At 37.9% G+C, this 288,358-nt stretch overlaps 1 protein-coding gene, 1 long non-coding RNA gene and 2 other non-coding genes across 5 annotated transcripts; 2 read left to right on the top strand and 2 right to left on the bottom strand.

Moving 5' to 3' along the window:
* Positions 1 to 87,832: 87,832 nt before the first annotated feature.
* On the bottom strand, positions 87,833 to 87,965 carry LOC145543956 (small nucleolar RNA SNORA70). Its single transcript, XR_014081192.1, has one exon. It is a non-coding gene; the product is annotated as a small nucleolar RNA SNORA70 (small nucleolar RNA).
* A 3,355-nt stretch (positions 87,966 to 91,320) lies between these two features.
* On the top strand, positions 91,321 to 274,243 carry ABCA12 (ATP binding cassette subfamily A member 12). 2 transcript variants are annotated; one of them, XM_081583043.1, is made up of 53 exons: positions 91,321 to 91,389; positions 107,377 to 107,470; positions 148,734 to 148,887; positions 164,014 to 164,105; positions 166,063 to 166,160; positions 168,842 to 169,027; positions 172,796 to 172,974; positions 175,280 to 175,392; positions 180,460 to 180,535; positions 183,775 to 183,893; positions 185,225 to 185,331; positions 191,322 to 191,578; positions 191,677 to 191,789; positions 193,017 to 193,141; positions 195,351 to 195,524; positions 197,483 to 197,647; positions 197,964 to 198,174; positions 199,963 to 200,102; positions 201,850 to 201,969; positions 207,977 to 208,067; positions 210,124 to 210,303; positions 210,866 to 211,181; positions 213,927 to 214,041; positions 223,012 to 223,341; positions 224,401 to 224,470; positions 224,556 to 224,690; positions 225,557 to 225,703; positions 226,625 to 226,811; positions 228,741 to 228,959; positions 230,158 to 230,354; positions 231,150 to 231,310; positions 232,683 to 232,919; positions 233,317 to 233,464; positions 236,707 to 236,959; positions 237,556 to 237,642; positions 238,478 to 238,571; positions 242,209 to 242,336; positions 243,806 to 243,893; positions 246,711 to 246,816; positions 250,928 to 250,982; positions 251,547 to 251,724; positions 253,811 to 253,926; positions 255,031 to 255,190; positions 256,794 to 257,047; positions 259,043 to 259,247; positions 260,261 to 260,370; positions 260,912 to 261,053; positions 262,263 to 262,397; positions 264,428 to 264,531; positions 265,897 to 265,989; positions 267,611 to 267,716; positions 272,155 to 272,292; positions 273,812 to 274,243. In XM_081583043.1, the coding sequence occupies exons 1-53, from the start codon at positions 91,321 to 91,323 to the stop codon at positions 273,911 to 273,913; spliced, it is 7,779 nt and encodes a 2,592-aa protein (XP_081439169.1). In that variant the 3' UTR covers positions 273,914 to 274,243. The 2 variants fall into 2 exon arrangements, with proteins under 2 accessions (XP_081439169.1, XP_081439170.1); XM_081583044.1 differs by lacking the exon at positions 91,321 to 91,389 and adding an exon at positions 106,996 to 107,221 and having other exon boundaries at positions 225,557 to 225,712.
* On the top strand, positions 93,792 to 93,863 carry TRNAC-GCA (transfer RNA cysteine (anticodon GCA)). Its single transcript has one exon. It is a non-coding gene; the product is annotated as a tRNA-Cys (tRNA).
* LOC145542987 (uncharacterized) lies at positions 225,316 to 230,603 on the bottom strand. The gene is made up of 2 exons (XR_014080335.1): positions 230,365 to 230,603; positions 225,316 to 228,939 (listed from the first exon to the last, which is right to left on the bottom strand). It is a non-coding gene; the product is annotated as an uncharacterized LOC145542987 (long non-coding RNA).
* Positions 274,244 to 288,358: the final 14,115 nt, after the last annotated feature.

Here is a 288,358-nt window from a genome sequence, read left to right as displayed (position 1 = left end):
GCTTGCAATGTGGGAGACCTGGGTTCGATCCCTAGGTTGGGAAGATCCCCTGGTGAAGGGAAAGGCTACCCACTCCAGTATTCTGGCCTGGAGAATTCCATGGACTGTATAGTCCACAGGGTTGCAAAGAGTTGGACATGACTGAGCGATTTTCACTTATAGTATTTTTGCCATAGACATCTTTGCCACATATTTTCTGCATAACTAATTGGCCATAAGACCATTTTGTTTTAAAAGATAAAATAACTGGTCGACCATTTGGTTTGACAGTATGATTTTCTTGGTCCATTGGCACAGGACTCCTATTTTTATATTATATAAATCTGAAGAACGCTGAGGGCCTTGAAGGTACAGTGTTGAACCCACATTTCCTGCAGAACTTTGGAACACCTGTCAACAGAACTTTGGATTGTGATGATATGCCAAGAACAAACAGCAGTGTAGAATGGGCTTTCACATTGCAACATAAAACTCAGTTACAAATATGCATCCTAGGATTTGGAAACTGATACCTCTCTTAATATAGCAAGAAATTCTAGTGGAAAAAAAAAAAAAAGTTCAGTGCTGAACAAGGAGAACAAGTCAACAAGCAAAACAAATGTATAATCCTGTGAACAAAAATCTTGAGACAAGTGCTTAGGTTTAACCCACAAAACAAAATTAGTTATTTGTGCAATACTGCCAAACATCTACACACGTTTTAAATGTGTTCAAATATTTTGTATTTCACAATAAAGTCTTTTGTAATTTGTATTTGTTTTTCATGTTTCATGATTTCCTTTTAAATGTCCCTCTTTTATTTTTTGTTATTTGTCTTTTATGTCAAAGTAGCCTTATGGCCAGTTAGTTATGTGGTGAAAATGCTTGCGGCAAAGATGTTTATGGCAAAGATAACAGCCAAAGTACCTAGAACCAAACAACCATTCTATCATCATATTCAAAACCATTGCATTTGCACAAATAGAATTATTTCCTAGTAGTAGTTTTCTGTGTGAAACAAAACATTGAAACAATAGCATATTTCCTGAACTTCCCTGGTTGTTTATTGAACATTGAATAACAGAGTGAATTTATTCAATATCATACTCTAGTCATTCTTAGTCACCATTATGCTGTACTTACATTTTCAGTTTAAATAAAATTTGTAGACACTCATGAGGCATTAAATTGAGTGCTTTGTGTTAGTCATGCTGTAGTGCATTAATGTTCAGTTAACGTATTTCATTTCTTCCACTATCCATTCTCCCTCCCTCTTTTCCTTTTTTCTCTTTCCTTCTTTACTTCCATATATTAATATTTGCTAAATATCTATAGTGTTTTATTCAAAGTTGAGCAGACATTCCCTTGTCTCCAGGGAGTTCTCAGTTGAGAGAGGCAGCTGATGATTTCCCCTTTGAAAATCTAATCTATTTTATGACTCATGAACTTTCCTTGGTTGGGATGTGTTACCTATTATTCATTTATATACAGTTTTTTCCTATTATTTTCTGCTGTGTTGCAAGCTATTTTTTGTGACTTATTTGATGTTAATTGCTTCAATCACTTCTTTAAAAGATACAATTACATTTGTTTTCTTTCAGTCTCCTAGCAACTTCTCAGTTCTTTAAGACCTTACAAAAATAATTCAGGCTGTGGTGAATTCATTAACAAATTCGCTTCATAATTTATGATTCTTGTTGGATCTGCCAATATGTGCAGAGCGTATTCAAAATGACCATTTTCCTGAACTGTTTATATAACAAAAATATCAAACTCCTATTTTTTAATATTCCTATTTTACTTTGAAATTGTTCACTGTTGTTTTCTTTAAAATGAGAACATTTTGATTTTTTCTCAACCATATTAGACCATAATTGTTTTCAGAATTTTCATATATCACTAGATGCATTGTTTTAAGGAAAACATGGTTTATGAAAATCTCATTTATTTTCCTAAAAATTATTGAACTGACATCAGCTTCATGATATTTTTCAATTGTTAATGGATATCGGTCCTGGGTGTTCATTGGAAGGACTGATGTTGAAGCTTAAACTCCAATACTTTGGCCACCTGATGCGAAGAGCTGACTCATTGGAAAAGACACTGATGCTGGGAAAGATTGAAGGCAAGAGGAGAAGGGGATGACAAAGGATGAGATGGCTGGATGGCATCATCGACTCGATGGACATGGGTTTGGGTGGACTCAGGGAGTTAGTGATGGACAGGGAGGCCTGGCGTGCTGCGGTTCATGGGGTCGCAAACAGTCAGACACGACTGAGTGACTGAACTGAACTGAACTGAATGATAATAATTCTTAATCTGAGAATGATTAAGGTCATCTTTCCTTTTGATTTTTCTAGAAATTAGATTTCTTGCATAAGTTTACTTGTGTGTATGTGTACAAATATAAATGTATGTATGTATCCAGAAAGATATATATATATGTATACACACCCACACAGATTTAAATAGAGATATAACTTTTTTCATGAAACATTTGAGAGTAAATTGTAGGGATCATGTTTTACTACTGCTATAAAGACCTCAGTGTGCATTTCATGAGAGTAAGAACTTTAACTTACATAACTGCAGTACCAAAATTAGGAAATTTAATGTGAATCCAATAGTATGATATAATCTACAAAACATTTTTAAATAATGTAATTTCCACTAATTGTTTCAATAATGTTCTTTATATAGTTTTCTACCAGTCTCAGATCCAATTCAGGAACTACGTTACATTCAGCTGTCATATCTCTTTAGTCTCCTTCACCTGGAACACTATCTTGGTCTTTCTTTGCCTAAAAGTGACATTAATATATATATTTTCTGGTTTTAGATTAATTTTATTTATCTTTTAAATCAGAGCATAATTGATTTATATTATATGTTAGTTTTAGGTATACAACATAGTGATTCAATATTTTTATAGATTTTAATTCATTTAAAGTTATTACAAAATAATGGCTATATTTCCTTGTGCTATACAATGTCCTTGTTGATTATTTATTTTATATGTAGTAGCTGTGTCTCTTAATCCCGTATCCCTATTTTGCCTCTCCTCCCTTCTCTCTCTGCAGTAGTAACCACTAGTTTGTTCTCTATATGTCTGAGTCATTTTCTGTTTTGTATATTTGTTTGCTTGTTTTCATTTTTAGATTCTACGTGTGATAACATACAATATTTGTCTTTTCTGACTGACATTTCACTAAGCATAATACCCTAAGCTTAATAAGCATAATTTCTACATCCATGCATTTTTCCACACCTGATAGGATTTCATTCTCTGTCATGGCTGGATAATACCATTGAATATACCACATCTTCTATATTCATTGATTCATTGATGGACACAGATTATTTTCATACCTTGGCTATTATCAGTAATGCTGCAATGAATACATGAGTGCAGATATTTCTTTGGGATCTTGTTTTCATTTCCTTTGGATATATATCAAAAGTGGGATTGATGGATCATATGGTATTTCTATTTTAAATTTTTTGAGGAACCTCAGTACTGTTTTCCATAATGGGTGCACCAGTTTGTGTTCCCACTAACAGTGCACAAGGATTCCTTCCCTTTTATCCACATAAAATGATATGACTATTTTTGAAGAATATTGATTATTTTATAGAATGTACCTCCATTTGAATTAGTTTGAGACATCTTACAGTTATACTTAGGTTACATTTCTTGGGAGCAATACTTTTGAAGGAAAATTTTGTTCTTTTCAAGATAGATACCTTCCCATATCAAAATATCTCTGTAATTTATATTACTTTGTAATTTATAACTAATTGATGGGATGATAATTTGAGATTATATAAATATCCTGTTCTTCATGAAATCTTCATCCACTAGTTTAAGCATATATTGATGATTCTTGCCTTAATTATTTATTAATTATTGATTGTTTAAAATGTGATTTTTTATATCATTTATTCCTTCTACACTATAATGTAAAGAATTTTCTTTTCTCCCTTATTCATTCACTTATATCAGCATGTATCCTTGGATTCTTATTTTAGTTATTCAGGCTTTATGCTTTTGCTTTCATTTTTTAAACCAAATCACGAGTTGTCTCAGATATGGTTGATAGAAGCTCCTTTTGCACTTTGTTATTCTCATTTTCTTTTATTCAGTGATACATCGATCTAAAAGAGCTTTCTTTGCTTATATTCATTTACTGTCTGAGTTACAAAAGTACCTGCCATGTTAATGAAATTATCGAAGACTATTAGGTAAAAGATAATTTTCAAAAGGTTAAAAACGTGACTCATATTTAGTCATGATGAGTGTGTGTTAAATAATTATTTACCTCATTAGTGAAGGGAGCAATAAGATGGTAAATCTGACTGAAAGGGGAATTTGAGAGTCTGAGTACTTATAGTCAGTGAAAAAGAATGATGAATAAGATTGCAGTTTAGTTTTCAAACTTGTTAATGTGCTACGTAGCAATAAAATTGTAACCACTCATATATCCTTTCTATGAACATAAATCTGCAAATTAACATCCAGTTTCACAGAGACAAGACAGTTAACAACATAAAACAGTAAATTAAACAAAGATGCATTCTTCTAGATTTTTAAATAATCCTTGGATGGATCTGTTATGCAGTGGTTCATATTACATTGCAACAACAGACAGTATTTGTTGCCTTATTTCTGAATTTCAGATAATTTTCCTTATTACCTCAGAGTTATATTTGTTTTAAAATGCCATGTCAGACCTTTTGGGTTCTAGTCATCAATTTTAATAGAAAATCTAAAGTTTCCATTGCTGTCTTATGTGGATCTTTGTATATTTCTCTTACTGCAATGTAAGCCCATTTCACCTGTGAAGTTAGAATTTGTCTGCTGTAATAATACAACTTGAAGGTGAAGACAGAGTAGACCCTTGGCCTCCTCTTCTTTAAAATAATTAACTACCCATCATTTTATTCCACCCACCTTATCTCATCATCTCTAGTATTTTTCTTCTTAATATTTGCTTCTGAATATAGTGGTGGCTACTTATACTGTACTCCTTCAGAGATGATTTACAAGTTTTCCCCTTCATCTACTTATGCTTATCTTTTTATAATTCATCGGATATTACAATTGAATTTCCTTAAGTCCCTAATTGACTGGAATAAAGCAAAATAGACCTCTCAAGCTTACTTCAGTCACCACGCTACTGTTTGTGACCTGTCATGATGTCTAGGACCTGACATATTACCTCACTGCCAATTCCTGAATGCTATAGAAATTTCTTATCTCTGCAACCAACTTGAAATATCAATATTTTCTCATTCAATAATTGGTCTATATACCTTCTGCAGTGTAAACATAACTCAAACACAGTACTGCATTTTTTCTCTAGTCCTTACTTCCTCATCGACATGGAATCAGGAAGAGACAAGAGAGGGAAGAATGTAGTAAAATCTGGGAGAAGATCTGTTAGTAGCATGTGACCAGTAGACCTGGGGTCCTGCCTGTACTCATTAAATGATCACTGATCTTTAAAATATATATATATATTTAAATATTAAAAAAATTATTTTAATCTTTTATATTCTTGCCTGGAGAATCCCACGGACAGAGGAGCTTGGCAGGCTACAGTCCATAGGGTTGCTTCAGTCCATACTGAAGCAACTTAGCACATGCACACATACATCATACTTACACATATTAATATGTGTGAAAGTTGCATAGTTGTGTCCAACTGTTTGTAACCCCATGGACTATATAGTCCGTGGAATTCTCTGCGTGGCACTGGAGCGATGGCTGCGTGGCGCTGGAGCGACTTTGAGGAGATACACCACGTCCAAGGTCAGAGAAGCCCCAGCAAGATGGTAGGCACTGGAGTGACTTTGAGGAGATACCCCATGTCCAACAGCAAAGGAGAAGCCCCAGCAAGAGGGTAGGAGGGGCAAATTTGCATTTATAATCAAACCCCATTCCCGCCAGAGACGCTCAGAGGACTCAAACAAACCTTGTGTGCACCAGGACCCAGAGACCCCACAGAGACTGAGACAGAACTGTGTTTGAGCATCTCTTATGGAGGGACGGGTCAGCAGTGGACTGCTGCAGGGACGGTGGCTCTGGGTGCAGCAGACTTGGGTACGGCATAAGCCCTCTTGGAGGAGGTCGCCATTAACCCCACCACAGAGCTGCCAGAACTTACACAGGACTGGGAAATAGACTCTTGGAGGGCACAAACAGAACCTTGTGCACACCAGGACCCAGGAGAAAGGAGCAGTGACCTAACAAGAGACTGACCCAGACTTCCTGTGAGTGTCCAGGAGTGTCCAGTGGAGGTGTGGGTTGGTGGTTGCCTGCTACAGTGTTGGGGGCAGTGAGTGTAGCAGTACATACATGGGACCTTTTGAAGTACGTTGCCATTATCTTCATTACCTACACCATAGTTTGGCCCCAGGTAAATAACAGGGAAAATTCTTAAAGAGATGGGAATACCAGACCACCTGACCTGCCTCTTGAGAAATCTGTATGCAGGTCAGGAAGCAACAGTTAGAACTGGACATGGAACAACAGACTGGTTCCAAATAGGAAAGGAAGCATGTCTAGGCTGTATATTGTCACCCTGCTTATTTAACTTATATACAGAGTACATCATGAGAAACGCTGGGCTGGATGAAGAACAAGCTGGAATCAAGATTGCTGGGAGAAATATCAATAACCTCAGATAATGCAGATGATACCACATTTATGGTAGAAAGTGAGGAAGAACTAAAGAGCCTCTTGATGAAAGTGAAAGAGGAGAGTGAAAAAGTTGGCTTAAAGCTCAACATTGAGAAAACTAAGATCATGGCATCTGGTCCCATCACTTCATGGGAAATAGATGGGAAAACAGTGGCTGACTTTATTTTTTGGGGCTCCCAAATCACTGCAGATGGTGATTGCAGCCATGAAATTAAAAGATTCTTACTACTTGGAAGGAAAGTTATGACCAACCTAGACAGCATATTAAAAAGCAGACATTACTTTGCCAACAAAGATTCTTCTAGTCAAGGCTATGGTTTTTCCAGTGGTCATGTATGGATGTGAGAGTTGGACTGTAAAGAAAGCTGAGCGCTGAAGAATTGATGGTTTTGAACTGTGGTATTGGAGAAGACTCCTGAGAGTCCCTTGGACTGCAAGGAGATCCAACCAGTCCATCCTAAAGGAGATCAATCCTGGGTATTCACTGGAAGGACTGATGCTGAAGCTGAAACTCCAATACTTTGGCCACCTGATGCAAAGAGCTGACTCATTTGAAAAGACCCTGATGCTGGGAAAGATTAAGGGCAGGAGGAGAAGGGGATGACAGAGGATGAGATGGTTGGATGGCATCACCAACTCAATGGACATAAGTTTGGACAAACTCTGGGAGTTGGTGATGGACAGAGAGACCTGGCATGCTGCAGTTCATGGGGTCTCAAAGAGTCAGACATGACTGAGCGACTGAACTGAACTGAATTTACCCATGGTTAAAATGAACTTGCAGACATTGAATATGTATCTGTTTTGCATTGTGTTCTTAAATTACTTTCTGCCAAGTACCCCAACAAAAGCTGTGTAGTAAACTACTTTTCAAACTTTCCCAGTTATAAATTAGGTTCAGTATTAAAATTCCTTCATTCTGTAACATCTTGCCAAAACTTCCAGCAAGTTCACTAATGATGAACATTGTCTTCTGGCTTTCTGACTGCTGTATCCTGGAGATGTTTCATAAAGAGTGAAGTGAATATTTAACAGTCAAGAGGAAATCTTGCACCAAGAATGGCTGTCAGTCAAACTAGCTCTCCTGCCATTTTTATTTTCATAAAAATGCAGATAAAGATGAATGCAACTGACAAAATAAACAGAAATACAAAACTGCAAAAATTTGACATCTCTCTTACTATATCATCTTAACAGGTCATCGAAATGCAGTTTATCATTATGTCATTAGAATCAGAAATATATTTTATTATTGGCTTTGTAGACAGAAATATTGCTTAATATTCTCAAAGCATTTTGACTTTGCATCACTTGTCTAGTCCAGCCTCTGGGATTGAATAAGAGACTTGTTTGCTGATCTTATCCACTCTGTGTTTAATGAATGAATCCATTACTATAGTTTCCAGTCATTGCTACCAAGATCTGGGTTTTATCTGTGCTACAACTCCTGACAGAGGAAAAGGGACTATGAAAGGGTGATGTCTGCATATTGTTATTTTATCTTGCAATCTTGATAAATCATCAATACTCTGTCTCAGTTTCTTCAACTCCCTCCACTCCCTCCCCCACCAGAGTATGAGCTAATAGCATCTCCAACATTGTGCATACTAAATTAGTACCTTCTTTAATGAAATGCCTAATCTAGAAAAATAACTTATGTGAATTGCAAGTTTTGAATAGAATGCAGGAAAATTTGTGCTACAGTGGCCCTGTAAGAGTGCCCTTAAAGATTTTACTCAAAGCTGCGATGGAAAAACCAATAGCACAAGAAATCAATTTGAATTGATTATATTTATTACTCTGGTATTTACTGAGTTTTTCTTATCTACCCATATTAGAGAGGAAATTTTGTTGTTCAGTCTCTCAGTTGTGTCAGACTCTTTGCAACCCCATGGACTGCGACACACCAGGCTTCCCTATCCTTCACCATCTCCCATAGTTTGCTCAAAGTCATATCCATTGAGTCAGTGATATCATCCAACAATCTCATCCTCTGCTGTCCCCTTCCTCTACTGCCTTCAATCTTTTCAAGCATTAGGGTCTTTCCAATGAGTCAGCTCTTTGTATCAGGTAGCCAAAGTATTGGAGCTTCAGCTTTAGCTCAGTCCTTCCAATGAATATTCAGGGTTAACTTCCTTTAGGACTGATTGCTTTGATCTTCTTGCAGTCCAAGGGACTCGCAAGAGTCTTCTCCAGCCCCCAGTTCAAAAGCATAAATTCTTCGGTGCTCAACCTTCTTTATGGTCCAACTTTCACATCCATACATGACTACTGGAAAAACCATATCTTTGACTATATGGACCTTTGTTGGCAATGTGATGTCTCTGCTTTTTAATATGCTGTCTAGATTTCTCATAGCTTTTCTTCCAAGGAGTAAGTGTCTTTGAATTCCATGGCTACAGTCACAGGCCACACTGATTTTGGAGCCCAAGAAAGTAAAATCTGTGGGATGGGGAGGGAGGTGGGTGGGGGTCCAGGAAGGGGAACACATGTAAACCCATGGCTGATTCATGTCAATGTATGGCAAAAACTATTACAATATTGTAAAGTAATTAGCCCCCAACTAAAATAAATAAATTTATAAAAAATAAAAAAAAAAAAAAAAAAAATAAAATAAAAAAAAAAGAAAGAAAGTAAAATCTGTCACTGTTTTCATTTTTCCCCCACCTATTTGCCATGAAGTGATGGGACCAGATGCCATGATCTTAGTTTTTTGAATATTGAGTTTTAAGCCAGCTTTTTCACTCTCCTGTGTGCATTTATATTTATATACATATAAACATACACATACAGGCAAATGGTCTTATATAAACTTCTCTGCAACTGATTCATTTGAACAAAATATCAGAAACACTTTGCCCATTTTCTGGGTATAATTATGTAAGCAATCTTTTAGTGAGGTTGTCATCTACCTCCATTTTTTCCTATTTTTTTAAAAAAAATTTTATTGAAGCATATTTTATTTACAGTATTAGTTTTAGGGGGTACAGCTTAGTGATTCAATTTTTCTAGAGATTACACTCCATTAAAAGTTTTTACACAAAAATGGCAGTAATTCCCTGTGCTATACTGTATCCTTGTTGCTTATCTATTTTATACATAATAGTTGATATCTCTTAATCCCATGCTCCTATCTTGTCTCTCTCCCTTAATCTTCCTTAAGGTTGTTGATTTTTAGGCCTTGCTTAAGAAATCCCTTTCTACCCTGAGGTCGTGAAGATATTCTCTTATATAATATTCTGAAAGTTGTGTATTTTGCTTTATAATGAATAATAAAACAATCTGAAATGGATTTTTTTTTATAGTGTGAAGTAGGAGCCAAATTTCCTTTTTTTTATATAGATAAACTAAATTATTTCAGAACTATTTCCTGCAGTGACTTTTCCCCACTTCTCTAGTGCCAACTATATAATACTGTCTGTGTGGCTCTGTTCTGGACTCTGTTCTATTCCATTGGTCTGTTTGTCACCCGTCACCAATACCGCACTGTTATAATTATGTAGCTTTATAATATGGCTTGAGATCTGGTAGGGCAGTCTTGACCTTGGTTGTAAGCTTTTCTATATACATTTTTTCGAGTAAGTTTCATGATTTCCCAAAAATAACTTTTGGAGATTTTGATCAGAATTGCATTTAATCTCTAGATCAATTTGGAAAGATTGATTTGCTTTAGATTAGAAAGTTTTCCTAGCCCTGAAAATAGTTTAACTCCCCATTTTATTTAGATCTACTTTAATGTCTCTTAATATGTTTAATCATTTTCTCCACAGAGATCTTTTCACTTGGTGAATTCATTTATGACACATTATATGTTTTACTATTATTGTACATTTGTTGTGTAAACAATGCAATGTATTTTAAGATACTCATTTTACATATGAGTAAAATATGTACTCTTTTCAATTCTAATGTTCTATCTGTAAATCACTTGAGTTTTATCCTGAGACGATCACATCATCTGGAAATAATGACGTTGTTTTTCTCCCTTTTTTATTTTTCTACTTCTTTTACATTTCTCTACTGTGATATCCTAGAGAAGATATCAAGAAAAATCTTGATTAGAATGATGACACTGGACATCATGTTTTGTTCCTGATCTTAAAGGAAATCTTTGCAACTAATTATCACTAAGTACTATGTCTGCTTGTTTTAAGTGTTGTTATTGTTTGTTGACACCATTTTGTGCTTGATATCTTTCATTACCTCTTTAGATTACTCTCCACTGTTCCCACTCAGCGTGGGGCCCTGGATAGCTGACCTCTGTGCCACCACTTTAATGGTTTTTCTTAGTTTTCATTGACTTCCTCTTAGGTTCAACCCCTGGGGATTACTGGCAGTAGAGGATGGAGAGCAGAAGCAGAAAGAAGAAGGGTCAGAGTCTCTATTACTCTGGCCCTTTCACTGTTGGTTTCTTGGTGGTTCAGTTGCATAACTAAGTAGAAAGTCTAGCTCCTTCCTATGTCTGTGTTGTTGTTGTTTTTCTACTTAATTGTTTAAAGCCTTTATTTTTTCGTGCAGTTTTAGGTTCACAGTAAAATTTGAGAGGAAGGTACAGAGATTTCTCATATGCCACTTTTCCCCACATATACATATACATATACATATACATATACATATACATATACATATACAGTGTCCCTCATTTTCAACATAAATCACCAGAGTGTTACATTTATTTAAACTGGTAAACCTACACTGACACAGCATAACCACCCAAAGTCCACAGTTTACTCTTGGTGTTGTATATTCTGTCGGCTTGGATAAATGTATAATGGCATATAGCCAGCATTATAGAATCGAATAGGTATCTCCATTGCCCCCCAAATACCTGTTAGTCCCTCCCCTCATCTCTGACAATTACTGATCTTTTTACTGTCCTCATAGTTTTGCCTCCTCCAAATCTCATATAACTTAAATCATATAGTATGTAGTGTTTTCACACTGACTTCTTTCACTTAGGAATATGCATCTGTCTTTTCATGGCACATTCCTTTTTAACTCTGAATAATATTCCATTGTTTGGACGTACCACAGTTGAATTATCCATTCACCTGCTGAAGAACATCTTAGTTGTTTCTAAGTTTTGGCAATTATAAATAAGACTGTGGTATATATCATGTGCAGGTTTTTGTCTGGACATACATTTTTACCTTCTTTTGATAAATACCAAGGGACATGACTACAGGATCATACTATACGAGTATGTTTAACTTTGTAAGAATATGCTAAACTGTCTTCAAAAGTGGCTGTATCATTTTACGTTCCCACCTGAAAGGAATGAGAGTTCCTGTTGCTCCACATCCTCTCCAGCATTTTGTGTTGGCAGTGTTTTGGATTTTGACCATTCCAGTAGGGGCATAGTGGTATTTAATTGTTATTATAATTTACATTTCCCTCATGACCTAGGATGGGGAGCATCTCTAGTTAAGTTTTGGTTAGCAAATCTAACTTAATTCCACTGTGGTCAGAAAGTATGATGTGTTTGATATCTTTGAAATTTCTTGAATTTTCAGGCTTTATGGCCTCATTCACAATCAGTTTTTGTATAATTTTTATGTCTACTTAAAAAATTGTATCCTTCCATTCCGAAATGCAATGTTCATTCTGCAAACAAAACTTTATTGAAGGTCTACTGTATGCTAGACACTGTTTTAGGTGATCTAGATACAGAAGTAAACAAAGAGACAAGAAAATTACTGCTTTTTTGGAGAGCACATTTAGAGGAAGGAACAGAATCCAAAATTAAAAAGCAGAACATATACTAGACACAGTAATGATAAGTGCTACAAAGGAAATAAAACAGGAAAAGAATAGGAAGTGCTGGTGGTGAAGTTTGATAGTATTAGTTAAAAGATGGCATCATTAAAGATACTTTGAGTCAAGGCTAAAGAAAGAAAGCCATGCAACTATTTGTGAAGTTGAATGAATAAATGTTAGCTATTATATTAGCACTTTATTCTAATTATTTTTATTAGCTGTATATATATGAAGTATTTATTCCATTTATTTTGTAAGGCCTTTGAAAATTTCTAAAATTTCCTTTCAATATCACTACAAGTATTTACATTTTCTCCATCAAACTGAAAATAAGCCTATTCCTATTCTTCTTTTTGTAAAGAAACTACATTCAAGACAAATTTTGGAAGTTTCTTGCAGTTTAGACAGCTTTGTTTTTTTCCCCAAATAATGTTGTAACAATGATGTTTTACACAATTGTTTCTAGTAAATTTGAAGTTTTTAAATGATACAACCAATCTACTAATGTAGACGTTTATGACATTTTCCTCCATAGGAAGATATCTTCCCAGTTATGAAGAACTAATTTATAATTGGATCAAATATTACTACACACTGTGTATTTAATTTGTGTTTTACTAGATTAAAACTTTCCCCCTGATCCTATTATAGAGATTTTAACAAGACTGAAGGAACTCCATTTTAATACTTAATTTAAATTTTCTAGTTCAGTCTCAAATTTTATATATTGTAGAAAAAGGCATATTTTCTATAATAATATATTAAGTATTTGAATATATGTGAGCAAATAATTTCTGGGTTACAAGATGTAACCCAGGCTCAATCAGTCTTGTCTGGTTTTTGACCTATAAAATACAAATTGGTCAGCTGGTTGCTTTTCCTTTTCAATCTTCTCCAGTCTCACTTATCAGAATATCTTCCAAGATAAAGTTGGCACTGTTTTTCTTCTTAGGGAGGAAAGATTTTTATTTTGTAGACTAATTCTTCAAGTCTCCTTATTAGGTGCTTGGGGAGCAGGATACATACAGGAGAGTTATTTGCATAAGCGTAGGGGAGAGTAGAGAAAACAAAAGAACCTGGAGGCTAACAACATGATTGGAGTTTGGAACCTGAGTTGGTTAAACAGCCAAAAGAGATTTTAAGGAGGATGCTTATTATTAAATTTAAAATCCTTTGTGTTTCTTCAATATAAATATTGTCCATTTTACAAATGGTCAGAGTGTTATAATTTTGAAAGTTAATATGGCTCTCATGCAAATATAAAATGAACATGTGTCAAAGATTTTATTCATCTCATTAATAATGCAGGAAACTATGATATGGAGATGAGTTGAAATGAGAATTTGAAGAACAGCAATAAATATGAAATCTGGAATGCTTAAATGAACTTGCTAATAGATGTAAAACTAGTTAATTTCTTACAGAGCAGTAGTAGCATTTTATGTTTGGGATCAGTCTTTTCTACAAGGCAGAAATAAATTGTATCTTAAATGGGCAAAACTCATTACCATTGCTTTGGACAAGAATCATTGCATTGCTGTCTTTTTTTTTTTTTTTTTTACATTTCTGAGAGTTGTAAAACAGTCTAATTAATAGAAAGATAGAGATGCACACCTGTGTAAAATCAGATAATCTCAGCAGAGTCCTATAGACCATACCCAGACCTTCACTGAAAGGATACAGTAGTCTCACCAATCTCTTTTGTTCATTTCCAAGTCATAGAGGATTCTTCTTGGCAGAAGAGACAGTTAGATACATAGCAAATTGGATAAAAATTATAGAAGAGGATTGAAATACCTGTTTGAGTTGATATGATAAAGGAAAAAAATAGCATGGGCAGAATGGTATGCATAGTATATGCATGAGTCTAATTCAGTAGAAACTGGAGTTCAACACTTAGGTAATCATAAGAATAGAAACTGACTGGAAAGTCTTCAGGAGAACATTGGACTGCTTACAAGATGTAACCCAGTCTCAGTGAGTCTTGTCTGAATTTTAATTGACAACGTGATCACAACCATGGCTGACACCTTGTCTGTACTTTTTATACAATTATATTCAGTTGTCAGTTAAGAATTCTACTTCCTTCAACTTTCATGGGGGAGTTCTGGAATATAAAAAGCTTCAAACCTATTCAGTAATGGTAACGTCTTCAGACCCAAGACTAAGTCTCATTGCTTCTCTGAAGGCTCATGTAGCACTTCAGTATCCCTGAAGACTGAAGTTGCTCCTGGCTTAGCAGCTAATATTAAGGAAACAATGAGTAGATGAAGAGATGTGCTTTTGTCAGCAATGAATTTTTTCCTCTATTTTATTATTTTTTTAATTGAAGGATAATTGCTTTTCAAGGGTGTATTGGTTTCTGCTGTCCAACAGTGTGAATCACCATAAGTATACATACATCCTCTCCCTCTTGGGGTTTCCCTGGTGGCTCAGACAGAAAAGAATCTGCCCGCAATGCGGGGGATTGGGGTTTGATCCCTGGATTGGGAAGATCCCCTAGAGAAGAGAATGGCAACCCACTCTAGTATTCTTGCTTGGAGAATCTCATGGACAGAGGAGCCTGGTGGGCTCTGGTCCATGGGATCGCAAAGAGTCCCTCACATCCACTCCTGCAATAACTTTGTAGTACACCCACTCACAGTGGCTGAGGATTCTTCACTACTGTTTGATGAGTTTGAAATTAGCTAGAGAGATCAGTGATCTAGCTGAATTTGGTTCCAGCAGCCACATCAAAATCTGAAGTTGGATATTCCAGACTTATTAATGCCATAGTATCCTTTGGTAGTCTTTGGGAGAGATTCAGGACTGATTCCAAGAGGCAGCAATAGTGAAGTGGTTACAGAGTTCTGGTTTATGGCCACACTTCCTGAGTTTGAATCATCGTTCTATGTTGTACCAGTCACATAACCCTGGGGAAGTCACCTGACTTCTTCTTGCCTCAGGTTCCCTAATTATAAAACAGGATACTAGGGATACTGTTCTCACAGAGTTGAAGTGTTAAATAAATCAATTTGTATAAAATAAACTGAAGTCACTCAGTTGTGTCCGACTCTTTGCGACCCCATGGACTATAGCCCACCAGGCTCCTCTGTCCATGGGATTCTCCAAGCAAGCATACTGGAGTGGGTTGCCATTTCCTTCTCCAGGGGATCTTCCCGACCCAGGAATATAAAATAAGACTGACACATATTAAGTACTATATACACACACACACACACACACATACACACATATTCGCTTTTATTCTAATTTGATAGTTTTAGCTTACAAGATCAAGGTTTATGAAATCTTCCCATGAGTAGTAGGTTTTCAGGTATGTTTAAATACACACAGATGGACTGTCTATCTAAGTCTCTTCAGTAGTGTCTGAATCTTTGTGACCCTATGAACTTAACCTGCCAGGCTCCTCTGTCCATAGTATTCTCCAGACAAGAATACTAGAGTGGGTTGTTATTCCCTCCTCCAAGGGATCTTCCTAAACCAGGGTTCAAAACCTCATCTCCTGTGCCTCCTGCATTGCAGGTGGATTCTTTACCACTGAGCCACCAGGAAGCCCATCTATCTATCTATATGTGTAGAGGTGTATGACTTAGAAATCTACGAGAAAAACAGAACCAGTAGAATACACACATACACTATATATATATATGTATTATATATAAAATATGTAAAAAGAGATAATGTAATATGTATCATATATATGTAGCTATAAATATACATAAAGAGAGAAAGAGCAAGGGTGAGAGAGCAAGGCAGATTAATTTCAAGGAACTGGCTTATGCAGTCGTGGGGTCTGGCTTGGCAAGTTCGGTATCTGTGGAGCAGGCCAGTTAGCTGGAACCTCTTGGGCAGCAGTTAACACTGCAGTCCACAAGAGGAATTTCTTCTTCCTCAGGGAAACCTCAGTTTTCTTATCAAGGCATTCAAATAATTAGGTGAGGTCCACCCATATTATTGTAATTCCCAGGTGATTCAGTGGTAAAGAATCTTAACTGCCAGTGAGGGAGACATGGGAGACACAGGTTCGATCCCTGGGTCAGGAAGATCCCCTGGAGGAGGAGATGGCAACCCACTTCATTATTCTTGCCAGGAAAATTCCATGGACAGAGGAGCTCAGTGGCTACAGTCCATGGAATTGCAAAGAGTTGAACATGACTTGAGCACACACGCATGCACGCACACACCCATAGTATAGAGGAGAATCTTCTTTACATAAAGTCAACTGAATGTTAGCATCTGAAAAACACCTTTACAGCAGTATCTAGATTAGTGTTTGATTGAATAAGTGGTTACTGTAGCCTAGTTACGTTGACACATAAAACTAACCATCATAAGAGGCTTTGAATTCTAGATTCTGTTTCCTGGTGGCTAGGCTTTCTAATAAAGGATTAAGAGGGAAACTTTCATCCTGACACTACTATTACTACTTTGCTGACATCATTTGTTTTTGCCTCTGAGAGAATCAATTAAGTAGCTATTTGTCAACAATAGCCGGCTACCAATGTGCAGAACCTATTTTTCCCACTTGAGAAACACTTTAAGAAAATCATCAGGAAATCAGTTATACTTGGCACAAAGCTTTGTCATTTTCCAATATCCACTTGGGGGTACAACTTTTCTCATAGTAACTGAAGAGACCCTTGGAGTTGGGAGAGAGACCTTGCTTTTCTCTTATCAAGACCCTAGAAATTGCAGGAGAAAGGATACATGTATATGTTTGTCTGAGTCCACCTGAAACTTTGCTGTCTGCCTGAAACTATCACAACATTGTTAATTGGCTGTATTCCAATATAAAATAATTTTTTTAAAGAATCCTAGAATCAGAATTTCATCTTTCCTCATTTTATAGCAAAGGTGCTGAAACCTAAGGAATCTGACATGACACAGCAAATCATTGTCTGAAACAGGGACACAGCCAGGTTTTCTAATCCCCAGTTGAGTCTTTAGTCTCTCCTGATCTTTTCCACTCTCCCTTTTTTGGGCTACACATTTTCTTCAGCTATTCAAAGTACGACAGAAAGCGCCAAATTAAACCCGATGGTGCTGCAGAATATCTTCAGACTTTTTCATGAAAGTTAATGTTAAGTCATGGTATTTATAATTTCATGATTTTTGCTTCTTTTCTTATAGTAGTAGGATGAATGGTGGAACACTTGACAGTACAATGCTGTGGATAAGTACAAGGAAATCTAAAAAGAAAAGAGATATTTCAGTTTGAATCACTAAGAATATACATGAATGATCATTCCTAAAATTTCTCAATCTGTGTAAAAATGGGTAAAAGTCTTTGTTTCATTAGCATCCAGACCAGTAACAGCTACAAAAGGTGTCATCCAAAAACCAGAATTCATTTCAGGTAAATACTCATCTGTGTGGACATAGAGGACATAGTCAGCTTTATATTAAAATTACTGATGGTGTTGTCTTCTTACATCCAGGAACCTTTTGATAATCATATACTATTAATCTTTTAACTTCTAATGCCTAGAACAGTCCTTGGCACATACCTGGAAATTAACATATGAAATGAATTACATGCACTCCTAGAATTAAGATCTACTGCTTACGTTGATGTAGGTGGTTGGTGATGGCAAAACATTTCCTAGTTCTTTTGAAACAGAGCAAATAGCCATCACTTATTAGTTATTTGTAAGGTATACTTTCAGAAATAGGTTCAACATACTTTTACTGGAGCTGTTGTCAAATGTGTACAAAGAGGAATGGCAAGGCATGAAGATAATCTGACATTAAAAGTAACAGTTGAATTACTAATTGAATGGGACATAAGATATATTGTAAGTTTTTGTGACTATTTGCCCCTTTTCTACTAAAAATGGGCTTAATGATAAAGATACAATGTATGAGTATTTAATATTTACTTAGTACTCTATGGCACATCTATTTAAACTTTGGACTTGTAATATATGACAAAGTAATTATAAGCAGTGATTCAAACTTTATAGTGCTATTACATGTTTATAGGATTTACAAAGTTACATTTACTCTACTGCAGAGTTAGAAATGCAAGAAGGAACAAGTAGAATGGTTAAATATGCAAGAGATATCAGGTTATCATGATCCCATCAGCAGACACTATAATACAAGCAGAACTTCCACTTGTCCAAACCACAGACAGATGTGTTTATTCAAAATCTTAGCTAGCATCTCTTTTGTGGGTGGTATTTGTGGAAGGTTGAAATTATTTTCAATCTGATACCAATTATGCTTTGGTAGACCTGCATTTCTTAAAATGACTTTGAATTCTAGGACAAACTCAGTATCAGGGAGTTATTTTTCAATATTTGCCACCAACCTTGTATCACCATGAAGAGGATTATATGTTTCTCCATAAGGTTGTGAGCCACTTGAGGGCAGAGACAGTGTACTTGTCTCTTATGTGCTGTGGTACTTGGCATGTGTAATATTGTAGTAGTAATTTCTATTTATTGAATATTTATTTAATGGTCAGTAATTATATTAATAATATCAAAATGTTAATTAACTTTAATTCTATTTATTTTGTGCAGGCAAGGCTCTAGGCACTTTAAACACATTGCAGTGTTTGATGCTTACATCAGCTTTGCAAGGTAGATATATTGTCTCCATTTTAAAGGGGAGAGCTAGATTCACTAGCTATAAGAATCTTACTACAAAGTGGCAGAGTCAGATTTCAGGGTTGGATTTGTCAAATTTTACTAGGTCTGTTTCCTTTCTTACATGGAGTCTATACTCAATAAATGTTGATTGAATGAATGGTTTTCTTTAAAATCTTTATAAACTAATTGACAGTTGCCTGCTATGCATTTAATTTTAAACCAATGGGACATTAAAACTTTAAGGAATCACTGCCATGACCTAAAATAGACATTTTGTTTCTAATACCACAGTAGCAATCATTACAAACCCGGACATTATATTCATTCATAAGCTTTGGGTGTGTTCCAAAGATTCTGATACACCTTGTTTGTTCACATCCCACATAACACATTGATTTGCTATCATATCCCATCAGGGAGGAGACTCCTTCTTACTCACACAAGATAACTTCTCTTTACATCACCATTTTGACTGAAATCATTTTGAGTAGGATTAGGGATATAAAAGTGTGATGTACTGACATACAATTCTCATCATGATTACAAAGTGCAAAGTGTACAGAATCCATTTCTGATCTCTCTAGGCAGAGAGTTTTACCAGACACTCTCTAAGTGTCTCATCACTGCTGGAAAGAAAGCCTGGGACAGTCTGCAAACCAAGTCGTTGACTGTCAGGCTTGAATCACATCTTGAGATCAAACAAAGAGGAAGTGATTCTGTGTTAGATGAGGATAATCTAGCATTTTTATATGGTCCTTTATCTTAAGTCAGGTTGAATAAAGCAATGAACAAAGAGTAAGATTTATAACTTTTACATGCCTTTACTATATTCCAGGAAATACTCAAAGTAATCTACTCAAAGTTTAACTTTTAACCCTCTTATTTAATCTTCCTATGAGGCTCCATTTTAAAGATGAAGGCACTGAGCAGAGAGCACAACTTGCCAAGAGTCACATCAACAGCATGGAGTGAAGGCAGAACTCAAACTAGTACTCGTCTAACGCCAGGATCCACATTCTTAACTTGTTTTGAAATGGCTTCTGAGAAGTCTTCCAAGTCTTCCTTGACTCAGGGATTGAGAAACTTTGACTTAGCACAGGATGTCAGTGAACATCTAAAACTTGAAATGTTCAACACTATTTCCTCTCCACCCCACCATCCTGGCCCTAATTGTCTCTTCTGTTCTTCCTTTATCCCTTATTTCTTTTCACATAGTACCCAAACTTGAAACATTGACATCTCTCAATTGCCTGATACTTAATTTGTTATCAAGCTCTGCAATTTCTTTTTGCAGTGTGCCTTGAACCTGTTTCTTGCTTTTCCCACTTAATTCCCACTTCTTCAGTTCAGAGCTCATTAGTTCTCATCTAAGCACTTGTAGTCATTTTCTTACTAGTTCTCCCACCTTCTTGTTATTAATGTTGTTGTTATTATGATTATCAGTACATCGTATCATCATTCTAAGATTTACCCTAAAGCTAACCTGTGATGATTCCTGTCCCCTGATTTAAAAAAAAATATTTTTTCCTCTCTTTTGCATGTGGTATTATGTCCAAATTTCTCACCTAAGGCTGTGGGGAGTTGAATTGAGACCTCCCTGCTTCCCAGCTACTATCAGAAAACACTTGAGAATTATCCCAGCCATTTTCAAGTAAGGTTGTGGCCCTCCAATTCAAATAGCAGCCATAGGAATTAGTCACATACTTCTTATCATAATAACTCCTGGATTGTTATTTCACAAGCAGGGCTCTCAAGGCCAAGTTACAGAAATAAATATGATTTCCTTATAGGAGACTAGACTGTGTTGTTTTAGAAGCAAATTAATATTTGTTACAGTGAGATGTGCTTGTCTTTGATGGTAGAGCTTCTTCCTGCTCCTTGAGGGAGCAGAGCCGACTTACCCTTCTTCAAGGAAAAAAGACTGTTTTAGTTTTTGGTTGACAATCAGGTGGTACAGTGGTAATGAATCTGCCTGTCAATGCAGGAGATGCAAGAGATGCAGGTTTGATCCTTGGGCTGGGAAGATCCCCTGGAGGAGGAAATGGCACCCCACTCCAGTATTCTTGCTGGGAAAGCCCCATGGTCAGAGGAACCTGGTGGGCTACGATCCATAGGATCACAAAGGGTCCGACATGACTGAGCAACTGAGCACACACACAAGAATGCCGGCAAAACACAGAAAGCAAGTAGCTTTCTTTTTTTACTGGAAAAGGGGCAACACTCTGAAATGAAAGGGCTTAGGATTCCATATGTAGAGAATTGAGACTGAAAAGAGATTATGAGATGATTGTCAGAGGGATTTAAAAGATAAACCATGGCTGGGAATGAGAGGGGTAATCTTCTCTTCCGTCCCTCTGAATTTGAACTCTTATTCTGATTTCTTTCCTTTCCTCCTCCTTTTTCTCTTTTTCTTTCTGCACTTACCTTGTGATTTATGTCAGTTTGTCTTACTGTTTTCTATCTCCATGTACTAAAATGTAAGCCCCATGAGGATAAGGAACTTTATAATTTGCTGCTCACTCCCTTAAATCTGGAACAGAGACTGGCACAAGTTAGTTGCTCTTTAAATATGTGTTAAAGGAAGGAAGGAAGGACAAAAGTTAGGCATGAAAGAACCTCAGAAGGCACGGCACAAACTGTGAACAGTCTTTCCATATTGTATACTAAAAGAGACTGAGTTGTGTTCTGTTTTTCTATGCAATGCCACTTTGAGAAGCTTATCTGATCTTTTAGGGAGTGAGTTGCCTAAGCATGGATAAATCTCATAAACCTAATATAGAGCAAAAGAGGAAGAAATAAGAAAAGGCGTGCAATATGATTCCATTTATATAAAATTAAACAGACAAAAATAAACTATGTTATTAAAAATGCCTTCATGATTGGTAAGTTTTTTTTTTTTTTTAAGGGAAATTGTTATCAAAACACCAGAATAATGAGAGTTAGAAAGAAATTGTGATTGCTGGGCTATTTATCAGCTACTGTGTGCCCCAGTCCTATGTGTTGATGCCATTCTGACTATTCTAATGCTGGTCCTCAGTTGGTGCTATTCTGACTTTTCCATGAACTTGAAAATATCTTAAGAAATATTCCCTAGTGAGTTGAAGGTGTTACAGTTACTATTATTGCATAATAAAGCACCCTAAAACTTAATGATATAAAAACCCATTTTATTATGTTTACAGATTTAGCCAAAGATTATAGGACTAATTAATAGCTGAACTAGGGGTTGAATCGATAAAGGACAGAAATGGTATGGACCTAACAGAAGCAGAAGATGTTAAGAAGAGGTGGCAAGAATACACAGAAGAACTGTACAAAAAAGATCTTCATGACCCAGATGATCACAGTGGTGTGACCACTCACCTAGAGCCAGACATCCTGGAATGTGAAGTCAAATGGGCCATAGAAAGCATCACTATGAACAAAGCTAGTGGAGGTGATGGAATTCCAGTTGAGCTGTTTCAAATCCTGAAAGATGATGCTGTGAAAGTGCTGCACTCAATATGCCAGCAAATTTGGAAAACTCAGCAGTGGCCACAGGACTGGAAAAGGTCAGTTTTTGTTCCAATCTCAAAGAAAGGCAATGCCAAAGAATGCTCAAACTACCGCACAATTGCACTCATCTCACACGCTAGTAAAGTAATGCTCAAAATTCTCCAAGCCAGGCTTCAGCAATATATGAATCGTGAACTTCCAGATGTTCAAGCCAGTTTTAGAAAAGGCAGAGGAACCAGAGATCAAATTGCCAACATCCGCTGGATCAACGAAAAAGCAAGAGAGTTCCAGAAAAACATCTATTTCTGCTTTTTTGACTATGCCAAAGCCTTTGACTGTGTGGATCACAATAAACTGTGGAAAATTCTGAAAGAGATGGAAATACCAGACCATCTGACCTGTCTCTTGAGGAACCTGTATGCAGGTCAGGAAGCAACAGTTAGAACTGGACATGGAACAACAGACTGGTTCCAAATAGGAAAAGGAGTCCGTCAAGGCTGTATATTGTCACCCTGCTTATTTAACTTCTATGCAGAGTACATCATGAGAAACGCTGGGCTGGAAGAAACACAAGCTGGAATCAGGATTGCTGGGAGAAATATCAATAACCTCAGATATGCAGATGACACCACCCTTATGGCAGAAAGTGAAGAAGAACTAAAGAGCCTCTTGATGAAAGTGAAAGAGGAGAGTGAAAAAGTTGTTAAAGCTCAACATTCAGAAAACTAAGATCATGGCATCTGGTCCCATCACTTCATGGGAAATAGATGGGGAAACAGTGGAAACAGTGTCAGACTTTATTTTTTTGGGCTCCAAAATCACTGCAGATGGTGATTGCAGCCATGAAATTAAAAGACGCTTACTACTTGGAAGGAAGGTTATGACCAACCTAGATAGCATATTTAAAAGCAGAGACATTACTTTGCCAACAAAAGTCCGTCTAGTCAAGGCTATGGTTTTTCCAGTGGTCATGTATGGATGTGAGAGTTGGACTATAAAGAAAGCTGAGCGCCGAAGAATTGATGCTTTTGAACTGTGGTGTTGGAGACGACTCTTGAGAGTCCCTTGGACTGCAAGGAGATCCAACCAGTCCATCCTAAAGGAGATCAATCCTGGGTGTTCATTGGAAGAACTGATGTTGAAGCTGAAACACCAATACTTTGGCCACCTCATGTGAAGAGTTGACTCATTGGAGAAGACCCTAATGCTGGGAAGGATTGGGGGCAGGAGGAGAAGGGGACGACAGAGGATGAGATGGCTGGATGGCATCACTGACTCGATGGACATGGGTTTGGGTAAACTCTGGGAGTTGGTGATGGACAGGGAGGCCTGGCGTGCTGCGATTCATGGGGTCGCAAAGAGTCGGACACGACTGAGTGACTGAACTGAACTGAACTGAGGGGTTGAATCAAAGACGCCTGAATTTCAGAAGTTTCTTTGTACATTCTGGCTCTTTGCTTTCCTTTCATTGCATCATTTCCTCATCAAGTATTTTTGTTTTCAGGTAACCAGGCAAAATAGGGTAGGCAGTTATTGTCTCAGGCCGTTCATTAACTAGATAAATTTCAAAGCTGGAGATGGCCTTTGACCTGTCTATTGTTAGTCTGAAAGCTTCCATCCAGCAGCCTCTGCTCACACCAATATTTGGTCAAAATAAGTAGAGAAAACAAAAACTGTGGTAAAGGAAGCAAGTCATCTGAAGCATCAACTAAGAGTTTATGCTATTATACTTATGATAGGAGGAAGGAGGAATGGTTTTTCCTAAATAAAATGATCAAAGAAAAACTGTGGGGGTGAGGTTAGATAAAATCATATGCACATCTTGGAATTCTAGACCTTTAAACAGGTTTCTTGTTTTGATTATATAAGACATCAGTATAACTCATAGTAAAACAAAAGCTAGGATTCCTGTTGGGTTTCTCCGTCTTCGTGCTGGGAGTGCTCCCTTACTTGGATGTGATGTTGACAGACATGTTGACAGGTTGGCCCTTCCCTCTGTCAGGAGCACAGACAGGTTCTGTATGTGGTGTCCAGAGTAAAATCCGTGTGGTAGAAAGAGTTTCAGAGAAGTAAAGCAGTGTAGACCAGACTGGCCGTTCACACTCAAAAGTGTTAGTTGCTGGTTAGCTTTCTTCAAAATGGATTCTCAAGGCAAAAAGAAACACACACACCCATAAAACACTGCCAGAACCCTTACACTCATGCTAGTTTTGGGTCTCATTTCAAAATTTTCTCATACGCACATTTGTCTACTCAGTGAATAAGACACTGTCATAGAGCATGTGGTGAAATGTTTGTATTTTTTTAAAAAATTAGAAGGAAAAGAACCATAACATCCCATTGCTTTGGAACTGCTGCAGAGGCAAAGCATCAGAGAATTTGTCCAGACCACTTATTCCAGTTACTTCATGCTTGCTATCGAAAATAAAATTTCAGTGTTTAAAAAGTTAAAGAGAATATGAAATATCTCTTAAAATGTTTTTTTTTTTTTTAATTTGACTGATAATATACCAAACAAACCTGTGGGTTTTAGCATCACTGTGTAATTTTTCATAGTAATGACTTCTAAATCCTGTGTCTTCAGTGTGAATGGCCTTTATTGATGGCGCATGAAGGGACTGTCTTCACACTTGTGCCCATCATGCAACATCTCCCGCTCATTTCTGAGGGGCCAACTGTGCTTGTCCCTGCTCCTGTGCTTTCTTGTCAACCTCCTTGCTGGCTCTAGGTCACCCAGACATCTCTGGACCCCCTGACTGCCATGGGGGCAGAGGGACTCTGCAGGGGAGAGGTCTCAGCTCACACTGTCATGCTCTTCTATCTGGCTCTCCTCTGTGATATGGATTTTAAATGACTGAAAGACACATGGCAATACAAAAACAGGCAGTAGGTAGGCTGAAAAAAGAAAAGCCAAAGAGATCTGGATATCCATAAATTATTGTTAGTCCATACTGTTGTTAACCACTTCTTCTTTAGAAGGTGGTAGGAGTAGAATTTTAGAAGTTGGAATATGAAGAATATTTCATTTTGGGTCAACCAGACTGATTGTGAAACCTTCCAGAATCAAATTCTGTCTTCATCTCTCTCTCGATGATTTTTTTTGCTACATTTTTGCTCATGGTGTTTTTGAAGTGATGTATTAATTATATGTAAAATACAGTAGTTGAGCTTGATAGCACGAATTGTTCCAACAATCTCTAGTGCATTTTATTACTTGCCCAAGGGTTAAATATGATTATTTTAATTCTTTATTTAAAGGAATAGAAAGTGAAATGATTTGCACATGAGGTCACTTTTTTTTGGATATGTGATAATCATTTATAAAATATCTGGAATTAAAGGCAATTATTTTAACAAGAGAATCCAGTTTCCCATAAAAGTCTGTGCAGTGAAATATATCTGCAGACTAATTAAAGGTACTGAGACATTTTAGACTATCCAGTAACTTTTAAAAATTCTGACAGTTTGTTATATGCAAGCCTTATTTGAACTTCCAAATTTATTTTTAGAGGATGAGCATAACTTAGTCTGCTAGACAGCCAATCACCAGTATTGCATTTAAAAACAAAACCAAAAAACAGCTTGTAAAGGTGAAAAGCTATTGGGAGACACGGCCAAAATGGAGGAGACCATTAGAAAAAATCTAGAGAGTGTGAATATTTTGTAGTTTAAAACTTCATAAGAAAGCAACAATTTATATTTCAATACAAGCTAGGTACTATTTATACAGTTGTCCTGTTAAAATTGAAACAATATTGTAGTTCGTCCTCTGCATTTAAGAGCTTTACTATGGAATAAATTAAAAATCAATAATGTGAAGTTCAACAGAGGGTTGCTGCATGAAAATGTTTATAGTGGTAAAAAGTCCTTCAATAAATGCAAGACTAAAACACTAAGGTTTACCCTAAACTTTTCATTTAGAGATGAAGCTAAGATACAGGCTAATATATGAAAATGGTTCTGTGTAAAGAGTTCTTGAGACCTAACTCCTGAACAAAATTTTGTTATTTTCTTGCCAAAAAAAAAACCTTTCCTCTTATCTAACCCTCACCCTGGAACCCGCTTAACAACAAAGGTAAGTTCTTCTTTGCTGTTCCTCAGGGTTTATCTTTCACAGATATTTTGGTAAGAAGTTGGGGATTTCTCTCTGAAAGTCCATCCAAAGATAAACAGTACTGCTTTGTTCCTTCCTGTGATTTCCCTCCTCACAAAGTCAGTTTTTTTTAATAGATCAAGTGCACTTCTTTTTATCCTACGAAGGTTATATAGCGCGGACTAGGTGATAAAGCTTCAGAAGGTCTCTTCAGCCACTGTGACTCAGCTTTCCTTGAATTCTGAGGCTCCCTGATAAGGTATTTGCCACTGAGATCAGTTGTGATGTCCTTTTTTTCTTCCTTCTTGAAATGAAAATAACTTTATTTTTTGTCTTTATTATTAAGCTTTGTAACAGTCCCCCTTTTTGTTGCTGTGGTTTGGTTGGTTATGCCAAAGATCAAAGCTTATACATCCTTTAGCCTTCTGGGATTCTTCCTTTTTGGGTACCAGGCAAAACCTGCACTGATCCATCCCCCCTGCCATTTTATTCTCTTTTTCAGAAATCTTGGGCTAATCTTTCTCCTTGTTATCAGAACATAGCTTTTTGGTTTTTTTTTTTTTTTGACAAACTTGAAGTACTTTGAGACTCTCTCTTCTGCTTTTCCACCAATAGCATGAACATTTAGCACATAGTCTACAAAGTAAACATATAAAGAAGAATTCATCAGATATCAGTAAACTATTGAAGAAGAATTACTTCTAATTTTCTAATAAATAAGCTTGGAATTAAAACACAAACTAATGAGTATTTTTCAGAGTGATTATTTGTTAGCTTCAATTTATTTCTTATTGAATTCATTTTAGATTTTTTAAAAATTCCCTTTTCATTTTAGTTTTTGAATAGGCAATATGTGTATATGGTTCAAAATGGAAAAGTATATTAAAAACACGTATTCAGAGAAGTCTCACTACCGTTTACCCATTTCCACATACATGCACATTTAACCTTTGCCATTAGTTTTTGGTTTATTTTTCCAGAAATTTTTGTTTCTTTTTGCAAAATGTAGAAAAAAATGTGTTTATGTATTATTATATATATTATTTTTCTTTTTTCTTATACAAAAAGATAACAGTGTATACATTTTTATTCTTTTTATATTTATATGTGTATATTTATTCCAGTGGGATGAAACTCCTAGGTCTAGAGTTACTGTTTCAAAAGTAACACACATTTATAAAGTGGACAGATCATGCTACAGTACCACCCCAAGCCAGAGCAGACACATCTACACAGGTCATGATGACCAGCCTCCTGTTTTCCACACTGATACAGGTACTGCATATTAGACTTTAATCCATCTGAGAGTCAATGTTTGTTATAAAGTTTTAATTTTAATGTTTGTTATAAAGTTTTAATGTGGTTAAGAACCGAGCACACTTTCTTTATTTGAGTTCTTCAAGCGTGACACACGGGTTGGTATGCACCGCCTGTTTCCCCGACTGCTTTGTATGTGTCATAACACTCTGTTCTTAAACAACATGTTTGTTCATACCAGTTGTGATTTTCTGCCAGTTGTCTATTACATGTTTTTGGCACCTTTTGTCATACTGAAGTTTATTTAAATTTTTGTAGGGCCAGGTTTACTCTCTTCATGTCTTCCAGGACTCCATGTCCTACTCAGTAAAGCCTTCCTCCTTTCTGTGTTTGCCTCTAACATTATTTCATAATTAGAGCTGCTAATAAATATAATTGTCTCATATTTCTTTGTAAGGTCTAGTTATGCTTTCTTTCTTTTTTTTTTTTTGGAGAGTGGACAGCCAATTGTTAAAACATCATTTCCCCAATGATGAAAAACTAATCTTATTATATGTTGTTTATTTGCTAAGTTGTGTCTGACTCTTTGGGACCCCCTGGACTGTAGCAGCCAGGCTCCTCTGCCTGTGGGATTTCCCAGGCAAGAATAATACTGGAGTAGGTTGCCATTTCCTTCTCCAGACATTCTTCTGTTCTTTAACAGAAATAGTAGTTCATAGAGATCTTTTTTGTTTTTTGTTTGTTTCTGCATATAATATATATATAAGTATTATAATAAATATTTTGGATAAAACTATTACCAAATAACTTTGTTGTTCAGTCATTAAATCATGTCCAACTCTTTGTGACCCCATGGACCACAGCATGCCAGGCTTCCTTGTATTTCACTATCTCCCAGAGTAAGTCAGTGATGCTATCTAACCATCTCATCCTCTACCACTCCCTTTTCCTTTTGCCTTCAATCTTTCTCAGCATCAGGATCTTCTCCAGTGAGTTGACTCTTCACATCAGGTGGTCAAGCTATTGGAGCTTCAGCTTCAACATCAGTCCTTCTGACGAATATTCATGGTTGATTTCCTTTAGGATTGACTGGTTTGATCTCCTTGCAGTCCAAGGGACTCTCAAGAGTCTTCTCCAGCACCACAGTTTGAAAGCATCACTTCTTCAGTGCTCAGTTTTCTTTATGGTCCAATTCTTACATCTGTATATGACTACTGGAAAAACCATAGCTTACAGTGAAGAAAATGAAACGTTATAAAATTTGTTAAAGATTAAAAATCTATGGAAAAAGAATATTGGGAAAGATTAGATGAAATTAGAATTTGTAAAAATACTTCTCATAAATAAAAGAGCTAGAATTTTACATGATGAGGTTTGAGTGAGTGAAGTCACTCAGTCGTGTCTGACTCTTTGCGACCTCATGAACTGTAGCCCACCAGGCTCCTCCGTCCATGGGATTCTCCAGGCAAGAATACTGGAGTGGGTTGCCATTTCCTTCTCCAGGGGATCTTCCCGACCCAGGGATTGAACCCGGGTCTCCCACATTGGAGGCAGATGCTTTAACCTCTGAGCCACCTAGATAAGACCAGAAATTTAGAAAGATGGAATTAATTTGAGTCAGTTAACTGTTTTGTGGAAGAAACTATTGTTATTCCACCATCTTCCAAAATGACAGAATTAAAAACAATGTAAAAAGAAAACAAAATACCATTTTCATGTATCTAACTGGCAATTTTTTTTTTAATTTAATATCAGAGATTGGAGAAGGTATAGAGAAAAAGATTCTTTACAATACTGTTTTGAGGAATAAAAAATTACATAAAGTGAGAAATAGCATGACAATTTTATGTCAACTTGGATTGGCTATAATGCCCAGTTATTCAATCAAACATTAATTTAGATGCAGCTCTGTAGCTATTTCTCAGACTTATTAACCAGATAACTTCAAGTAAAAGATTAATCCCCATGAGTGAGCCTCATTTGATCAGGTGAAGAGCTGTTAAAGCAAAACTTAGGTTTTCCTGATGATACTCTGCCTTAAGGCTACAGCATCAATTCCTGCCTTAAGAGTTTTCAGCTTACAAGGCAAGGCCCTACAAATTTCAGATTTACCAACCTCTACAACTGTGTGAGCCAGTTCCTTGAAGTAGATTATATATATATATATATATATATATATACATGTATATGTGTGTGTGTATTTTTTTTCTTTAAATTTAATTTCACTAAGAATTTACTCTATGGATATACTTAAAGAAGTTACCCAAAATATATGCATAAAAGTAGTTCATTGCAATACTGATTTTAATATCTGAAAGTAAAAACAAAATTAAAACAAATATGGGGCAGATTACATACACTGACATGGAGATATCGAAGATATATTATTTTAAAAGCACGATATGGAATAATTTAATTATATTTACTCTATTTATAAATGTAGGTAGATAACATATGCTGGTAAATTCATACATAAATTATTTATGCTGGTAAATAATCTGACAATCTTTTATAAGTCAAAAGAAGTTGTTCACAAAATTATCTTTGAGGAGAAGGACTTGGTGTTGAGGGATTAGGTTTTTTACTTTCCATTTTATAGCTTTATTTATGTTTTAAATATTTTATTAAGAACATGAATCATTTGTATTTATTAAACAAAATCAGAGAGTTAGATAGTATTCTTTTATGAATGTGAAGAAGCCTATGTGCATGTGTAGTCACTCAGTCTTGTCTACCTCTTTGCAACCCTATGGACTGTGGTTCGCCAGGCTCCACTGTCCATGGAATTCTCCAGGCAAGACTGTAGTGGGTTGCCATTTCCTCCTCCAGGGGATCTTCCCAACCAAGAGATCAAGCAGTCTCCTGTGTCTTCTACAATGCAGGCGGATTCTTTACCTGCTGAGCCTTTCTAATTTTCCTCTTTACACTCTTTAGAATTCTTTTTAAAACCTCACTTTAAAAGTAATTAAGTCACGTGATCTTTAACATGATCAAATATTATGTTTCTAACTATCAAAAATTGTGGTCAATACCATAAAAACATGAAAATATTTACAATGGACATGAGTTTGAGCAAGCTCCAGGAGTTGGTGATGGACAGGGAAGCCTGGCATGCTGCAGTCCGTGGGGTCACAAAGAGTCGGACATGACTGAGCAAGTGAACTGAACTGATGTGAAGAACAGGAATACAAAAGTGTACATAAGATTCAATAAAACAACTATGTAAAATATTTAAGGGAGAAGTAGATGGTAATAAACAAAATAGAACTGTTGATTGATGAGGTTGATTAATCACTAAAATCTGATACCAGATTCAAATATTTTTGACAACATGTAAATGTGTCAAATTTGACATAGAGAAGTTGGGCTTGTTAGAAGAGCTGCCAGAGAAAGTCACAATGCGGAAGCTATAATTAGAAAAATGCAATGTTCTCAATAAATTCAGCAGAATAGTCATAACTTCTGAGTAATATATAAATTGGAAAGAGTCAATCTCAATAAAAGTGATTTTAGTTATATTAAAGATAAATGAAAAAACTTAGCTACACTGTATATAAAATTCACCAAAGAATCAAGTTGGTTTAATGGAATAGCTCTAGAAAATATTTTCTTGATGAAAATCAATTGTGTTTTTATAATTCTGTTTAAAATACTATACTTACTACCTAGGATCGAATTACCTGCTGGTACATAAAGTGGTATCAAAACAAACTATACTACCATGACCTGGACTTTTCCTCTATAAGTTCTGCCCTTGGTTTTTTTCATCTCTTCTTCCCTTTTCTGTCTTTGCGAGTCTTTGAAGTTTCACTTCAGAGCTGCTTAGCTATGAATCAAGTGATCTTTTCTTTGAGGCAGTTCTTTCTCTCTCCTGCATCCCAACAACTCAAAGCTGCTTTGCTCTTCAAGCCCTTGGTGCCATCAGGTGGTTTGGACCCTCCCTCCTTCCTCCTGTCCCCATCAAGAGTCACAAATCATCTTGGCTGACATTTGAATACTTAATATTCATTAGCATGTTGAAGGGAGCAACCAGCCTTCCCTGCAAGTGCCCTTACTGACTTCCATTAAAACTCATCGTGACATTTCTGGCTCCTGTCTCCTCTCTTTCCCCTAACCTGAATTCTTGATTCCTCAAGGCATGTTTTGTGTGGCTCTCACTGGGTCCAATCCCATTCTTGACTAGGGGAACTCTAAAAGCCCTTGGGGAGGAGTTCCACTGACTAAGCATCTCACTAATTCTGCTGCCATTTCCAAATTGGCACTGTGCCCTGCCTTGGTGGTCATATTTAGGATTATGCTTTGATAAACCTCCATCTTGTACCCTAATTCCAGACTGTATTCCCATCTTCTCACTTGTGCCTGAATTTCTGTTTTGATAACCTGTTACTCTCGTTTCACTATGACTTTATTGTCAGTCTTTGCAGGGGTGTGGAATTCTACCCTTGAACCCTGAAGCTCGAAGCTTCAGGTCTGAGATTTCGTTTCCTGTTTCCAGAACTTCCTGATGCCTATAAGCTACCTTCTTGATTAGACCTCTGAGTATTACCTGCTTCAGACTGTCCATCTCCAGGTCCTCCTATCTATTGCAATACTCATCTTGTATCTTATGTTGAGATGCTCATGGAATTGATCATTTGACTAGAGTCCTCCCCTCATCCCCACACAATTTTCTTCAGATAGAATGTAGGTCAGCTTACACTCCTTTCCATTACTGATAACTGGTTCTATACTGTAGCATCTGCTTAATTCTAGGAAGTAATTTCTTATCCAAGTCTCAGGTTAAGACTTCATTCCAAATTCTCATTTTGACAAAATGTTTAACATATTTAAATACCTAGATTAGCATTTTATTATGTCATATCCACTGTTTCTGGGGTTTACCCATTAATGCTTATTCCTTTTTGGGAGAGATTTTTTTTTTTGATGTTTTGTTCATTCTACAATGCTCCTAAATATTCTTAAAGTAACAAATAATTCACCTATTGTTTACATTTATCCAAAGTTTTCATATCATCACTTTTCCTGAAATAGAAAAATGGTCCATTATTTATTGAAACCTTGCTATGTGCCAGAGCATATGGGAGCAAAGATAATAAAGTATAATCCTTTTCCTTAGGAAGCTTGCACACCCCACAATTAAAATAGAGTATTATAAAATTTCCATCAGGTGGGATATGTGAAAAAACAAACAAACTAAGAACACAGAGGTAAGCTTGACTTACCTGCCTTGGAGTAAGAGGCTCAAGGATTGCCTCACAGATTATTTAAGCTGGTTCCTGATGGATGAGTAAGAATTTACCATAGAGAACAAGGCTATGCCTGGCAAAAGAAACAGGACCAGAGCATGGCCAATTCCACTGGAGGAAGTATGAATAATTTGGGTGGCCCCATAGGAAACTCTGCTGAAGGGCAAGGGGCAGGAAATATGGCTGGAGCAACAGGTTGTGGGGACTGCTAGTGAAAAGATCTTACAAGCTATGCTAAAGAGTTGGAACTTGATTATGCTGGTGATAAGGACCTATCCCTAATAACTGAGCAGTATCTTAGTTGCCTTATGTGTTAATCCAATCCTTCTTGCCTGCTAAAACATATATTCACAGACTTTTAAAGAATCAGCTCTGGAAGTTATACTAGGTTGACCAAAATGTTCATTCAAGTCTTTCATAAGATGGTACAGAAAAATCTGAATGAGCTTTTTGGCCAACCCAGTATGTTGGTATGATTCCTGCAAAAGGTAGGTGCCACTGTAGACTTTATCCCTACAAATCTTTTCTCACAGTTTACATACAAATATTTTTCCTCACTTTGTGAACATCTTGTAGAAAACTACCCTGATACTGATTTATTTATTTAAATGTGACTTTTATGGTGAATATAGAAATTTTTTAATGGAAATAGTAACCAATGGCAACCCACTCCAGTACTCTTGCCTGGAAAATCCCATGGACGGAGGAGCCTGGTAGGCTGCAGTCCATGGGGTCACGCAGAGTCGGACACGACTGAGCGACTTCACTTTCACTTTTCACTTTCATGCATTGGAGAAGGAAATGGCAACCCACTCCAGTGTTCTTGCCTGGAGAATCCCAGGGACGGGGGAGCCTGGTGGGCTGCCGTCTGTGGGGTCGCACAGAGTTGAACACGACTGAAGCAACTTAGCAGCAGCAGCGGCAGTATGTGTGTATATGTTTGAGAAAGAGGGGGAAGGAAAGAGAAAAAGTTTCCTGGTTTGGCAATGTATGTTTTGTGTTTCTCAATGTAAGACTTCTTCCCTGTGTTATTGTTAAGACAAGCTCTTAAAATTTTGGGACAAAAGACTAAGAATTTTAATTTTATCATATAGTTCTATGAAATGAATTATCTGTCAAATAACCATGGAGATATTTTGAAAACTCTTCCTTTTCACAGATATTTTTCAACAGCTGTTCTTTAGAGAAGCATCAGAAAAGTACTCCCAAGAATGGTAGATTTTCTGCCTTGTTTGTTTACTCATGTGAATCTTAGTGAAATGCAGCAGGAGAGATCATTTATTTGTTCCACGTATTTTTTAGCATTGGAGAAGGAAATGGCAACCCACTCCGGTATTCTTGCCTGGAGAATCCCATCGATGAGGGAGCCTGGCGGGCTATAGTCCATGGGGTCGTAAAGAGTAAGAAACGACTGAGCGACTAACACTTTTTTTTTTTAGCATTTAGTGTACACCAGGCATTTGGTTAGGTGCTAAGGGTGAGGTTTACAAAGAGAAAGGGTGATTCCCTTTTTTCTGGTGCTGACTTGATCTCTACTAGTCACTTCCTTCTCTGTCCTTGCAGCTTGAGCCTGCTTCATTCCTGTGGAGTTGGCCCTATGTGCTTCCTCAGAAGACAGTGTTTGAGCCATTGACATCTATAGCCAGCACCAACCCGGAACAGACTCCTTCCAGGAGGGCTGTAGGACTTCAACTGAAATTGCTTCTTGCCTGGCTTCTCATTCTCTCTCTTGCTTCCTTCACTCCCCACCAGTTTCTCCTTGGAACACCAGAAACAATTCATCACCTGAGACAGTTGCCATGTGAATCAGAGCTCTCCAGAGAAAGAGAACCAATAGAAGGATAGATAGATAGGTATACATGTGTATGTACACATATATGTGTATACAGTCAATTATTTTTATCCACAATCCACAGCAGTTATGTTCTGTTAAATTGCTGTGAATACTGAATTAGCAAACTCGTAACCATGCATCCTAGAGGAAGTACAAGGATGAGTTCCTGGGGTCACTGGTTCCAACATTTTCATCACCTGATCAATATGTAACTTTGTTTTATATGTGTTTCTGTTTGAGGACAACGTGTGTGTGTGTGTGAGAGAGAGAGAGAGATTCATTAACACTGAACTCATGGCCAACAGAACTGTAACTCATGCCTGAATAAAGCTTACTTCGCAGCCTTCTTTCACTTAGAAACATAGACAGCACTTCAACTCTGTGCTGGGGACATTTTAAATGACAAAATCAACAAAAATACAGAAAAAGTGACCCTAAATATAAGAAAGGGAAACTTGTTTGCAGTATGAGAGCTGAAACAAAAAAGATTTGACTGTTTGACCTCAGATGGGAATGTGCACACTGGACAACTCAAATTTTTTGCTATTACATACATGTCCATGAATAACTGCAAATCACCACAAGTATTGGTTTTTGGTTTGCCAATAAATTTTGGTGGGTCAGCAAATTATCAACTACAGAATTCATGAATAATGAGGGTCAACTGTGTATATATATATGATATGTATTTGTTACCCGTGCATGTTTTTATTTGTTTTATGTGTACAATATATGAATATACATGTAATACCTATATATACATACATATGCATATACAGACTGGAAACTCAAACAGGGGTTAATGTTGCAGTCTTGAGGCAGAATTTCTTCCTCAGGAAACCTCAGTTTTGGCTCTTAAGGCCCTCAACTGATGAGGTGAAGCTGACCTGCATTATTGAAGCTACTCTCTTTATCTAAAGTCAGCTGATTGTAGACGTTATCTACATTTTCAAAATACCTTTACAACAGCACATTGATTAGTATTTGATTAAATAATTGGGGTACTGTAGCTTAGTCAAGTTGACACAAAAACTAATCTTCACACCAGACAAACAAATTTAATCTAAAGTTGGTTTCTCCATTTTAAAAATATTTTCTGGTTACTCAGCCACCAGATATTTTCACTGGCTGTTACCCTGCAAGATCTCTATCCTACCTCCTTCTTGAGAGTTTTCTTTCTTCTTGGAAGAACAGGATGACTAATATTTTGTTTCTTGGGTTTATGTTCCAGGGCATCACCTTTCATTTGAAGGCGTTTAGTCAAGTGTTTTCTCACACTGCTGTAAAAAATAATTCAATTTTTATATTGTTCTGTCTAGATGGGGGACCAGAAATAAAGGGTTAATGATAGATTTGAGATGGCTCTTGAAGAATGAACTCTCTAGGCAAGAATACTTAAGTGGGTTGCCAGGACCTCCTCTAGGGGATGTCCTGACTCAGGGATCGAGCCTGAATCTCTTAAGTCTCCTGCACTGGCAGGTGGATTCTTCCACTAGCACCACCTCGTTCAGTCGTTCAGTCGCTGAGTCAGTGTGTGACTCTTTGGGACCCCATGGACTGCAGCACGCCAGTCTTCCCTGTCCTTCACTGTCTTCTAGAGTTGGCTCCAACTCAAGTCTATTGAGTTGGTGATGCCATCCAACCATCTTATCCTCTGTTGCCCCCTTCTCCTCCTGCCCTCAATCTTTCCCAGCATCAGGGTTTTTTCCAGTGAGTCGGCTCTTCGCATCAGGTGGCAAAGTATTGGAGTTTCAGCTTCAGCATCAGTCCTTCCAGTAAATATTCAAGGTTGATTTCCTTTAGAATTGGCTGGTTTGATCTCCTTGCTGTCCAAGGGACTCTCAAGAGTCTTCTCTAGCACCATAGTCTGAAAAAATCAATTCTTTGGCGCTTAGCCTTCTTTATGATCCAACTCTCACATCTGTACATGACTGCTGGAAAAACCATAGCTTTGACAATACAGAACTTTGTTGACAAAGTAATGTCTCTGCTTTTTAATATGCTGTCTAGGTTTGTCATAGCTTTTCTTCCAAGAAGCAAACATCATTTAATTTCATGGCCACAGTCAGCATCCACAGTGATTGTGGCACTCAAAAAAATCTACTGCTGTTTCCAGTTTTTTCCCCATTTGTTTTCCATGAAGTAATGGGACTGCATGCCATGATTTTAGTTTTTTTAATGTTGAGTTTTAAGCTAGTTTTTTCACTGTCCTTTTTCACCTTCATCAAGAGGCTCTTTAGTTCCTCTTCACTTTCTGCTGTTAGGGTGGTATCATCTGCATATCTGAGATTGTTGATATTTCTCCTGGAAATTTGATTCCAGTTAGTGATTCATCCAGCCCTGTATTTCACATGATGTACTCTGTATATAAGCCCAATACTATATGAAAGTGAAAGCTTTAATCACTCAGTTGTGTACAACTCTTTGCAACCCCATGGACTGTAGCCTGCCAGGCTCCCCTGTGCATGGAATTCTACAGGCAAGAACATTGGAGTAGGTGGCCATGACTTCCTCCAGGGGATCTTCCTAACCCATGGATTCAACCCATGTCTCTTGTGTCTCCTGCATTGGCAGGCGAATTCTTTACCACTAGTGCCACCTAGGAAGCCCAATATTATATGAAAGTGAAAGTGTTAGTCATTTAGTTGTGTCCCAGTCTTTGCAACGCCTTGAACTGAAGCCCTCCAGGCTTCTCTGTCCATGGGATTTCCCAGGCAAGAATACTGGAGTGAGTAGCCATTCCCTTCTCCAGGGTATCTTCCCTATCCAGTGATTGAATCCAGGTCTCCTACATTGCAGGCAGATTCCTTACCCTCTGAGCCACTAGAGAATCCTGTGGACAGAGAGCCTCACGGGCTATGGTCCAAAGGGTTGCAAAAGTCAGACACAACTGAAGTGACTTAGCGTGCTTGAAGAATGAATAGTATTGGAGGAGGCTGAGATAGACTGGGTATGATCCAAGGGAAGGGACAAGTGGGGCTGAAAGTACAGGGGTGAGAAAAGTGCAGATCATAATTATGGAAGAGAAATTGGTCTGGACTGGCTAGACATTAAAACTCATGTATGTGAGTGGTGGGAGCTGGAAAAGTAGGAATGGTCCATATTGCAGAGATTCTTCAATGAAATGATGAGTGATGAGAAGTTAATTGTATAAACACAGCAGCACAGGCACTGTGTTTTTATTTTCATTTTCACCTACCCCTACCAGGGGTCATCCCCCTCCTCCCTCCTTAAAGAATTCCCTGCATGTTCAGCCTTAAATTCTTTGAATGCAGGTTTTTGCTATTAGTGCAGGCTAAGGGTCTAGGAACCCTAGATGTAAAGGAAGAAAACGATAATAAAACTGAAAAAGAGGATTTGTGGGCTAGACATTTAATAAATCACTAGAGATATTTACCCCACTTTGCACACCATTTGAGTGAAAAACTGGGAGAAACTCTTACAAGGCAACGCCACCTGCAAATATGGCTGTCAGGGAAAGTTGCAGCAGACTGAAGGGAAAAGCATTTGAAAATGTAAAAAACAGCCTTTTTCTCTCCATTTCAGAGAGTGACCTCAAAGAGAGCTGAGTGCATCCTCTATTCTATTCTCCAGCTTGTGAAATACAGAAATCACAAAGTACTGACTGAAAATGGCTGTTTTCCTTTGTTCTCCCTCGTACAGCTAAGGGACTTTGGGAGGTATTTACAGGCAGTTCAAGTGCAAATGGATGTTGAGTAGTTCTCACTTTCCAGAAAAAAACCTCAAACAAGTTGCCTCCAGGTGCATCCCAAATGGAGTGTTGATTGACTTGGTTCAAAAAGAAATTAGGGATGTAAATGTGTTTGAGAATTTATTATCCAAATCACAACATCCTCTTCAGACAGTTGTTTGATTGAATACTGAAAAGAATGTTAAAAATCTTCCAGCAAAAGCCTTTGCCTAAGTATTAAGTGATAAACTGGTATGAATTATCTTCTTTCCCTCTGAGAAAAAGATCCTCCTTGCCTTTGATATTAATTCAGGTTGTTTGCATGTATAATTCAGACATATTTGTAGGTGGCCTTCTATCAAAATGTCATGAGATCTCATATTTAGAATTACTAAAACTTGAAATGATGTAATGAGTATCAAAATTATTGGCCAAGACAGCTGTCACTAGTGTCTTAAAGCAGATGGGTATAGATACTCCGAAGTGAATATCCTCAGCCTAAAATGACAATAACAAAAGTATTTTTCATTTGTGTATTAGTTAACCTTTTCAAAAAGTTTTTTCTCTTATTTTCTTTTTTATGGAGACCTGAAGTTTCCCTTGATCAAAGATTTCTGCCTTATTAATTGATTGATTCCCTCCTTCAGTAAAGGTCAGTTATGATCAGACGCTAGACATACGGGGGTGAACACAGCAGTCAAGACAGGGTGCTGTTTTTGTTTGAATCCCACTGTGGAGAGACAGCCAGTATGAATTAAACAAACATGTAAGGATGTTTCAGAACCTGAGTTTCAGTTCCCCCGTCTATCATTAAATCTACCATTGAAGATTAATTTCATTAAAAAAATCATCCATAATTTTAAATTATTGCTGCTTATTTGATGGAGTTGCAGCAGTAATTCTGTAACATGCATGTGTGGAGTTAGGAAGAATATTTTCTGATGTTGACCTTGATAAGCAGCTAGTAAGTTGGACTTTCCTGTTCTCACTCAAGGATGGTTAATGGATAATTCTGGAAAGACAATGCTGTTATTTTACTATTACATGAGTGGCCCTTTTATGATACTTTGTTCTTGCAGATTTCTAGGGACTACAGAGCATGTATAGAAGTCCATAAACAAAAAAAATCTATATCGATCTGCAATGCATTAATTTGGTCAGTGAACCAAAATTATATATTGCAAACCTTTCTAAACAACATCCTGTAACTAATAACTATAGTTTTCTGTACTCAACCAAGTGAAAAAAATCCATTATCAGTTCTTATTCAGTTTCTCTCTCTCTCTCTCTCTCTCTCTCTCCCTCACCTTGTTGTTCAGCAGTCTCTCAAGAACTGCAAGATAAAGGCAGGAGGTCAGCATTCACAAGGCAGGGCCATCTCTGGCCTTAAGCCCTTATTCTGTTTGTTGGGACTTTGTCTGCACTTTTTCCAGGAACAGTACATTTTTTTTTTTTAGAAGAATGAATAAATGCATACAAAGAACTGAGATTTGGTTGCACAATGAATTGAACAGTTTGAGGTTAGAGGGCAAATCTTCTTAGAGCAAGCCATGTAGCAACCCATTTAATTGAAGTGCCTGCAATATACTCCTGTAGGTAAGTTCAGTTCAGTCGCTCAATCGTGTCCGACTCTTTGTGACCCCATGAAATGCAGCATGCCAGGCCTCTCTGTCCATCACCAACTCCCGGAGTCTACCCAAACCCATGTCCATCGAGTTGGTGATGCCATCCAACCATCTCATCCTCTGTCGTCCCTTCTCCTCCTGCCCCCAATCCCACCCAGCATTAGGGTAAATTCCAATGAGTCAACTCTTCGTATGAGGTGGCCAAAGTATTGGAGTTTCAGCTTCAACATCAGTCCTTCCAATCAACACCTAGGATTGATCTCTTTTAGGATGGACTGATTGGATCTCCTTGCAGTCCAAGGGACTCTCAAGAGTCTTCTCCAGCACCACAGTTCAAAAGCATCAATTCTGCGGCGCTCAGCTTTCTTCACCGTCCAACTCTCACATCCATACATGACCACTGGAAAAACCATAGCCTTGACTAGACGGATTTTTGTTGGCAAAGTAATGTCTCTGCTTTTAAATATGCTATCTAGGTTGGCCATAACCTTTCTTCCAAGGAGTAAGCGTCTTTTAATGTCATGGCTGCAATCACCATCTTCAGTGATTTTGGAGCCCAAAAAAGTAAAGTCTGACACTGTTTCCACCGTTTCCCCATCTATTTGCCATGAAGTGATGGGACCAGATGCCATGATCTTAGTTTTCTGAACGTTGAGCTTTACGCCAACTTTTTCACTCTCCTCTTTCACTTTCATCAAGAGGCTCTTTAGTTCTTCTTCACTTTCTGCCATAAGGGTGGTATCATCCGCATATCTGAGGTTATTGATATTTCTCCCGGCAGTCTTGATTCCAGCTTTTGTTTCTTGCAGCCCAGCGTTTCTCATGATGTACTCTGCATATAAGTTAAATAAGCAGGGTGACAATATACAGCCTTGACGGACTCCTTTGCCTATGTGGAACCAGTCTGTTGTTCCATGTCCAGTTCTAACTGTTGCTTAATGTCCTGCATACAGGTTTCTCAAGACTCAGGTCAGGTTGGTGTGGTATTCCCATCTCTTTCAGGATTTTCCACAGTTTATTGTGATCCACACAGTCAAAGGCTTTGGCATAGTCAATAAAGCAGAAATAGATGTTTTTCTGGAACTCTCTTGCTTTTTCGATGATCCATCGGATGTTGGCACTTTGATCTCTGGTTCCTCTGCCTTTTCTAAAACCAGCTGCAACATCTGGAAGTTCATGGTTCACATATTGCTGAAGCCTGGCTTCGAGAATTTTGAGCATTACTTTACTAGCGTGTGAGACGAGTGCAATTGTGCGGTAGTTTGAGCATTCTTTGGCATTGCCTTTCTTTGGGATTGGAACAAAAACTGACCTTTTCCAGTCCTGTGGCCACTGCTGAGTTTTCCAAATTTGCTGGCATATCGAGTGCAGCACTTTCACAGCATCACCTTTGAGGATTTGAAATAGCTCAACTGGAATTCCATCACCTCCACTAGCTTTGTTCGTAGTGATGCTTCCTAAGGCCCACTTGACTTCACATTCCAGGATGTCTGGCTCTAGGTGAGTGGTCACACCATCGTGATTATCTGGGTCGTGAAGATCTTTTGTGTACAGTTCTTCTGTGTATTCTTGCCACCTCTTCTTAATATCTTCTGCTTCTGTTAGGTCCATACCATTTCTGTCCTTTATCGAGCCTATCTTTGCATGAAATGTTCCTTTGGTATCTCTAATTTTCTTGAAGAGATCTCTAGTCTTTCCCAATCTGTTGTTTTCCTCTGTTTCTTTGCATTGATTGCTGAGGAAGGCTTTCTTATCTCTTCCTGCTATTCTTTGGAACTCTGCATTCAGATGGGAATATCTTTCCTTTTCTCCTTTGCTTTTCACTTCTCTTCTTTTCCCAGCTATTTGTAAGGCCTCCTCAGACAGCCGTTTTGCTTTTTTGCATTTCTATTCCATGGGGATGGTCTTGATCCGTGTCTCCTGTACAATGTCACGAACCTCTGTCCATAGTTCATCAGGCACTCTGTCTATCAGATCTAGTCCCTTAAACCTATTTGTCACTTCCACTGTATAATCATAAGGGATTTGATCTAGGTCATACCTGAATGGACTAGTGGTTTTCCCTACTTTCTTCAATTTAAGTCTGGTTTGGCAATAAGCAGTTCATGATCTGAGCCACAGTCTGCTCCCGGTCTTGTTTTTGCTGACTGTATATAGAGCTTCTCCATCTTTGGCTGCAAAGAATATAATCAATCTGATTTTGGTGTTGACCATCTGGTGATGTCCACGTGTAGACTCTTCTCTTGTGTTGTTGGAATAGGGTTTTTGCTATGAACTGAATGTTTGAGGTTCGAGGGCAAATCTTCTTAGAGCAAGCCATGTAGCAACCCACTTAATTGAAGAGCCTGCAATATACTCCTGTATGTAAACGTCACACCAAGTCCACATTTCTGATTTGGTCTTTGTGCTGGTGTAACTTTTCAGCCACTAGAGGTGAGAGAGAGAGAGACTCAGCCTGTCTGAGAAATAATAATGGATTTTTTCATTTGACTGAGTTCTGAAAATTACAAAATTACGGTTGCTAGTAACAGGACACTATTTAGAACAAATTGCATTTTAATGACATTTTCAAATATACACTCCCCACTGCTCCCCCCCCCCAATATATCATAGAGTGTTTGAACTGTACATTTTGGTCTATATTCCCTTTCCCCTTTGGAAAGAATAGCAAATTGTTCTTTTATAGGAAAAAAAAAAAACCCCAAACCAAAAGCACTGCATTTGGCAACAGAAGATTAGGTTATACAATTTAATAATTCTGTGGCTTCTGGCAAGTCACTTCACATCTCTGGGCCATAGTTTTCTCATCTGTTAAACAATAGGGATCCTTTGATGATCACTGAGCTGTATTTCAATCTTACTAAGTTGAGCTATGCTGGCCTCCCAGATTCTGTCTCCATCTGAAATCCACTCCCTCCTTGAAAATGAAAGTGTTAGTCACTCAGTCATGTCTGACTCTTTGTGACCCCATGGACTGTAGCCCACCAGACTCCTCTGTCCATGAAAGTCCCCAGGCAAGAGTACTAGAGTGGGTTGCCATTGCCTTCTCCAGGGGATCTCCCCTACCCAGGGATCGAACCTGGGTCTCTTTCATTGCAGGCAGACTCTTTACCAGCTGAGCCACCAAGGAGGCCCACTTCTTCTTATTCCTTATCCTCTCTTAGTAGGTATGACAGTTGTCCTCCAGTGAGTTACAGAACTACCCATACTATGAGAGGGGAGAAGACACATTAATTAATTATTTGGCCTATTTCTGTGAATATATTGTGTTTATATATTTTTACTGAAAATTATTTTCATATGGGACAACTATATAGGAATGCTAGAGAAAATGCTAAGTTCATTTAAAATCAATCCCAAGCACATTTTATTTTTCTCACTGTCTCCACCTATTTGTTGCATGGAAAATCTTTCCGTGATTACTTTCCATAGACAGAAATCAATGAACAACTCTGAAATGATTTCTTAAAATAAATTAGAACTGATTCTCAAGTAAAGAAATGCTTCCTTTTTTTCATGATTACACTCATGCCTAGCCTACATCACAGAGAATTCCCTTCTAATGATCTTTTCCTTGTGCCCTGCCTGCTACCATGTTTCTTAGATCTGCTTGTCCTTGGCTCATAATCAATTTTGAGCCTAAATTCTCCTACCTTTTCACTTAAATTCAGACTACTGACCTCTAGGTGAATCTGCCAGTCTCTTCATTTTAAACAAATCTTGTAAAGCTGTACATGTTTTTACACTTTTTAAATTCACTTTTTTTTTTTTATGTAGAGTTAACGTCTAGTAGATTCATAACCATATATAACTAACACCACAATCAGGATACAGAACAGTGCTGTGACACCAAAGATTTCCTTGAGCTGTCCCTTTGTTCTCGAACCCTTCCTTCAGTCCTAACCCTTGAAATTATGGATTTGTTTCTGCACTGTCAAGTATTGCATTTTCCAGAATGTCATATAATTAGAATAATATAATATTAAACTCATAATACATTTGAGATTCATTTCTTTTGGTTGGTGAATATACCAATAGTTCTCCCCTTCTTATTGGTGAGAGGTATTCCACCACATGGATGTGCCATGGTTTGTTTGCTATATAATTGCTAAAAGAACATTTGGGTTACTTCTAATTTGGAGAAATTATAAATATATTATAAATATTAATTATAAATAATATGCTGTAAAATTCAGAAAAACATATACTTCTGCTTCACTGACTATGCTAAAGCCTTTGCATGGATCACAACAAACTGTGGAAAATTCTTAAAGGGGTGGGAATACCAGACCACCTTACCTGCCTCCTGTGAAACCTGTTTGCAGATCAAGAAGCAGCAGTTAGAACCAGACATGGAACAATGGACTGTTCCAAACTGGGAAAGGAGTACATTAAGGCTGTGTATTGTTACCCTGCTTATTTAACTTACATGCAGAGTACATCATGTGAAATGCCGGGCTGGATGAAGCACAAGCTGGAGTCAAGATTTCTGGGAGAAATTTCAATAACCTCAGATATGCAGATGACACCACCCTTATGAAAGTGAAAGAGGAGAGTGAAAAAGATGGCTTAAAACTCAACATTCAGAAAACAAAGATCATGGCATCTAATCCCATCACTTAATGACAAATAGTTAGGGAAATAATGGAAACAGTGACAGACTTTATTTTCTTGGGCTCCAAAATCACTGCAGATGGTAACTGCAGCCATGAAATTAAAAGACACTTGCTCCTTGAAAGAAAAGCTATGACAAATCTAGACAGTGTATTAAAAAGTGGAGACATCACTTTGCTGACAAAGGTCCATCTAGTCAAGCTATGGATTTCCAGTAGTCATGTATGGATGTGAGAGTTGGACCATAAAGAAGGCTGAGTGCCGAAGAATTGATGCTTTTGAACTGTAGTGTTGGAGAAGATTCTTGAGAGTTCCTTGGACTGCAAGGAGATCAGACTAGTCAATCCTAAAGGAAATCACCCCTGAATATTCATTGGAAGGACTGATGCTGAAGCTCCAATACTTTGGCCACCTGATACAAGGAGCTGACTCATTAGCAAAGACCCTGATGTTGGGAAAGATTGAAGGCAGGAGGAGAAGGGGGTGACAGAGGATGAGATGGTTGGATGGCATCACCAACTCAATGATATGAATTTGAGCAAGGTCGGGGAGATGGTGATGGACAGGGAAACCTGGTGTGCTGCAGTCCATGGGGTCACAAAGAGACGGACACGACTGAGCGACTGAACAACAACAACATAAAATTCATATACAGATTTTTGTATGAATGTAAGTTTTCATTTCTCTTGAGTAAATATCTATGAATAGAATTGCTGGGTTGTGTGGTAAGTAGTATATGTTTAATTTTATTAGAAACTTTCAAACTTTTTTAACAGAATTGGCTGTACTGTTTTACATGTCCACCAGTGAGTTGCAGAAACTCTTCTGATGATACTTAGTATGAGCCAGGATTGGGGTTTTTTAGGCATCCTAACAGTTGTTTAGTGAGCCGTACCTTTTTTTAATGATAAGAACATCTTTTAGAGTATGAAAAAAAATACTTACCAGTCCAGCTTGTTGTATATCACAAGTATCTGGAGCAATCCCAAGGACTCTGACTGGGTATTTGACTTAAATCTCATCATTCAAGAGGATGTATAAAACAGATGCATCCCACAATAAAAATGGGCTCCAACAATGATAAATTACATATCTTAAGCTATAGAAACCAAATGTACAGTAAATGTATAGCTTTAGACTAGCTTTCTTGTCCTTGTAGCCTATTACCAAGGATTCAGAACTAACTGAAAGCTCCTCAGATCACACCACTTCACAATTTAGGGAATATTTAAGATAATAAAAGAGACATTTGTTTATAGCACAAGTTAAAATACAGGACTGCCAAGTTTAGTATCAGATACATGACCCTTTAGTTCTATTTTTTTAATTCATTTTTTTAATTAAAGGATAGTTGCTTTACAGAATTTTGTTGTTTTCTGTCAAATCACAGCACGAATCAGCCATAGGTACACATACATCCCCTCCCTCTTGAACCTCCCTCCCATCTCCTTCCCCATCCCACCCCTTTAGGTTGATACAGAGCTGTTTGAGTTTCCTGAGATATACAGCAAATTCCTGTTGGCTATCTATTTTACACATGGTAATGTAAGTTACTCTCTCCGTATATCTCTTCCTCTCCTCCCCTCTTAATAAGGATTACATCTGCATTCTTTCTTGTAATTGTCCCCTAACCTACTATCTGTTGACTACACAGAAACCCTGGTCTTTGAAATGAGGGAATCCTCACTTCAAATGTATCCTAGTTGCACATTGGAATAGCTAATATCTTCATCATGGCTTTTGTCCTCATAGCATCTCAAAATCTTACTAACATCCTCAGTTAAGAGACTAGCCGGGCACTCTTAGACTGCCTTGTCTAGAGGCTGCTTATTAGAACCTGGTATAGCTAGGTTTGCGCTCATTTGCTCAGTCATGTCTGATACTTTGCAACATCATTGACTGTAGCCCTCCAGGCTCCTCTGTCCATGGGATTTTCCAGGCAAGAATATGGGAGTGAGTTGCCATTTCCTACTCCAGGGGATCTTCCCGACCCTGGGATCAAACCCACATCTCCTGTTGTCTCCTGTGGTCTCCTATATCTCCTGCATTAGCAGGCAGATTCTTTACTAGCTGAGCTACCAGGGAAACCCTGTAACCTAGCTTATTAGAACCTGGGTTTGTCAGTGGCTCAGTGGTAAATAATCTGCCTGCAATGCAGAAGACCCCAGTATGATTCCTAGGGTCAGGAAGATCCCCTGGAGAAGGGATAGGCTACCCACTCCAGTATTCTTGGGCTTCTCTGGTGACTCAGATGGTAAGGGATCCACCTGCAATGTGGGAGACCTGAGTTCAATCCCTGGGTTGAGAAGATCCCGTGGAGGAGGGCATGGCAACCCATTCTGGTATTTTTGCCTGGAGAAATCCCCAAGGACAGAGGAGCCTGGCGGACTGCAGTCCGTGGGGTAGCAAAAAGTCGGACACGGCTGAGTACAGCTCATAGCTAAGTTACATCTTAGATCAAGGTTGGGTTCTCAAGTTGGAAAGAAAGGAAAAACTACTGATTAGTTAGTTACTATCAAAACTCCTTTTAGAATTATGCCAACTGGAGGCCACCAAACCATCTTGCAGTTGGGATTGGCTCAGCCAGTTTTTCCTTGCGCTTTGGAATACATTGCTTTATCTTCTGTTGAGCACCAGATGAAGAAGTTGGCTTCTGTTTAGGGGCCATGTTGTAAGAAAACTATCTTCGGTGTCTGAGTAGCAGAATTCTATTTAGTGCATCTGATTCTCACACTATGAGAAGCTCAGAGGAGCTGAGATAAACTGAGAGAACAGATTCATGTTTCTGCTTTTACTTATCTTGGGCTTACACACTCAACATATTGAGAGAGATGGCAGGTGGGATTTCTGGCTCCATCTTATTATTTTTCTGTCTTTCTTGCTACTTTTTACCCACCTTCCCAAGGTATATAGTTGGATTTCCACACACAAAAAAATGTTGATAGGTATTTGTAATGCTGCTTTTCTGTACTAGCAGTGTAGTAACTGGCTACAGTATTTTTTTTCCATTTCCTCACAGTGAAAAGGGGAAAAGTTGATAGATTTACATATCACTTAACGTCTAGTGGCAAATTTGGCCAACTCTATTCCCACCCCGGGTGGTGCCCCCTGCAAGTTGCTACAGTTGATGAGCCAGCCCTCAGAACAGCCATACCCAGCACTGTTCTTACACCAGTGAGAGACATTCTCTGCTGCTGCTTCTAGCCTAAAGCTCTAGAGTTCCCCTCCCAAGGTCTATAAACACTCAGGCAGATTATAGAGCTGGGCTCATTAAAATCTGGCTTTCAAGCAGTGGTGGTAACAGAATATGATGCTATCACTTCTATTTTCATTTTCTGAAATGACTGTGGCATTACTCACTGGAGACACATTGGACCTTTTGAACATGTTTTTATGCAATTAACTTCACAGACGTAAAAGTGCCGACAAGATTTTCAAAATACAGCAAAGCAAATTTCCAAATCTGGTTTAATAATACAAAATAACTGCTGTTTGTATGTAATAAACAACAGTATGTAAAAGAGGTAGACTTATAAATACATTAAATAAACAAGCTATTTTTAAAATAGGTAGAGAAAAAATTTTAAATTGTTAGCACTGAGCCTTACATAAGTAGGCGTTCATTAAATATTATTCCCTTTCATTTTCTTTCATTTTTAATCCTCCATATTTAGAAGATGGGTTTGGTTAAAGGACTTTGATGGCAGAAAGGGGAAAAACTGCTTAGATAAGAAGGGTTAGTCCTTGTATCACCCATTTCCTTTTTTATTCTGAGAAGGTAGTGAGGCATAACAGAAATACTCTGAATCAGACAAACCTCTATTGACATTGAAGCTAGCTGTGTGACCTTAGGCAAACTATTAAATTTTCTGAGCATCAACTTCTTATTCTTAGAATAAGAGAATATTCTGAATAGTTAAGGCAGTGAATAATTACACTGCCTTGCAGAATCATTGTAACAGTTTAGGATGAGGTCATTGAATTTGTTTACTTTTGGTTCCAAGCAACTGTCTTAACAGTGTAGATTTTGTGGCAAGTGCATGGGCTCTGAAACTTTTCAGTAATTTCTCAGTGTAAGCCAGTGATTCTCATTTACCTAACCATATTACTTTACCTTAGAAAAAGAATACACCATTTTTGCAGATATAGGCATCCTGGCTACCAGAGTGGTGAGGTCTCATCCTAAATTATTATACCTCACCTCATGAGTGTCATTGAGTTTCACTCCTTCCAGAGATAAACCTGATTTTTATGTGCAGGCAGAATGAAGTTTTGAGCTTGCAAAGTCAGAGACTAGAAGCTGAAGGTTATATATTCCGCATGGTGAGGAATATTACCCATGGAGACCTCGACAGAATGGGCAAACCTCTTTCCAGACTACTCTGCTTCTGTGTACCCATTAAAATTTAAATTTAATCATTATTAAAGTAATGACTAGACATAATTTAAAAATAAAAAGTAGTACTTTACTTATAATGAAAAACTCCCAATTCCTGCTATTTCAACCACTTTCAACTCTTTAAGCTATTTCTTCTTCTTCCTTTCATTGCCTGGTGGTTTCTAATTGTTCATTTGTAAAGAATACATTACTGGGAGTTCTGTTTCTGGACATGGTTGGCCAGTTTGTGGACCTTGCCACAGGGTGATAGGATATGGGGCCTGGCTCTCACACTAGGATACTCTCAAAATAGTCTGAAGGCTTTTCTTGTTTTGAAATTTTTAACTTTTATTCTATATACAAAGAGCTAGTATTATTTCTGTGTAAAGGCTTTGCCTGCAATGCAGTAGACCTGGGTTCGATCCTTGGGTTAGGAAGATCCCCTGGAAAAGGAAGTGTAAACCCAGTATTCTTGCCTGGAGAATCCCATAGACAGAGGAGCCTGGCGGGCTACAGTCCATGAGGTTGCAAAGAGTTGAACATGACTGAGCGACTAAGTACACAAGGTAGATGTGCTGAATGATCCATTCAAGGAAGTTCACTTGGTCCGACTTAATGAAGCCAATGTCATCGTACTGGCAGAAACACTGGTGACACATATTGAGGCCGTATTTCTAGATGAGACCACGCTGGTTTGAGCATACTTGGCAGGAGCAAGAACCCTGGCTGAATTCTCTCAGATGGCTCCAGTAGAGCTGCTGGTGACCCCTGTTGCTTTCTCGGCTGCAAGGAGATGAAAGGAAGTCTTTTCTTTTGGGTGGATCGGTTTCCTCAGAAAGATAGTCTCCTGTTTCCTACCTGATGATATAAAACTGGCTGCACGCATTTTGGGAGTCCAGCAGGGGAAAGGTGCTGGTGAAGGAAGTGGGTGGGGTGGGTGGCAACAGATTTTTATCAGGGCTTGCAGTCAGAATCTGCCTACCAATGCAGGAGAGGTGGGTTCAATCCCTGAGTTGGGAAGATCCCCTGGAGAAGGAAATGGAAACCTGCTCTAGTTTTCTTGCCTGGGAAATCCCATGGACAGAGGATCCTGGCAAGCTACAGTCCATGGGGTCCCGAAGAGTCAGATATGGCTGACTCAACAGCAAAAGTTATGAGCTCTTTGGAGAATGAGCTGGACCTTATTCCTCTGGTATTCCTTGTGGCCCTGAGCTAGATATCTTACACATCCTGACACGGAAATGTTTGAGCAGATGGGCTGGGATATTTGTCTCACTGTTATTTGTTAGGAGCTGAGTTGAGTGTTTGCTTAATACTCCATGTATATTCCTTTGAAAACTGAGAGAGAATGGCTGGCCTTCCCAGCAGAGAAAGACTGCTCTTTGATCACAGTGAATACACTGCTGAGCTTCCAGCTATATGATAGAAAATAAAGGAGTCAGCATATGTATAAAGTGCTTAAAATAGTTTTTGGTATAGGAACTATTATTATATTCATAGCTATTAATGAGTTGAAATAATTTTTTAATTGAACCAATAATTCTTTTGAGCCTACAGTTTTGCTAAAGTGGTCCTTAATTTGAGTAATAGCCTATCCTCAGGTAGCATACATTCTAGGAGAGACACATGAAAAACTGATAAGCTAAATAATTAGATTCACAATAGTATCGAAAATAATAAAATACATAGGACTAAATTTAACCCAGGCTGTTAAATTTGATTTGTACATTAAATTTGTACATAAATTTATTAGATTTTAACACTGAAAAATTATGTCATTTATGAAAGAAATTGAAGACACAAATAAATGAAAAAAAAATGTCCTGAATCAGAATTAATGGACCCCAAGACTGAATATTGTTAAATGTCCATACTACAAAGCAATTTATAGGTTCAGTGCAATCCCTATCAAAATTCCAATGACATTTTTAACACTGACATTCCAATGACATTTTCCATTAGTAATAGGAAAAAATCCTAAAATTTATGTGAAACCACAGAAAACCCCAGATAGTCAAAATTATCTTGAGAAAGAAGAACAAAGCTGGAGGCATTACACTTTCTGATTTCAAACTTTATTACCAAGCTATAGTAATTGCAACCATATGATGGCATGAAGATAGACACATAGTCCAGTAGAACAAAATTGAAAGCCCAGAAGTAAAAACACACATATACAGTCAACTAATATTTGGCAGTGGAGCTAAGAAGACTCAGTGGGGGAAAAGATAGTCTCTTTAAAGAATGGTTTTGGGAAAACTGGATAACCACCAGAAAATGCAGAAAACTGTATAACCACCAATCACATGCAGCAAATGAAACCGGACCCGTATATTACACCATTCTCAAAAATTAACTTGAAATGGGTAAATGACTTACATGTAAGGCCAGAAACTATAAACTACTAGAAGAAAACATAGCTAAAAATCTCCTTGATTTTGGTTCTGACAATAATTTTTTAGATGTGATACCAAAAGCATAAGTAGCAAAAGCAAAAATAAAACAAATGGGACTACATTAAACTATTATTAAAAAAAAAGCTTCAGCACAGTAAAAAGAAATAATCAGCAAAATAACATGGCAACCTCAGAATGGAAGAAAACACCTGCAAACCATTTATCTGATAAGGGGTTAATGTCAAAAATATATAAGAAGCTTAGACAACTCAATGGCAAAAAACCAATCCAATTTAAAAATGGGTAGAGGAACTGAATAGGCTTTTTCCCAAAGAAGACATACCAATGACCAACAGATATATGAAAAGGTGCTCAACTTCCCTAATCATCGAGGACATGCAAATTAAAGCCCCAATTATACATCATCTCACACCTGTTAGAATGGCTGTTATTAAAGAGATAAGAGATAAAATGAGTGGTGGTGAGGCTGTGGAGAAAAGGAAACCCTTGTATATTGTTGATGGTAATGCTGATGCAGCTACTATGGAGAACAGTACAGAGGTTCCCCAAAAAGTTAAAAGTAGAACTACTGTCTGATCCAGGAATCCCACTTCTGGGTGTATAGCCAAAGGAAATGAACTCACTATCTCAAAGAGATATCTGCACCCCCAGTTTATTGGAGCATTATTCTCAATAGCCACGATGACATCGGAACAACCTAAATATCTGTCAACAGGTGAATGGATAAAGAAAATATGATATATATATATATATATATACGTACACACACACAATGAAATATTATTCAGCCAGTAAAACGAAGGAAATCCTGCCATATGCAGTAATAGGGGTGGACCTGTGGGCATTATGCTAAGTGACATAATTCAGACAGAGAAAGACAAATACTGTATGTTCTCACATATGGAATCTAAAAACAGCCTAAACTCAAACAGAGAGAGGAATTGTAGTTGCCAGAGGCTTGGAGATGGGAGAAATAGCATTTGTCAAAAAGTACAACTTGTAACTCTAAGATGAGTAAGTTCTGGGAATTTAGTGTAGAGCATGGTGAGGGGATTGATCAAGGTGGTGGAGTAGAAGGACATGGAACTCACCTCCACCAACAAACACTTAAAAAATAATCCACTATGGAAGAATTCTCATGGGAGACCAACTGGAAACTGACAAATCTTTGTACAGCAAAGGCTATAAGACAGATCCACACGTAAACAATCAGATTGTCCTGGGAGTGAACTCAGAGGAAAAAGGAGCATATACAGGCATAGACCCACCGTGGAGAGTGGTAAGAGCCAAAGATTAGCTCCTTGAGTCCTGAGTCCTACACAAGGAAGATGAGCCCCCTTGGCTGATTGGAGGACTGCAGGGGCTAAGAGAAGGGCTGCAGGAAGCCTGGACTCCTCTTTTGAGGAGTGTGCTTGCACTGGATTGACACCAGGTGAGGCAGAAGGTGAATAGATGTTTCTCAGGATCACCTCAGTGAGCACCCCAGCCCAATCCTAGCCCATTCCATAAAAGGTTATAGCCCTGAGGTACCCACAGTTCAAGGGTTAGAGCCCCTAACCCTGGGTTAAAGTGCCAGGCCTTTGGATTTCTTTGTCCATGTTTGTCTTTGTCTGATTGTTTTATTTGTTAGTGTTGGCTAATAGGGGTTGGCTCTTGGATGACTATAGCAAAATTTTTTTAAACCTGATATGAGGGACTTCCCTGGTGGTCCAGTGGTTACAACTCCATGCTTTCACCGCAGGGGGGTCAAGTTCAATTCCTGGTTGAGGAACTAAGATTTCACTTACCAAAAAATAAAATAAACCTGATATGAATGAGGATTCTCTGACTCAGAAGATAAAAGACATTGCTCTGTGACTAGAAAAATTGCCTTATGGAGGTGATGGGATTTTTCACCCATGCCTGAGATGATTGTCTGGAGGTATTGATACAGGTGTGTATTCTTAATGAAACCAGCCCCGGTTAACTTGTTCATGTGAGAAGGTAAAGGAGGAATGTAGGAGTATAAAATAGGAAAATTCTCTACCCTTAAGGAACATACCCTGGGCCTGGGTTAAATTAATTTTATTCAGTTGAACACATTTTGGGTTTTCCTCACTGAGAAATTTAGTCCTCTTTTATGTGAGACAAACTAGCATGGAGTTAACATTGAAATGATTTTAAACATATACACTTCCCAGGTGGCTATAAAGAACCTGCCTGACAATTTAGGAGAAGCGGGAGTTGTGGGCTCAATCCCTGAGTCAGGAAGATCCCCCAAAAGAGGAAATGGCAGCCCACTCCATTGTTCTTGCCTGGAAAATCCAATGGACAGGGGAGCCTGGTGGGCTATAGTCCATAGAGTTGCAAAGAATCAGACACAACTGAGTGACTAAGCACGCCCATGTATATATATATAGGGAGAGAGTGACTAAGCATGCCCATGTATATATATATATATATATATATAAAACTTTGCCCAGAGGAACAAACATTGGCGGTGGTGCTAAAGGCCATGGACTATATGAGGCCTTGGGTTGAATGTATTCAACCTGAAAGTCACCCAGACACCTAGATGAGCTTGTATGTGACCTCTACTGCTGAGGTAAAATGCTTTGGTGAGCTACCAGGAAGATTAAACCCCAACATACTTGGTTCTCTTTCACATTCAGCTCTGACTGAGTCTCAGACAGCCTCCTCACTTTATTTTCTTCAAGATGACATGCTCACCTCTTCCACCTTCTTCCTCATTGGATACATTTTCCAAAGTGGTGAGACAGAGCCTGGCTTTTTTAGGCCTCTCCACAATAGGCAAGCTGCCATCAGTCCACGGGGAAAAGCTGTTAGGAGCCTCTGACTCACTTGGCTATGCTCTTGAAACTGATGGGGCAGGTTCCGTGGCATGTGTGACTTTTAGGATATAGTTCTTGACAATCATCTCTAATGGAAAGCTTTTCAGTGTTCCCTAAGTAAATGTTCAAATCCAAGCTGGTCATTGTTGAGACTGTCCATTCTCCTTAGTGGCTTCTCTAGAGAATTCTTACAGCCAAGTTGTGGATAATCATTACTGCATTTGCTTGCTTCTCTCTAGAAACCAAACTAGGAGCCAGAATTGCTTCCTAAATCTTAAAATTCTTGCTTTCTCTCTTATGCCTCAACCCAGGAGATTTGTTTATGTACTCCCCCTTTTCTGCCTCTGATGTATAAAGCACAGCTTTCTGTATATGCCTGAATGCCCTATTCCCTTGTTGGGTGAGATCTACATACAAAATTAGATGACTTTCTCACCAAGAAAAGGTAGACATTAAAGAACTCCCAGACCAACCCTATGCACTCTAAGCTGCATTATTACAACTGGGACAAGCCTCAAAGAGAAGTTCCTGAAGAAATTCTTCAAAAGTTAAGAGTGAATGTTTGGGCTGATGGAAGGCCAAGAAGAACCAAGATGGCTGAACCAATAGTAGTCAAACTCTGTCAGGGGCTAAGGCTCCAAATTTAAAGCAGTACACTTTAGAGAGGCATGCAAGGGAAGATATAAAGCCTCTGATAACCACCTTTCTTAATACCAATTCATCTGACTTTGTCAATCCCCATATAATATTCCAATCCTGCCAGTACAAAAACCCAGGACTGGAGATTAGAACTTGATACAGAATTTGAGAGCCATTAACCAAATTGTAGAGATTATACATCTGGTACAACCCATGGATAGAGGAGCCTGGCAGGCTATAGTCTATAGGGTCTAAAAGAGTCAAACATGACTCAGGCAACTGAAAACACACGCACACACACATCTGTTGGTGCCAAATCATTATACTTTGCTTACAACTTTATCTGGAGACATTTGCTAGTTTGGCTAATATAAAACAATATTGCCAGATGGTTCTCCCACAAGGATTTAAGAATGCCCCCACCATCTGCAGGGAAGCTTTAGCCAAGAACCTAAGGTGTCTCCAATTAAATGAGAACTACTACTCTAATATCCCTGGAGGAGGACATGGCAATCCACTCCAGTATTCTTGCCTGGAGAATCCCATGGACAGAGTAGCCTAGTGGGCTATAGTCCATAGGGTCCCACAGAGTCGGACATGATTGAAGCAACTTAACACACACTCCAATATGTAGAACATATACTAATTGCTATTGATAGTAAAACTAAGGAAGCTTCAGACCAAAATACAATCTTCATTTTAAATTTTTTGACAGACCAGGGCTATAAAGTCTCTAAGCATGTATTTCTCAACCAATGATAAAATATCTAGGATTTTGAATTATCAGAAAGAAAGACAAAGAAACTTATTGCTGGATCAAAGGGGAGCATTAACTACGGTGACTGTATCCAACCACCAGAAGGTGATTGTGAAGATTCTTAGGAATGGCTGAGTTTTGTTGTATTTGGATTCCTAACTTTAGACTCATGGCCCAACCTCTATAGGAGGCTCTTAAAGGAAATTACAATGAGCCATCAAGCTGTACTGGAATACCAGAAGGCATTCTGTACTGTGCAGATAAGTCCTTCAATTGAAGGACTCTCTCCTAGCAGAATCAAACTGACTGATCAGCCTTTAGAAAATCCAAATATAGAAATGTTTACGGGTGGGTGCAGCTTCATTGGTCAGTGACTTCAAAAGGCTGAGTATGCAATAGTAACTCATCAGAAAGTCATGGAAGCAGAATCCCTTCCTCCAAGTACATCTGCCCAGAAGGCGAAGTTCATAGTACTCATGAGAGTCGTGCACCTCAGAGCTAAGAATAAAGTGAGCATTTATACTGATTCTAAGCTTGGCTTCTCTATTGTGCATGCTGATGGGGCATGGAAATGGAAAGACAGAAGTCTACTAACATCAAGAAGAAAAATTAAATGGAAACTGGCTTTATTAGACTCTGTTACAATGCTGTTAAAAAAAAAAAAGCCATAGTACATTGCCTGGACCACCAAAAGACTGACAGTTAAGCTAAAGGAAATAATTTGGCTGTTCAGGCAGCTGGAACCAAAAACCCAGATCGTAAGGCCTTAGCACTCATTCTGAGGTGGACCTATCCCTGTTTATGCCTCAGTGTTTAGAAGCGGATCTAGCGAGTGCAGATGAATGGGGATTCCATGCTGACTTTTGAGAGTTAGATGGTGATCAATACCAAACAACAAAAGAAGATTGGGTTTACAATGAACAGGGGCTAATGCTTATATCTGAGCATTTAATGGAAAGAATTACTACTCATTTACATAAAGTAGCCCATTATGGAAGGGAAGAATCCTATCACTGGCGACAAAAGTTTATTGTGGTCCACAAATGCAAAGGAACCATCCAAAAGGTAACATAAAATTGTCTGATCTGTGCCAGAAACAATGCTAAAACTGGGCAACCCCAATAATAAAAAGGGTGCAAATCTGAGGGACAGAACCAGGAGATAGTTGACAAATAGACTTTACTGCTTTGCCAAGAGCCACGGGAAATTACAGATACTTCCTGGTATTTATGGACACCTTCACAGGATGGACTGAAGCTTTTCCATGAGAAAAAGAAAGCTTCCAAGATAACAAAAGCTTTGCTAAAGAAATTATCACTCATTTGGGGTTGTCTCTTTCAAGTTGAAGTGACAACAGAGAAGCGTTCATAACCAAGGCCACTCAAGGAGTGTCTGGGGCCCTTGGAACACAATAGAATTTACATGGTTCATGGAGACCCCCAGTCTATGGGGAAGACTGAAAAGAAGAGTCTTGCCTTAAAAAAAGAAACCAACTACACTTGGGATAAGGTCTTATCAGTTGCTCTGCTTAGGATAAGAATAGCCCATAGAAGCAAGCTCCAGCTGAGCCCTTATGAAATGTAATATGGAAGACCCCACTTAAAGACTAAGTATAAAATACTATTGCAATTTTGAAAATGATCATATTTTAAAAGAACTAGATACTACAAATGTGTACAATATCTGGGTATTACTTTATCTGCTATACACAAATATACTTCTAGCAGATTAACGTTTCTGTACTGCATAAGCCCAGAGGATTGAGTCCTCCTCAAAACTTGGAAAACATCAACTTCCTGAGGATCAACTGCAACCTAAGTGGAATGGACAATTCCCAAACAGTCACACTCTCCATGGACAGAAGGAAGTAGGAGGACCCACTGTTCTAATATCAGGGGGAAACCCACTATCAATTTCTCAGGCCCTCATAACACTTGTAAACCCATGCATGCTGAGTCGCTTCAGTCATGCCTAACTCTTTGTGACCCCATGGACTGTAGCCTGCCAGGCTCCTCTATCCATGGGGTTTCCTAGGCAAGAATACTGGAGTGGGTTTCCAGTCCCTTCTCCAGGGGGTCTTCACAACCCAGGGATTGAACCCAGGTTTACTGTATTGCGGGCAGATTCTTTATTATCTGAGCCACTAAGGAAGTCCTGTAAACCCATAAGTGACCTTAAATTAGGTTTCTAAAATAGACAGGTCAGCCAAGATTCCACCTGACCAAGAAGAGAAAACATGAACATCTTTTAAAATAGATGGCTTATACCCAAGAGTCTGGATTAGGCCTATATAAACCCAAATTCAACCACTAACAGTGTTTAAAAATAACACATTTTCTTTTTTTTTTTTTTTTTTTTATATAAATTTATTTATTTTAGTTGGGGGCTAATTACTTTACAATATTGTAATAGTTTTTGCCATACATTGACAAGAATCAGCCATGGGTTTACATGTGTTCCCCTTCCCGGACCCCCCACCCACCTCCCTCCCCCTCTCATCCTTCTGGATCATCCCATTGCCCCGGCCCTGAGCCCTTGTCACATGCATCGAACATGGAATGGTGCTCTGTTTCACATATGAAAATACACATGTCTCAATGCCATTCTCCCAGAACGTCCCACCCTCACCTTCTCCCTCAGAGTCCATAAAATTGTTCCATGCATCTGTGTCTCTTATTCTGTCTCGCATATAGGGTTATCGTTACCATCTCTCAGATTCCATATATATGCATTAGTATACTGTATTGTTGTTTTTCTTTCTGGCTTACTTCACTCTGTATAATGGGCTCCAGTTTCATCCACCTCAGTAGAACCGGTTCAAATGTATTTTTTTTAATGGCTGAGTAATATTCCATTGTGTATATGTACCACAGCTTCCTTATCCATTCATCTGCTGATGGACATCTAGGTTGCTTCCATGCCCTGGCTATTGTAAACAGTGCTGCGATGAACATTGGGGTACACGCGTCTCTTTCAATTCTGGTTTCCTCGGTGTATATGCCCAGCAGTGGGATTGCTGGGTCATATGGCAGTTCTATTCCCAGTTTTTTAAGGAATCTCCACACTCTTCTCCATAGTGGCTGTACTAGTTTGCATTCCCACCAACAGTGTAAGAGGGTTCCCTTTTCTCCACACCCTCTCCAGCATTTATTGCTTGTAGACTTTTGGATAGCAGCCATTCTGACTGGTGTGAAATGATACCTCATTGTGGTTTTGATTTGCATTTCTCTAATAATGAGTGATGTTGAGCATCTTTTCATGTGTTTGTTAGCCATCTGTATGTCTTCTTTGGAGAAATGTCTGTTTAGTTCTTTGGCCCATTTTTTGATTGGGTCGTTTATTTTTCGGGAATTCAGCTGCAGAAGTTGCTTGTATATTTTTGAGATTAATTGTTTGTCTGTTGCTTCATTTGCTATTATTTTCTCCCATTCTGAAGGCTGTCTTTTCACCTTGTTTATAGTTTCCTTTGTTGTGCAAAAGCTTTTAATTTTAATTAGGTCCCATTTGTTTATTTTTGCTTTTATTTCCAATATTCTGGGAGGTGGGTCATGGAGGATCCTGCTGTGATTTATGTCGGAGAGTGTTTTGCCTATGTTTTCCTCTAGGAGTTTTATTGTTTCTGGTCTTACGTTTAGATCTTTAATCCATTTTGAGTTTATTTTTGTGTACGGTGTTAGGAAGTGTTCTAGTTTCATTCTTTTACAAGTGGTTGACCAGTTTTCCCAGCACCACTTGTTAAAGAGATTGTCTTTTCTCCATTGTATATTCTTGCCTCCTTTGTCGAAGATAAGGTGTCCATATGTGCGTGGGTTTATCTCTGGGCTTTCTATTTTGTTCCATTGATCTATATTTCTATCTTTGTGCCAGTACCATACTGTCTTGATGACTGTGGCTTTGTAGTAGAGCCTGAAGTCAGGCAGGTTGATTCCTCCAGTTCCATTCTTCTTCCTCAAGATTGCTTTGGCTATTCGAGGTTTCTTATATTTCCATACAAATTGTGAGATGATTTGTTCTAGTTCTGTGAAAAATACCATTGGTAGCTTGATAGGGATTGCATTGAATCTGTAGATTGCTTTGGGTAGAATACTCATTTTCACTATATTAATTCTTCCAATCCATGAACACGGTATATTTCTCCATCTGTTTGTGTCCTCTTTGATTTCTTTCATCAGTGTTTTATAGTTTTCTATATATAAGTCTTTTGTTTCTTTAGGTAGATATATTCCTAAGTATTTTATTCTTTTTGATGCAATGGTGAATGGTATTGTTTCCTTAATTTCTCTTTCTGTTTTCTCATTATTGGAGTATAGGAATGCAAGGGATTTCTGTGTGTTAATTTTATATCCTGCAACTTTACTATATTCATTGATCAACTCTAGTAATTTTCTAGTAGAGTCTTTAGGGTTTTCTATGTAGAGGATCATGTCATCTGCAAAGAGTGAGAGTTTTACTTCTTCTTTTCCTATCTGTATTCCTTTTATTTCTTTTTCAGCTCTGATTGCTGTGGCCAAAACTTCCAAAACTATGTTGAATAGTAGTGGTGAAAGTGGGCATCCTTGCCTTGTTCCTGACTTTAGGGGAAATGCTTTCAATTTTTCACCATTGAGGATAATGTTTGCTGTGGGTTTGTCATATATAGCTTTTATTATGTTGAGATATGTTCCTTCTATTCCTGCTTTCTGGAGGGTTTTAATCATAAATGGATGCTGAATTTTGTCAAAGGCTTTTTCTGCATCTATTGAGATAACCATATGGTTTTTTTCTTTCAATTTGTTAATGTGGTGTATTACATTGATTGATTTGCGGATGTTAAAAAAACCTTGCATTCCTGGGATAAAGCCCACTTGGTCATGATGTATGATCTTTTTAATATGATGTTGGATTCTGTTTGCTAGAATTTTATTAAGGATTTTTGCATCTATGTTCATCAGTGATATTGGCCTGTAGTTTTCCTTTTTTGTGACATCTTTGTCTAGTTTTGGAATTAGGGTGATGGTGGCCTCATAGAATGAGTTTGGAAGTTTACCATCTTCTGCAATTTTCTGGAAGAGTTTGAGTAGGATAGGTGTTAGCTCTTCTCTAAATTTTTGGTAGAATTCCGCTGTGAAGCCGTCTGGTCCTGGGCTTTTGTTTGCTGGAAGATTTCTGATTACAGTTTCGATTTCCGTGCTTGTGATGGGTCTGTTAAGATCTTCTATTTCTTCCTGGTTCAGTTTTGGAAAGTTATACTTTTCTAAGAATTTGTCCATTTCTTCCAAGTTGTCCATTTTATTGGCATATAGCTGTTGGTAGTAGTCTCTTATGATCCTTTGTATTTCTGTGGAATCTGTTGTGATCTCTCCATTTTCATTTCTAATTTTGTTGATCTGATTCTTCTCCCTTTGTTTCTTGATGAGTCTGGCTAATGGCTTATCAATTTTGTTTATCTTCTCGAAAAACCAGCTTTTAGTTTTGTTGATTTTTGCTATGGTCTCTTTTGTTTCTTTTGCATTTATTTCTGCCCTAATTTTTAAGATTTCTTTCCTTCTACTGACCCTGGGGTTTTTCATTTCTTCCTTCTCTAGTTGCTTTAGGTGTAGAGTTAGTTGATTTATTTGATTTTTTTCTTGTTTCTTGAGGTACGCCTGTATTGCTATGAACCTTCCCCTTAGTATTGCTTTTACAGTGTCCCATAGGTTTTGGGTTGTTGTGTTTTCATTTTCATTCGTTTCTATGCATAATTTTATTTCTTTTTTGATTTCTTCTGTGATTTGTTGGTTATTCAGAAGCGTGTTGTTTAGCCTCCATATGTTGGAACTTTTAATAGTTTTTTTCCTGTAATTGAGGTCTAATCTTACTGCATTGTGGTCAGAGAAGATGGCTGGGATGATTTCAATTTTTTTGAATTTACCAAGGCTAGATTTATGGCCCAGGATGTGATCTATCCTGGAGAAAGTTCCATGTGCACTTGAGAAAAAGGTAAAATTGATTGTTTTGGGGTGGAAACTCCTGTAAATATCAATTAAATCTAATTTGTCTATTGTATCATTTAAAGTTTGTGTTTCCTTGTTAATTTTCTGTTTAGTTGATCTATCCATATGCGTGAGTGGAGTATTAAAGTCTCCCACTATTATTGTGTTATCGTTAATTTCCCCTTTCATACTTGTTAGTATTTGCCTTATATATTGTGGTGCTCCTATGTTGGGTGCATATATATTTATGATTGTTACGTCTTCTTCTTGAATTGATCCTTTGATCTTTATGTAGTGTCCTTCTTTGTCCCTTTTCACATCCTTTATTTTAAAGTCTATTTTATCTGAAATGAGTATTGCGACTCCTGCTTTCTTTTGGTCTCCGTTTGCATGGAATATGTTTTTCCATCCTTTCACTTTCAGCCTGTGTGTGTCCCTAGTTTTGAGGTGGGTCTCTTGTAGACAGCATATATAGGGGTCTTGTTTTTGTATCCATTCAGCAACCCTTTGCCTTTTGGTTGGGGCATTCAACCCATTTACATTTAAGGTAATTATTGATAAGTATGATCCCGTTGCCATTTACTTTGTTGTTTTGAGTTCGTGTTGAAACATCCTTTCTGTGTTTCCTGTTTAGAGAAGATCCTTTAGCATTTGCTGGAGAGCTGGTTTGATGGTGCTGAATTCCCTCAGCTCTTGCTTGTCTGTAAAGCTTTTGAATTCTCCTTCATATCTGAATGAGATCCTTGCTGGGTACAGTAATCTGGGTTGTAGATTATTCTCTTTCATTACTTTAAGTATGTCCTGCCATTCCCTTCTAGCCTGAAGGGTTTCTATTGAAAGATCAGCTGTTATCCTTATGGGGATCCCCTTGTGTGTTATTTGTTGTTTTTCCCTTGCTGCTTTTAATATTTGTTCTTTGTGTTTGATCTTTGTTAATTTGATTAATATGTGTCTTGGGGTGTTTCGCCTTGGGTTTATCCTGTTTGGAACTCTCTGGGTTTCTTGGACTTCTGTGACTATTTCTTTCCTCAATTTAGGGAAATTCTCAACTATTATCTCCTCGAGTATTTTTTCATGGCCTTTCCTTTTATCTTCTTCTTCTGGGACTCCTATGATTCGAATGTTGGGGCGTTTCATATTGTCCCAGAGGTCCCGGAGGTTTTCCTCATTTCTTTTGATTCTTTTTTCTTTTTTCCTCTCTGCTTCGTTTATTTCCATCATTCTATCTTCTACCTCACTTATCCTATCTTCTGCCTCCGTTATTCTACTGTTGGTTCCCTCCAGAGTGTCTTTTATCTCCTTTATTTCATTATTCATTCTATATTGATTCCTTTTTATTTCTTCTAAGTCCTTGATAAACATTTCTTGCATCTTCTCAATCTTTGTCTCCAGGCTATTTATCTGTAACTCCATTTTGCTTTCAAGATTTTGGATCATTTTTATTATCCTTATTCTAAATTCTTTTTCGGATAGATTCCCTATCTCCTCCTCTTTTGTTTGGCTTTGTGGGCATTTCTCATTTTCCTTTACTTGCTGAGTATTTCTCTGCCTTTTCATCTTGTTTAGATTGCTGTGTTAGGCGTGGCCCTTCTGTATTCTGGTAGTATGAAGTTCCTCTTTGTTGTGGAGGTTCCTCACTGCGGTTGGGGTTGGACAGGTGGCTTGTCAAGGTTTCCTGGTTGGGGGAGCTTGTGTCGGTGTTCTGGTGGGTGGAGCTGGATTTCTGCTCTCTAGAGTGTAATGGAGTGACCAGTATTAATTTTTGAGATGTCTATGGATTTGGTGTGCCTCTGGGCAGCCTGTATATTGATGCTCAGGTCTATGTTCCTGCGTTGCTGGAGAATTTGCGTGGTATGTCTTGCTCTGGAACTTATTATCTCTTGGGTGGAGCTTGGTTTCAGTGAATTTATGGAGGCTATTGGATGGTCTCTTATTAATTAATGTTTCCCCTGGCTTTCAGTCTTATTCTTGCAGTAGCCTCAAGACCTCTCCTTCCATACAGCCTCAATAATAAAACTTTTAGGTTAATGGTGAAAAGATTCTCCACAGTGAGGGATACCCAGAAAGGTTCACTGAGTTACATGGAGAGATGAGGTGGGGGGGGTGGGTTGAGGTGACCAGGAGGGGAAGAGGGGAATTCAAATGTGGAGAGAGCAATCTAGCCAGTAAGCACTTCCCTCTGTGCTTTCCACAGTTTGGAACCCTCAGAGTGATTCACAGAGATACATAGAGAGGGGGGAGGAAGGTAACAGAGGTGAGCATGAGTAGAAAGGGAGGAATTAAGAGGGGAGAGAGAGATCTGGGCAGTATCCTGTTCCTGAAGTGTTCTCCGGTACCCAGAACACCCTCAGAGATTCACAGAATTGGGTTGAGAAGAGAAGGAGGAGGGTGGGAGATAGAGGTTCCCTGGGGGAGAAGAAAGAGCATCAATAGGGGGAGAGAGTGATCAGGCCAGTGATCACACTCCTGAGTAAAAATGGGTCCTAAAGATTGGGTTGTTAAATGTACAAAGTTGATATCAAATATGTAAAACACAGATTAAAAATCTAGAGTAGAGGTTAGACTCTTATAAAACTTACAATCTAAAAAAAAAAAAAGAAAAAAGGGAACAGTGTAAAAAGAAAAAAAACAGTAAAACAGTAAAAAAAGAAACAGTAAAAAAATGTAGAACAGGAAAAAAAACATTAAAAAAAAAAGAAAACACAAAAGGTATAAGATATATGTATGTAGTTTGCTTCAAAAATAGGGGTTTTTTTTTTTTTGCAAGTTAATAGTGGGTTATGAAAATGAAAGTTAAAGGTGTAATAGAGGACTTGAAGAAAAAGGAAAGAAGAGAAAAAAAAATTTTTTTAATTAAAAAAAAATTAAAAAAAAAAAATAATAATAATAGTAAAAAATATATATATCCCGGACTTTCTCTGGAGCTGTTGTGAGCAGTGTGGGATCTGCTCAGTTTTAGATAGATCCTTATTCCTGCTTATACTTTTCAAGATCTGTAGGTCCTTTTTAATGCAGTCGGTATTAACTACAGGGATCTTAATCTGTTGGCCTGTCCCTTCCAAAGCACTTCCCTCTGTTTATTTGGCTTCTGTTTGGAGATCTCTTCAGTATCTAATTTCCGCCCTGCAACAAAGCGGTGGAGGTGATCTCTTTAGGTTCGCTTGTTCAATCGTGCTGTGGGGAGGAAGGAACACTGCAATTCTGGCGTGTGTGTGGTAAGCTCGCAGTGTCTCGGCCGCACTGGGTTCGCCCCCGCTCACGGCGTGTGTGCTTTCCCCGTCTACCCTGCTCAGGCTTCAGGTTACTCGGCCGGGGAGCGGGCCCTGAGCTGCGTGCACTTCCCAGGTCTAAGCCGCTCAGGTTCAGGCTCCCGGTTACTCCACAAAGGCGCAGACTCGGTTTTGCCCGCGGCTTGTGCCGTTCCCGGTCGGAGCTGCCCAGGCGGCCAGGAGTTTGGCGAGGGCGCTGTCCCCTGTTGGGGCGGTGCGGCTTATCACCTCCCTGGTCCCCGCCTCGGTTTACGGGCGCGCCCGGCTCCAGTGTGCTTTGTGTCGGTTCTGGGGAGCTGGTCTCTGGCTGCGACCCTCCCGGCTGCTGTCGACCCTCCGGGATCTCAGGCAGTCTTTGCTTAAAAACTGGGAGCCTGTTTGCAGTTTGGTAGGGGGTGCCCTCTCTGGAGCCGAGTTTGCCCCTTTCCGGCTCTGGCGGGCCCCGCCTGCCCGCTGTGTCCGGCGGGGGATGGCGCGGTCCGCAGCCGGCTAGCTCTCCTCTGGTATCGCTCAGTCCTTTGTTCTGTGAGCGGGCCGGCAGTGCCTTAGAGTTGGGCTTTTCGCGGGATAGTTCTCTCTCTCTCGCTGGCCCACAGTTTAGGTTACTATCTCACGTTAGCTCCCTCAGATTGCCCTCGGGGCACTCGGGCCCGGTCCTTACCCTAGGCAATGCCGCCCGCTCCTCTCCGTTCAGCCCCCACTTGCTGGTGGCGGATGATGCGAGCGTCTGGGGTTCTTTGCTGGGAGTTGCTTTAGGCACGTAATCTGTGGATTTTATTTATTTTTTCCTCCCAGTTACGTTGCCCTCCGAGATAAAAACTCCTCCCCCACACCCGCCGGTGAGAGGGTTTCCTGGTGCTTGGAAATTCCTCCTCTTTTACGACTCCCTCCCCGGGACGGGTCTCCGTCCCTAACTCTTTTGTCTCTCTTTTTATCTTTTATAATTTCTCCTACCTCTTTTGAAGATAATGCGCAGTTTTTGTGAAAGCCTGACGTCCTCAGCCAGCCTTCAGAAGTAGTTTTGTGAAGTTTGGTCAGCGTTCAGATGTTCTTTCGATAAATTTGTGGAGGAGAGAGTGGTCTCCCCGTCCTATTCCTCCGCCATCTTAGCCCCCTCAAAATAACACATTTTCATGTGTTCTCAAAGCAATAAGGTTTTTTTTTTTTTTTAAGGACTATAAAAACTAGGTTTCATATTTTAGTATTAATCTTTTTACTACTTGCTATCAGCTAGAGCGGTCGCCACCCTCTCTTCCTCAAAATTGAAGAATGTACAAAGAGAAAGGGGGGAATTGGAACAGCATGTAAAAAACATTGACTACTAAAACTTCTTCAGTAGGTTGACTGATCAATCAAATGAATTATTTTACCGAGACGGCACTGCACATATCCAAGACCAGAACCTGTATTTCCAGTATAACCCTAGAACCGAAAATCTTCAGTTTCTAGAACTCAAAGATCAGAAATATTGCCACCAGAGCCCTTAATGAAGGGAGAAGTCCATTAACGAAAATCTGACTTCTACCAGCATGAGTAGCTTATATGAACTGATTTGAGACAAGCCAATCAGCTTCATTGCATTCTTCTCACACACTAGCAAAGTAATACTCAAAATTCTCCAAGCCAGGCTTCAACAGTATGTGAGCTGTGAACTTCCATATATTCAAGCTGGATTTAGAAAAGGCAGAGGAGCCAAAGATCAAATTGCCAACATCCGCTGGATCATTGAAAAAGCAAGAGAGTTCCAGAAAAACATCTACTTCTGCTTTATTGACTACACTAAAGCTCAGATCATGAATTCCTTATTGCCAAATTCAGACTTAAATTGAAGAAAGTGCGGAAAACCACTAGACCATTCAGGTATGACCTATTCAAATCCCTTATGATTATACAGTGGAAGTGAGAAATAGATTTAAGGGACTAGATCTGATAGACAGAGTGCCTGATGAACTATGGATGGAGGTTTATGACATTGTACAGGAGACAGGAATCAAGACCATCCCCAAGAAAAAGAAATGCAAAAAAGCAAAATGGCTATCTGAGGACGCCTTATAAATAACTGTGAAAAGAAGAGAAGCAAAAGGCAAAGGAGAAAAGGAAAGATATACTCATTTGAATGCAGAGTTCCAAAGAATAGCAAGGAGAGATAAGAAAGCCTTCCTCCATGATCAGTGCAAAGAAATAGAGGAAAACAATAGAATAGGAAAGACAAGAGATCTCTTCAAGAAGGTTAGAGATACCAAAGGAACATTTCATGCAAAGATGGGCTCGATAAAGGACAGAAATGGTATGGACCTAACAGAAGAAGATATTAAGAGGAGGTGGCAAGAATACACAGAACTATACAAAAAAGATCTTCATGACCTGGATGATCACAGTGGTGTGATCACTCACCTAGAGCCAGACATCCTGGAATGTGAAGTCAAGTGGACCTTAGGAAGTATCACTATGAACAAAGCTAGTGGAGGTGATGGAATTCCAGTTGAGCTATTTCAAATCCTGAAAGGTGATGCTATGAAAGTGCTGCACTCAATATGCCAGCAAATTTGGAAAACTCAGCAGTGGCCACAGGACTGGAAAAGGTCAGTTTTTGTTCCAATCCCAAAGAAAGGCAATGCCAAAGAATGCTCAAACTACCGCACAATTGCACTCATCTCACACGCTAGCAAAGTAATGCTCAAAATTCTCCAAGCCAGGCTTCAGCAATACATAAACTGTGAACTTCCAGATGTTCAAGCTGGTTTTAGAAAAGGCAGAGGAACCAGAGATCAAATTGCCAATATCCGCTGGATCATCGATAAAGGGAGAGAGTTCCAGAAAACATCTATTTCTGCTTTATTGACTATGCCAAAGCCTTTGACTGTGTGGATCACAATAAACTGTGGAAAATTCTTCAAGAGATGGGAATACCAGACCACCTGACCTGCCTCTTGAGAAACCTGTATGCAAGTCGGGAAGCAATAGTTCGAACTGGACATGGAACAACAGACAGGTTCCAAATAGGAAAAGGAGTACGTCAAGGCTGTATATTGTCACCCTGCTCATTTAACTTCTATGCAGAGTACATCATGAGAAATGCTGGGCTGTATGAAGCACAGGCTGGAATCAAGATTGCCGGGAGAAATATCAATAACCTCAGATATGCAGATGACACCAGCCTTATGGCAGAAAGCAAAGAAAAACTAAAGAGCCTCTTGATGAAAGTGAAAGAGGAGAGTGAAAAAATTGGCTTAAAGCTCAACATTCAGAAAACGAAGATCATGGCATACAGTCCCATCACTTCATGGCAAATAGATGGGGAAACAGTGGAAACAGTGGCTGACTTTACTTTTCTGGGCTCCAAAATCACTGCAGATGGTGATTGCAGCCATAAAATTAAAAGTCACTTACTCTTTGGAAGGAAAGTTATGACCAACCTAGACAGCATATTAAAAAGCAAAGACATTACTTTGTCAACAAAGGTCCATCTAGTCAAGGCTATGGTTTTTCCAGTGGTCATGTATGGATGTGAGAATTGGACTATAAAGAAAGCTGAGCGCCGAAGAATTGCTGCTTTTGAACTGTAGTGTTGGGGGACTCTTGAGAGTCCCTTGGACTTCAAGGAGATCCAACCAGTCCATCTTAAAGGAAATCAGTCCTGAATATTCATTGGAAGGACTGATGCTGAAGTTGAAACTCCAATACTTTGGCCACCTGATGCGAAGAACTGACTCATTTGAAAAGACCCTGATGTTGGGAAATATTGAAAGCAGGAAGAGAAGGGGCAGCAGAGGATGAGATGCTTGGATGGCATCACCAACTTGATGGACATCAGTTTGAGCAAGTTCTGGGGAGTTGGTTATGGACAGGGAAGCATGGCGTGCTGCATTCCATGGGGTCACAAAGAGTTGGACATGACTGAGTGACTGAACTGATCTGAAATCAGTTTCCAAATTTGAAATTCCCCTTACTCCTTAAATTTTGCCTGGAGCCCTGTATGAGGAGACAAATTTGAGAGCCTCACATCTTGTCTCCATGCTAGTTGACTTCACAATAAAGTTCTTTTCTTTCTCAAAAGCCAGTGCCATATTATTGGCTTCTGTGCATGCCAGGCAGCGAATCCTTGATGCTTAACAGTGTTTATTAACCTTATTGTGGTCATTATTTCATGATGTACATTCACTTAAACTTTAATACGTTATATGCTACTAATATCTTAGTAAAGCTGGAGATAATCTAAATAAATAATTAGGAAAAATCCCAGAGTATGAAACAGAATGCAAGATAAGTATTTCTATTGTTAGGAAAATAACAGAGACCCAAAGAAATCATCTTGCTCAAGGGTAGAACAAATCCTTTGTGTACTCAAAGATAGTCCAGGGCTCCTTCTTTTCAGGTGTCATGGGTTTTAACCAATACACTTCTGCTCTTGTTTTTATTCTACTTCAGAGAGCTGCTCTGAAGTGCTTTCCTACGTGTAACTCAACTATTTCCTCTAAGAGTTGGGCTCACTCAAAAGTTTGTTTCCTCCTTGATAGATTTATGTTTTTAAAAATGTGCTGACATTTAAGGACAGGTTTTATTTTTATGGAAACGGGAAGCATATACTACCCGGGATACTTTTGATAATTTTAGCTGTTTTCTGTTGCCCTTAAAGAAACAAGAAGTCCAGAAGACTTTAGCAATGGGAAGCTGAAATGGTTAGCATTATCCCACAAGAAGATTAAAGAGGGCAGAGGAAAGCATTAGCACATAATATAAAATGATGGAAATTTAGGTTAGACCTTTTAGCAAGCTGGACTGTTGTCCTTTGAGGGGTGACTCTGAGACCTACTAATGGGTTTCCACAGTGGCTGCCGATCATCACTGCATTTCTACTCCTTACTGAGATCAAGGGCAGCTTGTGTTCTCAGTAAAGATGCCAAACTCAAAAAGAAGTTATTTTTACTATTTTGTATTAAATCTTATTTAAATAAAAATCTTGCATAGTTATAGCATCAATATACTGCTTTCTTATTTGTAATGTGAAGCTAGGTCATGCAAAAAGGGAGATTCACTTGACTTAACTTTGACTACAGGGAGATCAAACCAGTCAATCCTAAAAGAAATCAGTCCTGAATGTTCTTTGGAAGGACTAATGCTGAAGCTGAAGCTCCAATACTTTGGCCACCTGATGCGAAGAACTGACTCATTGGAAAAGACCCTGATGCTGGGAAAGATTGAAGCCAGGAAGAGAATAGGATGACAGAGGATGAGATGATTGGATGGCATCACCAACTATATGGACATCAGTTTGAGCAAGCTCTAGGAGTTGGTGATGGACAGGGAAACCTGGCATGCTGCAGTCTTTGGGGTTGCAAAGAGTTGGACACATGACTGAGTGACTGAACTGAACTGACTGCCTTCAATTAGAGTAGTAATGATTTAAGTAAATACTATTCATTCTACAGAAGTTTGCTGACAGTCTACTTTGGGTAAGGCACTGTGTAAGGCCTGGGACACAATGTGACGCAACACATCAAGGATTCTAATATGTTTACAATCCCGTAAAGGATACAGAGGGATCAAAAAACCACACGCAAAAATGTAAATTGCAGCAATAGTAAGTGCCGTCAAGAAGATCAGCGCAGTGCTATGGATGTTAGAATAGACATTTTTAAGAAAGCGACCAAAAAAAAGATGGGGTGGTGGAAGTAGGTACTAACTGGAAGAGGATAGGAGGTGTGTGTAAGGCTCTGGCCCTGGGGTGGGTGCAAACAGGGTGATGAGGCACTGAGGAAGATGGTGGAGAGGATTTGGGAGGGTGGTGTGAAGGCAGGCCTCGGGCCATAGTAGGTTTTGACCACAGTAGATTTTGTGGACTATCAAGGAGTTTGATCTTTGTCCTAAACCCAAAGGAAAGGCATTCAAGGGCTTTAAAAGGAGTATGTGTGACATCTTTACATGTGTGTTTCGAAAAGATCATTGTGGATACAATCTGGAGAACAATTTGGAAGGGCAAGAATGGATGACAGAACACATGCCACTGATCAGACCTTAGTGAGAACTGTTTTATGAAAGCAGCGTTCAGTTTATAAGAGAATAAAGCTGTAAAGGATGCTAAGAAATTTAACCCAACATTCTCCTTTCAGACCAGTGGATGTTACAAACTTTCAGGACAAATGACTTCATAAAGTTTCCCAGAAGAGAAAAATCTACCATATCTCTGAGGAACAGATACTGACATTTGACTTTATTATAGAGGAACCCATTTCAATGTTTCAGAATGCTTGTATCTCTTACTGGATAACATTCACAACAACATTGAGAAGCAAGTTGGTGTCATAATTTTGATTTTACAGACATGGATTTTAAGAACTCAGATGCAGAGAGTACTGACATATCCTGGGTCATGAAAAAAATTTAGTACCTGTGCTAATTGATGACTTTCCTCCTAACCTTCCAGTTCTCTAAGTTGTCCAGATGACTTTGCATTCATCAGAAATGTCCTGGAGCACATAAAGTCGGACAGAATTCAAGTTATAATGTTTTAGACTTGTTGGGTGTTTCCCTGAAGTTATTCTAAGTGTGAAGCTATACTCTTGACCTCAGCTTATACTTTTTATGTACACATGTGCATTTTCCACCAATTCCCAATATGCTTGTTAACTTTCAAAGATAGGTTGATATATAATAGTTTTGTGAATTTATAAGGGTTTTGCTAGGTTCTCATCCCTATTCCATACAGATTCACAAAAACTACTTGTTCAGTGTAGTGCAAGTGATGGGGTCTTCAAAGGGTTAATGCATGTTAATCTCATGGAAAGTTATGTACATAGGCATTCTATGCTGACTTTCTCCTTTTTTCCCCCCTTAGGTAATAGCACATGAAGTCTACAAATTGTTTTTAAATTAAGTCAAATTGTGTTAATAACAGTAATATTCTTCCCTACAGGTTGATTTTAATGTATCTTATATGACCTGATTTGTGATATTTACTCCTCATTTTCTAGAATTTCTAAGAAACTTTAAACATGTGTTATGTTCTAAAATAATTCCTGGAGAATGTCAATGGGAGAATGTTCCTAATTTCTTTCCCTTCCCAATGCAGGCACACTTCTAGCCTAGAATCTGAACTCAGGATTTTTCATTAGCTCCTTTTAAATTGCATTATGAAAAGTAGTTTGAATAGTTTGATTATTCACAATGGTAAGGCATTATCAGAGAAGAAAATAATTCACATGATAAAAAGGCATTTTAATAGATACTGAAATGCATCTTAGAAATGCTGGCAAAGCATATAAGGTTACATCTGGGTCAATTAACTATAATTACCTGGATAATTTAGGAAAAAGCCATTTATTTTTAACTAAAACTTTTGAGAAACAGAAAACCCTGGACTTTGTCAAAATTATGTATATTTTTGCCTAAACTTCTATACTGTGTCAGGCTAATACTTCCTGAAAAGATTTCTAACTTTGCCATTATTTAGTCTCAAAGTATTTTTGATTTTTTGGATCTTGTAATTGGCTAAATAGAAGTCTAGAAGAGTGAATTTAGTGTGTAAAATTAGTAGACAATAGTAGAAGGAGGAACAGGATAGTAACATAGCCTCAAAGTATCTCTCCCCAAATAGTAACTTTACTGGGTAGAAACCTAGCCGATTCGGTTCTCAATGTTCATCTGTTCATCTGTTCTGAATTCTAAGAATTCAGTTAGCATTCTTATTACTAATGCTTTGAATTCTTTTTTTTTTTTTTTTGAATTCTTTATCTGATATACATTGTTTGTTTCTGTTTCATTTATTTTTCAGGGGTTTTCTCTTGCTCTTTCAATTGAGAACAGTTTCCTTGGCTTTTTATTTTGCTTAACTTTCTCTGCTTTTATGAATTTAGGTTAAAATTTATCTAGTGCAGTCTTGAAAGGGTATCCTTATGTAGGAGCATCCCTATACAGTGTGCGTACCTTTGGTAGGAGGGCTGGACTTGATATGAGCAGAGGTCACCTCTGTCTTCATGGTACGCTGGTGGCTATCACTGTGGTAGGGAGGGGGGCTGGAGACAAAGGAGCTAGAGCTGGAGCCAGTTGTGAGGTGGGATTTCCCCTCTGCTCAGTGGCTGTCACTGTCTTATCAGGGGTAGGGTTAGATCCCAGGTTGATGGAGCAGAAGCTCTGAGGATTGGGTCCAAGTTGACTCTGTTCCCTTTAAATACATATTCTTCCCTTTCCCAGCATTGGCACCCTTGCCACAGAGGGGAGCAGTGTTGGAGCAAGAGGGGCCCATGCAGACTCTAGGCTTGTGACCAGTCAGGGGTTATGGCAGGCCAGCCACAGAGCTCAGGTGGCCTCCAATGTGCTGCCTGTGCCAGCATCATCAGCAATAGCAGCCCCTGCTGTATCTGAGTCTTCCTTGTTCACCACAGCAACCAGCCCCCACTACCACCAGTCTGTTGTGGAGTCATGCTGCAGGGCAGGTGGGGCCCAGGTGGCTCTTGGAGAGTATTGGGCATGGGTTGTGGCGGTCTGGCTGCCGTCAGAGATCAGGACCACTCCTGGTGCACTGTCTGTGTAAACACCAGCTTTGGCTGCCCGTGCAGATGAAGCTTGAGGTCTGAGTCACCTCTGTGTCCTGTGTCTGAACTCTCTTCCCAGCCAGTTACAGTAGCCTTTGCTCTAGTGTGGAGCTGCAAGGTGAAGTAGGTGGGGCTGGAATGTTTGCTTGGCCCAGGCTGGGATGCCTGCCAGTGTGGTCTCAGGAAAACAGGAGCAGTCCTCAGTCTGCCTTCTCCACCCTGCACTGGGAGCAAGCCAGCACACATACTCCTCACAAGCGGAGCTCAGTCAGTCTTCCCACAACCCTCCTCTTAGTCCCTGTAGCCATTCAGCCAGCTGAGGGGGCTTATCTTCCCTATGTAGGACCCAGGATTGGGACTCCTAAAATGTGGCTCAGACTACTCCTGTAGTCTCCTCAGAGTGGATCTCCGCTCATGTATTCTCCCTTTGTCTCTGAGTCTCCTCTCTTAGGGGCATAGATCCCAACCTGATTGCTTCTCTTCCCTTCCCTTCCTACCCAGTTACATGTGGATCTTTCTTATAGTCTTGTTTGTACACGAGTCTCTCTGCCAGTTTCCAATTAGTTATCAGTGAAACTTCTTCCACATATGGATGTATTTTTGATGTGTTTTTTGTAGCAAGTGAGTTCCACATCTTCCCACTCTGCCATCTTGATTGATCTCCTACAAAGAAAGGTGGGTTCTATTCAGTATGGGAAGGTACTGCACAAAGGCACGAATACCAGGATATGAGGCCCACTGGTCACAACCCACACTGCTAAGTCGCTTCAGTCGTGTCTGACTCTGTGCGACCCCATAGACGGCAGCCCACCAGGCTCCCCTGTCCCTGGGATTCTCCAGGCAAGAACACTGGAGTGGGTTACCATGTCCTTCTCTAATGCATGAAAGTGAAAAGTGAAAGTGAAGTCGCTCAGCTGTGTCCGACTCTTCGAGACCCCATGGACTGCAGCCCACCAAGCTCCTATGTCCATGGGATTTTCCAGGCAAGAGTACTGGAGTGGGGTGCCATTGCCTTCTCCACACAACCCACACAGTCTCTGTAAAAACACAAACTTGTGCATTCTCTCTTAACATTTATATTAACTGTCAATCTATTTTCATAGTTACTTAAAGACTTCAAGGTTCTTAATAACTGGTTTTTTACATTGAATTAATAGCTTCCAAAGCACACCATTGTAGCAACATTTCACTGTTACTCTAATAAATATATATATATATGTGTGTGTGTGTTAATTGACACAGAGTTTCAGTATATAAGCCAGCACATAAATTTTTATTCCCAAGGATATCTAGAAATGTTGCCAGTATTTAAAAAGAACAATGAAGATAATAATAATACACCCAAATGACATTTATTACTGACCATGAAATTCTGGTTAGGTACAATGGTAACATACATAATGATATAATACAACCATTAATCACACTGGTTCAGGGATACCTGAAATGACACTCAGTTAAGTATTCAATGCTTCATCTTACAATGGCTGAGACTGTGGGGCATACTTTAGTTAAATGAGACTAAAGCCACAGTTCAGGACAGTTCCACTACAAAAGGCCTTGGTGAATTCTGATACGAAGCTCCATTTCCTCCTTGTTAAAGAACTAATGCTAACTCTTAAAGGACTCTGGCTGTCTTAGGGGGTCAGTCTTAATCAGTTGAGATCCCGTTTCCCTTTTCCTTCCTCCAAGCTTGCTCTGTGCCAGAAGGTTTGATGTCTGAAAAGGACTGAGGGTCTTAATTCCTGACTATAAATGACTCAACTTTTGTTTGACAGGAAAACCAATCTCATTCTTTTAATTTTATGCTACACTTTATCACCTACACAACAAAAAAATTTTGCTTGTACTCAAAGTTCAATGAAATCTCTTGTGAACATTTCCATCAGTTTTTGATTCTCAACCCTAAAACCTCAGTGATTCAAATTTAGTCCAAGTTATCTGAAAAGAAACAGATGTCACACATTCCATTCCATTGTCTTTCTATTCTAAGGCATCCTTTAAATAGTCTCTCTTGCCATAATTTTAAAACAAACAAAAAATCCTTTAAGTATATGTGAAAGTGTTAGTAGCTCAGTCTAACTCTGCGAGTCTGACTCTTTGCAACCCCATGGACTGTAGCCTGCCAGGCTCCTTTGTCCATGGAATTCTCCAGGCAAGAATACAGGAGTGAGTTGCCATTTCTCTCTACATTTAAGTATATTCCTGAACACTATTCAGAGAGCAAGTTTTGGTAAATCATTTGACATGGGTTGCTACCTCAGTTCCAGTTATTTCAAGAAAAGATCCCAGAACACTTATATTATGATGAAGTTGAAACTTTACTCATGCTGCTATTAAATGTGTAACTAAATTGCAGCTTCTTTTATTTTCTCTAATAGAATAGATCTACTTTATAGTATTTTAGTCCACTGGATAACATGGAGGGGAAAAAAAATTCTACAAGCTTGCTGATAGGCAGTTTAACAGTCCTTTCCAGCTTACATAATGTCTTTATGATGCTCCATGTGTTTGGGATAAATCCTCAGTCTTTTAAATTTCTTCTCATTCCTTGCGATCCTCTTCAAGATAATGAGGGGTTTATTGAGCACTGGTTTTATGATCTGGAAGTATGAAGAGCCGAGGTAATGGTGGGGTTTGGGAAATGGGAGGCTCACAGATCCACATTTTTTATGGATTCTCTTTGATTTCTACTAGACTGACAGATCTCCTCTGTTCTCTGGACTTGTAACCCCTGAGACAATTCTCTCATGGTTTGGAAAGTCATTCTTCTACCCACCGCTAATGGCTGTTTGCTAAAATTATCTCTTTAGTGTTAGCTTCCCCACACTGCAGTCTCTTTGCTGTTCATCCAATATAGTTTACAGCAATTGTCTGAAACTTTCCCGGTTTTATGATCAATAATGCTTCTTCATAAGAAGTAGATACTATTTTTTAAAATTACTGAAAGCAAGTTCTTTTTATTCCCTCTTCAAGTATTTGGATATAAGCATAACTGTTTCAGAAACTTTCTTAAAAATCAGGAGTTTAAAAAAGAAAACATGTGAGAGGTTAGTTTTTAAATAACTACCAAGTTCTTTTGGATTTAAATTTTTATTTGATAATTGATTCCTTATGATTGCTGAACATATGCATGTCATCAGATTACTGGGGCCCCGTATCACTTATGGTTCTACCAGAAAAGCAGAACCAGCAGGAGATCTATGTTAAGAGATTTATTGCAAGGAATTGCTTATGCAATTGTGGGAGTTGGCCAGGCAAGTCTGAAATCTGTAGTACAGGATGTCAGGAAGGACAGGCTGGAACTCTGTGCCTGAAGCTTCCATCCACAGGCTAAATCTCTTCTTTATTAGGGAAACCTCAGTTTCACTGTTAGTCTTTCAATCATTGAATCAGACCCACCCAGATTATCTATTAATATCACACTCTTACTTAAAGTTAACTGTTTATGGACTTTAATCATATTTACAAAATACCTTCACAGCAACACCTAGATTAGACTTTGAATGAGTAACTGGAAATTGGGCCTAGCAAAGTGACACAGCTATAGATCATCTCAGGTCCCAAAATGTCCGTCCCCAGAGTTTCTCAGTGTTGCTTATGATCTAATTTCTGTCCTTTATACCTTTAATCATAGAGGTTATGCCCATGTTTACTTGCTATTTTTTGATATTTAAATGGATTGATTCTAACCAACAAAGAAGAGGCAGTATAGTCAGTACATTCAAAATGTAGGAAATGCGTGTTCATACAAATCATACATGGTGGTATTAATTATTTTAAAGCTTTGAACTAACTTTGCTAATTCAGACTTTATATTTAATCAAAAGCCTTCAAAGAAAAATATTTTCTCAATTTAAAGTATAACCAAGAAATCTTGGTTTATAGAGTGTCATGAACAAGTAATTTCCTGCTAATTTTTTTGCTCTGTGCTGAAATTACAATTTTCAAAAAAACATTTGTACATATTTGTTCAACATTATCATGAAAGTATAATTTCAGCCTTAAATCTACTTCCACCTTTTCTTACTGACTCACTGCAATTAGTCTTTTTATTTGCTTCACTATATCATGTTAAGGATTTAAATCAAAGCCTTAATGTATATTAAAAATAAAAAAATTCAGTTATAAATATTGCCACAGAGTATTAATTCTACAATTTGTAAGGGAATTTAAAGATTCTTTTCAGTTTGAGTTATAATAAGAGATATGTGGTGGTGGTGGTTTAGTCGCTAAGTCATGTCCAACTCTTATGACCCCATGGACTGTAGCCCGCCAGGCTCCTCTGTCCATGAGATTCTCCCGGCAAGAATACTGGAGTGGATTGCTATCTCCTTCTCCAAGAGATATGTAATAATTGGCATTTTCACGTTAGAAAAAAGATCTAGATAAGTTTATCAGTTCACTGAAAGGTTGAACATTTTTGTCATATCATTTGACACTTCATTATTCATAAGATGGTCATCCAGATGAGGTAGAATTAAACTTACTTTAGCTTTTCAGAGTATCATAAACTTGAACGACCCAAAATATTAAATCTTCAAAAGAAATTCATGGGCCCCTGAGAATATGTCACAGATTCCAGAAGAGTCTACCCTTCTACTCAAACTACCTTGGGTATAGGAAACAGAAAATGACAGTATCTCATATATTCTGCTTTATGATTGAATGTTACTTTGAATTTGAAATAATTGCTATGGAATTAGTCTCATTATATTCCTTGATTGTCATTGCTCTGGAGGTTCCAAGTGATCAAGCATTATTTTAGCCAGTTAATAGTAATTAACTGTAAGGAGTTTGTGAAGTTTTTACTTGTTTAGAAGCTGCCAGAGTTTGTTATGGTGAGAAAACAGCCTTATTCTAGTGACTGGTAAGCTGGAGTGTCAATGCATCCCTCTAGCATCTGGAGGGAAGGAGGCATCCAGGCCTCAGAGAAGGAAGTAAAGCTACTCAGCGAGAGAGAGGGAAGAATTTAACTGTCTCAGAATAGGAGGAAAATGAGAGGAATGAAGAAAACATGAGGTAGGAAAGAAGAGAGGGTACATTTGTGAGGTTGAGAGGTCACACACTCTCCAGTTTGTGAGCCACTCATCTCCAGTAAGGGGAAGCTGTGTTTTTATTTTTCTATACATACCACCAATGGGTTGAGTTCCTTATCTGGATTATGTAGGGTGTTATTTCAAGCCACAAATGCAGATGTAGAACTGGGCACAGCAAGGAGCTAGTTAACATTTAGCTGTCTGCATTTGTTGGATCATTTAATTTAATTCCCCAACAAATCTGTGGGCTAAACATAACTCTTACCCCACTTTCTAGATAGAGTATTGGAGCCTCCAGAATCGAGGAAAAATGGCCTCAGTGTCTGTCTCTTCACTAAACTCCCTCTGCTCTTTCCCTCCAAGCGCCCTGCTTCCTTGTTTGTCCAGACAAGTCTTTTAAAATAAGCTCGTGTAGTGTTCTCTCCTTTTACAGTAAGTCAGGGCCTTCTCTTTCAACATGATTTGACATTTCTCACTTGGCCCCTAGTTTAGGGAATGAAGTTGCTATATCAAAGTGGCATCTTGCCAATGACCTCCCGAGGCTGCAGAACCGTGGCATCAAAAGAACTCCATTTCAGGGGCTCCTGGTGCTACACAAAATACTTATTGTTTGCTCTAAGCAATGAACTTTCATTATTGAAGGCAGGCTGAAGATTTGAGGGTCAAGCTGTAGGTGAGAATGGGATTATGTTTCCCATAAGAGCCTTAGTAGTAGGAAAGTTTCTGCAAGCCTCTCAAAGAGTTTTGAACAAGTTTCTTCTTTATTGTGGCCTTTGTATAAATCATAACCAGCTTTTAAAACAGTTCCATGGTCCAAAGAGAAAGCCTGAGTAGTAGCAGAATGAGCAAGATTAGCTTCATTACAGTCATTCAAACTGTCATTTGAGATTGAGATATATGCATTTTGTGCTACATATGTTTCCCCTAGGAAGAAGTTTAATGTATAAACAATAAAAAATTAACAAATGTTCAGCTATTGAATTTAAATTGGTTTTGAATTTGTGAGTTTAGAAAAATACTGTGGGTAAATCTAGATGCTACAAAATTTGGTTCAAAAGATCTGTCCAGTTCTCTGTAGCAGGACTTCACTGATATGCCATATGTTCCATTTGTCACATGCTATCATTAAAGCATTCATTAAAATGCATATCTGGAGGGCCAAATGTTTTGTTTTTATTATACATCATTTTCTTCATATTTACAATCCATTTGTGCTTATATGATACCTAAAATTTTGTGAATTTTTTAATATACTTATGCATATGCTTTTGTATCTATAAAATCTATATGGGCATTTTTTATATCTATATACACACATACAGAAATAGATTTTTTGAGTATGAACCTGTGAATTTATTCCATTCTATTTAAAAAATACATTCTCTTGTTCAGAAGTCAACTATCATATACCAAGATACATGAAAACAAATTACTCCCTTCCATTTCTCTCTGGTATCTTTTCTTTTCCTTCATTCCAAAATATGACTTGTGGGGCACCTGATGAAAGGGAAATTCTATTAAAGGAGCCACATGAAGAGGCACAAAAAAAGAGACTTTAATTCTCCAGACATGACAATTAGTGCTTGAATCACCAGAATTTTAAACATAAAAACTTTGTTATTAGTTCCAATTGAAATCATTGCCCAGTCCCTTCTCTAATCTAAGAGTAGTGTTCTCTCCTAGGGAGAGAAATAAAGAAGTAAAACTAGATAAAAACACAGATTTGTCTTCTAAGCTGTGTTAGGTTTTTTTTTTTTTGTGGGGAAAGACATAAATTGAAAAGAAGAAAACAATGATAGTATTTTTCATTTTTACTTTTTCCTCTAAAGTGGAGAATTGATTAAAACTTATACTGCAAAAAGTGTGTGGGGTGGGCGGGGGGTGGGAGGGAGAACTGATCATATACATCAAATCTTCCCTTAAGTTTTAATAGATTGACTAAAAAAGGACCAATTAGTTTCTGCTTCTTATCCCCACAAGATGATAGCATCATATGTAGTAAAATTAATTCAACACACTTTACCAGTTTGACCAAGTAAATTACTACTCATCCTGGATGAGTGGGTGAGTAATTCTTTGCAAGACTGTTAATCACTCTATAATTCCCAGAGTCACATGACTCAATGATAAGACAATCATTAGTTATTAATATCAAAATGGTTCTTCTTACAAGACCAAGTTGTTTGTGATGGGGCATTCTGTACCACTGTATCATCTGAAGAGAGAAGCTGCCTTTTAACTTAGCTTGAAGTGAGTCTTGTTTAAACCTGGTTAAAATATGTTTTACTTCCTGATTTTGTGAATCAGATTTTTACCAGTTGCTTCTTGACTTCCATGGTGGCTCAGACAGTAAAGAATCTGCCTGCAATGCAAGAGATGTGTGTTTGATCCCTGAATCAGGAAGATCCCCTGGAGAAGGGAATGGCTACCTACTTCAGTATTCTTGCCTGGAGAATCCCATGGACAGAAGAGCCTGGCGGGCTACAGTCCATGGGGTCACAAACAGTTAGACATGGCTGAGTGACTAACACTTCTTAATACAATACTAACCAGATAATCATCAGAGTGTCTCAGTGTGGATAAAGCACCTGAAAGTCCTGAATCTGATACCTTCCTCACACCTACCTGTTTCATAGCATTGGCTATCACCACCTTTCATCACAGGTCGATCTTAGGTAATGAGGTATTAGCAATTAGTGCCTCATATCATAAGCCTCTGTTGGAACCCCACCCTCCTCAAAGAAGGATGATGCTGTTATTTTTGCCATGAGTTGGCTTCAGTTTCCCAACCTATTTCACATTTCCACCTAGGTTAAATGCACACACTTGTCGTATTTTCTTATCCTTGCTTGCCTGTTGGAGAACAGGTTTTGCAAACGCAGAGACTTGGGTTCAAATCACTGTCCTTACACTCATTAGCTGTGTAACCCAGAAAAGCTACTTGAGCTGTGCCTCCTTATCTATACAGCAGAGGCTATAATCTGACATCACAAGTTTATTATAAAGATTAGATCCTAGGTGTGATGAGCATCTCATAGCATCTAATTGAAAAAGTCAGTGGTGAGGAAAAAATAAGTTGTCACTGATGCTATAAACAAAAACCAATTTGGAAGTGAAGGACTAAAATTATGGATCTGTTCCCCATAAAAATTCCTAAACTATTTTATTTCATCATTAACTCATTTCCACATTTTTTTTTTCTCCCATTCAAAACAAGTTTCAGGTCTCAACCTGAGCTTGTTGTCCTGCTACCTTTTTCATCTTCTCACAGCCTCAATTTTATCCCATCTGTTTCTTTCGAAGAGTTGCCAGAAACTTGCCATCCTAAATCCTCAGTATGGCCTCCTCGGATCTTCAGTGTTAAGGTCCCCCACTCTCCAAGCTTTGTTGCCTACCACTTCAACCCAGCTCTTAGATTTAATCAGGCCCAAGTTCTCACCATTCTCCAGGGAGGTAGAATTAATCTCTAACCCTTAGTTTTGATAGGGTACAGTCCTTTTCTTCAAGGGGCTCAGAGTATAGTTGAGGAGGTCAACTGACTGTGGCAAAGGCTAATTCAGGAGTTGACTATGAACAGAGGTCTATGATAAAACAGATGAAGGGGTGATTAATTCAGCCAGGAGTCAGGGTGTGGTGGGTGAAGGGTCTGGGAAAGGCTTCAGAGAGAGAGAGTAACAATTGAGTCAGTCATTTAAGGAGCATGATTTTATTTTGGGCAGAGGGAGACTAGTAACCAAAGCTTGAAAGTAGATAGTCCTCAAGGCATTACAGCAGACGGCAGGAGGTATGGCTGAGACTGGAAAGACACACCTGATGGGGCTGGCAAGGACCACGCTGGGAAGTTCTCTGATGCTCTGCCAAGAAGCCTGAAAAGAGCAGTGTTCCTTTTTCCTGGATTCCTGGTGTAGTTATTCTTTGTGTGCTTATTTTTGGCATTAAAAAAATTAATCCATGTGATTTGTAGGCCCCTGGAGAACCAGAAAAAACCCTGAAGCTCTCTCCATTTCTCCTCAGCTCTCCTCATGCAGTGCGGTACACAGGACTGGAGGTAGTGTGACCCAGAGAGGGAAAGTACAGACATAGACTTTGGGTTCCCTTTCTTCTGTTTACATTGACCCCACTTCTAACTGGGTGAACTTAGGCAAGTTAAAGCATCTCTGTGAATGTTACTTTCTTCCTCTGAACATGTGGATGATGCCAGTTTCTGTATAATTGACCTCATATGATGATTCGATAAATGTGTCACAAATGTTTGCTACTCAGTTATTGAGTAAACATTAATTGACCACCTACTGCAGGATGAGACCTGTGCTAGATTCATATTATACCGTGATTAGTTGAATATACAAGACTTCAAGATCTAGTATTTATTGTTATTATTACTATAGACCTTTAATGTGTGTGTGTGTGTGTGTGTGTGTGTGTGCGCGCGAGCGCTCAGTCACTCAGTCATATCCAACTCTTTGTGATCCCATGGATGTAGCTTGCCAGGCTTCTCAGTCCATGGAATTTTCGAGGCAAGAATACTGGAGTGGGTTGCCATTTCCTACTCCATGGTATCTTCCTGACTCAGGGATTAAACCCATGTCTCTTGAGTCTCCTGCAATGGCAGGTGGATTATTTACCACTGTGCCACCTGGAAAGTCCTTTAATAAATACTATTAAAAAATTAATGTATTTCTGCCACATTAATATCTTACCTGTGGTTGGATCAATTCCCTCTTGCCCTGTCCTTGAATGTGTTATTTGACTGTTTGACTGACAAAAATTGCCATATCCAACATTTAATAGAGCCCACCAATTACATGATTGTATAGCTTTATCAGAACTCTTACCCTAATTAGGTTTAGTAGATGAGACCAACCTCAGGAGGATGACTATGCATTCTAAAATCTAATTCTTAGTATGACTTAGTTCTTCAAAACTTGGGCTTCCCAGGTGGCACTAGTGATAAAGAACCTTTCTGCTAATGAAGGAGACATAAGAGATACAGGTTTGATCCCTGGGTCAGAAAGGTCCCCTGGAGGAGGGCATGGCAACCCACTCTAGTATTCTTCCCTAGAGAATCCCCATGGACAGAGGAGCCTACAGTCCATAGGGCCACACAGAGTCAGACACAACTGAAGTGACATAGGACGCACACACACGGAAAGCAGAAGTATAGAAACCTTGAATAATTAATTTTGCACAAGCTATTACACAATAAAATTATATTTTTATCTTTATTGCTGGAGAAGTGTACAAGTTCTGGCAGATGTGATGACCCCTTGCTTAATAAAGGGATGCACCTTTCAGTTCCAAAGACATAGTTACCAACAGCAGAAAAGGGGTGGGGAGCAGATATTGTGGACCAAGAATCTAAAATCATTCCTAAAGACAACCTGGATCTGCTGGCCTTAGGCAGATGCACTGGAAAAACCAAGTTCTGTGGCAGATTACCATAGTCCTGTCAAATGGAGTAATTTAACTTCTTAGTACAACTATAAGAATAACATCTGTAAACAGCTTACTGATAAATGTGTTATTTCATGGATTGTATTGTTCTAACTTTGTGTGTTTGCTGCTCAGTTTAGTTTTTGCTTAAGTTCAGTTCAGTTCAGTTCAGTTGCTCAGTTGTGTCCGACTCTTTGTGACCCCATGAAATGCAGCACGCCAGGCTTCCCTGTCCATCACCAACTCCCAGAGTTTACTCAAACTCATGTCCATTGAGTCAGTGATGCCATCTAGCCATCTCATCCTCTGTCATCCCCTTCTCCTCTGGCCTTCAATCTTTCCCAGCATCAGGGTCTTTTCAAATGAGTCAGCTCTTTGCATCAGGTGGCCAAAGTATTGGAGTTTCAACTTCAGCATCAGTCCTTCCAATGAATATTCAGGATTTATTTCCTTTAGGATGGACTGGTTGGATCGCCTTGCAGTCCAAGGGACTCTCAAGAGTCTTCTCCAACACCATAGTTCAAAAGCATCAATTCTTTAGTGTTCAGCTTTCTTTCTAGTCCAACTCTCACATCCATACAAGACTACTGGAAAAACAATAGCTTTGATTAGATTGACCTTTGTTGGCAAAGTAATGTCTCTGCTTTTTAATATGCTGTCTAGGTTGGTCTTAACTTTTCTTCCAAGGAACAAGCGTCTTTTAATTTCATGGCTGCAGTTGCCATCTGCAGTGATTTTTGAGCCCCCCAAAATAAAGTTTCTCACTGCTTCCATTGTTTTCCCATCTATCTGCCATGAAGTGATGGGACCGGATGCCATGATCTTAGTTTTCTGAATGTTGAGCTTTAAGCCAACTTTTTCATTCTTCTCTTTCCCTTTCATCAAGAGGTTCTTCAGTTCTTCTTCGCTTTCTGCCATAAGGGTGGTGTCATCTGCATATCTGAGGTTATTTATATTTCTCCTGGCAATCTTGACTCCAGCTTGTGCTTCATCCAGCCCAGCGTTTCTCTTGATGTACTCTGCATATAAATTAAATATGTGGGTGACAGTATACAGCCTTGACGTATTCCTTTCCCGATTTTGAACCAGTCTTTTGTTCCATGTCCAGTTCTAACTGTTGCCTTTGACCTGCATACAGATTTCTCAAGAGGCAGATCAGGTGGCCTGGTATCCCCATCTCTTTAAGAATTTTCCAGAGCTTGTTGTGGTCCACACAGTCAAAGGCTTTGGCATAGTCAATAAAGCAGAAGTAGATGTTTTCCTGGAACTCTCTTGCTTTTCGATGATCCAATCAATGCATGTTGACAATTTGGTCTTTGACTCCTCTGCCTTTTCTAAAACAAGCTTGAACATCTGCAAGTTCGCAGTTCAAGTACTGTTGAAGCCTTGCTTGGAGAATTTTGAGCAATACTTTGCTAGCGTATGAGCTGAGTGCAATTGTGCGGTAATTTGAGCATTCTTTGGCATTGCCTTTCTTTGGGGTTGTAAAGAAAACTGACATTTTCCAGTCCTGTGGCCACTGTTGAGTTTTCTTAATTTGCTGATATTGAGTGCAGCATTTTCATATCATCATCTTTTAGGATTTGAAATAGCTCAACTGGAATTGCATCACCTCCTCTAGCATTGTTCGTAGTGATGCTTCCTAAGGCCCACTTGACTTCACATTCCAGGATGTCTGGCTCTAGGTGAGTGATCACACCATCATGATTATCTGGGTCATGAAGATCTTTTTTGTATAGTTCTTGTCTATTCTTTCCACCTCTTTTTATTTTTATTTTTTAAATAAATTTATTTATTTTAGTTGGGGGCTAATTACTTTATAATATTGTAGTAGTTTTTGCCATACATTGACATGAATCAGCCATGGGTTTACATGTGTTCCCCTTCCTGGACCCCCCTCCCACCTCCTTCCCCATCCCATCCCTCTGGGTCATCCTATTGCCACATTCCTGAGCATTTGTTTCATGCATCGAACATGGAATGGTTTCCACCTCTTTTTAATATCTTCTGCTTCTGTTAGGTCTAGACCATTTCTGTCCTTTATTGTGCCCATCTTTGCATGAAATGTTCTCTTGGTATCTAATTTTCTTGAAGAGATCTCTAGGCTTTCCCATTCTATTGTTTTCCTCTATTTCTTTGCACTGATCACTGAGGAAGGCTTTCTTATCTCTCCTTGTTATTCTTTGGAACTCTGCGTTCAAATGGGTATATCTTTCCTTTTCTCCTTTGCCTTTCACTTCTCTTCTATTCTCAGCTATTTGTAAGGCCTCCTCTGACAACCATTTTGCATTTTTGCATTTCTTTTTCTTGGGGATGGCCTTGAGCCCTGCCTCCTGGACAATGTTATGAACTTCCTTCCATAGTTCTTCAGGCACTCTGTCTATTAGATCTAATCCCTTGAATCTATTTGTCACTTCCACTGTATAATTGTAAGGGAGTTCATTTAGGTCATACTTGAATGGTCTGGTGGTTTTCCCTACGTTCTTCAATTTAAGTCTGAATTTGGCAATAATGAGTTCATGGTCTGAGCCACAGTCAGCTCCCAGTCTTGTTTTTGCTGACTGTATAGAGCTTCTCCATCTTTGTCTGCAAAGAATATAATCAATCTGTTTTCGGTATTGACCATCTGGTGATGTCCATGTGTAGTCTTCTCTTGTGTGTTGAAAGAGGGTGTTTCCTATGACCAGTGCGTTCTCTTGACAAAACTCTATTAGCCTTTGCCCTGCTTCATTCTGTACTCCAAGGCCAAATTTGCCTGTTACTCCAGGCATTTCTCGACTTCTTACTTTTGCATTCTAGTCCCCTGTAATGAAAAGGACATCTTTTTTGGGTTAGTTCTAGAAGGTCTTTTATGTCTTCATAGAACCGTTCAACTTCAGCTTCTTTAGCATTACTGCTCGGGGCGTAGACTTGGATTACTGTGATATTTTATGGTTTGTCTTAAAACATGTTCTTTCATGTATTATATTGTTCTAACTTTGTGTATTTGCTGCTCAGTTTAGTTTTTGCTTAAAAAATACATTTTTTCATATGCTGTGTGTCCTGGGTCCGGCATATTTCTGGTTGCCAAATTTTTCTTTCTTCCCTCAGGGGAAATCTTAAATTATCTGTCAGTAACATCCCAGTCTACAGTCAGGAGTGAGGCACAAACCTACATCTTCCTCTATGCAAAAAAATAAAACAGAATTCACTGTCATTCATCATCTTGTACATTTTCTCCAACATTTCCTTTTGGTTGGTCTAAAAGTTACTTCAAGTTCTATTTTTTCGTTTTTGGTCAGGAAGGTAGGATTTATTGGTGAGCATGATTAAGATGGGGACAGCCCCAAAACTTTCATGAGTGCAGGGTCCACCCTTTGTCCAGAGGGCCACAATTACGGATATATTTGACCTCACGGCCATCTGGGATGAGCTGCTTTTCTGCCACCATATTTTCAAATTCATCCACATTAAACTTAGTAAATCTCCACCTCCTGGAGATGTAGATCTTCTAGTGACCAGGGAACTTGAACATGGCCCTGCAGAGGGCCTCCACCACAAGCTCCTTGTTCTGCAACTTGGTGCAGGTGGACATTATGACTCGGCCCATGTGGACCCTGGCCACTGTGTCCTAGGGCTTTCCAAAGGCATGATGCATACCTGTCTGAAGCCTAGACTGGGGACAGCATGCCAGTCATGAATGTCCACTGGAAAGAGTTGTCTCCAAGGTCCCTTGGCAACCATTATAGGCAACAGGCTGTGTACACGACCAAGGAGGCGGCTGTTTTCAGCCATTGCACACTAGGCCTCTATGGGGAAAAGAGCACAGTGGGCTTAATTAGCTGCAAATTCAAGTTCTATTTTGATCAGAGGTTACAATCCCTATTTATGTAAGCTATAGCTTCCAAGAGTAATGTTAAACAAGGCCTTTACCTCAATGGAATTTTAAAAGATGGTTTTAAACTCAAATTTAAAATAAAATTGGAAGATTGGGATTAATATATACACACTACTATATATAAAATAGATGATCAACAAGGACCTACTATATAGCACAGGGAATTCTAGTGGATATTCTATAATAACCTACATGGGAAAAAAATCTGCAAAAGAATATATATATATACATATAATTGAATCACTTTGCTGTACACCTGAAACTAACACAACATTGTAAATCAACTGTACTCCAAAATAAAATAAAAATTAAAAAAATAAAAGGATATTTGAAAAGCTTAAAGAAGATATAAATGCCAAGACATAGATATTCAGAGTGGGGCAAATTTTGGAGATCTGATTGTCTATGTCATCCTACTTAAACAACTTTGAATTATGTGTTGTGAAAGATCACCCCGGTCTTTAAGGAAATGTAGGTGATGTTTGGAGCTATTGACATTGTGTGCCATCAAGTATAAAGGGATGAGTGCTGAGTGCTAAGTCACTTCAGTCGTGTCTGACTCTTTGTGACCCCATGGACTGTAGCCTGCCAGGCTCCTCTGTCCAGGGGATTCTCCAGGCAAGAATACTGGAATGGGGTGCCATGCCCTCTTCTAGGGTGTCTTCCCAACCCAGGGATCAAACCCATATCTCTTTATGTCTCCTGCATTGGCAAGCAAGTTCTTTACCAATTGTGCCACCTGTGAAGTCCACATAAAGGAATATCTTACATATATATCATTTTGAGATCACTTTGAAGAAATGGATCTCCTGGGAGTCAGGGATTATAACAAAATACATTATCTTCATCAGAATAGTAGAGGTAGTAGATGAAGGTATATGAGCAAGAGGATATCCCGAGAGAGAATCTTGAACTGAAGTTAAACAAACAAACAAACATCTCCATGACTTCACTGAAGAGGTCATGAGCAGCTGCTGGGAAAAACCGTCTGGGACTTTCTGAGCTGACCTCTCACCTGCATCAGTGGCACAGTGAGTCAATGCTTTCTAACCTGAAATAACCTGAATGAATAAACTGATTCTGTGTCTATCATGTCTGTCTCGATATATGGAGTCATATCCCCAGATCCCACCCTGTTTCTCAGTTGAGTACTGTTTATTTGTGAACCAAACCATCAGTGAGTCGTAAACTGTGGCAGATGGCAGAGAAAGAATGCGGGGAAGCAGGAGCTCAAGTCATCAGCAAAGCTGGCGAGAACCAGATAAATTTTGGACACTGCATTCCAGGAGTGGTGAAGGAGGGTATTTTTGCCATGGCCCTCATCTGTCTGAAGAGCACCTTGTCTTTAATCTTGTCCAGAAAAGAATTAAAGGGCCAAATTCTAGATATTCAAGACTGCCTGCCTCATGGAGATTGGGCTTAAAAGGGATTCATCACAGTAGGAAAAGAGCCAGAATTGGAATGGGCATGTGCCAAAATGGCTCCAGTCAGCTCCAGGCTGGCTGCCATCAATATAGCAGAGTTGGCATGAGGACCAGGAAGCTGAATCAGCACTTGCTCTGGGTTTGAAGGGAAAATTAAAACATTGCTTTAACTTATTTCACAGAGTCTGGAGCAGCCATGGAAAGGTGTGAGGACCAAAGTGGAGTTTCACTCACTAGTCTTGTCTCAAATATTGTTTTCCATTAAATTCAGCAGCCATTATTGAACATTGATCATGTGTAAAATATTGTGATATAACATAGGCTATTCTCACAAAGCATTTACAACCTAGTGTGGGGAAAATGATTGTATAAAAATCACAATGGAGCAAAAATGCAAGTTCCTTGAAAGAAATATGAACAAAAAACCATACTGGATTCAAAGACAGGAGAGAGGATATCCTCTGGGGTATACCTACAAAGGCTTCATGGAAGATGTCAGTTTGGGGATAATTTTGAGAGGGAGGTGCTTTGAGAGGGAGGCGTGCATCCCAGGTACAGGAGTTAGCATAAGCAAGTCTGGACAGGAAAGCAGAGGTTGTATTTGCATATTGTAACATACACCAGTTTGGCAGGTGGCCAGGCATTTAATGATAGACTATTGGATTATGAGATTGGACTACATTGGCTACAGGCAGGTAGTATAGGCATTGAATATCAGAGGGAATGTGTTGTCATTAAGATGTTAAAACAAAGTTATTCCAAAAGTTTTTATGGCAGACTTATTATAAATTTGTGATTTATAATAAAATTATATTTATAATATCATTAAGTACTTTATACTTAATTATAAAGTACCTTGAATAATTCAAGCATGAGCCCTTTCTCTTTTCCCTTAATCACCAGTAAATTCCTTCTGCTGACTTAGAGATTTCAAGTGCAGTTAGAACTCACTCCTTGTATCATACCCTCAGAAATATCCTGGGTCAGCCTGCATCTCCTTCGACCATGAAGTCTGAAACAACATGGCTCTCCTGTAATAGACACATGAATCCCTGGCCCCCAGATGAGGGAATCTACTGTTTGTCATTACTGTCACCTACAAGTTGCCTTTTATTTTCTGCATTTTTTGTAACCTAGCAAATTGTGATATAAGCCAGCATAGTCACTTCCCCCCATATCAAAGCATTAACTTCACTTTAAGCATTGAAACCTTTTCTAGGATATCTCATGATGGGCTGAGCCTCAAAGTGTTTCAGCTGAGCTCTGGCCTCGTGGACGTAAAACATCTTAATGACACTTTATTATGAGAATCACTAGTCCCAGAGCCTGTAACGTGCTCTCTGTGCCCTGCCTCTGCCAGAGCAGGCACTATGTAGTGAAGAAGGTGAGAGAATGTAGGACAAGTCCTACTGGCCTGGCAAGGGTCCCACCTAATTCCTGTGACGTGTCCAGAGCAGGTGACACTTCTTGAAGGTGTGGATAGGCAGTTAATTTTATGGAGAGTAGGAGGTGTGGGCTCAGCTTTTTTTTTCCCAGTAGGGCATTATCTGAATATTTATTCTTTCTTGAGTCTGGACTTCATGCAACAGGCAACTACTGGATGTTATTTTAAAATAAGCAAACACCACCAAAAGATCCTGGCCTGGCTCATTGTTTGAGGGGAAGAGCAGGTTGAGAAGTGCTTCTTGGGCAAGATTAACCCAAGAGAAAAATCCAGCAGGAAGAGAAGATCTGTGGGTTTCTTACCCCAGCTCCCAGGAAAGCTATGCCATGAATAGGCTTCTGACCCATTGACACACAGCAAGTTGGACGGGGAACCAATTCTTCTTTTGCGGGGTGGAGGAAAAAAGAGGAATTCTCTTGTTTGTGGCATCTTGAAGGATGGCTTCCCAGTTTCATCAGCTTCGGGTTCTGGTCTGGAAAAACTGGCTGGGTGTCAAAAGGCAGCCGGTGAGTAAAACAAGAGAGTGGGGTCATGGGGGCAATGTTCCAGACCATTTTAAAATGTAGAGTTAATGAGAGGTAAAAAGAGAAGTGTTTTAAATCACTTTCTAAAGCAGGAATAAGATATTTAGAAATCCTCTCTGCATCTGTTTTACAGCTCATGGGGCGAGTCTAAACATGCTCCCAAAGCTGCCTTTTGATTTCAGTAAATTAAAAGAATAAACCAGGACATGCCCCAGGCAAAGAAACGGATACATCTTGTTACTGGTTGAATTGGAACTTGTGCTGAATTCTAGATTTGGGACCAAATGCTTTCAGGAATTTTCTTAACAAATTCTGTTAAAAATGAGATGAAGAAAAGTTTCAGATGAAAGTTTTCAATAAATGGGACCGAAATGTACTTGAAAACCAAAAGTGATAGAAATGTGGGTTGATAAGAAGCATATAGAAAGAAAGTAGTTTGAGGGCTGTTGGTATAGAAAATCATCTACGAAATTTTGAGTATTTAAAAATTATTTACTAGAAATGCCAAACAAAGGTCAATATTTATGCCAAGTTTCAAGAGTGTTATTGAATCACTTTACTGCTTCAGTCTGCTTATTTTTTGAGCTCTTACATTCATTTTTGCTTTTTAAATTATATAGCCAGCTATGAAATCCTCACCAGAGAGGGTGCCAGGAGACTGAGTAAGGACCTGACTTTTGTGAGGTATCGCATATTGAGAAGAATGTTAGAAAACTGGAGAAATCCAAAAAGGCACTCAGTATACTTTATCCCAGCCTAAAATGAATAATATAAATATTTACAAATAATATGCCAAAGTTGTGTCTATATATCTTATCTCACTCTAGGTTTGCTTGCAGTGCCTGACACCTTACTTAAGTGTTCTGATGTATATATTAATAGGGAGAAGTTGATTTGCCTTTGTGAATTTTGTGGGTAGGATTTAAAATCACAAGACATTCTGGATTGTATGGGTGTTGGTATTAGACATAAAATTTTAAATCATTAATATTTTTTATTTCAGTTTTTAAATTGGAAGCAACACAAAAGTGAAACTTTCTATAATTTTCCCATGATAGGTTCTGTGTGAAATTTAGCAGGGAAAGAGTCTGATGCTTGTGGTCAGAAGACAAGAATTAGCTTCTTGGTTCTGTTCCTCACCAGCCACATGACTTAAATGTCATATCACAATCTCTCTGAGCACTGGTTTTCCCATTTCTAAAATGGACATCAGGTCTCCCATATCTATCTTATAGGGTGGAAAGAACCAAATGTGCTGTATAAATGGTGAAACATTTGGCAAATAAATTATAGATGGATTTGGGGAAATGTCTGTGTCATATTTTATTTAAAGAAATGGTGAAAAGAAATTCAGGTGAAGGGAATGTGGGAGAGAGGAAGAAATTTATATACAGTAAAATTCCTAAGTGATAAAAACTCAGTAGTTAAAAGTAAAAAAATAGAGAAAGTGAAGACTTGTAACTGGTGCTGATAAGCTGAATGCTGAAGTGGTACATTTCCCTTACAACTCCATTTTACCTAAAAATTAAAAATAAAATCCCTCAGGTAAATAAACTTTTTCATTGAGAAATTTTATCTTTAGAAGCTTTAATAAGTTCCTTCCGATTCTGTAAAGTACCTGGCATATCAACTTTCTAATTTAGAGCTTTTCTCCATTTTAGTCAATTTCTGCTGGACATGGTACATTTAAAGAAGATGGACGTCAGGCATGCTAAAATGTTTTCACTATGATGACTTATATTATTGCTATGTAGCCAGAATCCTTGTAAGTCCCCAGTAATATACTTTGACTGGGGAAAGAGAATACATGAATTACTAGTTCATTTTGTGACATCAAATGATTCATATCTTCAGTTCAGCTCAGTTCAGTCGCTCAGTCATGTCCGACTCTTTGCGACTCCATGGACTGCAGCACGCCAGGCCTCCGTGTCCATCACCAATTCCTGGAGTTTATTCAAACTCATGTCCATTGAGTCAGTGATGCCATCCAACCATCTCATCCTCTGTCGTCCCCTTCTCCTCCAGCCTTCAATTGTTCCTAGCATCAGGGTCTTTTCAAATGAGTCATTTCTTCGCATCAGGTGGCCAAAGTATTGGAGTTTCAGCTTCAGCATCAGTCCTTTCAATGAATATTCAGGGCCGATTTCCTTGAGCACCTTAAAAGAATGTGACCTAGAACAGATAAGTCTTGGTTTGCAGAAAGTGAGATCATTAAAAGTCTAAAATTTGGGACAATACCAAAGGCCCACTTGAATCCATTATGAGCAACTAGAGGGACACATGAGACCTTTAGAAAATGGTGATGCCAAAAGGAGAAGGAAGGACAATTCTAAGTGGAGGCTAGAGGACAAATAAAGTTATACTTTCTCATAGCTTTTAGGGCTTCCCTGGTGGCTCAGATGGTAAAGCATCTGCCTGCAGTGCAGGAGACCCAGGTTCAATCCCTGGATTGGGAATATCCCCTGGAGAAGGAAAGAGCAACCCACTCCAGTATTGCCTGGAAAATCCCATGGACAGAGGACCCCTGGTAGGCTATAGTCCATGGGGCCGCAAAGAGTCGGACACAAATGAGTGACTTCACTTCACTTTCTCATAGTTTTACCTGGAGCCAATCCTCTATCTTGGTACCAGAAAAGAAGCTTGACAACAAAATAGGTGGAAGGACATACATGGGTCAGTGTCACTTATGAGGGAAGAAAGAGAAACTCAAGAGGTTGGAAAATTAGAATTGAAAAATATTAAAGGAGATAAGAGTTTTACAAATTTTAAAAGAGAAAATGTAGACAAATCAGAAGGCTGAACGTGAAAAGGAGTATATAACTTTGAGGAGAGGATATAGTCTGTGTATAGGAACTGGACTTTTGTCATCCATCAAACAGTTATTTAAAGTGCAATTATTTTTATCTCTACTTAGCAATTGTTCCAAATATGGAACTTTAAAAATATACTCTTAAACCTAGGGAAATAGAAATTAGGTTGTGTGCACTGGAGATGTATAGTCCTTGTGTGTGAACATACTCAGTCACGTCTGACTCTTTGCAACCCTATGTACTGTAGCCCTCCAGGCTCCTCTGTCCATGAGATTTTCCAGGCAAGAATACTGGGATGGGTTGCCGTGCACTCCTCCAGGGGATCTTCCCAGTCCAGGGATCAAACCCATGTCTCCTATGCCTTCTGCACTGCAGGCGGATTCTTTACTGCTGAGCTACCAGGGAAGCCCATGTATAGTCCTTAGTGAATGTTAAAGAAAAATGCTAGCATCACCTCCATGACATCCTCTTTCACTTTGTTTTCAAGAGAGTCTATCACAAAGCAAGTCAATGGAAAGGATAGTCTAGAGGAAGAAGTTAGGAATCTACAAATGGAGAAACAAATACAAGGAAAAAACAAGTAAAAATATAATAAAATTATTAAAGTTGAATGGGGATTAGTGAGGAGTTTATTATAAAAGTATATATTAGACTAGAAACTGAAAGAACAATTTTAAAACACTGTACAGTCTCAGAGGTGAGCTGGCTGCAAAAAAGGGAAAACAGAATCTTTAATTTTTGAGGTGACTTCCATCAAAATTATTCTTAGAGCTAATGTTTCTCTTTTGTAAAATCAAATGTCAGAATTCTGAACTATATGGAATTGTCTAACTGCCTTGATTTTACAGGGTCCCCAAGAGCTCAAGGGAACCTGTCCAGCGTCATATAGTGAATTTTAAAATGCAAAGTTAGATTTTACCAAAATGGATCTCTTTCCATTACCTCCTGTTTCTCTATTGCTCCTAGTTTAGTTTCCTTTCCCAGTATTCTCTAATCCCTGCTCAGAGTTCAGACCATTAACAAAGAGATCATATTCACTAAGGGGACTTTAGATATTGCTGTTTTTTAACATTAGTGGTAATGTCAATTCTCAATTATATTGCAAAAAATGAATACTTGGAGGAGTGTGAAAAAAATACATTAGACACCAACAGAAATGTTAGGTAATAGAGAAAATCAATTAGATGGAGTTGCTACCCTGCTGGGCTTGTAATTTAACTCTAAAAAATAATGGGAAAATGAGCATACGTTCCACCGGAGATGGTTAGCAACAGGGAGGCTCACCTAATGAGATGCCAGTTAATGACAGGAAACAGAGTCCTGGGACAGCAAAGGGACTGGCGGCTTGAAGACTAGGTAGTGCAAGATAAGAATTTATCCTTCATTAAGAAGATGGGTTCAAAATAGGCATATCAAGAAGTGACTACAAGTCTCTATAGAAGTGGAATCTAATTACAGACTTATGACCTGAAGAAAGAAAAGTAACTACACCTATTTATTTTCTGCTTTTGTAACTATTTAGCTGGTGGATCACATTTTAGCTCAGTTGATGACAGACCTAGTTTTTCTATCATAGATAGTCCCACAACTTGATAAACTTTTAACATTGGATCAGATTTGATACTTCCTCCCTAAGCCTCATCTTGCTCATTTTACTTTCTCTCACAGTGGCTAAAAAAAAAGGAAGACTTGAAAATTTTGAAACAGATTGGTCCATGCATTAAAATAATGTTTTGATTAAGACAATTTAGAATTAAACTCAAATTCCAAATTGAATTCTAAATCAGATTAAAATGAATTCGATCTTCCATGATTCACTCAGCTTCGTGGTCAAATGTTCCAAGCCCTGTTATGTCTTTTGGATCCATACACATTTACTCCCTTAAGCCCTTTTAATTGTTCCAAACATTTGAATCTTCTTGTTCTTTATGGTGCCTGGCACATAACAGACATGAGCATTTTATTAGTTTCAGTTCAGTTCAGTCGCTCGGTCGTGTCTGACTCTCTGCGACCCCATGAACCGCAGCACGCCAGCCCTCCCTGTCCATCACCAACTCCCGGAGTCCACCCAAACCCATGTCCATTGAGTTCGTGATGTCTTCTAACCATCTCATCCTCTGTTGTCCCCTTCTCCTCCTGCCCTCAATCTTTCCCAGTATCAGGGTCTTTTCAAATGAGTCAGCTCTTTGCATCAGGTGGCCAAAGTATTGGAGTTTCAGCTTCCACATCAGTCCTTCCAATGAACACCCAGGATTGATCTCCTTTAGGATGGACTGGTTGGATCTCCTTGCTGTCCATGGGACTCTCAAGAGTCTTTTCCAACACCACAGTTCAAAAGCATCAATTCTTCGGCACTCAGCTTTCTTCACCATCCAACTCTCACATCCATACATGACCGCTGGAAAAACCATAGCCTCGACTAGACAGACCTTTGTTGGCAAAGTAATGTCTCTGCTTTTTAATATGCTGTCTAGGTTGGTCATAACTTTCCTCCCAAGAAGTAAGCATCTTTTAATTTCATGGCTGCAATCACTATCTGCAGTGATTTTGTAGCTCAAAAAATAAAGTCAGCCAGTTTCCACTGTTTCCCCATCTATTTGCCATGAAGTGGTGGGACTTGATGCCATGATCTTAGTTTTCTGAATGTTGAGCTTTAAGCCAACTTTCTCACTCTCCTCTTTTACTTTCATCAAGAGGCTCTTTAGTTCTTCTTCACTTTCTGCCGTAAGGGTAGTTTCATCTGCATATCTGAGGTTATTGATATTTCTCCCAGCAATCTTGTTTCCAGCTTGTGCTTCATCCAGCCCAGCGTATCTCATGATATACTCTACATAGAAGTTAAATAAGCAGGGTGATAATATACAGCCCTTGATGTACTCCTTTTCCTATTTGGAACCAGTCTGTTGTTCCATGTCCAGTTCTAACTGTTGCTTCCTGACCTGCATGCAGACTTCTCAAGAGGCAGGTCAGGTGGTCTGGTATTTCTACTTGTTAGTTTAGTCAAGCAAAAAGTAAACAAGATAAAGCTGTTTTACAAATCGATAAATAAATTAGCTTAGAACCCAATAAAGATGTGCTGTTTTCAAAGTTTACCAATCTTCAAATTGTATTATAATCTATAAACATGGATTTCAGAACATTGTCTTGATCCCAGTTTTAGATGGGTTATTTATGTAGATGGCAGTGTTCATTAACAGAAAGCCCAATTATCTGAGAACTCTGTGTCACTACTGTTTCCTTGTTTTGGGGGTAAAACTAAAGTTTATTCCAGATCTGAAGTATCAGTCTTCTGAAAATGAGCCTTGGAATCCCCTTGCTAACACCAAGTAACGGTCATCCTTGACTTAAGAGAAAATACAAAAGAAAGGAATAGAAGAAGGAAAAAAGGACTGTGTATGAAAGGTTGGGTGATTTTTACTTTCAAGTTTGTAATAAAAAGTTATGATTCCAGGTTACAGCTTGACCTTTAAATGACTTTAGTACTCTCACAGGCTGAACTAATAAAAGTATGGTATTGCAGTCAAAGAGAGCTACTAATCTGTTCTGTAGTGGTTTGGCCACAAAACTTAATGGTTGACTGTACAGGTGGTAACCTCAGGCTCCCTGGGTCCAGATATCAGCTTTAGCACTTAGTGGCTTATGGAATGAAGGCTTATTTAGTCTCTTTAAGATTCTAATTTCCCACCTACAAGAGGAAGTAAGGTGATTATATTCAATCAGATAATGCATGTGCATGTGATGTGCTCAGTCGCTTCAGTCATGTCCCACTCTTCGCGACTCTATGGACTGTAGCCCACCAGGCTTCTCTGTCCATGGGAGTTCCCAGGTAAGAATACTGGAATGGGTTGCCATTGCAGATCCAGGGGATCTTCCTGACCCAGGGATCGAACGCACCTCTCCTGCCTCTCCTTCGCTGGAGGCAGATTCTTTACCTACTGAGCCACCTGGGAAGCATGTGAAGTGTTTAACGTAGCATCTTGCACATTCTCAGCAGTCAATAAATATTAGCTGTTATCATTTGGAGCACTTTATTGATTTTGATACTAATGTTTTTTCTGAGTTGTGAGTTAAGTTTTCTTTGGAGCAAAATGAGGACTAGGGGGAGACAACACCTCAGATAGCTCTGAGAAACTGATCCACTGGTACTAATTTTAAGAAGATCACTGACAACAAGAATTCATTCTGGAGAAAATACTTTGAAATCATATTTAATAGGGAATTACTGAAGGAACTGGCGTTAGTATCCAGGAGGAGAGAGGACTTTGTCTCTATCTGAATACTTGTAGAATACTTCTGTAAAGGGGGAAGGTAAACTAAGACAAAGGAGTGTTAGTCATGGGAAGGAAGACGTCACCTTGCTACGAGCAAAAAAAAAAAAAAAGAAAAGAAACAACAGTGTGAGTTGTCCAATAATGAGGAAGTCTCATAAAATATTGAACTTCTAGTCACGGAACTTTCAAGTACAGGCTGCATAAGCATGTTGCAGAGACATATTCTCAAATTTTGGATGTACCAGTTGTTCTGGACTTAATTCTTTTCCTGGAATATTCTACCCTCTTTCCCATCTGTGGGCTTGCCTTGTGGCTCTGCTGGTAAATAATCCGCCTGCAATGTGGGAGACCTGGGTTTGATACCTGGGTTGGGATGATCCCCTGGAGAAGGGAAAGGCTACCCACTCCAGTATTCTGTCCTGGAGATTTCCATGGACTGTATAGTCCATGAGGTCACAAAGAGTCGGACACGACTGAACGACTTTCACTTTTACTTCCCATCTGTGAGTCTTCACCCATCTGTTTCCTCTGCTTGAGGAAACACTTCTTTCTTACATTCCATCTAACATACATATCCTTTCTTCTGCTTGATCCTTTTTCATCTTTTAGCTTTTAGATTCAGCTTCTCTTCCTTTATCTTCCTTTCAGACTCTTGACTTCTTATGTCTTGGCGTTATCCATTACATTTGGTTATAACTTTTTTGCATGTTTACCATCCTTAAAAGACTGAAAATTTTAATTTTTTATCCTCATTGTCTGGTACTGATAGGTGCTCAATAATTTTTTATTGAATTAATGAATGTATAAGCCTTACATAAATGACTACTGTGGTGTATATAAAACCATAAATTTCCTTAAGACTCTCCAAGACTATGGTTTCATGGAGGGAAAATGAGACTCTTTATCCTAAACATTTTACTTTTATTTTCAGAATTAAGTAAAAGAATCCCCATTGAAATCTGAAAATTGTCCTATATTCAGTATAATTTATTTCAGACATAATTAACTTCAAACCACTCTAGTGCAATGGGTACAAAGTCAAATTTCAGTAAGGTGAAGATAGGTAATGTGACTCTGTGAAGTGGGCAAAGCATAGTAGTAGTGTAATGTTAGTTTCTCAATTGTCTCCGACTCTTTATGGCTCCATGGACTGTAGCCCACCAGGCTCCTTTGTCCGTGGGATTTTCTGGGAAAGAATACTAGAGTGGGTTGCCATGCCCTTCTCCAGGGAATTTTCCAGACCCAGGTATCAAACCTGGGTCTCCTGCATTGCAGGCGGATTCTTTACTGCCTGAGCCATCAGGGAAGCCCAAGCCAAGCAAAGACAATTGGAAATGATGACATTTAGAATTAAGACTCCAAAATCACTGCAGATGGTGACTGTAGCCATGAAATTAAAAGACGCTTGCTCCTTGGAAGGAAAGCTATGACACATCTAAACAGTGTTTTAAAAAGCAGAGACATCACTTTTCTGACAAAGGTCTTCCTAGTCAAAGCTATGGTTTTTCCAGTAGTTGTGTATGGATGTGAGAGTTTGACCATAAAGAAGGCTGAACACTGAAGAATTGGTGCTTTTGAATTGTGGTGCTGGAGAAGACCCTTGAGAGTCCCTTGAACTGCAGGGAGGTCAAACCAGTCAATCCTAAAGGAAATCAATCTTGAATATTCATTGGAAAGACTGATGCTGAAGCTGAAACGCCAATACTTTGACCACCTGATACGAGGAACCAACTCATTGGAAAAGACCCTGTTGCTGGGCAAGATTGAAGGCAAAAGGAGAAGAGGGCAGTGGAGGATGAGATGATTGGATGGCATCACTGATTCAATGAACATGAATTTGAGCAAGCTCCGGGAGATAGTGAAGGACAGGGAATCCTGGCGTGCTGCAGTCCTTGAGTCACAAAGAGTTGGACAGGACTTAACCTATGAACAACAAACAACAACATGATTATGACTAGAGAGTGAATATCTGATTCACAGGCATTCAAATAACAGTTTTCTCAAATTTTTAAATATATAGTAATACAGTAATTTAAAGTTTACTGTATCTTATTTTATTATTTATGTTTAATGAAAATAATAAAACTGGTGGCTACATATGGAATTAGGAGGACTAACAATAATTAAAATAAAAGGTTCTAACAAAGTAATGGAGTGTGAATGACATAAAGTTGAAATTATGTGCTTTGCCAAGGTTTTTTTAGAAAATTAGATTTGAAAGTTTTTTAAAGATTTGAAACAGTAGTTCTCAGCAAATACAGAGGTAAATGTTTCTAGGTAATTCAATTGAGTTAAAAATTACTACAGATCAGCACTAAATGGAAAATTTAGAGTGAATTTACACTTGGTTTATTCAGGAATTTATTAAGATGTAAACCTAGAATTTTGAGTGGATGACCTCACTGATTTCAAGGCCACTGAAATATGTCCTGTTATCATCATTAATTCTCCAAACCTTACCATATGCATGCAAAAGATAGAATTCCTTGGATATAAAGCATGTTTTTGGTTTTTTTAAATCTCTTTTCTTGGTCCTTTGTCCTTTCTCTTTTGCTGTCTTTTAGAAAGTGGTTTTGGATTTTCAAAAAGAATTACTTTTAAAATAATTTCAATTTTTTTTTAATTTTAAAATAATTTCAAATTTAAAGTTGCAAGAACAGTACAAATATATATTTTTTCGAGAGCTCTTTGAGACTGATGCCCCATTATCTCAGATAATTTGGTGTGCATATTTCACAAACAAGGACATCTTCCAACATAAGCCAGTCATTGTCCTTCAGTTGCTCAGTCATGTCTGACTCTTTGCAACCCCATGGACTGCCGCACACCAGGCTTCTCTGTCCATCACTATCTCCAAGAACTTGCTCAAACTCATGTCCGTTGAGTTGGTGATGCCATCCAACCATCTCATCCTCTGTTACCCCCTTCTCCTGCCTTCAATCCTTCCCAGCATCAAGGTCTTTTCCAATGAGTCAGTACTTTGCATCAGGTTGCCAAAGTATTGGAGCTTCAGCTTCAGCATCAGTCCTTCCAATGAACACCCAGGACTGATCTCCTTTAGGATGGACTGGTTTGACTTCCCTGCAGTCCAAGGGACTCTCAAGAGTCTTCTCCAACACCACAGTTCAAAAGTGTCCGTTCTTCAGTGCTCAGCCTTCTTTGGGCTTCCCTGGTGTCTCAGTTGGTAAAGACAATTGCTGCAATGCAGGAGACCTGGGTTCGATCTCTGAGTTGGGAAGATCCCCTGGAGAAGGAAACAGCTACTCACTCCAGTATTCTGGCCTAGAGAATCCATGGATTGTATAGTCCATGGGGTTGCAAAGAGTCAGACACGACTGAGCGACTTTCGCTTTCACTTTCACAGCCTTCTTTATGGTGCAGCTCTCACATCCATACATGACTAGTAGAAAAACCATAGCTTTGACTGTACAGACCTTTGTTGGCAAAGTGATGTCTTTGCAATTTAATACACTGTCTAGGTTTTTCATAGCTTTTCTTCTGACGAGCAAGCTTCTTTTAATTTCATGGCTGCAGTTGCCATCTGCAGTGATTTTGGAGGCCAAGAAAATAAAGTCTGTCACTGTGTCTATTGTTTCCCCATCTATTTGCCATGAAGTGATGGGGCCGGATGCCATGATCTTAGTTTCTTGAATGAATGTTGGTGGCACATAAGCCAGTGCCACCATTAAATTCTTAGATCCAATTCAGGCATCACCAATTCTCCCAATCATGTCATTTATAGAAAAAAGACATGATTCAGAATCATGTTCTGTATTTAGTTTTCATTCTTTAGTTTCCTTCAGTCTGTGACTGTTCAGTAGTCTTTCCTTGACTTTCATGACCCTGACACCTTTTGAACATCCAAGACCAGTTGTTTTGTAGAGTTTCTGTTGCTTTGTAGCTGTGCTTAGTCGCTCAGTCATGTCCAACTCTTTGTGACCCCATGGATTGTAGCCCATCAGGCTCCTCTGTCCATGGGGATTCTCCAGGCAAGAATACTGGAGTAGGTTGCCATGACCTCCTCCAGGGGTTCTTCCTAACCCAGGGATCGAATCCAGGTCTCCCGCATTGCAGGACAATTCTTTACCCTCTAAGGCATCAGGGAAGCCCTGTTTTGTAGAGACCTGGGTTGTTTATCTCTGGAAGGAATACCACAGAATGATGCTCTGTTCTTCATATTACAACACGTCAGATGGTGCATGGTATCAATTTGTCTCACTTTATGGGCTCACTTTATGGTGGCTCAGAGGGTAAAGTGTCTGCCTGCAATGTGGGAGACCCAGGTCCGATCCTTGGGTCAAGAAGGTCCTGTGGAGAGGGAAATGGCAACTCACTCCAATATTCTTGCCTGGAGAATCCCATGGACAGAGGAGCCTGGTTAGCTACAGTCCACGGGGTCACAAAGAGTTGGACACAACTCAGCGACTTCACTCTCTATGGGGAAATACTTTGAGACCATGTACATATTTCTGTTTCTCATTAAACTTTCAATGTATCTCTTTCTGTATACATTTATTCATATTTACATAAACTCATGGATTCCTAGTTTATACAGTTAGATATAGATATACTCTTTTATTATCAAGTCTTTTACTGTTTAATTTTGGCCAGTGGATCAGATTTGATGTTCAAATTTGGCCACTAGCAGGTATGTGTGTTTTATTGATGTGTCCCCAACATTCTCTGAGATTCTCTGAGCAGTATGTCTGGCACCCTTCTATCTATTGATCTGCCTATCTATTTCTTTAGATTTATATATGCATGTATGTATCTAACTATTTCTGTATCTATATACATTCTACATATATTTTATAGTTCTCTTCAGCCTGGAAAACAGTGATAGCCCAATAGCAACAAGCACATTTATCTCTCATCCTCTAAAAGAAGCTAGTCTTTCTTGAAAAAATAGGTATTCCCAGGACTGGGACAGAGCAATTAGACAATGAGGCAGAAACTACTTGTGGGACTGGAAAGAAAGAAATAAGTTGTACACACATTTATAGTTATAGTTCATGAACTAGTAGTTCATAGCCTTTATATCTTTACTTCTAACCCAACACTACAGAGTTCATTCTAGTTTCCCCGTTTTCCATGTTTATAATTTCCCTGTTGGATAGTGAGAAGCCCAGCTCCTCTAATGGGGGATATACTTACTTTCGATGAACCTTCCTATGTGAAACCAATCACCTGCTCCTTTCCCTGCACAGACTCCCTCCTTACCCAACTTGGGTCCAGACACCCCAATGCCTGGCTGCTGTATTTGTGTGTATCCTGTTCACCTTGGTAGGGACCCACTTCCCTCACTGTGCCACCGTGGTGCCCTAAGTCCTAGTGTGGACTGACCTTGCTTACTCCACCTAAGGAATTTTGGGCACTGAATTTTTCAGAAAAAAAGAGTGAAAAGAAAAAAGACAGAAGGGAACATATCAATAGAAAATAAACTGTGGATAGATAAAAAGAGACAAATGCCATGGTCCACTAAGAAACTGTAAATTACTCAGTGTTTGTATGCCATTAGATATCAAGAATGCAGGGGAGGTGGAATGCAAGTGAGGTATAGAGGCACATGAAACATGATTAAAATGTTAGCAAAAGTATGAAACTCTTAAAAACTACTTTTCCCGAAGTTTTCAAGTAGCCCTGATGTATGTTTATGTAAAATCAATATTTCAGCATTTATTCCACACAAACAAAGTTATGGCTCACTGGTTTAGCATTTAGATCCATGACATTGCATTTGCTTCTAGGTTGTTTATGATGATATTTAGAATGGGGTTGCAAGCAATCCTGCTGCTATGAAAATTTAAAATTTGCTTATTTCTTGCTTTTTTGATTAACTTGTCTACTTTAACATTTCCAAGATCACAATGTGGAGGGCTTTGGATTTATTATCCTTCTATAGTGCTGTATGCAGAAATGTTCTCCAGACCTCTCTGACCTAAAATCCTGAGGGAAATCTTGTGATAATACATTGTTTATGGGCTTGCTGTGGATTTTACCTGTAACAGGGTCTAAATTACCTTAAACTACTCCAGTACAGATTGCATTTATTGTTTGGATTTAAATCATGTCTAAAATTAATCTCAGAATTTACTGAAACGTACTCATGAAACCATCAAATTAGATCAACCAAAAGATAATTTAAAGATAACCCATGACAAATGTCCCTTATTTGAATGTGAATATACATTTGTGTTGGTGTATTTGATTTCAGTTGCTCACTGAATTCTCATGAGGTTGCTATGGAAAATGAATAGATGTTCCTAAAAGTAGCTTTGGGGCACTATACCTACTCAGATGAATATATTTTTAAAAGAATAACTATGACTTTAAATCTAAAACCAGTAAATCCACAGACATCAAATATTTTTAACCTTAATTCCTTATAGTCTACTTTTCAAATGAGTCACATAGAATAAAAATGGTACCTTGTATCTAGGATCTTCAAAGAATAGACTAATTTTTGAACATATCAGAGACTAGGCTAGAATAGTAACACATCTTATATTTTCATAGCACATATTATTCCCATACACTTCCTGTAGTACTTTGTTATTTGTTCCTTGGAGCGGTATGATTTTTTTTTTAATGCTAGTTTAAGTATCAGGTGTCCAGATCCTTGTCCCCTGCTCTGCTTCCCAACTGGGTATCTAACTTTGGATTAATTATGCTAACCTTCTGCGGACAAAGAATAAAAAAGGGAGCTGGATCAGATCAAGGCTTCTTAACCACTTCTGTGCTAAGGATGTCTTGGCCAGCATGGTGAAGCCTATGGTCCTTCTAAGAATAATGTTTTTAAATCAAGAAAAAAATAGCATTACAAATAAAACCAATTATATAGAAATTCAGTTTTTAAGTATCAAAATGCAAGTTCATGATATGATAATATATGTTTATATAGCATTAAATAAATAAAGGTGAACCCATGACAATTCTAATTGTAATTCTATGATGAGTATAAACGGTACTTTGAAGTACCTGTAACAGCACTAATATGATTTGAAAATATCTGTGGTTTCTATAGGTGACAAGGTCACAGATGCTTCTAATAATGCTGTGGTTCCTAGTCTACATTCATCATTAATGGAAATACTATATTAATTTCCATTAATGGAAATATTATTTCAGTCATAAGCTGGAGAAATTAAAAATGTAATCTTTTTTTTCCTATCCAAGTTTACAAACGCCCAGAATTCTGCTCAGTAGGTGAGCTCAAAGGAACTTTCCAACAAAAATATTCCAACACTAAACAGTTCTGCTAGTTCAGTGGGGTGATATGTATTTAGAATCACTCTATTCCAAGAGTGGTCCGTGGACCACAGCAACAGCAGCACTTACCTGGAGCTTGTTAGAAAGAAATACAGTACCTCTAGCCAGCCTTAGATCTACTGAATCTGAATCTATGTGTTTACAAGATCCATAGGTGATTTTGCCTGCATATCAATGCTTGAGAAGCACTGCTATAGCTGCGAGCCTATCTGCAAGCTTTTACGTTGTGGTTAAACTTAGTACCTTAGGATTGATAGTCAACTTGCTTCATTTTTTAAAACTGCCCTTAAACCCAAAGCCTAAGAATTTGGTGACAGATCTGCCAGCAAGGAGGTCAGTGCTAATGGAGACACATGGAGATTTTCATGGACAATTTAGGTTGAACATTACTTAAGGATTGGTAGTTGAATGGGTCTAGATTGTTTCGGAGAACTGAAGAGCCCCAGGCAGTAGATTGAGATTAGGCAGAAGCACATCATCTCTGAAAAAAGGGGGAGGAATGAAAATGCGTCTGACTCATAATCAGAAACATAGTTCAAGTTTGACTTACAGGCAAAGGTTGTTCTGTGTGGTTTGGTTCAAGCACTCTAACTACTTGCTATCACAGTTAATGTTCTTGTGAAAAAAAAAGTGGAAGTCGCTCAGTCGTGTCTGACCCTTTGTGATCCTGTGGACTATACAGTCCACGGAATTCTCCAGGCCAGAATACTGGAGTGGGTAGCCTTTCCATTCTCCAGGGGATCTGCCAAACCTAGGGATCAAACCCAGGTCTCCCACATTGCAGACGGATTCTTTGCCAGCTGAGCCACAAGGGAAGCCCAAGAATACTAGAGTGGGTAGCCTATCCCTTCTCCAAGGCATACTCCCAACCTAGGGATGAAACTTGGGTCTCCTGCATTACAGGTGGATTCTTTACCAACTGAGCTATCTTGTGAATACATGTTTTTCACTGCTCTGGAACCAACTTTATAGGTATGTAAAATATTAAGCTGATGGTGTCCTATGAACTGAATCATGTTTACATGGGGAGGAAAGCTGCTCCTGAAGTGTTTTACAGTGAAATTCTCTAATAGAAATTTTAATGTAATACACATTCATTGAGGGCTTCCCTGGTGGCTCAGCAATCATTCATTCATTCACTTGTTCAACAATGTTTATTGAGTCATTATCCAATGTCACAAACTAACCTTTATGCCTGAGCATAGCGTGCTAATACTGGAAGTGGTAAGATATGTCTTGGTTGAAATCAGGTTGGGTTTTGTATGCCCTGTTTAGCATGTCAAGCCTTATTCAACAAACAACTGGGAAGCTCTAAAAGATTTTCAAGTTAGGAATTTCCTGATTATACTTGACTTTTAAGATCATCATTCTTGGGGTAGTTAAGAAAGGTCATTGGAAAGCAGGCTTCAGAAGATCATTTTAAGGTTTTAAACCTGGAAAATTCCTTCTTGCATTTATTTCAAGGTCTCTTACATTTTTAAAAATCTCATTCCTTTCTTATTAATAACATTTATAGGCAAATATCTAGCTTGTATTGGAATTTTGTAGGATAATGTACTTGTTGTCAGGTGTTTTGGTTTAGCAATATAATTAACATTTTTTCTGTTGTTACTTTGCAGCTTTGGACACTTGCCTTGATCTTATGGCCAGTTATGATTTTCATAATTTTGGCTATTACTCGGACCAAATTTCCTCCAAGGCCAAAGCCAACTTGTAAGTAAATGAGATTTGTTTATTTCTCTTTTGGACTCTGGTTAAAATTTATTTTGCTACCACTTTAGTGCTTTATTCTAAAATTCATGTTTTGAGTAATTTTTCCAATTGGAAATATCAATATTTGTAAAAATACTTAATATGACTTTTCCTCAGTCTTTTGAATTAAAAGAGTAAGAAGTTGAGCCTGTACTATTTATCTAGAAAAATAGAATATGTAGAAGCCAGAATATATTTTAATCTTTAACTATAAAATTTTAAATCACTTATCATTTGTCACAGATAACTCATAAATATCACCATGCTGTGTGCAACACAAACAGGCAGCCATCTCAAGCTAGATCATCCTTTACTTTTGTATCATAGGAGAAGCCATAGACTGGAATTTAATCAACTGAATGATAAAATCCAGAGCATTATAAAAATCTCATCTCTCTTCTGGGCTAATATTTGAATGGTGCATATGTATCAAAACATTTAAGAGAAAATTGTTTTCTCTTAATTGATGTTGGTTAGTCACATTTAATAATTACCAAGTTATAAAACTGGCACAGTGCCCAACTCTGTTCATGATTTCTTTTGGACCTTGGATGAAATGTGGAAGAGATTCAGAAAAGTCTTCAGAATTGAGCAGGATGAGCTTTTAACCCCTCAAATTTGACCAAGGTTGTTCTTACTTTTGTTTTTAAACTTTGGAGTCAGTTTCTTGTATAGGAGTAAAGTCAAGTCAGATGTCTCATGTTTCACAAAGAAGCCATCTAAAAAGCTTGTAAATAAGGTTTCTGAGAAATCAAATTGCACTTCAGATAAATTATGGTAACTCACCGAATAAAATAATACTGTGCTGAATTATTTGTAAAGAGGATAATGAGCTAGTGGCTTTTAAAAATAAGCACAGTGCTTTTCAATCACCTGGTCTTAAGAAGTAAGATGAGAGCCATGGTGGAATCTACTTGAATCATACACAATATGATAATTCAAAAGAAAATATTGATTCAGTTAGTGTGAGGCATTTAAACTCTTGGTGCTAGAATAAATAATCCCTTACATTTGAATTGCGCCTAATCATTTCTAAAGGACTTTTGCACAAATTGTTCTGTAGAGTTATTGATGAGATTTTATTAGATTTTTTATAAAAACATTATAATTTTATTTTCTTCATATTGTCCATATATTAGTTCTTTATAACAGATTAATTCCATTGCATACTGTTGGAAGGGCTTCCCTGGTGGCTCAGATGGTAAAGAATCCACCTGCAATGTGGGAGATCTGGGTTTGATCCCTGGATTAGGAAGATCCCCTGGAAGAGGGCATGGCAGCCTGGAGAATCCCCATGGACAGAGGAGCCTGGCAGGCTACAGTCCATGGGGTCGCAAAGAGTCAGACATGACTTAGCGACTAAGCACAGCACAGTAGGATTTAGGGGAAAAGGAAATGACAACTCACTCCAGTACTCTTGCCTGGAAAATCCCATGGACAGAGGAGCCTACAGACCATGGGGTCGCAGGAGTCAGACATGACTTAGCAACTAAACCACCACCACCAACAGAATTTAGAGATTCATGGGGGAAAATCATGGAGAGCTCGTATTATCCCACTAAACTATGAAGAAAAGCTTGAAAAAAACCTATGTGACAAGTGCTTCATAGACCAAAAATAAAAAGCTCTGCAAAACACACAGTCCAAAAGGAAATGAATAAGCATTTTTAACTATGAACCTGTTATCATACTCTAATGATAATTGGTTTTGAGGTGATTGTTTGTGGGGAGGAGGGAACAAAATTATAGAAAAATTGAAACATTAAAAGTATTTTTATTGGTCTCTACAACCCACTCCAGTACTCTTGCCTGGAAAATCCCATGGACAGAGGAGCCTGGTAGGCTGCAGTCCATGGGGTCGCGAAGAGTGGGACATGACTGAGCGACTTCACGTTCACTTTTCACTTTCATGCATTGGAGAAGGAAATGGCAACCCACTCCAGTGTTCTTGCCTAGAGAATCCCAAGGACGGCGGAGCCTGGTGGGCTGCCGTCTATTGGGGTCGCACACAGTTGGACATGACTGACGCGACTCAGCAGCAGCAGCAGCAGCAGACCTTATAAGACTAAATCTAGAAAATAGTCAATTGGTTTGCTATTAGAACTGAATGGGACCCTCTCAATTTACAGATGAGAACACTGGGACCCACGGATATTTTACTTTGCCAAAATTCAGTCATGTGCAATAAGAGAGAAAGGCATTAAAAACTACTTTTACTAAATCATTTTCCATGAGATTTGTGTGGTATTTTATCCTCTTATACACAGATTCAAGTGTAAAGTATGTCCAAGATTTCAGCTCACCCTATAATCAATAGAGTATAAAATGTAATTTTATCATTGGAGGTACTATTCTGTAGAATAATGTAGAGAATCTACAACTGGTATAGATGCAGTTACTTTTTTTTCCCCTCCCTTGTGATAGAGAAGGAATAACTTCAAAATGACAGTTTGCATTTAGGTTTTTTAATTCTGTTTTTTAAAAATTGTTGTTTTTCTTTGTTTCTTACATCTACTATAGCAAAAGATTAAAATGAGCTAATAATAATCACGATAAATACTTCTTGATCTTATACTATGTAATGGCTATGTCATTCATTTCACAGTCAAGAAAACCAAGGCACAGAGTGATGAAGTAACTCATCCATGATTGCACAGTTAATAAGTGGTGGTATCAGAATTTGAACCCAGACAGTCTGGTTCCAGAATATGGTTTTAAGCTTGTGGACTGACATTTCTTACATCTAGTAGTCAGTACTAATTTTTCGTGTTTCAATTAGTTAGGTTTTACAAAAGTAGACTAAAAATTAGAAATTAGGGATATAAATTCCTTCCCCATTTCTATCATGAAATATAAAAATATGGGCAAGAGGAAGATTCTGAGGTATGTATAGTTTTTAATGTGAAATGCTGCCTCTGTTTGACAAATTCTGCATGAATCATTGCAGTTCTAGTATCACGGAAATCAGCTCCTGCTTAACAGATTAAAAATCCTCCTCAGGCTACAGTGACTTCTTCAGTACTAGTTGGGCAATAGAGAAATGAGGATGAAACTCCAGACTACACCCCAGTTGAAACTCAGCTATGGTGAAAATGGGAGTTGTCATCCCGTGGGCACCTTCTGCTCCCAGATTAGCCAGGCAGGTATGTAGGACTGATAAATCATTCAGAATAAATACCATCATCAACTCAAAGGACTCCCTCCATAGTCTTTCTGACTGAGGGCTCTGGAGAAGACTGGGTTTCTGGTGAGTAAGGGAGCTGCTGCAGTGCCTGCCATGGTGATCGCCAGAAAGGGGCAAAATGTGTACTTTCAGCATCATCTGCCTTTACTTACTCCCTTTTGTGTTGCCACCAACAACTTAGATAACTTGCCCCTGCAAATAATAAGTTCCAAGTAAAGAAAACTTTGCATAGGCTGGCAGGAGTCCCAGATGCTTCCTGTTCACATGGAGAAGTGGACTAAGGCGCCAAGTTTGAAATAGCTCCAACCTCTTGTAATTGCTACAGGCAGTGGCTTGTCAAGAGGCAAACATTAAAGCCAAAGTGTTATGCTTAGGGAGCAAAAGCAAACAAAACCAAACCAAACTCCCAAATCACATTTAGGCTAAGTCAAGCTATAACGTGCAGTGAGTTACTTGTGTCTCCCTTTAATATGTACATTCTCATAAAAGGGCAGGCAAATAGTTCCTCATCAGTGACGAGCTGACTGCTTTTCAAGAGTAGTAAGACCCTGCCATAGTGAGATAAGTGGTCTTCAAAAAAAATGTAGTCTTGCCAACAAGAAGTAACATTTTTATGAAGTTAATGAAAAGCAGTATTTTTCTAGTGGAAATATCACTAAAAGCATAGTGGAAATTCTACAAATATGATCATGATATGAATCAAACACCTGCTGTCTCAAGACTGTCATTTTCTAATATCCCTGCCCCCTCAGAAGAGAAGAAGCCCAACCCATCCCACATCTGGAAACAGGGACTGTTGGAAGGCAAGGGAAAGTGCCAACTGGAATGATATCCAAACTTGTGTTATCACAGGGTGATATTGATTCCACCCATCCTGATGTGACTCAGTAGCTTTGGGTAAATGCAAGATCATTATTCCTAGCATGTCTTTTGGCTTCCAAAGCATACCTTTTGCCTTCATGAATGTGATAAAAAATAATTAGAGTAAACTTTTATTGACAACTTGACCATCAGCAGGCACCTTGCTAAGTTCTTTGCGTATATTTCCTGAATTAATACTTACATCATCTCCTTGAATATGACTATTCCTATTTTAAAGATAACCAAGGCACAGAAATGTTAAGTAATTTACTAATGTTCACATAGTTACTATGTGCCTGAGCCTTGATTTTAACCACAGTTCCCTCCCCTCTCCCAACCCACACAGTGGGTTTTTCCAGGTTACAAAGGCCGACAATGGCAATCCTAAAGTTTGACTCATTCAAGTTTACAACCTCTCCATTTTCTTCTTCGTACCACCTGTTAGTACTATCAGAGATAGAACATGGTTGTAAAAGTGAACTCAATTTGTCAGCGGCTCTAGGAAAAAAATGTAAGAAGAAAGACTGGGATTATTGATTAATTGGCAGTTTGTGGGATCCATGGGTGTTGTTATACCTTTGGGATCTGAATTGTTAAGAGGAAAGAGCTTATGAGGGCTCTCACTGATGAAGGCTGTGAAGGCCAAAGAAGTGAGTTTTTTATCTAGCCCTGTTCTTGCTGCTGACTTTTTGTGTGGCATGTTTTTATGGAAATAAAGACAAGTGCATGAGGACAGAATTCCAGGGTGTATCATGCTCCCCATAACACTCATGATTTAATAGTAATAGTTGAGGGACCTACAGTAAACAATATGCTTTTCCATGTTGATTGGCTGAAATTAATGTGGGCTTTGTTCTGGGAAGCTCAGAACTCGTCATCATTCATCTTCTGCTGAGGCTTGCCCCATCCAATTTCTCCATTCTCAGGTGTGCCAGCCACACTAGGCTGTCTCTCAGGTTAGAACCATCTGAGTCATCTTGACTCCTCCCTTTACTTCACCTCCCCAAACCACTATCCTTCAGTTCAGAACCCATCTTGTGAAATGCATCCTGGAGTTATCCCTTCCCTTCCATCCTTCCTGCCACCCTTTGGTTCAAGATCTCATTGCTTCATGCCTGATTTCTTCAAAAGGTTTTTTTTGTTGTTTTTTTTTTTGTTTTTTTCGGGGGTGCATCTCTGGAAGCACTACCTCTAACACTTCCCACATTTTGTCATCAGATATATCCCTAAAATATTCTTTGGTCAATCAAGTTTCAACTCTTCTTTGTCTCACTTTCAAGACCTTCATAATTAGGATTCATCCAGCTTTCTGTTTTTTCTGTTGGGCAGTGTGTTGCATATGCCTAAAGAAACCATGTCTGAAAGTCTTCTGCATGTCCCATGGTCATAGCTCCCCATCATCATCTATTAAACAAGCTCCCATCTATGGCCTACTCTTTCACCTTCCTGACCATTCAAACTACAGCTATTTCTCCTTTATGTCTTTCTTGTGAATGTATTAGCTAGTAGTGGTTTTTGAACGACTTATGCTTAATCTTGACTCATTGGACAGATAGTAGATGTATATAGCAGAAATCATATCATAACTTCAAATTCTTCTCAGATACAGCATAGTTCCCAACATAGGGAACAAAATAGGAGTGCAATATATTGGTCAGAATCTGATAATTTGAAAAATTGATATGGATGCTTGGATTACAAAACTCACCCAGAGATGGATAATAAAAAATTATCAGTGTAAATCAGGTGGGTGAAGGACAAGAAGTTAACTTGTTTAGGGTTTGATTTTTACTTCTTTGATCCAAATAAATATGACTGTGCTATCAAAAATGTCGATATGGTTATATTAGGAAAAGAAAATAGATATAAAGCTCTGTCACTCCTCCCAGGTAGATTCACCTGGCAATTTCCCTCACAAATTAATAAGTCCTTGTGAATGCATACAAGAAATTTTTGTGTGGGAGAGATTTACAGTCCACTTCTTGCTTAAGTTCCATAAAATGTTGGAACAGTTTTTGAATTTCAAAGCCAGAGTCCTGTCATTTACTTCTTCCATCTGTAAATCAGTAGTTCACTTTTTTTGGAAACATTACTGACCCTTTAGATGGTAACACGGAGATAAATTCTGTGACATTCATAGACACCGAGTCTGGGATTAGACTGTGACTGTGCTTCCTCTGGTATTGGGCAGAGCCTATGGAGCAGGAGAAGGGGGATGTGAACACACACGGCCCCACCACTCTGTGCACAGGGCCGGCCACAGCTCCTGATGGCAGTGGCCCATCTCTCTGACTTGGAATTCTGCCAGTCTCTCACAAGTGCAGATGCACACCCTGATGCTACATAACATGACAAAAGGATTTCTCAACTAATCCCCTCTTAGGCTTGGTACCCAGAGTTGCGCCAGAGAACTGGAAATACCTTCAAGTACAGTGACACTTAATTTAACAAGTAGAAAGATAAAGAGTAAAGAATAGCTGTTGATTGCACAGTGGAGGAGGTGAGGAGGAGGAGATTTTTTTTTTCCTGGCCATTTCACATCATCCCTACTTTTGATGATTCATCTGACAAGCTTCCCAGAGTTACTGCCTCACTGAAAAGTGGCTCTGGGAGCCACATGTCTTCTTTTTCACTACTTTTCTCTTTTTCTTCCCTTTTCTTCTAGACCAGAGGAATTCCTATTATGATCACATAGGGACCTCTAATATCCAAGCCTGTATGACAAATACAAATAAATAAATGATTTCTGATAAAATTCTTACAAGTATAGTAATGTCATTTGCCGAGGTGACTACTATCAGTTGATGTTTCTATTATACCCTTGAAGCTCAGAGCCTGATTTAACGAAGTGATTTCAGCCAATTGTTTGCACTTGTCAGAGGGTATCAAGCCCACACACAGGCTCACAGGTGAGGGTCCGGCTTCACGGTTGGCTGACTGTGTGTTTTCCTGAGTGACTGCTTTATTAAACCTTCCTTTAAGCATCATCCAGGAAACCTGGCTTACCAAACCTTATTCATTTTTATACTACTCTCACTATTCAAAATTTTCTCATTCTCTGATTAGATCATATCATGTCCTTTGCTTAGATAAATGAACCAGTGTATTTTTAGAGTGAAAGTATCTCTCATGAAAGAAATGTCACAGCATACAATATTGGCTTGTCTCAGGTCAGTTAGAATTTTGTTGTGGGTTAGAGTGACTTATAGTATTTTCAATTTAAAAAATAAAATATTTATTTCAATTACATATTTACATATTTATGCTTATATATAAAATCATTACTATTGTGACAGGCAATGTAGGGGCTTAGAGCACAGACTAGAGATCCAAACTGCCTGGATTCAAACACAGTTCAGTTCAGTTCAGTCGCTCAGTTGTGTCCAACTCTTTGCGACCCCGTGAACCACAGCACACCAGGCCTCCCTGTCTATCACCAACTCCTGGAGTTTACCCAAGCTCATGTCCATTGAGTCAGTGATGCCATCCAACTGTCTCATCCTCTGTCGTCCCCTTCTCCTCCTGCCTTCAATCCTTCCCAACATCAGGGTCCTTTCAAATGAGTCAGCTCTTCGTCGCATCAAGTGGCCAAAGTATTGGAGTTTCAGCTTCAACATCAGTCCTTCCAATCAACACCCAGGACTGATTTCCTTTAGGATGGACTGGTTGGATCTCCTTGCTGTCCAAGGGAATCTCAAGAGTCTTCTCCAACACCACAGTTCAAAAGCATCAATTCTTCGGCGCTCAGCTTTCTTTATAGTCCAACTCTTACATCCATACGTGACCCCTGGAAAAACCATAGCCTTGACTAGACGGACTTTTGTTGGCAAAGTAATGTCTCTGATTTTAAATATGCTATCTAGATTGGTCATAACTTTTCTTCCAAGGAGTAAGCATCTTTTAATTTCATGGTTGCAATCACCATCAGCAGTGATTTTGGAGCCCCCCAAAATAAAGTCTGCCACTGTTTCCACTGTTTCCCCATCTATTTCCCATGAAGTGATGGGACCAGATGCCATGATCTTAGTTTTCTGAATGTTGAGCCTTAAGCTAACTTTTTCAGTCTCCTCTTTCACCTTCATCAAGAGGCTCTTTAGTTCTTCTTCACTTTCTGCCATAAGGGTGGTGTCATCCGCATATCTGAGGTTATTGATATTTCTCCCAGCAATCTTGATTCCATCTTGTGTTTCTCCCAGCCCAGCATTTCTCATGATGTACTCTGCATATAAGTTAAATAAGCAGGGTGACAATATACAGCCTTGATGTACTCCTTTTCCTATTTGGAACCAGTCTGTTGTTCCATGTCCAGTTCCAACTGTTGCTTCCTGACCTGCATACAGGTTTCTCAAGAGACAGGTCAGATGGTCTGGTATTCCCATCTCTTGAAGAATTTTCCACAATTTATTGTGATCCACACAGTCAAAGGCTTTGGCATAGTCAATAAAGCAGAAATAGATGTTTTTCTGGAACTCTCTTGCTTTTTTGATGATCCAGAGGATGTTGGCAATTTGATCTCTGGTTCCTCTGCCTTTTCTAAAACCAGCTTGAACATCTGGAAGTTCACGGTTCACGTATTGCTGAAGCCTGGCTTGGAGAATGTTGAGCATTACTTTACTAGCGTGTGAGATGAGTACAATACAAATGCAATATATTCCACAGTGGAGGTAGGACCAAGACCAGAAAACAGCAGAGAAGATGGAGTCCAGAAAATTTTACCTGGAATCAGGGCTGGGGCTACAAGGAGGTATATCCAAGGCAAAAATTTGAGGGATTAACAAAAACTCAGTAATCAAGTTCAGTCATATTTTATATTCTAAAATATCAATTAATTTTTAAATTCTGCATACAAAATACCAAAATTTTAAAAAAAATCAAGATCAATATTACTGCTTTTTCTTTTGCCTTAGGCTCCAGTGTGGCTCATATAGCACTGCCTGGAGTATCAGGAAAGGCTTCACAAGATCTGATTTCTTAGCATGGCTCTTGAGTAATGAGTCGGAGGTTGTCAGCTAGACAGTGTCTTTTTTTTTTTTTTTTCAGTATTTATGTTCCATTTATTTGCATTCTATCCCTTTGAGAAAATCGCAAAACTTTTGTTTTCTACAATTTTTTTCATCTAGTTCAAACAAGGATTTTTGCACAATCCATCAGCTGATTTTACCACATAGTAAAGTGTCTTTGCATTCCCAACAGAGAGTGGTCAACATGAGTGGGGACACATGACACAAAAGAGTTAGATGTGCCAGGAATTTGAAGTTTGTCTGAAAAAAGAGAATGTTTATTGTGAGCATTGGGAGATGAGGCTTTTTGGTCAATATTAAAAATATTGGACTTTGTTTTGAAGAGGGTGAACTTTTTTGTAGGTTACTTTTGCTTAAATATATTTTTTTCTGACCATAGAAATACACACTTACTATTTAAAAGTTTAGTAACATAAGTATTAATGTCTCAGAAAGAAGTCCCACATAAGCTTTCCTTCTAAAGATAACCATTGTTAACATTTCAGTGTACTTTTTCTCATACTTTTTTCTATGCATGTAACACAAAAACGTACACACAACTAAAATCTGAACGTTGGGATAAGATAACATTTTAGAAAAATCTCCTGCAGCAGAATAAAAGATGGTTTAGTAGAAACTGGTAAGTGGTTTGAGCACAGAGTTCTGGTTTTAAAACTTGCACTTCACTTTTCATTTTCATGATCTCTTGATTGCCCTGGAAATGGTAAATTTTTAAACACCCCCTCCTTCAATTCCTCACTTTCTTCCCAGATTTTCAAATCCATATTTCTTTAGACAGTCCATGGGATTGAAAAGAGTCAGACATGACTGAGCAACTAAACCACCCACCACCACTCTTTATAATATGGAGGTTTTCCGTGCACAACTAGCTATAATCCTCTAATTTCATACTTTCCAGGTGAGACTAACACAATTTAGGGCAACTCTGGGGAGTGGAATTGTATCTAAAGAGAAAATGATAGAGGAATCACAATACTGACAGTGTTTTTTCTTCTTATCTTTTCTCTACCTTCATGATTTGCAAACAGATACCCTTAACCACTCTACCTTAATGAAAATCATCTAAATACACTTGATGAAAGATGTAGATTTCAGGGTTTGACTCTAGGCTTTCTGAATTGTGACCTGGTGATGGTGATGGAGAAGGTGGCAGAGATGATGAGGTGATGAGGTGCTGAGTGTGGTGACTGGAGGTGGTGTTGAGGACCTGACAGTTTAAAGAACTCCTTAGATGATTCTTATGGAACCCAATGTTTGAGAGCTATCTTTTCCTTTCTTTTTAATTATCTTTTCTTATTTTAAATCAGTTGCATTTTCTACTAGCTCCCTACTACTAATGTGAACCAAGAAATGAGTTTAATTCTTTGTGTAATCTTAAAGAGAATTTGCTTTCACCCTCACTTATCTTGCAGCCATTCCCAGCATTTTCTGCCTCATTTTAGCACTGAATCTCTTGCTGCAATCCTAAAGATGTCCACAGGTTTACCATTTTTCACATCTCATGTTGAAGACAGCATTTTCAGGACAGTTGAGGAGAAGGCCTCATCTCAGAGAGTACTGTCTGATTGGTGACTAAGGAAGGAAATACTCATAATTTCCTGAAGTTTTCTGCACAGGTGTTTCTCCAAGATGATTTCATGGTTAAGTTACCTACCCTGGGGAATCCAGTTTCACTTAAACAAGTGCTTCACACTCTAACACTGCATCACTGTGCTGCTAGTTTCATAGATATTAAGAGAATGAGAAAACTGTCCAAAAAATTGTTTCATTGTTTTGGAATTGCTGCCTTCTGTGGAGATGATACAAAAATGCTTCTGGAGATTCATATTCTACACAGCATGCCTACATCTGTAACAAACAGGTCATTGTTGTTCAGTCGCCAATCTTGTCCGGTTCTTTACAACTCTATGGACTGTAGCAAGCCAGGCTTCCCTGTCCCTCACCATCTCCCAAAGTTTACCCAAGTTCATGTTCATTGAGTTGGTGATGCCATCCAACCATCTCATCCTTTGTCGTCCTCTTCTTCTGCCCTCAATCTTTCCCAGCATCAGGGTCTTTTCTAATGAACCAGCTATTCACATCAGGTGGCCAAAGTATTGGAGTTTCAGCATCAGTCCTTCCGATGAGTATTCAGGGTTGATTTCCTTTAAGACTGACTGATTTGGCCAAAGTAGAGTGTGCTAGAGTAGAGGAGATCAAGTTGGGAGTCATTCAGTCATGTAAGATTTGTGGTTTGTTTTTTTTCTTTTAACAATCAAATTTTCCTGGTTCACACCCAACTCTTTTTTGTTTAAATAACTTTTTACTTTGTATTGAGTATAGCCAATTAATAATGCTATGATAGTTTCAGAGGAACAGCAAAGGGACTCAGCTATACATATGCATGCTCAGTCATTTATTCCTATTCAACTCTTTGAGACGCTATGGACTGTAGCCTGCCAGGCTCCTCTGTCCATGGGATTATCCAGGCAACAATACTGGAGTGGGTTGCCATTTCCTACTCCAGGGAACCTTTCCGACCCAGGGATGGAACCTGTGTCTCCTGCATCTCTTGCATTGACAGGCAGATTCTTTATCACTGTACCACCTGGGAAGCCCACCCATACATATACATGTATCTATTCTTCTCTAAACTCCCCTGCCATCCAGCATGCCACATAACATTGAGCAGAGTTCCATGTGCTATGCAGTAGTCCTTGTTGACTATCCAGCAATCATGTATGGTTTTTAATACTAAACTTAGGAGTTTGGATCTTCTTTTGTAGTAATAGAAGCCTTGTGAAAGTGAAAATCACACTCAGTCGTGTCCGACTCTTTATGACCCCATGGACTATACAGTCTGTGGAATGAATTCTACAGGCCAGAATCCTGGAGTGGGTAGCCTTTCTCTTCTCCAGGGGATCTTCCCAACCCAGGGATAGAACCCAGGTCTCCTGCATTGCAGGGGGATTCTTTACTAGCTGAGCCTTAAGAGAACCTCAAGAATACTGGAGTGGGTAGCCTACCCCTTCTCAAGCAGATCTTCCCGACCCAGGAATCTAACAGGGGTCTCCTGCATTGCAGGCAGATTCTTTACCAACTGAGCTATCAGGAAATTGTGAGGAGGTATTTACTTTTTCTTTTTCCAATACAGAGGATTCACCTAAGGGAAGTTTGAAAGATTTTCTGCTACAACTTTTTATCTTCATCCAGGTGTTTCTATCACAGGCTGTATTAGTTATCTGTAACAAATTACCTCCCAAAACTTAGTGGTAACAGCAGTAAATATTTTTTAAATTTATTTATTGGCTGTGTTGAGTCTTTGTTGCTGCGCACAGGCTTTCTCTAGTTGCAGCATGCAGGGGCTACTCCCTCGTTGTGATGTCAGGGCTAAGGGCTTCTCACTGTAGTGGCTTCTCTTGTTGCAGAGCATGGGCTCTAGGGCACGGGGACTTCAGTATTTGCGGCTCACAGACTCCAGAGCATGGCCCAGTAGTTTGATGCATGGACTTTGTTGCCTCATAGCATGGGAAATCTTCCCAGACCAGGAATTCAAACTTGTTTCTCCTACACTGCAAGGCAGATTCTTTACCACTGATCCACCGGGGAAATCCAATAGCTAACATTTATTATCTTCCAGTTCCTATGGGTCAGAAATTTGGTTACTACTTAACTGTGCAGTTTTAGCTTTGAGTCTGTCATGAGATTGCAGTTAAAATTTGGCTAGGGTTGCCTTCACATGACACCTTGACTAGGGCTGGAATGCCTGTTTTCCAGGTAGATTGCTTACCTGACTAACGGGTTGGTACCAACTGTTGATGAGGAGCCTCAACTTCTGCCTGTAAGTTATTTCAGTGTCCTCTTGACATGGCAGCTGCTCTGCCAGACCAAGCAGTGCAAGAGACACTCAAGTGAAAGCTGTCCTTTTTGTCACCTACCCTGGGAAGCCTCAGAGCATTTTATCTACCATGTTCTGTTCATTAGAAACAAGTCACTAAGTCTGACACATATTCAGGGGCAAAGGAATTAGATTCTGCCTTTTGAAGGAAAGAGTGTCAAATATTCTGTGAACACATTTAAAAAAAACATCACATGGAATAGCAAGAGCCAGTGGTAAAATAATAACATGCACTAGACATGCTTGAAATATCCAGCCCCATCATGGCAGAGTCCTCGTCTGCCTGAGGCCATACTGCATTCCTTGCACCTGGCACAGATGTCCACACATGGAAGCCTCATTAAATACTTTTTGAACTGTTGCTGTTTTGTAGATGAAGATATTCATTTTCAGACGTTTCAGTGACAGATCTCACTAAGTAAGTGTTGAAGCCAAGTCGTAATTCGATCTTACTACCCAGTTTCTCTTTCTACTCACCTTGCTATCTGTCAAACAGAATCACTCATCTCTATTAGAAACACTCACTTTGCTGTTGGCATAGCTAACAGAATCACTCTCTGTAATATTGCAGGGCATTTAGTAGTTACCCAACAAATACTTGTTGAATGAATGAACAAATTTGGTGCAATAACACATGAAGAGTTGAGATATGAAGAAATCCGTTCAGATTTATTTACAAGTCAAAGGAAGACTGGGGAGTACAGGCCAAAATGCTCGTTTCTTGTGCAGGTTATTATTTTATCATATTCGTTGAAAGGACATCTTGTATAAAGGGTAGAAGTTATTATAGATATAAAAATTACAGGAGATATGGAACTCCAGGACTCTGTGTAGAATGAACTTTGTATCATTGTGCCAATATTTTGGATACAGTCTTTAAAGAGTGAAAGTAGATTAGAGGGGAGAAGTAAGTGTGGTTCAACCGGAATTCCTCTCCTATGAATAGTACTATGCTTTGATATTTAACCCACAAAGGGAAACAAATGAATCCCAGAACAACACGGCATACCTAAGCCCTCATGCACCTCTCTACAGAGCTCTAACACTATATACTGTGGCAAAATTTTGTACCAAAATTGAACTCAATCTCCATTGAAAACTTCACCCACTTCCACTGAATCCTGTTACTTTCAATTAGCTGTTTTTAAGACTGCATGCTCGACTTCCCTGGTGGCTAACTGGTAAAGAATCCACCTGCCAATGTAGGAGACAAAAGAGTTTGATTCCTTACCAGGAAGACCCCCTGGAGAAAGAAATGGCAACCCACTCCAGTGTTCTTGCCTGCAAACCCCATGGACAGAGGAGCCTGGCAGGCTGCAGCCCTTGGGGTCACAAAAAGTCAGACATGATTTAGCAACCAAAAAAAAAAAATAGATTGCATGCTAAGCAGAGCTCTAGAAACCAGGAAAAAAACCCACAGAGCTTTGTTACATGGATTACATTCCTCTCAGCAACATGCCAAGGGCTGAAACTTAACGTCTTTATTTTGGTGAATTATCTTTAGTTTTTTTGTGGGAATTTAGCACTAAATATATAATCTGGAGAGTAAATGATAGGGACCAGTGAATTTCCTAGGCTGGCTCAGTTTGGGGGTTATTATAAATTCTGTGTTAGCATTAGGTAATGTAGACAAACCTCCAGAACAATAGGTGGTCAGCTTTTCTTCAATGTTAATACAAAGAGTATCAATTTTAAACTCAAATAAAACCTAAAGTAAATGAGCAAGAGTGGGATTAGCTTAATCTCAAACATTAGAAAGGTTACTTACTGTATTAGAACCATGATTCTGGTGCCTACTTTTGTTACTTAGATTTTAGAAATCTAGCTGTGTACAACTCCTGAATATTCAGCTATTCATTAAACAAACCCTCATTTATTATAACTCTATGTGGAATCTAGAGGAGAAGAACATGTGATTTTTAGATAAAAACATCTGTAATCAAGTTGTGGGAGCCGTTTGTTGCTTAGTCACCCATACCTCACCCTGAAACCCATAATCTATTGCATTATCAACAGATAGCAGGAATGAAGAACCACAAATGCATGAGGATTTGTTAAAAAGTTTGATCTTTGGAGGCTGGAGAAGTTAGTAAAGCTTAATATTGTAAGTAGGACTTAAGTTGCATTCTGAGGAAGACTAAAAGGATAGTTGGATTTGCATGGAAAGGATCAAAAGTTTTTCAAGGCAAGGAAGAGAAGAACTAAGTTCATGGTGGTGGGGAATGTAAGATGAATGGTCTTATTTTGTTTCAGAGAAATTTCCCTGAACCTCTGTACTAGGTTAGTTTTCACCCTCATACCATTCTTTCTTTATCATTGTAATTTACTATGTGTGTATTTATTTGGTGTGGGTCCTGGTCTCTCTTTCATGAAGTCTATGCCTAAGTCTGTCTTTTCCACCACATAAGAGGAAGGCTTCACACATGACAGATAATATCCCCTCCCAATTCCATTAGATTCTACTGAGAAATGAGCTTGAATATATAATGTAAGACCAGCAGACCCAGAGTTCCAAATATCAGGGTGACAATATTAGGATGTCTTTAGCTAATAAGCAGTAAAGAGTGACACATGGTAACGGAAATATGGTGCTTTGTGTATATTAATCAGATAGTGTGAGAAGGCTAGATCAGGGTGAGGAAAGCTGGAGCAAGAAAAATAACCACACAGTTACCAAAATTATAAGAAGTGATGAGCACTTTCACTCGCGCAGTTGGAGAAACAGGAATGGAGAAGAATGAATAACTCTTGAGGATATTAGGAAGAACAGGTCAGTAGGATGTGGGGGGGATTGAATTTGGGGGACAAAGGAAAAAAAGCAGTCCCCTATCTTTCAATCTGGGAATCAGAGAATAGAACAACAACTATAACAGTAATCCCCTTTTAAGGTAATATTGCGTTTTATAATAATTCTTGTAAAAATCCTGGGAGATTCACGACTATGATTTCTAGTTTACCGATGAGAAAATCAAAATTCTCAGAATCACAAATAGAGCCTACCGACCAAACCCATGGACCTTTGTTTGGGGTGCTCAATTCAAGTTCCAGTTTGACCTTGAGAAATCACTTAACTTCTCTGAGTCTATTTCTTCATCTGGAAAATGTGGATAATCATAGTATCTACCTCAGAGCATTTTTGGGGGAGTTAATATGGCACATCTAATATGACAGCATGTCGTAAGATAGTTTGTGATATTATAGAGAAGAATGCCTATAGTCTATAGAAATATACAGTAAATGCTCTAGAAAAGATTATTATGATTAGATCACTTTCCCAAGTTTAGACAGCTGTTAAATGGAAGAGCTTCAGGCTTGAACTCAGGTTCCATGATGCATTTGTTATACATATCATGTTGCTACTGGGGAAAAAATTAAGACACAAGCTAAAGCTATGAAAATATCAGTCGTTTACTACCCACATGACACTACTTATTTATTACAGTCCATGCTGTAAGAATCATTGATCCAGCGCTTGAGACAAAAAAGAAATCAATGGTTCTTACCTTAGTTCTGCCATTCTAAATTATCCTAAGATCTGAGAAAGGATATAACTTGTTCATTGGTTTCTATATTTATGTACTAGATCATGTATGTGAAATTGTGCCAAGAAAAGCACATTGTAAAATCCTCTTAATGTGAGATTTGTCCTGTAATCTTTAGCGACAGTCACTATTAATGGAACTTTTCTCTTTTTGAGTCTATACTTTAAAACTGGAGGCAATAAAGATTGCTGCATCGAGGGTTTATAGTTGTGAAGCCAAGTACATTTTAATGGAACCAACATTTGAAAGAATTCTACTTCCTCCAGTAGGCCCTAGACAGCAATCACACAGAATTAAATTGATGAAAAAATATTTTCTGAGAGCAGAAATATTTGGAGGCTTTCTGGCCTGCACACTGATCTGTAAAAGGGAGTCTTTGTTTTACTATCATATTTTTGCTAGCATTTGTCTTGATTTTCTTAAACATAAAGATTCCTAATAGTTTTAGAGTCATAGCAGTCACTCTTCTCCTTTTGACATGCTCTTTTCCCATTCTTAGAAGAAGGAATATGAGTATCATGAAAAAATAAGCAATATATATATATATATGGTTTACAAGGAGCTTATTTGAACATAAGTAAACCTTCAGAAAAAACAAAAAATGTGAGCCATAGCTAAAAACAGTCCAGTCAAGCCAGTGCTTGTGCTTAGTCGCTCAGTTGTATCTGACTCTTTGTGACCTTGTGGACTGTAGCCTGTCAGGCTCCTTTGCCCATGGGATTTTTTTCAGGTGAGAATACTGGAGTGAGTTGCCATTTCCTCCTCCAGGGGATTTTCCAGATCCAGGTATTGAACCTGCATTTCCTGTTTGTATCCTGCATTGGCAGGCAGATTCTTTACCCACTGAGCCACTGGGGAAGCCCCAGTCTACCCTGAGTAGGTGTTAATTCACTTTAATTATTCCTGTCATATCTCTGGATTCCGTATAGAATGGAGGTCTGCGTCTTTGAGTGTTCTGACCAAGATTTGTTGTTGCTTTTCTTTTAAAATTTGTCTAACCTCTCCCAACTCTTTCAGTATGTATGGCTCTTAGCAGACATTCAATACATATTTATTGGATGGATGGATATACCAATGCTTTATGGAATGACTACATCAGCGCACCATTGAAGTTTCCCCTAAAGCACCAAATCCCCATTTGCTCATTTGAGAGCCTCTGTGTTCCATCACCAACGTTGTTCAGCATGACCAATGACAAACGCAGGGCCATAACTCGGAGTTAACAGGCTTCTTCCAAGAACACTTGTCTTCACTCTCATTTCCTTCTCCTTTAATGAAATAAATTTTGCCTTCTCCCATTTATTAAAATTCTACTTTTTTGTAATGACAGATATCCCCAGACTAAGCCTCTGACAGCTCCATTTCCAAATCTCCCAGTCAACTCATGATAAATGAATCTAATCCCACTCAGGTCTAGCTTTGAAATCTAATGGTTCTTGTCATGTTAGACTAACCCAGTTGCAATACCCAAAGAGAGGTAATTAAGAAATGTGGCTTAGTTAAAAGTGTTAAACAAATCTGTTACTAAACTCTCTACCTTCTCCTTCTTTCCGACTGACCATTTCATAATGTGGGGAATGGATCTACTATCCTCCATGTCACCCAAAGTTGTAAAATGGTAACCATTTTTCCTCTTCACTCACATCCTTTAGTCACCAGGTGATCTCAGTTTTTTCTTCCAAATGTCTCTTGAAATTTTCTTGTCTCCATTTCCACCTTCACTGCCTTATCATCATCATCATCCTGTTCCTTTGCTCTAACTACAATAGCTTTTTATCTGGTTTGCATCTCCCTGTCTTAGCCCCTTCAGTTTATCATTTATCCTGATGCCAATTATTTTTCTAAATGCATATCTATACACACTGCCTCCATGCTTTATATCCTTCTGACTCAACCTTACTTTCAGGTTAATATCCAGACTGTCACATGCCACCCTAAGTCCTGTTATAATCATGCCCTGACCTAATTCTTCAGTGCCATCTCTGGCCGTGAGCCTCTCCCCATCACTCACAGCCACGTACTTCACACTCTAACCACTTTCAGTGAACTAAAAGAAATCCTGCCATAGCATCAGAAGTGGGGTCCAGAATATTCAGCCATGTAAAATGCAGGAGCCTGTTTTCCAGGCATAATGAAATGACCTGGTGAGCCAATGTTTTGCATCTGAATTCAAGTTATTGCATTATCATGGGGTTTTATTGTACTTCAGATTCCTCAAGGGCTTTCTTACAGTTATGCCTTTGCATATATTATTCTCTCCCTATTTTGTCATTCTCTCGGCTAGCTCCAAGTTGTCCTTCACAACTCACGGCAGGTACCACTTCTCTAACCCCCTCCTGTCCACATTACCCCCTGCCAACAAATGGTATTAGGAGTCCAAATTTCATACTTTAATAGCACATGCAGTGTACAACCTCATTGTCATAGCAAGCATTAGACCAATTGTAACTGTTCAGACACAAGCTTTTCTCTTTTCTATCTTCTTGAGCCCCTCACACACAACACACATACATGTGCACTTGTGTGAGCACACACACAGAAAGCCTGTATGCCCACTTAGGTTAAGAATTTTATTTTCCATATCTATATTTGCTCCTAATACGCAGCCCAGAGGTGGGCACAAAGAATAAATTTGTGGTCTAAATGGAACCTAAAGATCTGGATTTCTAGTCAACCATTTGAATAAATATTTGCTACTTTGTGCTTTCCCGTCTGTTTAGAATTTCCTAAGCCAATTTGGCCTTTAATGGTTGTTAGGATCTTCTTGGTAGACAATGGGAATAATTGTCTGATAGCTGGAGAGAAATGAGCTCTGTGGGTTCCTTCCCTGACAACCTTGCTGGCAGTTGGTGTATTTATACCGAAAACAAGTTTGTGGTTTGCCATCCATAAAAACATTTATTAGCAAACATGCAAAAAAGAGGTCACACGAAACTGTTCATGAAGCTCAGTGCAGTCCCAGATCTTTGTAGTTACAGGCACTCTGACAAGGACCTTGCCAGAAAGGTACCCTGGAGACATATGCAGCACTCGTTTAGTAGCAGTGGGCATTTGCCCCAGGATCATCTGGTTGGTGTTGGAGCACAAGGCTGAATGGAAACGCCAGCCTACCGTCTGGTGATTCTTACACTCTGTTCATGTAAATGTGGAAGTGCATTTGCACTGTTTCTAGCCAAGCCATATCAACTTGAACAGCATTCATTACATTGATGAAAATGTACTTCTGATGTCCCTTGTACTACCTGACACATTCTAGGACTGACTGAAGTTAAGGCCAGAGAAGCATTGCCTTTGCAAAATGCCACCTTGGCTCAGGTCCTCCTAAAGTTTTTCATTTAGATTTAAATATCCAAGGGCTGTGTATTCCTGATTTGGGAACTTCAAAAGTTAACTAATAGCCTCTGGATTTTAGGTTTGAATTAACCTCAAAAGTTAAAGATAGTTGCTAGGTTAAAATTAATGAATATACAACCTACTGTATCCTGATGTATTTAAAAATATAGGCTATATATATCCATTAACTTTTGGATCCTTTGATCAGACACAATGGTTTTTGCCAGCCTCCTCCTAAAAATGGTGCACTGCTGACAGCACTGGATTCTGACCAGAAGGATAGGTTAGCTGAACAAATGCTCTCCTTTTATAGCTTAAATCTTTCCCATTCCTTACTCTCTCCCTGCTTTACTGTCACTTGTCTTGTCTTTAATCCTGGTGTCCTGATTCTTCTGCCACCATTATTATCTTTTATGTTTTATATTAATATTAAAATTACATAATGTTATTTTTCATTTACATTTGAGGTCTGTCAGTTACATATTTCTTGATTCTCCAAGTGCCTATGTGCTTGAATTTCCTTGTGGAAGCAGAATGACGCTTCGTTAGACAATTCTGCCCTTCCTCTTCCCTTCTAATTTCACCCTTCGTAGTAACTGTGCCCAACAGGCACTCTAACAAGTGCTAAACTATCTATAGAATGAATAGTTATAGAAGGGAGAAACAGAAGGGAGAAACTTATGCTTGTGTATATAATATTAAAAGGAAGAAGACAGAATTGCTCCATATAAAAGCAAATTAGCTTAGGCCAGGTTTTGCTGAAGTAAATCCCATTATAAGAAATATTTATGTTTGAGGAATTAACATTTATTATGCCCAGGACTATGGATGAGCTTTTACATACAACATCTCATTTGATCTTAACAATATCACTCAAAGTAGATGCTGTTGCCTCCTTTTTGTCTCTGAAGAAAAGAGGAGGTGAAATCAAATTAGCTAAAGTCATGCAGTGATGAAACTGGAGCTAGCATCATACAAATCCTTATTATAACCTGTTGCCAAACAGATTTTGAAATCTTGATCTGGTTCACTTCATTTCAGTTAGTATTTACAACAGTGAAAGTCTAGCACATCTGAAATACAGCGAGCTCATTGTAATTCAAGTGTGGCTGTCACAGCATTAGCTTCTTCTATAGGCACCAAACACTGTATTGTTCATTTGTCCATTCAGCTATATTTTTTGAGCTTCTACTCCAACCATCCTATCTATATATGGCGTGTATACACATAAAACTTTACCAGTAGGGCAAATTGACCTTCATGGAGAGTTGTAACTATCCATGCATTCCTGGGATCAAATTGGTACATTGCTTTTTATGTAATTGGAATAATAATTATGAAAAGTTTCTGACCTAGCTCCCTCTTTTGAGAGTTAAATATTTTAATTTGGCCTTTAGTTGAAAATGGATTGGGTATTAAAAACTCAGTGATATTTGTAAGTAAACAAAGCAGAAACTTTAAACTACAAATTGTGGTTCCAAATCTCACACTCTTTCCCCATATCATTTACACTGTGTGATCTGAAAGCTGATTGAAGTATAGAAGAACCGACCTCTAATTAAATCTCTTCCTAACTTGCCTATTATGATAGGCATTTCTATAGATATGTGTGCTTTTTATACAGCCATTTCAGATCAGCAGAAGACTGTCTTTGACCTTAGCATTTGTAGCTCCTTCTCTAATTTTCCATTTTTTATTTTAAAGAATTACAGGAAGATGACTGCAACCATTTTGTTTGAGTAGTAAGACAATAAACTATTTAGTTGTGGCTCAGATTGACATTTAATAAATAAACGGTCATCACACATTTTATGGTGTCTGAAAGAATGCTGTCTGTAAGCCTAAGCTGTGATTCATATGTAAGTTACATATTGATGTTTTAGGTACAGATTGAAAATATTCTTTATAAGGGAAGTAAAATGTAAAAAGAGAAACCCCATAATAGTAAACATGAAAATCATAAAGACCAAGTCATACCAAAAATATTTCCATTTTGAAATGACGGTTTAAGGGGAAAATATGTGTCACAATTAAAACTAAGGCATTCAGCATGAAATCCCATTTACCTTAGTCACTAGATTGAATACATATTCTAAACCACTTGACATGCCACTCTCTGCCTCAGTATACCCATCTGACCTGTGGGTTTCAACCTCCTTGTCCTCAAGAGAGCACCAAGATTGGTAAAGTATGTAGGACTTCTACTTAGCACACTCTAGAGAAATAATGAAATCCTGTATTACACTTACCCAAAGGACAACTGAGTGTGGTTAGTTTCTTTTTTTTTTTCCTCTCTCTCTTGCAAATTCTTTCCGGTTGTCCAGTGTAAAGGGACTTTGACACATAATCACTTTTGATTTCCAAAGACAATTAGTGTTTTCAGACCATGGGACACTCCCAGCCTCTCTCCCTGACTTCCATGAATCATTCCAGCCCTCTCTGACACTTCTGTATTGAATCTAGAGCTATAATTCTAATGTCCTATTTAGGGACAGTCTCATGCTTAAGACAGTTACCAGCTTCCTTTCTCTGTCAAACTTTCACTTTGCACTATTCATTGCCACAGAGACCTGTTCTCTGGTAGGTGACTCTACATGTTACCCGTCTGAGCCACCAGGGAAGCCCGTGTTAATGACTAACAGGCAGTAATCCCTGTGGATTTGTCAGATACCCAGTGTCTCAGTCACATAATCCATTAATCTGGTTTAAAAGCACACATATCTGTAGAAATGCCTATCATAATAGGCAAGTTAGAAAGAGATTTAATTAGAGGTAGGTTCTTCTATACTTCAATCAGCTTTCAGATCACACAGTGTAAATGATATGGGGAAACAGTGTGAGATTTGGAACCACAACTTGTAGTTTAAAGTTTCTACTTTGTTTATTTACAAATGTCCACTGAGCTTTTAATAACCAATCCATTAAAGGAGAAATGATGTTTAGCTTCCATAGTCATGTGAATGAGGCTCAAATGTGATGTTATTTGTAAATGTACTTTTAAAGCTAAAGAGCATTAAAACACATTAGAGTTACAAATAGTTACATGTTGTGTGTGTGCTAAGTTGCTTCAGTCGTGTCTGACTCTCTGTGGTCCTATGGACTGTAGCCTACCAGGCTCCTCCGTCCATGGGTTCTCCAGGCAAGAATAATTGAGTGAGTGGCCATTTCCTTTTCCAGAGGCTCTTCCCAACCCAGGGATCAAAACTGCATTTCTTATGTCTCCTGCATTGGCAGGCGGGTTCTTTAACACTAGCAACACCTGAAAAAGACACCCTCTTGAGCCAACTCTTCAGGGAGATATAACTGATTATATATTCTAAGAACTACAGGACTGGTGGTTAGCAAGGGGCTGTGTGTGGAACAAACAGACCTGGTGTTTATGTGCGAGCCTCATCTTACCTCTTCATGGGTCATTGATCCTTATTTCCCCTCAGTGCAGCCTTAAGACCTTCAGGCTGGACACAGTGAAGAGAAAGAAGGCAAACAGTTGAACAAGGAATATTAAAATTCCTTGGGCCTATATTCCTGTAAACTCTATGGCACAATTATAAAGTCTTATTGCAAAACAGAAATAAAATTATTTTTCTTAGTTGGGAGAGCCATCCTGAGGTTGGAAATTAGTAGAGGGTGGGGGCTTGCAGGAGTTTTACTCAATGCTGAAGTTTAGACTTTATCCTGAAGATGGGAAGCCTGCGCAGAAAAGACGGCATTAAAATGTTAATTAAGCATAGCACCTATCTGCATGTGGACTTGCTAAGAGGGATTCTTATCTTTATCTGAGGTCTACACAACTTGTGTAACACTCATAATGAGGACAGTTCCAATAGTCTAGTAACAGAAATTTATTCAGGGCCTTTTTGACACTGACTTTGTGTTAGAAACTTCAAGTTCCTCTACTGATTTCACAGAGGGACAAAACTCCATTCTGAATCTCTTCTTCCTAAACGCCTGTCTGTCCCCTGTGTCAATATCCCCTCTTGCATTCTCCTGGGCTCTGCTAAAGACACGTGTGTTGCATGTGTGTATGTAACATGTAAACACACAAATATATTTTCAAAATACTATTTAATAAATGATAATATATATACAAACATACATACACTTAAATGTATTAAGTTTTTAAATATTAAATTGAACATTAAGTTAACATTAAAATGTATTCAGTTCAGTTCAGTCACTCAGTCGTGTCCATCTCTTTGTGACCCCATGGACTGCAGCACACCAGGCTTCCCTGTCCATCACCAACTCCTGGAGCTTACTCAAACTCATGTCCATTGAGTTGGTGATGCCATCCAACCATCTCATCCTCTGTCATCCCCTTCTCCTCCCGCCTTCAGTCTTTCCCAGCATCAGGGTCTTTTCCACTGAATCAACTCTTTACATCAGGTGTTCAAAGTACTGGAGCTTCAGCTTCAGCATCAGTCCTTCCAGTGAATACTCAGGACTGATTTCCTTTATTAAGTTGTATTAATGTGTTTAAATGTATTAAATGTTATTCAGTCAGTAAGTTGTATCTGACTTTGCAATCCCATGGACTGCAGCATGCCAGGCTTCCCTATCCTTCACTATCGCAGAGTTTGCTCAAACTCACGTCTATCTAGTCGGTGATACCATCCAACCATTTTAAAGACAAAATTTCCCACAATTTAAAAGAGTAACAGGAATTCCACGATAGCATCCATGTGGTAAAATCTCTTAGGTCAGTTCTGCCTCAGACAGTCCAAGCTAAACACTGTGCTTCATGATCTTATACTACTCTTGTCTGCATGATGGTGGAGACCACTGACCTGAGTGGTAGTGAAAGCTAAAAGAGTCTGGGGAATTGAAATGGCCTTGCTTAACTTGGTTATCATTTAAAAAAATCTGAAGAGATTGCAGAATGAAACTGACTCACTAACAACGTTGTATCATTTACCAGTAATTGTGAGAATATCTTTAAAGAGCTGCCAGCTGGCTAATGGCTAACCTGCTTCTAAAATGTGAGGAGAGAGATCCTGGGAATTCACATTAGGTGTGAGCACATTTTTCCTTTAGCAAGAAAAAGCAATGACTTCCCAAGCAGCTCACTTGGTATTCAGTTCAGTTCAGTTGCTCAATCGTGTCCGACTCTTTGCGACCCCATGAATCGCAGCACGCCAGGCCTCTCTGTACATCACCAACTCCCGGAGTTTACCCAAACTCATGTCCATCGAGTTGTTGATGCCATCCAGCCATCTCATCCTCTGTCGTTCCCTTCTCCTCCTGCCCCAGTCCTTCCCAGCATCAGGGTCTTTCCCAATGAGTCAACTATTCGCATGAGGTGGCCAAAGTACTGGAGTTTCAGCTTCAACATCAGTCCTTCCAATCAACACCCAGGACTGATCTCCTTTAGGATGGACTGGTTGGATCTCCTTGCAGTCTAAAGGACTCTCAAGAGTCTTCTCCAACACCACAGTTCAAAAGCATCAATTCTTCGGCGCTCAGCTTTCTTCACCATCCAACTCTCACATCCATACATGACTACTGGAAAAACCATAGCCTTGAGTAGATGGACCTTTGTTGGCAAAGTAATGTCTCTGCTTTTTAATATGCTGTCTAGGTTGGTCATAACTTTCCTTCCAAGGAGTAAGCATCTTTTAATTTCATGGCTGAAATCACCATCTGCAGTGATTTTGGAGCCCAGAAAAATAAAGTCTGCCACTGTTTCCACTGTTTCCCCATCTATTTCCCATGAAGTGATGGGACCAGATGCCATGATCTTCGTTTTCTCAATGTTGAGCTTTAAGCCAACTTTTTCATTCTCCTCTTTCACTTTCATCAAGAGGCTCTTTAGTTCTTCTTCACTTTCTGCCATAAGGGTGGTGTCATCTGCATGTCTGAGGTTATTGATATTTCTCCTGGAGATCTTGACTCCAGCTTGTACTTCATCCAGCCCAGCATTTCTCATGATATACTCTGCATGTGAGTTAAATAAGCACAGTGACAATATACAGCCTTGACATACTCCTTTTCCTATTTGGAACCAGTCTGTTGTTCCGTGTCCAGTTCTAACTGTTGCTTCCTGACTTGCATACAGGTTTCTCGAGATGGGTCACATGGTCTCGTATTCCCATCTCTTTCAGAATTTTCAACAGTTTATTGTGATCCACACAGTCAAAGGCTTTGGCATAGTCAATAAAGCAGAAATAGATGTTTTTCTGGAACTCTCTTGCTTTTTGATGATCAAGTGGATGTTGGCAATTTGATCTCTAGTTCTTCTGTCTTTTCTAAAACCAGCTTGAACATCTGGAAGTTCATGGTTCATGTATTGCTGAAGCCTGGCTTGGAGAATTTTAAGCATTACTTGACTAATGTGTGAGATGAGTGCAATTGTGCGGTAGTTTGAGCATTCTTTGGCGTTGCTTATCTTTGGGATTGGGATGAAAACTGACCTTTTCCAGTGCTGTGGCCACTGCTAAGTTTTCCAAATTTGCTGGCACATTGAGTGCAGCACTTTCACAGCATCATACTTCAGGATTTAAATAGCTCAACTGGAATTCCATCACTAGCTTTGTTTGTAGTGATGCTTTCTAAGGCCCACTTGACTTCACATTCCAGGATGTCTGGCTCTAGGTGAGTGATCACACCATGGTGATTATCTGGGTCGTGAAGATCTTTTTTGTACAGTTCTTCTGGGTATTCTTGGTATAGTTTTAATAAATTAAGTTATGTCTTTCTAACCTGCTGCAATTCCTTGAAAGAATTAACTGAATATTTGCAGTTGGGAAAGCCAGTGGTTGGCACTCTGTTGTGATCTTCCCACAAGGCTCAGAATGTAGGGTTCTTTAAATAAGTTGCTGCTGCTGCTGCTGCTGCTAAGTGGCTTCAGTTGTGTCCGACTCTGTGCGACCCCGTGGACTGCAGCTTACCAGGCTCCTCTGTCCATGGGATTTTTGAGGCAAGAGTACTGGAGTGGGGTGCCATTGCCTTCTCCGAAATAAGTTGCAGTATAACTTAATAGTGAGGCTCTCTGGTGGCTCAGATGGTAAAGAGTAGCCCACAATGTAGCAGACTCAGATTTGATTCCTGGGTGGGGAACATCCCCTGGAGTAGAGCATGGCAATCTACTCCAGTATTCTTGCCTGGAGAATCCCATGGACAGAAGAGACCGGCAGAACCCAGTCCTTCAGGTCACAAAGAGTTGGACACAACTGAGCGACTAACAGTGTCACTTTTGAACTTAATAGTAGGTAAATGGTTAGATCCCCAGAGAGTTCCAAAAACCAAATAAGGTAAGCAAAAATCTAGAGAGCATGGCAATCAGTTTAAAGAGTGAAATGAATTTTAGAAACCTAGGAACAATTTAAAAACATATTTATTAATAATTCAGAAGCAATGCAAATAAATGGTATATATTTGCCAAACATGTTTGGAGGATTATGAGAAACTCTTGAAGGACTTAATTAAGCTTGGTAATGGAGTAAACACAATAGCAAATGATGCTCACTGGAGAGAAGATGGAGGTAATATATAAGGAACAGTTTAGAGTCATACATTTAATGAGTTATGAATTAGCCATGCCTCTCAGGACGAGAGATTTTCAACTAGTGTCATAATACACAGGGCAAGGACAGTAAGCAAGAAACCTATGTCAGTGAGTTACAGCATCCACAAAAAGTGGATAGAATTTATCAATTCAAAGAGCATTGCTTTAAGCTATTTTTAAACTGGCTTGTGAGTAAAATTGCATTATAATGAGTTTTCTCTGGTACTTCAGTAACTAAAACCTCCTCCTTACTGTTGTTGTTTAGTCACTAAGTTGTATTTGACTCTTTTGCAATTCCATGGACTGTAGGCCGCCAGGCTCCTCTGTCCATGGGATTTCCCAGGCAAGAATAGTGGAGTGGGTTGCCCTTTCCTTCTCCAGGGTGTCTTCTTGACCTAGAGATTGAACCTACATCTCCTGCTTGGCAGGTGGACTCTACCTCTGTGCCACCTGGGAAAACCCCCTAGTTCAACCCTAATGTGGTGGTGGTGTTTTAGTCTCTAAGTCATATCTGAATCTAATGTAATTCCAACATATTATCATTAAAATAAAGGTGTGAAGTATTTTAAACCCATTGGGAAAAAAAAAAAATGACACATTCACATATCCACTACCTAACTTTATCAAACCGTAGCATTTTTATGTCGTATTTTTAAGAATTTTTTGGTTGTTGTTTAAAAGAGATCAAACCCTAAGGTACCATTGAGGGCCTGTGTAAACCTCCAGCATCATTTTCTCTCCCTTCCTTTCTGTCTCCCTCCTTCCCTTCCTAAAGGAAACCATTGTCATTAACCCAGTGTGTAACATTCCCATGCTTATATTTTCTACTGTGTATTTTTATACCTGACTACACTATATTATTTTGCTGCTTTTAAGAAATAAAAAGCTTTAATTATTTCTGGACTTCATTTAATTTTGTTGTTGTTGGAAAAGCTGAGTTTATTACTCCTTGGAACTAGGGAGAGTGCACGCCATGAGGAACTGTGGTTATGTCTCAGTGAGAGAGTGTTGAAGAGAACTTATTGTAGGATTTAGACTTTGGGTGATAACTGAGACAGGTCCTAGGAAGCAGGGCTTTGTTCTGAATTGGACATTATCAGGAATCAGGGACAATTCTATAATTCTTTGCAGAAAACTGTTTCTGCTAATTTCCTTCCTGGCATATTAAGTGGTTCTTCTACTTCTTCTGTTATGAACAGTGCTACCTGAACGTTTATCTTATATGTCTCCTGGCATAACTATAAGTGTTTTTCCCAGTTTTACTGAGATATAATTGATATATAATATTATATTAGTTTCAGTTATACAGCATAATGGCACAGTATATGTTTATATTGCTAAATGATCACCACAAGGAGTTAACATCCTTTGCCTCACATGGTTACAAATTGGTTTTTTTTGTGATAAGGACTTTTAAGATCTACTTAGCTAGAAACTTTCAGTTTTACAATAAAATATTGTTAACTATAGTCTATATATTATATCCCCAGGAATTGTTTATCTTATAACTGGAAGTTTATGCCTTTTGACCACAGGGTTTTAAAAATTTACATAAATGCTACTCCACTCTAGCATCCTTTAGCATCATACTTTTGAAGCTAGATATTATGTTTTGCCTCAGTATTGCATTTTATATGTTTATTTCTGTTGATTTATGCAACTTTAGTATATTCAGTTTGACCATGTACTCCATGCACAGATATATCACAATCTATTTATCCTTGGTCATTGATGATATCAGTTCTTCATTTTATTTATTTATGATGGTATTGTGATGCATATTCTTTTATGTCTCTGTGCACGTGTGCACATGTGGTCTAGCATATATACCTAGAGCTATGCATATTTTCAATGATGTTGAAGGTGACCAGATGCTTTCCACTGTGTGTGTGTGTGTGTGTGTGTGTGTGTTAGTCGCTCAGTCGTGTCCGACTCTTTGCGACCCCACAAACTGTAGCCCGTGAGGCTTCTCTGTCCATGGAATTCTCCAGGCAAGATTACTGGAGTGGATTGCCATTCCCTTCTCCATAGGATCTTACCAACCCAGGTATCGAACCCTGGTATCCTGAATTGCTACACTTCCACAGTGTAGCTTACTAACATACTTTTTCCCACCATGGGATGAGAGCTTCCATTGCTGCATATCCTCTCCAGCACTTGGTGTGGTCAGACTTCTTAAACTTTGGCCTATCTGATAGGTGTAAAATAGGGTTTCATGATTTCAATTCTATTTTTCTGAGGTACATTCTTTTCAGCAAAAAAAAAGAACTTTTTTTTTTTTAGAAAAAAATGAAATACTAGTTGCTATGTTAATATTTTTGACTCTACAACTTAGGAAAATGCCACTGGGGAATTTTTCTCTTTTCTCTCCTAATGAGACAGTGGCTTTGATGAAAAGTTGTTCTACAGAGAGGGAGGGGGAAGGCCATTAATATGTTGTGGGTTACAAAGCAAGCCACAGATCACTTAAGTTGTCTCTTTGTGATTGGCAGGAGTCTTAGTAAGAGAATATTTGGCTTAGGATAAAGTCAAGTTTGACAAGAAGATGAGACTCCTACTTGTCAGCAGCACTGCTTGAAAGAAAAGGTTGTGACATACATTTTCCACTGGCAGGTTGTCACAAGAATCATTTGTAAATCGATGTAGTATGAATACCAAAGATCTGAATATTACACAACCTGTTGAGGAATGATCAGATTTGGAGCCCTGTGATCAGATCCTGTTCTTCCCAAGACCATCTATTGAATCAGAGAAGTTACTAAGCTCTGCCTTTATAAGACCTAATTCTTTTCTATACAATGCTCCTAGCAATGCATTGCTCTGACTTTTATTCTTATACTGTAATGCACAAAATTCTCTGTGATCATAACTGAATCAGATTTCTGAATGATAAAAAAACAGTTATCAGTAGCATACTTCTATAGGGATGACAACTGAAGTTCTTTTCTCCATGTCATAACTCTTAATGGGTTATTGAGATCACATTTTAATTTTCAAACATAATTTTCATCTTAAGTGCTTAATACTTCAACATGGCTAATCATGTTTTATAGGAGATTCTTCTACTTTATAATAGTTATGATGGATAGGTATCCAGATTTATTTTTCCCGCATAATGACTCATGGTAGAGGTCATGGTTACATAGTAAGTCACTTGCAAAGCTAGGATTAAAAAAGATAATTTTAAACTCTTGTTCCTGGCCCGTACTTCACTCACAATAGTAATTCCTAAAAAGTAATTCCTAAAAGTTAACTCGGAACTTAACCCAGTTATCTGATAAGCAAAGATTTGGGGGAGAGTTTGCAGGGGACATGTTTCTATCTAATACCAAACAGCTTTACACTATTTTTATTGCCTTAATCAGTATTTTGTATACCAGTACTATGATGATGGTGCCCCAACTTGGAAATGAGCCCTGTTACTAAGTGGTAAAGGGAGCTCAGCTCCTCAGTTTCTTGCCAGTCTTTGCTGCTTAGTGGCAAACACTCTCAGGGTTTGTCAGTCACTCACCATTAAGGATGGGTTACTGGATGGTTAATCACTTTCAAAGATGCTCCTGTGCTGGGTGGGAGCAAATGCTCTAGGACCTACTGAAGTATAGCTCTTGATGCCTGAGAGTTAGTATTTCTCTCAATATAGGGAAAGCTGTACCTCTCCCAAAGCAATTTATTTATTTTTATTAATACTGTGAACTGGCTAAATTATCATTTCTTTCAGTTCCTTAGGACGTTCAGACTCAAATTTGTGGTCCACCTCTAATAATATACAGACCTTTGGCACCTATTATGTGCTGATTCTGTTTTTTCTTAATCTTTGTTTGTTCTCATTCAGATTTCCTCATTACCTTATTTTTTTCCATTATAGAGTGTGTACTTTTAAAAGCCTCCCTAAATCCTTCTGGAATGAAATTCCCTTCTCCAAACAGTGGCTTAGGTTTTGCTGAAGGACTCCCACGTTTGTAATGCACAGTTGTAATGGACTCCCACAAATAAATACTAGGGTGTTTGCTGAATTTACTCTATCTAAGCTAACTTGGTGAAGGGAAATTTAGTACGGTGAGACTCAAAGCCAATACATTTCATTACATAAAAATTACACTCCTGGAAGTGGTGGGTGGGGGTTAGGGGGAAATTTTTCCAGTTCCAGGTCCCTTTTCAGTTGGAAGTTCGTGAGAAAATGGGTTAAGGCACTGTTTCCCCAAGGAACATTCGTTCACAGGATAGGAGCCAGTGCTACCTTAAGAAACAAGAAAAAGAAAAGAAATAAATTCTTTGTCCTAAACTCATTTGGTCCCAGAGTTGATGGAAATCCTGATGCTCCCCTTCTTCCTACTCCCCCAATCCCAAACATCACATGGAGAGAGGAATCAGTTCCTCAGTTCATTCTTCCAGTGCAGGCTTTGGGGGTTAACTACCCAGGTACCTGGCTGATATGCAGTGTAGTTAACAATTAGCACAGTCAGAACTCCTGCACAAGTCAGAACAGATGTGGTGGCGTTGGAAGAAACATCACTCTTCTGGAGTACCCCCTCTTTTTGCTAAATGTTAGCTGATATTGCTGGATCTGTGTGGGAGGGGAGCTTGTCTTAGGGGAGAGGCTGCAGCTGATGTGGCTCAGCACAGTGGCTCTCAGCCCACCTCTCTATCAGGTCTTGCTGATATGACCAATCCACACAGTCATACCAGTGTATACCCAGCTTTGTATCAGCCCTATCACAGAGGCCAGAAGGCTCTCTCCTGGTCAACCACATCTAGAAAGAATTAAGATATTAAGCTTAATAGGAAGAATGTCCTGCAATGAAATGAGGAGTTAGGATTAATTTTTTTTTTTCTTTTAACTTTAACTTAGAAGCAAATAAAACTGTTGCCAAGATTCTGTTTGTGAATGACCATGGCAGGGAGATTTTAAAAACGCAATTGTGAGTCTCTCTGCCTAAAAGACAAGTTTCAGAAAAGCAAAGTACTGGTTATGGTTAGGCCATCTAACAGGACAAACAGACCCCACTCATCCAAGATGAATTGTAGAATTCAACATTCTTTGCCAAGTGGGAATATTTTTTAATAGTATTTGGAGATTCTTACTTTTAAATTTCTCCAGAGTCAGTCCATGTGGGAGTTTATTATCTAGCATATATGTGTTCCTGTTGTGTGTCCTAGCCTTGAATCAAATCATTTTGTTTATGATTTGAATAGATCAGACCATGCCCTTTGGAAGCCATCACCCAGAAGGGTCCCCTTAGTATTCAGAAAGAAGGGCTGTTCATTCTGTTCCAGAAACTTAGTAATGTGGGTTATGGAGCCCTTTTGACTGACCATCAGCTCAAGTGCATACTTTGAGGACTGAAGAGATAACATCCAAAGAGATTGCAATATCCCCAGTCCAAACTGCCTCACCCTGTTATATTAAAAAATAATAATAGTAATAAGCCAAAGATATAAAGCAGGCAGGAATTGTTCCCCACTTCCTATCATGCCTGCAATGGCATAGCCAGAGCCCAAAATTGTCTCCACAGGGACATTTTTTGCATCTTTCAAAATCCATTGACTGTAGTTCTTAGAAGCAGCTCCAGGGAGTGTGGGAGATGTGGGAAGGATCCCAGCAAGCAGAATGCCACCTCAGTCACCCAAAGTCTGTTCTTGTTCTCAATAACTCTAGCCAGTTTGTTGTTGTTGGTCAGTTGCCAAGTCATGTCTGACTCTTTGCAACTCCATGGATTGCAGCACACCAGGCCTCCCTGTCCCTCATCATCTCCTGGAGTTTGCCCAAGTTCATGTCCATTAAATTGGTGATTCAGTGCAGTTGATTGGCCATCCAACCATCTCATCCTCTGCCACCCTCTTCTCCTTCTGCCTTCAATCTTTCCCAGCATCAAGGTCTTTTCCAATGAGCTGGCTATTCGCACCAGGTGGCCAAAGTATTGGAGCTCTAGCCATTAGACATATACAGATGCCAACCTTTATGTGAATAGGACCTCCTTATCCACAGCTTTAAGGATTAGGCATTGTGCCTCAGCCCTCACTGCCAGGAACAGTCTACATTTGCCAATGGATTTGAACTTGGGAAAGCTCTTGTGAAGCAAACTTGTCTGGGGAGAATTAGGAAGGATGTGTCATGGCACCACACCCACTGAGGATGCAGTAATTGAAGCACTACACCAGTTGATACAGGAACATGTTATGAATTACTAGGGGGAGAAACATGTCATGCAATCCTCTTATCCACCCATTGGTTCACAGCACAGAGATGAGAGACCAGGCAGAACAGCAGAGCCCTAGCCACTGTGTGTGAATTAGACAAATGTTGCAACAACAGTGGGCATTGGTAACTCATGATTCTGTGTGGCCTTTCCTTCCTCACTGTTCATAGGACTTTACACAAGCTTTAGCTAATTAATCTTCCTTGTGCCCCATGAGGTGGCAAGGCCCATTATCCTCAATTTGGTAGATGTGAAAATAGAGACATAGAGAGATTAATTTGCCCCAGGAATTCAATGAATCAACAGCAAAACCAGAGATGGTACCTGTTCTTCAAAGTTTCAGTCTGTTCGTTCCAAGATGTATTGATACTTAACTGAACAAAATATTTTTTTCATTATTGTCCTATATCATATAGTCCTAGATCCATCCCTGGCATCTTGTTTTTCATGTGACCTTGGGTAAAATTGTTTGGTCTCTCTGAGGTTATCTGCGAAGTGGGTGTATACTTGCCTTACCTATCCTATAGAACTGTCATGGGGTTCACATGAAATGATAGCTGTTTAATTCTGTCAAAATGTGAATCTTTTTTTTAAACCAATATTTTACTGTGTATTTTCAATTATATTTTATACATAGTGTTTCTGACACTTCAGGGAAACAAATGACTTCTATATGCATTGTATTTACTAAAACCATGATGAGCTTTGAAATCAGACATTAATTTGCTTTCTTTCTAAGACACAAACACACACATACACACACACAAATAACCCAGAGTTACATTTTTAAATGTTTAAATGAAAGAAAATTTAATAGAAGAATGAACCTTACTTAGCACCTCCTCATGCCAGCCACACAGTATCTGTTCAGTAAACATTTACTTAATAGATGATGGATGAATTCACTTTGTATAATAAACTGAGCAGTTGGTGTTAGAAATGTCAATGTGTACTAGCTAGATTTTTGTAGAAACCAAGAACTAAAGGGCCTGTAACAATAAATGTTATTGATTTCATTAATCAATATCAATCTATCTACTTTTATAAGATACATGAATATAATACAGTATTATCCTTTGTACTTATCCACTGAGCTTACTGTTAATATATCCATTGTTATCCTCTGAAGTTACTATAATTGGGTGATAAAATTTGAAACTTTGTCTTACAAATAATAAGAATGTATATTATGCTAAAATTCTAAATCATTCTGTCTTACTGTGACCCTCAGGGGTTCATATATTCATTGATTCATTTATTAATATAATTAATAATTGCCTACAATGTGCGAAGCATTGTGCTAAGAAATATGTTAGAACTTTTCTTTCTTTCACATAGCTTATTCTTTAGTCTTTCAAAAGGGCAATTTTATTGAGCTGATGTCTCTGAAGATTCTCAGTCTTATCAGTATTTAACCCCAAGCTAAGGCCTCTACGGCTTCCCTGGTGGCTCAGCAGTAAAGACTTGCCTGCAATGCAGGAGATGTCAGCAGATGTGGGTTCAATCCTTGGGTCAGGAAGATCCCCTGGAGGAGATGGCAATCCACTCCAGTATTCTTGCCTGGGGAATCCCACGGACAGAGAAGGCTGGTAGGCCAGAGTCCATAGGGTCACAAAGAGTTGGACACAATTGAAGTGACTTAGCACGCACACATGCAAGGTCTCTCTGGGATGTGAAGGTTAAAAAAAAAAAGAGTGAAATCAGAAGGAGTGAAGTCAGAAAGATCTACTGTATATGATTTTACCTTGTGATGGGCAGGGGAACAGGATCAGGACAAGCTGATCCTCTAAGTGGAAAGTGCATGTGGAGGAGAACAAGGACAGTCCTGTAGTGCCTGACAATTTGAAATGTCAGGTTTTATGTCGTTCATAATTTTCAATATGTCTTTTACAATGTAATTGAGAAGAAAATTTGCTCAAAAACTAGAAGAAGAAAAAGACTTACTTAAATAAATTATTACATATTTACTTCTGAGATTCATTTTCTTTCCCATATTTGTTTAATTCATATCAGGTTATTTGATCATTTGTAGGTAATGTTTCTAGAATGTTTGTCCCATTTTGTGTGCTTGTCATGGTGACAGATTGTTGCTGTGGTGTTTCACAAGGCGATTTATCATTTGCCTGCTTAGAAGTACTGATACTTTTTCTACAAATGTGACCCTGTATCCAAAAAGTTAAGAAAAACATAACCCCTCAAATGAATAACTCCATATTTTTAGAAGTCAGTATTTTATTCCAAAATTTATCATTCATCTCTTCACTAGGGTAAAGAACAAATTCCTTTCACCTGAAAACACAAAAAATCACCTAGGTTGGGTTCTGACCTGCTTTGAGAAAAACACAAAGAAACACAGTGGAAGTTCTCCAATTCTACCATTATTATAATATTTACAAATGTCACCAAGGCAGCCTACAGAATGCTTTCTGAGCCTAATGATGTCAAATGGAAGTAGCTTCATTACCAAAAAGGCTGTGACATTTCTTTCTCTAAAAATACAATAAGTAGAAAATAGTACTTCTATAGATAGTGCCAGTGAGCAACAAGCTCCTGAATTTATTATGGAAGTGGGCAAAAGTCCTTCTGTAGTGGTGAAAAAGAAAAAAGAATAAGAGAGGATGTTGGGGAAAATGCATTTGTGGCTATATCAGTCAGTAAAGAGATAGAGGGCTAGGTGAGAGAAAGGGCAGTAGCAGGAGGAAGAGAGAAAAGAAGAAATTGCAACAAGAAGGTGGTGTGTGGAAAGGAAAGACAAAAGACTGAGAAATAGAGAAAAGGGAATAGTAAGCAGATTAGTTGAGACAAGGGAAGAGGAAAAGAAGGAGTGAGGATGAGTGCAAGCAAGAAATGAACGAGGGACTTCCCTGGTGGTCCAGTGATTAAGAATCTGCCTTTCAAAGCAGGGGATGCAGGTTTGATCCCATTCAAAATACTAAGATCATGTCATCTGGCCCCATGGCAAATAGGTGGGGAAAAAATGGAAACAGTGACAGAGTTTATTTTCTTGGGCACCAGAATCACTGCTGATGGTGACTGCAGCCATGAAATTAAAAGACGCTTGCTCCTTGGAAGAAAAGCTATGACAAACCTAGACAGTGTATTCAAAAGCAGAGACATCACTTTGCCAACAATGTCCGTATAGTCAAAGCTATGGGGTTTCCAGTGTCATGTATGGATGTGAGAGTTGAACCATAAAGAAGGCTGAACCCTGAAGAATTGATGCCTTTAAACTGTGGTGCTAGAGAAGACTCCTGAGAGTCCCTTGGACTCCAAGGAGATCAAACCAGTCAACCCTAAAGGAAATCAACCCTGAATAGTCATTGGAAGGACTGATGCTGAAACTGAAGCTCCAATACTTTGGCCACCTGATGTGAGGAGCCAACTCATTTGAAAAGACCTTGATGCTGGGAAAGATTGAGGACACAAGGAGAAGGAGGTGACAGGGGATGAGATGGATAGCATCATTGACTCAATGGACATGAGTTTGAGGAAACTCCGGAAGATAATGAAGGACAAGAAATTTTGGCATGCTGCAGGCCATGGGTCGCAAAGAGTCAGACATGATTGAATGACTGACAACAGGAAACTAGCATCCCACATGCTACAGACAACTAAGGCCATGCATGACAACTAGAGAGTCCCTCAAGAAGAGCTGATGTAGCCAAATAAATAAAATAAATACATTTTTTTTTTTTAAAGAAATGAATGAGGCAAGAGAGGGAGAAGGACAAGTGTAAGAGGTTATCCTACTGGGGGTTCAGCAAACTACAGCCTATGAACCAAATCCAGTCCATTGCCTTTTTTGTAAATTAAGCTTTATTGGAATACAAGCTGCCCCATTGATGTGTATATTGTCTATGGCTGCTTTCATGCTACAATGGCAGGGCTGAGAATTTGTGATGGAGCCCGTTTGGCCCACAGCTTAAAATATTTACTATCTAACTCTAATGGAAAAGTTTGCAATCTAATGTTCAGTTCAGTTCAGTCACTCAGTTGTGTCCGACTCTTTGCAACCCCATGGACTGCAGCACGCCAGGCCTCCCTGTTCATCACCAACTCCCAGAGCTTGCTCAGACTCATGTCCATCAAGTTGGTGATGCCATCTAACCATCTCATCCTCTGTCATCCCATTCTCCTCCTGCCTTCAATCTTTCCCAGCATCAGGGTCTTTTCAAATGAGTCAGCTCTTCGCATCAGGTGGCCAAATTATTGGAGCTTCAGCTTTAGCATCAGTCCTTACAATGGATATTCAGGATTGATTTCCTTTAGGAAGAACTGGTTGGATCTCCTTGCAGTCTAAGGGACTCACAAGAGTGTTCTCCAACACCACAGTTCAAAAGCATCAATTCTTTAGTGTTCAGCTTTCCTTATAGTCCAACTCTCACATCCATACATGACCACTGGAAAAACCATAGCTTTGACTAGATGGACCTTTGTCAGCAAAGTAATGTCTCTGCTTTTTAATATGCTGTCCAGGTTGGTCATAACTTTTCTTACAAGGAGCAAACGTCTTTTGATTTCATGGCTGCAGTCACCATCTGCAGTGATTTTGGAGCCCAAGAAAATAAAGTCTGTCAATAATCTAATCTTATTGTTCTTAAACTTTAGTGTACATCAGAATTGCCTGGAGGGCTTGTTAAAATAAAGATTGCTGAACCCCATCCCCAAAGGTTTTGGTTAAGGAGATGTGAGGTAGGATCTCAAATTTTCATTTCTAATAAGTTTCCAGGTGATGCTGGTTCTGTTGGGCCAGGGCTTGCACTTTGACAACTACTGCTTTTATTTTTACATAATGTCACACACCAATATTGTCCTGAATAAGGACATTTGTGCAGCAAAGGAAAGGAAAACCAAACTTGATCCTCTTTCTAGATAAACATAGATGTATAGATGGATATCATAATTCTTTACAAAGTATCTTTTTGAAAATTCTTTTTTTTTTAATTCTTAAACTGGATTTTTTTATAATGTCTATTTCATTCTTAAAACAATGACAACTAAATTTGATTTAGTTAAAAGTTTAGTTAACTGGTAGTTTACTACTAAAAATGTTTGGTTTGCATCCATTCCCTGTAATAACATTTCATGGCTACATGGGATACAATAGGTGCTTAATAAATCAGTGTTATTGTTATTTCCACAGACTCTCTTATTTTAATGAGTATATGGTTCTTGGTTAAAAGGTGATGGTAAAATAAATAATTCCGGCAGTTCATGTTCTGCACAACACTGTGTTAACTTAACTTTGTACACATGTCAGCCAGTTCCTCTTTTCCTTGAACCCATTGTAACAGGTTAAATATCAATTATCAAAAAACTGCGAAATGTGGACTGTCTATACTTTTTTTTAACACAATGGGGTCTTGTTTCTGAAGAGATTCCTTAATGAATTTTCCTATAAAATAGGCATATCTATTATCAATCACATGAAGGAGTGTTGTAAGTTTAAATTCTTTCAAATGTTTCTTTAATAACTTACAAATTGTAATTAGTGCCAGAATAAGTAACACTGGATGTAACGTTCCACTCTTCCTAGATCTTCTTCCCCTGACATCTTTTCCCTTCTTTTCCTCTATTCCTCTATTCCTATGGCTGAACTGCCATTGTTTTCAGCACTAGGTCAGTCACACCATCTGCTTGATGAGTGCTTTAGGGCAGAGGGATCATCTGTAGCCCTTCTATCTGCCTTCCATTCTGACAACCCCCTGCACGTGCTTGAGATGGACTAGGAATAAGCCCATACCCCGAATGAGTGGTTCGAGGTGGGGTCTGTGTAACAGGGTGACTTACTATTCATGGTGAAATTCCACTGCAGAACTGTAGAGGTCTTGTATGGCAGAATGTTATGACAGAGTGAGGTGAACTGCTAACAGGCAGTTTGCTGCTCTTGAGCTTATTCAGGGAATTGTGCTACAATGAAAACATTGAAGGTTCACTCCAGTTATCACTTGTTTAATATTAGGGAAGACACTGGTCTTTCTGGTGTCAGAAAAAGAAGCTTCTTAGAAGGTAGTAATGAGAGGTCTGGTGGATTTCTTTCCAATTTCGTTTGAATTTTCAAAACTTTAATCCATACTGGTGTTACTGTGTTAGTTTTTCCTGTGGCTGCTGTAATAAATTACCACAAACTTTGTGACTCAGAAAAAGCACTAACTTATTAAGTTACAGTTCTAGAGTTCAGAAGTCCAAGATTTATTTAGTCTTTGTGAGTTAAAGGTGTTGGCAGGGCTGCATTCTTTCTGGAGGCTCTAGGAGGATCTGTTTTCTGGCTTCTAGAGGTTGCCCACTTTCCTTGGCTTTTGGCTCTTTCCACCATGTTCAAAGTCTACAGTATTGCATCTTTCAGTCTCTCCATTTTGTTTCCTCCTTTCTTATTTCCTGGCCAACTTTCCTACTACCTCTTCCTTATTATTTTCAATTTTTTTCATATATCTGTATTTAAGTTACTTAAATTTCTACTTATTATTCTTTCTATTAATAATGCATACTTAGCCTCATTGCTCTTACTATTTTTTCTTTTTTTTTAAAAAAATTTTTCTTTGTGTTTATAATGAAAACATCTGTACTGCCACTAGTTTTAACAGGTTCATGAGAAACTTAAGGTTTCACTTTTCAGTCTTTGGTCAGAATTATCCTCATGGTTTCTAAACATTTTTTGAAAGTTCATTGTATCTGTATTCCCCAAAGGGAAGAAGCTAGTGTTTTATTACCAAACCTAAACTGTGAAAAGATTTGTAATTCACAGCTTGCCTATTGTCTTAACTCATGTGTATGCCATCATCATATTTTATAAAGCAAATGTTTAAGATTACAAAACCTGTTAACTGCTACAATACTTGTGTCTTTAATATTAGGGAAAATCTGCATATTCATTCATATCATTATTATTGGTTTTTAAATATGAAGAAAATATTGTGTGTATAGGATAATTAATTTGCTATTATGTTAAATTTTGAGGACATCAAAAATATTTCCTGTATCTGGAAGATTAGCTGCATATGTAATGCCTTTGATTACAAAAGAAGATATTTATATTGTAGGAAAAAATAGTTAATACATAGTCAAATGAAAGTAAACAAGGTCATGTGAAATCTATCACTAAGGAAAAAACATTCCTCCAATTCAAAAGAAATGATGCAAATGAACTTGTTTACAAAATAACAAACTCATAGACTTAAAGAATGAACTTATTTTTTATTTTTATTATTAGAACTTAATTATTGTTTATTTGACCTTGCCACCTGCCATGTGGGAATCTTAGTTTCCTGACCAAGGATCAAACCCACTTCCCTTGTAGTGGAAGCACAGAGTCTTAACCACTGGACCGCCAGGGAAGTCCTGCTCCAGATTTTTTAATATACTACATGTATTTATATATTTTTAAAAAAATATGGCTATTCTGGTCATACTGTTTTCTGATCTACTCTTTTAAATTAGCAATGTATTATAAATATCTATATTATTTGACATTTTTATTGGTTGCATTGTATTTTACTATATGGATAATATAATATGGATTTATTGTTTTCACTCTGGCAAACATTCTTGCAGCATTCTTCACGCATTTTAAAGTCTTTTGATACATAGGGGACCCAAACAGTCATAATCCAGAAGATAATTTCACAAAATAATTACTGCACTTCTTTCCCTTCCCAAGGAAACATCATAGTGATTTAATTACTGTTTGCTTTTTTTTGACTTTCAGGTTACCTTGCACCTCGAAACCTTCCTAGTACTGGATTCTTCCCGTTCCTGCAAACCCTACTCTGTGACACAGACTCTAAATGCAAAGACACACCCTATGGGCCACAAGACCTGCTTCGTAGGAAAGGAATTAACAGTGCACTATTTAAAGACAGGTAGGGACATTTCCCAAGTGTATTCAGTTGCTTTGAGAGATCAAGTGTTGTTTCCTTATGAAATATATGGGAAGCCGTCCTAGCTTAGATATACAATTTTATTTTCTATATCTACAAATGTGATGATCTAAATATGAAAGAACAAAGTGGTTACAAACTGGAATTACCATGTTTATGTGGAATTAGGTATAATCTACTTTGGATGAATTACTCAGTTTTTGCTTATGCTCCCTTAAGGGATAAGAGAGGGAGGGACAAATTGGGAGACTGGAACAAACATATACACACTACTATATATAAAATAGATAGCTATAAGAACCTGCTGTATGGAACAGGGAACTCTACTCAATACTCTGTAATGGCCTATATGGGAAAAGAGCCTTTGAGAAAGGTGATTATATGTATATACATCTGTACACCTTTGCTGTACACCTGAAACTAACACAGCATTATAAATCAACTATGGTGGTAGTTTAGCTGCTAAGTTGTGTCCAACTCTTGTGACCCCATGGACCATAAGCCCGTTAGGCTCCTCTGTCCATGGGATTTTCCAGGCAGGAATACTGGAGTGAGTGGGTTGCCATTTCCTTCTTCAAGGGATCTTCTGGACCCATGGATCCAACCCAGGTCTCCTGCATCGCAGACAGATTCTTTACCAACTGAGCTACCAGAGAAGCCCCCAAAAATTAACTATAAAAAAATCAACTATACTCCAATTAAAAAAAAAAAACAACTGGATAGCCAAGGCAGTCATTCTTAACTTTCCTCAGAGATTCTCTATCCTGCCTCAGATTGTCAGTGGCATTGCCCTAAGACTCGATCACAAACGTAAGATATAGGACAAGGTCAGGGATATTATCTTCTCTGTGGTACTTCTGGATATAACAGAAACCAGGAAATGCAAATAAGGAAGTTAGGGATCTAGAAATCAAAGTAATAAAGTTGAAAGCATACTTAATTGAAGAACCACCTTTAAATGAGGTTAATGTGTCCTATTTTATGGTATGAGAAGAAGCTGAAGAATAAAGATAGGGAATCTAGACCATTTGCAACCTCAGTTTTCCATCCTGAGATTTTAAATCTAGAGAGTCAAGAGCCTAACCATTTGTATAACTAATAACATTGTAATCTGAATCAACCATGAGATTATTTTGATAGACATTTGTTTTGTGTGTTTCTCCAGAAAAGATTATATTTATCTGTAATCAGAGATATTTGGTCCCTCAAATTTTAATTTAAATTCATTGGCATGTAGCACCATTTCTCTTTTAATATTATCATCATGATTTTGATCATCAATTAGTATGGGTTATACTTTGAGAGAGTAAGTAACTACAAGGTATTTAACATAAAATATCAACACGTCAAGAATTATCTTGGGAAATGACTTGAGATACAACGTAATTGTTGGGTTGCTGATTCACAATGGTTTTTATTGTGTCAATAAGTTATTTAGTCTTTATGCATAAAGCGCTCTGATGTTCACTGATTTATTTATCAACATATTCAAGAAATAGTGGCTGAGAAATTTCTGTGTGCCAGGCACCATTCTAGGCACTGTAATACAGAGATGTATCAAACAAATTATCTACCCTTTTGTTACTTGTATTCTAATGGAAAAGCAAAAAAGCAGTCAAATGAATAAATAGCATAATCACCAATAATAGTAAATGTACTGGCAAGAAAATAGAGCAAATTAAGAGGTAGACACTGAAAGGTGAGAATTAAATAGCAAAATAGGATAGTAAAAGAAGGGCCTCTGTTGGAAGGTGACATCTGAGTGGAGGCCAACAAGGACCGGGAGAAGCCAGCCCCAGCATATGAACGTCTAGAAGAGAAAGTCCCAGGCAGAGAAGCAGTCAGTGATCCTGAAATGGGGACACCCTTGATCATTTAGAAGAATAGAAAGTTGCCTAATATGGATAGAACATAGTGCAGGATTATGAAAGGGGCAGGGGATTTGTTGAAAAAATGAAAAACCCCAGAGAAAGAGCATGAAGAATCAAACAGGTAAGGAAACGGAAGGAATTTGCCTTCTGTTTTTAGTATAATGAGAAGCCACTGGAAATTTTTAAACAGGGAAATGGCATGACATATTGTCTATGAGACTAACGTTCTAAGCATATACAAGCATTACCTCAACTAGCAACTCGTTGTGTATCTCTGCAAGGAGACTAAAAGATGACTAGAGCCTATTGTCCCCCTGGGTACTCAGTGTAGAGATAAAGTGAATGAATACTTTATTCATTCAACTAGTTCACAGTCTCTGTGTCCCTGTGTGAGTGATGAGTTAGGCATGATTTATGCCTGTGTTCTAGCAGGAGAAAAGTGAAAGTGTTAGTTGCTCAGTCGTGTCGGACTCTTTGCAACCCATGGACTATAGCCCATCAGGCCTCTCTGTTCATGGGATTCTCCAGGCAAGAATACTGGAGTGGGTTACCATTCCCTTCTTTCTGACCCAGGGATCCAACACAGGTCTCCTGCATTGTAAATGGATTCTTTACCATCTGGGCTAGCAGGAGAAGGTAAATGCTAAATGAGTGATAATAGGAGATAGTGCAGAAAAAGAATACCAGGAGGAAACTGAAGCAAGACATCCTCCATATTTAAAGTAGAAAGAGAGCTTTCAGCTGATGTAATCAGGTAAACCTTCATGGAGAAGTTGTACTTGAGATGGACATTTCGTGAACCAAGTGTTAGAGAAGATATGAGGAAAATTAATGTCCATTATTTACAAACTGGATCCACTTGGCGCTCTCTTCTTTGTATCTTTTTTTTTTTCTCATGAAGAACTAAATAACAACAAGGAGAATAGTTATCAATATTTAAGAAGTCTATCTATACATATTACCACCCCCAAAAAAGTATTTTTCTGTGTATTTCTATGTATATGGTCCTCAGTAACATAATAGAGGACCAAATTCATGGAGCCCCTGAGATGAGCCATTGAGTTGATTTTAGAACTAAGATTAAACTCCAAGTTTATTTTTACCCTCTGTTGGTTATTCTCTTGATAGCTGATCATGTCTCTTTTTTTCACTTTTATTCTAATCTCCAGGTATTATATTGAGCTCAAGCTGTATATTGCTGTATATTCTGTATTTTCTCTAAACTGCCAAGTAATTGGAGCTTAATTTGGAAATTACATGCACTAATAAAATTGCATTAATGATATCTCCCACCATGCTATTAATTTTTATGCATTATATAGCCATGCAATGAAACTGGGATGTGGTTACTAGGTAAGCCATTCCACACTGGGTAAGTCATTTCACTAAATTGCTTCCCTTTGGTGAAGAAATATTCACTAGCATAACCACATTAAGAAACAAAACAGTCTTCCTTTTCTGTTTTGTAAGTGAGGGGAAAAAAATGCTATCTTTGGCCTTATCAAAGGAAGCCCACCCTGTTTATTTTAATAGAATGCTCTTCTGAAAGACATGATCACACTGAGGTCACTACTTGCTGGGCAGGTGTTTTGATGCATTTTTGCATTAGCACCAGTCTTCTGTTATTAAATTCATACTTGTTTAAGCATTAGCTTCAGGATGAAGTGGTTTACAAAAAAATTCAACCATCAACTCAGCATCAACTGTAACTAGCTGTCTGAAAGAAGAAATGATTACATTTATTGTTTTCTTGCTCTTTTGCACAAGGGATGATCCAGCATCATGGGACTTACCCTTATGGTCCTTCCTCCTTGCACTGCCTCTAAGAATACACCAGAACAGTGGGAGCTCTTGACTGTGCTGTTGCTCACACAGCTGGCAAATGGCAAAGATCATCTTGCAGAGCTCACAGGGTCATTATTTGGAGAAACAGTTCAGCCCTCCTGCAGCTCCTGCTGGGGAATTCCATCTATGGATTTACTCCTTGTCTCTATTGTGTTGACATTCATCCATGACCCATGGTTTCCAAATTCATACCTTTGCTCAGAGTATCGAATGGCTCCTATAGAACGTGAAACACAGCTAATCTGATTCTATTCAGGGGCATTTTTTTAAGTACCAAGGCTTTTGTTTAGTAGTGAAAAATATGGATGTGTTTAGAAACTAAAGATATTATTGGGAATCTAAGGTAACTGGAAGTAGAACGGGTATGCATCCTCATTTGACTATCAACATGAAGTAAGATATATTAGGTCTCATAACTGTATTACTTTCAGAGTAATGTATAACCATCTAGTAATCATTTTAGTGAGTATTTGTATAAAAAGAAAGGTGAAAGCATCGTTTATCAAAAACAAAGTGGAAGGAAGTCTTTAACTGCCATGCAGGCAAAATTGTTAATTCATTGAGTTAGAATGTACTGAACATGTATCATGTGCTGGAGACTATCCAAGTTACTGTGGATACAGAGATGACTAAGGCACATTCCCATAAAAACTTAAAATCTGGTGGGAGAAAGACAGAAACTACTAAACAGGTAAATTAATCTGTCACATGGTAAATGTGATGACTATTTGTTTAGTTCTCACTGTGCCTAAAACATTAGACAATAGATGGTGAATAGTTATATAGACACTCTGAGACGTTGTTTCTGTCCAATGAACATATATCTAACTGTTGGATATTTTATTGGAGTGGAGAGAGGGGTGGGTAGGGAGATGTCAGAAGAGTTCTCCAGAGACTTGTATGGGTGAGATCATGAAGATCGGATAGAGTGGTAGTTACCAGACTGGAGGAAGGTGTATTTGAGATAGAAAAAGAAGGGCTTACCTGGTGGCTCAGTGGTAAAAAATCTGCCTGCAGGAGATGTGGATTCAATCCCTAGGTCGAGAAGATCTCCTGGAGAAGTAAATGGCAACCCACTCCAGTATCCTTGCCTGGAAAATCCCATGGACAGAGGACCCTGGCGGGCTACAGCCTAGGGGGTTGCAAAAGAGTTGGACACTACTTAGTGACTAAACAACAACAACAACATAGAAAAAGAATCTCAGAACCTAAGAAAGAAATTAACGGTGATCCTTGTATAGTCAGTTTAGAGAGCTAGGCAGACAGCTTTGCTACTGACTATGATGGCAGAATTACAAATTCCTTTGTAATGTTGCCAGATTAATCTCCCTGTGTCGGGGCTAAGTAGAACATAATGTGTACAGGGTCATCTGAAAGCTACTGTAATGTTGTCTCCTCCCCCATATTCTATGTGCTTCTGATGTGCATCTTCCCCCAAGACATTTCCTCATCTGCCCCATCACGGTGCCTCTGAAAACTTTTAGAAATGTATTAGCTCAGATTTAACATCTCCAAAGTCCCTCCAAGGAATATAAAAAGCCCTAGGACAGAGCAACATATTAAGGCATTTCTAAATCTTAACACCTTGACTGATTGTTGATTGGCAAGTGAGCCACCTAGAAGAGAGGTGCATGTTGAACATGGGCATGCAGGGATTATATCTGAATCATGGAAGACCCTGAAGGAATGAACATCAGGATGAAATTCAAGATATTATGAAAAAGTTAAAAGTTGCCTGTGAATGACTTCTGCTTGGGGGTAGTCAGGAAGGATGACTGTACACCCAAGGAGGCCTCAATGCCATTATAACATTCTTATTTGTGCCTAAAGTTAGTAATGCCTATCATCTGAAGCTGGAGTCAGAACTGGGCCTGGAGCATATTTCACACCTTCTTTCCAGGTGCCACTGCATTACCTGTATAACTATATTTCAGGGGGAAAGGGGAAAATAGAATAAGTTTAACTAATCCTTAGAGACAAAAAAAAAAAGTCAGAATTTTCTTTTTAGGATTTGCCGTATGTGTCTTTCCTAGAAACAGTTCCTTTCAGAGACAGAATTACCATGGCGCACATGGATGCCACCCACACAGGTAGTCTTTCCCACTCACAGGAGATACAAAGACATTCAGTATAAGTGCATAAATCCTACCACTATGATGATATCTATAAATGTGACATTTCCCAAACGGAACTGTTGGTAGACATGTCTGAGAAGAAGTAAAACTACTCAGCCTAGTTTCCCTCCCAGTACCTTAAATTTAACATTTTGAATGCAAGATGTTTCCCTTATAAAGTCCCTTTTGAAGTAGAGCACTATAAATGTGGTAGAGTCAGAATCTACTTCTTCAGCATCTTAGAAGCAATGCTCTTAACCATCTCCATGGTACTGGACATGTGAGCTGGGTCTGGTAAAAGTCAAAATGATGCCATGGGCCACTTGGAGATTTGACTCAGCCTTTCTTGCCTCACCCAGATTGAATTTTCTGGATCCAGATGAGATTACATGCTGGATTCAAGAGGCACCTAAGTTTTGCATAGTGCCTTAATGGTGCTATGAAGACCTACAAGATCTTTTAGAACTAACACCCCAAAAAGATGTCCTTTTCATTATAGGGGACTGGAATGCAAAAGTAGGAGGTCAGGAAACACCTGGAGTAACAGGCAAATTTGGCCTCGGAGTACAGAATAAAGCAAGGCAAAGGCTAATAGAGTTTTGCCAAGAGAATGCACTGGTCATAGCAAACACCCTCTTCCAGCAACACAAGAGAAGACACTACACATGGACATCACCAGATGGTCAACACCGAAATCAGACTGATTATATTCTTTGCAGCCAAAGATGGAGAAGCTCTATACAGTCAGCAAAAACAAGACCAGGAGCAGACTGTGGCTCAGATCATGAACTCCTTATTGCCAAATTCAGACTTAAATTGAAGAAAATAGGGAAAACCACTACCCCATTCAGGTATGACCTAGATCAAATCCCTTATGATTATACAGTGGAAGTGACAAATAGGTTTAAGGGACTAGATCTGACAGACAGAGTGCCTGATGAACTATGGACAGAGGTTCGTGACATTGTACAGGAGACAGGGATCAAGACCATCCCCATGGAATAGAAATGCAAAAAAGCAAAACGGCTGTCTGAGGAGGCCTTACAAATAGCTGGGAAAAGAAGAGAAGCAAAAAGCAAAGGAGAAAAGGAAAGATATAACCATTTGAATGCAGAGTTCCAAAGAATAGCCAGGAGAGATAAGAAAGCCTTCCTCAGTGATCAGTGCAAAGAAATAGAGGAAAACAACAGATTGGAAAAGACTAGAGATCTCTTCAAGAAAATTAGAGATACCAAGAGAATGTTTCATGCAAAGATGGGCTCGATAAAGGACAGAAATGGTATGGACCTTACAGAAGCAGAAGATATTAAGAAGAGGTGGCAAGAATACACAGAAGATGTACAAAAAAGATCTTCATGACCCAGATAATCACGATGGTGTGATCACTCACCTAGAGCCAGACATCCTGGAATGTGAAGTCAAGTGGGCTTCAGAAAGCATCACAACGAACAAAGCCAGTGGAGGTGATGGAATTCCAGTTGAGCTATTTCAAATCCTCAAAGATGATGCTGTGAAAGTGCTGCACTCAATATGCCAGCAAGTTTGGAAAACTCAGCAGTGGCCACAGGACTGGAAAAGGTCAGTTTTCATTCCAAACTCAAAGAAAGGCAATGCCAAAGAATGCTCAAACTACCGCACAATTGTACTCATCTCACACGCTAGTAAAGTAATGCTCAAAATTCTCCAAGCCAGGCTTCAGCAATACGTGAACCGTGAACTTCCTGATGTTCAAGCTGGTTTTAGAAAAGGCAGAGAAACCAGAGATCAAATTGCCAATATCTGCTGGATCATCGAAAAAGCAAGAGAGTTCCAGAAAAACATCTATTTCTGCTTTATTGACTATGCCAAAGCCTTTGACTGTGTGGATCACAATAAACTGTGGAAAATTCTGAAAGAGATGGGATTTCCAGACCATCTGACCTGTCTGTTGAGAAACCTGTATGCAGATCAGGAAGCAACAGTTAGAACTGGACATGGAACAACAGACTGGTTCCATATAGGAAAAGGAGTACGTCAAGGCTGTATATTGTCACCCTGCTTATTTAACTTCTATGCAGAGTACATCATGAGAAACGCTGGGCTGGAAGAAACACAAGCTGGAATCAAGGTTGCCGGGAGAAAAATCAATAACCTCAGATATGCAGATGACACCACCCTTATGGCAGAAAGTGAAGAAGAACTGAAGAGCCTCTTGATGAAAGTGAAAGAGGAGAGTGAAAAAGTTGGCTTAAAGCTCAACTTTGAGAAAACTAAGATCATGGCATCTGGTCCTATCACTTCATGGGAAATAGATGGGGAAACAGTGGAAACAGTGTCAGACTCTATTTTTTTGGGCTCCAAAATCACTGCTGATGGTGATTGCAGCCATGAAATTAAAAGATGCTTACTCCTTGGAAGGAAAGTTATGACCAACCTAGATAGCATATTGAAAAGCAGAGACATTACTTTGCCAACAAAGGTCCATCTAGTCAAGGCTATGGTTTTTCCAGTGGTCACGTATGGATGTGAGAGCTGGATGGTGAAGAAAGGTGAGTGCCGCAGAATTGATGCTTTTGAACTGTGGTGTTGGAGAAGACTCTTGAGAGTCCCTTGGACTGCAGGGAGATCCAACCAGTCCATCCTAAAGGAGATCAGTCCTGGGTGTTGATTGGAAGGACTGATGTTGAAGCTGAAACTCCAATACTTGGGCCACCTCATGTGAAGTGTTGACTCATTGGAAAAGACCCTAATGCTGGGAAGGATTGGGGGCAGGAGAAGAAGGGGACGATAGAGGATGAGATGGTTGAATGGCATCACTGACTCGATGGACATGGGTTTGGATAAACTCCGGGAGTTGGTGATGGACAGGGAGGCCTGGCGTGCTGCATTTCATGGGGCCGCAAAGCGTCGGACACGACTGAGCGACTGAACTGAACTGAACTTAATATACCTCCCAGAGCTATCTAGTATGAGAAAGATTCTGTCAGACTTCCTTATACCTATTCCGAATTCCTGAATAGAATTTTTAAATCTCCTGAGTTGGTCCTAGGGAATTGATGTTGTCATTGAATAAGTCCACGTCTCTGTCATAGCCTAGTACAGTATTGCTACTTGGGGCCAGATATTTCTTTGTTGTGCTGTGCCTTGTAGAATGTTTAGTAGCATCTCTGGTCTCTACCCTCATCCCTGGCCTCTAGATACAAGTAGCATCACTTCTATCCAGTGTAACAGCCAACATGTCTCCAGATATTGTCAAATATCCCCTGGCAGCAGGGGAGGGGCCAGAAATTGCCCCCAGTTGGAAACCACTAGTGTAGTGAAAGGATGAACAAAATGATTTTAAGTTAGCAAGAGCCATGAATTAAGTAATGATTATAGGATCTTGCTCTATACAAAATGCAAATGATAACTCTAATTTAGCACCCCTGTCATGTGTGGTCATCATCCCCTGGCCATATCTTTCCTTAGCTATTACCGTTAACATATTATAATCCCTGTTTTTTTTTTTTAAATTTGTCTTGCCCACTATATGTCCTGGGAATTTAATAAATGTTTGTGAGTTTATGAATAAATATGGTGGATACAGTGTAAGATTGATTATATGTTTATGCATGTGTTGCCTTCTTTGGGTGTTTCCTCTTCCAAGGATCTTTGCAGAGCCAGGTGTGCAACAAGGGAGGCAGACCAGGCTATTTAAAAAAGTTGCTTTTTTCAGGCAAGAATATACAGTGGGGCAAAGACAGCCTCTTCAATAAATGGTGCTGGGAAAACTGGAAATTATAAGCAAGATGAAAAGACAGCCCTCAGAATGGGAGAAAATAATAGCAAATGAAACAACTGACAAAAGATTAATTTCCAAAATATACAAGCAGCTCATACAACTCAATGCCAGAAAAACAAACAACCCAATCAAAAAGTTTTTAGGGAAAAAACCTAAACCACATTTCTCCAAAGAAGACATACAGATGACTAACAGACACACGAAAAGATGCTCAACATCACTCATTACTGCTGCTGCTGCTGCTGCTGCTAAGTCGCTTCAGTCGTGTCCGACTCTGTGCGACCCCATAGACGGCAGCCCATCAGGCTCCGCCGTCCCTGGGATTCTCCAGGCAAGAACACTGGAGTGGGTTGCCATTTCCTTCTCCAGTGCATGAAAGGGAAAAGTGAAAGTGAAGTCGCTCAGTCGTGTCCAACTCTTAGCGACCCCATGGACTGTAGCCCACCAGGCTCCTTTGTCCATGGGATTTTCCAGGCAAGAGTACTGGAGTGGGGTGCCATTGCCTTCTGCTCACTCATTACTAGAGAAATGCAAATCAAAACTACAGTGAGATATCACTTCACACCAGTCAGAACGGCCATCATCAAAAACTCTACAAACCATAAATGCAAGAGAGAGTGTGGAGAAAAGGGAACGCTCTTGCACTGTTGGTGGGAGTGTAAATTGATACAGCCACTATGGGAAACGGTATGGAGATTCCTTAAAAAACTAGGAATAAAACCACCATATGACCCATCAATCCCACTCCTAGGCATATACCCTGAGGAAACCAAAATTGAAAAGACACATGTATCCCATTGTTCACTGCAGCACTATTTACAATAGCTAGAACATGGAAGCAACCTAGATGTCCATCAACAGATGAATGGATAAAGAAGTTGTGGTACATATACATAATGGAATATTACTCAACCATAAAAAGGAACACATCTGAGTAAGTTCTAGTGAGGTGGATGAACCTAGAACCTATTATACAGAGTGAAGTGGGTCAGAAAGAGAAAGAGAAACATAGTATTCTAACACACATATACAGAATCTAGAAAAATGGCACTGACAGATTTATTTACAGGGCAGCTGAGAGTGAAACAGAGGATGAGATGGTTGGATGGCATAACTGACTCAATGGACATGAGTTTGAGTAAGCTCTGGGAGTTGGTGGTGGACAGGGAAGCCTGGCATTCTGCAGTCCACGGGGTTGCAAAGAGTCGGACACGATTGAGTGACTGAACTAATGGAAAAATAGACATAGAGAATACTTTTGGACATGGGGAGAGGGGAGGAGAGGGTGAGATGTATGGAAAGAGTAACACAGAAATTTACATTACCATATGTAAAATAGATAGCCAACAGAAATTTGCTGTATGGCTCAGGAAACTCAAACAGGGGCTCTGTATCAACTATTGGGGTGGAATGGAGAGGGAGATGGGGATGGAGTTTCAAAAAGGAGGGGATATATGTTTACCTATGGCTGATTCATATTGAGGTTTGACAGAAAGCAACAAAATGCTGTAAAACAATTATCTGTCAATAAAAACAATAAATTAAAATTAAAAAAGAACAAAAAATAAAAACATTGCTTCCTTAGCTATCCGTTCTTCCAAATGATATTCTTTATTATTCAGTGTTTGTCATGTGCCATCTGCCAACAGAATGCACTGTAGATAGATTCTTCCTAAGAATTTTGTTGCCCAAAGAGAAAATTGATCATTCCTTCAAATGGTAAATTCCTCTTATGAGTAAACTGATAAAGAAATTAAATTTAAAAATGAAGAAAGGGTTACAAAATTCTGGGTTAGGCCCTTTGCCTCTTCCCACCTCACCAGCCAATGTGTGCAGGCCCCAGTTTATGAATAATAAAGGTGTATCCATTTGGTGTCCAGAGATCCTGAAGCTTCTAGTATTCTGGAAGGATCTTGTGAGGGCCATAGATACATAAGTGTGGGGCTTCAACTGCATACTGATGTTGAAGGCTGTCTTTGTACCATCTTTGTGGGCGCTTTGACAGTTAATGTTGGTGAGTATCTATGACGACAGGGCCCCAACAGGAACTCGATAAGCACACCTCACACAATATTCACAACAGCTTTGCAAGGTAGGTGTATCATTCCTAATTTATAGATGAGGCTGCAATTTTTTAGGAAGAGGCAGAGATGGAATTTGAAAGATACCTACTAACTCCAAAGTTCTTCTACACCCTGGCAATACCATCTATTTTTATTTAATCAGCTATACAGTTTTATGGTTCAGTACCATACTAGATGTTTCAAATAAAAAGATCATCATGGTGCCTACTTCCAAAGAAGTCACAGCCTAAAATGGAAAAGTGATAGGAATAGGTACACAAGCAAACATAGTACACTTAAAATTGATATAAACTAAGTATGTACAAAGTGCTTAAATTGTGTGAAATAATGGAAATCCATTCATTGTCTAAGAAGCATAGAGTTCTCTGTCTATAAGCATGGTCAGAGATTACCCTGAACTCAGTAAGACTGGTTACTACCTTCCTGTCCTCCTTTAGCAATTTAATAGGAACTAAAAGAACCAATTACCTTTCTTGGAGAAGATAAACTGAATTTCATCTTAGAGCCCTAATTCATCTTTTTACCCATAATGCTTGCTGTTGTACATTTACTTTGTGGTTTCCATTTTGAGTTTACAGATAATAGTTGTGCAGTGGCAGAGTACACATGCCATCACACTACATGCTGTAAATACAAAATAAACCGGGAAAATTTTCAGGATGATGAATTGCAAAGCACGTATGATATCCCATGCTCTCTCCCTGACAAAAAGCCAGACCAGGACCACCTAAAAGGATGTGAACCACCTCCCCACTCCTGTAACATGGGATACATTGACCACCATGTAACTATGGCCACTTCCAGGTCAAGGCAGGTCCCTTTAGAAAAGAAGCCTCCATGGAGAGGGTGTGGAGAAAAGGGAACCCTCTTACACTGTTGGTGGGAATGCAAACTAGTACAGCCACTATGGAGAACAGTGTGAAGATACCTTAAAAAACTGGGAATAGAACTGCCATATGACCCAGCAATCCCACTGCTGGGCATACACACTGAGGAAACCAGAATTGAAAGAGACACGTGTACCCCAATGTTCATCGCAGCACTGTTTACAATAGCCAGGACATGGAAGCAACCTAGATGTCCATCAGCAGACGAATGGATAAGGAAGCTATGGTACATATACACAATGGAATATTACTCAGCCATTAAAAAAAATACATTTGAATCGGTTCTATTGAGATGGATGAAACTGGAGCCCATTATACAGAGTGAAGTAAGCCAGAAAGAAAAACACCAATACAGTATACTAATGCATATATATGGAATTTGAAAGATGGTAATGATAACCCTATATGCGAGACAGAATAAGAGACACAGATGCATAGAACAGTCTTATGGACTCTGAGGAAGAAGGTGAGGGTGGGACGTTCTGGGAGAATAGCATTGAAACATGTATATTATCATATGTGAAACAGAACACCATTCCATGTTCGATGCATGAGACAAATGCTCAGGACTGGGGCAATGGGATGACCCAGAGGGATGGGATGGGGAGGGAGGTGGGAGGGGGGTCCAGGAAGGGGAACACATGTAAACCCGTGGCTGATTCATGTCAATGTATGGCAAAAACTACTACAATATTGTAAAGTAATTAGCCCCCAACTAAAATAAATAAATTTATTTAAAAAAAGAAAAGAAAAGAAGCCTCCAGAGTTCCTTGTCCAGAGGAGCCATTTTCTGTTGAGTAAGTTCAGAACTGTTGAGCCAGTAGCTTGCTGGGAAAGGGATGAACTTGTCTTTGGTGTTGAAAGAATATTTGAAGGAGTAGTTTTAGGGCTTTTACCTGAATGCGGGGAAATGGGCAAGATGTCCGCTATGGAGCAGATGCAGCTTTTGCTTCTCCAAGCTCATACTTCCTTAGTTTCTTATCACCTCTTGTTTTCCTCCTCCACTCCCATTTATTACTCAGTCTTTTCTCTTGCTCTTTCTTTGCTCTTTTTGATCTTTGTCGCTTTCCCTTTGGTTTTTGTTGCTGTCCCTATTCCTTAAAATTTTTATGAAGGTAGTTTTCCCTTTATTTTCACAATGTGTTGATATTCAGTAGTACTCCTTACAGTATTTCAAGCTGAACTAAAAAAGTGTCAAGAAAAAGAAAAGTGAAACTGACTTTCTCAAACTGTCTAAAACTTTCTGTTTGAGAGAAGGGAAAAGGTCCAGGTCAGTCCTTATTTTTATCTGAACAGTTTTCCCATTCAAATAGTCAGCATAAGGAATATAAGAAGATTTAGAAGAATATAGTCATGGTCATGAATAATTCAAATATACATTAAGAATGCAGAACTTTGGGAGCAACCAGTACATTTTATAGAGGATACTGAAAGAACACTAGGGAATGAAGACAAATACCACCTTTTCTTATCATTTTTATTAAAAGGACACACTGGGGAAAAAGAGAGATTTTTTTTTCCAATTATAAATCATAAAGTACCCTGGAACCAGGATTCGGATCTTGTTTATAAAAAGGAAGTAGAATCAAACCACTGTAGCAAGCAGAACTTCTTGCTTTTCTGCTCTTGTCTTTTTATATCTGTTCTTATGTACCTTCAGAAAGCTTTTTATAAACAATCAGACAAAATTCACATTATTCACTTCAGACATCTGGACTTATTTCATTCTTGAAATAGATACATTTATTTCAGATACTTACTTTAGGTATATCAAGTTTTCAAGAAAATGTGATTATTTCTATTTTAAAAATAATAAACAGGAAGTTGTTAAAAAAAAATAAGAAGATTGCTGAATTGTAGGATGGTCCAATAGTGTTTTCTGCCAAAATGTGGTGTGATCATGTTGTAGAGATTCCTGGCATCATATGCTATCATTACAGCCTTGATACTTTCAGTGAAATTAAAATGCTGCATGCATCATTCTTTCTTTGACATCTGGTGCCACCTGCCATGACACCAACCACGGTACCCCTAGCGCAGATTAGATATGTTCTGCCACTTCTTTGAATCTTTCTTGGAAGTATTCATCTTTGATAATCTTCAAAATGCCATCTATAATTTAACATAGAAAACTTGTTTTCCTTTAAAGGTTGACAAATAAGCAGACCTTTATTTCAGTACACAAAGCAGTCTTTGACTCCCATCTGTTTGTGATACACCATCTTTTTAAAAGACAATATATATATCGTAAATATTTTCAGTGTTTAGCTCTATGTCCTTTTTCTTACTGTAAGAATATAGTAAAAAAAAAAACCAAAAAACGATTTCAACCTTATCTAGACTATTTTCTCTGAAGAAAAATTTACTTTGTAGGATCCCTTATATATTCATTGATATATGGTGAGGGGAGTTTTGTCGTAAAATCCTAGAAAGTAGATTAAAAATTTGAAAGTCCTGGGAGAGCCCTGGAATCTGCCACATAATACATTGCTGTAACTAACTGAAATTAATATGAGTGAGATCGAGTTCTTGCTTTTTCTTCTCTAGTGAAATTCTGAGCAAGTCATCCAACCTGGAGAAGGACAGCAATTTATCACTTCAGAGTACTGAAGTTCCACAAAAAAGGCACACATCACTGGGTAAGCTATCCTCTTCTGTCCAGTTTAGAACAGGCCTTTTGGAACAGCCAGTAAAGGTCTCATCTTTAAAAGTTGTACTTTTAACAATTCTAGCAAAGATGGAATGCCTAGCCTATCCTGAGAGATCTAAACACTCCTTACAGTTGCCTGAGTGTGGTGGTGCAATTATGCAAGTTATTACTGTGATATCTCTAGGAGCAAAAGCCTAAATGGTGCTAATATAATATTGAATTACACACTTTCCCACACTTGACCAGGAACTCTTCCATTGTCTACAGTTAAATGACACTGGAATGGTTAGAATGCCCAGCAATAAAACATATTGCATGAAGTCTCAGAGATTTGTCTGGGCTTTACATTTTATTTGTGAGGAATATGAGGCCCAACAAGGTTAAGCACCCTGCCTGTTGCAGTCATCCAGCTGAGCTGGTACTAGAGCAACTGTCAGGGTGGGACTTCCCAGCTAATAGTCTTCTTCCTCCCACTCCACCACTCAGTGTCACAGTCATTCATTGTGCCTGTGTGCTTCCTTCATTCACAGCTAAGCCAGCGGCCCTCAGATGTTAGTGTGCAGAATGCCCACATGCTGAGCTTCCTGAACCTTCTGCTCAGGTACTTCTGCTGCAGATGTTCCTGAGATACGGTCATGAGAAGCCACAAATTGAGAATAAACTCTCAAGACAGCAGGACTGTTTCATATTCATTAGCAAATATTCATTAGGTGCCCGCTATCGTGTAGGTACTGTCTGAGCTATTGGACATATATTAGTGAACAAAACAGAGATTCCTCTATGTCAGAATATGATTGGTGCTCTGGGGGGAAAAAAAAAGAACGTTTAAAAATGCCATGTGATATTTAAGATTCTGTGACACTAACATTCCAATCTAAGTTGATGAGCCACATGAAAAAAAAAAAATCTTTTGTTATTGTAGTAAGAATACGTTTGTGAATGGTTTTGAGGCGTTAACATGCTGTGGTGAATGATCTCTGGGTGTCTGACTGAGTAGGCTAAAGAACAGAAGAATAAAATCATACTGTCGTGGTCGAGTTAGCTTTGCTCTGTGCAATAGCCATGGCTTATATTTCTGGCCAGTCATCTCACAAAGGTATTGCTTTGGTCTGGAGGAATGTAAATTCTTCAGCCCCGTTAGCATTTCAACAAAGTCTAGGCCCCGCTGATGCTGGTCACTGTATCTTTGAATATTAAGATTTTTTGTTGTGAGGATAATAAAGTATTTCTGTCCAAAATTTATAAAAGTCAATACACTGGCTAATGAATCTCTATGCTATAGATCTGAACTACTTTTCCAGCTAATGCTCCTAACCCAGAACAGTGTGCCACATTATAAATGGTATTGGATGAGACCACTTTGGGAATTACTTAATTAGAGTATACTGTAGTCTGGACTAATTGCTTCCTCCCATTTATCTGATCTGAAATATCATTCAGAAACCACTTTGGGGAGGAGAGAATTTATGATCTTAAGCAGATTTTAGCCTCCCAATTGAATAATTAAAAAAAACCAACATTATCACCAGATGTGCATTGCGCATTGGCAGATTCTTCAACCAGATGTTGGGTGTGATGGATTGTGGGGCTAGTGAAGGCACCTCAGATCCTCTAGGCTTGCACTGAAATGATTCTGTTTATTAGGCAATAATATTGGTGATAAAGTTTAATGATATAAACTGGAATGAAAGCAAATGACATCTAGAATGATTGGAAAGAACCCAAGAGCAGACCAAAACCATCACAGTTTTATGTGAAAGGAAAAACTGATGAATTCAGCATTTTGACAGTAGGAAACTTTCATGGAAGGTGCATATTTGAACACATTTCTTGTTGTGGAGTATATGAAAGCATAAGTGATGTTTATGGATTCTTGTGTGTGTGTGTGTGTGTGTGTGTGAGTTTGTGAGTTTATTTTGCTAATCTTTTCTTTCTTTTTACAACAGCCACAATACTTCCTAGTCCAAGTGCTGATTTGGAAAGTACTGGAACAGATACTTTCAATGGTAGTCAAGCGCTTGGCCGGATTCTTAGTTTGGAAAAGGTAATTTCAATCAGCTTTATATTGGGCTCATAATAAAAAGCAGGTAAACAAACACCTCTTAGATTAATAGAGGACTCCCATTTGGAGTAATATCTTAGAGAGATTCTTTTCTTAGGAGCTCTTTGATAAAAAGCTTAATTTAGAGACATTCTAAATTCTTTAAAGTCTTGGATATTTATTTACTTCCCTGTTAAGTCCCTTAATTGAACTTAAGATTTTCATTTGGTAAAAAAAAATAGGGTGGCATTATATGTGATATTTTAATTTTCTGAAGCAGAGAAGAAAAAATGCTTTATGAAAGCAAATGAACCTATAGCAGCCATCAGACTTGCTGCCTCATCCATACTAATAATGCTTTTGGAAAAATTGGAGCTATAAAAAATATCTCCCAAAAGTAATAAAATCCCTTTCCTTAGCATGGCTTAAAGAGCTTACCTATGGATTTCTGTCTGGTTTACTCATCTTCCTCTCTAAGATTCCAGATTGCAAAATGATAAACATCATTTCTATCAGAGGTGTATACTGGCAACCTATGAGCTACATGTGTGTGTGTGCACATATACAAGGATTGTTAAGAAATTGAATTTGAATGCCTTTAGGCCAAAGAGGTACCCTTCTGTTAACTGAAATCCCCACTTTTCCTTATGGTCTTTTATCCAGCCAGATTCATACATTTAAGTTACTTGGCTGGCCCATGGGCATTTGAGTCCTGCTTTGCATGCTCTTCAGAAATTAAGAGGAGATCACTGTCAACATTTTGCCATTGAGGGACTATTTCTCTCTCAGTCTCTGTCTCTCTGTCTCTCTCTCTCTCTCACACACACACACACAAGAATTTTAATAATACATCCACATCTTATCTAGTAGATATTTCTTCCATCTGAAACATGGAGACATAACTCTGATCTTTATTCATGTTATTCATATTCCTGTGACCTTAACCATTGCTACTTAATGTGTGTCTATTAATTCCCCCTTGAATTGACATTATGTATACTGAGGCATTTTAATAAACTTGTTTATGTCAGTAAAACAAAGAACAATTCAAAAATGTATGGAAAATGCACCATACCTATCAAGGCAATTCTGCCAGTGCTGGTTGATATATAAGACCTTCATAGTTCAGCCTAGATTTTGAAATCCTGGTTTATATAATAGCTGAGGTACCTAAATCACCCTGTGTAACTGAGGAAAGCCCACCCCACTGGAATTATACTTAATTCCAGTATAAAGCCTCCATAAGTCACATCAGGGTGTAAACTAGGAAAAGTTACTTTATTCCATTCCATTTCTTCTATATTCTAATAATTTTATTTAATTTATAATTTTATTCCATTCCAATTCTTCTATATTCTAATACTAGAAGCAAACATTCTTGTATTATACCAGTTAAATTCTTTAATAGCTAAAATAGCAATGCTATTCTCAAAAAAACCCCCACTGTATTGTATTGAAATTCCCAGGTTCTCTTTCTCAGATGGAATAAAATTTCAGAATTTTGTGAGGCAGCACAGAGTCATATATCCAGTGGAGATAAGTAAAAAATGAATTTTCTATGTATAGATACATATTTTCAGAGTAGTTGGAGCAGAGAAAGGATATAAAAATTAGAATGACATATTGATGCCTGTGTCAGCAATCTCTCTGATTCCTCTTTCTTTCTGTTTACTGCTTTCTGCAACCCTTGCAAGAATAAGTAGAGAAATCATTTTGGAGTGAATTTATATGTAATGTTAGGAAAGAGATGTAGATGAATGACTAGAAGACCTGGCACTTAGAGTATATCCTAGAATAAATGGATCCTGTCTTACTTCATTATATTTAGAAGTTGAATCACTGGAAGGCATAGTGTAGATTTTGTGATATAAAAGGGGAAGGATGAAGGTAGTGAGCCTTCACCTGACAGGTTGTAAGAATTAATTATTAGGAAGGGTGCATTAAATATTGCAACTCACTGTAATTGGCTCTATAAATATCTAAACAACTTAATAATGGTGAATGTGATCAATATTATAGCTGAAAATAGTGCTACATCTGTGACTGGTCTGTACTGTAAAATATGTGGGGGACTTGCATTATAAAAATGCTTTCCGATTATTGCCTTTGGTAATTATATGCTTTTATGTATCTTCATATATGTGTTTTTCTTTTTTCTTTAATGCTTAACTCCTAAATGAAATTATTGCTTTTCCAATGAAACATAATCCATGTTTTTCTACTTCTTCTAAATAAACACTGTTGATCTTGAGACTAGACTCTGAAGCTCATCCTCTTTGGAAGTCTTCCAAAAATCCTGGCCAGTTTCCCATGAGGTGTCACAAATTGTTAGGACCCTAAATCTCTGCTGCTAAATCCCCAGGAAAAGCTAAGATTTTTAAGCCTGAAGGTTTTTGTCAGAGAAGATCTAGTACATTAGGTTGTCTAGTCAGATACAAGAAATGAGTTCAGTTAAAAAAATCATATGTAAATATTTTAAAACATAAAGATGACAATAATCACTGTATTCACATATTCTCTCAGGGATTTTCATGGGTAAACCCAATGTATTTTAGTTTTAATTTAATAGTTGCTATAATGCAGGAACTTAGCATAGCTATTATGTACGTTTCCTTGAAGACTAGTATATTTGATATCTGTGTTTACTAACATTGTTATACCACTTTTCTCACACACATTTTTAGCTTTTACAGCAAAATTCAACTTCAGAAGATATACGAAGAGAACTGTGTGAGAAATATCCAGGTTATATTGCTGATTATGCCTTCTCTTGGACCACTCTAGGGAAAAATATTCTTAATATATTTTGCCTGTCCAACAAGACCCTTTTAGAGTCTTCTCTCCAAGAACTAATGAACCAGTTCTCTCAGGTGAGTGTAAACATTTTAATATGATCAGGGTCTCATAACAATAGCAGGAAATGTATCATTTCCATTCTTGTATGCACAAAGCAACTCAAAGTGATTCAAAGAGCAAGTCCATAGGTCTCACGGACTGGAAAATACTGACTGAAATATTGGCTCATATTTGGCATGAATTCCTCACATAGAGGTTCACATATGATGTCAAATTCTAAGCAATGACTACTTTCCATTTAAATGTGCTGGATTGAAATGATTCATTAAACCAAGAATGTTGCTTTAAGGATAATATGGAGATGGAATCTCATCTTTGTAGATGAAATTTGACTTTGGTTTATGGTGAATGAAGATTGACTGTTTTCTCTGAGATTTTTAAGTGAGATTACTCAGGATGTAATGTAAGTTTAATAATTAAACTCTCAGAGCCTGGTAATTCGCAGAAGCTAGAATAATGAGTAATCTTTTAAATGTTTCTTCTAAGATAAAACCTAATTTAAAACTTTGATTTTTGCGAAACAATATATCCCTCTTTCCAAAATATTATACACTAGAAACAAGAACTTTATAATATGAAGTGCTAATGACCTTTTTTATATGCTAGTCTTAAATTATGATGTGAAAATAAGAAAATAAGATACTGATCATCTTCTTTTAATGAAATTCCACATACAATGAGAGTTTGCAAAATCAAAATTTTTGAGTTCTCTCAAATTTTTATAAATGAGAATAAATTAAACATGTTCACATCTAACATTTTTCCCCTTGATCCTCTGAGTTTTATTGTATGGATGGAGGTTCGTGATATTCCAGGAGGTAGTGATCAAGACCATCCCCAAGAAAAAGAAATGCAAAAAGGCAAAATGGTTGTCTGAGGAGGCCTTAAAAATAGCTGAGAAGAGAAGCTAAAGGCAAAGGAGAAAAGGAAAGATATACCCATCTGAATGCAGAGTTCCAAAGGAGAGATAAAAAGTGAATAATGCAAAGAAATAGAGGAAAGCAATAGAGTAAGAAAGACTAGAGGTCTCTTCAGGAAAATTAGAGTACCAAGGGAACATTTCATGCAAAGATGGGCATGATAAAGAACAGAAATGCTATGGACCTAACAGAAGCAGAGCTTATTAAGAAGAGGTGGCAAGAATACACAGAAGAACTGTACAAAAAAAATCTTCATGACCCAGATAACCACAATGTGTGATCATTCACCTAGAGCCAGACATCCTGGAATGTGAAGTCAAGTGGGCCTTAGGAAGCATCACTACGAACAAAGCTAGTGGAGGTGATGGAATTCCAGTTGAGCTAGTTCAAATCCTAACAGATGATGCTGTAAGAGTGCTGCACTCAATATGCCAGCAAATTTGGAAAACTCAGCAGTGGCCACAGAGTGGAAAAGGTCAGTTTTCATTCCAATCCTAAAGAAAGACAATGTCAAAGAATGTTCAAATTACCTCACAATTATACTCATCTCACATGCTAGCGAAATAATGCATAAAATTCTCCAGGCAAGGCTTCAGCAGTACCTGAACTGAGAACTCCCAGATGTTCAAGCTGGATTTAGAAAAGGCAGAATAACAAAAGATCAAATTGCCTACATCCGTTAGCTCATCGAAAAAGCAAGAGAGTTCCAGAAAAATATCTACTTCTGCTTTATTGACTACACCAAAGCCTTTGACTATGTGGATCACAACAAACTGTGGAAAATTCTTCAGGAAATGGGACTACCAGACCACCTTACCTGCCTCCTGAGATATCTGTATGCAGGTCAAGAAGCAACAGTTAGAACCAGACATGGAACAATGGACTGGTTCCAAATTGGGAAAAGAGTATGTCAAGGCTGTATATTGTCAACTTGCTTATTTAACTTATAGGCAGAGTACATCATGGGAAATGCTGGGCTGGATGATGCACAAGCTGGAATCAAGATTGCCAGGAGAAATATCAATAGCCTCAGATATGCAGATGACACCACCCTTATGGCAGAAAACAAAGAGGAACTAAAGAGCCTCTTGATGAAAGTGAAAGAACAGAGTGAAAAAGCTGGCTTAAAACTCAACATTCAGAAAACTAGGATCATGGCATCTGGTCCCATCACTTCATGGCAAATAGATGGGGAAACAACAGAAACAGTGACAGACTTTATTTTTTTGGATGCCAAAATCACTACAGATGTTGACTGCAGCTATGAAATTAAAAGATGCTTGCTCATTGAAAGTAAAGCAATGACCAACCTAGACAGCATATTAAAAAGCAGAAACATAACTTTGCTGACAAAGGTCCATCTAGTCAAAGCTATGATTTTTCAAGTAGTCATGTATGGATGTGAGAGTTGGACCACAAAGAAAGCTGAGCACCAAGGAATTGATGCTTTTGAACTGTGGTGTTGGAGAAGACTCTTGCGAGTCCCTTGGACTGCAAGGAGATCAAACTAGTCCATCCTCAAGGAAATCATTCCTGACTGTTCATTGTAAGGACTGATGCTGAAGCTGAAACTCCAATACTTTGGCCACCTGATGTGAAGAACTGACTCACTGATGCAAGAGGAAAAGGGGACGACAGAGGATGAGATGGTTGGATGGCATCGCTGACTTGATGGACATGAGTTTGAGCAAGCTCTGGAAGTTGGTGATACACAGGGAACCCTGGTGAGCTGCAGTCCATCGGGTCACAAAGAGTCAGACATGACTGAGCAACTGAACTGAACTGAACTGAAGTACAGAATGCTTAAATTACTCCTCATTAATCTGAGTTTTTCAAATGAACCGGATTAGAAACACTGTTATGATAATGCCAATTCAATGTAGAGTACTTAAAATTCTATCTCAACAAACTCAGCAGTCATATAGAATGTGTGGCTAAGAATACCTTGTTCAAAATCACATTTTCAGCATGAAAGACCTTGAATTAAGATCCAACAAAAGCCTGACTACTAGTATGAATGAGCTTATTAAGAAAATTGTTTGGGGTGGGAATATAATGAAGAAAATACTTCTGAAGGTATTATCTGGGACCTGTGATCCAGAGCAAGAGTAAAGATCATGGTTTTCTTTTATTTGTTTGCTTAGAGTACAAGATGTGACTATAGGATATTCACTATAAATCATTATTATAACTAAAGTTCCTTGTATTGCAATAGAACTTTGGAAATATTTTGCTAAGTATGTGTAATTGTAATAGTAAACATTTTCATATATTTGTATATGTAGTCACACATTTATGCATAAAACACCTAAATTTTAAAGGTTTTCTATGCAAATAATATAAGGTCTACTAACGGATCTGCATGAGGAAATGGCAGCCCGATCCAGTATTCTTGTCTGGAGAATCCTATGGACAGAGGAGCCTGGTGGGCTACAGTCCACAGGGTTGCAGAGTCAGACACAACTAAGAGACTGAGCACGCACTACTAATGGATATAGAGAGTATTTTTCTATATATCCTAAACTAGATCCTAGAGAAAAACAAACATATTACTCAGAAGCTAATTTTATTTTAAGAAATTAATTTTAATTTCCCAAAACCCAATTTAAAGTATTTTGTATAAATAGTTTTGTTAAGCAAACATTAAATATGCCAACATTTAAAATTACAGGAAAAAATTCAATTACGTATAAAAACATTTGAAATGGTTATAGTTTTTCCAAGTAAAAGATTACTTCAAACTAAATGAAAATCTGAATTACTTAACTGAAACTCTAGACTTTCAGTGTTTTCAAAGAGTCAGCCGTGTGGTTACAGATATTGAAGTCTCATCTCGCCCTGTCTGTGGTTTTATTTTTTAAGCTATCAAGTGATCCAAACAACCAGAAGACAATGTTTCAGGAAATGGTTAAAGTGCTGTCCTTTTTCTCACAAGTACAAGAGCAGACAGCTGTGTGGGAGCTTCTCTCCAGTTTTCCAAATGTGTTCCAGAATGACAGCACACTAAGCAGTCTATTTGATGTGCTTCGAAATGCAAACAGGTAAGAATTACTGTTCATAACGAAGTCTTTTTTTTTCTTCTAACGTTACCTTGAAGATCACTGCTAAGTAGTTCATTTAAACACAGCAGATAACCTTTCAGCACTTACTGCCGATTTTGGCAGTGAAAGTAAGGGTATTAGATAAGCAAAGGAGAAAGATACACTGTGGTCATCAGGATTATTGACATGTATGTGGGGAAATGAGGAACACTAGTCATAACTTCAGTAATGTCAATTGGCATCCCAGAACTCTGAAAAACATGGTAGAGCAGGACCAACGGCTGACTGGAATGGCTCAGTCTCACTCAGGGACAACAAAAGCTCTGTGCATCTAGTATTTTATGTGCTCAAGATGAAAATATTTCATTGGATTTTTGGTACTACACAGTAAAAAAAAAACAACCTTGCATATTGGGTTGACTTTATTTGATACATATAACACAAAGATTTGAAAAACTTGCAGAAGAAATCCCTTTAAAGTCTGTTTTCCTCATAAAAGAGATCTGAGCATGCTAGCATTTAGAATTTGATAAACACATACTTAGGTTTTGTCTGTGATGCCTAGCTAATTTGGAAATGTGCATTAAAAAAACAACTGCGTCAACAACCAGTAATTATTGAGTGCCTGTTACATGCCAAACACTTTACTGGACCCTTCATATATTTCACATTGAAACTTAACAACAGAACTATCATTTATTTCACAAATGAGATAATAGAGTGTTATAAAAATTAAATAATTGATGATCTTGCAGCTAAGAGAGTTTGAACCTGGGTTTTTATACTCCAGAACCCAGACACCTCTCTAATATGTCACTAAGAGCACAGTGGATTCCATTGTTAATGTCTGAAGCACCAGAAAAGAGTAACAAAGATAACTTTGCATAAGTTATTTAACTTTTGAACTTTAGTGTTCTGTAACAAGACAAGTGAATTGACTTTATGGAATTATTAGAGAAGCAAATAAAATTATAAATATAAATGCATGCTAAGTTGCTTCAGTCGTCTCCGACTCTTTGAGACCCAGTGGACTATAGCCTGCTAGGCTCTTCTGTCCCTGGGATTCTCCAGGCAAGAATACTAGAATGGGTTGCCATGTCCTCCTCCAGGGAATCTTGCTGACCCAGGGATTGAACCCTTGTCTTTCTGCAGCTCCTGCATTGCAAGCAGATTCTTTACCACTAAGTCACCAGGGAAGCCCATAAATAAATAGATATATGTTTATATATCCATACACATACCTACTAGAAATTAGAGGACATTCAAAAGTTAGCTCTCTACATATAATCGTCATTCATGGCTAGGAGGTAAAATTAAAATGATCTTAATTTAAATATTAAAAATTCCAAAAATATTGTAGAAAGTATATGCATATGCTGTTGCTGATGTGAGCCTTCAGTTGACTAAGATACATATGGAAGAGCTATTAGCTAATATGTACTATATTTAACTTCACAATAGCAAATCCTTAACAAAGCCTTTTGTTCTAAGTTACCACTCATGTATATATATATTGCCTCACAGTATTTGTGAAATTCAGATATACTTGTACAATGCAAACATTTTTTAAATGTACTAATGACAAAAAGGGGATAAAAAAGGGGCATTTCTTAAGTTGGTAATTGATTTTTTGGAAATACTGAACGAACTCAAGCATGAACAAGTAAATTTGCTGATTTTTCATTCCCAGTGTAGACTGCCCATCTTTTTAGTAACATAAAAATCCTGGGAAGACAGTGCCAGTTAGTCTGGATATTAATTTTGAGCTACCCCCTGGAGCAGTGCCTGTGGGCTACTTAGAGGATAGAATGCAATCTTTAATTAGGGCAAGCTCCTGTTTAAAAAAAAATTAACATTTGTTTAGCAAAAGATAAATATTTATCAAATACTTAATTAATAATTATTCCCGAAAGTGGATCCTTTATCTGGGCTTGATTTTTAATGAAAATAATTTCCAATATTTAATTTTTTTCCTTTAAAAACAAAAAAAGAGGTATCCTTTTATTGGAAACTGCTGTTTCTAACCACTTATTTTCAGATCTTAACAACAACAACCAAAAAACTGATGTGAACTTCACTCCTTACTTTAAGACCTTTTTAGGCTTTAGAATCCTGTATGGTTCAAGAATACTTTGTTGGGATTTTGTGCATGAACAGACAAACAAGCAATTAAATGACAAAGCAGCATCTTGTCTTTTATAAGAGTAATTTTCAATACTGTAGCTATTTTCTCCTTGAATAACCTTTTGTTTCTGTCTACAAATGTTGAAATGCAATCTGGTTTAATTGTTTTTCGACTTGTTAGTGTGCTGCTGGTCGTGCAGAAGGTTTATCCACGTGTCACAACTAACGAAGGTTTCAGAACTCTCCATAAATCTGTTAAACATCTGCTGTATACCCTGGACTCCCCATCTGAAGGTATTATATTTCTATCTTCTGTATTCAATTCTGCATTGCAATTCTGTATTCAGCTCCATTAGGAATACAAAACAAAATGGAACTGAAGCAACCATTTAGGCACGACATTATTCTTAGGTGGGAACATATGTTACCACTAAATCTGGATCTTTAGCTAACCAAAGTGTGGAGACAAGGAGAAATGGCTGGAAAAGAGGCTGTGACTTTCTAGGATTTTTATTCTTATGAAAATGGTCTCTCTTAGCTATATTATAAAGCTGTTTATGCTTGGTATGAAAAAATAAATAGCAGAGTAATGGACTAAGCCTCAACAAGTAGATTTCTACCACAACTTTTTGAACAAATGCCTACACTGCATTGTAGTATTTTTGCCCTTTTTTCCAAAATTTGACTTTTTTTATCAGAATGAGTCTTACTTTGGATAAAACTCACTCTTCAGCCAGCCATCTTAAAAATGCATGATGGACATCAGAGCATGAATAGATCAGTATAGACCTACTGTCCCACCCAGTAAGACAAACCATAGCATCTTGCTGCTGCTGCTGCTGCTGCTGCTAAGTTGCTTCAGTTGTGTCCGACTCTGTGCGACCCCATAGACGGCAGCCCACCAGGCTCCTCCGTCCCTGGGATTCTCCAGGCAAGAACACTGGAGTGGGTTGCCATTTCCTTCTCCAATGCATGCATGCATGCTAAGTCGCTTCAGTCGTGTCTGACTCTGTGCGACCCCATGGACAGCAGCCCACCAGGCTCCTCCATGCACAGGATTCTCCGGGCAAGAATACTGGAGCATCTTGCTAGTGAATCAGAAAATATCATCTTTGCATATAGAGAATAGCATTATATACCACACGAATGGAAATGCACAGACACACACACACACACACAGCCATATACAGACAAACATTTAGGACTATAAGGAATAAATCCCTACTTCACAAGTGAAATGTTTGGTTAGTATTTACTGCTTCTCAATGAATTTAGGAATAGGCTTTTTCAACTGAGCTTGCCACCTTTTAAATATGTAGACTTTATTTTTGGATTATAGATAAGTAATCAGGTCACAAGTTGATTGTTTATTATAAGATCTTAAACAATTTCCCTATGAAATTCTGGTTTTAAAGGCTTTGAAGACTTCTTGAAGGAGGATCTAACATACTCTTGGATACCAATTTCTGTTAGTCTACAACAATTTTTATGCCTTTAGTCACAGAATTAATGACTAGCTTACAGGATTGATTGTTGTTAAATTCAGTGGTCTTCATGAATATTAGGGTTAAAAAAAAAAGCCTTATGCTTTTAAGAAAAGGTCCAGCCCAGAAAAAGCAGACAGTACAGTAACAGACACTAATTATTTCCTCTGTATATTTTTCTGTTTGCATTTTAAAGACTTGAGAACTTCAGATTTCTCCTTACCATTCTTTTCCTTTTCATCTTCAGACTCACACCTTATAATTGTATAGAGGGATAAAGTTGACATTTTTGTTACAAACGACATGAGTTCTTTAGTGCCTTAGAAGCCAAAGAACCTCTCATTAACTGAGGCAGCAAAACACTTTTCCTGATGAACAATATAGCTCAATTTTCAATATTTAACAATGGCCATGTCGCATTTCTATGATTATGCTAATAATTTGACATGTGTTAAACCATGCCACTGAATAATCAGGATGACAAGAAAATATTAATACATTAAGGATATATGTTTTTATTTTTAGAATTAGATGTGCTTATATTTGTTTTTAAAAATTTCCTACACATGTGACTTCATCAGTCTAAAGATACCAATGCAGTAGTATTAAGGTCAGTTCCTATGTCACTAACCCCAAGCCCCTGCATGCATGCGTGCTTGAGCAGAAATTTCATCACCTTTGAAAAATTCTTCCAAGTATTTCTGGGAATCCTTCAGGAAACCCAAACTTGTTTTGAAGTACAAATACCTGCCACGTTGCCCAAGCCACCCATGCTTATTCTTCATAGCATTTAGTGGTATTTGTGAACACAAATCCTTCCTTGGCTTTACACTAAATAAAATGGAATGAAATGGTCACTCATAGCAGAGTTGCTTGCTTGGGTCCTCTCTAATGATTGACAGGACTCAGATAGCTTTGAAGGTCTCATTCCCTTCTTTCAAAGAAAGAAAGTAGAAAAAATAAAAAGGTAGTGTTCTTTTTTTGTGTGTCAATGATAAATATTTTATTATCTTAAGTCCTTTCTATCATCAAAACAACTCTATAAGAGGTATTTATTATCCCATTTTGCAGACAAAACAACTGAGGCAAAGGGAGGCGGGGCACTTTGCCTATGTTATGTATCCAGCAAATGACTAAACTGAGATTGAGAGCATGGATCTATCTATGCCCAAAGCCAGGTCTCCGAGCTCTGTTAAATGGTCTTACTCATATTTACCATCTGAGACATGTACACACTTGCTTCTAGGATATCTCACACTAGTACTTGCCACCACCAAGCCTCAGGATGGCTCCACTTTCAGCCAGTCATAGAGTGTGATTCATTGTGCCAGATTCCTTCCCACATGATACATTTTTCAGTAGCCATCGCTCCATTCCTTTCTGCACTCCATGTCTATTTCTAATTCAAACTTTCACACCCCATGTCTACTTTTGATTCAGCCTTGATTATGAACACACTTCAGGGTTTTTTTCAGAAGCCTCCTCAGCAACCATGACAATCCAGAGGTGCTAATAAACACTTGAGGTGTTTTAAGAAATCTTAACTTCCTGTTTTAAGGAATCTAATTCTCAGCTCTGACCCAGTAAAGATCCCTGCTTCACTGTTTAGTATTTCCATTTATAAAATTGAGTTTTCAGGGTGAAGATTACCTTTTTTGGCTCATTGAAGTTTACTCTTTTGCCAAGTAGTAAATTACATGAAATTACATCTTCAAACAAAAAGCCATGTTTACTGGTGAAAAGAGATTGTCTGTGCACTAGATTTCTTTCTCTGTCTTTGGGCACCATTTTTATATATGCCTAATTCTATAAATAAAAATAAAGCCTTGCTTTTTAAAGGGCTGTAACAATTTCCACTTCATTAAAACCCACAGAATGTGGTACTTCTCAGATACTTTAAAGTCCAGAAGGACAAGTGCTCAGCGGGCAAAGTCCATACTTAACATCAAGGTCAAGCCTATAATTGATATATACAAAGTTAATTTCTATTAGTTATTTATTTTAATAACCTGATGAGGAAGAGACATTCTATAACCATACAGTATACAAATGCTAATGGACTCGCTCATATAGTTTACAAATGCTGATGAACTCATAGGAGTTCAAAGTGAACGAGATTTGATCTTGGAAAAATGGTTTCATATACTTTTACACTGCAGAAGCGTAAGTCTTCACAGAGTCCTATCCTGGATTATTCTATATATGTGCTCAGTTGCTAAGTCATGTCCGACTCTTTGCGACCCCATGGACTGTAACCCACCAGGCTCAAACTCTGTCCATGGGATTTCCTAGGCAAGAATACTGGAGTGGGTTGCTATTTCCTTCTCCAATTCTATATATGGATGCCAATAAATAATGGTTATTTAGGTATAATTAATAATTAGGTTTATTTATACTGAGTATCTTCTTCTTGGTCCTTTCATTCACTGATGCATTGCTGTCTTTAGAGCAATAATACTTACTTAGCTGTCTTGAGCAGAGAAGAGAAGGACTCCTGCCGGAGAGGAAAACTGAAAAAGCCATTCTGCCAAGTTACTAGGCATGGTACAGACATTACTCAGACATGACTGATACCGAGGTAGACAAGGAGGTTTTTAATTCTGGGAGTCTTTTACACACATGCTTATTTAAATAAACAAAATGATCAGCGTGAAAAAAGTACAGATGGCTGCCTAGTTTCGTGCTATGACCTTTTTAGAAGACTTTAGAACACACTAACTAGAGACAATGGGAGAAGTATTAAAGCTGTCAATAAAGTACCCTATTGAAAATGATAAGGCCAGTGTTGAAAAACGACAGCACTGAAACTTCTGGATTATTTATGAGGAATAAAGAGTGTCTACAGGGAAGAGTGAAATAAGTAATACCGTTTCCTTAAAAGAGTTGAATGAAAGCGTTGGGTTTTTGATGTTTTTATTTACGCAGTAGCCATTTTTAAATTTTGCCTGTGAATGTTGTTGCACTTACTCTTTTTTTTTATTCAGGAAAGTGTATTTTTTTTTAATTTTTTAATTGGAGGAAAATTGCTTTTTGTGTTGGTTTCTGCCATACAGCAACATGAATCAGTCATAATTATACATATATACTCTCCCTCCGGAGCCTCCTCCTCTCCCCTCATCCAACCCCTCTAGGTCACCACAGAGTGCCAGGCTGTGCTCCCTGTGTTATATATGGAATATTACTCAGCTACACTTACCCTACAATGATAGAATGCCATGCAGCAAGCTGACTCAGGGACCCATTTAACTTCTAGGGGCAATTCTCCATGTTGAATTAGATCTTCATATATGGTTTCCATTAGAAACAACTTAGTGATTGCCTTCTACACTCCAAACCTTCACATTATTTGAGACCACTCAGAATGGTTCTATAAACATTAGTTAATTTGCATTCACAGCTACATTCAATTGAAATCACTGGCTGCTTTTTGAAAGATAAAAAATATAGATTAGTGATGGCAGATGTTTCCTAAGGCTACAATCTAGACAACTGAAGGCAAACAAATGAAAAAATCCAGTGACCCATGAGATTGAAATTGATTTCATTTGATTAACAAGTCACCAAGGTAGTCAACCTGCATTAAGATATTTGAGTCATCTATACATACAGGTCATAGGATAAAACAATGTAATGGTTTGATGCACAGAGAAATAATTTGTTAGAAATGCATATGCTTAACCATTGGGATTATTTCAGTTTGGGGGCAATTGATAAATAAATATTTTAAATGTTTCCAGCTGAGCTTAGACATCTCTGTAAAGTCATTTGGAGAAAAATTCTGCAGACTGCCTGCTTTTCTTCCCATTAATTTGACCTGGGATGATTTTTGCTTAGAAAAATAAATCCTTTAATGAAATGCTAAATGTTATCTCTTTAGGTGGCTCTGATAATACAACACATCTGTGGAGTGAGGAAGATGGACAGTCACTATCCCCAAGCAGCCTGGCTGCACAGTAAGTCTTTGTTGGTTTGGTGGTTTGTTTCTAAATTGGTAAGTAACTTGACTGAATAAGCAAGCAGCACAATTCATAAACATCATTCTTTTCATCAGTGTGTAAGACCATGGAATAGAAAAAATCAACTATTGACTGACAAAAGAAAAAGTTAAAGTTGAAGTGCAGTAAAGTTGAAACTTGTTTTTTGGTATTATTCAGTGATACTTTTAGATAACGCAATATGAAGATCTGGTGTTCAGTTCTAAGATTGCATAACTAGATCCCACATGTTCTTTCTGGGTAGATCACCTTATGTCTATGAGGAGAATCTAGCTGGAGGCCCAATTTCCAACTCTTTTCAAAGTCCTTCATCTTCATATGAAAGATGTAAAAGTCTCCAACTTTTTACATTACTGTTGATCTCAGTTTTTAAAAATTGACATTAAAAATCGATGCCCCAAGGTAACACAAACTTTGTTTGCTTCAGTAGTATTCAAGTAGCCAAAACTGTTTATAAGTTATTTAATTTTGGACTGTTTTTGGTTCATGTAAATATGTTTATATATTTACCTATTCCTGAGACAGTGAATAGGCAGTGGAAATAACAGCAGTAATGTTGGTTTCTAAGGACCATTAATATAAGCAGTTCTTTCAAGTAACTAACAGTTATGGAAGAAAATTCAAGCAGTTGTCTGTAGAAGCTCACTGAAGTAAATTCATATAGTTCAAGGCACATTTAGAGACTAGGTGACCTGTTATGTAAAAGTTGTTTTGGCCTGATAAATTATACTATTGAAATTATTTGACTTTAGTCCCAAAAGATATGTTTTTGTGGGCTAATGGAAATGGAAACAAATAAAAACAAATAGTAGGACTTATTTTTAACCATTCATTTCTTTTTCTAAAATAGAATCTATGCAATTGTTTATAAACTTTCTATTATTCAGTGAGAAGTTTCCCAACTCTGGGAAATTCTAGGCAAAATTCTTCCATCAACAACCATCTCCTCTTTCTGCCCCCACATCTCTCCTCTAAGATGCCTGAACCAGATGCTTCTCCCAAGAGCAGTCTTGCAGCCCTGGGCAATTTTCCCCCAGACAGGATTCCATATTCCAAATAATCAAGTCTTTTAAACACATTCTCTATATAGCCAGCAAAATATTTAAAAAACAAACAAACAAACAAACAAAAAAACCTCTGACTTGAGACAACTGGATACTTGTTGCTGAAGCCAGGTATCTTTGTCAGAGCCTTGGGGGCATCCACAGCATTGATAGTGCTAGCTCTTCAGATGTGAAAATTAAACAACAAATGTAGTTGGTTGCTGACAGCTAGCTGACAGTTTATTAGGAAGAATTCATTACTTTTAAGATGGCTCTTGTTGAAATTGATGAAATTAAGGGATTTCTTATCTTTGGGCTCCCTTTCCCTTCCCACTTTAAAATAATCACAGAATGGAAATATTTGGCATGAGATAAAAGTGTTTATAGTCCAGAATTTTCTTTGAAAAGCTGCTTGCTCAAAAATATTTTTTCCCTCATAGCTCTTCTCCCTCCTCCTTATTTTTGCACTAAAGTTACTTTTTTTTGTTGTGTGTGTACATGCACATACATGTACACATATATCTGTAAGTTCATCTTTTTTTGTAAGCATTCTTAGGATGTAGGTAAAATTTTATATAAAATATGTAAATTAAATAGTTTAAAGAAATACTTGGGATGTTTATGCCAAAACAGTTGGCCTATATATATCTTAATTTTTGGTATATATTAAATATAATCTCACAAATCTTGGTAATCAGATGTTCTTCATGGAACTAAGATAATGGCTTATATGATATTTCAAGATCACTTTTAGCTCAACATTCTTCTATTTAAAGCTTGAAAATTTGTCATGAGAAGTTCTTGTGCTATTTCATTTGAAGTTAGACAAATATTTTGCTATTGAGCATGGCACTAAGATGGAAATGGCTCAATGCTATAATAATTATGACAAAGAGGAAGACAAACACAAAAGAAAGAGAGGCAGTAATAAGAGGAGAGTCTCTGGTCAAAGAAGTGCCTGAATGAAAGCAAGAAAGCTCAGGAATGGGTGCAGTTTTTCTAAACATGGAAGCTATGGACTATATTTAAATGAAAGGCAGCCATCAGACCAATAAGCTCTGCCCTGACTGGTAAGTTAGAGACTTTTCTTGCCATAGATTTTCTTGTTTAAGTTCCTCAAGGATCCAGTGTCATTAACCCACATCCAAATACTCTGAGACTTTAATGTTAGTGCAAACACCATCCTACATGTTTACTGGCTATGCCAGGATGAGTCTCTTCCATTAGTATTTGAATAAAATCTAAGTTAACATCTAATAGAACTAGTTAATTTGTGTGCTGTACAGTTTGATTCAAAATAGATGGTACCCAAATCAACCATTGACATTTATTCTATCTCTTCTGTACATCAAATCCAATAATAGACATTAAGGGAAGAAATTATAAAATAGAGATGCAGTCTCACAGATGAAGTGACTGGGCATGTGTAACATGCACACATTTACTCACATAGGTTTGCTTCAAAAATATTAGTCTATGTCCTCACATGCAGGCGATTTGAAAGGAAGCCAAAAAGTGGTTAATTGGGGAACTCTGAGTTGGTTGCTTAAAGAACAAAAGGAACTGACATTATTCAGTTAGCTTCTACCATTTCCTTTTTATCACAACTACATAAATTTAAATTATTTAGAGAATGTTATAGGTGGAAGGGACCTAGCAGATCACCCAGCCCCCTATCTCTCATTTGACAAAAGAGGAAGCTGAAGTCCCGAGAGAGGGTTGCCAGATTTAGGGGAGTAAGGAAAGGAAAGAAACACACAGGACTTGTGGGATGTACTTAACACTGAAAAATTATTTGTTATTTTCCTGAAATTCAGTTTTAACTGGGATCCCTGTCTTTTATCTGGCAACGCTAGCCCAGTGATTTTTCTTTCATGTAAATGTGCCTAGAAATGATCTTAAGATCACTTATGATTGAATATTAAAGTAATTAAATATAAAGGTAATGCCCATGGAAAAGGTAAATACTCAGAGAATCCAGAGTAGTGCTGTCATTGTGCAGTTGGGCTGGATGGGGGAAGATGTCCTACTTCCCAGGGCTTCAACGCTCAAGTCAACCAGTGCCAGACAACCAGGGACTCACAGGATCTCAACAAAATAGCTTTACTTTATTTCTATATGACTTAATTTACATCTTCTTTTATAATTCTATAGGCTCCTAATACTGGAAAAGTTTGAAGATGCCCTCTTAAATATATCAGCAGATAGTCCTTATATTCCTTACTTGTCATGTGTGAGAAATGTCACTGGCAATTTAGCCAGGGGATCAAAAGGTAATGCTCTTCTTTCTTAAGAGTCAAAATGCTACTCATGGTTTCTAATTTTGTTCTAAAATAGTAAGTCTTATGTTTGCTTTAAAGCAGAAGAAATTTTTAAAATCTTCATTTCCATATGCATCTGTTTCAGTGGTTTGATATATGAAGTAATATCTAATCATATTATTATATTACTACTCCTGTTGCAGCTGCTAGTACCACCTGGCCACCTCGACAAACTTTAATGTATAATAACCATGTAAGAAATAATGTGAGAGTAAGTAAGTGAAAGTCACTCAGTTGTGTCCAACACTTTGCAACCTCATGGGTAGTCCATGGAATTCTAGGTAGCCTTTCCCTTCTCCAGGGGACCTTCCCAACCCAGGGATAAAACCCAGGTCTCTCGCATTGCAGGCAGATTCTTTACCAGCTGAGCCACAAGGGAAGCCCAAGAATTCTGGAGTGGGTAGCCTATCCTTTCTCCAGCTTATCTTCTTGACCCAGGAATCAAACCAGGGTCTCCTGCATTGCAGGCAGATTTCTTTACCAACTGAGCTATACGGGAAGCCCAACGTGCGAGTGACCACCTAGATAAACATTCTACGTCTCCAGAATTAGGAATTCACATAACTCTCCATGACATTTTCTATACCTTTAATCTTAGTTGTCAAAAAATAATAAAAAGGATAATGAAGACTTCCAAAAGCAGATGTAAATTACATAAATAAAGTCATTTTTGTAGCAGACTATTTTTTACTTCCTCTCCTTACGCACTTTGTTTTCCATCTTCTACCTACACAGACAACTGTGAAGATTACATTTAATTAAATGTTTCTTTTTCTTTTTTAAAGATAAAACATCTATTTGTAGGAAATATACATTCACTATTGCTACACCAAAATAGCTTTTTTGAGACTTAATGGCAAGCAAATAGCACAACAAATATTTGAGTGTAATCTCTCTATACTGGGCATGAATTAATCAAGGGTGGAAGGGCATATTTGTATCACAGTGATTATACCACCTATTCTCTCTCAAACCCTTCAGGTTAATAATATATACCAAATAAAAGCGTATTCAGTTCACAAAGAACCAATACTGTGTAGCACCTTTGCTGGAAATATTTTTGTCTCTAAGCAGAATATCTATGAATATTTTAAAAATAATGAACTCCATAGCCTCCATGGTTCAAGGAAAGATTAAATTTTCACTCATTTTATAGTTAGATTCAAGTAGGCTATTATCTTAGAAAAAACGTAGTAATAAATTAGGATGAAGGTGTCTTTCAAATAGATTTCCTAAATGACCTTGCAGTTCACATAAGGTAATTCTTTCCTCCTCTTTTACAGAAAGTTTAAGAATGCTGCACTCTACAATTCAATTTAAAAAATCTTTTCTTCAAAATGGTTCCTATGAGGATTACCTCCCTCCAGTTTCTGAAGTCTTGAAATCAAAAGTAAGCCATGAAAGGGACAAAAAAATCCCTCAATACTTCCTGTAATTCTATGGAAAGATATATTTGTAATTTTTAAATCTATATGTTTATAAGTCCTAGTCTTATTTGACTCTAGATTAATGCTAGAAAAAGGGTGACGAGTTCTGGTTGGTGCTATGTAATTGTATTTTCTTTTTAATTGGTGTCTATCTCTGTCTGAAATGACCCATAAGAGCCTAATTACAGAATGTAACATGTAAAGGAATGACTCCTGATATAGTTGTCTCATTAAACTACATGATTTTAAAAGGCATTAAAAATCTGATTTCTAATTTGACATGTCCCTAGATTTTAAAGCTATAAATGTTGATTTCAAAGCTAATGTTTTAGACTTCACAGTATACAAAAATCTCAGAAATTGACTCACCTTATTTTTATTATCATCAGAAGCAGAAACCCATAAATCATATTAAAATGTATGATATTGAAGAAAGGGGAAAAAAGCCACAGAAAAAAATGTTAACTCTGAAGTTTGAATTGGTTGGCATTTGTCTCTTTTTCTTTGTTTAGCTCATGCATACACTATGCAGGTTACCATGAAATCCACTCTATTTCTTAAATAACTCTATTAAATTTTGAAAGCAGCTTTCTGAGTATGAACAGCAGTTTAATTGGATTTACATAGCCATGGATAAAGTAAAATTAGAACTGGTTTATTCAGGGCAAGCAGGATGATGTCTGTATAGTCAACATGGTTTAATTAAGCAGGCATAGAAAACATGTGTCCCTGTATATTACAAATAAATATGCTAGTTATACTAGATTACCTACATTGTAGGCTTAGTCTTCTACATGAATCAAATTTCTAGTGTACTTAATTTAGCACTATCTTAGTTTATATGAGAGACTTATATCTTAGTTAAATGAGAAAGAAGTTATGCATTCATCTGGAGAAGACCTGCTCATCCGTCAAGGACAAGGTTAAATGTCACTCCTATAATATCAGAGTATCTCCTTTCTCCCTGTTTCCAAATAAGGGTAATGACTTTGTGCACATATCGTATTTACCCATTCATTCATTCCATCCATCCTCTGTGCTCCCATAATGCTACTCTATTTATTTAAAAGATGTAATCTCTAACCCCAGAGTCCTTATAATCAATCCAGTGAAGGAGATGGAAAAGCAGACCAGTGATTATAACACAGTGAGACAAGTGTTGTGGTATGTGGATAGACAAGATTCTGTATATGGAGGTGGTATATCTGACTTAGATTGCAGAAGATGAAGGTGGAGAGAAGAAATTTCATGAAGGAGATAATCTTTACCCTCAGTCTTGCCAGGCTGTGTAGGATTATGTTAATAGTCCTCCATTCCAAACATAGAGATGTGAGTTGGTAAGAAAACAGAGGTGTGAATATGAAGGACAGCTAGGGGTTACCTGAAGTCATGAGTCCAGCTAGAGCACAAGGTGCTTATAAGAGAGGCAGGAAAGGAGGCTCAGATCCCCAAGGCGTGGGGGAAAAAGGAGTTTGTTTAGTCAAGGAGTTTGAATCTGATCCTGAAAATTGTGAATTTGAAGAAGGTAAATTCCTCACTTTAGAAAAAGATCTCTCTAGGAGACTTGTGGAAGACAGACTGAAACAAAGCCAAATGGGTGATTTTTGCAATAACCTAAGCAAAACGTGAGGTGCTGTAAGATGTCAGTGGCAGAGAACAGAAGGAAAAGAATGTCAAGAGCATTGTAGGATGTTGAATGGACACAGCTTGGCAGCCAGTGGTGAGTGAGGCATAGGGAAGTAGAGTTTCCAACTACAGTGAGATTTCTGGCTTTTGGAATTTACTACTTAGTATTATAACTTGTTGTATATGTGGGATCTATTTCTCCAACTAGAGTGTAAAATCTGATGAAATTGTGCCTTCTGCTTTTTCAAAGTATCACATCTAGCAGTAGCAGGATCTTAAGACCGGACTCACAAATGTGTGAAGAAATGATGGTATTAAAGCAGAGCCCTGGTGATGTAATAGTGTTACCAGGGCAATTACTCATTGTAGTTCTCAACTTGCAGAATAACTGGGAAGCACACAATGTACACTGGGAAATGGAAACAATATATGCTCAATCATTTACACTAATGTCCTGGGAATGGAGCAAAGGATAATTTAAAACAGCATCCACATTTTGAGTATTTTGCTCGCCTTGTAGGTTACGTTATCAAAAAAGTTTGAGAAGCCAGAGAACGAATAAACTATCATTCTGTTCCTTAGGTAGAAAATCTTTTGCTGTTTATAACAAGCATGGCTGCAATTTACAATTGACAGAACCCATTCATCCCTAGACTACAAGCTCCATAGGAACATGAATAAGTGTGTTGCTTTACTGTGTACCCTCAGCACCTGGCATTGAGTCCAACACATGGAAAATATTCAGTACATATCATTGAAAGGATGATGACAAACTCCTAGAGTTTGTCTAGAAACTCCTAGAACAAGATATGTTCTTGCTCCCCTGTTTTGTCCTTTCTGGTAATTAGTATCTTGATTGTGATAGTCAGGGCCTACCCTAACTTTTTTATTCATGATATTTCTAAGAAGGTTTAGACCCTCCAAAATGCCAAATGTCTGTCATTCATTGGTAACTTTTTTTCTGTTCTAGCACTGAACATTCTACTCTTCTTGAGCTTTTGAGTTTTCTCCTCCCTTCATTGTCTGTTTTCTCTTTTCTTTCCAGCCTCTCAGGTGGGAAGGATAACCTCCTGATTGAGAAACTACTCATAAAATGGATATTCCCCACATTAAGCAAAAATAGAGATAGCACACTATTTATACTGTAACACTGTCACATTTTTTAAGAGGCCTCTTTTTTCTATTTTTTTCATTCACCTGTTAAGAGCCCAGGAGCATTGCTGTTTCAGCATTTTTATGCATATGATATTTTGAGGTCTATGCCATCATGTTACTTACAATTCTGATTCAAATGCATTATGAACCATAGACAAAAGGGAATTCAATCACAGCTGGACATGGAGTTAGTTATGGGTCATTGTTCAAGTTTAGGCTGACACCTTACTATGTAGGTCAGGGTCTTAATACATAAGACTTTAACAAACCTGTAATCTGGACTTGACACATACTTTTGAAGAAACAATTATAATTCTCTGAATGTATATTGATTACTAATAAACTATGAAGTTTCTAAAAGTTTAATGCATGTATTGTTTTTAAAAGAAAGTAGTTGTTGTTGTTCAGCCGCTCAGTCATGTTCGACTCTTTGTGACACCATGAACTGCAGCACGCCAGGCTTCCCTTTCCCACACCATCTCCCGGAGTTTGCTCAAATTCATGTCCATTGAGTCGGTGATGCCATGCATCCATCTCATCCTCTGTCATTCCCTTCTTCTCCTGCCTTCAATCTTTCCCAGCATCAGGGTATTTTCCAATGAGTCAGTTCTTCACATCAGGTGGCCAAAGTATTGGATCTTCAGCTTCAGCATCAGTCCTTCCAGTGAATATTTGGGGTTGATTTCCTTTAGGATTGACTGCTTTGATCTCCTTGATGTCCAAGGACTATCAAGAGTCTTTCCAACACCACAGTTAGAAGGCATCAATTCTTCAGTGCTCAGCCTTTTTATTGTTCAGCTCTTAATGACAAATACTAAATGACCATCATGTTGCTTCTTGGTGTCTGTGCCTCACAGTGCAGGGCGCATTATTAATCCTGAATTAAATTCTTATTTCAGAGGACAAATTCTACTTCAGTAGCAGGGCTAGATTTCCAATTTCTCTTTCTATATATTTTGCCTTATCAAGCCAAGATTATTCTATATATGGGCTTTTATTGGTTTCTTATACATGTATGTCAAACTTGCAATTAAAAAATATATTTCAGTCTCTGCTGAGTAAAGTCATTCAAACTTACTACACCCTTAAAAGCTCAATTAAAAAAATAAATTGGGCTCCCAGTATTTATCTTTTTGTTTAAGAAATCACCAGAATAAAAGTCACTGGCAGAGAAGTTTGGCTCTATTCATTAGAAGTTTAATCATATCTAGTATTTGGAAAATCAAAGGAAGGAACAAGTGATAAATATATCATTACATCTGGCAAAATGATTGATTTTGTTGCAGAATGGAAAGTTTCTCATAACAATAGGACTAGTAAGTAGAATTTTAATACATATGAAACCATTTTAGATAGTTCAAACCCTGAAATCAATTAGATATTAAATAGACCAATGATATTTACTGTCTAAAATGATTTGTGTTTAATTTCTAGTGCCTACATGTAGTTACAATAAATCTCTCATCCAAGACACATCACTGTACCTTTCCCATTTGACATATGCAAAGAAATATTCCTGAACATTTTCTTGTATCATAACTCATTTCTGTCAAAATGCAGCTGCTGATTGGAAACTGAACTGTAATGAATGGCACATATATTTGCTTCTTTAGATGTTGCTCCAAATTATTTCATGTCTTAAAATGAATAGCTCTAGGGTTGCTTCTGAGCACAACAGAACTAGCTTTCCCAGAGGCATAATGTTTTCCCACTAGGATATATAACTGGAGATATATCCTCAGAACACACAGAGCATAGTGAACTGCAAGGAGGAATATACTTGACTGGGTAGGAAATTAGTAGATTTTCATTTTTCTCCTTTTTTTCTGAATAAAGGATTTTAGACCCTTTTTAAAAAGGGCATTCCATAAAACAAAAGTTTCCCTCAGTAAATAAGAGGATAGAAGATGTCAGTCCGTAACAGTGTAGACACTTGAAAAACCAGGTATATACACATCCATATTTTAAAATATGTGTGATTCTCATGCTGCAGTTTTAAAAAGTCTTTTTTTGGGGTCAATTAATTTTTTTAAACTTGTGGTAAAATACATGTAACATAAAATTTACCACCTTAACCATTTTTAACTCTGTAGTTCAGTTGTGTTAAATATACACACATTGTAGAACTCTTAAGCTTGCAAAGAAAAATCCTATATGTATTAAGCACCTATTTCTCATTCCCTTCACCCCCTAGTCCCTGACACCTGCAATTCTACTTTCTGTTGCTATTAATTTGATTGTGCTCAGTACTTCATATAATGGAATCATTCAGTATTTGCCTTTTTATGACTGGCTTATTTCGCTTAGCAAAATGTCCCAAGACTTATCTACATTGTAATATGTGAGAGAATTTCCTTAATTTTTAAGGCTGGAGAGTATTCCATTATCTGTGTATACCATATACACATTACACATATACACGTTATATGTGTTTATCCATTCATCTGTCAATGCACATGGGTGCTTCCACCTCTTGGCTATCATGAATACAACTGCTATGAACATGAGTCTCCAAATAACTGTTTAAAACCGAGCTTTTAATAAATACTCTTGAGTATGTTCCTAGAAGCGGAAATGCAGAGTATTATGGTAATTCTATTTGGAATTTTTTGAAGACCCACTGTACTATTTTTTTTAATAGTGGCTGCATCATTTTACATTCCCATCAAGAGTGCACAAGGGTTCTAATTTCTCCATATCCTACTAACACTTGTTATTTTCTGGCTTTATTTATTTGTTTGTTCATTTGTTTGTTTTGATAGTAGCCATCTTGTGAGTATGAAGAAAACCTTTTTGAAGTTTCAAATCAAATCTGCTTTGCTGTCTGCCCTTACACATAATTTTAAAAATATGCTAAAATATAAAATTAGTTTAAGTATTTGTGGTTTAAATGAGATTAAACTACACTTTTTTAAACCTGTGAATCTATAAATTATGAATACTGTTGAGAAAGAAGTCTAATAAGTCCGAAAGTTTTATAACACTTCTTGAGAACAATAAACTCAAATGACAGAAAACAGTGCTTTGTGGTAAACCTGTTGCCACATGCCAACTAACTAAACACATAAGCAAAATGTTTTTAGGAAGTAAATCAATTTTGGTTGCTTATTATCAACTACTAAATATTTAGAATAATGTCACTAACATTTCCCACTCTTTCCCCCTCGGAAAGCTGTCTCAACTTCGAAACTTGACCAAGCTTCTTTGTGAACCTGAAACTTTCAATTCAATAGAGGAAATGTGCCAGCTCTCCAGTATGGACTTTGGGAACCTATGTGAAGAGAGTGCGTTTCATGTGCAGCTTCTGGAAGCAGCAGAGCTTGGCACCGAAATAGCCACCAGCTTACTGTATCATGATGATGTTCTGTCTGAGAAACTGAGGGATTTGCTTTCTGGGGATCCAAGCAAAATTAATTTAGATATGGATCGGTGAGTTTTTTCATTGTCTTCTTCCTTGGCAAAATCTCTTCTCAAATAATTACTGATATTCCTAGTTCAATTTCTCTTCCTCTTCTGCTTTGTTTCAGGTTTCTAGAACAGGCATTGCAAATGAATTACTTGGAAAATATCACACGGTTAATGCCGACCTTAGAAGCCATGCTGCATGTCAATAACAGTGCAGACACCTTTGAAAAACCAGGTGTTTCCCCATCCATATTTTAAATGCTGTCTTATTAGAATGTGTGTGATTCTCTTGCTACAGTTTAGGAAAGGCTATATTAAAGTTCCTAATGAAACCTACTTTGTATCTGCCCTTATACATGAAACACCTGAAGCTTTCAAATATTGTCACTTGTCTAAAATAAACACCGAGCAAGCCAGCAGAGAATGAAATAGCGAAATTTGATTTCATAGCAAAATGTCTTCAAAAATTTAACTAGTTAGACCATTCACCTTTTATTTCTCTCATATATTAAAGTGTATTAAATAGTAGGTTGCAAGAGCGAGGATGAAATTTATTTACTTCCGTGAGAATAATCTGATTTTAAAAATAAAGATGCACTGCTGTCTACGGAAATACTGATTCAGAACCTCCTATTAGTATTCTGAGCATGGTGCATCATGCAATACATTTCTTCTTTGCATAATACCTCAATACTGAAAAGAAAGGCATTCAGAATTTTGGACAATAGGCAGCCACAAAATTGGAAGGGCACTAAGTCCAAAAATAAAGAAAGTATATTTGCATGAGGGATACTTCATAAAGAAACTGAAAAGACATTTACAAAATGGACATCACAATCTCCTAAAATAAAGTAAAAATATCATTTGTTATTCATTAAATGACCCAGATGTGAAATAATTATAATAACTGTTCTAAAAGAGTTTGAAGTTAAACACATTCTATTTGAAAATTGAAATAATGATTGTGAAAACCCTTTATAAAACACAAGGTGCTGGGCAAAGTTAAGAAAAAAATGCTCTGTGACATTATGTTTCAGATTTAGCAAACCTTGTCCCAAGCTGACGATATTATGTGATATGAGGCGAAAAAGCATTTTGAATTTGTGTGATGTTTTAAATCAAATAGAGAGATATATATTTAACAGATTGTGTGATCAAAGTCTGCAAGGAAACCATATTTTCTTTGAATCAACTTTGCGTTGTACACATTTAAGGAAAATTTATAATCCAGAGCAATCTGTTACCTTGGGTTAATGATATCATAACAGGAATAAGTCTAAATCAGATAGAAATAGATCCTAAAGACGCAAAGTTTGCCAAAACTGAGAGACATCTGTTCCTGACACAAGGCATATATGTTGAATATATGTTTTAGTCTAGAAGGTTTCTTTATATTAGAATGACTGAAAAGAATTATATTGCAATCCACATGTGAGTTTTGTTTCGTTTTATTTTCTTGCAGGCCAGTTAATAGAAATGTTTAAAAATATTGATGAGCTGAAAGAAGAACTGAGGAGAGCAACAGGAATGTCCAATCAGAGTATCGACAATTTGCTGGCCATTCCCATCCCTGACAACAGAGCTGAGGTGGGATGGAATATGTTTGTACTTACATCCAGGTTTTCAAAAGTTTAAATAGGATTTAGTATTTGTTGAGCACTTATCAGTAAAACCTGGAGAAGCTGCATGCAAATCTGGTGAATTTTCCATGCAAATGATAAAATTAGAAGCCTAATTCTTAGGTGAAAATAGAAGGAAAAGTCCTGAAGCAAGAACATTACCACTGTCTGTTCCTTCCCCTCTACTTTTCCTTCCCCTTCCTTTGCCCTCTTTGTCTTCTCTTTATCTTCACCCCAGATGCTTTTTTTAAATAAGTGGTGCCATCAGTAATTCTTTCAGTTCACTATCACAATCACATTAGCTGAGGTCAATTTTTACATTTTATTATGATGATATCAAAGCAAGTTTCAGTAATGTAATCAGGGGAAAAAAGGAAGACCGTTTACAATTCGTTGAAACTAAAATAAAAATGGACACTTTTTATTCTTTTTAAATCTCTGAGATAAGACTGAGTATATAAATAGATATGGTTGAGAAAACTCTGGGTAAGTTTATAGGTATACTCAATGTATTTTGCTGTGAAAATGAGTAATGGCATTTCCTCATAGGCTGATAATAGGGTTTTCCATTTGAAATGTTTTATCTTTAATCCCTTTTCCAAGTTCATTGTCTGGAAGTGTCATAGAAATTTTCCAAAAGAACTGCAGAGGTTAAGACCTCATCCGTTCAAAACTTACATGTGACAGAGTGTGTCATTTCTAAACACAACCTAGTTATTCTCCAATATGGGATAAAGTTTTTTAAAATCCTTTAAGGCTGACTTTGGAATATTTATGTTTAGTTGTGTCATTTTAATTGGTTCCCCCAGACAAAAATGAAAACTGCTTTATCTTCACTTTTCTTCCTCTAGTTCTAACAATTAATATTTCTTTACCTTTGCCCCTTGATTTCACCTTTCACTCATAAGATCCTAAAAGATCTAATTTCAGCAATCACATTTTTGGCTTCTGAAGAACAGGTTCAGTTTAGTAAGTAAAAGCAGGTAGACAAGAGAGCATACATTCATATTACTTTAAAAAGGAAAGAGAGAAAAGTTTCTATATCCTTGAATTTCATAAACATTTTGTTTATTTCACCTCGGTGGAAATAGAGATGACATCTTAACTTCCCATAGTCACACATCACTTTCCAAACAAGGTTTACTGTCCAGAATTCATACTATTGTGTGATTCTGGATTTTTTTTTTCTTCACCATTCACCTCTAGACCCCAGATTTATTGGGTAAGATTGTAACTTCAAATGATTATATAAATGAAATGCAATTTAAATAAAGTAAGAGTAAAATTTTAAGGCAGCAAGAGTCTTAAACTAGTAATTTTCCTAAACTTAATCCAAACCAATTTTCTTTCTTGATACCACTATTTACCCAGTCTTTCAAGCAAGAAATCTTGGAATCACTATGGATTTCTTCTGTCTGTTTTCCCATGATATTTCTTAAGCTTTCCAGTGAACTATGTACTCTTTAAGGACTTCCCTCATAGCTCAGTTGGTCAAGAATCTGCCTGCAATCCAAAAGACCCCGGTTCGATTCCTGGGTCAGGATGATCCTGTGGAGACGACATAGGCTACCCACTCCAGTATTCTTGGGTTTCCCTTGTGGCTCAGCTGGTAAAGAATCGGCCTGAAAGACCTGGGTTTGAGCCCTGGGTTGGGAAGATCCTCTGGAGAAGGGAATGGTTACTCACTCCAGTATTCTGGCCTGGAAAATTCCACAGACTGTATAGTTCATGGGGTCACAAAGAGTCAGAGCAAGCTTCACTTTCACTTTCATGTACTCTTTATGGGCTTCCCAGATAGCACAGTGGTAAAGAATGCCCCTGCCAATGCAGGACGCCTAAGAGACTTGGGTTTGATACCGGGTTTGGGAAGATCCCCTGGAGTAAGAAATAGCAATCCACTCCAGTATTCTTGCCTGGAAAATTCCATGGAGAGAGGAGCCTGTGGGCTACCGTCCATGGGGTCACAAACAGTTGGACATAACTGAGTGACTGAACACACACATGGACTCTTTATAGGATTATTGATAGCAGTTAGTGTTTTAAACAAAAAATTATTTGATTTTTAAGGCTAATTTGTCTTATTTTTAAATGAAGTCTAAAAGTATAAGAAAACTCCAAATGGACAGGTGGCTTGAAAGGATTCACAGCTAAAGTATTTTTCTTCTTCCAATTTGCAGATTATTTCTAGTGTGTTCTGGTTGCATTCTTGTGATGGTAATATGACCAATCCCCAACTGGAAGATGCAATGAAGGAATTCTGCATCATGCCTCTTCCAGAGAGATCCCATCTATCTTACCTCATTGGACTTACGTTTCTGCACTACTTAGACGTTTACAACTTCACATACAAGGCAAGTTACTGTGGATGAGATGTTTTTAAATTTATAGTTTAACATAAAAATATTTGATTATACCTGTATGCTCTCTGATACTATAAGGAATGCAATCCATTTATGCAGCTTTTGGAATTAAAGCTTTTAGAGCTAAGTTGAACCTAATTTTAGAGCTAAATGGAACCTTAGAGATCATATATTGCAAATTTGCATGTTTAATAGATGAGGAAATTAATCTTATGGCCTTATTAACTCTCAATTTGTATATCCAAGACCAGGAATTAAATTTAATATACAGTAGAGTATGAAATACAAATGTTACAATAACTTTTTAAAGTGAATAAGCATTAATTTGATAGGATAAAAATAAAGATTAGAACAAAGTGTTTTTTTTTCAAGTGAAAGAATTGACAGGGTTTTTTTTGTTTGTTTTATAAAAAAATTTCTTTGTCTTACTTCATTAGATTTAGATAGAAGCTACCATTATTTATCCAGTAGAACAAAACAAATGGTCATTATTAGAGCCATAAATTCAGCAGCAACTCCATCTTGCAATAAATAGATGCTTTATAAGTACTTAGTGAATAAAAAAACTGAAATAAAAATGTAAACATAAGAAAATTAAATACCTATATTCACCCAAATCTCTACTAGGTCAGAATTATTTACCCGTTATTAAAAACAATGAAAAATATGTTTTTCTCTTTAAAGTAAAAGAAAATCAGAAGCAACACAGCTGACTTGTGTTATTGAAACATTGTAGCAAAGGAGATGAAGATGTTTTAGGACTAGTTGTAAATAATCCTGTTCCAGGTCATTATTATCCTAGTTTATACTCTGCAATGACCTCCTAACTGATATCCTTGCCTCCACACTTGTTCCCACCACTCTAACCCCACCTTACTACTCCCTACAGTCTTTTAGTCATTGATTTGTATCATATCTGTTCCTCCTATTAATACAAAACTACCTGAGTGAAAGGATGATGCCAGTTTGGGCACTACTATACCCATCACCTCACCCAGTGCTGGGAACATAACAGGCACTCAATTAATGTTTGTTGAATAAATGACTGAATGAGAGAAAAAAGTGTAAATTTAAAAAATAATTTCAGTATTTTTTTCCTGCAACAGAAATGCATTGTGGGATTATGATTAAGCCTGATAAACCATATGAGCTTTTTGACAGAGCTTTTCTGATTTTAAGGAGAAGTTGTGATTTTTGAATAATAGTATACATGAAGAATTATGTAACTGACATTTGCCTTTCTGACTTTTAAAGTCATTTATTTTTGGCAAATTTATTGAGGTATAATTTATATATTATAAAATTCACTCACTTTAAGGGTTCAGTTTAATGGGGTTTTTTTAGCCAATTATAGGATTGTGCAACTGTTACCACAATATGATTTTATAACAATCCCAAATGCAATTTTCAACACAAAAAGAAGCTTTCTGTCCATTTACAGTCAATCTCATTCTGACCTCTAGCACAGGCACTGCCTAATCCATTTTATATGTCCATAGATTTGTCATTTTTAGACATTTTATTTAAATTGAATCATACAATTTGTGGGTTTTGTATCTAGCTTTTTTCACTTAGTATAATGTTTTGAGTTTCATACATGTTGTAACACGTTAGTGTGTAATTTCTTTCTTTTGTCAAATAGTTTTCCAGTTTACAGATACACATTTTGCTTATCCATTCATTTGAATTGTTTCCACTTGGCTATTCTAAATAATGCTGCCATAGACATTCCTATACAAATCTTTGTGTGGGCATATTTTTTTAATTTCTGTTGGGTGAATATCTAGGAATCAAATTGCTGGTTGTATGGTGAATTTATGTTTATTTAGTAAGCTTCCAAAATATTTTCCAAAGTGACTGTTCCTTTTGCTATTTTCACCAACAGTGTGGGAGGGTTCCAGTTTCTCCACGAAAAAAAAATCATTTCTTTTCTTTTTTGTTCCTGTTAGGTGTTTTTCCCTAGGGAAAATCAAAAGCCAATAGAAAAGATGATAGAACTCTTCATAAGGCTAAAAGAGATCCTCAATCAGATGGCTTCTGGCACACGACCGCTGCTAGACAAAATGAGATCCCTGAAACAAATGCATCTGCCCAGAAGTTTTCCACTAACACAGGTAGAAAAGTCACCCAGTAATGTTCTTGCTGGAAAATTCCTTTTGTCATCTTAATTTTTGAGATTAGTTATAATACATTCAACTACAGATGGAGTACATTGTCCAAAGTCGCTTACAGAAAAACTCTTCTACTATGGCAAAGTTTTTGCCACTTGAATTGGAGAGGTTTAGCATTCTGCATTTACATTTGGGATACTATTTTAAAGAAATTGTGGAATTGAAAGAATTCTCCAAACATTATCAGGTTTTCGATATTGTTTTGAATAACATTTATAGCTCATATAATGTTAATAAATCATGTATTTTTATCTCACAGGCAATGTACAGAAACAACCGGATAAACACTCCCCAAGGATCATTTAGTACCATTTCCCAAGCACTGTGCTCCCAAGGAATTACCACTGAATATTTAGTTGCCTTGCTGCCGTCTTCCCAGAGGCAGAAAGGCAATCACACTAAGGACTTTTTAACTCATAAATTAAGTAAAGAGCAAATTGCTGCAAAGTATGGAATTCCCTTACATGCCAGTGAGTATACATCAAAATCAGCATGATAATATCACCTCTTAACAACTTTGTCTACTAAATCTTAGTCTTTTTTTATTGGCTGTTGTACAATATATCCTTCTATCTTATTTTATACATAGTAGTTTGTGCCTCTTAGTACCCTACGCCATCTTGTCTCTCCTTCCTTCTCTTTCTTCACTGGTAACCACTACTTTGTTTTCTATAGCTGTGAGTCTGTTTCTTTTTTGTTATATTCACTATTTTGTTGTGGTTTCGGTTTTCATATATAAATGATATACAGTATTTGTCTTTGTCTGACATTTCACTTAGCATAATGTCTTCCAAGTCCATCCATGTTATTGCAAACAGCAAAATTTTGTTCTTTTTTATGACTAAAATTCCATTGTGTATATATATACCACATCTTTATCCGTTCATCTGTTGATGGACACTTAACCTAAGTCCATCCATATCTTGGTAAATGTAAAAAATGTCTTTATGAACATTGGGGTGCATGTATCTTTTTAAAGTAGTGTTTTTGGTTATATATTTGGGGTATATACCCAGAAGCAGAAGTGTTGAGTCATAGAGTAGTTTTATTTTTAGTTTCTTGAGAAAAACTCCATAATGTTTTCCACAGTGGCGGTAACAACTTACATTCCCACCAATAGTGTACCAGGGTTCCCTTTTCTCCACATCCTTGCCATCATTTTGTTATTTGTGTTCTTTTTGATGATGGCCATTATTACAGGTGTGAGGTGATATCTCATTGTAGTTTTGATTTGCATTTCCCTCCTAATTAGCAGTGTTGAACATCGTTTCATGTGCCTATTGGCCATCTGCATTTCCTCTTTGGAAAAATGACTATTCAGGCCTTCTCCCAATTTTTAATTTTTTTTTTTTTTAAATGGTGCGTTGTAATCTTAGCATTTTATTTTAAATGAAGCATTTATTTTCCCAAAGAAAACATTCATATAGCACTTACCACATATCAAGCATGTTCTGCATATCAACTCATTCACTCTTCACAACAACCCTATGAGGTAGGTGCTACTATAGCTGCAACTTAGCAAGAGAAATGAGGCACAAAGTAATTAAAGTAATTGAGTTGCCCAACATGAAAGTATCAAAGCTATTATTTGAACCCAGGCAATCTGCTGCAAAGTCTAGCTTCTTAACCGCTACACCTTGCCAGTAAATGATACAATAACATGCCTTAAATCTGCTCAATATTTTTTCTTAACTTTTTAGAATTAGAAATTTGTCTCACACATAAAAGAGTTTCATGACTGTAGCAGAACTACAAACGTTCAGTGGTACATCAAAGCTGTTTATTTGATCTATAAGCTTTGAGATGTGAAATATGATCAGCTGAGCTCTTCCAAGCAATATGGGGTGTTAAGTAGAGCAATTAGATTGACACATTTATACATCTTTTTATTCATCCAGCAAACATTTATTGGATAGCTCTTATGTATCTGGTGCAATAGCAGAATTTTGTATATTTTGTAAAATTAAGTGAAGAACATCTGTTGGAAGACATTCTGAAATGTGGTTTTCAACCTTTCAAACTCCTCTTGGCAAAATGCCATCACTTATTATGCACTTTCTTGTTAGATTAAACTTACACCCAAAAAGGATGTGTTACTACGCTTTCTTACTTTGATACCAGATGCCTTGCCTTTATTGATAGTAAAGGACACACAAGACATGTATTTTGGGGTGTTGTAACAATAATTTTTGTCAATTTACCATAAACAAATTTTAAATATGTATATTAAATGGTTTTATTGTGCTTTTTCTTTCCAGCACCGTTTTGCTTTTCCCTTTATAAAGACATCATTAATATGCCTGCTGGGCCAGTGATTTGGGCTTTCTTGAAACCCATGTTGTTGGGAAGGATTTTGTACGCACCATATACCCCCGTCACAAAGGCAATAATGGAAAAGGTTTGACTATTAATACTCAAAGTTTCTATCTTAAGTATTAAGATGATTTTTAAAGTAGTCAGCTTCCAAATTTAGTTGGCTCAGATATTTTTCTAGCCTACATACTATTTACCTTTGGCTTTCTGAAACTCTTAATAATTCTCAACTTCTACCGTGTATATGAGTAATGATGTAGATTGGATAGTAGCCCCTTGAAGAGAAATGAACCATGTTGACACTTGAGAATGAGGTTAGTTGTAGCAGGACCTCAGATTTTTCAATTTATCACCCAAAGCAGGAAATTTTTCTATAGCTGGCATCTAACTTTCAAAATGTGTAAAAATAATGGCACTAGAAAAAATAATATTGGGCATATATAGCTAGTTTGAACAAAAACAATTGCTAAATTATAGCAATTCATATAGGCTTCATATTTGATTGTACAATTTAACATCCTATAATTATATACAAGATAGATGTTGAGAAAGACAGCATTATTAACAGTAACTATACTTATCAACTACCTAGTATAACCATAATAGCCTTTTTCTCTCATTTTTAAAGTTGGCATTAGTGATTTGAATTATAAACTTGATGCTTTTAAAATGATAACAGTGAAGGTGAAAAAATTATACTTTATCATTACTTGGTCATTAAACTATAGTTTATGTAAATATAAATTATTTTTAGGTCCATATAAAAATAGACATGAAGTCATCACTGATTTCTAGAATGATCTTTGCTTTTATTATTTGTGTTTTAATATCTTATTTGCTTTATTGGCTGCACACTTCTCCATAATTTTGCACAAATGAAGTCATTAAATGCTTATTTTCTAAGGGCAGTTTTTTTCTGTTTTGCTTACCTCTCATCTTTTTCTCCCTGCTTGATCCTGCTCTTCCTTTCATGTAAACTAATGAATGTTAACTATCAAAGATGTGGCTTTTGATAATTTATGTACATTCCTCTAATCCCTTATATATTATTATACTGGATGCATTCATTTGCAGAATGGTCATTGTTTGCATTATTAAAATGAGGCTTCATTATAATACTTTTCTATATATTACTTTAGTCACACAGCAATACCTTGTGGAAATTCTTCCAATTCAATAGATATAGTTTATTCATTCTTTTTGAAGACTGAACATTTTTTCATACTCAGCCAGTTCTCAATTGTTGGACATTCTTTTTGTTTGTAGTGTTTACTTTTGTTGTTGTTCATGTAAATCATGTGGCAACAAATACTTTGTGTATATGACTTTACACAGTGGTATTTTTATTTCATTGATGTGAATGTACAAGATTGAGGGACTGAAGAATATTGTATTCTATGTTAATAACTGTCATCAGATTGCTTTCCAGAAAAAGCTATGCACATCCCTTTCCACCAGCATTACATGAAAGCATCCGTCTTCTTATATCCTTGAATTAGAATGTTTCTCTGGTAGTAAAGTTAAATGTACCATTGGTAAAAGTGGGTAACTTGTGAGAATTCCAGAAGATGTGCTTTCCTTTCAGCTATACATTTTCAGTGGACATGAAGTAAACCCTAAATTTTCCAGAATTTTTATTTGTAAACTTGACCCTGTAAAAGCTGCTACTTAAAAACTTTTGACCACATGGGAAATTTCTGACAATGTTTTACTAACTCTGCTTTTTAGAACTGTTTCTTAGAGTTATATAACAAAACAACCTTGAGATACCTTTTAGAAATACAGGAAAGATACCAATGGACCAGATTTATTTCTGTTTCTTTGTCTTTTAGTCTAATGTAACCCTGAGGCAGCTGGCAGAATTAAGAGAAAAATCTCAAGAGTGGATGGATAAGTCACCGCTTTTCATGAATTCCTTCCAGCTGTTAAACCAGACGATTCCAATGCTACAGGTAGGAGACAGTTCTATCATTCCCTTTCGTACGGATTATAATTCTTTGAGATTTTAATCACCTTCATTAGGAGAATGGGCAGTCAGTAATGTAGAATCCATATTCAGCAGATTAAAATTGCCTCTCCTCCAGAGAGCAGGTGTGAGACAGGATAACAGATCTGTCATTCATGTTTGTAACCTTCCTCACCTCTTATACCACAGTTTCTCTGTATGTAATTCAGAGATAAATCATTTTACAAGTTAATTCTGACACATACCTAGTGATGTAAATCTATTTTCCAAAACTAAAATGTCATAAAAGCTACTTAAAATATACTTATTTTATTTCTCTAAATTATGTTTTGCTATTTTAACTGAACCAGAATTCCTCAAGTACTGATATTCTGAAGAACAATGTTAAATTTGAGGAGTTCTTTGGTGGAAATATCTGACAAAGATTTGACAAAGCACCTCAAATCTAGTTGAAAAGTGTCATCTCAATTCTCATAAAAGATGCAGAGTTTTCTGAAGAGGATGCAAGTAGTGTTGGGAAATGTTCTAATCACCAAGAGAGCTATTAGCAGCTAAACATCAGGCTAGTGATAAAGAACCTGCTTTCCAATGCAGGAGAATAAGAGATGTGGGTTTGATTCCTAGATCGGGAAGATATCCTGGAGGAGGACATGGCAACCCACTCCAGTATTCTTGCCTAGAGAATCCCATGGACAGAAGAGCCTGATGGGCTACAGTCTATAGGGTTGCAGAGAGTCAGACCTGACTGAAGCGACTTAGTATGTATGCACAAACATCAGGCAGTGGAGTTAGACCCATTATCAGTGGGAGAAGAGAATATTTTCAGGAATGGTGACAACTTAGGAACTTCAAAAGAGTATGGATTGCATATTCGAAGAATTGATAGATGCCCTTGGAAAACTGATTAAGCCCTAGAAGATTTTTGCAACAGCAACAACAAAAATGCCCTTCTTTATAATCATGGCTCAAGAAGTTAAACATAGAACAAAGAATTTGTGTCATACAACTTTGGTAAAAAAGTTATACCCAAAAGATGCTTTACCCAGTCTTTGTTTTGACTAATAATTAGTCATAGTTACAATTACAACCTAAATTTTATTAGAAATATAACACTAATTTCTAAATAGATATTTAGCACAATTAATATAAGTGAAGTGAAGTGAAAGTCACTCAGTCATGTCCAACTCTTTGCAACCCCAAGGATGGTCCATGGAATTCTCCAGGCCAGAATAGTGGAGTGGGTAGCTGTTCCCTTTACTAGGGGATCTTCTCAACCCAAGGATTGAACCCAGGTCTCCTGCATTGCTGAGCACTGAAGAATTGATGCTTTTGAACTGTGGTGTTGGAGAGTCCCTTGGACTGCAAGGAGATCCAACCAGTCCATCTTAAAGGAAATCAGTCCTGAATGTTCATTGGAAGGACTGATGCTGAAGCTGAAACTCCAATACTTTGGCCACCTGATGCGAAGAGCTGACTCATTTGAAAAGACCCGGATGCTGGGAAAGATTGAAGGTGGGGGGAGAAGGGAACGACAGAGGATGAGATGGTTGGATGGCATCACCGACTCAATGGACATGAGTTTGAGTAAACTCCAGAAGTTGGTGATGGACAGGGAGGCCTGGCATGCTGCAGTCCATGGGATCGCAAAGAGTCAAACACGACTGAGTGACTGAACTGAACCGAACTCCCACAGTGCAGGATTCTTCACCAGCTGAGCCACCAGGGAAGCCCACGAATACTGGAGTGGGTAGCCTATCCCTTCTCCAGCAGATCCTTCCTGACCCAGTAATCAAACCAGGGTCTCCTGCATTGAAGGTGGATTCTTCACCAGCTGAGCTACCAGGGAAGCCCATAATTTAAAATAAACTTTTTTTTATTGGATTAAAGATCTAAACGTAAGACCAGAAACTATAAAACTCCTAGAGGAAAACATAGGCAAAACACTCTCCGACATAAATCACAGCAGGATCCTCCATGACCCACCTCCCAGAATATTGGAAATAAAAGCAAAAATAAACAAATGGGACCTAATTAAAATTAAAAGCTTTTGCACAACAAAGGAAACTATAAGCAAGGTGAAAAGACAGCCTTCAGAATGGGAGAAAATAATAGCAAATGAAGCAACAGACAAACAATTAATCTCAAAAATATACAAGCAACTCCTGCAGCTGAATTCCAGAAAAATAAACGACCCAATCAAAAAATGGGCCAAAGAACTAAACAGACATTTCTCCAAAGAAGACATACAGATGGCTAACAAACACATGAAAAGATGCTCAACATCACTCATTATTAGAGAAATGCAAATCAAAACCACAATGAGGTACCATTTCACACCAGTCAGAATGGCTGCTATCCAAAAGTCTACAAGCAATAAATGCTGGAGAGGGTGTGGAGAAAAGGGAACCCTCTTACACTGTTGGTGGGAATGCAAACTAGTACAGCCACTATGGAGAACAGTGTGGAGATTCCTTAAAAAACTGGGAATAGAACTGCCATATGACCCAGCAATCCCACTGCTGGGCATATACACCGAGGAAACCAGAATTGAAAGAGACACGTGTACCCCAATGTTCATTGCAGCACTGTTTACAATAGCCAGGACATGGAAGCAACCTAGATGTCCATCAGCAGACGAATGGATAAGGAAGCTGTGGTACATATACACAATGGAATATTACTCGGCCATTAAAAAAAATACATTTGAATCGGTTCTACTGAGATGGATGAAACTGGAGCCCATTATACAGAGTGAAGTAAGCCAGAAAGAAAAACAACAATACAGTATACTAATGCATATATATGGAATTTGAAAGATGGTAACGATAACCCTATATGCGAGACAGAATAAGAGACACAGATGCATAGAACAATTTTATGGACTCTGAGGGAGAAGGTGAGGGTGGGACGTTCTGGGAGAATAGCATTGAAACATGTATATTATCATATGTGAAACAGAACACCATTCCATGTTCGATGCATGAGACAAGGGCTCAGGGCCGGGGCAATGGGATGACCCAGAGGGATGGGATGGGGAGGGAGGTGGGTGGGGGGTCCAGGAAGGGGAACACATGTAAACCCATGGCTGATTCATGTCAATGTATGGCAAAAACTATTACAATATTGTAAAGTAATTAGCCCCCAACTAAAATAAATAAATTTATTAAAAAAAAAAAAAGAAAAAAGAAACAACCCATAGAATGGGAGAGAACATTTGCAAATTACATATCTGATAAGGGATTAATATTCAGACTATATAAAGAAAAAAAAATAAACTTTTCATCAAATATCTTCCCCACAATTTTCTATTAAATTTAGTTCTGATTTTAAATATGTCCATTTTTTAAATATCCTACTTTTCTCTGATCTTAAGCAAAATAGTGTCTTGATTAAATCTCAGTTTTCTCCCTCTCCCCCCAGTTTTACTGAGAAATAATTAACACAATCACTCTATCAGTTTAAGGTGTATAGCATGATGGTTTGAGATATATATAGAAATGATTGTGCTTCCTAGGTGGTGCTCGTGGTAAAGAACCTACCTGCCAATGCAGGAGACAAAGAGACACAGGTTCAGTCTCTGGGTCAGGAAGATCCCCTGGAGTAGGAAAAGCCAACTCACTCCAGTGTTCTTGCCTGGAAAATTTCACAGACAGAGGAGCCTGGTGGGCTACAGTCAATGGGGTCACAAAGAGTTGGACCCACCTGAAGCAACTGAACACACACACACATTATGAAATGATCACCATAGTAGATTTAGTTACCATCCATCATCTCATGTACATACAATAAAAAGAAAGAAAAAAAGATTTTTCTCTTTGTGATGGAAACTCTTAGGATCTATTCTAGCAACGTTCCTATGTGTCGTACAGTGGTATTAACTAATAGTCGTCATGTTGTAGATTGCATCCCTGGTACAGATGTATCTTATAATTCAAAGTTTGTATCTTTTGACCACCTTCATCCAATTCCCCATCTTCCTATTCCCTACATCTGATAATCACAAATGTTCATTCCAAGTGGCCTTTTTTAGTGAGTTGCAGATAATAAGGGCTACATAAACAGTACCTTATTGACACATGTATTTCCTCAGTGAAAAATTGCTCTTTTCTCCTGAAACTTTTTTTCAGTGAACAGATAAAAATCCCACACATATTATCTCATTAAGGAAAGTTTTGCTGGCTAAAGATGTGAATTAACAAGGGACATGATCTATGCATAATAGTTTCAAAGTACAGTAATTTGGTAAAAAGAAAATTCTGTGACCATGTTCATAAAGGGATCATCATCTAATTCTGTGACCATGTTCATAAAAGTATCACCATCTAACGGGAGTATCTTTATTCTGTTCTAGAGCAAAATAGGTTATTATTCTCAATTATTGAGGAAAATTTATTTCTGAAACTGTGTACAGAATTTGATACTTCAAGATTTTAGTACATGACCTAGCTTTGCCATCATGAACTCATAGGCAAATGACTTAAAATACTTTTTACAGTTTATGAAACTCTAAAATGGGTCTATTGATAACTGCTTCACAGACTTGTGAAGATTACATTGTGTGGAAGCATTTGAAAATAATATTCTATATCATAGACAGGATTGATTGTAACAGGAACAGTAAGAGAATGGAAATAGTTTGGTGGATCATCTCTGACTTGGAACTAACATAGTGCTTTGTTTATGTAATGCTCTGATTCAGATTTTCTACAATGCGCAAATTCCTAGTAAATAATTAGATTTTAAAGAACTTGGGCTATCATGGTATATAGCTGTGTGATAGCCATCTGTCTTCATGCTGCCAACTATGCTTAGGCTCCTTAGAAGCTAAATGTTTAGCAAATTAATTATATTATATATGCTATATTAATGCATATTACTCTTAATCATTTACCTCCATGATAGCAAAATGAGATATTGGTAAGAAGGACAGAATAATAAGTGGTACTGAACTGTCCTCTAAAAAGAAAACAACTTAAGCCTAACTCACACAAAAACTAGGTCATGAATTCATACATAAGATGAATAAACATTTCTTTAATCAAGTTGAAGTCTCTCTCTTCAACTTTCCCTTTGGCCCTTATTAATTGTACATTCTTAAGGAATTTACAAAGCTTCTTGAGCCCTAGCCTTGTCATCTATTAACTGGGGATAGTAATAGTACTTATGTCTAGGTATTAGGGAAAACTAAGTGAGAAAATCAAGGTATATTCTATTAGACAGTACCCAGCACATAGTAAGAACTCAGTAAATATTACCTAGTAGATAACTTCAGTGGTAGAAGTTATGTCTCGTAATTTAGAAGATAGCTATAAGAGTCTTTATATTTTAAACAGTTTATTTTTTTAAATTTCAGTCTTGTCATCAGTATGGAGTAATTTAAAGTTTTATCATCAGTTTATTTTTTCTGTGTTCACATAGCTGCACTTATTACAGAATGAAACAATACCATAATAATTTACGTTTGACTAATCTGATTAGATTCTACTTTACAGAAAAGTAACCTGAAGCTGGAAAAGGCTGAGTGCTTGCTGAAAGCCTCACAGCTAGAAAGTAGTGGGACTAGAATATAAATCAGTTGTGATGTCAAATTCCACATAGACATCACAGTTTTTAAAGCCTCTTTTGTTTATTTCAACTGAACAAAGTTCAATTATGAACCATCAAAATTCTATAATGTATGTTAAAAACAAATGATATAGTAGCTATGGGGGAAAAGCGTTTTCAGTTAAACATGGTTTCCCAATGTTGTTAATTATGGTTATATCTGGCTACTTCTGCATGGTGACAAATTTGTGTCTACAGAGGAGCAAAAACTCAGAATTAGCAGTCACACACCTTCTCTTTCTTTCTCAAAGATTTGTATGGAAGCCTTTACAAAATGGTGGACTGAGAATGCCCAGTAGTGATAACCTCATTTCACTGTGGTGTTACTAAAGAGACAGTGATTAAACATGTTCTTATATTGAAACTGACTCCCTATTATTGTTTGTTAGAATACTCTAAGGAATCCCTTTGTGCAAGTTTTTGTAAAATTCTCCGTGGGACTTGATGCTGTTGAACTTTTGAAACAGATAGATGAACTCGGTGAGTCCAGATTCAAAAAACCTTTATTTACCTGTCACGTCAGAAATGTTAAAAGCATTGTCCCATATAAAATCTTAAAATCCTGAGTATATCTATCCATCTTTTTCCTAGTAAATTGTACAGTTAAACGTAATGATTATTTGGATACCCAGTTCCTATAGTTGGTCTCAATAATTATAATGCAATGTATTCCCTGTAAATGCAGCTTGTCCTTCAATCACAGGTAGATTGCTACCAGAGGACACTTTTTGGGGGTAACTTGGTGAAAAGCAAGTCTTTAAGAACAGAAGATGAAATGGTTTATTTCTGCTACATTTATAATTTTATCTCCACTGGCCTTAGTATCGCTTTGACTAACTCAGGATGTAACCAGAAGAGGTTATAGAGTGAGAAAAACAAAAGCAATGTGGAGACTCAAAAGGAAAGAAACTTAAATCACTGTTCAAGGTCAGCTCCTCCTCTCATGATCATTTAAAAGGAACAGGCAGAAGAGGATCAAAGAAAGCTGTCTGAACTTATGCATTCCCTCTACCACATTCCCACCCTCAACCTCAGGGATGCAAGATATCTAATTCAGTCTGTGTCTGATTCCTGGTTGCTATGCAACCATGGGTAAGAGGAAGAGATTGAAAACATGAGAATTGCCAGCAGTAGAGCTAATGCCCCTCTTTCTCTCCAGCGCTACTGGGACTTAAGTGATTTAAGTTGTAAACCAGTGGGGAGGAATTATGCCTATTTATATTGTATACTATTGTGTGTATTTTATGATATCAACCTTGTTTGATTAAATAAAGATATTAGTGATTTATTCTCTAAAAGTATCATTTGGGTATGGAAACATTTGATCAAAATATCAGGGATAAACTACAAAGTTCTTATATGGTTTTTTTCATTCCTAACTTTAGATATAGGAGATGAGTCTCAGAGTTTAAAATAAGATTAAAATGACCATGTAAGTGAGACTTGCTATCTGTATAATTGTATATTTAATTTAATATCAAAGAGATTTTATACTCTTCAAATTTGGAGGCCACATCTACCAGCATTTCTGAAGAATCCTTTGCAGATGTGTTGATTTTCAGTGGCCGCTGGAGGCCACTATTCAACCAGTTTTACCCCTCCCCCACAAACATCTATATCAAGCAAAACATTTCATTTTAAGTTATAATGAGAGATGTCCTTTAAGAAGCTGCCCTCTGTGAGAAATTTAATCTTCTATTGGATGATGATAGAGACATGTTTGGGTTCTGTAAAGAGGAATTTATGACATTCACAGCCTTCTCAGTATTCATGATCAAGTCAGTGAAAATTTAATTGGCCAAGTGATTTATGAACTTGCAATTTTATATTTACCCTTTGTCTCAGTTGATTTCCTCATAAGGATTCATGAAATTGAAGAGCAATTAAATTCTTTTTCTTCCAGAGTAATTACCTGAAATAAAATCTTGATCATCTAGATTAATACAGATATGAGTAGAAATAACCCGCAGAAGACTTTAAATCAATATCAGAAAGTTGTAACTATGTGTCATAGATTGCCACAGTCTCCTAAGAAGTGCTTCTGTATTACAGCTTATTGAATGATATTGTTTATTTGTTCTACACACTCTGCATAGACTTTCCTTGCTTAAATTCTTACGTCAACACTCCCCAAACACAGCAAGCATTTCTGTTTATTCAAACTTTTCACCTCTAGTTTATAGTTTTCTTCCTAGATAATGCAGGTAGAATAATTTTAAAGTTATTCACCTTTAGTCTTTGGCTAATTAAATTGTAGCAGAGTAGAATTAGCTTGTACTGGGCACGCATGCATACATTCTTTGTATGTGAGTTTACTGTATCCATGACTAATTCAAAATTCTTCTCAATAAGCATTTGCACAACTGGCTACATCTTTCCAGATATAGAGTACTTGACATTTTTAGAGTAAATTCTGCAAGTGCATATTATTTATAATCTAGTTTAAGGTTTAATACTTACCAAAAAATCAGTATTTTTGTCCCATCACTACTAGAAACAACATTATAATATGCTTTGTGTCTTTTTTTTTCTTTAGATATTCTAAGGCTGAAATTAGAGAACAGCATTGACCTCGTTGATCAACTTAACATACTATCTTCCCTGACAGTGAATATTTCCTCCTGTGTATTATATGACCGTATTCAGGCAGCAGAAAACATAGAAAAAATGGAAAGAGAGGCTAAAAGACTCTACAAAAGCAATGAACTCTTTGGAAGTAAGTGTTATTCTACTAGAATTTGAGCTTTTCTTTGTACTAAAATTGGCCAAATTATTCCCGTCACTTCTTTCATCGAGACCTCAAAAAAGTAGTCAGGGCTAGGGCGAGGGCAATGTCCCCTTTGATGTCCTTGGAAGTAAGAACCTTTCATGTTGTCACCCAGCTATCTTGGTTGAGGAGCCTTCAATATGTGTAATTTTGTTGATATGGTTAAAATTAAAGCTGAAAAGAATTACATATTACAGAGTAAAGTTGAGTCCATCCTCATAATCAGCCAAGATTATTCATTTTAATGTATATGTATGTTTAATTTCAGTAAGTGGCATAGAGTGAAATATTTAATCTGGCCGCTTAGTTTGTGATTATATTCTCAAACTCCTGCTTTGAATCTCTGAGGTTGTCACTTTCGATTAGCCATCTTTTCTGTAAATTAGAAGTCTGAACTTACTGTTACATTACTAACTCAATTGCCTGCTTGGCTGTCCCCATGTGGACCCTCCGAACAAAGAATAATGTCAACCATAAAATAACCTTTCTGATGTTGCCATTTTATTTTTAGGTGTTATTTTTAAGCTTCCTCCTAATAGCAGCCGGCACAGAAGCTATGACTCTGAAAACGTCTCTGTTCCTCCAGTTGTAAAGTACACCATCCGCATGAGTCTCAAGACCTCACAGACAACAAGAAATATTAGAGCCAAGATTTGGGCCCCAGGGCCACACAATTCTCCATCACACAACCAGATCTATGGCAGGGCTTTTGTCTACTTACAGGATAGTATTGAAAGAGCAATCATTGAATTGCAGACTGGAAGGAACTCCCAGGAAATAGCCGTCCAGGTCCAAGCAATTCCTTATCCCTGCTACATGAAAGACAAGTAAGTCCATGCACGTGTAGGCATTTTACATAATCAACCACTTTTTTTGGAATTCGTTTCTTCTCATTCATTCACATGCTATCAAGTGGAAGGGATAGTATTGACCAGATCTTTGTCAAATGCTTGTTTCCAGGGAAAGGTTCACAGTATAGGGCCTAGCTCACTATAGCTGCTCACTGTTACCCAAATGATGCTAAAGTTTTTACCAAATGATCCATGTTTTCTTTATCATAACCCTTACCCTTCCAAGTACTTTGGCCCCAAGGTTAGGAGCTGGACTCCAGACCTGAGTGCATCACTGCATTATTTTTATGTTACCCACTGGTTTTACTTTTCTCTAGTCAAATGAGAGTGTTAAACAATATAATCTTAAAATCCCTTCCAACTCTCAAATTTACCTAAAAATCTGTGAGTGCAGGGTTAATTTGGAAGAAAAAGTTTAATAAAACACATAGTATTGATCAAGTCTCTAAGATAAATATTATGCTATCTGAAACTGTCTATTTGGTAGGAATCTTTATCTAAAATGGTTTTTCTAAATGAACAAAAAATGTAAAGATCCTGCTTTTAGAAAGTTGAATTTAATCAGAATTTGCCAGTCAGATGGGCACTGGATGGTTCCTCCATATCTGGCCACAGTGAGATAATAAGGTTGGAGGCCTAAGTTTTTCAAGCTCATTCTCCTATACAAAAGCTTAAGGCTGAATATTACTTTAAACAAATTGTACTTGTTATTCAGCCCAGTTATGGCAGTTTATATACAATTCAGATGAGTCTGTTTTTGTTGTTTTGTTTGGTTTTTTTCTGTTTCTATCAATGCTTCTGTCTCCTTTGGCTGCTTCAAGAGCATTAGAGGAGATGAGTGTATGTAGCCATTTGTGCAGCAGTGATACGGGACGATAGGATTCTGTTTTCCTGACAGGCTAGGACTCTATCAGCCTGCTGTCAAGGTCAGCCATTTCTTAACAGCCAGTCCAGACCTCATTGCCTAAACCATGAGTGACTTGCAACGGCTTGCATCAATAGTAAAGATCTGTGGGTTCAATTAAATGAAAATCCTCGTCTGTTTTCCTGCTGACTTTTTTCCCCTTGTAAATTTTAGCACCTAGAATGGTGGGTACCTGGATGTGTCATTTGAGAGTAAAGTAGCTGTACTCTGCGTTCTTCATGGGAGTACAAACTAACATCTCAATATACACATATAAACTCTTTGTTGCATACAAAGTGCTTTCACATATATTAGTTCATTCCTTCCACCAAACAACCTCATAAAGGGAGAACAAATATTATGAGCCACACTTTCCAGATGAAAAAATTGAAATCCAAGTAAATTGCCCAAAGTTGAATACCTGGTACTGCACTGGCCCTTTAGTTACAAACCAGAATTTTCTCTTTCAGACTATATCAAACCTAAAATACACAATCACTTGAAGAAACATGAGTGTGGGGTTTGTTATTAATGAATGAAGTCCTTTGCCTAATTCTAGAGCCAGAAACAGCATCAAGGCTGGACCTAATCCAAGACAAAATTCATTCAGCAAGTACTCTTTAAGTGCTTTCCCCACGCCAGACTGTTCCCCAGGAGCCAAAAAAACCTGGATATGGCCCCAACCCTGACTCCTTGCCCACCAAAACTCCTTCCTATCTCTGATGGTGATGCACTTCTGCTGCTAAAGGGAAACTGAATGATGGTGATGTCATGTTCCATTAATGTTTGCATTTTTCACGGGGAACTTGAAGGTAATTCTTTGGCCTCTTAGATGAAAAAGAAAATGGCCTTGGGACATTTCTGCAAGTGAAAGCGTCAGTGGAGTCCAAGGTGCAAAACAGCTCAATTTAGAGTTTCTCTCATTGAAAACTATTCCTTTGCCTTAGCCCACAGTCAGTGGCTAATGTAAGAATAATGGTTATTAGAGTGTGGTTTCCAGACTGGCAGCCAACAGCTTTACCTGGGAAATTGTTTAAAATGCAAATTCCCCACCTCAGATATAATAAATCAGAAGCTTACGGGTGGGGCCCAGAAATCTGTTTTAATGAGCCCTTCAGGTGATTCTGATGTATGTTCAACTTTGAGAAACACTTAATTTGAACATTCAGGTATCACGGGCCAAATTCAGGAATATATTTGGGGTCCAGTGAAGTCTTCCAATGACCTGCTAGTTTAGCACATTACCAGAAAAAAATTTCTATGCTGTTTATGAGACATCCCCTAGAGCATTAATTTGAGGAATCCAAGTTCTTTGCATTTTTAATCATATTATTTGAGCTTTATTTTATTTCATTTTGGGAAATTTGGTTTAATAACTATGAGCTTCTGAAGAGTAGTAAATACAGTAATTTGAGAAAATACAGCTTTTATCTAGATAAACCAATCATCATGTAACTTTGAATCTGCCTTTTAGATAAGACTTTAGTTTAGACAGAAGGCCTTAGACCCTTGCAGTTATATCTATAGAATAATTATTTTCTTGAACAGGACATATTCAAACACCCTTTAAACAATTTGGCAATTTTATCTAACAATCTAGAACTGTTTTACTCTTGTAGCATTATGGCAAGAAAATCATGTATCTACTGTTAAGTCAGCTTCACACTTCATAAATAAAATAATCATATTAATAATTATCCTAAATATTAAAAAAGTATAATTTCAATGTAGGAGGGAGTGTGTTCTTTGTATATTACAATCAGAAAATATGACATTCATTTTGGTCACTGAATTTTTGTTTTTGTTTTTCCTTACAGCTTCCTAACCAGTGTCTCTTATTCTCTTCCAATCGTGCTCATGGTTGCCTGGGTTGTATTTATAGCTGCATTTGTAAAAAAGCTTGTTTATGAGAAAGACCTCCGGCTTCATGAGGTATGTTGAGAATCTCTTATTACAAATAAGTTCTACTTAGATATATAATTAATGACTATGATTTTCATAATACCTGAGCAAACTCAGAAAGCCTGACCCATATCTGGTGAATTAGATGGAAAAATATTTTATGAATCATTAAGACAGCTGGTATGATTGATGCTTTTGAACTGTGGTGTTGGAGAAGATGCTTGAGAGTCCCTTGGACTGCAGGGAGATCCAACCAGTCCATCCTAAGGGAAATCAGTCCTGGGTGTTCATTGGAAGGACTGATGTTAAAGCTGAAACTCCAGTATTTTGGCCACCTGATGCGAAGAGCTGACTCATTTGAAAAGACCCTGATGTTGGGAAACATTGAAGGCAGGAGGAGAAGGGGACGACAGAGGATGAGATGGTTATATGGCATCACCGACTCAATGGACATGAGTTTGGGTAAACTCCGGGAGTTGGTGATGGACAGGGAGGCCTGGCATGCTGCGGTTCATGGGGTCGCAAAGAGTTGGACACGACTGAGCGACTGAACTGAACTGAAGATAGATGGTGTGGCAATATTTTGTCTTCTCAAAAAGTTGCATAGAAGTTGTCTTATAAGTGCTTCTGAAAAACAAAATCTGAGTAACTCTGAATAAAATCTGAATACAGTTTACAATTCTGACAGTAATTTTTGCCCAAGAAGTTACCTGTAAGACTTAGGCTTTAACAGAGGAAGTTTAAATGCTAATAATAATAACTACTGTGGCAAGAAAACTGTTGGCATAGTAATTAAGTCCAAATGAAGATATATAGATATAAATGCAGATATAGTGATGGATATAGATATAGACGTGGACATGGGCAAAGATATATGTCTTGTTTCAGCTCTCAAGAAGCAAATTCTCATTCTAGTATACCTTGTCTCCTTCAATTCTCTCTCACTGAATTGTGATTTATAGAGACTAAGAATTTCATGTTATGCTACTGATTACGTTAATAATATGACAATGAAACACATGACTTGGGATGTAAAGCATGATCTCTTCATCATTATCCCCAAATCCAAAATATCTTACTTCTTTTTAGGATTTATGAAACAGCATTGTGTGATTTTTGGATTGTATTGCAATAGAATTATTTTATCTGCTAATCCTATAATGAACCCATTCTACACTCACTCATGAAGTGAAAAGATAGGGGAAATGTTTCAAAAACCAGGGCACAATAATTATTGCAAGGCCTGCCTGACAATATGAAATAATGAGATTAGAGTAACCTGTTAGCCCTTGTACTTTCCAGACTTACATTGCCAGTGCTTTTAGGCAGTTGATTATTTCTCCTTACAAAGTACAAAATACTGCTTCATGTTTCTTGTTAGCTCAACATCAGACTTCCAGGGTTGTCCTAGAGTTTGAACCTATACTTCTTCACTTCAGTTCAGTTCAGTCGCTCAGTAGTGTCCGACTCTTTGCAACCCCTTGGACTGCAGCATGCCAGGCCTCCTTGTCAGTCACGAACTCCCAGAGTTTACTCAAACTCATGTCCATTGAGTCAGTGATGAGATCCAACCATCTCATCCTCTGTCGTCCCCTTCTCCTCTTGCCCTCAATCTTTCCCAGCATCAGGGTCTTTTCAAATGAGTCAACTCTTCACATCAGGTGGCCAAAATATTAGAGTTTCAGCTTCAACATCAGTCCTTCCAATGAACATTCAGGGCTGATGTCCTCCAACACCACAGTTCAAAAGCATCAATTCTTCGGCACTCAGCTTTCTTTATAGTCCAACTCTCACATCCATACATGACTACTGGAAAAACCATGGCTTTGACTAGATGGACCTTTGTTGGCAAAGTAATGTCTCTGCTTCATAATATGCTGTCTAAGTTGGTCATAACTTTTCTTCCAAGGAGTAAGCTTCTTTTTATTTCATGGCTGCAGTCACCATCTGCAGTGAGTTTGGAGCCAAAAAACAAAAAGTCTGCCACTGTTTCCACTGTTCTCCATCTATTTGCCATGAAGCGATAGGACCGGATGACGTGATCTTAGTTTTCTGAATGTTGAGCTTTAAGCCAACTTTTTCACTTTCCTCTTTCACTTTCATCAAAAGGCTCTTTAGTTCTTCTTCACTCTCTGCCATAAGGGTGGTGTCATCTGCATATCTGAGGTTATTGATATTTCTCCTGGCAATCTTGATTCCAGCTTGTGCTTCATCCAGCCCAGTGTTTCTCATGATGTACTCTGCATATAAGTTAAATAAGCAGGGTGACAATATACAGCCTTGGCATACTCCTTTTCCTATTTGGAACCAGTCTGTTGTTCCATGTCCAGTTCTAACTGTTGCTTCCTGACCTGCATACAGATTTCTCAAGAGGCAGGTCAGATGGTCTGGTATCCCCACCTCTTTCAGAAATTTCCACAGCTTATTGTGATCCACACAGTCAAAGGCTTTGGCATAGTCAATAAAGCAGAAATAGATGTTTTTCTGGAACTCTCTTGCTTTTTTGATGATCCAGCAGATGTTGGCAATTTGATCTCTGGTTCCTCTGCCTCTTCTAAAACCAGCTTGAACATCTGGAAGTTCATGGTTGAGGTATTGTTGAAGCCTGGCTTGGAGAATTTTGAGCATTACTTTACTAGTGTGTGAGATGAGTGCAGTTGTGCAGTAGTTTGGGCATTCTTTGGCATTGCCTTTCTTATGGATTGGAATGAAAACTGACCTTTTCCCATGGCCACTGCTGAGTTTCCCAAATTTGCTGGCATATTGAGTGCAGCACTTTCACAGCATCATCTTTGAGGATTTGAAATAGCTCAGCTGAAATTTGATCACCTCCACTAGCTTTGTTGATAGTGATGCTTCCTAAGGTGACCTTTAGCTGTATTTTTATATTTTAGTTATAATTTGGTAAAAGTCTCATCAACTGGTTTGAGCCCTGTTGTTTTCAGGACTATGTACAATGTTTTCTTAACCCCAATTTAGAAGCTCAAATCCACGTCCTGGACCATGACTTTGGTTGCAAGTTTGTACCTTGTATTTTTCTATCTGAATCCTAGTACTCAGAAGTTAATCTTTACAAATTAAAGGAAAACTCTGAAGTAGAAAACTGTGATAGACTCTGAGTACTTTTCTACAGCAAAATAAATATCTACCTTAAAATGTTAGAAATGTGGTAAATATGTGCATGTGTACCCTGCTTATTTAACTTATATGCAGAGTACATCATGAGAAACGCTGGGCTAAAAGAAACATAAGCTGGAATCAAGATTGCCGGGAGAAATATCAATAACCTCAGGTATGCGGATGACACCACCCTTATGGCAGAAAGTGAGGAAGAACTAAAGAGTCTCTTGATGAAGGTGAAAGAGGAGAGTGAAAAAGTTGGCTTAAAGCTCAACGTTCAGACAACTAAGATCATGGCATCTGGTCCCATCACTTCATGGGAAATAGATGGGGAAACAGTGGAAACAGTGTCAGACTTTATTTTTTTGGGCTCCAAAATCACTGCTGATGGTGACTGCAGCCATGAAATTAAAGACGCTTACTCCTTGGAAGGAAGGTTATGGCCAACCTAGATAGCATATTTAAAAGCAGAGACATTACTTTGCCAACAAAAGTCCATCTAGTCAAGGCTATGGTTTTTCCAGTGGTCATGTATGGTTGTGACAGTTGGACGGTGAAGAAAGCTGAGCGCCGAAGAATTGATACCTTTGAACTGTGGTGTTGGAGAAGACTCCTGAGAGTCCCTTGGACTGCAACGAGATCCAATCAATCCATCCTAAAAGAGATCAATCCTGGGTGTTCATTGGAAGGTCTGATGTTGAAGCTGAAACTCCAATACTTTGGGCACCTCATGCGAAGGGTTGACTCATTGGAAAAGACCCTAATGCTGGGTAGGATTGGGGGCGGGAGGAGAAGGGGACGACAGAGGATGAGATGGTTGGATGGCATCACTGACTCGATGGACATGGGTTTGGGTAGACTCCAGGAGTTGGTGATGGACAGAGAGGCCTGGCGTGCTGCAATTCATGGGGTTGCAAAGAGTCGGACACGACTGAGCGACTGAACTGAACTGAACTGATATATATGTGTTATGTGTCTGTCTATTCTATATATTGATGTGTGTGTATGTGTATAATACATGCATATTATGTTATTTTGGTTTGAAAATAGTACTCTCTGAATGTATCTATGGATGTCACCAAAAAATATCAAAGCACAGTAAAGAGTTTTTCTCAATAGAAGATATGAAAGGCATTTCTAATGGTGAACTTGTTTCTGTTTGGTAGCTCTGTTTCTTCATTTTGGGGGCATCCACTTTCAAAATTTAACCAGCTAGTCTTGGGGGTCAAAGTTACGTAGTATAAGATTATTGAACTTGGAATCAGAACATAGGGCTTAGAGTCTTTCAGTTCATATTCATTTGTGCCCAATCCCTAATCTCCTTGAGTCGTGTCATCTAGACTTTATTCAGCATTATATTTCCAGAATGTACCTTCTCACTGCCAGAACGAAAGAGGCATTCAATTATTCATTTTTTATCAATTTGAAGATAATGATTTTTTGCTCACATTTTAAAGCTTCTGAAATTGAGATATATTTGATAGGGTGTCATAATTTATTTGGCAGTGATTTTTCTTTCTTGGTGGCAGTTAAAGTTATGACACATCTTAAAATTAGCAATGTCCCAAATTTAAAGGAATACGATCTATTTGTGAGATGAATTGATGGAAGCAGAATATTCCTGATATGCCTGCTCAACTCCTTCCACTGCTGACAGTTCTAAACTAACCTCCTCCTTTTTCGAGATGAAAAAGCTGAGCCCAGAAAATGAGAGATGACTTGCTAAAAATTATAGATTAGTGAATGGTGGATCTGGACTGGCTTTCTTTTTAACTCCAACACACAGTGTGTGTGTGTGTGTGTGTGTGTGTGTGTGTGTATGTGTTCATCTCTGTGTTGTATTTAGAGTAATTTTTGGTTAATAATAATTACAAGGCATGCCATTTCTTGAACTTTGCCATGCTAAACTTTTTTTTAAATTAAGAGCTTATTTATTTTATTCTATTTATTTTTTACTGAAAATTGATGTATTACATTGTGCAAATTTAAGGTGTACAAATTGCTGATTTGATACATTTATGTTTTGCGTTATAATTTAACACCCTAGAATTATCTTATACCTCTATCCACATCATGTAGTTATCTGTTCTTTTATGTGGTGAGAACAATCAAGATATGTTAATAGTTCTTTAGCACTTCTGACCAGTCCTTTTCCATATCATAGCTACCTTCACTCTCACAATTTTATTTTAGTAGCATAGACTACTTGGGCTTCCCTGTTGGCTCAGATGGTGTAGAATCCATCTGCTATGCAGGAGACCTGGGTTCAATCCCTGGGTTGGGAAGATCCCCTGGAGAAGGAAATGGCTACCCACTCCAGCATTCCAGCCTGGAGAATTCCATGGATTATATAGTCCATGGGGTCACAAAGAGTCGGACACGACTGAGCGACTTTCACTTTATAGACTACTTAGGACTTTTGAAGATAATGATGGATAATCTCTTAGATTACCAGCAACTCAAGATCATTTCTTAATATTATCATTTTAATATTCACTAAGATCTAAAGCTGCCCATTCTTTACTTCCTTCTCATTCCAATTGAATAAAAAAATATAAAACAAAACAAAACACCTTTTCTCCTTCTGTAACTGTTCTCACATTTAGACAGAGAAATCAGGTCAGTTGCTAATTCAACGAAGGCATTCATCTTTGACCTTATTATGGCATGATTCTAGTAAATTCCTTTAACTTGTTAAAGAGACTTAGTACAAATACTAATGCCCAATAAGTTTACTGATAAAATTAATCCTATAGTTAGAAAACTATTTCAAAATGCCCTTCAGTTGAGCTTTATTCTGCATTTCTTGCTTTTTAAAATTAAAATATAAAACTATACAAAGGCTGATTTTATATCACACAGAAGAGTTGTTTTTCACACTTTGTTCTTGGTTTTATGGTTATTTTCATCTATTTGGTCTAAAGTCATTTATGGGGATTTCATTGTTTATATCCAGTTTAAGACAAAATTTTGGAGTCCTCTCTCTCAGTTCAAACAGGTAACCTAAAATATCTGTAGTCTGCAGAATGATTGCCAAAAATTATGCGAAAGTCTGTAGTTCTGTGGTACTTCACTTGAGGCAATTTTTTGTCTCCTTTTTTTGAATACCAGTTTGCTCCTTTTTATGTCTTATTGGTATATACTATTCATCCTACTAGTGAGAATATGGAATATTCCAAGTAATGATCACAATATCCTTTATATCCTACTAAAAGCAATAACATGAATGTCTATAACAGAATATAAAATTTGAAGGATAAAAATATTATTATTATTAACCAGTTGGTGACATTCTTGTTGAATGAAAACATTGCTGTCAAGTAAATATATGTATATTTATGATTCCTTTTCTTGACAATGTTTAATGTCAATCCCTGTGCATAAGCTTCTCTTGAATGTGATGACTCATTTATCTAAAATCTCACAGAATCTCTTTCTTCTCATTATTTCCTGCTGAGAACTGAAGCAGAGTTTGATCACTGTGCAGAAGGGTTTTCCTGAGCAACAGGTTATCAGATATTGATGAGTTGCTCCAGCAGGTTTGGGAGACTTGAGACCAGTGGCTGTTTGATTTCAAAGCGGGCACTTGCATCTGTCCCTCTGAGGAGACACCAGTGACATCCAAGAGAGCACAGCCAGTCGTTCTCTGTGGGCCACCTTCCATTAGCAAGCTTGGTCTTGTTGATTATCACGAAGTTGGCAGTGAATCTGGATAATTTATGGATGACCTACATGCTCTCATTGCTTTTTCTCTTTATGTATAACAGCTGTTCTTCTCATAGCATAAAATCCTGAAGTTTAACTCTGAAGTTTGATACTAGAATGCTAAGTATTAAACACTGTTGGAAGCACCTAATCTGTTCTGTTTTGATAAAAAGCAATGATCAGTCTCCAACTTTTACCAGTTCTTGGGAATAGAAATCTGATCTTGAGCCTTGAAAACTTCCAAATTACCATAATAAACACCTTCACTCCTGCTCTTTGGGTTTGCTAAATCAAATGCTTGATAGCATTCTGGATACTTCATATCCACTTTGTAAAATATAGTGATACTGCCTCCTCCTGACATACTTTGCTGTTGGGTGGATGAGAAAATTTTTGTATAGGCCAAATGAAATTAAGTAGTGAATATCAGCTTTCGGGTAGTTACATGGGTTGTATAACTCCCCATTTAATTATATTCAAATAACATTAAACTCAGTAAAAACATCAAAATACAAATAATAGGAAAAGCCAAAATACCAAAAAAATTGATATCTCTGAAATGAAGGCATCAAACATGACACAGTAATTCTGCAAATTGGGTGGGGTACAGGGAAATTGCTAAAATAAGATCTATGAGGTCTCTTTCACACCAAAACCTAATTTCCTTTTCAATGATAGATAAATAGCAATTGGATAAAACCTTCTATAGTGAATCTTCACTCCATGCTGTTTTGTTTTTTTTTTTTTTTACTTTGACACACACATCTATTCCTATAGAAACATAGGTTAAATCTTTACTGCAAAGTGTGCAGGGTCTGGGAGGAAAGAAGCAGTAGGGAGAGAAGAGGGTGAGGAAAAGGGCAAAGTTAAGAGGAGAAGTCACAGGACTTCCTTAGTGGTAATTAGCTTAAGGCCCACAGCTTAGACTAGTGGCAGTCAGGTAGATGTTTCCATGGTAACAACTGGAGCAACAGAGTTATCAAAATGTGATAAGTTGCAAAGGCAGAAAGTAAAATTCACTATTTTGCTTGTATAGTAAAAGATTTCGCACATTCCTTATTTTTTTTCCTAGACAAGTTAGATTTAAAGGGAAGGACATTGTACATCCTTGATTTTTCAAAAAAAAAAAAAAAATTAGTGGATTACAAAGCTGTTAGTGGAACATTTATTTTGTTCTTTTTAAGATGAAATATTAAATTCATAGGCTTACTATTAATCAAGAATTGTTACAACTAGAAACCAGGTACAAATTCAAGTCACCCAAGGTCCTGGGGGCTTCAGATCATTCAGAATCCTTTTGAGTTAACGCAAAAACACCTCATGTTGGTCTGTCTTTCCGCCTTGATGGACTGCCTTGACCACTAAGGATATCACTGAGATAATACAGAATATCAGTTGAGAGAGAGGTATAGATTTTCTGAGATGCATGTGTTCACTAAGGATATCACTGAGATAATACAGAATATCAGTTGAGAGAGAGGTATAGATTTTCTGAGATGCATGTGTTCATTTTGGGTGCATGGACTTTTTTTTTTTTGGAAAACAAAGATGACAAACCTGACCTAGATTGTTAGTGATTTTAAGGATAGAGAAATTATGCCAAAAAGCAGAAAGTCTTCAAAGTTTGCATATTTTAACAAATTAGGAATCTGGTCTACTTTATTTCTTACATGAATATGAATAATGATTGTGTTGTTCATTAATGTTTAGTTGAAAATAATGGAGTTTTATTATCTCTGTCCATACATTGAATTTGAAATAAATCATGAGTTTTCACCAACTTGAAATATTCTTACCTGCAAAAATTTCAAATTCATGTTGTAAAATTCTGCAGGGGATACCATAAATTTTTGTGTCTATTCTCAACTAGTTTAATCTAGAAATATCACTTAGATACCAGTTATAAAATGAGCTTGTCAAAAAATAAAACAAACCTCACCATCCAAATCATTCATTACATTGGGGCAGTCTGGGAGCTACAATCTAAGATGGGCTGGAATAAATAGCCATGTTAATGTCACATATGTGGACAAATGCTATACTTAGAAACATCATTAAAATGCCTAGTTTCATGTGTTTGAAGAGTCTCATGGACATTTTGGAATGATGCAGGCATAATTGTCATCTGAGAATATATTAGCTTAAGAAGAAACTAACACGTTTTCGTTTTTACAGTACATGAAAATGATGGGAGTAAACTCCTGCAGCCACTTTTTTGCCTGGCTCATAGAGAGTGTTGGATTTTTACTGATTACCATCATCATCCTCATCATCATACTCAAGTTTGGAAATATTCTTCCTAAAACAAATGGGTTCATTTTGTTCCTGTATTTTTCGGACTACAGCTTCTCAGTTATCGCCATGAGCTATCTGATCAGTGTCTTCTTCAACAGCACCAACATTGCAGCTCTGATCGGAAGCCTCATTTACATCATTGCCTTTTTTCCATTTATTGTTCTGATTACAGTTGAAAATGAGTTGAGCTATGTAATAAAAGTATTCATGGTAAGTCAGCTGTCACAACTGAATGGCCAGGGTATGAAAGGAATGAATTTGTTTGTGTGTGTTTAGACCCTCTAAATGTACAAGTTCAGTAATTACAAAATATGCATAACTGACCTAATCATTGTCTACCATACAAGCATAAGACTATGAAAAGAAAACTTTTCCTCCACTGTTTCTGAAATCATAATTGATGATGCTGTAAGAAAGAGCAGTTAAAATGTAATATATCATGTTTTGAAGATCATCAAGAATTCTGACTTATCTCTGGCCCAGTTCCTTAAATATCTTAGAACCTATATTACTGGCATTGTTCTCATATATGACTAATTCTTGTGGTTTTTATGACATGTAACCTACAGGCATAAATACAAATGTGCTAATAGCGTATAATCAATTTTGAATTCTCTTCTGCTTTTTCAAATCAAAGTACTGAACTAATTTAAGAATTTTAATGAAAGCATTAAGTTCACTGATACTGAAATTTGGAAAGCAGAAATAAAGGTCACCATTGACTGAGGCTCATATTAGAACTTTGTTGTTTTTGGAAATAGAAAGGGATAAATAACTTTCATTTGACATTGGCCACCTTATATTTAAACAACTTTAAAATTTTTAATTTGTTGCATTATAAGTACTCAATTGACATTTTAATATATTTTCATGCATAAAACTTCTATTACTTGAAGACAATCTTATGAAGTAAAAACATCTTCTGGCCCCTAACATTTCATTTGATGTTAATCTTACATTGCATTACTCTATAATTACCAATTTTGTAAATTGCTGAACAACATTTAATAAGTTTAGATATGTATTTTGGATTTTTGACAAATATTTTCCAAGTTATAATTTTCCTTCCTTTGTTTTCTTATATTTCCTCCCCTCTTCTTCCAAAGTTGTAGTGTGCTTGGTAAGGGACCGCTGTGCTCTTAAATATGATTAGAGAGTTAGTGTCAGTTTTACCTATATAAGGGCCCAAAGTTGAAGTAGGTTAAGACCTCTCTGAGTGAACTGTATGAAATCTACAAGAACTATCATTGTGGTTGATTTTATTCACAGAGCCTGCTGTCTCCAACAGCTTTCAGTTATGCAAGTCAGTACATTGCACGCTATGAGGAGCAAGGCATTGGTAGGTTCACTTTCTTTTCAACTGGATTTTATCTTTCACACCTACAAAATGTCTCACAGAAAAATAAATGTATGTGTTCACTTAGGTCTTCAGTGGGAAAATATGTACAGTTCCCCAGTTCAGGATGACACCACTTCATTTGGCTGGCTGTGCTGTCTAATCCTAGCTGACTCTTTCATTTATTTCCTTATTGCTTGGTATGTCAGAAACGTTTTCCCAGGTATGATCATGCTTCCTACACATACATGCTTTTCATGATTGTCATCATAAAACTGTTAATATATATTTTCTAATATTTTATTCGCCAAATATCATCTCCAAAAATACTTCAATCCCAAAACTAACCAAAATTTTCCAGGCTGATAATGCACTGTTGAATTTTTTTCCTCTGATATTCCTTTAAAGGATAGAATGAATTAAGAAACATGGAGTCCAGTCTTTCCAAATGGGAGTATGAGATATTATAAGAGGCAAAAATCAAGTCTCCTAATTCTAAGGAGAATTTATCAAATTTAATGGAACAAGACTAGTGGGATTCCCCTTCAAGGTCTCAAATGGTTAAAACTTCAATATGCTCCAAAGTTTTTCCATTAAGTGTTATTTATATTTGTACATTTTGATTCTATGAATGAATGAAAGATTGTTACTCTATTCCATTTATATAAAATTTCTGTAAAAGAGAAAAATGTGGAGACAAAGTAGATCAGTGATTGCCTCTGACTTGGGTTGAAACCAGGGATTATTTTCAAAGCACATGAGATAACTTTTTGGAGTTACTGGAATCTGAGGATTGTTGTTCTGGTTGCAAAACTTTATTTACTAGAAATCATCACACTCTACACTTACAATGATTAAATTTTATAGTATATAACTGTACCCAGTGAAGCTGTTTATAAAGGAAAGAATTAAAAACTGGCTTTCTTTTTACTTTACTTTGGAAACTGAGACAACTTTAGTTTTATATAGTATCAGAAAAAATTAAAAATATTTCCTAAAGAGTTCATAGTAAATACTGTTATTTAACTTCTGATGCTTAATGTTAACAATCAATTTAAAACTAATTTTCCTAATACATTTTTGTTACAGGTACATATGGTATGGCAGCTCCGTGGTATTTTCCATTCCTTCCTTCCTATTGGAAAGAACGATTGGGATGTGCAGAAGTGAATCATGAGAAAAGCAATGGGCTTATGTTTACTAATATCATGATGCAGAACACAAACCCATCTGCCAGTAAGACAAGTAGGTCAACAACATGCATTATTATGAGAGAAGTGATATAAAATTTACATGACTAGTGATTTTAATTATGTTTTTCTAAATGGCAAAATTATCATCCTTTTAGTCATGGATGAATATGTCTACACATATGTGTTTGGACTCGTAGGGAGATTAAAGTGTGGCTTTTTCTGGGCTCATTAACTCAGTTGGTTAGCATATGGTGCTAATTAGGCCAAGATTGCAGATCCCTTTGTGGTCCAGTTAGATTCACACAGAGAAAAATGTTGTTCCTTGGCCACAGTCTGCACCCCTCACTCCAGCCATCTGTCACTAGTCATAAGGAGTAACCAAGTAACAAGTATGGGTAATTTAGCATAACCCATCACCAACAAAGAACAAGCAATTTAAGGCTCATGACTTACTGACATTGGGTGAGCAGTGTCAGTTTTATAAAGTAAGGAAGACCCATATAACTAGTCCTTTTGTGACGCATGAAGGAAATGTAGAGAGTAATTAATGAACTGATTCTATAACCACAGATCTGAGTAAGCTTTGTCCACCAAGTATAGACATTTATTCTATACATAGGTATCACCCTGTTCAATTGGAAGACCAAGCCTTAAACTTGTATTTTGAATATTTGAGATCTTTGATTTGAATAAAGGGGAATTCAGTATTATGATACTATATTCTGAGACTACTTTTTCTGACAGAGACAGGTAATATAAACCTTAGAGTGTGGTTCCAACACTCTCATTCATTTTTAAAACAAGTGAGAAGACGGAAGACTATAATAGACCATTTATATCTGGAATTATTTTTTACTTTGAGGCTTGTGTCTATAGTCTTCAATTTTTAATTAAATAAAAGTCTAAATCTAGCTGCATTTTCTTTCCTTGTGAGCTTACAACTCTTCTCTTGATTTCTCTCCAGGTCCTGAATACAAGTTTTCCTCCAACATTGAGCCTGAACCTAAAGATCTCACAGTTGGGGTTGCTCTGCATGGGGTCACAAAGATTTATGGCTCAAAAATTGCTGTTGATAACCTCAATCTGAACTTCTATGAGGGTCATATTACTTCATTGCTGGGGCCCAATGGAGCCGGGAAGACTACCACTATGTATGTTACTTTTCAATGCTTAGGTGTCATGGAAGCATATTACTTAAATATTTCCTCAATTCTTTCATGAAAATAGAGTTGTTACAGCTCCCAGATGGATTAAGATACCTCAACTTGCTTACTGTAGAAGCAAGGTCCAACCTGTGAGCTCAAAGTCTGGATCAGCCCACCAGATAGGCTCATTTTGGTCTACCTAATATTGGCCCACTAGTACTTCTTAAAATATTTTATTTCTGTGCCAGTATTTAAAAATAGGAGAGTTTTCAAATAAAAATAAACATTCCTGTCATCTCTTAAATGTTAGAAAGTTTTGGCAACATTGGAACTACAGGCTTAGATAGAGACAGTTGTTTTTGACTTAATAGTGACTGTCCTCAAAGAGGGTATCTGCTTTCTGGCTTATCCCTTCTCCCCACCAACTTTACTGCCTCATACATTCAGTCTGTTTCACTTATTTGCATTTTTATCCTAGCCTGTATACCAGTTTGGATTCACAAATCTTGGTATAAACACACTCAGCTCTATCTGTTCTATTAAATGGATCCTTTGCCTTGATTCATGAAAGAAAGAAAAAAGAAAAGAATCACTAGCTATCAGATATAGATTGAAAAGTTCAGAAATAGTGCATGGGCTGTTCTTCCTCTCTTTTCACTTAACTAGCATTTTCCTGTGTCCTAATGGAGAAAAGATTCGAATGATTTTAAAAGTGACATTGTTTTGAAATTTGTTCTGTGACTCACCTCCAGTGCTCCACTAGGCTTTGCTTGGAGTGAGCTCTAAGATGCTGCTGGTGTTCTAGCCTTATTTGGGAAAAGGTATCCATTGTCAGATATACTGTTTACTGTCATCACGAGTAAGCTCAGTGACTGCCAAAACATATTTTTCAGTAATTAATTTTCAGTAATTAAAAGGGACAAAAGAGAGTTATGAAAAGAGCAAACATGCGGCTGCTCTCATTTATATGACCCGTTTCAATGCAGAGTTGGATTTCTAGTGAGAATGTACTGTGCTTGTGCTAAGTCTCTTCAGTGGTGTCCAACTTTGTGACCCTATGGATTGTAGCCCACCAAGCTCTTCTATTCATGGGGATTCTCCAGGCAAGAATGCTGGAGTGGGTTGCTGTGCTGAGAATACAGGGCTTAAAAATTAAGATTTCTAATAGGCAATAAGAGGACAATAAGGAAAAGGGATGGAAAAGGATTTTGATGAGGCTATAATTTTAGCTGAGAAAGTCCCCATTGTAGTTTTCTGAGTATAAGGAATATATAAAGAAATATGTTATTTGATTTTAATGCATTTTTATGGGAAGAATCACACATTGTATTGATTCCCTATTTAATCCACAATAGTCCTTTAAGATCTATTATGTGTAAGACACTAGTTAGATAGTAAGAGTGGTACCAAAAAAAACATGTCCTTTCCTTGACTTCATGGGGCTTACATTTTAGTGGAGAAGATGGATATTAAATAACTGCTCAGTTTACTGACCATCTGAAATACGATGAGTTCTGTAGGTGAGAATATTCTAGTCACAGGGTAGAGTAGGGGACTGAAGATGACCAAAGTTCACGTGGGAAATAGAAATTTGAGGCTTAATGGCCTATGGGAACTACCTGATGCCGGGATGTGTGGGAGTTTGCTGAAGAAGGGAGTGCATTTGCAATTAAAAAGCCCAACCCTTTCTGTCATTATTGCCACCACCATCCACCATCATCATCACATATAGTGCTTCTGTAACACTCTAAATTATTAGAAGCTTAAAAGCAATTTTAATTTTTACTCCCAGTTAATCTGATTTTACTTCATAGCTTGACCTGCCCTGGGAAGATACCCTGTAACATTTTTTTGCTAACAACTGGGATATATTTAGTCCAAAAATCTAGATCAAAGTTTTGGTTCATACCTAACTTATGGTTTCTTCCTTTCCAGCTCCATGTTGACTGGACTGTTTGGGGCCTCAGCAGGTACCATCTTTGTTTATGGAAAAGACATCAGAACAGATCTGCACATTGTGCGGAAGAACATGGGCGTCTGCATGCAGCATGATGTCTTGTTCAGTTACCTCACCACCAAGGAGCACCTTCTCCTCTATGGCTCCATCAAAGTTCCTCATTGGACTAAAAAGCAGCTGCATGAAGAAGTGAAAAGGTCAGATATGACAGGAATGAGAACATGTGCTGGTTAACTTCTCTCATAAAGAAGTCAAGTTACAATAGTAATACCAGTAGGAAACAGTTTCTCAGGAAACAACTGTTTTCAGTTTTTCTACTTTTTTACTATTGTGTACATTTAAGGGCCTATGGGTTTGTATAAGGGCCTATGAGAATTGTATACGTTCTCCTCAGCAGCCAGTTATTACACTGGGAATAGCTGCCTTCATTTCTGGTTCCTGTATTGCCCCCACCCCTCTGTTTCTAATCTCCATGGCCACCATACAAGTCTTAACTGGACCCCTGGCTTCTACTTTCCCTTGTACAGTCTACTCTTCAAAGAACAGACAGGGTGACATTTTTAAACTACAGATTAGACCATGTCACTCCTCTGTCAAAGCCCTCTAATGGTTTCTCACCACATTCAGTGTGAAACTCAGGAATGTCCTTATCAAGGCCTATGAGACTGTTCCTGACCTGCCCCCAATCTCGCTTTTGATTTTATTTCCTTCTGGTTCTTCCCCATTCACTCTGCTCCAGTCACGCATGCCCAGGTGCACACTCAGTTATGCTGGGCCTGCTCCCGCCTCAGGGCTTCCCATGTTCCCACTGCTTAGAGCAGCCTTCCCCAGACAGCCCTTAGACTTACTCTGCCACCTTTCTGGTCTCTGCTCCAACATCACCTCCTCTGAGGGAGCCACCATGTATAAAACCCACCCTAGGCACTCATCTCATATACCCAGTGTTATTTGTTTTTTATTACACTTTTCATAAAATAGAAAATTATAATCTTCTTGGGGATATGTTTATCAACTGAATTGCCCCTGCATTACTCTTGATACACAACCATACTATATCATCATCTCCTCATGGGTTAGGAACATTATCTGCTCAATGCTGTTCCACAGCACCTAAAACACAGTCTGGCAGAAAACAGAGACTCTATATATAAATACTTGTCGAATGAATAAAATAATGAACCATAGTGTCCTTATGGTGCTTTCTTAGTATTAATTTTATACCTCCAACTAGATGATAAACAACAGAAAACTATGTCATGCATCCTCAGTAGTTTACTTTGCTGAGCACATAATAGTTGTTCAATGAATACCTCTTATTTAGGGTGCTTTTTTGTATTTTTCCAAAATTCAAATATTCTGTCTGTAAAACATAACCACTGTCCATCATTTCTGAAGGACTTTAAAAGATACTGGACTATATAGCCATCGTCATAAGAGAGTTGGAACACTGTCAGGAGGAATGAAGAGGAAGTTATCCATATCCATAGCTCTCATCGGAGGATCAAGGGTGGTAATTCTGGATGAACCATCCACTGGTGTTGACCCATGTTCTCGGCGAAGTATATGGGATGTTATATCCAAGAACAAAACTGGTATGAGTACCTTCTTATGACTTCTCCAGCCAGCAGTTGTAGTTTTGCCTTCTGGGATGCAAGCACACAAGTTGAAGTCTTTTCTGTTTATAATCTCCATTAAACATCTAAAGTGTGCTCTTCCCTTTCCCAGGTCTTGTCTTCTCCTAGCTAAATTTCTGGATCAATTAGTGTGTAATTGTGTAGAGCCCACTGTGAATTGAGCACTTAACTGACCTTTGTGAGAGCATGCAAATCCAACAGAAGTTCCAAATTCTGCCTAGAGGAGCTTAGAATCTAATTAGAGATACCAAACATACACAAACGAAAATAAACTGAAAACAGACTAAATAAGTGCTAACAGGATGTGAGGCAAAGGAGCAATCAGAGTAGAGTGGATTAATCAGAGAGAAATTTTCAAAAAGTCTTTAAAATTACTGCTTTTTCATAGTGAAGAAAAGGAGGGAGGGAGAGAGAGAGAGACAGAGAGGGATAAGGGAAGAGAAGCCAAGGGAACAGAATAAGGGATTAACAGAAGTTGCCCCCACTACAAAGTATGGACATTTAGCCTTACAGCATATTTGCTGTCAACTTATAAGAACAGCACTCCCTGACTCCTACCCTGCAGGTATTTAGGAACACCCCTTCTGAATTTCTCTTTGATCATTTTGGAAGCTCCTTCTGATCAGTGTTTCAGTTAGCTCATAAAACGTGACTCTCCTCATAAATCACAGGATTTACTTGTTCTAACTCAGTATATCTTGGCAACTGTAGCTTCATTTTTCATTTTCGGTTGTTCTCCTCTGTGTTTTCAAGCCAGAACAATCATTCTGTCGACGCACCACTTGGATGAGGCTGAAGTGCTGAGTGACCGCATTGCCTTCCTGGAGCAGGGCGGGCTGCGCTGCTGCGGGTCACCGTTTTATCTCAAGGAAGCATTTGGAGATGGGTATCACCTCACACTCACCAAGAAAAAGGTTTGTAGGAGAGAAAGTATACCTCATTGTAGGATCATAAATTCAGTTTGGTATGAAACAGAAGTAGAATCTGTCCAACTTCATACATTGCTAAAATTCACTATTGATATGTTAGAGTCATGTTTCTCAAACTTGAGCACGTGTCAGAACCACTGAAGGTTTTGGTTAAATCCAGACTTCTGGCTCCACCCCCAAGTGTCTCTGATTCAGTAGATCTGGGAAGGGGTTCCAGAATCTACTACACTTCTACCAAGGTCCACATCACCCATATGACACTGATGCTGCTGGTCTGGGATTGCACATTGAGAACTAACATACTAGATAAAAGAAAGTCTATACTTAAGGCTACTGATGACGGATCAGCCTGTTAGTTTCCCTACATTTCAGCCTGTAAGGCTAAAAATTAGATTTTCCACTCTATGAAAAGCAAATGAAGGAATATGCAGTCACATACTCACTTTCTGATCAGTGTTCCTCGACTGGCAATGTGGAGACTAATTCAGACAGACCAGTGGTGCTTTCACATCTTCGAAGAACAAAAATGCTTACTTACTAAGGTTCCCTTACTATCTCAAATGGTGTTATGTGTCTATACTGTGCAAGATGTATATGCTATGACTACTATCATTTGTTTTATATCTGAGCATCTTAATGTGACTTCCAAAATATAAAAAGTAGTTCACTGTCACATTCCTTAATTCAATTAAAAATTTATTTATTAGTTATATATGATATCTTAATATGTGCCCAAGACATTGTCTTAGGCACTGGGGATACAGCAGTGAACTGACGATGCTAAGATCTCTGCCCTCATGAAGTTTTGTCCTGATGGGAGTGTGGGGAATTCGGGTGGTAAAATTGATAAGTATACAAATTAGAATATGAGCAAGTGATAACTGCTATGGGTAGAATAAAGCAGAGGAAAGGGCATAGGGAATGCTAGGAAGTGCCATTTTAAGTAGACAGGGTCTCTGAGAAGGTGACAGATGAACCAGGAGCTAAGGCCAGGCAGAGAGTGAGCCCTGTCACTACCTGGGACAAAGAAACAATTGCAAAGACCCTAAGGACGAAGCGAGCCTGAGCCTGAACCATTGAACAACCAAAAGTTTGTTGCTGCTGGGGTGAGAGAGAGAGGGAGGAGGTGAGCAAGGAGGCTGGAGAAGGGACAGGGTGAGGTGGGAGATGAAGCCAGTAGGATAGTGACTGACAGACAACCGTAGGGACCCCCAGTGGGACGGGCAGCATGAGAGAAACGATAGACTCCCTGGTACAGGTCTGTACGGGCCTAAAGAACTCGCCACCCTCTGACTGGGGCCCTTGGGCCCTACAGTGTGAAGACAAGGGAGTGTTTAACTTCTCTTCTCATCTCTAGAGTCCAAATCTAAATGCAAGTACAGTGTGTGACACCACAGCTGTGACGGCAATGATCCAGTCACATCTCCCTGACGCCTACCTCAAGGAGGACATCGGGGGAGAACTTGTCTACGTGCTTCCTCCATTTAGCACCAAAGTCTCAGGGGCCTATCTTTCACTCCTGAAAGCACTGGACAGTGGCCTGGGTGACCTCAACATTGGGTGCTATGGCATTTCAGATACCACCGTGGAAGAGGTACACCTGGACATTTCCTTTTTGCTTGAGGCTGATTAACTTGCTGTTCCCCTAGAATAAATATGAACAGTTCTTTTTAAAAAGAAAAAAAAAATTAATGAATGTTTCAAGAAGTAAAGGGAAACAAAAATAAAGATGCTTTTGATTATATAAAAATATAAACAAACATTTTACCAAATCAGAAAATCTTAAAATTATCTCAGTACCATTCTTATGTAAGACTGACTTCTGAGAACAAGCATGTGGCTTCACTTAGAGAAAATATAGCTTTTACTACAAATATGTTCCTTTAAAGTCTCAATAAATGTGACAAAAATTTAAAATAAAAATTGAGCTTAAAAGCTAGAAAACACACACATGTTTTATGCTAATGAAGTATTCCTGCTTCTCTTTCTAGGTCTTTCTGAACTTGACTAAAGAGTCACAAAAAAATAATATGAGTCTTGAGCACTTAACACCAAAGAAAATTGGGAGTTCCAGTACCAATGGCATCTCAACCCCTGATGATTTATCTGTGAGCAGCAGCAATTTCACAGACAGAGATGGTAAAATAAATCTAATGTACACATTTTGCTTAATTCCAATGAACAACATAAATGAGAAAATCACAGGACAGATTTTTTTTTTAGTTCAACTTTATACTTTCTAAATTTAAAAAGATGAGAGAAATATAAGCTCTGTTTTTATATACAAAGTATTTATCAAATCAAATTGAATTCCCTATTGAAAAAATATTTTGAAGAACATGAACTTCCTTGTTAGGGTAGTGATGTGTATCCTGTCTAGCTATGAGAAGTCATTTTCAGGATATGACTTACTCTAACTTGTTGTGTTCAACAAGTTCAGATCCTTCTTATAATTGATGATGTCCAACAGGGCTTCCCAAGTGGCATTAGTGGTAAAGAACCCACCTACCAATATAGGAGACATATGAGATGGAGTTTTGATCCCTGCGTCGGGAAGATCTCCTGGAGGAGGGCATAGCAACCCACTCCAGTATTCTTGCCTGGAGAATCCCATGGACAGAGGAGCCTGGTGGCCTACGGCCTATAGGGTTGCAGTGTGTTGGATACAACTGAAGTGACTTAGCACACAGCAACAATGGACAAAGTTACCTTGTAAGGAAGCTCACTCACTGCTATTATATGCAAGTAGTGATCTTCCTGACTCAGGGATCAAACCTAGGTCTCCTGCTTTGCAAGCAGATTCTTTACTGTCTGAGCTACAAGTGAAGCCCCTTCAAGTAGTGGTAATAGTAATTTTTTTAAAGTTGTTTTTGCTTTTTTTTTAAAAAAAGGAGTCATCACTCTTTATGAAACTTCATTGGAAAACATGTCTAACCTTCCCCCATCTCTGAATGATTATATGCTGAGAAAATTCAAGCTCTGAGAAAGTGTTTTTGGGAGAGTCTCTGAACTGATGAGGGCTTCCCTGGTGGCTCAGTGGATAAAGAATCTGCCTGCAATGCAGGAAATGTGGGTTTGATCCCTAGGTTGGGAAGACCCCCTGGAGGAGGGCATGGCAACCCACTCCAGTATTCTTGCCTGGAGAATCCCATGGACAGAGGAGACTGGCAAGCTACAGTCCATGGGTTGCAAAGAGTCGAACATGACTGAAGCATCTGAGCATGCACTGAATTCATGAAGTCGGATTTAATGGTGAAGAATCTATAATAATAGGTTCCCCCCCAATTCTTCACACAAGATATGTTTGGAAAATGCTGTTACTTGTCACAGCTTTGAGGAATTGGGCTCTTTTAAAAATAGCTTTTATCCTGTCTTATACTCTTTCTGACAGTTAATTTTTGCCTTTAGAAATACTATTTACTTAAGGAAGCATATAGTAAAACCATGTATAAATTATGGAGTAGTCATTTCAATAGTTTGCTTAAATTGGGAAAAATCTCTAGGAATAGAACTTATGATTAAACATTTGCTTGACTCTAAAATTCAGAAAATATAATCTCCGGTGTTTGTATAACTCTGGAACTTGGGAGTCTCATTTGTCCTCTGCTAGATTCCTCAGATGTCACCTTTTGGAAATATAATTGTTGAGACTATGGAATTGAGGACTTGGAGCAGGGTCATCTGCTTCAGGAAGCAAATGTTATGCATTTGCCTCTGCATTTGTCTCATAATTTGAAACTATTCTTCAGTCAGAATGTTCCCCTCCTTGACATTATCGTTTAGAAAGCACATATTTGTTCCATTTGATACACCTGTAAGTCATCGACATGTAATTTCTCAAGAAACAGAAAAGCATACTAATTAACTTACAATATTTAGCTCCTTCTGCAATTCCCCTTTGCAGAGATACGAGTTCTCATTTAAACTTGTTCACTCTATTTAATTGGAATTCATTTTAAATTAAGCAGCTTTGTATTTTTTCATATCAGCTAAATGAAGATCATGATTTTTGTGCCACATAATTTGTGATGGAGGATTAAAAATATCCACAGAATTGACAAATACTGTCATTTATCACATGTAAAGGAATGCTTGGTGGCAGACCTTCAGAAGAAATGTCGTATTTGAAACTAATTTTAGAGGGGACTGCTGAAATTACTTGTTGTATGAGCACTACTGAGACATGCATTCTCAGTCACTAAGTTGTGTCCCGACTCTTGCAACCCCATGGACTACAGCCCAACAGACTCCTCTATTCATGGGATTCTCTAGTCAAGAATACAGGAGTAGGTTGCCATTTCCTTCTCCAGAGGATATTCCCAACCCAGGGATCGAACCTGTGTCTCCCGTGACTCCTGCATTTTATATTGTTTACCACTTGTCACCTGAGAAGCCCAAGCCACAGTTTATGGCCTCCACCGCTGTGCGGCTCTCACTCTCAGAAGCCATGCGAGTGGGGTAGGCTTATGGGGGAGGAAGGTAGGCATTTTTTCCAATGAGCTCTTTTCTGTGACTGAAGTGGTAAAAATGGAGTTTTAAAATGCTATATAGTAAGTCCAGATTTCTAAAAAGAATGCAAAAAATAAGTATTTGAACTGGAATTGTACTTTGGAGGAGAGCATTTTCCCTTTCCTGTGTTTAAGGTGACTTCATTGGGCCCCATAATGAGAGCCAATTAGACTTACCGTCACTAAGTTACCGACAACAGGAATGAGTTATACTAGGCTGATGTTTTGCTCTCTTGTTTATTTTATTTGAACTCAATCTCTTGAGAGAAGCTACCTCTTGAATATTAGTAGTCAGTAATACATATTGATTCTGCACTGAGACTTTAGGAGATTGGGGACAATATTCACTTATAAAATTCTAGATGTCTCACTTTGACATTAAAATTACTGTGTATATGACAAAGAATATTTTGTGTACAGTAATTTATAATTTTCAAAGAACTTTTACATATGCTCCTTGAGATGGAGAGACTCAGGCCCAGAGCTGATCAATGAAGAAAGTGAAAGTGTTAGTCACTCAGTCCTGTCCTATTCTTTGCGACCCCATGGACTGTAGCCCACCAGGCTCCTCTGTTCATGGAATTCTCCAGGCAAGAATACTGGAGTGGATTCCCATTCCCTTCTCCAGGGAATCTTCCTGACCCAGGGATTGAACCCAGGTCTTCTGCACTGCAAGCAGATTCTTTGCTGTCTGAGCCACCAAGGAAGCCCAATCAATGAAGAGCTGAACCTCAAATCCAAACCTTTAAGATATCAGCTTTTCCTACCATGTCACATTATACCATTCATCCACAGAATTTGAAGTTACTTTATTTCTTGATTTATCAAGATTTCCCATAACCCTGTTCAATCTCTCTCTCTTTTTTTAATCAGATAAAATCCTGACCAGAGGAGCGAGATCGGCTGGTTTTGAACTGTTACTGAAGAAGATTATGGCTATTCTCATTAAGAGGTTCCATCACACCCGTCGGAACTGGAAAGGCTTCATAGCACAGGTTATTCTCCCCATTGTCTTTGTAACAACCGCCATGGGCCTCGGCACGCTGAGGAGTTCCAGCAACAGTTACCCAGAGCTCCAAATCACCCCATCTCTTTATGGTACCTCGGAACAGACAACGTTCTACGCGTAAGTGTCTTCCCTTTAACTGAAACCACATTTTCCCAATGCCTCTAGAGGTGCATTGTGGCTGAATGAATGTCATAAAATGCTGAAGAATAAAGGACTTAGGAGCCACAATACCTGATCCTGCCAAAGGAATAGACAGTTTGATTTATCACAACATGACACTTCCCTTACCAGCAAACAACTGTAAGAGTTTTTGTATTTGTCTAAAAATAAAGTTAAGGTAGATTTTTATTTTTAATGAATATTTAGTCAGGAAAACCAGATTAGGTATGGCTTCTCAATCTGTTGTAATATATGGCAAATAACTTTTTATTAAATATAGAATAGCAGTATCAGAACTCTGTATAATATAATGTTATGTATACAGTAGGTGATCACTAAATGCATGTGACAGGAAAATAATAACACAGCCAAATAGAGACATGTGCTTATTTTTTTGTGTGACCTTTTTTCTGAGTCTACATCTCTCTTATATTTTAAAAAAAATAGTCCTGTACGCAGCATATGTCATTTCTTCAAATTATTCATGAACATGAGTTTAATATGGAAAACTAGTGAAGGAAACATGAATTTTTTTCTGTCCTTTAATATTATAGAAATTATCACCCAAGCACAAAAAAACTGGTCTCAGCAATGTGGAGCTTCCCTGGCATTGACAACATGTGTTTGAATATCAGTGATCCGTAAGTAGTCCTTTTTTTTTTTTTTCCAGCATTCCAGTGTGTGTGCACGTGCATGCATGTGTGTGCATATATGTGGCAGAGTGTGGATAGGTGAGTGTGTGTTGTTTGACTAAGGAGGTCAGCACTCTGATTGAAGTCTATCTTTTAAGACTTTATCTATCTCCTTTAGTTCATTCCATGGTGATGCTATACTGAAATAGTAACAGGTGCTTTATAACTTGTAAAGTTTGTTTGTATACATATTTTCACTAAACAATCACAACCACCCTGTGAATTGTTAATCTCATTTTTAAGATGAAGAAACTGAGGCTCATGTGAACTAGGATACTTGTCAAAAGAAATCTAGAGAGTAGGTTGTGTAGCTAAAGCCAAGACCCACATCTTCTGACTCCAGTCGCCGGACTTTTGCACTGTATAGTGTTGCTTATTCAAAATGATGTAATAACTGAACAGCAACAAAAATTCAAACTTCCAAGATAGTACATGACACATGCAAACTTGACATTAGTGCGTTATTTTGCTAAAAATCCCTTTCCCTTCAGAGAAGAGGATAAAAAGAGCAAAGAAAATAAAGGGATCAAGAAGTTCCATCCTGCCACATTGAGGCAATGAGCTTTGGTCTCAGCACTGCTTAATCGTTAAGTGCTCTTCCTCAATCCCATATAAGATGTCAGATCACTTGGAAATGGTAGTGCAATGTATATTCAAGTTGAGAAAAATCAGTAAATTGAACTGAGAACTATACCTGAATTCAATACCAAATACCCACTTACACTGTCATACATAAACATGAGAATGTACACACACCTCACTTTAATATCATTTTTACTTGCAGGAGGTGTTTAAACAAAGGCAGTCTGGGAAAATGGAACAGCAGTGGAGAACCTATCACTAATTTTGGTGTTTGCTCCTGCTCAGAAAACACCCAGGTAAGATGGAATTTGCTTTCAGTGAAGTGAAAAAAAAAAAAAGGAATAAATATCAAAGCTTGAAGGATCTTTCTAGGTTACCAAAGAGTGGGTATAATTTCATTTTATAGAAGCTAGTAGCTCAGCGACGTGGATCTGGACAGCTCAGAAACACTGAACTTCAGGTCACTGTTTTAAATCCATCTTAGGACAAACTTCCTGGGGTAGGTAATTCTGTGACAGTCTTTGTAGAAACTGACTAAAAATGAGTTTTTGGGCTCAGTTCAGTTGTAACCAGAAAGCTCTGTGTTTCACACAACAAAATACCCCCATAACGTAATATTTGAAAGCACAGTGAGACTGCTATGATAGTAGTCAGCTGGGAAGTTAGTAGTGTTTAAGTCCAGAACAGAACTCTGTATGCCTCCAAGCAACACCTCCAGGATGCAAGAATAATTCATGTCCTGAAAGAAACATTAAAGATTTTCCAACCAACACCCTGTCTGTATTCCACAGAAACACACTTTTGTTTTCTGTGCTTAGTTGCTCAGTCGTATCCGACTCTTTGCAACCCCATAGACTGCAGCCCACCAGCTGCCTCTGTCCATGGGCATTCTCCAGGCAGGAATACTGGAGTGGGCTGCCAACCCCTCTTCCAGGGGACCTTCCCAACCCAGGGATCAAACCTAGGTCTCCTGTATTGCAGGCAGATTCTTTACTGACAGAGCCACCAGGGAAGCCCTAGGTCTATCAATTCAGTAAACTTAAGAAATTAAAGATTGCTGAAGAAAAGAGGTCACCGTTAGTTTCTGAGAATCACTATGTTATCAACACTTCCCTATGGGGAGGAATCTAGCAATTTTTTCTTCAAAGTGCCATATGATTACATCTTATACTGTCTTGGTACACTATTTTAGAATAAAGATGTTTTCCGTAAATGCAACCTTTTTTTGTGGTCTCACGTTAGTAACTAACGGTAAAAACTGGAATCCAGCAAGCATCTTTTTAAACCCTTGCCTTATAAATATTATTCTTACCCAGTTCTCAAAGTATTTTCTAATCTCTTATCTAACCTAACTAATTCTTTGTGTGTTTTCTTTAGTTCATAGTAAAAGTCTACTAATTTAGAATTTAAAAATGGAATCTGGATAGATTTTTTTTTTAAAGTAGATTAAAATTTTTTCAACTTAGTATTCTGTTGATGGGAATCCAAATTTATGTAAACAACTTTTAAAAGCATTGATAGTATCTACTAATGCTGATGATATACATACCCTATGGACTCACCAATTCCATTCCTGTTATATACCCATCAGAAGTGCTAATTCATCAGGAGACATATACTGGGATACTCATAGCAATAATATTTGTAATAGCCTCCCAAATTCCCAGCAACAGCAGAATCAGTTCAGTTCAGTTCAGTCGTTCAGTCTTGTCTGACTCTTTGCGATCCCATGGACTGCAGCATGCCAGGCTCCCTGTCCATCACCAACTCCCGGAGTTTACCCAAACTCATGTCCATTGAGTCGGTGATGCCATCCAACCATCTTATCCTCTGTCGTCCCCTTCTCCTCCTACCCTCAATCTTTCCCAGCACCAGGGTCTTTTCCAGTGAGTCGACTCTTCACATCGGGTGGCCAAAGTATTGCAGCTACAGCTTCAGCATCAGCCCTTCCAATGAATATTCAGGGTTGATTTCTTTTAGGACTGACTGGTTTGATCTCCTTGCAGTCCAAGGGACTCTCAAGAGTCTTCTCCAGCACCACAGTTTGAAAGCATCAGTTCTTTGGCGTTCAGCCTTCTTTATGGTCCATCTCTCACATCCATATATGACTATTGGGAAGACCACAGCTTTTGACTATAAGGACTTTGTCAAGAAAGCGATGCTGACTTTGTCAGCAAAGAGATGTCTCCGCTTTCGAATATGCTGTCTATGTTTGTCATAGCTTTTCTTCCAAGGAGTAAGCATCTTTTAATTTCATGGCTGTAGTAGCCATCTATAGTGATTTTGGAGCCCAAGAAAATAGTCTGTCACTGTTTCCAATTTTTCCCCATCTATTTGCCATGAAATGATGGTACTAGATGGCATGACCTTTTTTGTACAGTTCTTCTGTATGCTCTTGTCACCTCTTTTTAGTATCTTCTGCTTCTTTTAGGTCCATATCATTTCTGTCCTTTATTGTGCCCGTCTTTTCATGAAATGTTCCCTTGGTATCTCTGATTTTTTTGAAGAGATCTCTAGTCTTTACCATTCTATTGTTTTCCTCTATTTGATCTACAACTACACACATCATGTTCTCACAAACAAATGATGAGCGAAAAAAATCCAGATATGAGAGAGTACATATGATAAAATTACATTTGTATAAAATACAAAAACGGGCAAAACTCTTCTGTGCTGGTTACTTTGGGAGTGGTAGGGTTGAAAGGAAGCATGATGGGGGGCTCCTAGGGTACTAGCATTGTTTTGTTTTCTGATCCAGTTGCTGGTTTAAGGGTGTTTTCAGTTTGTCAAAATTTATCAAACAGTATCCTTATAGTATATATGCTTTTCTGTATGTATAATTCAATAAAAAATTAAAGCTAAAAATTACATTCATGCATATCTCTCTTTATGAAACCGGAGGCATTATAGAATGTGATCTTCAAGTTTTTACAACTTGATGCAAGGTAAAACTCAATGTTCTTTTTTTAGAGCAAGCTGTAACTTTATGCTCTTGATCCACACGTGTGGTGCTAGTCTCAGGCTCTGAGACACTATGTGAAAGATGGGAGGAAAAACTGGAAAAGTGCTAGGCTTTTTCCAAACTAAAGTTCATGGCAGCGAAGCATGATACACTCTAATGGAAAGTAAGTAGTCACGAAGTGCAGAAAGCTAAAAACATATAAATAAGGGGTTTAAACTCAGCTCTGAGTTCGGTTAATAGTAATGGACCCAGGCATTGAATTTTGATGGTAACATAAGATGCTAACAATGGGGAAAACTGGGTGACAGGCATACAGGGACTTTCTGTACTATGTTTGCAACTTATATATGAATAAGCAACATGTATATAAGACATATATATAAATTAGATTTAGATATGGGTAAAATTGAAATCTGACACCTAGGTTTAGTCCCTTAAAACTAATATAAACTTTTCATCCACTGTTGTTCATCCCTGAGAACTTAAGTCTGTTAATGTTATCTTTTCAATTTGGGGCAAATATTTTTTTCTTCCCTGTGAATTACTGAGAGAATTTTGAGTCATCATAAACTTTAACGTTGTTCTCCAGACATATCAAGCTTGTCAGCAGCCTACCAGCCTCCTCCGTCCATGGGATTTTCCAAGCAAGAGTACTGGAGTGGGGTGCCATTGCCTTCTCCGCTTGACAGTACAGTGAAAGAAATATCTAACATTGGTTAACTTGTGTTCTTTTTTTGGCTTTAAGCAAGTCTTAAACACAAGTATGTGCTCTATATAAATAATAACTTTGTGTTATTTCTTGGCAAAGGCAAGATGACTTCTTTTTCACAGCTCTTTAGAGGCAGAAGACACCCTTATCACACTCTACCAGTTGCACTAATAGACAAATCATGAGACTGAAGCTTCTTGACATTGTCTATTTAATCTGTACAGCATTGTCCAAAATGAACTTTTTAAACCTTATTTTTCAGGAGTGTCCTAAATTTAACTATTCACCACCTCATAGAAGAACTTATTCTTCCCAGGTAATTTATAACCTCACTGGGCACCACTTGGAAAATTATCTTATATCAACTGCTAATGAGTTTACACAAAAAAGGTAAAAAGAAAAAACTGTTTATAAAAAATTTAATTTAGAATATCTTGTTTTCTAATTTTAAATTAACTCTTGAATTTGTGACAGTAAAATGCAAGTTTCTATTGATTATTTATGTAAATTCTATTTTATCTAAACATCCTTACATATTAAAATTTAAGTAAATGAATTTAATAACTAAATTAAGATTTATTGAGCACATTGTAAAGCATTGTTTTGGAATTCAAAAATGTATTGTTAAATTTGTACATATTTTTTTCTCAAAGCAAAAGACAAGTTATTGACTGGATTGTGCAAACTTGGAGAGTTTTAAAGCATGACTTTTGGTGACAATTGTCCTTAGTTCCAGTTTGAACATCTCAAAACTTGGAGTATGATATCTGCATGTGAATAAAATGTGTTCTTGTATAGTGAGTTCACAGGCGTGTTCCTAAGCCACCTGATCATTTACCATAGATGCAAGTGTGGCAGGCTTACATTTGCAACAACATGGATGGACCTGGAAGACACTATACTAAGTGAAATAATAGAGACAAATACTGCATGATTTCAGTTTTATAGGGAATCTAAAATAGTCAAATGCATGGAAACAGAAAAGGAGAACAGTGGTTACTAGAGTATGGGAGAAGGGTGAGGTGGGAAAATTTTGGTCAAAGGGTACAAAATTTCAATAAAGCAAGGTGAATACATTCTGGATGTCTAAGTACAGCAATTCTAGTTAAGAATACTGATTGTTACATGAAGTTTGTTAAGTGGGTAGTAGCCCTTAAGAATTCTCAACATATATAAGAAAATGGTAACTGTGTGAGATAATGGATATGTTAATTAGCTTGATTGTGGAGATTATTTCACAACATATACATATATCAAAACATTGTATGCCTTAAATATATACACTTTGTATCTGTCAATTATATCTTAATAAAGCTGGGAGAGAAAGGTGGCAAGTACACTTGAATATACATTAAATATTTTCAACAAAATGAGGTTTATTATTAACAAACCATTCTAAAACCTACTTTGTAAAAAAAAAATAAGTGAAGAATATCCTATAGTGTTCTTTGCACATCAAAAAATATAACTCTGCAGCATCACATTTAGGGTAATAGTCACAAGAAAATTATTTTAGTATAACTACTAAAATATTATTTAGTATTTAACCCATTCTTATTTATTTATTTAACCCATTCTTAATTTGGTCAATATTTAAACTAACCTATCCTTAAAATTTCTATTTGAATTTCTTAAATCCACTTTTTATTTTTAATAGTCCATGAATTTCTAGTTATAATATGCACTTTAGACTAAAATATGATAAAAGAAATCGATAAAACTGTAAAATATTTGTCAGGCAGTATTTATTTCATACTACAAATGTGTTCCTAGTGGAAAGAAAAAAGTGAGCTCTTAAACATTTTAGATTTATTTATTAATATTTTCTCATTGAAACAAATATCAATTTTTCCATGTAGATATGGAGGTTGGAGTTTGGGGCTGCCTTTGACTAAAGACCTTCGTTTTGATATAACGACTGTTCCAGCTAATAGAACACTTGCCAAGGTAAATTGTGATCTTTCTTTTGGGATGTCATACAAATGAGAAAATGAACTTTAAATGTTCAAGCATTTTCATGAGGTGAAAATAAAACATGGGTCAGTTGATTTGAAAAGCATTTGGAATAATGTATACTCCATAATATAGTGGTTCTAATCTTGTGTATTTAACCTAAGGAAGCGTGTATACACAAGTACCCAGTTCAGTTCAGTTCAGTCACTCAGTCGTGTCCGACTCTTTGAGACCCCATGGACCACAGCACACCAGGCCTCCCTGTCCATCACCAACTCCCAGAGTTTACTCAAACTCATATCCATTGAGTCAGTGATGCCATCCAATCATCTCATCCTCTGTCATCCCTTTCTCCTTCCACCTTCAATCTTTCCCAGCATCAGGGTCTTTTCAAATGAGTCAGCTCTTCCCATCAGGTGGCCAAAGGATTGGAGTTTCAGCTTCAGCATCAGTCCTTCCAATGAACATTCAGGACTGAGTTCCTTTAGGATGGACTGGTTGGATCTCCTTGCAGTCCAAGGGACTCTCAAGAGTCTTCTCCAACACCACAGTTCAAAAGCATCAATTCTCTGGTGCTCAGCTTTCTTCATAGTCCAACTCTCACATCGATACATGACTACTGGAAAAACCACAGCCTGACTAGATGGACCTTTGTTGCCAAAGTAATGTCTCTGCTTTTCAATATGCTGTCTAAGTTGGTCATAACTTTCCCTCTAAGGAGTAAGCGTCTTTTAATTTCATGGCTGCAGTCACCATCTGCAGTGATTTGGGAGCCCCAAAAAATAAAGTCATGCCATGATCTTAGTACTCGGTTACATATACAAAAATGCACATAGTAGCATGTCTCATATTAGCTGAAAATGCAACCCCAAATGTCCATACACAGTAGAATAAATAAATAAATTGTTATATACTCATTCAATAGAACTCTCAGCCATGGAAATGAATGAACTCATTTCCATACAATAAGTAGGCTAACTCTTCCAAACACTATTAGTAAGCAAAAGCAAAAACAAAAAGGAATACAAACTGTAATTGTGTTTACTATAAACTTTGAGAGTAAGCAAAACTACCATATAATCTAGAGGAGAGAGAGAGCACATTGTGATTTGAAAGGACACAGGGTGTCAAAGAGATGTTCTGGATGCTGGCAATTTCTGTTTCTCAACCTGAGTGATGGATATACTCCCTTTGTAATATTTTGTTAACTATACATTGATGTTTTAGGCATTTTTCCTTGTATATGTGTCATATACGTTTAGCTTTGCTTCTTGTGTGTTAATCACTCAGTCGTGTCCAACTCTTTCTGACCCCATGGACTGTAGCCCACCAGGCATCTTTGTCCGTGGAATTCTCTAGGCAAGTGGGTAGCCATTCGCTTCTCTAGGGAATCTTCTTTACCCAGAGATTGAACCCAGGTCTCCTATATTGCAGGCAGGTTCTTTGCTATCTGAGCCACCAGGCAATGCTTTTAAACAACATGGAAACTTGACAGAATTTGATGGATATAAACAATTCTGTTGGCGTTTTTTCTTCTAGACTGTATCTATGCTTTGAATTTGAAAACAAGCTAGAGTCACACACTCAGACACATATGATTACCCATACGATCACAAGTAGTCTTTAAATCTTAAATTGGTTGTAACACATTTCTCATTTGTTAGTAAGAGACATGTACAAACTTGTGGGAAGTGAAGAAACAAATACTCATTTAATGACTTATAAACGAAGCACTAGTGTCCCATTTTATACCAACTACCTATACATCCTCCCAACATCCCTAAGAGATAGATGCTATTGAGTGTATCTTAGCTGGCTTTTATAAGGTCGTGTAGAATGTAAATAGTAGTGCCAGAGCCTTGAATGCTTCCCCTTGTTTCTTTTCTTCCTCTCTCCACACATAGAGTAAAGATTCTTACAGAAGGGAGTTCTAACATTAAATAATTTCTCTCTAAATCAGATTTGTAATTTTGAACTACTAATTGCCTTTCTTGATTTGAGGTATACCAATATTTTAAATATGGGCTTCCCTGGTGGCTCAGTGGTAAAGAATTTGCCTGCCAATGTCTGCCAGTGCAGGAGATGTGAGTTTAATCCCTGCTTCAAGAAGATCCTCTGGAGAAGGAAATGGTGACCCACTTCGGTATTCTTGCCTGGAAAATTCCATGGACAGAGGAGCCTGGTGGGCTACAGTCCATGGGGTCAGAAAGAGTTGGACATGACTGAGCAACTGAGCAACAACAATATTTTAAATCCCTTTCCTTTTGACATAGGCGATAAAGTAACTCGCTTTCTTCTGGGTTATAACTAGGAATAAAAAGTTAGTGGGGGTATTTCAGGGTTATCAGTCTTGTTGCTAAGGACACAATGCTTGTATATGTATTTATATTTTATTTCTTTCTACAGCCTGGCCTATACGCCATTTGTTTTTATTATTATTATTATTAAGAGACAGATTGCCTTAGTTGTAGTTCCAGAATCACCATAGACCAGTCACAGAGATGAAGATAATAATGACTTCTTCTGTTTATTTCAAGCTTTACCTGTAGAGAAAGTCTAGGATAACTAATAACTTGGTGCTATCAAGCAGGAAAAAGTTGTTTTCATGATCTCTACCCATCTCTAGGTTGGAAACTTACAGTTCTGTGGTCAGCACTCTGGTGGATGGTTCATAATCTGCCAAGATGAAATAAGTTACTGGGGAAACTGGTACACTTATTTTAAATATAAATTATATAGTCTGTAAGATATAAAGACTGCCTAATTTATTGGAACACCATACTCATCTTGTCTTCTTTTGGAATGTTACAGGTATGGTATGATCCAGAAGGCTATCACTCCCTTCCAGCTTACCTCAACAGCCTGAATAATTTCCTCCTGCGAGTTAACATGTCAAAATACGATGCTGCCCGACATGGTAAAGTTATTTACATAGATGCTGCTTGTATTGAAACTCTTGCTACTCTCCATGTGAAAATGTGCATTAGACCCCATTTCCTCCCTGTGGTGCTATTTTATGGTATTTAAACCATAGATCTTTAAAAGGAGTTTGGAAGTAGTAACTACCACCAGATGGAACATTTTGGATAATCCCCTCAATTTCAGGTTAATTTAGCTTCTTCATTTATCAAGTCAGGATAATAATGCTGACTTTATACTTATTTCTGTCCTCACACCTCATAGTTATATCTCACAGGAAAGCATTTTATAACTATTTACTTGTACATAGGCTAAAAAATAAAGTGATAATGTCAATAAATATTATACACAAATCTAAATGTGAAAACAAAACTTTAGAAGTTCTACCAGAAACGAAGTGTTACCATTAATTGACTACTTACCATAAGGACACATGCTTTGTATAAAATATTGCTAATACTTAGCACCCTCTCATGATGAGTATTATTGTTTCCTACTGTTATTTCTCTGGGAATCAGAAGTGGGATTTGAACCCAGGTTTGTTTGCCTCTTGCCACTTCATTTTCCCAATACTTCTCTATACTCAACGAAGTCTACTATTGGGGTTTCTCAAGAAGCTTTCGCATAGTCTTTTTTTTTAATATTTACTTCTTTATTTGGCTGCAGCAGGTCTTAGTTGCAGCACATGGGATCTGTTAGTTGCAGCTTGTGGGATCTAGTTCCCTGACCAGGGATCGAACCTGGGCCCCTTGTATTGGGAGCGAGGAGTCTTAGCCAACTGGATCACCAGAGAAGTCCCTTCCACATAGTTTTTTTAAAGGGTTTGGAATTCAAAAGAGGCTGATTTTTTTTTTTCTAATTCAATTACTCTCCATTTCATCTTCTTAAGCCTTGCTCAAATTATTTTCCCATACAGATCCCCTAAAATAATAAAAAAAGGAGTAACATATTTGCTTGCCAACAGTTTCTAGCCTAATAAATAGGCTAACAGCCTGTTTAAAAAAGAAATGCTGTTGTCTTCTCTTCTTTCATCGTCCTACTGTCAGGCATAATAGCATGTGCTGGGCGTTCTGGCAATTGTGGAAGTAAACTGTAGAGTCAAATACTCATTCTAGGGACAGAATCTTTCAGAGTCTTCATTTCTGAGAAACTAGTGTTTTTCCCCACTGCTTTGACATTTTCCTAGCAGCAGGAACCATGAAGAAAATAACAAGATTGATAGATAGTGCTTAGATCCAGAGCATCAATAAAGGGTGTAGTCAAAAGTGGTAAATTAAGTTAAATGATGAGTAAAGCCAGGTGAGTCTAGTGTAGCCTGGTTTGAAATACTATTGAACATTTGACTTTCACTAGGATGTCTTACTGAGAGCAAAAGATATTTGTTGCTGTGACAGTGTAGGAACCATAGAAATGGCTCGCAAGAAACGTTGCAAAGGTATGTAGGTAAGAAAAGAGACAACGCCACTTTGAAGAATCAGCTTTTGAAACCTATTTTCAGGTTTCATTTATTATTCATGTTCTTTACCAAGATGAAAGCAGTTGGAATCACTCTGGATCCTGGCAGGCTTGTATTTCTAAGTTACAGAGCATAAAGAATTAAGAATTCTGGAACATAAACTTTATGTGTTGATCCTAAAAGGAAACGTTTTTAATTTAAAAATAATAAGGCTTAGCTCGAATTACGTGTGGAGACTGGTAGTAGTGTGCCTTCTATTTTTTTATTAACTTTTCTCATATAGGCTTGTGAAAGTGGTAACTTTCTACCCTATCAGTAAGGAGTTTGTTTTCTTTCAAAGAAGAAAGCCATGTCACCTTAAAATACTTTTATTATATTGTAATGAGTGTATGGGATATACCATAATAATGTTGTTTTTAAAAATCAGCTTAAATAGCCTCCTGCCACCTCCCCCTACTACACGAGCTGTTTTAAGCCATATTTGTTGGATTCTACATGAATTGAGATTTTGCCTTTAGTTGTAAAATTGATTCTCTGAATTTTAACATGCTAATAAAAACCTTTTAATTAGCTTTCCTTTGCAAGTCAATGTCTGTTATATTCATGTGGTTCCCTCTAGTGGTTAATTAAACATAAAAATTCTGTTTTCTTCCCCTAGAATACAAATTTACTTGTTTTCACTAACAAATGTTGTACAACCAGGCTCTTCTCCAAAAATATTGACACATTGTTCTCTCTACCCTAATGTTTATTCTTATTGTATTACTAGCATTGGTCAATGGGAAGTTACTCATTTTAGGCTTACAAGTGTAGAAACTACAGAAAATGTGTTATTTTTAGTGTATATTGTATATGGGGGGATAATTGAAATTTTGAGGCTTTATTAGAGTCAATAAGCATTCATCGACTAATCGCTGTACTCAAGACTGTGCTAGTTGCCATAGAACCCACAGAAAAGATGGTAATATAGATTCCAAACTCTGATAATTTGATGTTGCTGCCAAAGATATAGAAAAAAAATTGTTTCAGCAGCATTTTTCATATTGGAGTAAATGTATTTGTAAAGATTTCTCTGGTGAAATAGAGTATTTCTTGATTCTGAAATATCAATATAAGTCAGGAATAAGAGAAATGACTTCCCCTTGCCTATATTATAATCCAGCAGCAAGGTTTAAGTAGGTCCCAAGGAAAATTGAGTCTCAGTAAAAGACAACCCATTAATTTATACAAAAGATAAGAAAGGTGCATTCCCCCAATGATTTAATTAAAATTATACATCAAATTGATTATTGTTGCTGTTAGTTTCTTTGTTTTGCTTTAACTTTTATATATTTTTCTTCAGTACAGAACAGTTGCAGATTTTAACTTCAAAATATGTCATAATCTACTTAGTAAAAATTATAAATTTAAGTTAATGGAAAGAATAGAGCTTTAGAATCATCTATATTTGGTACCATGAAAGGGTCTTAATATCTAATATAATGAACATATACTAAATAAGCAGTAAGTGAGAAAGTTCTTGCTCAGCTTTTGACTATACAGGGAAAAGTACATAAGAGATATCCTCACTCCTACCCCTACTGTTTGCAAAGTTACTCAGACAGCATAGGCTTTGCCTTCACATCATGGCCCCTTGCAAGACTTCCCAGCCCATCTGAACCCTGGCTGGACTGTATCTTCTTGGGAAAGGGAGGAAAGCACTGTGCTACCTAACTCGGAAAATACAACCAACCCTGGGAGGTACAAGTAATCTAGGACTATATCGGAATTAATTGACTACTTTTCTGAGGCCAGCTAGTTTCTCTGAATCCTTTTGGATCTTTCTGTCTCAGTAAAAATCCCTCCAGAAGCTGAAGCTCCCAACTCTACTCCTGGTAGAGTTCTAAAGCAATAGGTATCTTAGAAGCAGTAAAGGAGGAGAAGGGATCCTTTCAGGCTGCAGTATTTCCCTACGACGACCAATGGCGCAATGAAGGGCAGGGTGGAAAGTGTCTGTTCTTTAGGGGATCCTCATGTAACTGGTCTCCCTTTGATTTGTTCCTTCAAATGTCATACATTTTTCTAAAGTGCTATAATACAAACATACCTATTGCCAGATGGAGAGAAGAAACTGGAAAATAATAACTTGAATGTAGTAGATGGGAAACATGCTATATAAAAAGTGTAAATTCTTATCTCTTCCCCCCAAATTCCAAGCACAATGTGAAAAATGGTTTGGGTTTTTTTCTGTGTGCATTTGAGTGCCATCAGTTGTATGGTATTGATGAGATCGGGGTTGAGGGGCAGAGGGGATCATTTTATTTTAAAAGATAATCACCAAAGTAAAATTCTTTGGCAAGTATTACATATTATTCATGTAAAAATTGGTATTTCTTTTTAAAATTTTTATTGGAGTATACTTGATTTATAGTGCTATGTTAGTTTCAGGTGTATTGCAAAGTGAATCAGTTATACATGTATATATATCCACCCTCTTGTTTTTTTTAAGATTCTTTTCCTATATAGGCCATTACAGAGCGCTGAGTACAGTTCCCTGTCTGTGCTATACAGTAGGTTCTTATTAGTTACCTATTTTAGACAGTAGCATGTATAAAAATTAGTATTTCTGATTAACTGAATACATACTAATGAAAAGAACTGTCTCCTCTTTAAGGTATCATCATGTATAGCCATCCTTATCCAGGAGTGCAAGATCAAGAACAAGCCACGTAAGCAGATATATCTGGCCTGACTCTTTTCTCCTTGGCATATTGAGAAGTGCTATAATTAGAAATCAGAGTTGTATCTGAATGAATGTTAATCTAGAGGAGCTGGTAATATAAGTCACTGACTGGGATAAAAGGCAGTTTCTGAAAGCGTGTAGAGTGAGGTTGTGAAGTAGAGCTTGTTGACTGTAGCTTCACAAAATCTGCTGCTTTTATAAGTCAAGTGCATAAGTGCTTCATCATTTCAACTTCCTTGCATAGCATTTAAGTATTGTATGATTTCTGTGCTCAAGATCTATGTATCTCTTGCATACTCCCTATAACCCTTGGAGACTCAGGTTTTTCTATCAAATATCCCTAGTCAATTCAGATGCACTCAAGCTATTTATCCCAGGGTCATAGCCGAGTCATGTGGAAGATATTATCTGGCTGCCTTGTAGGAAGACTTATTTGTGTCACAGCCAACTCTTGTACTGTTTTGTTGATGGCTTTTGCCATGAATCTTCTTGAAAGGAAAAGAGTTCCCCAAACTTATGTGTGCTCTCCTCTCCCTATTGCTCACTACAGAATGAGCAGCTTGATCGATATTTTAGTGGCACTCTCCATCCTGATGGGCTACTCTGTCACCACTGCCAGCTTTGTCACCTATGTTGTACGGGAGCATCAGACAAAAGCCAAGCAGCTGCAACACATTTCAGGCATCAGTGTCACCTGCTACTGGGTAACCAACTTCATTTATGACATGGTGAGTAACTTGTGTTTTTGCAAGAAAGACAGGACTGATTTGGATAGTTTTGGTTGTAAAACTGCTAAGTCGTTCATGTCTGATTTTTTGCGACCCCATGGACTGCAGCACAACAGACTTCCCCTCCTTCACTGTCTCCCAGAGTTTTCTCAAACTCACGTCCATTGAGTCCATGATGCCATCCAACTGTCTCATCCTCTATCGTCCCCTTGTCCTCCTCCCCTCAGTCTTTCCCAGCATCAGGATCTTTTCCAATGAATTGGCTCTTCTCATCAGGTGGCCAAAGTATTGGAGTTTAATCTTCAGCATCAGTCCTTCCAACAAATATTCAGAGTTGATTTCCTTTAGGGCTGACTGGTCTGATCTCCTTGCAGTCCAAGGGACTCTCAAGAATCTTCTCCAGCTCCACAGTGCAAAAGCATCAATTCTTCAGTGCTCAGCCTTCTTTATAGTCCAATTCTAGAAGACAGGTTTTTGGTTTTTTTTTAAAAAAAGTTCACACTTTATTTCTCAGGCATCCTGCTGAAAGCTGCTGGCAATAGGGATCACAGCTTTGACAGAGGGAAGGGGTCGGGGAGACCAATCTCCTCTGTCCATGGAATTTCCCAGGCAAGAATACTGGAGTGGGTTGCCATTTCCTTCTCCAAGAAGACAGTTTTATGTTTGAGACTTATTTGTCTCAGTTTGTTCAGATTATTACCACAAAGACAGTAAATTAAGGAAAAAAATTTGCATCAGGCTTATATTCATCCAGTGGTTGGAAGAAAGAGAAATCCACCTGCCCTGCCCTTATCTCCATGATCTGAGGACCTTGTATCAGATTCCCCAAGACACTTGCTAGAATGCATGTCACTGGTCCTCACTCCAGACTCATGTGATCTGTATCTTGGGAGTGGAACCTGGAAAATATGCTCCAACCTCTTCACCAAGTTATTTTAAGTATGTTGAAGTTTGAAATGAGAGAAATGGAAGCTTAAAACAGAATAGTCTTGCCTAGTAGCAACACATAAACAAGCTTATAAAAATTTGATCAACTAATAGTGAAAAATCTGAAGTAATAGCCTCTGCTGAATGACACATTACAGAAGATTAATAGGGAAAATAAAGGATGAATTTCATTGATAGCTCTCTCATTTGCATAAAGTGGTCTCAAAGCTCAGATGGTTTTTCTTGACTCCAAATGTGCCAGCATTGACCAATGCCTGGGATGGGTATGCATTGCCTGGTAATTATGGCAAAATTTTCTGAGTTGCTGTAAAGACCATTGGCTTGAAGGACTGAAGAATAATTAACTGCCTATCCATTTGGTTAATGTCTCCAGTGAGGTCTGAAATGCATTTGTTGTAGAAGTCAAATCTTAAAAAAAAAACGGTAATGAGTCCTGTGGACTTAATAGAAGCTTTAATGTGTCAAGAAAGCTTAAAGTGCACACTTCTATGAAGGGCTACTTACTACTCAGATTGTGTTACTATATTTCTGGTACTCATTCCAATTTTAGGACATTTTCCTCCCTAATTAAATTACCGTCTCTTTCATTGTGTACATCTTGCCGCAAACTCCTCAGCATTTACGAAATCTCTTGCCAATGAAACACTGAATTCTTTGTTCATATCCCTGTGATTCCAAGAACGTATAGTACCCACCGTCCTGCTGTTTTGCACGGAGTGGCTCACACTGATAACGAAGCCTTAGAAATCGGCCATCTGAGAGAGTTCCAGCATTCAAAATAAAATCAATACTTTAAGGACTGAATCTAATACCAAGATACCTGGCTGTCTTATCTTTTTCACTGAACCTCTGTCACCAAATGATCCCAATTCTCAAAGTCTGGAGGCAGGAATGCCAGGGACTTGGAGTCTCTCTATAAGGATGGAGACTGACTTGACCTCTTATTGCAGGAGATGAATTCAAGAGTGAAATCAATGTAAAATGAACTGAACATTACAAGCAACAAGAACACAGATAATAATTCATTTCTTGAAGTGTTTCTAGGTTGATTTGTTACAGTTTTAAACTAGATGGGCTATTGATTCAAAAAAAGAAAAAACTTGCCATGTGTTAAACGTTGTTTTACATATTCCCATAGGCCTTCTACTTGGTACCTGTAGCATTTTCAATTGGTGTCATTGCAATTTTCAAGTTACCTGCCTTCTACAGTGAAAATAACCTAAGTGCTGTATCTCTCCTACTTCTGCTGTTTGGGTAAGCTGCGGTGAAAGACGAATTTACAGAACTAAATGCTCCTAGAGGCAAACTTAAATCTCATTAGCTAATTTACAAATGTCTTGGGATTTCATTAGCCATGAGTAATGATTAGCAATATATTACATTTGCTAGCCCATAGTTTGTAAAATGTAATACTTGTGAAAATTAATGTTGTTATTAATAGTATACCTATTATTAATGAGCACTTACTGGGTGCTGAGTGTCACTCTTAACAATTTACATTCGTAATTTAATTTACATAAAAATGGAGTCTTTAAAATGATCAGAAAAATGTATAGACATGTGTGAATTTATGTATTAACAAATTTTAAGTGTATATAAATATGTATGATGTTAAAAAGTGAATATATTCATATATATTTATTTTTATTATTATGGATGCCTAAGAACACAGACATAAAATTGTTTCTGAATTAGGGTAATTAATATGGGTAGTACAGTTCAATATCAATACTTTAGTAGCAGTTCTTTTTGCTCTGAATGCATGAGTAGTATCCATTTAGTTAGCAATTGTAGCTGATGAAGGATCTCTTTGTCTCTAGTTCTACTTCTTTACCCCAAAGGTTACTCAAGTGTTTGCTCAAAACAGGACATGCAGCTTCTAAGCATACTCTGTTTTCTTAGCTAGCCAACAATGATATTGTTTTTTCTCAATGTTAAATTATAATATATATATCTATTAAACTCATATTTCCATCCAGAAGAAAATCTTGCCTGGGTGAGGTACCAGTATTGTATTGTTTAGTCGCTCAGTCATGTCTGACTCTTCATGAGTGAAAATTAATTTGTGGTTGTAATGACTACTCAAGATTCCTTAAAAGTACGCTTCATGATTTAGTCATATGGTGACATTGTAAAATACATAACATCTTTATTGTGGGACTAAAAAAAGTGTGTGCTTCAGATTTTTTTTTTTTTTTGCTTTTGTTAAAAAGAGAAATAAAAAAGAGGTCTAACTACAAGGCTTGACAACTCATCCTAATGTTTATTTTCACTTTGGAACACCATCTAGGCTATATGTTTATTTAGTAAAAGAGTAATCCTGGTATGATTTTAATTCTTAGTATTATTAATATAAAGGTATGCCACATTTTCTTGGATGTACTTGCTGGCTGGGTTCTTCCATGATACAGGAATGGCTTTCATCACTTACGTCTGCATCAACCTTTTTTTTGGCATCAATTCCATTGTTTCCCTGTCGGTGGTGTACTTTCTTTCCAAGGAAAAGCTTAATGATAAGGTAAGGCCCTTTATTAGTCTGCTAAACTTCAGTGATTGGATCAAATGCTTCAACATGTTCAAGGTGGAAAGATTTTTTGTATTTTGCATTCTCTAAATAGAATAGAGGAATTTCATTTGATTGTATTAAATGAAAATTAAATTCTTTTTAGAATTTTTAGTTTAATGTCTCTGATTATATTTTTTGGTGAAACACGTGCATCATTTTATTGTAGAGCTCCAAGCAAGGAGTCAAGTCAGCTAATGCTTGAAGGGCCTTAGTTCCCCTGGTGGCTTTCCCGGAAGGGTTTTAAAAGACAGGGTGAGGGAGATGAGGTTGTGGGGTATGTGATCAGCTCATGGACATTCTTCTGATTGATTGATGGTCAGGTAACTGGGGTCAATCTCATCAGCCTTCTAATTCCAGTCATCTGGGGTCTTTGTGCTTGTGGGCAGCTTTCAAGTTAACTTCTACCTGGTAGGGTTTCAGTGTCTACAAAACTGCTCAAAGGATTTGGCTCCTTGATTGTATTTATGCAATGACAAAACTATTGACATTTGATAGGGCTTGAGTAGGGGAATGGAGATATTCAGTCAGATACTTTGTATGGCACTGGAGAAATCATGCAGCCAATCAGTCAGCTAAACTTGTCACTCATTAACAAATTGTTATGGTATGGTAGAGACAAAGACAACATGTCTTAGTTATACGACTATGAGTTAAGATTCATTTGAACATCCATAGAAAAAAAACCTAACTCATTCCCTTTCAGTCATGTATTGGAATCTACTTCATTGTAAGCATCACTTTCCATTCATAGCTAGCAATTATGATTAGTGAGAAGGGAAGCCCTAACAATGCTGAACAATTGAATGGAAAAGAATAAAGAGAAAATGAAGTAAGGAATAAACAAGCATACTCCAGGAGGAATAAGAAAATCTGTGAGCTGCAAGTGGTTGGTCCCAAGTATAAATAGCATGAAAATGAGCCATTTGCTCCTCTTTGAGATAGGTTGTTTCTCCTTCTGTATCATTTTACCATTTTATTCCCTCTTCAAGTAGGAATTACCTTGGTTCCAAAACTTTACTAAATCCCTCCTTACTCAGGCACCTACCTACGTGTTAGTTGCTCAGTCATGTACAGTTCTTTGTGACCCCATGGACTATAACCCGCCAGGCTCCTCTATCCATGGAATTCCCCAGGCAAGAATACTGGAATGGATAGCCATTCCCTTCTCCAGGGGATCTTCCCAGCCCAGGGACTGAACCAGGGTCTCCCACACGCAGGCAGATTCTTTATCACCTGAGCCACCAGGGAAGCCCCACAGATACTCTATCAGACCCCCAGTACCGTTGCTATTACTACATTCTGAAGTCCCCAGCATTTGGCCTGACACCTTAGACCATCTCAAAAATATATATAATCCTTTTCTGCTTTTATTTTGGTAATAAATCTCCATTTGGTTATATGAAATGTTTATATGTAAATTCGGCATGTACATGCAATAATTACCAATCTAGATAAGCTTCTCAAATTTCAGTATTTATCTACATCTAGTTTCAAATTTTCATCAATTTGTTGGAAACTTAACACTGAACTTTATTTTTTTTTTCTCTTATTTCAGACTTTAGAACTTATTTCTGAAACCCTCAAGCGCATTTTCCTGATTTTCCCACAATTCTGTTTTGGCTATGGTTTGATCGAACTTTCTCAACAACAGTCGGTCCTAGACTTCTTAAAAGCATATGGAGTGGAGTATCCAAGTGAAACCTTTGAGATGGATAAACTAGGTGCAATGTTTGTGGCTTTAGTTTCTCAGGGAACCATGTTCTTTTTCTTGCGACTTTTAATCAATGAATGGCTAATAAATAAACTCAGGTAAATACAGTGAAAACAGTGTTTGACATCCATGACAAAACTCAATTCAAAATGTGCAGAGAAAGGTCAATAGTCTAAGCTTTTCCATTAGTGAAATGGAAATGTTTTGCTCAAAAAACTTTACAAGTTGTAGCACAATTCACAATCTCTTTCATTCAGTAAATAGTTCTCAAGCCTTACTATGGTTCTGCAAGTATTGTAAAATGAAGTGGTAAAATTAAATTAGCCCAGTTGTTAGCATAAAAGACATCAAGATTCAGTGGTAGAGAGAAAATATATACAGAAACAGAAGATACAGTCTTTGAGTTGTGTTTAGAAGGATAGAAAGTAGAAGTGGGAAAAGAGAATTGAGTATATAGATATTAGCAATGTATTCAGAAAAAGAAGATTGAGTAAAATGATGACAGAATCATAAATAAACATCATTGATCCAACAATTCTATTTCTAGGAATTTTCCCTACAGATATGCTAACAAATATGCAAAACTATGAATATATAAATTTATTCATCATAGTAACCATTCCTAATAGCAAAAGAATGGAAATAACCTAAATGTACTGCATTTGGGACTGGTTAAATAAATTATATTCATAATTTATAAGTGAAACACTATGCAGCCATTAGAAATAATGATGCAGTTCACTATGTAATATTTGGGATTACTTCTAATATTTGTTAAGTGAGAAATGCAAGGTTCAGAGCTACATATGAAGTATATTACCATTTGAGTTTTAAAAGGGAAATATATTTTTATGCATATGTATGCATAAACTATTTCTAATTATGAATGCCTCTGCTAAAAAACTGTATGTATTTGAAGGAGACTTTTCACTAAATATTCTTTAGTACCATTTTAATTTTAATAAATTAAGTGCATGTATTACTTATTGGAAATTAAGATTTAAGTTAATAAAAGGAAAAATAAAAAAAGAAAAATTTGGGGGCATATTTGAGAAATAAGTAATAAAATTTGATTTGAGCATAGACTAAATATAATGAAAGAGTAGGAGCTAAAGCATGGGGTTGAAAAATTATGGAGTATACTGATTGCTTGGTTAAAGAGTGATAGCTTGGACTTTACTCAATAAACAAATATTAATAGTAGCACACTGAAGGTTTTTTAACAGAGACCAACAGGATCAAATGGTGCTTTAGGAGCTGTGATTTTGTGGAGATAGTGTAGATTGGAAGGAAAGATTCAGAGACAACGGAGAAGTTTGAGGTTCCTGGATAAACTAAGTGAGAAAAATAATGAAAGCCTATGATGGTAACAGAAATAGAAAATGATAAATAACTGGCTGTTTTTAAGGTATTTCCAGTATTAGGATGCTGACTGCATGAGTGGATTTTAGAATGGGGAAGATTCAAAGAGAACATCACAATTGGAATCCCTAGGGATGTCATTAAAAGAAACAGGGACATTGGGAGGAAGACCTAAATTGATTTGTTGGTTTGTTTTTTTTGGTATTCAGTAGACAAGATACTGAAGTGGGTTTGAGATTTCTTAGAGTTTTCAGGACTGATAACCTTATTGTATTGACTAGGTCCTAGGTAAGACATTCATAGTAAAAAACAGACTATAGAATAACATTCATATTATTGATGACCAAAGAATAAATAGGACAAATTAAAAAAAACAATGATCATTGATCATGGTCTTGTAAGTGTTGAATCCTACTAATGACTCTGGTCTCTCTGTTAGGAGTAACTTTCAAACCCAAACTAAAGTTCCTTGTTACTGAAATTAAGATTCTGACTTGTAATAGGGAATCTGTAAGTATTTAAGTCATTGAAACAAAAAACTGTTTTTCAAATATTATAACAAATATTATAAAGAACACCCATGCTAATTTTTAAGTTGTTTAGCAAAATGCATAAAAATTTTAAAACAAACTTGGCATACTTTTGTGAAGTGAGAACTTTTAAAAAGATGTAAAAACCAAGTGGTGTCATTTCAAAATTATTGATGCAAAATTATCGGGTTCATTTTTTAGACTCTTCTTTAGAAAATTTAGCTCTTCATCTGTTATTGAGACAATAGATGAAGATGAAGATGTGCAGGCTGAAAGATTTAGAGTTGAGAAAGGTGCAAATGATTATGACCTGGTCCAACTGCATCGTCTCACAAAAACTTACCAACTTATCCACAAAAAGATTATAGCTGTAAACAACATCAGCATTGGGATACCTGCGGGGGAGGTAAGGAACAATGTTTTGTTTCTAAGTATCCTTTATATGGAGGAGGAAATGGCAACCCACTCCAATATTCTTGCCTGGAAAATTCCATGGACAGAGGAGCCTGGCAGGCTACAGTCCATGGGGGTCGCAAAAGAGTTGGATATGACTGAGCATGCAGGCATGCATGCATTCTGTATGTTGACATGGTAAGTGATAAAATTTTATCTTTCCTTAATTTTTTTCTAGAAATATGAAGTCAGCCTTTGAATATTTTGATGGATTCTATACATATAATTTACATGTGTCTATGTGTTAATTATCCTGTAACCCTCCCCTCTTGGCAGGGAGGACTCACCACATCCTGATCCCCTTCCCAAGATACTATCCTTCTTGAGTGGACTTTCAGTCAAGAAGTCTGTTCAGGGAGCTCTTTTCAACTCTTAGTTTTTAGGCCTCTTCAAAAGACAGCATATAGAAATCAGTTGTCAGAACTGAGGTCCTAGAATGGCATTCATATTCATATTATTGCTGTTTTCATAGAAGCAGTAGTAAGACAGCTTTGAAAGCAGAAAGAGAATGTGGGTATTTGCTTTTTTGCCGAGGCGGGCTGCAAACTAAATGCATCAAATTTATTCAATCGGAAAAAGATTATTGCTTCAGTTGCTTATTTAGTAAAGTTGTGATTTTGTGTGAATAATTTTAAATTTATAAATACAATTACTTTGTCAGGTTAGCATATCTGCCTTATTGGATATTCTATCATGTCACACAGGCATGCTAGAGTATAACATGTAAAAACAAATCCTAGGTATATACACAAATATTCAGATGGTTAAAGGGAAAAAAGATACTTAAGCACCCATTTGTTTTAAAAATGAAAGCTTTATCCAATGCCAGCAAAGCACTGCAATATCCAGTGATTTATTTTTCTTGATAATTTATTTCACCCAAGGAAAGGAAGAAAAGAGATACAATAGTAACGTGTCTTTGGTTTGAATTAGTTTACATCTTTTTTTTTTTCTCCCTCAAACCAGTGCTTTGGACTTCTTGGGGTGAACGGAGCAGGAAAAACCACCATCTTCAAGATGCTGACTGGAGACATAATTCCTACAAGCGGAAACATTCTGATAAGAAATAAGACTGGGTATGAAAAACAAGTGCTTTAAATTACCAAACACAATATAATTAAATGAGAAAAATAATTAAAGTGAACTTTTGATGTTATTTTGTGGTTTTATTATTAAATCTTTAGGAGAAAACCAGCTACTCAAGTGAGTGGAAATTTTTAAATTTTTCAATGTGACTGTGATGGTGGGGTCACTTTACATCTTTTTACCAGACTCACCAATCACCACAACCCACACAGAACTACCCTGTCAACATCTGAGGGGCTTCCCAGATGGCGCAAGTGGTAAAGAATCCACCTGCCAATGCAGGTAGATGTAAGAGGTGTGGATTCAATCCCTGGGTTGGAAAGATCCCCTGGAGGAGGGCACAGCAAGCCACTCCAGTATTCTTGCCTGGAAAATCCCATGGACAGAGGAGTCTGGCAGGCTGCAGTCCATAGGGTCACATGAAGTCAGACACAACTGAAGTGACTTAACATGCACACACACCCAGCATCTGAAGGCTAGGAGGGAAACGTCTTTAGAAAGTCATTCATGTTTTTGATGCTTTTTATTCAGGTCTCTGGCTCATGTTAACTCTCACAGCTCATTAATTGGCTACTGTCCTCAGGAAGATGCTTTGGATGACCTGGTAACCATAGAAGAACATTTATATTTCTATGCTAGAATACATGGAATTCCAGAAAAAGATATTAAAGAAGTGAGTATAAGTGTGAAGAACTAGTTTATCTGAAAACCATTTTTGTTTATGCTTCCCACCCACCTACCCTCAAGACCAAGTTGACATCTGGAAAACTATGACAATTTTCTCCTGACAGTGATAATGGAGGCAGTATTAGCTTGATTGTATATATATCATAAACACACCTACGAACTCAGCTTTAGAAACATCTTGGCTCGTATTTGTTCCATTATCTTTTAAAAACTGTCGAATAAAGAATGAGATTTGCCTTAGGCTCTGGATTGAGCCTTGGTTGGTGATGCCTATATAGTGTTCAGATAACTATTGAAACATAGAATTACCTACAAAATGGGCTTCCCAAGTGACTCATGGTAAAGAATCTGCCTGCCAGTGCAGGAGAAACAGGAGATGTGGGTTAGATCCCTGAGTTGGGAAGATCCCTTGGAGGATGGAATGGCAACCAACTCCAGTATTCTCTCCTGGAGAATCTCATGGACAGATGAGCCTGGTGGGTTCATAGGGTGTCAGAGAGTTGGACACAACTGAGTAGTCGACTGAGCATGCACAAATGCCCAAGTAAAACAGAATAGATTCCAATTTGATTTTTGAAATGGGCTTTTGTACCTCACTACAATTATTTGCCTTTTTAATAGAAGGACTAATCTTTTGGGCAGTTTTCTCTATTTTTGCAACCCTTGGGGACTTCTTAAATCCTCCTAGGATTCCACTATTTGCCAGAGCTATTTAACTACTGAAATAGCCACAAGAACCCAAGATTCCTAAGTTAATACACTAAAGTTTTGATACTGGGTCATTTTTAAATAGACCTAAAACCTTTGTGACAGCTCACCCCACAGTAAGAAAAAAGATGAAACAGTGATGACAATCAATAAGAAACCTGCCTTATAAAGGGATGAATTCTGTTTTAGCTCTTTGAAGCTTAAAAGTAAATCCTGTGTCAATACAGCAGAAAGAACCATTGTAAACACATACACACATACACGCACATGTATTGGGGGGACAAGAAATCCCATTTATGATTGAGCCTCCACAGAATTGCGTTTATCTCTAAATGAATTATTCATCTTTAAGTGAACCTTTGAAAATAAAACTAAAATATGTATTTCTTCATTTTAAAACTTTGTTTTCACAAGTAGCTCTTTTCCCATTTAATGCTTTAAGGGGTTTGGCAAGGGAAAATCAACAAGTCCTTTTTTCCATCCGCAGACTGTTCAAAAACTCCTTGGGAGACTTCACCTGGTGCCCTACAAGGACAAAGTTACCTCTATGTGTAGTTACGGCACAAAAAGAAAATTGTCTACTGCACTGGCCTTGATAGGGAAACCTTCCATTCTGTTGCTGGTAAGAGAATCATTGTGAAAAAGGGCTACTGCCTAATTAGAATCACATATCCAATTGTGTGTATAACATTTCATTATCATTATTGCAATAAGCATTTACTGAGGTCTCATTATGGGCTTCCCTGGTAGCTCGGCTGGTAAAGAATCTGCCTGCTATGCAGGAGACCTCCATTCGATTCCTGGGTTGGGAATCACTATGTGCTGGTTATTTTGTAAAGCACTTCACATATACTGTCTCATTAAGGAAATTTATACCAGGTAATTTGTTGCCATAATAATACGCCCTCAAAAATATTTTTTGTCTGAAGCTATGGCCCAGGTAATTTCCGAGGAAACATGGGAATAGGAAGTAGCTGAAACAAATTCAGGATATTCAGATGAGTAAATAAAACTATGACAGAATTTGATTCCCAGTTATTGAAGGAATCAGTTCTATTGGTAACTGATCAGGTGAATCAACACATTTCCCAACTTCTACTAAAAAGGAAATATACGTTTTTAGGACAATGTGTTCTGCTAAAATGTTATCTCCTTGTCGCTTAAAAACATGAGTTACCTAGCTTGAGATGTAATCTTGAAAATATGCCATTCAATTTTATCTGAACTTTTTGGAAGCAAGAAATACATGTCATGTTAATATTTTGATTAAAAGCTGAAAAATTAAATTGATCACCTGAAAATATAAGTTACCCTAGGGGTGACATAGCATTATGTTCCCCAAGCCAAACCTTGTGAAAAGTGTTTATTTCAGAGAAATAAGCTGCCCTTATTTTGGAAGATCCCCTTCATTCAAGGACTTCGAAACTTCAAAAGAGGCTTAACTATGCAATAAGATCACCAGTTATAAATCACCACATTATTTCAGGGATTAAGTAACATAGAAGATCAAATCATTTAAACTGCCCAGATAAGAGTAATGCATAAGTCCTCTCTGTATAATACCGGAAGCATATAATGCATTATGTTCCTGCCAATTGACACTCATAATGGAATTCTATTGTATAAGTGTCCCTTAAATTGAAGAAAACAATCCTTAGGCATCCCTATGAGATAATAGATGTTAAGTACTTTAAAATGTTAAAAGGCTCTATGCAAATGTTATACATTAATGAGCTGAACTGAAATCAGGCCATGAGAGAAAGATACTATATATTTTATATATATATATATATTTACTATATATGCCATTGTCGTCAAAAATAGGGACAGTGACAATATAATCTTTACTGTTTCCCCAAACTAACACTCATTTCTTTCTTTAAATTTCAATTTAACCTCTTGGTATAAAAATAAGCCTCTGCTGATCCTATCTGCATACTTTCCATTGCAGACATATATTTTTAATTTTTACTTAATCTTGACTTATAGTTTGATTTTTTAATCGTCTGTCAGGATCTATTATTGCTTGTTTAGGTTCTCCATTGCTACATTTCTAATTTTATGCCTGAAAAATTTTTCAAAACGTCATTTACTTTAAAATGTAATTTATATATTTCTATTTGGCATTTTCTGCAAATCTTACTTTTATTTCCCCAAGGAGTATTAAATTTCAATTAATAACATAAAACTGAAAATACACCTCAATCATATTAACAAAAAAATTGCATTCTCTGTGCTTCACGTGGCATATTATCTATCACTCACAGGCACAATTCTACCATCAGGAGCAAGGTAGCAATCTTGTTGATGTAGCTTCAGATATATATGTGATGATATAGTATTAAATATCAAAACTCTGCCCTTGTCAGTAATTGAAGCAGATACTTTTCCAAAGAAATATAAGAGACATGTGTAAAGTAACAGAGTGTCAACTTCACTGAGACACTTTTTAAAACAGATTGACAATTTAAAATGATTAATTCTGAGCTTTTTGACAGCAGCAGAAAGAAGCCCATTAAGAATAAAACAAGTTAGTCACAGGACCTTGAAAAGTGATTTCTGTTCTAGGCAAGTGAGATGCAATGATTCATGTGAAGAACCTCATCAAAATTTAATTAATTTGATAAATTCTTCTTGTAACTTTCTATTAAGGATGAGCCAAGCTCTGGGATGGATCCTAAGTCAAAACGGCACCTCTGGAAGATCATTTCAGAAGAAGTCCAGAATAAATGTTCCGTCATCCTCACTTCTCACAGGTGAATTGGGTGTGGAACTTTAGAGTCAGATGACAGACGACAGGACATAATCCTGTGTAACATATACTGAGAGTGAATTCCACAATTGGATTGAAGTATTTTATGTTCATAGTCAAAAGCAAGTCAAGAGGATTTCCTGGTGAGATCCCAGCTCTTGTGGTGGGACAGGCCCTAAGCAATCTATTAAAAAAATAAATTTTCCGTAACTTTTGACCCTCTTAACTCAATCATTCCTCCCTATTGCTTATCACATAAAATTTAGCATGTTTTGGCTTAGTATGCAAGGGCCTTTTATTATCCAACCTCATCTAACTTTCTAGTCTTTTCTTCCTATCAATCAGTCTAAGTGATTTGTGGTTCCACATACACACCCTGCCCTTTCCTATCACCATGCCCTTTCTTTGCTGTGCCTTCTACTAGAGTTGGTCTTTACACAAAATCTTTCCAAATTCTAATCTTACTAATTCTTTAAGAACTAGTCCACAAGCCTCCTCCATGAAGTAGACCCTTCCGATCAACTAAGTAAAAAAGCTACTGAAGCTTTTTATCTGTGCCTTTCTTATAAGATTGGCCTTGTATTAAGTTTATCCTTTCATTATAATGATCATATAGTAGAAAAAGAACTAGATGTGTTTAGAACTGAGACTTATTTATATTCTATATACTAACCTTGCCCCCAAGCACAGTATATGTTCTGAAGCCAATCACTGATTTTCCATTAACTTTTGTGTTTAAGTGGACAGGGAGATACCTAAGATCTCAAGATGATACATAAGATCTCCTCCAGTATCATAGTCCATGAAGTCAGAATTATATAATCAAGTACAGGTTAACTGGTTATAAATACAAAAACATAAAAACCAACTGAGGGACTTCCCTGGTGGCCCAGTGGTTAAGACTCTGTGCTTCCATTGCAGGGGGCACAGGTTCACTCTCTGGTCAGGGAACTAAGATCTTGCAGGCTGTAGGGTGTGACCAAAAAAAATAAATTTATAAAAAAGTCATCTGAATATTGAATATAAGGCATGATGAAAACAACTTAGATTATTTTGGAAATATTTCTTACGAAATGTAGGTCTTAAGTCAAAGCTTGAAAGAGCTTGAAAGAAATACTGTTTGATAGAGCAGCAATCCAAGTGAGCAAGATGGCCTCAAGTTTGAAAAGAAATAGTAATAAACCCTATGCGAAGACATTTACATCATATGTTAAAAGATTTTTTTGTCCTTCAAAGGAAAAGACAGTTTAAGGGACTCAAATATTCAAACAGTATTTCTAAGGTGCCATAAAGAAAAGAGTTAAACTTATGCTTATGAACTTAAGCCAATTTTCTGTGCCCAGAATGCTGACATGATTCTGCCTTTCAGCATGGAAGAATGTGAGGCTCTCTGTACAAGGTTGGCCATTATGGTGAATGGAAGGTTCCAATGTATTGGATCATTGCAGCACATTAAGAGCAGGTAAAGAACAAATGCACTGTTTAACACACGGTGTAGCTGATCTACCAGTGGTATACTTGCCTTCAAAGATTATCTCAGCAGCCTATCCTACAATGCGTTGTAAAACTGGAATGGAGAAGCTAACCATTGATTCACTTTGAAGTTAAATAATAGTACTGAGGATGGAATGTTTTTTAATTAATAACCCCAAAACCTAGAAGGCCTAAAAGCTAATGATAATGATAATATAATAATGCTGCTGCTGCTGCTGCTGCTGCTAAGTCGCTTCAGTCGTGTCCGACTCTGTGCAACCCCATAGACAGCAGCCCACCAGGCTTCGCCGTCCCTGGGATTCTCCAGGCAAGAACACTGGAGTGGGTTGCCATTTCCTTTTCCAATGCATGAAAGTGAAAAGTGAAAGTGAAGTCGCTCAGTTGTGTCCGACTCTTTGCGACCCCATGGACTGCAGCCTACCAGGCTCCTCCATCCATGGGATTTTCCAGGCAAGAGTACTGGAGTGGGGTGCCATCGCCTTCTCCTAATATAATAATGATATGATTATTATTCCCCAACCAAAATACTCTCAGAAGTAGTTTCAAGAGTTAACTCTGTAACAAATTAGATCTTGACAAGTACATGAAGGCATTGATTTTTGTCTAGTATGTTCATTGTCATTTGCATAGGCTTTCAGTAAGCTATTTAACATATTTACTACATTTAAAACCTTTTAACCAAAAATACATGGGGAAGATGTACATAAATATCCTACTATCAAATTAAAATTAAATTAATATATTTGCCAGAGTACATATGCATTTATACATATCCATGTTAATCTTCAAACACCATGACATTCCTTTATATCTTTATCTGTACAACAGCTTGAGTTTCTTATAAAACAAAGTTGACCAAGATATGAAAAAAGGATGAAAAAGAACTTATATGTTATTCTCAGAGAGTCTGCTGTAACTGGTTTATAAACACTACTTTTGATGAAAAAGTATAAAGTATAAAAGTTCACAGTTATATTGGTTTATTATTTATTTTTAAAACCCCAATGATTTTAATCTTTACAGTTGATATGAAATCTTCAATAACTTGCCTCTCAAGACCTTCTTTGCTTTAAATTAGAAAGTATTTAGCCCCAAAATTGACATCAATTCCTGGTGGCTTAGATGGTAGAGAATCTGCCTGCAGTGTACAAGACCCAGGTTCAATCCCTGGGTTGGGAGAATCCCCTGGAGAACAGAATGGTACCCATTCTAGTATTCTTGCCTGGAGAATTCTATGGACAGAGGAGTCTGATGGCCTACAGTCCATGGGGTCACAAAGAGTCAGACACAACTGAAGGACAGAAGACACACCAATTCATGGATGCCAAAGAAAGCCAAGACTTTATGTTTTGTTTCTAATGCAGCTTTGTCCAAAGGATCTGACTTTATATAGTGGTAGAAATAAAAAGTCATGGCAGTGCACTATTTCCTGTTTGCAACATGCCCTGAACTTTTTATGGCAAAGTGATAGTCTTTGTATAGGAAAAGAGCCTGTAATGGTCAGCTTGGGTCCTGTTTCATTATCTAGAATTCCAGAAGAGCTATTTCAGCAAAACATAACTCATATTGTGTTTTGCACTTCTTTCTAGGTTTGGGCGAGGATTTACTGTCAAGGTTCACGTGAAGAATGCCAGGGTGAGCATGGAGGCCCTCACGAGGTTCATGCAACTGCACTTTCCAAAAACATACTTAAAAGTAAGTAAGAGATTGACTGGCTTTGATAGTTGTAATAGGGTAGTGGATGTTTGTTATTTTCAAGTTGACCATACCTTTATTATTCATCTTAATATATTTATTAGTTCAAGATGGTTAAGATATTCTGAAGCACACTTAGTATGAACAAATAAAATCTTCAAATTAAGTTATTTATTTTTGTAGCTCCTTAAGAGTATCATAGTCCTTTTACCTACAATTATTTATTCCTCACAAAGGCTTTATGACCATGTTGTATTAGTTTTCAGGTTGGATTGTACACTTAAGTAGTTTATTGGTTATATATTTTAGAGAAGTGAGGGATGACAGATACATATGACCAAGGGCTTTTCTTCTTAAAAAAAAATAATTACAGAGTTCCTGTCTGTATGTCACAGCTAGAAGACATTATCTCCTTTGCTTTCTTCACTTGAAAAATAAGCCAACAAAATTTTGAGGAGAATTGCTTGGAAATCAAGTTCTTTAATCATACACTACCTTAGACATCACTCAATTAATTTCATCTTACATATATGTATTAACAGAATGGGCACATACAGATGTATACACATGAATCTCACATAATACACATTTAAATGCACTTGACAAAAAAGTTATAATTATATCATCTTTGATGTGCAGGTAATTTGTACAAGATGATTATAGCAAATAATTGTTTTAAAACGAAAATCAGGTATGGAATGATGAAAAGAAATTAGAAGACTTGGACTGAGATCCAGCTCTACCTGTGTGATTCCAGCAAGAGATTTAAAGTCTCTATGCCTCATATTCCTATTTTATAAATACTGTTGACATCTACTTCACAAGACTGGTGTGAGAACTAAATGATAAAATGTCCACAAAGATGCTTCATGAACTGTCAGGCACCATATTAACATAAAGTGATTCTGGAAAGCAAAATAGAGAGCATTTTTAAAAACAATTCTTCTATCTCTACAAAATACTTCTGCCTCAACCTCTGAAATCTAAACTAAGTTCTCCAGGAAGAAATAGCTTTTTCGATTATTATCAAAGACCATTTGCTATCATGTAAATTAAAATCAAATTTAAAATTAAAGAATGCTTTATTTTTGCATACATTGCATTGGTCATAGTGCTTTTCCTTTCAGTGAACTTGAGATTGTATTTGTCCTGGCCTGTTCCTCATGGGACTAGAGTTTACAAGACAAGCGCAGTGATGGTAAAAGTGTGATGTCTTCCTATGTAGACCATTCTCTACAAGTATATGATGGTTTCCAGATCTCTAAAAAGGGAGATAGCAAAACAATAATTTGAAAGTAAAAATAAGTAAGATGGCCTGACTGCAGTGATACGTGTGATGTAAACACAAATCAATGAGAGGGGCTAGACAGTAAGCAAAGGTATGAGAAGAGGGGTTTCCAGTAAGTACCAATCTTGATCTGACCCATATAGGTTACAGGGGTTGATTATGGAGTAAAAAAAACATCCTGACCAAACTAGTTTTTAGGAAAGATTATTCTAGCTACTTTGTACTGGAACATATCAGTATCTATATGGTTTCTAAGCTTCTGAAGAGGCTGTTGCAATAACTTAGATATGGAGTGATAAGTATCAACTTAATAATATTGATGGTGCACATCAATAGAGAGAAATGGTTAAATTTGAGAGTTATTTTAAAGGGAAAAATAAATGGGACATGGTAATTGATAAAATATTCAGAAAAGCAAGATGTTAAAGATACTCCAAGGAAATAAGAATAGAGTACTAAGTTGATGGTAATACTATCGACTAAATAAATTGAAAAAATTTTTAGAGTTAAGAGAGAATGTGGCATTATTTGAATGAGATTTCTCCTAGACAATGCTTTTGAAATCTGCCAACTTAAGCCAATATAAATTGAACAACTAATCCTTAGCCTTTTAGAACAATTCTAACATTAAAAAAAAAAAAGAAATTTCTAAAAGTTATCTCTGAAAAAGCTTATGTGAACTTATTGTAATCTGACATCAGCAATATCATTCCACAATATTTTTTCTAGGCAAGACTATAGTCATTTTCTAAGTATACATGAATGTAGAATGTTTTGGAATTTTTATTAGCTTTTTAATTTATTTTCTCTCAGACATTCACAAAACTTATCTCTTCTTTGAAAGCTGTTAGCTTCCAAACATACACATTTTTCCAGTTGAGCTATTTCAAATCCTAAAAGATTATGCTATTAAAGTGCTGCACTCAAAGTGCCAGCAAATCTGGAAAACTCAGCAGTGGTCACAGGACTGGAAACGGTCAGTTTTCATTCCAATCCCAAAGAAAGGCAATGCCAAAGAATGCTCAAACTGCCACACAATTGCACTCATCTCACATGCTAGCAAAATAATGCTCAAAATTCTCCAAACCAGGCTTCAACAGTACATGAACCATGGGCTTCCAGATGTTCAAGCTGGATTTAGAAAAGACAGAGGAACCAGAGATCAAATTGCCAACATCTGCTCCATCATCAAAAAAGCAAGAGAGTTACAGAAAAACATCTACTTTTGTTTTATTGACTATGACAAAGCCTTTGACTGTGTGGATCACAACAAACTCTGGAAAATTCTTAGAGATGGGAATACCAGACCACCTGACCTGTCTCCTGAGAAATCTGTATGCATGTCAAGAAGCAACAGTTAGAACTAGACATGGAACAACAGACTGGTTCCAAATCGGGAAAGGATTATGTCAAGGCTGTATGTTGTCACCCTGCTTATTTAACTTATATGCAGAGTACATCATGCAAAATGCTGGACTGGATGAAGCTCAAGCTGGAATCAAGATTGCTGGGAGAAATATCAATAACCTTAGATATGCAGATGACACAACCATTAGGGCAGAAAGCGAAGAACTAAAGAGCCTCTTGACGAAAGTGAGAGAGGAGAGTGAAAAAGTTGGCTTAAAGCTCAACATTCAGAAAACTAAGATCATGGCATCTGGTCCCATCACTTCATGGCAGATAGATGGGCAAACAGTGGCAGACTTTATTTTTGGGGTCTCCAAAATCACTGCAGATGGTGACTGCAGTCATGAAATTAAAAGACACTTACTCCTTGGAAGGAAAGTTATGACCAACCTAGACAGCATATTAAAAAGCAGACACATTACTTTGCCAACAAAGGTCCATCTAGTCAAGGCTATGGTTTTTCCAGTAGTCATGTATGGATGTGAGAGTTGGACTCTAAAGAAAGCTGAGTGCTGAAGAATTGATGCTTTTGAACTGTGGTGTTGGGGAAGACTACTGAGAGTCCCTTGGACAGCAAGGAGATCCAACCAGTCCATCCTAAAGGAGATAAGTCCTGGGTGTTCATTGGAAGGACTGATGTTGAAGCTGAAACTTCAATACTTTGGCCACCTGATGCGAAGAGCTGACTCATTTGAAAAGACCCTGATGCTGGGAAAGATTGAGGGCAGAAGGAGAAGGGGATGGCAGAGAATGAGATGGTTGGATTGTATCACCGACTCAACAGACATGACTTTGGGTAAACTCAGGGAGTTGGTGATGGACAGGGAGGCCTGTGTGCTACAGTCCAGGGGGTCACAAAGAGTTGGACACAATTGAGTGACTGAACTGAACTGAAAGAGCCTCTTGATGAAAGTGAAAGAGGAGGTGAAAAAGTTGGGTTAAAACTCAACATTCAGAAAACTAAGATCATGGCATCTGGTCCCATATCTTCATGGCAAATAGATAGGGAGACGATGGAAACAGTGGCTGACTTTATTTTGGGGAGCTCCAAAATCAATGCAGATGGTGATGGCAGCCATGAAATTAAAAGCGCTTGCTCCTTGGAAGAAAAGCTATGAACAACCTAGACAGCATATTAAAAAGCAGAGACATTACTTTACCAAAAAAGTCCATCTAGTCAAAGCTACAGTTTTTCCAGTAGTCATGTATGGATGTGAGAGTTGGACTATAAAAAAACTGAGCACCGAAGAACTGATGCTTTTGAACTGTGGTGTTGGAGAAGACTCTTGAGAGTCCCTTGGACTGCAAAGAGATCCAACTAGTCCATCCTAAAGGAAATCAGTCCTGAATATTCATTGGAAGGGCTGATACTGAACCTGAAACTCTAATACTTTGGCCACCTGATGCAAAGAGCTGACTCATTGGAAAAGCTCCTGATGCTGGGAAAGATTGAAGGCAGGAGGAGAAGGGGACGACAGAGGATAAGATGGTTGGATATCATCACCAACTCAATGGACAAGAGTTTGAGTAAACTCCGGGAACTGGTGATGGACAGGGAGGCCTGGCGTGCTGCAGTCCATTGGGTTGCAAAGAGTCGGACATGACGGAGTTACTGAACTGAACTGATCATTTCCAGAGGAATGAATTTCAGTGTTTCTTAGCTCTTGGTCAAGTTATGTCTAGTCTACTCAGTATTACCTGACATTGAGAAATAATTTTTTTTTCCCCCTTTGGTTCCCACAGGATCAGCACCTCAGCATGTTAGAATATCATGTGCCAGTCACTGCAGGAGGAGTAGCAAACATTTTTGATCTGCTGGAGGCCAACAAGACTGCTTTAAATATCACAAATTTCTTAGTGAGTCAGACTACTCTGGAAGAGGTAAGTTGGATACCACGGTCCATGTACACAATGTCACATTAATACATTCTGATTATTTATTTAAAAAAAATTAATTGTACATAATTATTTCTTTTTAATGACCTTCAATTTATTTTTAATTGAAGCAATATCTAATCTTGCACCTGAAAAACTTAGCTTAATTTATTTCTAAGTGTATTTTGGGATGTTATAAAAAAATGTGAAGAGTTAACTAATTTTAATGGAGAAAAAAAATTTTTTCCTTCTCTAGATATCTGTACCCATTAGTTGCCGGTATATGTAAAGCAACAATTATTTTCATCTATAAAAGAAACAGCTGTTAACACTTTCCTTCCTTTCTCCTTGTAATGTTTCTTAAATAACATTTCTATTGATTGGCTTCCTAGATTAGGGGAGGATGGGGTTATCTAGTGAGATTTTGGTGCCAAAGCTTTAGATCTGCTAGATTCAGGCAACCAAAATGATAAATGCAGGATCCTTTTGTTTCATTCAAATCATCTGTCTTAGTTACACTTATATACAGTAACTGGAGGCTTCATGGAGCATCCTCCTTCACCTTTGCACTGTTTTGGTTTTATACAGTTCAACCAACCTAACATATAGAGCATCTGATTGTACCTGTCACTGGATAGGGCCTGAAAGGGAGGCTAAAGTGGCCTCCAAATCTTGCTGCATCTTACAGAGAGTTTTATTTATGGGGAGTTAAGGCAATTATGGCTTTGCCAACACAGATTTATCCTTGGACTTGTAACCAATTATCAGTATCATGTCTCTCAATGTTTTCTGGATGAATCTGTGACTAATAGAATTAATGATTTTAAACAAAAGTCATAAAGGTCTGCCTGTTAAATAGTAAGCATAAGGAACATAATGTGATATTTGTATACAAATTTTATTTCAGTGTATTAACTCTTAAAACTAGTGAAATTTCTCTCAACATCATCATAGAGACGTTTGATAGGAGCTTGGATTGGGCTCCTTATTTATACTTGAAAGGTACTGATACAGATCAAACAGACGCAAGTATGTGGCTATAGGTATTCAATTATAGCTTTAGATTTTATCATTTATTATGATTGTAAATGTAGTTATAGGTACTATTTTCAAACCCCAGTTACATTTCAATACCTAAAGGAAGGATTCCTAGTGAGAGTTTGTGTATATATTTGGATGTGCCCCTATGAAATCTGAGGCGCTAGTGGTAAAGAACCTGCCTGCCTGTGCAGGCGTCATAAGAGAAACCACCAGTTTGATCCCTGGATCAGGAGAACCCCCTGGAGGAGAAAATGTCAACTCTCTCCAGTATTCTTGCCTGAAAACTCCATGAACAGAGGAGCCTGGTGGGCTACAGTCCACCGAGTCACAAAGAGTTGGACACAACCGAAGCAACTTAGCACTATGAAATCTAGTTTTCTTTTTATTTGCTCTCCCATTGTGCACACACCACACATATGCACACCCCTTATTTCTTCCTTTGGTTTACAAGTGCTAATGGCTTCATTTCCCTTGAAAAAATCAGGTTTTCATCAACTTTGCCAAAGACCAAAAGTGCCATGAAACTGCCGACACCAGCAGCCAAGGATCCACCGTGAGCACTGATTCCCAAGACGACCAGCTGTAGACTCAGTACCTCCAGAAAATCAGTCTCAGCAAGTGGCCGATGGCTTCACTTTGGGGAAGAGGCACAGAAGATACAAATTCCTCAAAATATTTAATCTTAAAGTATTATACTGTATTGGAAAGTTGCAACTGTGTAAGACTAGCCAGTAACTATAAATGGAAAGTTTTCTTTCTAAGGTCAGTGAATGTTTTTGCTACTGAAGAGAATTCCTATCTGCTTAACACTGTGAGCATGCTAATGTGTAAGTTGCTGACTCTTATGCAAAGGTGAAACCACTGAAGATGAATGTCTTAATTTATTACTTTCAATAAAATGACAGCTTAAAAGGCATGGTTATGAGTAGTTGAAAAGTAAGAGTGGAGAAGAAAAGGTAACTTGGAGAAGGTAGAATTGGGAAAGCAAACAAAATAATTTCTTTTCAGAAAATAACAGAATGGACATCATCATGAATACATGAATCTGTTGTGAGGTCTAAAGTGCCAAGGGCCAGATTAATTAACCTTGGCAGTAAGGAGTGGGCGCAATGTCTAGAGTGTGTGTGTGTGTGTTATTTTCAGTACCTGTAAATAGATGGAGACTTTACTGAACCCCCCAAAATGCCTTTCTACAAGAATGTTATAGGAGGGCAGTTTACCCTGGTGGTAAACAGAACTACAATGTATTCCTGCACCGCCTTGCCAATAGTAAGGCACAAGGCAGAGCAAGAAGCTACTTGCTCTTCAGGGGAAATGGACGTGCCAGCTGGGTGGGTACAAGTCCTGAAAGACAACAGAGAATTCATGTGCTGCTGGCAGGCAACATTTTTCAAAACTGTTCTAGAAAGCTTCATATTCTGGGTCTTTCTGCCGGAAATATTCCTGGGGAGGGAAAATGAATATGAAGATAATTTTCAGTTAATTACCCAGCTGACCCAGAATCATATATATGGCTATAGAATAGACTTTGTAATAATGCCAAATTATATGGCCCTCGGGGAAGGTACTCTATGTAATGTGTGTGGGGGAGGAGTGTGTGTGTGTGTGTGTGTGTGTGTGTGTTTGTCTGGCTGTATGACTTGTCAGCTCTAGTGCAACTGTTTCTGTTTTGAAAGTCAATAAAGTCAAAATTTAGTAAAAATAATTCATGAAGCCATTTTATTTGTTAGAGAAGATCCAGAAACTTAAAAATTGGAGTCATATGGATGGCAGTGTCCCATGGGACCTAGCTACTGCTTACTTCACCTTCATCACTTTCTTTCTCCTCCCCCTCTTTAGGGTGTAGCCATACTGCTGTCTCTGATTTTTCCAGTGCACCAAACTCCTTCCTCTCCCACGCCTTTGTGTGTATTTTAGTATGTCCCCTGCTTGAAGTGCCCTTCCCCCACAATTTGTCCCTAGCTAATGCACTTCAGAAATGCTGTTCTTTCTCAGGGAAACTCCTTTCCCTAACTTTTCAGTGTAACTCCCCAGTTCTAAAACTGTATTCTATTGTACTTCCTAACTTTCTTTTGACTACACTAAAGGCTTTGACTGTGTGGATCAGAACAAACTGTGGGAAATTGTTAAAGAGAGGTGAGACTACCAGACCACCTTACCTGCTACTTGAGAAACCTGTATGCAGGTCAAGAAGCAACAGTTAGAACCAGACATGGAACAATGGATTAGTTCCAAACTGGGAAAGAAGTACATCAAGGCTATATATTGTCACCCTGCTTATTTAATTTCCATGCAGAGTACATCATGTGAAATGCCAGACTGAATGAATCACAAGCTGGAATCAAGATTTCCAGGAGACATATCAATAATTCAAGTATGGAGATAATACCACCCTAATGGCAGAAAGCTAACAGGAACTAAAGAGCTTCTTGAGGAAAGTAAAAGAGTGGATTGAAAAAGCTGGCTTGAAACTCAACATTCAAAAAACCAAGATCATGGCATCTGGTCCCATCACTTCATGGCAAATAGTTGGGGGGAGGGGACGAAACAGTAGCAGATTTTATTTTCCTTGATTCCAAAATCACTGTGGATGGTGACTGCAGTCATGAAGTTAAAAGACACTTGCTTCTTGGAAGAAAAGCTATGACAAACCTAGATAGTGTATTAAAAAGCAGAGACACCACTTTGCTGACAAAGGTCTGTATAGTTAAAGCTATAGTTTTTCCATTAATCATGCACAGATGTGAGTGTTGGACCAAAAAGAAGGCTGAACACAGAAGAACTGATGCTTTTGAACTGTGGTGTTGGAGAAGACTCTTGAGAGTCCCTTGGACTGCAAGGAGATCCAACCAGTCCATCCTAAAGGAGATCAGTCCTGAATATTCACTGGAAGGACTGATGTTGAAGCTGAAGCTCCAATACTTTGGCCACCTGATGAGAAGAGCTGACTCATTGGGAAAGATCCTGATGCTGGGAAAGATCAAAGGCAGGAGAAGGGGACAACAGAGGATGAGATGTGTGGATGGCATCACCGACTCAATGGACATGAGTTTGAGTAAACTCTGGGAGTTGATGATGGACAGGGAGGCTTGGGGTCCCAAAGAGTAGCACATGACTGAGCAACTGAAAAACAACCACAACATGACTTACATATGTAGTGTATCATCTATTGAGTATAGAAAGTTAAGCAAGTTTTTTTTTTTAACTTATTTTTTCTGAAAATCTGACCAAGGAGAGAAAATAGGCTGTCATAGTACAGTAGATAGTCTAAGATGGTCCCTAATTATCCTCACCTCCTGTTTTCCTGTTCTTAAGCTATCAATTCCCTTAACTGAGTGTAGACAGGAACCATTTCTTATGAAAGTGATTACTTACACACAGTTGTAATATTTTTCTTGTTGGGAGCCTCTCTCCCTTATGGCTTTGATGAAGTAAGAGACCATGTTAAGGGGGCCACTTGGCTGGAAATTGTGGGCAGCCTCTGGCCAACAATTGACAAGGAACTGAGATGGTCTTCAGCTGACAGCCAGCAAGAAGCTGAGACCCTCAGTCTGACAACTTGCAAGGAACTGAGTGCTTCCAATAAACATCCAAGTTTGAAAATAGTCTCTTCCCCAGTTGAGTATGCTGATAATAATCCAGCCCTGACAAGCACCTTGGTTGCAGCCTTGTTTGATAGCATTTTCCCTCAAATAATCCTTCCCAAAATATGTACCTTAAGCCATCACTCACTGTAATGTATAACTAACAATCCTATTTACCCTAGCTTTCAAGATGAGCTTTCTCCCTCTCTCTCTCTTCTTAAGGTGCTCAGTTCAGTTCAGTTGCTCAGTCGTGTCTGACTCTTTGCAACCCAATGAATTGCAGCACACCAGGCCTCCCTGTCCATCACCAACTCCCAGAGTTTACCCAAACCCATGTCCATAGAGTCGGTAATGCCATCCAGCCATCTTATCCTCTGTTGCCCCATTCTCCTCCTGCCCCCAATCCTTCCCAGCATCAGAGTCTTTTCAAATGAGTCAACTCTTCGCATGAGGTGGCCAAAGTACTGGAGTTTCAGCTTCAACATCAGTCCTTCCAATGAACACCTAGGACTGATCTACTTTAAGATGGACTGGTTGGATCTCCTTGCAGTCCAAGGGATTCTCAAGAGTCTTCTCCAACACCATAGTTCAAAAGCATTAATTCTTCGGCACTCAGCTTTCTTTATAGTCCAACTCTCACATCCATACATGACTACTGGAAAAACCACAGCCTTTACTAGATGGACCTTTGTTGGCAAAGTAATGCCACTGCTTTTTAATATGCTATCTAGGTTGGTCATAACTTTCCAAGGAGTAAGCGTCTTTTAATTTCATGGTTGCAATCACCATCAGCAGTGATTTTGGAGCCCAAAAAAATAAAGTCTGACACTGTTTCCACTATTTCCCCATCCATTTCCCATGAAGTGATGGGACCGGATGCCATGATCTTAGTTTTCTGAATGTTGAGCTTTAAGCCAACTTTTTCACTCTCCTCTTTCACTTTCATCAAGAGGCTCTTTAGTTCTTCTTCACTTTCTGCCATAAGGGCGAGAGGAGCTACTCCATGTTCAAGGTCAGAAGGGGCGACCCCTTGTCGGGGGGAGATACCCCTTGTCCAAGGAGATACCCCTTGTCCAAGGCAAGGAGCAGTGGCCGCACTTTGCTGGAGCAGCCATGAAGAGATACCCCACATCCAAGGTAAGAGAAACCCAAGTAAGGCGGTAGGTGTTGCGAGAGGGCATCAAAGGGCAGACACACTGAAACCATAATCACAGAAAACTAGCCAATCTGACCACACAGACCACAGCCTTATCTAACTCAATGAAACTAAGCCATGCTGTGTGGGGCCGCCCAAGACAGACGGGTCATGGTGGAGAAGTCTTAAGATGTTAATCCTTGGTTAACTTTTGTCCATACTCATGCCACTGTAGTAAGTCATCAAGGGTTGTCCTCTGCATCCATCTATATTTCATCAGCCACTGATGGACTAATCTAGTTTAATAATAGCTAACATATAAAATATTGCATATAATTTCATATTTATGAAGCACCCATATTTGGACCTCACAGCAACCCTAGGGTTATTGCACCAAGATGCAGAAATCAAGTCAAGAAATAAACACAGTGTATTCATTTATGGTAGCTAGCTAAAATTTCTGTCTGATTTAAAGTCTTTCCCTTTTCTGATTTCTGAGGTCCTCTTGCTGCTATTCCAGGTTGTCTCTGAGGTTGTCAATGACTGTGACTTTGCTCCATCTCAGCAGTTAAGGTGGGCACATGACCCAGGATGGCCAGGTTTTTCGTGACCACTTTGATTAGCTTAGAGGTTGACACGTGACTCCAATAAAATGCGTCAATCATCCTTGAATTAATATTTAAATTTTGGGAGAGAGAGTTTCTTTTCCTGGGATTGCTAAACTAAGTGGAAGTGAGTCAGTCTAGGGCTCACAACTGCTGTCTTGTTTACAACATAGGAAGAGCTCACATACTTAATAAAGTCAAGCAGAGACTGGTAGACTGAAAAAATAGCATAACAAACCATGTTCTAAGAACATTTTGTAATCACAGGTACAGCAAGCCTGAAGGACCACTCTGATAGCTTGGAGGACAGACTACAGGGAGGTAAAGTGGAAGTCAGAAACTAGCAGAGCAGAATAAAGGTGGTAGCTATGGAGACAGTATGACATGGTCAGATTCTAGATGTATTACTCTGAAGGCATAGCTGATAGGACTTACTGCCAGATTAGTGAGAAATGTATAAGAAAAAAAAAGTCAAGAATGACTCCAAGGTTTTTGACCTGGGCAACTGAATTAATAGAATGATCATTTATTGAAGAAGGTGGAAACTGGAGAGGCAAAGGCAGGTTTAGGAGGGAATATTACGAGCTGGATTTAAGGCACATTAAGTTCAAGATGCTTATTAGACATCTAGAGGAAATGTTGATGAGCTGATAGATCTATATACCTGGAGTTCAGGAAAAGGTCCATACTGAAAAAATAAAGTGTGAAAATCATTGGCATAGAGATGGGCATTCAAGCCGTAAGTCTGAATGGGGTTATTCAGGGAGATGAGTGTGTCTAAAGCAGAGAAACCATCTAAAGAGAGCATCCTGGGGCACTGCAGTATTTTTGAAGTAGAGAAAGAACATCCATAAATAATATGTAACACTCAAACTGAGAAGAGAAAGTGTTTCTAAAAAGGAGGGAGTGGCTGACCTTGTCCAGGCAGCTGCTGGAAGGATTAAAATAAGAACTGAAAACTGACCACTGGATTTGACATACTCATGAGTGACCTTGACAAGAGACATTTCTGTGGAATGACAGAAGGAAAAAAGAAAAACCAGGAATAAGTTTAATAAAAAATAGGAGTTAAGGTGAAGATGAAATATATAATTAACTTTTTCAAGAGAGTAAGGGGAAAGGAGGGCTTTCCCCAGTGGCTCAGTGGTAAAGAATCCGCCTGCAATACAGAAGACAAGGGTTCAATCCCTGAGTCAGGAAGATCCCCTGGAGGAGGAAATGGCAACCTGCTCCAGTATTCTTGCCTGGAAAATCCCATGGACAGAGGAACCTGGCAGGCTACAGTCTATGGGGTTGCAAAGAGTCGGACACAATTTAGAGATTCAACAGCAACAACAAAGGGAAAAGGAAGCAGAGAACTATTAATAGGCGGTGGTTGGAGGGGAATTTCCAGTTATGTCAGAAAAGGGATCTTATGAGTGAAGATCTCCTAATGAGTGAAGGAAAGGGTCAAATTTGTCATGGGCAGTGTCCTCTGCCTATGATAGTCTCTGGGGAGGGCAATGCCCCCTGTTCCCTGGGCACTATTTTCTTTGTTAGGATTAATGACTGAAGTCGGGCTGACATATTTAATAACTTGTGATCTGGTCTTCATGGCTTGATAAGTGTGCGGTAGTATCAGTGTTTCCTGGCTGACTCGTCCTCACCCTCGAGTATTTGTTACATCTTCCCTTTTTCCCATAGGCACCACAGTTCACTCTTAGCTCAGAGGTCCCCTAGTCATGCCAGGGTTAATACAGTGTTAGGAACACTGCTCTCAAGTCCGAGACCACGTCACACTCAACTTGAGGTGGCTACCCTGAGGCCTGATGTCTCCTTCATTGTGGCCTCCTGTGTGGTCTAATTCACTTTGAAGCGGCAAGGTGCAAAATGATACACTGGGGCTCACCTTCCACATTAAATTCAATAAATATTTAACACACAGAGACACACACACTCCCGTGTCAAAACCAGAGCAGAAAATTAGCACTATGTTCAATCTTTTCTCCATCTACCTATTCTCTCTCTCTTCTCCTGCCTTTAGTTACCCAGGATGGAGAGCAAGCGAGCTTTGTCTACATCTGATCCCCATTCTACAAATGAACAGCACATCTTAAGACAGAAAATATGTTTTCTTTACATGACAAGAAAACTCTGTAATTCTGAACTCACTCCCTAGTTTTCCAGGCTAGATTGTTAGTCTACTAAATGGAAGGAGAAAAGTCAAAGAAGTTTAGCAAATCCCTTCTTAAACTAATACTCTGTCCTCCTGGGTTACTGTCCTGCCAGCTCACCCTACTAGCAGATAAATGCCTTAAGCTACAGAGGAAAGGCATGGTAATCAGAAAGGCAAATGAGAAGCTTCAAAGGAAGAGGACTGTGTTAAGTGTATCCATGCAGGTCTTTCCCACAAGGAATGACAGGCATTACTTCACACCCCACCTCGGCCCTGAGGGCTCAGAATCATACCTTACAGCATAAAGGGGCATATCTCCCACAGGTGGACTGATACTACAGTCCAGAACACTGATGGTTAAAATCCGAGTGCCAGGTTATAGATTCACCCATGAGAACTGTAACTGAACTTTTCTACTCCCCAGCCAATGCATTTTCTTTCCCTGCAAGCATAATACACAGGAAGTCAAGCTTTAATCAGAAGGTTGTTTGCTAACTAGAGAGACTCAGGCAAGGCAAGTTAATTACATGACTTCAGTGTTCAATGTCATCAGGCTTCTCCAGCCTGAAGTATCCATCTCCATGGTAGGATACACCTTCAAAAGATGCATCCTTGATTCTGGAAACTTTCCTTCCTTGAGACAGCTGAGTGAGCCCTGAGCTCTGCCATCAAAAGCTTTGTCTCTGAGAAGTTCTTTTCATTGCTGCTATGGTCAACCAACTCCCTTTTGATGGACCTATGTTTCTTTATACATAATAATAGTACTTTTCATCAAGATGTAATTTTTCAGATGCAGTGATTTTATGTCTTCATTATTTATTGATTGAAAAGCTTAACTCAGAGCAGTATTTCCAAACTTCCCTCCTAATAAGAATCACTTAAAGCCCTTTGTTTTAAAAAAAAAAAAAATTACAGTTTTCTAGGCCCTTCCCCTGGATATTATGATTTAGCAGGTTAATGATTAGGGAGTATTTATTAACAACTGCCCAGGTGATTTTTATCTTCAAGGAATTTGGAGGATCATTGTTTTAGAGAAGAATCTAATTTACCTTATTTCTATGACTGGGCTCCTTATTATGGCCGACATATACCAACAATATGTACGTTAATTAAATCTGCACTTTTATAAGCAGCTCATAAAACTGATGCCATCAGACCTGGGAGGCACTATAAAACAGGGATTTAGAAAATAGCTTTTCGAACTTAAGTATACATATGAATCACCTGGGTATCTGACTAAAGTAAGGGGGTTGGTGAATAGGTCTGGGAAGGGGCCCAGGACTCTGTTTCTAACAACTTAACAGGGACACCCACTGCTGCTGCCCCCTCAGACACACTTTGAGGTTAGAGGTAGGCTTTTGAACTAACCGCCTTGGTTCAACTTCCAGTTTTGAAGTTCATCACCCAGCTTTGAGGTTCACTTTCAGTTTTCCTATCTGAGTGATCTTGGACATTCCACTTGTCCTTTCTGGAACTCAGTTTTCTTGTTTTAAAAATGGAGTTATTGCTAGTATCTACTGCACAGAACTATTATGAGAATTGCATGATGTTAAAGGTGCCGTAGGGAAAGAGCGAATTAGCCAAGATGGCGGTGGTCAGGCTCTCTCGCCGGACATCCTCTCGCTCACGCCCGATGTCCGGTAAACAATGACTTTACATGGTAATATAACAGCTGAGCTCACTTATAGCACTGTGCATGTGCCTCAGGATGCACTCGATTGGCCACGGGACACTTATGTTCTGTAAACCTACCTGAAAAGCCCTTGCAGCTGCATTATGGCTGTGTCTGCTGCCATCGGCAGAGAAGGCAATGGCACCCCACTCCAGTACTCTTGCCTGGGAAACTCCATGGACGGAGGAGCCTGGTAGGCTGCAGCCCATGGGGTCGCGAAGAGTCGGACATGACTGAGCGACTTCACTTTCACTTTTCATTTTCGTGCACTGGAGGAGGAAATGGCAACTCCAGTATTCTTGCCTGGAGAATCCCAGGGACGCCGGAGCCTGATGGGCTGCCGTCTATGGGGTCGCACAGAGTCGGACATGACTGACACGACTTAGCAGCAGCAGCAGCAGCTGCCATCGGAGAATACAGCATGGCCGCGCTCTGGCAGCTGCGCCAGCCATTAGAGAATAAGCATACCTATGGTTCCTATGGCTGCTTGAATGTTCTTCCAGTTTCCCAGCTCACTCCACGCCTACCCTGGCTTCAGCGACAAGGTGAACAGCGAGACAGGTGCTTAGAAGAGACCCTATGGTAAGTTCTGCACAAATAATAGCTCTCGTGGACTGTTGGTGCCCTGGCTTGGTTCCAGCTATCAAGACCAGTAATAAATGCAAACTGAAAAACATTTTTACTTACAGTGCCTCTTCAAAAGGAAAATCCTAAAATCAAAATTTTCTATGGACGACATGATGACTATTTTCACATAACAATTTTACAAACTTTCTGCAGTTTTTAACAATTGCTGAGAGACTAGATCTTTTTTATATATAATTTCATTTATTTTTGGCTGTGCTGGGCTTCTCATTTCTGGCTTCTCTTGTTGTGGAGCACGGGCTCAAGAGTTGTGGCTCATGGGCTTAGTTGCTTTGTGGCATATGGGATCTTCCCTACCCAGGGATTGAACCCGTGTCTCCTGCATTGACAGGTGGATTCTTTACCATTGAGGCACCAGGGAAGCCCCTGTACTTTGTTGATTCCAGGAATCCTCTTAACTAGATTTTATTCATTCCATTCCCCTCAAAGCGAGGGTCCTCAACCCCCTAACCACTACCAGTCGGCCACCTTTTAAGAACTAGGCTGCAGAGCATGAGGTGAGCAGCCAGTGGATGGGCAGGCAGACAAGTGAGCGAAGAAGCTTCACCTCTCTGCCACTCCCCATCATTCACACTACCACCTGAACTGTTCCCCCCATCCCCCATGGAAAAACTATCTTCCACAGAACTGGTGCCAAAAAGATTGGGGACCACTGCCTGAAAGTGTCTGTTCAAAGAGGAAAGAGTCAAAGCAGAAGATCTCTAGTCAACAAGATTCTTTCCACCTCAGTATGAGCCCCAATTGTCACAAAACTGTTCTTCACTTTATTTCTTCAGATTAAATTCTCCCAAGAAAGGATCAGTATAGTCTTGCCTTTATAAAAATAATTACCCTAAATTAAATTAAAACTAAGCCAAATTCAGCACATATCAGAACTCATTAAGTGCTTGCTGAATAAATCGGTGGATAGATGGAGAGATGAAGGTATTAACATAATTCCTAAAAACCCTGTTTCAACTGTCCTCTCAACAGAATCTGAGTAAAACTCATATTTTATAAGGAGAAAATTATTTTAGGCATGTATTTGCCATTATAGTATATGATTCTCAATTTGAACTGCACATAGAAATTACTCAGGGAAATTACACTGACTTCAGAGTTTCACCTTTGCTAAGAAATTTTGATATGATTGGTCAGGGTATGTTGTAGCCACTGGGAGTCTTAAAAGGTTTCCAAGTGCAACCAAGGTTGAAATCCATGGTTCTATCTGCTATGGATAGCTGATATCTTTTCGAAAAAATTTCAAAAATAAGATAAAACTCCTCAGTCTTAATAAATTTATATTAGTCTTTGGTTCCATAGATAGAATTCCATATTGTATTGCTACAATATGGGTCCCAGGTACTAATACCCCTTTAAAATGTGTATTATAATCATGTCACTAATATCAGAATTGGAAAGAAGAGCCTTTTGAGACATCAAACAGTAGTTTTAAATGATGTGGAAATCAAGTTATACCCTCACATTCTTTTTCTTTTAAAATTATATTTTAAAACTAATGGAGCTTTTTTAACAATGGAAATGCACTCAACTGAAATAGTCAAGAGGAAGACACCACAGACACCGCTAAGTTTGTTTGGGGTCATTTTCCAAAAGAAGCTCTTTCCAACAGCTCTGCTATATAAGACTATTATGACGAATATTCTTTTGCTTTTTTAGCCAGGTGGTTCTACAGCACTTACAGGTACTGAGACATCTTCTAAAGTATTTGTCCCATCTGCTTTCATAGTCGTTGCTCTATTCTTTCTTGTTTTCTTAAAATATAGTACAGAGTATGAATCATGTTGAGCTGTTCTTAGAGAAGAGGCTTTGTCTCAGCAGCACATGTGAATCATTTAAATCCTACCTAACAATCCAGTTGAGGCATTAAGGCATTATGTTATGTATCAGTGAGTAAGAACTACTGCAGAGAAATGAGTTTTCTTAGTAAATTGATTACTTTCAGAAAAATGGCGACCCAGATGTATACTTTTATCTCTGTAGATTTTCATACCAGAAGAGTAAATGGTTCATAACAATATTTCAGTGAATTGTTCTTTGTGAATAATTTTTCTATTTTTAAAATTTAAACATTTTAATAAAAAGAAGTACAACAGTGATATATATTTTTAATATTTTTAAGGCTCCATTAAAGTAACATCCGGAGAAAGCAGTGGCAACCCACTCCAGTACTCTTGCCTGGAAAATCCCATGGACGGAGGAGCCTGGTAGGCTGCAGTCCATGGGGTCGCTAGGAGTCGGACACGACTGAGCGACTTCCCTTTCACTTTTCACTTTCATGCACTGGAGAAGGAAATGGCAACCCACTCCAGTGTTCTTGCCTGAAGAATCCCAGGGATGGGGGAGCCTGGTGGGCTGTCGTCTATGGGGTCGCACAGAGTTGGATACGACTGAAGCGACTTAGCAGCAGCTTAGCAGCAAAGTAGCATCAAGTAAACAGATGGACTGAGGTTTAATAAAAGTAAAAATCATGCTTCTAAGTTAAAATCTGAAAAGAATAAAGCAACAGTTATTTATAAAATATCTCCCCTCATTCCTCATTATGTTTTATTTCATTTATGCTTAGGTGAATTGTAAACTACTGAATTAATATTTCTATAGTCTACCTTAAAAATAGTACAATAAAAGTGATTTTGACATTCCTTCCAATTTGAGCATCCTCATCTCCCCAGAGAAAAGAACCATCATGAATTTAGTGCATTTCCTTCCAGAACTTTTTAAAGTTTTAAATAACATTACAGATATGCACATATATGTACCTGCCAATGGAATACAGAGAAGCTGGCTCACAGTCCAAGCTCTGCCAGACTCACATTTACTACAAAAATAGAATAACAGATAAAATGCAAAAGATACAACAAACCATAACTGGTTCCAAAAACAAGATAAACATGCTCAGAGATCAGAAACAGAGCTGAAAGAAGAGCAAGGGTGAAACTAAGGGAAATCATCAGTAATATCCATTATACTTGGAACCTGGCTTGCTGCTCAAGCTGGCTTTAATTGTTGCTTCAAAAGACATCCAAGCATCACTTGCAAACAAGAGGTTTGCCCAGTTGATTTGCAGGTGCTAGGACTCAGCTGTGTCTAGTTTGAGCTTCAGCTGGTTAAGACCAGTTAGGACCACGGGCCCTCTGTGAGAGTGATGGCTCAGTGACCTTTTGAAGTCATAGAACCCTGAGCTCTGCCCTCAGAGCAAGTTTCTGCTATTTTTCTGGAGGAGCATCCTGTGAAGACAACTATATCTTGTTGTGCCTGTGCAGACCAATGATTCCTTCAGCTTTTCCTATCTCCAGTTCCCTTTCCCCATGCTCCCCAGCCTCAGCTTCATCCCACAAATATCCAGAGACCCTCGACTTTAGAAAGGTGAGATTTGTTCTTCCATTTTCTCAATTATCTGCCTCATGAATAAACCCTTTCTCTGATGCAGACGTTGGCATTTCAGCATTTGGCTGGCTGCGCATTGGGCAATACTAGGTTACGGAGCTCTGAGTTCAAATGCAGGCAGTGGTGGCCCTGAATTAAGCCCGTGGGGAACAAAGAGGATTAAAATTATTTCCAGTGAGATGAAGAGTACAAGAGCACACTTATCCAGCATCCTTAGTGAATCCTTCTTTAAATAAAAACAATGACTTACCTTAGCGTTTGTAGGCATCAGATCCAGAGAGTAAACATGAGACAGTCTGCAAATATCTCCTGGAAAAGTGGAGAGGGACCATGTGGGAAAGATCTTGGGAGTATATCCTACTCTTTCTCATGTATTTCTTTTCCTCCCTCTGCTTACTACTCCTTTCCTGTGACCTTTCAAAAGTGGCAGTGGAAATCTGTCTACCTCATGCAGATGAAATTCAGTTCAGTTCAGTTGCTCAATCGTGTCCAGCTCTGCGACCCCATGGACTGCAGCACGCCAGGCCTCCCTGTCCATCACAAACTTCCGGAGCTTACTCAAACTCATGTCCATCAAGTCAGTGATGCCATCCAACCATCTCATCCTCTGTCATCCTCTTCTCCCCCTGCCTTCGATCTTTCCCAGCATCAGAGTCCTTTCCAGTGAGTCAGTTCTTCACATCAGGTGGCCAAAGTATTGGAGTTTCAGCTTCAACATCAGTCCTTCCAACGAATATTCAGGACTTATTTCCTTTAGGATGGACTGGTTGGATCTCCTTGCAGTCCAAGGGACTCTCAAGAGTCTTCTCCAACACCACAGTTAAAAGCATCAATTCTTTGGCATTCAGCTCTTTTTATAGTTCAACTTTCACATTGATACATGACTACTGGAAAAACCATAGCTTTAACTAGATAGACCTTTGTCAACAAAGTAATGTCCTTGCTTCTTAATATGCTGTCTAGTTTGGTCATAGCTTTTCTTCCAAGAAGCAAGTGTCTTTTAATTTCATAGTTGGCAGTCACCATCTGCAATGATTTTGAAACCCAAAAAAATAAAGTTTGTCATTGTTTCCACTGTTTCCCCATCTATTTGCCATGAAGTGATGGGACTGGATGCCATGATCTTAGTTTTCTGAATGTTGAGTTTTAAGCCAACTTTTTCCCTCTTCTCTTTCACTTTCATCAAGAGGCTCTTTAGTTCTTTGCTTTCTGCCATAAGGGTGGTGTCTTTTGCATATCTGAGGTTATGATCTGATTAGGAATTTAAAAATAATGATAGAAACACTTAAAGACTCTTAAAAATTTCATCTAGCTCCAGCAACTCCAAACATCAGTGGTAAAATACTTCTGCCCAAAACCATCTTTTGCCATGTAAGTTCTAAACAATTGATGTGGTTACTAAGTTTTAATAATATATATGCACACTTCAAATTAGAAGTTAAAAAATTATTTATCCTTTGATAAATATTGTATTCTCCATGAAGGAAAATTTGGAGAAATTTGGATTATACGATCAAGAGGGTTCAGAATCCTTTCAACTTGCCTCAGTGGGATTTTGCCTCCAGTGCCTCTGAAATTATATATTCCAGCATTTAAACAGTAGGTTTTAAATAAACAATGATAACACTGTAATTGTAAAGATGAATAAAGGGCATTTTTTACTTCAATTCTGTCATTCTATGTAGGCTCTTCAAGTTTTTAATTTATGTTCAAAAAGTTTTGACTACATAAACATCTAAAGGCTGCTAGTATCAATCCCAAAGAAATTAAAGTTGTGATGAGTATTGGGCTTGCTAAATTTATTGTGAAATGAAATTTTTATAAAGCTGTACCAAACAATTTTTAAGG

Source organism: Giraffa tippelskirchi, chromosome 3, assembly GCF_054371585.1.
Source record: "Giraffa tippelskirchi isolate mGirTip1 chromosome 3, T2T-mGirTip1v1.2.pri, whole genome shotgun sequence".
NCBI classification, from domain to species: Eukaryota; Metazoa; Chordata; class Mammalia; order Artiodactyla; family Giraffidae; genus Giraffa; species Giraffa tippelskirchi.
The sequence above is the reverse complement of the archived record's forward strand: the minus strand, read 5'-3'. Positions and strand labels throughout refer to the sequence as shown.

Excerpts from the sequence above, each read along its gene's own strand:
- ABCA12 (XM_081583043.1), top strand. The coding sequence starts at position 91,321 with ATGGCTTCCCAGTTTCATCAGCTTCGGGTTCTGGTCTGGAAAAACTGG. Across the intron at positions 107,471-148,733 it reads TCCAAGGCCAAAGCCAACTT|GTTACCTTGCACCTCGAAAC; the intron begins GTAAGTAAATGA and ends TTTGACTTTCAG. Across the intron at positions 264,532-265,896 it reads GTCATCCTCACTTCTCACAG|CATGGAAGAATGTGAGGCTC; the intron begins GTGAATTGGGTG and ends TCTGCCTTTCAG.